Genomic DNA, 288,358 nt, shown 5'->3' on the forward strand with positions numbered 1-288,358 from the left:
TTCTTATTTCTACCCAAACTGATTCTATGCCTTGATCTCCAGTGGCTATATCATTTCTCACTACAGCACTGATCTCTTCCTTCACTAACAAAGCTACACCACCTCCTTTTCCTTCCTGTCTATCCTTCCGAAATACTGAGTACCTTTGGATATTCAATTCCCAAACCTGGTTTCTCTGCTACCACGTCTCAGTAATCGTCACTAAATCATACCCATTCGTCTCTATTTGCAATGTTAACTCATTAATTTTATTCCAAATGCTTCGTGCATTCAAATACAAAGCCTTTAAGTTTGTTCTATTATTAAATTTCCCTACTGTTGTACGATTCCTTGGTGCAATATGATGTTCACATGTTCTGTCCCTTCCTTTTATTTTCTGGTAACAATCAGCCTCACCACTAACCTGCACTCCTACCTTCTCCTTTAACTTCCTATTTTTTCCATTTTTCATTTTAAAGCCCTATCTACAGCCCTACTTATGTGATTCACCAGGACTCTGGTCCCAGCATGATTCAGGTGGAGCCCGTCCCATTGGAACAGCTCCCTCCTTCCCCAGTACTGGTGCCAATGTCCCACGAATTCGAACCCATTTCTCCCACATCAATCTTTGAACCACATATTTACCTCTTTAATCTTATTGACCCTTTGCCAATTTGCTCGTGGCTCAGGTAGTAATCTGGAGATTATTACCTTTTTGGTTCTGCTTTCTAATTTAGCCCCTAGCTGCTCATATTCCCTCAGCAGAACCTCTAACCTCGTTGTACCTATATCACTGGTACCTACGTGGACCACGACAACTGGATCTTTCCCCTCCCACTCCAAGTTCCTCTGCAGCCCAGATGAGATATCCTGAACCCTGGCACCTGGTAGGCAACACAGCCTTAGGGACTCTCGATCCTGGCCACAGAGAACAGTGTCTATGCCCCTAACTATACTATCTCCGATTATGACTACATTTCTCTTTTCTCCCCCCACTTGAATGGCTCCCTGTACCACGGTGCTGTGGTCAGTTTGCTCATCCTCCCTACAGTCCCTGCTCTCGTCCACACAGGGAGCAAGAATCTCGAACCTGTTGGACAAGGACAATGGCTGAGGCTAGAGTACTGTGTACAGTATTGGTCTCCTTATTTAAGGAAGGATGTAAATGCATTGGAAGCAGTTCAGAGAAGGTTTACTCGACTAATACCTGGAATGGGCGGGTTGTCTTATAAGGAAAGGTTGGACAGGCTAGGCTTGTATCTGCTGGAGTTTAGAAGAGTAAGAGGCGACTAGATTGAAACATAGAAGATTCTGAGGGGTCTTGACAGGGTGGATGTGGAAAGGATGTTTCCCCTTGTGGGAGAATCTAGAACTAGGGGTCACTGTTTAAAAATAAGGGGTCATCCATTTAAGACAGAGATGAAGAGAATCTTTTCCCTCAGATAGTCATGAGTCGTTGGAACTCTCTTCCTCAAAAGGTGGTTGACGCAGAGTCTTTGAATATTTTAAGACAGAGGTACGTGCATTCTTGATAAGCAAGGGGGTGGAAGGTTATTGGGGGTAGGCGGGAATGTGGAGTTGAGGTTACAATCAGATCAGCCATGATCTTGTTGGATGGCGGAGCAGGCTTGAGGAGCCGAGTGGCCTACTCCTGCTTCTAATTCGTATGCCCGTACGTTCATATTGGTCTGTGGAATTCATATCTGCTTTTAAAGTTCATGGTGTTAACTGATGTCATAACACACCTAGAAGAACAAGGACAGCAGGTACATGGGAACACCACCACCTGCAAGTTCCCCTCCAAGTCACTCACCATCCTGACTTTGAATTATATTTCTGTACCTTCATTGTCACAGGGTTAACATCCTGGAACTTCCTCCCTAACTGTACCGTGAGACTGTTGTGGTTCAAGAAAGTGCCTCACCACCACCTTCTCAATGGCATTTATGGATGGACAATAAATGCTGGCCTTATCAGAGAATACAGCAAAATATAGATAGATTGGAGAGTTGGGCAGAGAAATGGCAGATGGAGTTCAATCCGGGCAAATGCGAGGTGATGCATTTTGGAAGATCCAATTCAAGAGTGAACTATACAATAAATGGAAAAGCCCTGGGGAAAATTGATGTACAGAGTGATTAGGGTGTTCAGGTCCATTGTTCCCTGAAGGTGGCAACGCAGGTCAATAGAGTGGTCAAGAAGGCATACGGCATGCTTTTCTTCATCGGACGGGGTATTGAGTACAAGAGTTGGCAGGTCATGTTACAGTTGTATAAGACTTTGGTTCGGCCACATTTGGAATACTGCGTGCAGTTCTGGTCGCCACATTACCAAAAGGATGTAGATGCTTTGGAAAGGGTGCAGAGGAGGTTCACCAGGATGTTGCCTGGTATGGAGGGCGCTAGCTGTGAAGAGAGGTTGAGTAGATTAGGATTATTTTCATTAGAAAGACGGAGGTTGAGGGGGGACCTGATTGAGGTGTACAAAATCATGAGAGGTATAGACAGGGTGGATAGCAAGAAGCTTTTTCCCAGAGTGGGGGATTCAATTACTAGGGGTCACGAGTTCAAAGTGAGAGGGGAAAAGTTTAGGGGGGATATGCGTGGAAAGTTCTTTATGCAGAGGGTGGTGGGTGCCTGGAACGCGTTGCCAGCGGAGGTGGTAGACGCGGGCATGATAGCGTCTTTTAAGATGTATCTAGATAGATACATGAATGGGCAGGAAGCAAAGAGATACAGACCCTTAGAAAATAGGCGACAGGTTTAGATAGAGGATCTGGATCGGCGCAGGCTTGGAGGGCCGAAGGGCCTGTTCCTGTGCTGTAATTTTCTTTGTTCTTTGTTCTTTTCTTTCAATGCCCACATCCCATGAATGAATAAAAAGATATATAAGTTACTCCACTGCCCCCTTGATCTCTGAACAGCTGATCAATGGAGTTGATGACTGGGCTTCGAAGCTGCAGAAGACAATGGCTTCAGTCTTCCCGATATTTCATTGGAATGCATTTCCGTCCATCAAATACTGGATGCCGGACAAGTAGCGTGACAAATCAGAGGCAGGCCAAGACAGGTGGTGGTGAGGTATATCTGAGTGTCATCAGCAAATATGCAGAATGTCACATTGTGTTTTCAGATGATGTCACCGAGGGGCAGCATGTAGATGAAAAATAGGAGGAGGCCAAGAATAGATCCAGAGGTAACCTGCTCCTCTGCTCCCTCTATTCCTGAGTATCTGATCAGAGTACAGTCTAACTTGTTCCTCTACTCCCTGTATCCCTGAACAGCTAATTATTGTGTGTTGTAACCTGCTTCTCCTATCCCTGGAAAACTGACCAAGTCGGCACATCATGCCTTATGCTGGCTCTCTGAAAGAGCTATCCACTTAGTTTTAGTCCCCTGCCCTTTACCCTTCAGCCTTTAAATTCATCTTTTTCAAATATTTATCCATCTAGCAGTATTGGGAATATTGTGCTATCATAATACAGTCCTGAACAGTTTGAGCTTAATCCTAATTTTAAGCCCCATTAGAAAGAGCTGTTTTGTGCTGTTGAGTTGGTAACAGGCTGGAATGGTTTACAGTGTATATGATCGTATGCTTAAAATTTCTAACATCTGGTTGTTGAAAGTTAGTACTTTTTCCCTTGAGTGTTGCAACTTTTCAGCATTATTTAAAGATGACCTGCTAAATATTCTGATGATATCATTGTGTCCCACCCAATCCCTTAAACATTATTAGACTCAGTCTTGGCAGCTCTCAGGAGTGAATCAGGACTTTTTGTTGTAGGTTTTGTTCAACTTGACTGGACCCGTTCCAAATCTCACAACCACAACCCATGGCACTTATTAATAATCTATTAGACCTGTCTTATTCTCAAACGTTTGCTGTGTTTTTATTTCTACCATCTGACTGTTAAGGTATGGGTAGATACATTCATTCAAAACAGACGGAAAAAGAAGCCCAATTTCATAGAACCATGGAATCTTGCAGCAAAGAAGGACCTGGGGTGTACATACACAAAGCTATGAAGGTGACAGGACAAGTTGATAACGCTGTTTAAAAAGCAGACGGGACCCTGGGATTTATAAGCCGAGGCAGAGAGTACAAAAGCAATGAAGCTATGCTAAACTTAAGAATGTAAGAACATAAGCAGTAGGAGCAGGAGTAGATCATAGGGCCCCTGGAGCCTGCTCTGCCATTCAATATGATCATGGCCGAACTTCTGCCTCAGGCACAGTGGCGCAGTGGTTAGCACCGCAGCCTCACAGCTCCAGGGACCCGGGTTCGATTCTGGGTACTGTCTGTGCGGAGTTTGCAAGTTCTCCCTGTGTCTGCGTGGGTTTCCTCCGGGTGATCCGGTTTCCTCCCACATGCCAAAGACTTGCAGGTTGATAGGTTAATTGGCCATTATAAATTGCCCCTAGTATAGGTAGGTGGTAGGGAAATATATAGGGACAGGTGGGGATGTGATAGGAATATGGGATTAGTGTAGGATTAGTATAAATGGGTGGTTGATGGTCGGCACAGACTCGGTGGGCCGAAGGGCCTGTTTCAGTGCTGTATCTCTAAACTAAACTAAACTCCACTTTCCCGCTCGCCATATCCCTTTCTTCCCTGAGAGTCCAAAACTCTACCTCAGCCATAAATATATTCAACGATGGAGCATCCACAGCCCTCTGGTGTAGAAAATTCCAAAGATGCACAACCCTGTGAGTGAAGAAATTTCTCCTCATCTCAGTCCTAAATGATGGGCACCTTATCCTGAGACTCTGCCCCCATGTTCTAAGATTCCCCATCCAGCGGAAATAGTGTCTCGACACTATCCAGCCCCTTCAGAATCTTGTATGTTTCAATGAGATCACCTCTCATTCTTCTGAACTCCAGAGAATATAGGTGAAATTTACTCAGCCTCTCATCCTAGGAACCAATCTAGTGAGCCTTTGCTGTATTGCCTGCAATGCAAGTATATCCTTTCTTAGATAGGAGATCAAAACTGTGCACAGTACGCCAAGGGCTGCATTTTATAGCCCCCCCCCGGGGCGCGGTCGGAGGCAGGGGGGGCCCATAGAATCACGATGGGTGGTGGGGGCAGAGCGCCCGTCGCCACCCCATAGCCAAGCGAATCTTGCTGGGGTCGGATAGGCCGATGATGGCTTTCCCATCCAGAGGCCAACAGAGGTTCTTAACTGGCCAACAAACAGCCACTTAAGGGCCTCTTCCCACCACCGCTAGGGTCTAACAGTGGCGGGAGGTGCGTCCGCCACACGCTGAGGACGCCTTGTAAAACAAGGTGCCCTCCCTGTGGGCTTGGGTGCGGGGGTGTCAGTCCTCTTTGGTCAATCTGTAGCCCATGGAGGGCCCTGGCCAGGAAACAATGCACCTCTCAGGATCCCCCTCTCCCTGGGCTTTACGACCACCCCTACCCCCCAACCCCCCTCACCGGGGCCTTCAGGACAGGCCCTGGCGACCCCACCTCACTTACCTGAGGTGCGGGGTTCCAATGCTGGGCCTGGGTCCAAGGCCTCTGCAATACCAGCAGTGGCCACCCTCCTGGTGGTGCTGCCAATACTGCTGAGTTACTGCCCTGTCATTGGCCGGCAGCTCTTGGAGGTGGGATCCATGTCTTTTTTTTAATTTCCAAAATATACTTTATTCATAAAAATCTGCAAAAATTACATTGCCAAACAGTTTCAAACAGCACCAAAAAATACAAACATTGCAAGGGAGATCAGTTTCCTTCTATACTATCATGAGTTTCTTCACAAACCTTCCATTTCACTATTGTCCTGCCAATTACAGTTTCACATTTACAGCAAAAGAAAATATCAACGATACAGTTTGAGGGGTTTCCCATGGATCCAGCCCCTCAGTTCAGCTTGGTGGGGGGAACCTTACACTGTGGTCTTTCCCCATTGAGCCTCCATGTCTTTTTTTTTTATTTCCAAAATATACTTTATTCATAAAAATCTGTAAAAATTACATTGCCAAACAGTTTCCAAACAGCACGAAAAAATACAAACATTGCAAAAGAGATCAGTTTCTTTCAATAATGTCATGAGTTTCTTCCCAACCCTTCCGTTTCACAATTGTCATGTCAATTACAGTTTTACATTTACAGCAATTGAGAATATTAACGATACAGTTCGAGGGGCTTCCCATGGTTCCAGCCCCTCAGTCCAGCTTGGTGGGGGAACCTTACACTGTGGTCTTTCCCCATTGAGCCTTTGCTGCGGCTGCCCCAAGCTTTAGTGCGTCCCTCAGCACGTAGTCCTGGACCTTGGAATGTGCCAGTCTGCAACATTCGGTGGTGGACAACTCTTTGCGCTGGAAGACCAGCAAGTTTCGGGCAGACCAAAATGTCTCTAAAGGGTCAGGGATCCCGGTGTAGGACACATAACCTTCAAAACACTGGAAGATGGCTCCGGGGGGTGGGGGCAGGGGCACATTAAAGTCAAGGCGGGGTTCCCCCTGCTGTTTTGGCCTGGTGCTGGGAACCCCGCCTCCTCCACAAAATCCAGCCCCAAGTGTGGTCTCACCAAAGCACTACACACTTGTAGCTAGATATCCTTATTCTTATACTCCTGTTCCCTTTCAATAAAGGCCAATATGCTATTTGCCTTCCTAATTGCTTGCTACACCTGCATGCTAACTTTATGTTCCTTGTACGAGTACACTCAAGTCTGTCTGAATATCAACACTTACAAGTTTCACACCTTCTATTCTTCCTACCAAAGTGAATAACTTCACACTTCTCCACATCATACTCCAACTGCCACCTTGTTGGCTAATCACTTGACATGTCAATATCTCTTTTTTTTTATTTCCAAAATATACTTTATTCATAAACATCTGTAAAAATTACATTGCCAGACAGTTTCCAAACAGCACCAAAAAATACAAACATTGCAAGGGAGATCAGTTTCCTTCAATACTGTCATGAGTTCCTTCCCAACCCTTCCTTTTCACAATTGTCATGTCAATTACAGTTTTACATTTACAGCAATTGAGAATATTAACGATACAGTTCGAGGGGTTTCCCATGGATCCAGCCCCTCAGTCCAGCTTGGTGGGGGAACCTTACACTGTGGTCTTTCCCCATTGAGCCTTTGCTGCGGCTGCCCCAAGCTTGAGTGCGTCCCTCAACACGTAGTCCTGGACCTTGGAATGTGCCAGTCTGCAACATTCGGTGGTGGACAACTCTTTGCGCTGGAAGACCAGCAAGTTTCGGGCAGACCAAAGGGCGTCTTTCACCGAATTGATAGTCCTCCAGCAGCAGTTGATGTTTGTCTCGGTGTGCGTCCCTGGGAACAGCCCGCAGAGCACAGACTCCTGTGTTACAGAGCTGCTTGGGATGAACCTCGACAAAAACCACTGCATCTCTTTCCACACCTGCTTTGCAAAGGCACATTCCAGGAGGAGGTGGGCGACCGTCTCTTCCCCACCACAGCCAACGCGGGGGCACTGTGCGGAGGGGGCGAGACTTCGGGTGTGCATGAAGGATCTGACGGGGAGGGCCCTTCTCACCACCAGCCAAGCTACGTCTTGGTGCTTGTTTGAAAGTTCTGGTGATGAGGCATTCCGCCAAATGACTTTGACGGTCTGCTCGGGGAACCATCCGACAGGATCCACCGTCAATATCTTTTCACAACCTCTGTGCCCTCCTCATAACTTATATTGCCACCTAGCTTTGTATTGTCAGCAAACTTGGATACATACTCTCGGTCTCTGTCTAAGTCAGGGTGGGCAACTTTTTTACCTGGAGAGCCTTTTTAAAGGAATTTGCTGCAAATGAAAACAATGGGAGCCGCAAAGATAACGTTTCAGCATTTCTAAACCAAATATTTGGCAAATTACCAAGTGCCTCTGGTCGAATGCATAATTTGCATATGTAATAAATAAAATACTTGCATTGAATTTATGGATCAATAGAAAAATTGAAATTAAAATAGCCCTAAATCTGAATTCTCATGTTTTTGGGCTTTTTTTAACTATAATTTTGTCAGTAAAGTCATCGTTAAACCAAACTATAACTCAAGATGCGTAGAATTAATACAATTTTTTTGGTTGTTGATTCATGACAAAAAAAGCTTCTAACGGCACAGTCAGAATAATTTATCATCTCAGCTAAATTAGAAGCAACAATGGTCACAACCATTGAGGCTGTTCCTCAAACCAAAGGGAACCATATCATGCAGCATAATGATTAGCTTTTTATCACTACAATAAAACATGGCTCTTACTTTTCTTAATTTGTTTAGGCTTTTTTCACGTTAATGCGATCCAACTGGAAAAGATTGGGAGAAGCAAATGAGATGTTAAAGAGCCTCAAGTTGCAGACTCCTGGTCAAAGGCATTAATATCAATTGTAAATAGTTGAGGACCTAGCGTTGATCCTTGCAGCACTGCACCAGTCACAGCCTTCCCACTTGAAACCTTTAGAAAACACCGGCCTCAGGCAGAGTATGTGTTCAATTTTGAGCACCGCATTTTGGGAAGAATGCCAAGACCTTAGATAGGGTGCGGAGGGGATTCACTCGGGATGAGGGACTTCAGTTATGTGGAGAGACTAGAGAATCTGGGCTTGTTCTCCCAAGGACAGAGAAAATTGAGGGAAGATTTGATAGAGGTGGTCAAAATCAACAACAGTTTTAATAGTTCCAGTGGCAGAAGGGTCAGTAACCAGAAGACACAAATTTAAGATGGTTGACAAAAGAACCAGAGGTGGGTTGAGGAGAATTTTTTTTAAAAGGCGGCACTGGGGCGGTACGGTGGCGCAGTGGTTAGCACCGCAGCCTCACAGCTCCAGCGACCCGGGTTCAAATCTGGGTACTGCCTGTGTGGAGTTTGCAAGTTCTCCCTGTGTCTGCGTGGGTTTCCTCCGGGTGCTCCGGTTTCCTCCCACATGCCAAAGACTTGCAGGTTGATAGGTAAATTGGCCATTAGCAATTGCCCCTAGTATAGGTAGGTGGTAGGGAAATATAGGGACAGGTGGGGATGTGGTAGGAATATGGAATTAGTGTAGGATTAGTATAAATGGGTGGTTGATGGTCGGCACAGACTCGGTGGGCCGAAGGGCCTGTTTCAGTGCTGTATCTCTAAAAAAAAAAGTTGTTATGATCTGGAATGTGCTGCCTAAAAGAGTGGTGAGAGCAGATTCTATAGTAACTTTCAAAGGGAATTGGATATATAGTTGAAGGGGAAATATTTGTATGGCAATGGTGGGGGGTGGGGGGTGGGGGGAAGAGCAAGGGAGGGGCACTAACTGGATAACTCTTTCAAAGGGTTGGCACTGGCACAATGGGCCAAATGGCCTCCTTTCGTGCCACATCATTCTATGATAAGAAGGAGGCCATTTGGCTCATTGTGCCTGTGCTAACTCTTTGAAAGAGCTACCAATTATTCACACTCCCCTTCTCTCTACCCAGAGCCCTGCAAGTATTTCATTTCAAATATATATCCAATTTTGAAAGTACTAAAGAATCTGCTTCCACCACCCTTTCAAGCAGTGCATTCCAGATCATAATAACTCACTGTGTAAAACAAGTTCTCATCGTCCTCTGATTCTTTTACCAAATATTTTATATCTGTTCCTTCCTACTAATGGAAATAGTTTCTCCCTATCTACTCTATCAAAGCCCCTCATAATTATGAACACCTCTATTAAATTGCCCTTTGAACACTCTCCATTGCAAGGAGAATGATCACACCTTCCCTCGTCTCCCCGTATAACTTAAATCCCTCATCCCTGGTACCATCGTGGTTTTCGCCATATATCGTTCAAATTGGGCTCAGTAAATGTTTCCCCTGTAATACAATGGCCTGGCCTGAAGTGCATTAAATCTATCTGAAACCCTGTCTGGATTATAGAGAATTGGGGTCAGATGCGTGCAACCCTGGATTACCACGGTGGAGTAACCAATATGCCTCTAGAGGAGACCGTTCTAGGCAGGAATGCAGCACCTTTAACAGCCATGTTCATTAAAGATTATATATGCACATGTACAAATGTACACCAGTGTGCACCAAGGCCCATTCACCCATCACCCCTGTGCTCGCTGGCCTGCATTGGCTCCCAGTTAAGCAAGGCCTCAAGTTTAAAATCCTCACACTTGTGTTCAAATCCCTTCATGGTCTCTCTGTAACCTCCTCCAGTCCCCCACTTTTGGTCTCTTGTGCATCCCCAATTTCCTTTGCTCCACCATTGGCAGACATGCCTTCAGCTATCTAGGCCCTAACCTTGGGAATTCCCTCCCTAACCCTCTCCGTCTCTCCAACTCTCTATTCTCCTATAAGACGCTCCTTAAAACCTACCACTTCATAATCCAGGCTGACACTCGAATGCAGTACTGAGGGAGGGGTGCACTGTCGGGGGTGCTGTCTTTTTGATGAAATATTAAACCTAGTTACCGTCTGCCCTTTTAGGTGGGTGTAAAAGATCCCATAGCACTATTTCAGAAAAAAGCAGGGGAGTTCTCCCTGGTCAGTGTCACATTTCCATTGGTTTGTGGAATCTTGCTACGCACAAATTGGCTTCCTACATTACAATAATGGCTACACTTCCAAAGGAAAGCATTTTGGGATATCCTGGTGTCATGAAAGGTACTATATCTATACAAGTTTTTCTTCCTTTAGAAAAAATATTCCCAAGTTACACCAAAGCAAGTCAGAAGCACCCAGTCATCAGTCATGTGTAAAAAAAAAACAGATGCATAGACCATGTGTGCATGTAGCCCATAGGCCTTATCTATAAGTGCACGCACTCAGCATGGCTGTCTGGCCACCTTCCAAAATGGCTGAGGGAGCAGAAACAACTGATGGGAAGCCAAACAAAACTTGCTTCCATGACACTGGGGTCAAGCTCCCAATTGAAGAGATATGAAAGAATGAGGAAAGAAAATACACAAAATGCAAGTCATTTTAAAATAGTCTGTCACCCCAACTGTGAAGGAAAATGGCCTGGGAAGAAACTGCAGATTAAATCAAACCAATCAGAAAATACCAACCTGAGTCAAAAGGTCATTCAAGGGGGTCGAGCGTAGGCTAGTCAAGAGAGGGGCAGCTGGGCTTTATAGTTTATGGAAGGCCACTGGGAAATGGGCTTTAGACAGAGGACAGGCCAATCCTCAAAGAACAATGGACCCCCCCTATGTGAATCGTTTCTGAAAGATACAGATGGTTATTATACATGTTTGATTCTTTCTTTGCTTGAGAGGGCAAAGAGAGGAAGAGTTTGTTTTGCAACTGTGCGATCTCAGCCCAGATTCCCAGCTGCCAAAAGGCGCCTGTGGAGAATTCCCAGGAATGAACTGGGAAAATTAGTCTTACCGGAAGGGTACAGATTGAAACAACCAGCACAGAGGTGGGCAATAAAATCCTGAGATGATTGAAAGAAAATTTCAATCAGGTTGTTGTTTATTTAATGTATGTCATGATTAAAAATGAAAAATAATGACTTGCATTTACATAGCGCCTTTCATGACTTCAAGATGTCTAAAGCGTTTTACAGTTAATTAACTATTATTTTAATGTAGGAAACGTGGCAGCCAACATTGGACTTAGGAGCAGGAGTAGGCCATTTGGCCCTTTGAGCCTGGTCCACCATTCGATAAGATCATGACTTATCTGACTGTGGTCTCAACTCCACTTTCATGTCAGCCCCCCATAAACTTTGACTCTCTTGTCTATCAAAAATCTGTCCAACTCAACCTTGAATAAATTCAATGAGCCAGCCTTCATTGCTTTCTGGGGAAGAGAATTCCACAGACTAATGACTCTTGGAGAAAAAGAAATCTCCTCATTTCCGTCTTAAAAGGAAGATCTTTTATTCTTAAACTGTGTCTCCTAGTTCTAGTCTCTCCCACAAGGGGAAACATCCTCTTAACATCCACCCTGTCATGTCCCCCCAGGATCTTATATGTTTCAGTAAGATCACCTCTCATTCTTCTAAACTCCAGTAAATATAGGCCCAACCTGGTCAACCTTTCTTCATAAGATAAGACCTTCATCCCAGGAATTAGTCGAGTGATCCTTCTCTGAACTGCTTCTAATGCAATATATCCTTTTTCAAATACGGAAACCAAAACTGTACACAGTACTCAAGATGTGTTCTCACCAAGGTTCTGTACAGCTACAGTAAAAATTCCCTACTTTAATACTTGATTCCCCTTGCAATAAACAACAACATTCCATTTGAATTCCTAATCACTTGCTGTACCTGCGTACTAATCTTTTGTGATTCATGTACCAGGAAACCCAGATCCCTCTGTACCACTGAGTTCTGCAAACTCTCTCTATTTAAATAGTATACCACTTTTCTATTCTTTCTGCCAAAGATGCCAAAACAGACAAGTTCATATTTTCACACATTATACTCAATCTGTCAAATTTTTGCCCACTCACTTCATCTATCTATATCCTTTTGTAGACTCTTTACCTCCTCTTGACAACTTACTTTCCTTCCTATTTTTGTGTCATCAGCAAATTTAGCTACTATACATTTGGTCCCTTCATCCAAGTCATTGATATAAATGGTAAATAGTTGAGGCCCCAGCTGTGATCCCTGTGGCACACCACTAATTACAGCTTGTCAACCTGAAAAAGAGCCATTTATCTCTACTCTCTGCTTCCTGTTAGTGAACCAGTCCTTTATCCATGCTAATATGTTACCCTCTACACCATGTGCTCTTATCTTGTGTAGTAACTTTTGATGTGGTACCTTATCAAATGCCTTTTGGAAATTTAAGTACACCACATCTATGGGTTACCTTTTATCCATCTTGCTTGTTACTTCCTCGAAGAACTCTAATAAATTAGTTAAACACGATTTCTCTTTCACAAAACCATGTTGACTCTGTCTGATCCCGTTATAATTTTCTAAGTATCCTGCTATAACCTCCTTAATAATGGATTCTAGCATTTTTCCCTATGACAGATGTTAGGCAAACTGGCCTATAGTTTCCTGCTTTCTGTCACCCTCCTTTCTTGAATAAAGGTGTTACATTTGCTATTTTCCAAACTGCTGGGGTCCTTCCAGAATCTAAGGAATTTTGGAAGATTATAACCAAAGCCTCTACTATCTCTGCAGCCACTTCTTTTAAGACCCTAGGATGCAGGCCATCTGGTCCTGGGGACTTGTCAGCTTTTAGGTCTAATAGTTCTCCCAGTGCCTTTTCCCTGGTGATGGTGATTATTTTAAGTTCCTCCCTCCCTTTCACCTCTTGATTTTCTAGGTCTTCTACAGTGAAAACAGACACAAAATTCCTGTTCAACACATCCGCCATTTCATTGTTTTCCATTATCAATTCCCCAGACTCACTCTCTAGAGGACCAATTGTAGCTTTACTTACTTTTTTCCTATTTAAATGGGTTACTACACAAGATAAGAGCACATGGTGTAGGGGGATAGCATATTAGTATGGATAAAGGACTGGTTAGCTAACAGGAAGCAGAAAGTGGGGATAAATAGCTCTTTTTTTGGGTTGGCAAGCTATAACTAGTGGAGTGCCACAAGGATCAGCGGTGGGGCCTCAACTATTTATTGTAGAAACTCTTATTATCTGTTTTTGTATTACTAACCAGTTTTCTCACATACTCTACTTTCTCCCTCTTTATTTTTTCTTCGTCATTCTTCGCTGGTTCTTAAAATCTGTCAAATCTTCTGACCTACCACTGAATCTTTGCAGATTTGTACAGTGTTTCTTTTAATTTGATACTATCCTTAACTTCTTTATTTAGTCACGGATGATGCACCTTCCCAACGAATCTTTCTCACTGGAATAAATCTTTGCTGAGAGTTATTAAATATCTCCTTAAAAGTCTGCCACTGCATCTCTACTGTCCTACCTTTTAACCTAGCTTCCCAGTTCACTTTATCTAGCTCTGCCTTCATGCCCTTGTAATTACTTTATTTAAGTTTAACACACTAGACTTAGACCCACACTTCTCCCTTTCAAACTGAACGTGAAATTCTTTCATGTTAGCACAGCAAGGTCCCACAAGTAGGCCTTGCTAATGACCAGATAATTTGTTTTTTTTTACTTATGGTAACTGAGGGATAAACTTTGGCAAGGATACTGGGGAGAACTCCCCTGCTCTTTTTCGAATAGTGCCAGGAGATCTTTTACATCCACCTGAGAGGGCAGACAGGACCTCAGCTTAACATCTCATCTGGAAGATAGTGCAGCACTCCCTCAGTAATGGAGTGTCAGTCTGGACTATTTGCTCCCACAATATTCTGACTCAGGGGCAAGAGTGCTACCATTGTGCCACAGCTGACAAAATTACATGAGCAAATTAACAATTTGAGCCAAATGAATATTCCATGTAAGACAACTTGCTTTTGTTTGTCAGCTTCCTCCTTGAAGATGCTAGACACTTGCTGAGCAACCAGTGCATGGGTGTCAGCTACTCTCCACTATCTTGCCTGAGTGATGGATGAAAGGTTTTAGTGCCAGCTCACAAGTGACTGGATACAGGGTCACCTTAGGATTTAAACTCATAATGTCTAGGAAACCAGACCACTGCTTTAACCACTCACCTGCACTGTGCCAGTGGCTCCAATCAGACAGGCTTCACGTACCCAACAGCAATCCCAATGTAACCTTGCCAGATTCACCAAAGTCTATTGGAGTTACCATCAAGTGCTCTAAACCCATATGGAGGAATCAACAAACACACGCACTCCTTGAAGACCATTTCTAAAGCAGCCACCTCCTCCACTACTCTACCTAGAAGCCCACATATCGATCACTCTTTGTGAAGGAGAGTTTCCAAACATCGAGCACAAACGTGTTCTTCACTATTTTGAACTTGTGCCCTGCTTTTGAATAGGACAATACTGCAACCGAAAGGTTATAACTATTAGGAAAAACTGCACAGGCTGGGGCTCTTCCCTCTTGAAAAGAGAAGGCTAAAGGGTGACCTGATAGAGGTCTTTAAAATTATAAAAGGGTTTGATAGAGTGGAGGTAAGAAAATGTTTCCACTTGTGGAGGAGCCATAAATATGAGATAGTCACTAATAATTCCAATAGGGAATTCCGGGGTAACTTCTTTACCCAGAGAGTGGGGAGAATGTGGAACTCGGTATTACATGGAGTAATCGAGGCAATTAGCACAAATGGGTTTAAAGGAAAGATAGGTAAGGACATGAGGGAGAAATGAGTAGAAGAATAGACTGATGGGGTTAGATGAAGTAGAATGGGAGGAGGCTCGTGTGGAACGTAAATAGTGGCATAGAACTGTTGGGCCAAATGGCTTGTTTCTATGCTGTACATTCTACGTAATTCTATGAATCTGGGTTTTGCCTAACTTCAAGGCAGTGAATCTAAAACACTGCAAGGAAACCAAACTGGAGCAAGACAGTAGAGCAGAAGGGCTATGAATTTTCTATATTTATTTGCACACTGTGTACATGAAGGTTAGGTCTAGTATAGCAGTGAGATCGGCCTAACATCTCCATAGGCGAGCTTGATCAGAGCAATGAAATTTGACTTCGGTGGGGATGGGTCCATTATAAATAACTTGAGCACATGTTTGTTTTCAGCAAGTTGGACATTACTGTGGGATACCCCACGCACATCTTGACAAGATAAGATATCACTACATAGCACCGAGGGGACAGAGGTTTTCTTCAAAGCTTTGAGTCAAGCCTTGACGCTGTATCCCTTGTTTATTCTTCATGTAACTTTTGTCTAACTTAATTTCACCCTAATTGGATTTTCATGAACAGCTTCACATTTTGAGTTCAAATGTGAGCCAGTTCGAAGGATATTGCTCATGGCTTCCTTCCAGTATTCCACCCCTGTGTCTTGTCCTTTGTTCTACGCATTCTACCAGTTTAGTTTAAAGGGGTGAGATTAAAAACTGCCACAATTAATCTGTTAACTAGCCCAGTGATATCCTTTTATCTAAGATCTGTAAAGGTAATATGACCTAGTATGGATTAATAGCTACAAAGAAATAGCTGAACGTTTTTCCCAATGAGATTGGCTGTGAGTTGCTTTTTGTTTTCTCAGTCCAATCTATCTATGTTAGGAATACATTGAGGATGGATATAATCAGAGGAAATATCCTCCAGCCTAATCCCTTTCAGATGCTGTGCTCCCGATATCACATTTCAGGCCTCACACTCCCAATATTGTGCCCCACATTCCCAATATCAAACATTGTGAGGTGGATACAAAAGGCTTGAAAGTCGGGGTGCTGCTGACCTGTATTTCCAACCTCCTGCCTGAAGCTTGCTAATGTCGTTCCAACTTTCAGAGTTTCCTGAACAAACAGCCGTTACAGTCTAAATAAACTGATCGTCTGTTTATGTAACTGCAATTAGACTTTGTGGCCTGGTGAATTTCATGTTAGAACAGCATCTTTGGCTGCACCTTCCAAACCCGAGACATGCACTAACTAGAAGGACAGCAAGTGCATGGGAACACCATCACCTCTTAAGTTCGCACCAAGTCTCCGCACCATCCTTACTTGTATATATACATCACCGCTCCTTCATCATCACGGGGTCAAAATCATGGACCTCCCTACCTAACAGCATGGTGGGAGTACCTTTACCACATAGACCACAACAATTCACAAAGAAGGCCCACCACTACCTTCTCAAGGGAAACTACCGATTGGCAATAAATGCCAGCTTTGCCAGTGCACCTGTATCCTGAGAATGAACTTTTTAAAAAAGCATCACTGTACTTATATAAAGCAGGGCATCCTACTTCGAGTCAGCAAACCCACAGGGATCCATTATTTTTTGTTACGTCTTGCATCAAACACAATTTCAGCACACTACAGGTATCATATCGCAGAAAATCACACTGCACACTCCAGATATCCCACTCTATGTATCTCACAGATATAAAACAATACTCAGGCAAATTAGAAAGATAACCAGGTACCTTACAAGAACAGAGTGTACTCTGGGTGAGAACTTCAATGTCCATCACCAAGAGTGGCTCGGGAGCACCACTACTGACCAAGCTGGCTGAGTCCTAAAGGACATAGCTGCCAGACCGGGCCCGTGACAAGTAGCGAGGGAACCAACAAGAGGGAAAAACCTAATAAACCTTGTTCACACCAATCTACCTGTTGAAGATGCTTCTGTCCATGACAGAATGGCAGGGTGACCACTGCACAATCCTTCACACTGAGGATACCCTCCATTGTGTCGTGTGACACTGCCACTGTGCGAAATGGGATAGATTCAGAACAGATCTGGCAGCTCAAAACTGGGCATCCATGAGGTGCTGTGGGCCATCAGCAGCAGCAGAATTGTATTCAACCGCAATCTATAACCTCATGGCCCAGCATATCCCCCACTCTACCATTACCATCAAGCCGGGGATCAACCCTGGTTCAATGAAGCGTGCAGGAGGGCATGCCAGGAGCAGCATCAGGCATACCTCAAAATGAGGTGTCAACCTGGTGAAGCGACAACACAAGATTAAGTGCATAACAAACTGTGACAGCAGCATACAATAGACAGAGCTAAGCAACACTACAACCAACGGATCAGACCAAAGCTCTGCAGTCCTGCCACATTCAGTCAGGAATGGTGGTGGACAATTAAACAATTAACTGGAGGAGGTGGCTCCACAAATATCCCCATCCTCAATGATGAGGAAGCCCAACACATCAGTGCAAAAGAAAAGGCTGAAGCATTCGCAACCATTTTCAGCCAGAAGAGTGGATGATCCAACTTGGCCTCCTCCTGAGGTCCCCAGCATCACAGAGGCCAGTCTTCATCCAATTCGATTCATGCCACATGATATCAAGAAACGACTGAAGGCACTGGATACTGCAAAGGCTATGGGCCCTGACAACATTCCAGCAATAGTAACCACGTCCCTATCCAAGCTATTCTAGTACAGCTACAATACTGGCATATATCTGACAATGTGGAAAATTGCCAGGGTATGTCCTATACACAAAAAGCAGGACAAATCTCATCCAGTCAATTACCGCCATATCAAACTACTTCCGATCATCAGCAAAGTGATAAAAGGTATTGTTGGCAGTGCTATCACGCGGCACTTACTCAGCAATAACCTGTTCGGTGACACTCAGTTTGGGTTCCACCTGGGCCACTCAGCTCCTGACCTCATACAGACTTGGAGCAAACATGAACAAAAGAGATGAACTCAAGAGGTGAGGTGAAAGTGACTGCCCTTGACATCAAGGCAGCATTTGACCGAGTGTGGAATCAATTCTGGGTACTGCCTGTGTGGAGTTTGCAAGTTCTCCCTGTGTCTGCGTGGGTTTTCGCCGGGTACTCCGGTTTCCTCCCACATGCCAAAGACTTGCAGGTTGATAGGTTAATTGGCCATTATAAATTGCCCCTAGTATAGGTAGGTGGTAGGGAAATATAGGGACAGGTGGGGATGTGGTAGGAATATGGAATTAGTGTAGGATTAGTATAAATGGGTGGTTGATGGTCAGCACAGACTCGGTGGGCCGAAGGGCCTGTTTCAGTGCTGTATCGCTAAACTAAACTAAACTAAACAAAACTAGAGTCAATGGAAATCAGGAGGAAAACTCTCCGCTGGTTGGAGTCATACCCAGCACAAAGAAGATGGTTGTGGTTGTTGGTGGTCAATTATCTCAGTCCCAGGACATCACTACAGGAGTTCCTCGGGATAATGTCCTAGCTCCAACCATCTTCAGCTGCTTCATCAATAACCTTCCTTCCATCACAAGGTCAGGATGTTCGCTGATGTTTGTACAATGTTCAGCACCATTCGTGACTCCTCAGATACTGAAGCAGCTCATGTCCAGATGCAGCAAGACCTGGACAACAAGGCAAATAAGTGGCAATTTACATTTGTGCCACAAAGATGCCAGGCAATGACCATCTCCAACAAGAGAGAATCTAACCATCTCCCCTTGACATTCAAAGGCATTACGATTGCTGAATCCGCACTGTCAACATCCTGGGGGTTACCATTGACCAGAAATTGCACTGGGGTAGCCATATAAATACCATGGCTACAAGCAGATCAGAGGTTGGGAATTCTATGGTGAGTAACTCACCTCCTGACTCCCCAAAGCCTGTCCACCATCTACAAGGCACAAGTCAGGAGTGTGATGGAATACTCTCCACTTGCCTGGATGGGTGCAGCTCCAACAACACTCAAGAATCTCAACACCATCCAGGACAAAGCAGCTCACTTGATTGGCACCCCATCCACCACCTTCAACATTCACTCACTTCACCACCAACGCACAGTAGCAGCAGTGTGTACCATCTATAAGATGCACTGCAGCAACGCACCAAGCTTCCTTCAACAGCACCTTCCAAACCTCAAAACCCCATGATCTCTTCCACCTAGAAGGACAAGGGCGGCAGGCGCATGGGAGCACCACCACCTGCAACTTCCCCTCCATGCCACACACCATCCTGACTTGGAACAATATAGCTGTTCCTTCACTGTCGCTGGGTCAAAATCCTGGAACTCCCTTCCTAACAGCACTGTTGCCTGGATTTTAAGAGCCTGCCACCGATATCAGCAGCAAGCTAAACAATTGGCGGCCTGCCCATGTGGGCCACATGCCAATGAGCCGCTGCAATCTCAAGCGAGGCGTTTCATTTAAATAGTCGAGGTGGCCTGCCACTTCCCCCCGCCAATCTCGTGGAGGAGGCAGGCTTCCATCCCCGGCAATGGATCAGCTGCTTGTGCTTTAAAGGGCAGCCAGCCCTGCGACCCAATTTAAATTGTTAAAGTCCTACCTCCCAAAATTAAATAAATAAATAAATTTGTTATGCCTCTTTCCCAACCCCCCAATAACATTTACAGTAACTATTTGCCCCGCCTCCCCCAAAACACTTACCTTTTAAGTCTGACCTTCCCCCCCACAAACTGCACAAAGTTTAAAGGTCAACCCTTCCCACCATCCCCTACACCCATTACGTATATTTGACCCCATTCCCCCACCCCCACACTGACAAACTTACCTCCTTCCCCCCTCCCCTACAGTGTGGCGCCGTGTTTCCCCGGAAGGGGGATCTGATGGCACATGATTTGCCAGCCGCTGCACCGAAGATTGCGGCGAGCCCTCAAGATTGCAGGGAATTCTATTTAAATGTAATAATTTTATTTATTTGAATATTTAAATTGTGGTCCTGTCGCCCAGTGGCGGTGGGGCCGCCACGGAGCCTCACCTTCGCCGGGAGGATCGGGCCAGGCCCTCACGGTATCGAAGTCCATGGTGAGCCTCATCTGGAGACATCTTCAGACCCCTTCCCAATCCCCGCCAAGGAACCCAACCCTGGGGGAGAACAAAATCCAGGCCTGTGGGTGCAGCCAGTTCAAGAAGGCAGCTCACCACCACCACCTTCTCAAGGGCAATTAGTGATCGGCAACAAATGCTAGCCTTGCCAGTGATGTCCACATCCCACGACAGAATTTTAAAAAAACATTCCTGACCTCTAATTCAGCTCAGGAGGGTAAAATGAACTGCAATTACCTGAATTCTCATACAGATTACTTAAGAAGCAACCTTAAAGGAACAGGCCTAGTTAGCAACTAAACATCACTTCATGTACTCTGGACACCAGTTTACCTTTGACTGATGCCACTGGGAGATCCATGAATTGTCCAAAAAGGTCTAAGGGCTGAATTTTCACCGCAGAGGTAAGAAACAGGAGCTGGGTCTGCTTTTTGGCTCAGAAACCCAATGGGAAACTCATTAAAGTTCAGATTTTCACAGATGTGAGTCCTTAATTGATATGTCCACTTATTGCCAGTGGAGGCTGGAATAAAGGCGGGTCAAAAGAAGTGTGGGACTCATTTAGACACCCCACAATAGCTATCACTGAGGCTGCTGGCTCTCCTGAGGGACAGATTTGCGGTTTGTGCCAAAGACTTCCACTTCAACAGAGGGAAGCAAGATGTCAGAGGGGAGGTGGAGGCCTGGCACCCGGGGCAAGGCAGACCCTCGTTTCATCAATGCCGACCTGGATCTAATGCTGGAGGCCATGAGGGAGAAAAGGGAGACTCTCTTCCCGGAGGGTGGGAGGAGGAGTAGTGAAGCGGTTCAAGGCCACAGTGATTTTGATGGCCACTGGCAGGTCATCGCAACCAGAGCTGTGAGGTGGTGAGGTCTTTGGCAATGCGGGCACAGGTATCTGTGACCATCTGCCTGGAGAGTCACAGTCTCCTGCAGCACTTGGCCTCGGTCATCTCCAAATAGCTCCGTATTTGGCAGTAGATCCTGTGTTGAGGGTTTGGCCTCCATTGCCTACCTGTCCTTCTTTCCTCTTCTGTGCCCTCCTGATACCTGAGGTTCTGCCCTTCCTACGGAGGGCATTGCCCCTCATCGCCACTGGGGCCAATATCTGACAGTCGTGCTCCCATTGACAGCTGGAGACTTCCTTCTGGGCAGGTGCCCACCCAATTGTCCTTGGCAGCTTTGGCCCCCTGCTCTTCTCCCTCCAGGATGCCAGGGGGGTGCCAACCCAGTCCAAAGCCCGGGTGCTGTGCCCACTCTCCTTGCCACTTGTGCAGTGCCGAGGGTACCCCTTATCAAGTGCCCAGTCCCCCTTTGTCTCACTGACCCTCTTATGGGGCTGAGGTGATGCCCTGGAGCAGCCATGATTCCCGACTCTTTACTCGTCTGCCTTCAGTTGGTCAGTTTCTGAAGGTGCGGGTGACCAGTCCACCCCTTTGAAAATGTGAAGGTTACCCCCCAACAAGCTGTTAACAAGCTTTTTAACTGATTTGTTTGGCCTTATTTGGGTGGGCCGACCCCTTGCCCGCCCACTCCCACCATTGCCCTGGTGATTATTGCCGGTGATGGGATTGGCACCTTGAAATTGACATGCCGCCCAGCGCCGGTATTTTCGAGGACCCCGTGCTGACATTCCTGCCTTTGGGGGACCTCGAAAATTCAGCGCAAGTCTCTTTAAATGTTTGAAGGTGCTGCCAGGTGTAGCATCAGGTCATAAACACTAGAAGCTCACAGGTTTGATTCCCGAGTTCAAGAAAGACCTGCATTTATGTAGCACCTTTCACAACCTCAGGATGTCCCAGAGACTTTTACAGTCAATCGAATACAGAAAATGCTGGAAAAGCTCAGCACAGCTGGCAGCATGTGTGGAGACGGAAGCAGAGTTAACGTTTCAGGTCAGTGACTTTTCATCAGAACTGGCAAAGGATAGAAATGTAATAGGTTTTGAGCAAGTGAAAGGGGGAGGAGGATGAAGAAGAAAATGGAAGGTCTGTGATAGATCAGAAGGAGGAGAGATTAAATGACAAATATGTCATGGAACAAAAGGCAAAGGGAGTATTAATAGCTGTTGTTAACGGCAGAATAATGAACAGCTCTGTTCAAAGGCAAAAACATGTAAAACAAGTATAAGACCGGCACATTGTTAAAAAACACAAGCAAAATGTGGGTCATGGTCTGAAATTATTGAACTCAATGTTGAGTCCAGAAGGCTGTAAAGTGCCCAATCGGAAGATGAGGTGCTGTTCCTCGAGCTTGCCCTCACTGGAACACTGCAGCAGGCCGAGGACAGAAATGTGGGCGTGGGAGCAGGGTGGTGAATTAAAATGGCAAGCAAACGGAAGCTCGGGGTCATGCCTCTAGACTGAGTAGAGGTGTTCTGCAAAGTGGTCACCCAATCTACATTTGGTCTCACCAATGTAGAGGAGACCGTATCGTGAGCAGCGAATACAGTATACTAAATTGAAAGAAGTACAAGTTATTCGCTGCTTCACCTGGAGGGAGTGTTTGGGGCCTTGTATGTTGAGCAGAGAGGAGGTAAAACAGCAGGTGCTCCACCTCTTGCAATTGTGTGGGTCTTTCTGAAGTTTAGTAACTGTTATAATATAGAGAAACAGGGCAGCCAAATTGGACACAGCATTATAACGTTAAATATAATAGGAAAAATAGCTGAACAATCTGTATTCATATTTTTATATCAGGAAAACATATTCTGTGCGAGATTACTACATGGCTTAGATTAGTTTGTTAGGATTCCATGAGCAATATTAAGTAAGCAGGTTGGTGCAGTTTAAGAAGCATGAAATGTTTGCGCAAGAATTGCACCCAGTTTGGAGCCAAAATGCCTAATCTCAGCTATAATTTTGCATAAAGTGATATTTATAACTGTGAAAAATTGCCATTAACTGCATAAATGGTGCCAAAATTCCAGTGAATGGGATGTGTGTGGTGTGACATCGCCATCTACTGGTGCAATGACACCTAAAGATCACATGACAATCATCTCAGACTTGATTGGTTTAGAACAAGGCATCTGACATTGTCCATGGAGGCGTATAAATGGGGCCACTTTCAGTAATTTAGCCATCGCCTGGATTATAATTCGGGTTAAAGTCAGATCTAAGAGGAATATAACTTGCTCATACTTTCTGTCTTAATAAAACCAACAAGTTGATTTATCACTGGTGTCCAAACCTACATAATTTGGATTAATCTACTCAGTTGAATAAACACAAGATCCCACAAACAGCAATGTGAGAAATAAGCAGATATAATTTTAAATTGACATTGGTTGACATATTGGCTAGGTAACTGGGGAGAATGCCCCTGCTGTTCCCCAGAATAGCTCTGTGTGATCTTTTGCATCCACCTGAGAAGGCAGACCAGTCCTCAGTTTAACATCTCATCTGAAAGACGGCACCTCCAATAGTGCAGCATCCCCTCAATACTGCACTGGGAATGTCAGCCTAGATTATATATTTTTTTATTTCCAAAATATACTTTATTCATAAAAATCTGTAAAAAAAAATGCATTACCAAACAGTTTCAAACAGCACCAAGTCAAAATATACAAACAGTGCAAAGGTGATCGATTTCCTTCAATACAATCATGAGTTGCCTCACAACCCTTCCATTTCATTTGTCATGACAGATGCATTTTTACATTTTACAGCACACAAAACTTTCCCGGTACAGTTGAGGGGTTTCCCAAGGATCCAGCCCCTCAGTTCAGCTTGGTGGGGGGACCTTACACAGTGGTCTTTCCCCATTGAGCCTTTGCTGCGGCTGCCCCAAGCTTTAGTGCGTTCCTCAGCGCGTAGTCCTGGACCTTGGAATGTGCCAGTCTGCAACACTCGGTCGTGGACAACTATTTACGCTGGAAGACCAGCAAGTTTCGGGCAGACCAAAGGGCGTCTTTCACTGAATTGATAGTCCTCCAGCAGCAGTTGATGTTTGTCTCGGTGTGCGTCCCTGGGAACAGCCCATAGAGCACAGACTCCTGTGTTACCGAGCTGCTTGGGATGAATTATATGCTCAGGTCTCTAGAGTGGGGCTTAAACCCTGAACCTTCTATCTCAGAGGCGAGAGGGCTACCAGTGAGCTAAGGCTGACACCTTAAGTTGATTGTTGCCGTGGCAGCAGTTGGTTTGCTACAAATGGCCTCAGTTTTCTTGAGCTAGTCAGCGCTTAGGTTAACCAGGGTTCCCATTCCTGATCACTCCCTAGTGAACCTTGCTGAAAATGTGCACATATAGAGGATGGAATCAGTTGCAGCTGTGATGCCTTCCTGTTCGAATAACACATTATTGATGCAGAGTATTAGCATTTCTACAGGGCCTGCAGGGCTGTACCCCAGTGCACTCCAGAGAATTGCAGCTGGCTCCATTGATAGTACACTTTCAGTCAGAAGGTCATGAGTCCCACGCCAGAGACTTGGACGTATAACCTAGGCTGGCATTACCCAAGGGAGTGCTGCACAGTCGGAGGTGCTGTCTTTTAAATTGGACCCTGCTCAGGTGGGTGTAAAAGATTCTCACGACAGCGAGTTGTACCGGTCACCTGACCAACATCCATCCCTCAGCCAAACCCACCATTAACGTTCATCCTATTTGTTGGTTATGTGCAGATTGGCTGCTGCTTTCACCCTTATAACAGCAGTAACTTGCACTTCAAAAGTAATTCGCTATATGTGAAACACTTTGGCTCTCCTGGAGGCTTAGATGAGGTGCTGTATACATGCAAAGGCCTTAGAAATTCGGAAGGACCTTAAGAAGTGGGGGAGGGTTGCAAAGGTCAGTGAGGCTGGACTTGCTCACATCATGTAGGCCTCATCATAGGGCTGCCCACTCCCCAGGACTGTTCTGGAGACATCATGCAGGAATTAAAGATTAATCGCTTGGGAACCAGTGCAAACAATACGGGCCCGAATCATAGATATGGTGAAGGAACCAAGTGTTTTTCATTTCATTTTCTTTGAACGTTTTAGCTAATTAGTTATAAAATTATTGAAGGTGGTTACAAAAGCTGTTTGGCTGGGCAAGGTGGATAGAGTCAGCAGGTCATCTGATGAAACCTCCATGGAACTTCAGGAGAGAAAAGGCACGCAAACAACTTGCATTTATATAGCACCTTTAACATTGTAAAATGCCCCAAGTTGAGAGTTATCAGAGAAAAATTGACACCGAACCACATAAGGAGATATTAGGGCAGGTGGCCAAATGTTCGGTCAAAGAGGTAGATTTTAGGGAGCAACTTAAAGGAGGAAAGGGAGGATGAGTGGCAAAGAGGTTTAGGGAGGGAATTGAAAGTTTGTGGCCTAGGCAGCTGATGGCACAGCCACCAATGAGGGAGCGATAGAAATCGGGGATGCACAAAATACCAGAGCTTAAGGGAATGCAGCTATTTCAGAGAGTTGTAGGTCCAAGACAAGATTACAGAGATAGGGAGGGGCAAAGCCATGGAGTGCTTTGAACACGGGGATAAAAATTTCAAAATGAAGGCATTGGTAGAACAGGAGGCAATGTAGGTCAGTAAGCATAGGTGTGATGGGTGAATAAGACTTGAATGCAGCAGACGGAATTGCAATGGAATCCACAGAATCCCTCCAAAAAGCCTTTGGAACGTAAGCAGGACACAAGCCGAAGGTGGGCCCACCCCAAAGCTGGAATTTATAGGATAGAAATGGCAGGAATGGTAACCCAGTGGACCCAAGTTCCGGGTCAAATTCCAACCTCTGCTTCTCTGCACCACAATCACATTTAAATTCTGCTCTCCAGGGAGCCAGTGTTTCTAGGTTGGGTTCTTTCTAACTGTGAACTGTTCAATCAGAGAAAGAAAGATTTGCATTTATAAAGCACCTTTCACAACCTCAGGGCATCCCAAAGTGCCTTACAGCCAATTAAATACTTTCTGAAGTGTAGTCACTGCTGTCATGTAGGAAACACAGCAGCCAATTTGTGCACAGCAAGCTCTCACAAACAGCAATGTGACAATGACCAGATAAATCTATTTGAGATGTTGGCTGAGGGATTAATAATGGCCAGGACACCGGGCAGAACTAACTGTTCTTCAAAATAGTGCCGTGAATTCTGTTACATTCAACTAAGAGGGTAGACAGGACTTCAGCTTAACATCTCATTTGAAAGACAGCACCTCCAACAGTATAGCACTCCCTCAGTACTGGAATGAGACTTAAACTCACCACCTTCTGACTTAGAGGTAAGATTTCTATCTTCTGAGCCACAGCTGACAGTATGATTATATTATTCCAATCCCACAAACTGACAAATAAAGGCAGATACAGTGTACAGAAAAATCGTGCGGACCTGCGTTCACAGCAGATAGAGCTCTGCACCTGCCGTTGGTGTTGCCAACCCTGCTTGGATGTATTCCTGGAGGTTTCATTACATGACCTCCTGTCTCAAACTGACCCGCCCCTAGACTCCTGAAATAAGTCATTCAATACATCCGTCCTTGCTTTGCCCTGCCTTCCCAGGTCTTTCGGAAGCCAAAATAGCCTCTTCATTCCCCAGTTGGATGATTCTTGACTGTCAGTCAAAGTGCCCTTTGCTCCCACCTCTAACATTAAGTATTCAAAGAAAATTTAAAAAACACAATTTATTTTTAATGGCCCAATGATCATTCTCCCGGATTTTTACTCGCAGCCGTGTCCTGGAGGTTGACCTTCAATTTCTGGAGACTCTGGGACATTCCTCGCAGATGGAGGTCTGTGCCGGAAGCGAACATTTGGAAAACCGACCCAAGTGCGTTACAACTGGTTTGCTCCAGCAGCCCTACAGATGGTTTATCTTAAATCTAAGCAAGGGTCCTTGAACAGGCTGCTTCCACATCACAAAGATCCCATGTGGTATTTTCCTTTTCCAAAGCAAGCTCTTTGTTGTGGAGCAATTTGCTGAAATAAACCAGCCGACATAGAATGATCCAGCACAGAATGGGGCCAGTCGGCCCATCCTGCCAGTGCTGTCTCTTTGAAAGACTTATCCAATTAGTCCCGCTCCCCCTGTTCTTTCCCCATAGCTTTGAACATTTCTCTTTTTTAAGTATATATGCAAATCCCTTTTGAAAGTTATTACTGAATATGCTTCCACCACCCTTTCAGGCAATACATTCCACATCATAACAAACTTGTTGAATAAAAAAATTGTTCCTCATCTCTCCCCAGGCTTTTTGTGACCATTAGTTTAAATCTGTGGTTACCAACATCTTAAGATCTTTTCAATGCATGGAGGAAGAGTCACATTTGTTTCATGGAAAACTACGCGCTGTAATTTTATTAAAAAAACAACCTCATACAGAGGTGCCTCCTTACTTGTGCCTTGCAACACTGATCCCTGGGATGTGAGAGACACATTTGTAAGTGATTTAAGGTCTGTTCTTGTGTGTTAAAGGGCTGTGGGAGATCCCAGCTGTGAGTGCGTGGTGCAGGAGAGGCTCTGTTTCATGTCACCTACCTCTAGCACTGCAGTGTTTTTCTAGCCTCTAGGCTAATAGGGAAGGTGGCAAGACCTGTGTGAGGTAACTGCATTAGACAATTTATCAAAAGCCTTCAGAGGGGGTGGTGGTAAGGGAAACTTGAAGGGCAGCTTTTTTTGTTTCCGATCTGTTTAACACTGTTTCTCTTCAGTGAGAGATAGGCACTTCATCAACCTCGAAACATGATTACTCATGAAGCATACTTTTAGTTGTCATTCATTCAGAAAGGGTTAGGACCTATCTTTCCCCTCCTGCCCTCACCCCTTCCATTTCTCCCACTCCTGACTCCTGCTGGGCTACAGTTACTTGAGCTCCAGCTCCCTCCAGATACTTCATCCAAGTTCTTGTTCCTATGTGAGCGCAGACAATTGTGGCTCAACAGGCCATTCAACCAGGGAGGGCATCACAGCACAAAGCCCATGCCCCACATCCACCCTGCACCCACCCTCACCCAATGCCCGCTTGTGTACACTTTGCAGCAAAGATCACTGAAGAGTGATCAGGAAAGAGAGCCCTGACTGACTTGTTTTCCTCTTCCCTAGCTCAATGGTGCAGAGGTCAATTGTAGCATCCCAACAGTGGCTACACTTCACCAAGTACTTCATTAGCTGTAAATCACTTTGAGACATCCTGAGGTTGTGAAATGGTGGGGTCATTAGCAAAAGTCCGGGGCATTTACACCAAGGTTTGTCGCACTGTGAATTTTCAGTTTAGAAGGAAGAACTTTTTAAAAATTCATTTATGGGATGTGGGTGTCGCTGGCTAGGCCAGAATTTATTGCCAATTCCTAATTGCCCTTGAGAAGGTGGTGCCTTCTTGAACCGCTGCAGTCTTTGGGGTGTAAGTACAACCACAGTACTGTTAGGAAGGGAGTTCCAGGATCTTGACCCAGTGACAATGAATGAACGGTGATATATTCCCAAGTCAGGATGGTGTGTGACTTGGAGGGGAACTTTCAGGTGGTGGTGTTCCCATGCATCTGCTGCCCTTGTCCTTCTAGGTGGGAGAGGTCGCGGTTTTGGAAGGTGCTGTTGAAGGAGCCTTGGTGAGTTGCTGCACTGCATCTTGTAGATCGTACACACTGCTGCCACTGTGCATCGGTGGTGGAAGGAGTGAATGTTGAAGGTGATGGATGGGGTGCCAGTCAAGCAGGCTGCTTTGTCCGGGATGGTGTCGAGCTTCTTGAGTGTTGTTGGAGCTGCACCCATCCAGGCAAGTGGAGAGTATTCCATCACACTCCTGACTTGTGCCTTGTAGGCTTTGGGGAGTCAGGAGGTGAGTTACTTACTACAGAATTCCTAGCCTCTGACTTGCTCTTGTAGCCACGGTATTCATGTGGCTGGTCCTGTTCAGTTTCTGTTCAATGGTAAGCCCCAGGATGTTGACAGTGGGGGATTTAGCAATGGTAATGCCATTGAACAACAAGCGGGAATGGTTAGATTCTTTCTTGTTGGAGATGGTCATTACCTGGCAGTTGTGTGGTGTGAATGTTACTTGCTACTTATCAGCCCAAGCCTGGGTGTTGTCCAGGTCTTGCTGCATATGGACACAGATTGCTTCAGTATCTAAGGAGTTGCAAATGGTGCTGAACATTGTGCAATCATCAGCGAACATCCCCACTTCTGACCTTATGATAGAGGGCAGGTCATTGATGAAGAAACTGAAGATGTTTGGGCCTAGGACACTACCCTGAGGAATTCCTGCAGGGATATTCTGGGACTGAGATGATTGACCTCCAACAACCACAACCATCTTCCTTTGTGCTAGGTATGACTCCAACCAGCGGAGAGTTTTCCCCCCGATTCCCAATGACTCCAGTTTTGCTATAGATGCCATACTCAGACAAATGCTGCCTTAATGTCAAGGGCAGTCACTCTCACCTCACCTCTTGAGTTCAACTCTTTTGCCCATTTATATCACAGCTATCAAGGCCTCGGGTCATCCCAAACCGTTTTATAGCTAATTAAATTCTTTTAAAGTGTAGTCACCGTGGTAAGGTAGAAAACACTGCAGACAATTTGTATGCAGCAAGCTCCCACAAACAGCAATGCAATAATGAACAGATGATCTGTTTTTAGTGATATTGGTTGAGAGATAAAGATTGGCCAGGACACCTAGGAGAACTCCAGAGTTCTAGTATGTTAACCTGATTGGGTAGGTGGAAACTCGGTTTACCTTCTCATCCAAAAGACTGCCCCTCTGACAGTGCAGCACTCCCTCAGTACTGCACTGGAATGTCAGCCTGGATGTCTGCTCAGAACTCTGAAGCAGAATTGAACCCACAATCTCCTAATTCAGAGACAGAAGCTTACACTGTATTATTTCATAAATTTATCATTTAAGAATCTGAACTGTGCAAACGTTGTGGCCACTTAATAATGGCTTCAGGGATCAAAGCATGTTGGGGACAATGCTTTGCTGGTTTACTTCTCTAGCTTGGAGAGAATCCACATCACTGACTGGAATGCAAACTGCCACTTCAAAGAGATGATGAGTCAACTCTGTCTAGGTGAACAACTTAGTGAATATCAGATGCAAAGATTGTTAGAAATAGCTAAGATGGATCAAAGGGTCTCTTATCTTCCCACTTCTGCAGTCTATTTCATGCACTATTATTCCAATCTTTCGAGAGCCCACTCACGGTAACAACAGTCTAGAGGGCGGGGGTTGGGTTATCAGATGCACATATCTGCTTTGCCCTGGAAGTGACTGAAAAGCTGGACGCAGACTTCAAAGGACGCCTATCTTAAATTTACATCTCAGCAGTCAGAGATGCCTGAATTGATGATAGGAACATAGGAACAAGAGGAAGCCAGTCATCCCTCCAGCCATTCAACTGGATCATAGCTGATATGTATCTCATCTCCATCGACCTGCCTTGGTTCCATAACCTTTAATACCATTGTCTAACAAAAATCTATTCATCCCAGTCTTGAAATTTTCATTTTCAGATTTCCACTATCCTTTGTGTGAAGAAATGCTTCCTAACATCACCCTTGAATTGCTCTACTTTTAAGGTTATGTCCCATTGTTCTGGACTCCTCCAAGGGAAGAAATAGTTTCTCTCTATCTACCTCATCAAATCTTTTCATCATCTTAAATACCTTAATTAGTTCACCCCTCAACAAGGATACTTCCAGTTTTACAAGTTATCTTTTACTCTCTGCTCAAGCTAAAGCAAATGGAGGTCTTTGTGAGAGTTTATCTTTTACACACAAAAAAGAATTTTATGAACAATGCTAATTGTTTGAAGTACAGTGGAGAACTGCATGCTTGACGTTAGGCATTTTGAAAGAGACACAGGGAGATCAGTTCAACAACAACTTGCATTTACATAGCACCTTTAATGTAGTAAAACTTCCCAAGGTGCTTCAAGGGTGTTATAAGACAAAATCCGACACTGAGCCATATGAAGAGACATTAGGGCAGGTGATCAAAAGCTTTGGTCAAATAGGTAGGTTTTAAGAAGTGTCCTGAAGCAGGAGGGAGAGGCGGAGAGGTTTAGGGAGGGAATTCCAAAGTTTGTCATCGTCATCAGTCCCTCGAAACGGGGATGACGTCTGCCGGGGTTCATGATTTGTGTGTCCTCAGGTGACTCAGCAGGTCAATCCTGGAATCACAGGTCTTTACACAGAGAGGACGTGTTGCCCTGAGGGAGGGGGGGTTCTTGCGCCAGGGTCCTGCTCTCTCTCCTTCTGCTTTCGATGCTTCTCCAAAGCAGAGTTTATGCGGTCAGTTTCTGACTGTGTTGTGGCTTGTTGGATGAGGTGTTGCCACCTGGCACGGTTAGCGGCAAGTTCCTCCCAAGCACCGATGAAAATTTTCCCCCTTTTCAAAGAAGCCTTCGGCGTCCATAAAATGTTTTCTCTGTCCTCCTTGAAGTCGGGTGCCATCCTTAAGTTATGAAAAGAGGATCTGCTTCAGAAGCCAATTATTTGACCTGTGGATGCAATATCCAGACCAGCGGAGCTGATTTCACATATTCATGGTTGTGATGCTGGAGGAATTGGGTTCAGTGAGCATTCTGGAGTTTGTTAGCTTGTCTTCGAGGAGCTGATGTTTAGGGCCTAGGTAGCTCAAGGCATGGCCATCAATGGTGAGGCGATTAAAATTGAGGATGCACAAGAGGCCAGAATTGGGGGAAATCAAGGTTCTTGTAGGGCTCCAGGGCAGGTAGAGGTTACAGAGATAGTGAGGGGAGAGGCCATGAGGGATGTGAACAGAAAGATCAGAATTTCAAGTTTGAGGCACTGCATTGAATTCAGGTATTATAATTTATTGAAATCCACCACATCGACAAGTTGGTGGAATGGGCAGACAGATGGCAGATGAAGTTCAATGCAGAGAAATGTGAAGTGATTCATTTTGGTAGGAAGAATATGGAGAGACAATGTAGTATAAAAGGTACAAATCTAAAGGGGGGTACAGGAGCAGAGGGACCTGGGTGTATATATGCAATAGTCATTGAAGGTGGCAGGACAGGTTGAGAGAGTGGTTAATAAAGCATACGGTATCCTGGGCTTAATTAATAGGGGCATAGAGTACAAGAGAAAGGAAGTGATGTTAAACTTGTATAAGACTCAGCTGGAGTATTGTGTCCAATTCTGGACGCTGCACGTGAGAAAAGAGGTGAGGACATTGAACAGAGTACAGAAAAGATTCACAAGAATGGCTCCAGGGATGAGGAATTTCAGTTATGAAGATAGATTGGAGAAGTTAGGACAATTTTCCTTGGAGAAGAGAAGGCTGAGAGGTGATTTGATAGAGGCATTCAAAATCATGAGGGGTCTGGACGAGTAAATAGAGAGAAACTGTTCCCACTCATGAAAGGATCGAGAACGAGAGGGCACAGATTTACAGTATTTGGTAAGAGAAGCAAAAGTGACATGAGGAAAAACGTTTTCATGCAGCAAGTGGAATGCGCTGCCTGAGAATGTGCTGGAGGCAGGTTCAATTGAAACATTCAAAAGGGAATTAGACAGTTATATGAAAAGGAAGAATGTGCAGGGTTACGGGGAGAAGGCAGGGGAATGGAACTGACGGAGTTTCTCTTGCAGAGAGCCGGTGCAGACATGATGGGCCGAATGGCCTCCTTCTGTGCTGTAATGATTCTGTGATCTACTTTTAAATAGATTTAATTTTGCTTCTTAATAAACCTTGTTCATAACATGTAGCCAAAGGCACTGTCAGAGTATTATTTGTCCATCAGTCAAAGGTCATGCCGAGTTAAAGCTTCCATTAAATCTTAGGGGGAGCTCCCTCCCTAGGTAATTCAGCCAGTTGTCTCCAAGGAACTGTAGCCTTGCCTGTGGAAGTGGTCCTTGTGCTCAGCACAAGAAAGACTTTCTGGAGGGCACCTCAATTGTAATGGCATTTCTATTCAATGTGAGCATCTAAGGAGGGGGCAGCAGCTGATGGGCAAACACCATCCTATATGTGACGTTACGACCGGGTGAGGAAGGGGTCTTCGGCTCCCCTCCTGTCCCTTTCCTGGTTTGGCCGTAACAGGTTTTAACTTTTAAAACAGCGTTTTTCGCTTCACTTCAGTGAGTCCTTTCTCATTGCTCTCTAATCGTAATTGTAAATGAACCAACCAGGCAAGTTTTCTTAGGTTTAAACAAGAAATATGTAAGTTTATTAGCCTTAACACTCTAACTCAGTTAAAATTACTAAAATTATGCGACACAACCATGCAACCATGTATACAAGATAAACACACACACAAATAGATACAGAGGGGAAGAAAGAATAAAGGGCGGGATGGGGTTTGGAGTAGTAAATCAAATTCAGTTACTGTCTTTAGCTTGGATGTAAAATCCTTGATTGGAGTTAAGTCTTGCAGTTCTCGCTGGGGTCCAGTGCACACTTTCAAACTTGTTTCTCTGGTACCAGAAGGCTGAAGAGGTCCTCTGTCTTGAGGATTAAGTTGCTTCCTTGGGTGCCTGGGACTTTGCTTGAGAGAGAGAGACAGAGACAGGGAGATAGCTTCCTTCTCTTTTGTCTTCAAATTGCAGTCTGCCCTTTCTGTGTGGCACAATTCAAAAAGTCCCCAGGTTGGCCAGCAGGTTAGTCATGTGACCAGCTCTTTGTTTGAAACAGCATCGTCTACGAAGATTGCTGATTTCAAAAGTTCTCCAGTCACACTCAGTGGGAGGGTGGAAGTTTGTCTCCTACAAAGTCAGTGGCTCTCAATGTCTTTTGATCACCACTATTGACAAAACCCATCTCGCTAATAGAATCAGTGAGCACTCCCATTGTCTCTATATTCAACTGTCTCTCAGAATGCAAATATGCAGCCATGTTTTAGTTGTTCAGCTCTGAGGTCCTTTTTAAACAAGTTATGTTCAATGCCCAATAGAAGTTCAAATAGTATTCCATATGGCAAAATTAATATGTTTCCATTTGGCTGGTGTGGTTTCCATCACAATGAGGTTAACAAACCTCCTATTGCTTCCTCAGGTCAGCCTTTAGCAAGTATCATATGATATCCATTAAGAGATCAGCTTGCAACTAGAGCTGGTGCTTTCAGCAACCACAACAAGTTGCATTTATATGGCACCTTTAAGATAGTTAATAAAAAATTCCAAGGCATTTCAAAGGAGAATCATCAGGTAAAGTTTCTCACCAAGCTATATAAAAAGTTTTAGGACAGGTAACCAAAAGCTTGGTCAAAGAAGTAGGTTTTAAAGAGTATCTTAAAGAAGAAGGGAGAGGTGGAGAAGTTTAAGGAGGAAATCCCAGAGTTTACAGCCTGCACAGCTAAGGCATGACCAGCAATGGTGGAGGAATGAAAATCAAGGATGCTGAAGAGGCCAGAATTAGATGAGCATAGATATCTTGGAGGGTGATGGGGCTACAGGAGATTACAGAGATAGGGAGGGACAAGGCCATGGAGGGATTTGAAAACAAGGATGAGAATTTTAAAACTCAGGAGTTGTTGGCATGGGACCCAATGTCGATCAGTGGGCACAGGGGTTATGGGTAAACGGGATTAGTGCAAAGTAGGAGATGGGCAGTTTTGGATGAACTCTAATTTACACAGGGTGGAAGATGGGAGGCTGATTTCTGTGGTTTTCGAATCAAAGAGGGAATTGGAGTTGGCCTGTGCTGACCATTCTTTTATGGTTTTGCACTGAGCAGCACATTGAAATATAGAGGTTAATTGATCCAATAGATTTGGTAGAATTGGATGGGGAACCATCTGCTCCAAGGACTTCTTTTGTAGAACGCATCTATTGGTTTTCTGAAGCACTTCAAGTTTGGCTTTCAGCGAAGATGCCAAGTTAATTAGGCACTCTTGATAAACAAATATTGGACGATTAACAGGGAACTATCCTCCCCTTCCTGAATGATTGCTTTAATTGACTGGGCTTAGAAAGAAAGACTTGCATTGTACAGCACCTTTCATGACTTCAGGACTTCTCAAAGCGCTTTACAACTTTACAGTGGTCACCACTGTAATATAACAAATATGGCAGCCAATTTGTGCACAGCAAGTTCCCACAAACAGCAATGGGATAATGATCAGATAATCTGTTTTAGAGATGTCGATTGAGGAATAAATATTGGCTAGGGCACCGGGGAGAACTCCCCTGCTCTTCTTCGAAACAGCACCGTGGAATCCTTTGCATTCACCTGGCAGGGCGGATGGGGCCTGTGTTTAAAGTCTCACCGAAAAGACAGCATGTGTGACAGAGCAGCACTCCCTCAGTTCCGCACTGAAGTGTCAGCCTTGATATTGTGCTCAGGTTTCTCGAGTGGGACTTGAAGCCACAATGAAATGAAACCACTTTGATCACACACATCTTGAACAAATGGTCCACCAACACTCTGCTGCACTCATATTGCCTGCAGTCTTCTAATATACACAGACTGAAATTAAAGATCATCTCAAATGATTCCACGTGTTGTTTAAAGGAAACTTACCTTTGATGAAAAGAACTGACCTGCCACAACTGACAGGGCTCTACTTGAGCTCACTGCAGCCACACATCCACTCCAACGTAAACATTGTGAGATCAAAGGCAATGTGGCCTTTTCCAACTTCCATTAGCTGTCCGCTTCGCAGAGACAAAGGGGCTTTAATATTCCAGGAAAGCAGCTGACTGCAAAGGCACGGCTCTCGCAGGTTGGCCAAACCGTGCAGCATAACCGTGCAGTTGAACGCACCGAGGGCATGATTATTGCTCTGCTGTCAGATTAAGGGAGGCAGTTTCAGCGAAGTAAATGAGGTGGCTTGGTCCCCACAAAGGTAGAAATATTTGCATTTATATAGCACCTTTCATGACCCCAGGACATTCCAAAGTGCTGCACTGGCAATGAAGTACATTTGAAGTGTAGCCACTGTTGTAATGTAGGAAACACAAACAGCAATAACCACCAGATATTCCATTTTTTTCAGAACACCACGGAAAACTCACCTGTCCTTCTTTGAAAGAGTACTGTGGAATCTTCTATGTCCACCCGAGAGGGCAGACGGGGCCTCAGTTTAACATCTTATCTGAAAGACAGCATCTCCAACTGCGCAGTACTGCGCTGGGGAGTGTCAGCCTTGATTTTGTGCACAACTTTCTGGAATGGGACCTGCAACCCACAACGTTCTGACTCAAAGGCAAGATTGCTATCACTAAATCATGGTTGATAACATGGCTGACAAATACACTCTGTTAAGGTAATCCAGTTTCCACATGACAGAGAAGAGCTCCAAGTGACCGGCATCTATCTGAAAAATAAAAGGGGAAGGGGGCAGATGTCCATCTGTCTCTTGGCAGGAACAATTGGGAAATTGGCAATTTAAAAAGCACCTCAAAAGATGATAGGCTCACTACCAGGATCTGACTCCGAAGAATAAGCAACAACAACTTGCAGTTATATAGTGTCTTTAACATAGTAAAACATCCCAAGGTACTTCACAGGAGCGTAACCAAACAAAGTTTGATTCCAAGCCACATTAAAGTGTTATTAGGGCAGATGGTCAAAGAGGTAGGTTTTAGGCAGGGTCATAGAGGAGAGAGAGGGAGAGAAGTGGCAAGGTTTAGGGAGAGCTTAGGGGCTAAAGAGATGAAGGCACAACCAAAGACACAAATGTAATCAAGCCTTTAACATTTTAGGATACCTTTCCATTTTTATAATCTCTCTGTTCCTCCAGCCCACTCCCTCAATTTCTATGTCCCAAAGGCAAATAAACAAGGATTTATTTTGAATAGGTTTATTGTTTATTATACATCTTTATAATGTTTATTTGCCCCTGACTATATCGTCACTGTGGCCTCTGGCAAGGATTTTAAAACAAACTTGCAGTGAAGCCTGTCCCTTTGTACATTTATTAACCAGCATATGTTACTCTGAACGGTATATATCTGGAAGGGAAAGGTGGTTTTGGTGCTGGTGAGTTAGATTGTGTTCAGACTTTTAAAAAAATACAGACTTAAAAAAAAATCCAAGTTTGATCTCATTCTCGGTAATTCTGTGGTTGGTTCAAGCTGCACACTGACACTTTCCAGCCACAGTGGTGTCGTGTTGCAATTTCCCATTCCCCACCACCCCCCCTCCCCACCGCCCCCTGCCCACCTACCCCCTCCCCCTTCCCACCGCCAGCCGATGAGTCAAAAGGGAAGACTAACTTTTCACAGCAGGGGCTAAAAACAGCTGGAACATTCCGACCAAAACACTGAGGCTCATGTGATTCATTCACACAGTAACAGCCCACAGCAGCCTGTCCGACCCTTGCTACACACACTGACGTATGGAAATGGGATTAAACATTGCATGTGAGGACAGCAAAATGGCAGTAACACTGCTTGTGAGGGCAGCAAAGGCGTTAACCAACTTGCAGAGAGGCCAAAGTCTAAGGCCCTCCCGCCATAGTATATTCCCATGTAACACCCCTCGGGCTTTAAGAACTAGAGAACGTTTGACATGAAATGTAAATGTACATTGTAAATATAACCTGTAATGGTAAGTGTGGTGAGGCACCACATGTACGGTATTGAAAGAAACTGATCTGTGTTACACTTTAGGTAATGTCAAATTTGAACTGTTATGTAATGTATTCTTACAAATTTAATGACTAAAGTATAGTTTTGAAAAAATCCAATGAGGAATTCAATAGAAACTTCCTTACCCAGAGAGTGGTGAGAATGTAGAGTCCCACCCCTCCTTCTCGATCCCCGTAGTCCTGCAAGTTCATTGCCTTCAAGTACCCATCCAATTTCCTTTTGAAATCGTTGATTGTCTCTGCTTCCACCATCCTCATGGATAGTGAGTTCCAGGTCATTACCACTCACTGTGTAAAAAGGTTCTTCTTCACATTTCTCTGTGTGTCTTGCCCAAAACCTTCAATTTGTGTCCCCTAGTCTTTGTACCATCAGTGAATGGGAACAGTTTTTCCTTGTCTAACTTATCTAAGCCTGTCATAATCTTGTACACCTCTATCAAATCTCCCCTCAATCTCTTTTGTTCCAGGGAGAACAAACCCAGCTTTTCCAACCTGACCTTGTAACTAAAATCTCCCATCCCTGGAAATGTCTGGTAAGTCTCCTCCTGCACCCTCTCAAGGACCCTCACATCCTTCCTAATGTATGGTGATCAGAACTGGATGCAATACTCCTGTTGGGGCCTAACCAGAGCTCTGTAACGGTTCAGCATAACTTCCCTGCTTTTGTACTCATTACCTCTATTTTTTTTTAGAGATACAGCACTGAAACAGGCCCTTCTGCCCACCGAGTCTGTGCCGACCATCAACCACCCATTTATACTAATCCCACACTAATTCCATATTCCGACCACATCCCCACCTGTCCCTATATTTCCCTACCACCTACCTATACTAGGGGCAATTTATAATGGCCAATTAACCTATCAACCTGCAAGTCTTTGGCATGTGGGAGGAAACCGGAGCACCCGGAGGAAACCCACACAGACACAGGGAGAACTTGCAAACTCCACACAGGCAGTACCCAGAATTGAACCCAGGTCGCTGGAGCTGTGAGGCTGCGGTGCTAACCACTGCGCCACTGTGCCGCCCACACAGCCCAAGATCCCACATGCTTTACTAATCACTCTCTCAATATGTCCTGCCACCTTCAAAGATCAATGCAAATGCACCCTCAGGTCCCTCTGTTCCTGCACACTCTTTAGAAGTGTACTATTCGGTCTCTATTGCCTCTCCCTATTCCTTCTGCCAAGATGCATCAGCTCACACCTGTCAGTATTAAATTCCATCTGCCACCTCTCTGCCCATAGCTTATCTATGTCCTTTTGCAGGCGGTTGGTATCATTTTGCCATGTTTGCCATGCCTCCAAGTTTGGTATTATTAGTAAATTTTGAAATTCTACTCTATGTTCCATGGTCCAAGCCATTTATATATATCAAAAAAATCAGTGGTCCTCATACTCTTCCCTCCTTTTTAGGCAGCCTCTCAGGAACAAGGATGACTTTTTTCCACTAAAGGGTTATGGGTCCTTAGGTGACTGAATAGTCCAATCCTGATATTCCAGGTCCCGAAGTTCATCTTGAGGGGGTGGAAGATGCCTGTGCGTGGGTTCTTTTAACATGGGGTGGCCGTTGCACACCGACTACTACATGGTCTGAGCGAAGCAAGGTCTTTGTCCAATGGCAGGGATGGCCAAGACGATTGGAAACCAGGCTTCCGCTACACGAATGGGGACTAATACACACACATGGCCAGCATGTCCAGCTGGCGAGCCCGGATGCAGGCCACGTGGATCTGCACCAGGGTGTTCTTGAAGGGGTAGCTGAAGGCCTGATCCAAGTCTCCTGTGACAAGGGCTCCCTGGGACCCCTCATGCAGCTGACCCTTGGGGAACACCATTGTCTACCATCCTTCAGTGTGAAAAACAAGTATTTACCACAACTCGCTGTTTTCTGCCCTTACGCCAATTTTTTTTTTATCCAATTGGACCCTGACCCTCCGATTCCGGCATGGATTCGATGGGCCGAATCGCCTCCTTCTGTGCCGTAAATAAATAAATGACTATTCCATGAGCCTCAATTTTATTAACCAGCCTTTTATGTGGTACCTTATCAAATGCTTTCTTAAAATTTATGAAGACAGCGTCCATTCATCAACCTTCTCTGTTACTGTAACAAAAAAATTCAATTAGATTAGTCAAGCATGATCTGCCTTTTACAAATCCGTGCTACTATCCTTAGTTGACTCAAACCTCTCCAAGTGCCTTTTGATTTTTTTCCCCCCGATTATTGTTTCCAAAACCTTACCCACCACTGATGTTAAACTAACTGGCATGTGAGCCCTCTCAGAAAATGGCTCGGGTGGGTTAAAACCATATCAGATCTTGTACTTTATAATGAGTGGCTGGGCAATAATTTGACACTCCTTGCTAAATAATTTTAAAATTGATGTCGAGAGAATGGGTGAGCTTCTGGTAAAGATGCACATATACAAATCAGATCGATAGCAAGTGATACTTTTTTATTTCTTTTTTTTTTATTTCCAAAATATACTTTATTCATAAAAATCTGTAAAAAAATACATTGCCAAACAGTTTCAAACAGCACCAAAAAATACAAACATTGCAAGGGAGATCAGTTTCCTTCATTACAATCATGAGTTGCTTCCCAACCCTTCCATTTCACATTTGTCATGCCATATACATTTTTACATTTACAGCAAATGAAAATTTTCCCGATACAGGTCGAGGGGTTTCCCATGGATCCAGCCCCTCAGTTCAGCTTGGTGGGGGGGACCTTACACTGTGGTCTTTCCCCATTGAGCCTTTGCTGCGGCTGTCCCAAGCTTTAGTGCGTCCCTCAGCACGTAGTCCTGGACCTTGGAATGTGCCAGTCTGCAAGATTCGGTGGTGGACAACTCTTTGCGCTGGAAGACCAGCAAGTTTCGGGCAGACCAAAGGGTGCCTTTCACTGAATTGATAGTCCTCCAGCAGCAGTTGATGTTTGTCTCGGTGTGCGTCCCTGGGAACAGCCCGTAGAGCACAGACTCCTGTGTTACAGAGCTGCTTGGGATGAACCTCGACAAAAACCACTGCATCTCTTTCCACATCTGCTTTGCAAAGACACATTCCAGGAGGAGGTGGGCAACCGTCTCTTCCCCACCACAGCCAACCCGGGGGCATTGCGCGGAGGGGGCGAGACTTCGGGTGTGCAGGAAGGATTTGAAGGGGAGGGCCCTTCTCACCACCAGCCAAGCTACATCTTGGTGCTTGCTTGAAAGTTCTGGTGATGAGGTATTCCGCCAAATGACTTTGGTGGTCTGCTCGGGGAACCATCCGACAGGATCCCCTGTCTCCTTTTCCCGTAGGGCCTTGAGGACATTCCGTGCAGACCACCGCCTGATGGATCGGTGGTCAAAGGTGTTTTCCCGCAGAAACTGCTCCACGAAGGATAGGTGGTACGGCACGGTCCAACAGCATGGAGCGTTCCGCGGCAATGTGACCAGGCCCATCCTTCGCAACACCAGGGACAGATAGAACCTCAGCACATAGTGACACTTGGCGTTTTCGTACTGGAGGTCTACACACAGCTTGATGCAGCCGCACACGAAGGTGGTCATCAGGATGAGGGCCACGTTGGGTACATTTTTCCCGCCCTTATCCAGAGATTTGAACATCGTGTCCCTCCGGACCCGGTCTATTTTAGATCCCCAGATGAAGTGGAAAATGGCTTGGGTGACCGCCACGGCGCAGGAGTGGGGTGTGCGCCAGACCTGCGCCACGTAGAGCAACAACGTGAGCGCCTCGCGCCTGATGACCAGCTTCTTACCCACAATGGAGAGAGATCGCTGCCCCCACATGCTCAACTTTTGTTGTACCTTGGCTACTCGCTCCTCCCAGGTTTTGGTGCATGCCCCGGCCCTTCCGAACCATATCCCCAGCACCTTCAGGTAGTCTGACCTGACGGTGAAGGGGACAAAGGATCGGTCAGCCCAGTTCCCAAAGAACATGGCCTCGCTCTTGCCGTGGTTAACTTTGGCTCCTGAGGCCAGTTCGAACTGGTCGCAGATGTTCATCAGTCTGCGCACGGACAGCGAATCTGAGCAGAAGACGGCAACGTCATTCATGTACAGGGATGTTTTCACCTGAGTGCCCCCGCTGCCTGGGATTGTCACCCCTCTTATGCTCGCATCCTTCCTAATAGACTCAGCAAAGGGTTCAATACAGCAAACAAACAAGACCGGGGACAGAGGACAGCCCTGTCTGACTCCAGATTGGATCGGGAAGCTTTCAGATTCCCACCCATTGACTGAGACTGCGCTACTGATGTTTGTGTAGAGCAGTTTGATCCAATTGCAGATTCCCTCCCCAAACCCCATTTTGGAAAGCACGTCCATCATGTAGGTGTGCGATATCCTGTCAAAAGCCTTCTCCTGGTCCAGGCTGATGAGGCAGGTGTCCGCCCTCCTGTCCCGCACATAGGCAATTGTATCCCTGAGTAGCGCGAGGCTATCAGCGATCTTCCTGCCGGGTACAGTACAGGTCTGATCAGGGTGGATCACCAACTCCAGAGCAGACTTGACTCGACTGGCTATGACTTTGGATACTTTTTTATTTCGTACTTCGAGCGGGTTAAAGTCGGGACTGGCGCATTTCTGACAGGGCAGCACTCCTTGGTTACATGGGTCTTTCCAAGCAGCCTTTTGGGAGAGTATTCCCTTGCAGGAACTACGCACCACACTTTTGCAATGTTGTCCTCGGATTAACCGATAAACAAGCGGCGTCTCCTCTCTTATCAGGAGCACTGGCAGCACATACTGGAGCGCTGACGTTAGGCTTATAAACACAAATCACAGACTCCAAGCTCTCTCGCAACCGAAACAAGCAAGGCATTTGGCTTGAAATTAAAGTGCAAACCCTCAATTTTACTCTAAGACGTCGCTTGCTCATTGCAATGATGATTTAAAAAACGCAACAGGCCACATTACACTTTGAGAGGTGTTTATATATGTTGTTTCTTTGAATAAAAAATGGTAATTCCTTCCTTTAGCAGCTCTTTATGTCTTAATATTCCTTTGCTCCGGGACCCGCGGAGGAATTACATTGTATTTAACCCTGACTCTGTGACATTATCTCAATTCCTTTCCCACTGAAAACCATATGGAATTGCAACAATGAACGGTCCTAAATCCTACTTTTAAAAAGTGCAAGTATTCGGAGAATAAGTTCAATGATTCGGTGTCTGGCTCACACTTCCTAACAGTGAGCGGCGAAAAAGTTGTTGTTGGTTCAGTATTGAATACCTAGTCTGTCTCGGTTCATGTCTGTAACCCCCTCCCCCACCTTCCTTTGTCTGCAGTCCACCCCCACCCACTTTCAAAAGGCAAGTTTATCTGGAGTCTCACGAAAGGACTTTATCAGCTTTGGACAAATATGTACTTTATATTGTGAAAAATGAACGCAGATCTGATGAAGGCTTTTTTGGGAGACTTTAGAGCTGCTGTAAAACTAAATCAAACATATTTTTCCAGTTGTTGATGTATCCCGCCTCTTTCATCCATTGAGATTCAAACGCACACGCGGCTCAGAACTGCTCTCTAGCTTGTAAAAGGCGCGCTATTTAGGCGTACCATTGAAAAAAAACACTTCCCAGTACTGTTCAATAAAGTCAGCCACAAGTAAACAGCTGGCAAGAAGCTGAGAGTTAAATTAAACCTTGTTTAATAACATATATAATACTTTGGCATTAATCTCAAATCTTTGTAGACGAGCAGTGATTCATTTTGTACAATGACTGACTGTTTAGAGCTGGTCCTTGTGTTCAGGAGGCTGTCTAAAGGATGCAGTGTCTCTTTAAGAGAGACGCCTTGTGTCTGATGGGTCTGAACAGCTTTTTTTTCTCAAAAGTTCTAATAGTTCCTCCAGTGATGTCAGAGGCAGACTTGTAAATATTATTGATGTGGCCCAAGTGAAGACCCCTCCCTTCCCCCCACCCCCCGAGGTTCCACCCATCCTCCCCAGGGTGGAGAATGTTATAAAAGGGGCTGGAGAGACAACCACTCGTTCACTCACTGGCCAAAGGCATAGTGAGAGGTGGTTGGGATTCGTTGATGTGCCAGCACCCCCCCCCCCCCCTCTCTCTCTGTCCCTCTTTCTCTGCCCTTGTGTAGCAACCCCTGTGCCAAGTGCCCGCTGTTTCGCCGCTCCTTTAAATAAAGGGGGACTGCTCCGGCTTGTGGGTGTCTTGAGTGAGCTTGTGAAGTGGGCCGGGTGCTTGGAAGATGCGCCACTCCACGCTCGGGGGTTTCCTACTGGCCGTGTGCCTGAGCGCAGCCAGCGGCCAGAGAACCAAGGAGAAGAGGCAAAGCCAGACCCGGTACGATGACAACATCCACAATCAAAGTAAGTATTCCGAAAGAAGCAAATGGTTTTTAAAACTTTTATTATAACACCCCTGGAAGTTTTTTAAAAAAATTGTGTCACAAGCCCCCTGAAACTTTTTAAAAAAGAAATATTAAACCCAATGAAACTTTTCTTAAAAACTGGTATAGTAAATTCCCTGAAACATTTTCTAAGCATGTATCCCGTTAGCTTTAGTTCTGCTGCACAGTTTGAGAAGACCGCAGTTTTATTAAACGAATCTTACAAATGGCTATATGATATTGAGATGCATCTGGGGGTCAATTTGGAGAGGATCGCATTTGCTGTTGCAGAAAATACCATTTCTTATGTCCTTATGAATCATTTGGCTGAGTATATTGTTTAAAAAAAAGCTTTCAAAGAGGCGGAACAAGGACGAGGGGCCGAATGGCCGCCTCCTGTGCTGTATGATTATCGGATTAATTCAGCACTGCACAAGGAGTTAATGCAATATACATGAAATGCATTGCGTTGTCTATCAGCCTGTTTGTTTCGTTTAGAATTGGGAGAGCTTATCTCTGCTACAGCCAGTTAAAGATTACCTTTTCGATCCCCTCTAGAGCTTTTCAACCATCTCTTAAGTTTCCACTGCGGATTTTAAGGGCAATCTTGACAAAGGACCATCGGCCGACCTTTTCCACTCTCTCCACAGATGTTTCCTGACCTGCTGAAAGTTTCCAACATATTCTGTGTTTATTTCAAATCTCTAGCATCTGAGATAATTTGCATTTTCTGGTACATCTTTCCGTTATTCGGGGTGGGCGGTGTTATTGTAATCCTTACCCCCCCCCCCCCCCCCCCACCCCCCGCTTCAAAATGGGTAAGATATGGGAGTCTATTTGCTGCCTCGTCCAAGCAGTCATTCATTCCTCACTTGTAAGCGTTGACCTTGAAAATGGGCCGGCTATTCGGCAACGGAAGCCAGCACGTCCGAGTGCTGTCCCATTGCATCCACCAGGTAGCCGGAGTGATTGTCGAGCTCCTTGCTAGCCCGGTTGCTACTCGATTCAGGTCAGTCCGGGGATCGAACCCTTCATCCGCCCCCTGAGTTGCTTCTGCATCGGGAGTTTGGCGTGCGGGTGCCGTGTGCAAGCGGGGAGCAAAGCCCGGAGTCAATCTGGCGGATCCACTCAGACCGGCGGCCAGTCTTGGGCTTATCTCTGGGGTTGCGATGGGCAAGAGCTGCATCTCGGCTCACTCCAAAACACAACATAAGAACAACTTACGATTTGGTTACTCACTGAGATATTGGGTGGGCGCGGGGAAGCCCATTCACTTTGGCAAGCCTCTCCTTTTAGAAATGTCTGTTGTCTCTGCAAGTGAGCTGGGAGTTGTGTGGGCAGGACAAGGAATTGTCTTGAGCTATTCTGAAGGAATTACTCAAGTTAGATAATGCTGAAATAGGAGCAAACGAATATTGTACTGTGAAAGCTGAAAATCTGAAAGGGAAAGAGAACGTTCTGGAAACACTCAGCAGGTCAGTCAGTATCTGTGAGGAGAAATAATATAATTTAATTTAATGAGTTTTCTTTTGTTGGGTGGATTTTATGATTAAGTTCCTTTAATAGTTGTCCCTCTTTTTTAAAAAAAAAAGGTGGGGTGTGGGGTGGCGGTGTAAGTTGGGTTTCGGTTTAATGGTATCGGGCAGGACAGTGTAATCCTTAAAAGATCTGTTGGGAGAAAACAGATGAGTTAATTCAAAAGCAAAATACTGTGGATGCTGGAAATCTGAAATAAAAATGGAAAATGCTGGAAATACTCAGCGGGGCCTGGCAGCATCTGTGGAGAGAGAAACAGAGTTGATGGGCTGTTTTAAGTCCTTTTAGGTCTAACGTTCCCAGCCCCCTCCTCCCCCACCCACATCCAGGGGGCTGGGAACTTTGGAGTAAAAACCCGTTGGACGTCTCCCCAATGTGTTCCCGCTTCCTCGCGCGATTTATCTGGAGGCAGCTTCAGGGTGATGACAGCTAGCAGTGGCGGGGGAGCCAGTGAAGGCGATAATTGAGCAAATTAGCAGCCGATTTTAGAAGGGATTTGAATTTTACTCAGGGCGCACAGGACACCCGCTTTGTTTGCAGCTCGCCAACACACTGGAGTTGAGAGCACAGCGGGAGGTCGGAGCGCCATGCGATGCATATGCAGTGTTCACTTTGAAGGACCAAATGGACAAGCCTCAGGCCATCCGCCTGCAAAGACTTGCAAATCTGTGTGTTTCACCTGCAGGCGGATCCAGCAGATAGTGCTGGGCATGAGCGATTGGCTGCCAGTCCCCTCACCAGGATCGTGCCTCCAACTTGTGCTGCCCTCTCCTGCTCCAGGCAGCTCACTGCTTGTCAGCCGCCCTTCACTTTGATTGACCTTCCCACATACCTGGAAATGTCCACCTCCTGAATATTTTCAAAGTTGGGAAAATTCAGCTCAACATTTCATCGGAACTGGAAAAAGGACCTGAAACATTAACTCTGTTTCTCCCTATCCACAGCTGAGTTCATGTTTCAGGTGTGGCACCTTCGCGAACTGAGAGTTCATATCTGAAATGTAATATCGCATGTTGTCTCTACAGACACTGACCAACCTGCTGAATGCAGTGTTTTCATCCTTGCGATACGTTTGGTCTTTTGGGGAACGTCTGATTTGATGTGTTTGTCTGTGTGTTTTCTCTTTCCCCGTTCAGATTCTTGTTTTGACAATGGGAAGGTTTACCAGGTCAACCAGCAATGGGAACGTACTTACCTGGGCCGGGTGATGATCTGTACCTGTTACGGGGGAGGTCGAGGCTGGAATTGTGAATCAAAACCTGATGGTAAGTAAGCAGTTAAGGAGCTGGTGTCACTGAGTTCCTAATAATGTATCTTGGCATCTAACACTACCTCTAACTGTGCAAAGTCCCAACAGACGGAAAAGTAAATGCTTCCTGCCATTTTTACAGCTCGCCTTAAGCACTGTGTTGCAGTACCAGTGTACATTTCCCCTGTTTTACAGTACCAGTGTAGCTTGATGACTAACGTGTGGTTCAGAACAGCATAAATAGTGCAAGTTCAATCCCCATTCTGGCCATTCTTCCCTAGTCATGTTCATCTCTCCTGTATGGAGAAAAAGAGCAGAGAACCTGCTCTTGGGCAGAACACTGCCACAGCACTAGTGTATGCTCCCATGTGTTACAGTACTAGGTGTGTTATTATAGTGCGAGTGTATGCTCCCAGTGTGTTACAGTATTAGGTGTGTTATTACAGTGCCAGTCTATGCTCCCAGTGTGTTACAGTACTAGGTGTGTTATTACAGTGCCAGTCTATGCTCCCAGTGTGTTACAGTACTAGGTGTGTTATTACAGTGCCAGTATATGCTCACAGTGTATTACATTAGCAGTGTACAGTACCATGTGTCATCGTCCAGTTTCGCTGTATGCTTGCAGTAACAGTGTATGATCCCAGTGTGATGCAGTACAAGCAAATGGTCCCAGTATCGGTTTGCAGTGTTTTACTGTAAGTTTCTGCATTTTGAAGCAAAGTTTTGCCGATATCATGGATGGAATAAATAGAATATGGTTGTTGGGGGCGTCTTTTAAATATACCTGCCACTTTGCAGAAGGTTGCGGGTACAAGTTCCATTCCAGAGATTACACAGAATCTGACACTCTAGTGCAGTACTAAGGGAGTGCTGCACGGTCAGAGGTGCCATCTTTCAGATGAGACATTAAACCAAGGTCCCATCTGCCCTGTATGGTAGATGTAAGATATCTCATGGCTGGCTTGAAGAAGAGCAGGGGAGTTCTCCCCAGTGTCCTGGCCAATATTTATCCATCGACCAACATGATTAAAGCATTGATGTTTGTGAGAGCAAATTGGCTGCTGAATTTCCTACACAGTGACAACACTTCAAAATGTACTTCATTAGATGTAAAGCATTTCGGAATGTCCTGAGATTGTGATAGGTGCTATATAAATGCGAGTAGTTTCATTTTGATTTCCCCGTTAATTTTTATGTGTCCTTTGACTACAAAATAAACCAGCTGTTGTCACAACTCCTCCAGTGGCAAAGTGAAGCATTAAGCCTCACAAACTATAAAGTTGCAGGCTTGACTCCAGACTGTCGGCTGGGGCAACAATACACCTGACCATCTAGATATCAAAGTGTGGGCCAAACAGGGCTCTGTAGTTGGCACTCGTAGGCCATGCTCACCCATTGAGACTGGTTCAGGGTACCAGAGGACTGCTAGTGCCCTGGTTTCATACCCCTCAGGAGAGGAGAGTGTCAGGGGATGGGGCAGAGACGGTCACTTCTAGATTGGGAGGACCTCTGAGGATAGGTTTAATCAGCTGACCTAGACTGTGTTTTGATTTTTGCAGTTGAAGAGATGTGCTACGACAAGTACACTGGGAGCAGGCAACGTGCTGGTGACACCTGGGAACGTCCCAAGGATGGCATGATTTGGGACTGTACCTGCATCGGAGGTGGCAGAGGAAGGATCAGCTGTACCATTGCAAGTAAGGAAAATGAGTGCGGAGCATCGATGGGGATTGGAGGTGGGGGTGGAACAGGACTAGTATTATAAAAATGTACCTTTTCTGAGAATGTCTAATGGATTTTTCTCTTCACATTTTCGGCTGTCATCTCCAAGTTGAGGGTATCTGTTTTGGAAAGGTTGGTGGGGGGGGTGGGCGGGGGATAGGGGGGGAAGAATCACCCTCATTTTGTGCTCTCAAGTTCAGGATAGGTGCAACACATTTTCGATTATTTTAAGAAGGAAATTGCACCAAGTCATGCCAGTTAAAGGAAGTTTTCATGTGAGGTTTTGATAACAATGAACCCCATTCCTCTTCCTCCTGTCATAAACCCCAACCCTCTCCTACTATAAAGGCATATCTTTCTTCTATCATAAATGCTAACCCTCTCTCTCCTATTATAAACCCCATCCCTCTTCAGGAATAATCCCCACTTCCCCCTGGGGCTCCTCCACTCCCCCTGCCCCCCCCCCCCCCCAACCACCAACAGGGCACCTCCTCCGCTCCCCCCACCCCCCCTCAGGCTCCTCCTCCATTCCCCGCCCCCGGGCACCTCCTCCACTCGCACCCCGGGCTCCTCCTCCACTCCTTCATTGGGCGTACTGGGTCTTCCTCTAGTTAAATCCAGCTGCCTTAACTCTCTTTTTCCTCCTTCTCTTTCTGGAAAGTTCTCTCTTTTTCCCTTTCTTCCCTTTTTTTCCCCTTTTCTTGGCAATCTCTCTGCTCTTTTTCTGTCTGGAATTCTAACTCGAGTCTCCTCTGTTCTAATTGTATTTTTGCTAACATTACCCTGTCTGTTTCTGACTCTGACCATGTCTCTGAATCTTCAGGGTCAAGTGAAAAATGGTTGGCCACAAATCTTAGGATTTTGGATTTTGAATGGAAAGTAATCCCTAATTACCCAGCTACATTCCTCAACTCTTCAATAGATAGGGCCTTTAACCGGTCCCATTACTTCAGCCTGGCTTAGGAAGTTACTGGCCTCGAATGTGGACGTGTTAATATTCTCGCAGTGAAAACCACAAGAAAACCTGTATTGAAGTTTTTTTTTTACTAGGAATCAATTTGTTTTCCCTCTTCCAGGTTCACAGGGCTCCCCTCTTGTTCTTCCTCTTATTTGACTCCAACAGGGTTTATTCTTTTTCAAACAATGGTTGTGCTTACCACCTCAGGGAGTGCTTTTACCTTTTACCTTTTCATGTGATTGTGAAAGAACCAATCGGACAGGTTTTCTTGAGTTTAAACAAGAAAGAGGTATATTATACTCAACAATCTCAATCCGATTTAAACCTAATAAAAAATATATTCTACACATTTAGACACATTTACACAAGAATCACCCACACAACAAATAGATTATAAAGTGGAAAGTAGATTTTGTGGTTGGATTACAACCCAGAATAATACACAGTCTGAGGTTGGATGATTCGGTGGTCTTCCGCCTGGACTTGTATTCTTGAAGTCTTTGCCTGGTTAAAGTGCACTTTGTGGCTGGCCCGCTTGGCTCGGGGCTTTCTGGGAGGCAGTATTGTAGGTGGCTCTCTTCCCCTGGTCTCTGTCACAGTCTGTAGGCTTGGAGGGTCCACAGTCGCAGACAGTTTAAAAAGTTAATGTTTTCTGGAGACAGAAAGGGAGGCACACAGACTTCTCTGCTGCTGCACACTCAGTTACTGCTTGTCTCTTTTATGTGTAACAAAACTCCCAGTTTTTCACAGCCTAGGGTGACGGTCACATGGTTCTCTCAACCCCCTTTGTTTTTAATGAGGTCCAAAATCTAAAACCCAAAACCTATTTCAGGTGGTATTGTCAGTGTCTCCTCCTGGAGGAACATCTCCATTCATGAATGCCTCGAGATGGCTTTGAATGTCCTGCTAATGAGGGTGATCTGGATAATCTACTCAGTTAGCTAATGCATTGTTCTGGCTTGGGCTTCTTGGTGGACCTTTGTCTCCAATTCGATCGCCTGGTATTTCAGATACAAATTGCGTTGGTCACCTTGGTTGTCAGTTTTTTAAAAAATTAACTGCAGGATTTTTTTCCATTAAAAATTTAATGCAAGTTTCCAACTGATGAATTAAGATTTCTCATTTGGCATATAGTGTTATCTTTGATAACAGTTTAAAACAATCACCACTTGTTGTCCTCTTTTGTCTCACAGATCGCTGCCATGAAGGTGGTCAATCCTATAAAATTGGCGATACCTGGCGAAGGCCCCATGAGACAGGTGGCCATATGTTGGAGTGTGTTTGCCTTGGAAATGGGAAAGGAGAATGGACCTGCAAACCAATAGGTAGATCGTTTGGAATGAGAATTCGACTTTCATAGCACAATGCTTTTAGGCCTTCAGTCCAAAACTTTAGATTGTGCTAAGTCATTAAAAGAGATCCTTCAAATTATTTGTGTCTCATCACAAGATTGCTGTCAGCACTGAGGTCAGATTAGATTTGGATTTTTTTCCCCCCTGCCTTTTCAAAGACTGGGGCCAGGTTGGAATAGGCTGGTGCATTCAAACATAGGAAGAGAAAACCTTCAGAGGAAAAGCAGGCCTGACTATGTGATGGAATGCACTGCCCACTGGAGGCCAGATGAACGTATGAGGGTCAACACTGCCCAGCGCAGACCTAATAACCATATAGGCCACAGTGGAGCACAGATGGACATATAACTGTCTACACTGTCATTGGAGGCCAGGTGGCTATGTGAGGGTCAACACTGCTCGGTTGAGGTCACTTGACCACATGATGGTCAACACTGTCCAGTGGAGGCCACTTCACCATGTGAGGGTCAGCACTGTCCAGTGGAGGCCAGGTGGCCATGTGAGGATCAATACTGTCCAGTGGTGGCTATGTGAGGGTCAACACTGCCCGGTTGAGGTCACTTGACCACATGATGGTCAACACTGTCCAGTGGAGGTCACTTCACCACGTGAGGGTAAACACTGTCCAGTGGAGGCCAGGTGGCCATGTGAGGATCAATACTGTCCAGCGGTGGCTATGTGAGGGTCAACACTGTCCAGTGGAGGGGAGCTCAAGCTCACTGAATGAACCTGCCCTTCCCAGTACTATGCATTTGGGTATTAGTTCTTGTCCCAATGTATTTCTATTATTTATGTTAGTTAGTGAAGGTCTGTTTTGTCCTGCTGGCTTAACCATAGTGTCAGCTGTGATTCAGTGGTGGCACTGGAGCCCTACTCCAGAGACTTGAATACATAATCCAGGATGACACTCCATTGTAGTACTGAAGGAGTGCTGCACTGTCAGCTGAGATGTTAAACTGAGGCCCCGTCTATCCTCTCGGGTGGACGTTAAAGGATCCCCGGCACTATTTCAACGAAGAAGAGGTCGTTCACCCTGGTGACTTGGCCAATATTTATCCCTCAACCAACATTACTGAAGCAGATTATCTGATTATCATTATTGCTGATTTTGGGATCTTGCTGTGCACAAATTGGCTGCTGTGCTTTCTAAGTCACAGCAGTGGTTACACTTCAAAAAGTTCCTCATTGGTTGTACACACTTTGGGATGTTCTGAGGTTGTTCTGAGGAAAGGTGCTATATAAATGCAGGTCTTTCTTCCGTTTGCAAAAAAACAAGATTGAAAGTTTCCTTCCGCAAAGAGAATATAGTTTGATAGCAAAAGGGGCTAAAATGCAATAGCTCTGTTAGGCAACGCATAGATTGAGCCTTATGAACCAAGGAAGGGCCTGTGCTCGCTGCTGATTTTCATCCAGGTGATGGGAGGCTCGATAAAGCTAGCCTCAGTCCCTGGGAAAGGGCAACTGTTAGCATATCTGATCACTGGAAAGTGCAAGTGTGTGGCCATTGGGTGAGGACAGGACTGGGATGGCTGATGCCACCACCCCCTCTCCATGGTGGAGTAGCCTGTTGGCATTCAGTTCTCAGAGTCAGGCACATAGATAGGCACTGCCTTAGAAGGAACAGGGAGAGAAAGACAGAAAATAGAAAACCTTAACTTGCCTCGGAACCTAATTTTGCATCTTGTGTTTGCACAGCGGAACGATGCTACGACAATGTGGCAGGGACCACTCATGTTGTTGGAGAGACCTGGGAAAGGCCATACCAAGGTTGGATGATGATTGAGTGCACCTGTCTAGGAGAAGGCAGCGGACGCATCACATGCAGTTCGCGGAGTAGGTTCAGCTTTTGTCTTTGCCACAACCTTATCACTCTTTGATTTTAACCTTTTATGAAATGACTGAGCACTGAACTGGTTGTTTATGCAATCCAATCTGCCTAATTGAGGCATTTAAGATGATTAGAGGAGTTGATAGGATAGATAACGAGGAACTATTTCCTCTGGTGGGGGAGTCCAGAATAACATAGCCTTCAAATTAAAGCTAAGCCTCTCAGGGCAATGTCAGGAAGCACTTCTTTACACAAAAGGCTGTGGAAATCTAGAACTCTCCCCGAAATAGCTGCTGAAACTGAGTTTCGATTAAAAATGTCAAAACTGAGATTGATAGATTTTGCTAAGGTATGTAAAATAAGGGATATGGAGCAAACGCAAGTCGATGGAGTTAAGAAACATATCAGCTATAACATAAATGAGCTGATACAGGGATGCAGTTGGGTGATTTTACAGAGGTGGATATTAACAGTCTTAGTGATAGCGCAGATAAATGGTTGGAAACACATCCCGGAGTCAAGTATGACACCAAGGTTGTGAACAGCCTGGCTCAGCCTCTGATAATTGCCAGAGAGAGGGATGGAGTCTGTAGCCTAGATAACAGAGGCTTTGGCAGGGACTGAAGACAATAGCTTCAGTCTTCCCACTACTTAATTGGAAGAAATTTCTGCTGATCCAGCACTGGATGTCATATAAGCAGTCTGCAATTTAGAGGCAATGGAGGGGTTGAGAGATGTGGCTGTGAGGTAGAGCTGAGTGTCGTCAGTGTACATGTGGAAAGTGACATTGTGTTTTCGGATGATTTGCCAAGGGGCAGCATGTAAATGAGAAATAGGAGGGAACCAAGCATAGATTCTTGGGGGACACCAGTGGTGACGGTGCAGGAGCAGGCGGCAAAGCCGTTGCAGGCGATTCTTTGGCTATGATTGGATAGATAATAATGGAACCACGCAGTTGGATGACAGTGGAGAGACTTTGGAGGAGGATGTTGTGGTCAGTTGTGTCAAAGGCTGCAGACAGGTCAAAAATGATGAAGAGGGAAAGTTTCCCTTTGTCACATAGGATGTTATTTGCGACTTTAAGAGCCGTATACGGCAGGGATGAAAATCTGATTGGAGAGATTCAAACATGGAGTCCCGGGAAAGATGGGCATGGATTTGGGAGGCGACAACACGTTCAAAGATTTCGGAGGTGAAAGGGAGGTTCAGCTTTTGGTCACCTGTCCTACTGTCTCCTTAAGTGGCTCAATGTCAAATTTTATCTGTGAAGTACTTTGAGTTTACTACATTAAAGGGGCCATATAGATGCAAGTTATTGTTGTTTACCAACTGAGATGTTGATGTGTTTATTTTGGTTACAATGTTGCTCCTTTCCCTCCCTGTTACAGACTGGTGCAATGACCAGGATACCCGGATGTCTTATAGAATTGGAGACACCTGGACAAAAAAAGACAGCCGGGGAAACCTACTTCACTGTTTTTGTCACGGCAATGGGCGTGGAGAGTGGGAATGTGAACGCCGTACGGCTTTGGTATCGGGTGTTGGTAAGTGTGGGGTGCGGTAGGGGACTGGCCCTCGTTGTAAAGTATAGTGGTTTGAAATCCCTTCTAAGTACACTTATTCACCTGGTGTTAACTGATGCTAATTGTAACTAAAGGGCTGGACAGCAATGTTAAACCTAATCAATTATAATTAAAAGAGATGGACAGCTATCGGCCCAGCAATTTGAGCGGGCCAAAAAACAGACTCGCAAGAAAACAGTCTGTCTGAATGTGTAGGCCTGCTGCCCACCTCATATTGATCCTCCTGTTTCCTGTTTCCCACCTCCATAACATCGCACAACTTCGCCTCTGTCTCAGCTCGCCTGCTGCTGAAACCCTCATTCATGCCTTCGTTACCTCTCGACTCGACTATTCCACGCATTCCTGGCTGGTCTCCCACATTCTACCCTCCGTAAACTTGAGGTCATTCCAAAACTCTGCCCGTGTCTTAACTCGCACCAAGTCCTGTTCCCCTATTATCCTTGTGCTCGCGGACTGACATTGGCTCCCGGTCAAGCTTCATCTTGATTTTTAGAATTCGCATCCTTGTTTCAAATCCCTCCATAGCCTTGCCCCTCCCTATCTCTGTAATCTCCTCCATCCCCACAACCCTCCAAAGTATCTGCATTCCTCTAATTCTGGCCTATTTGAGCATCGCCAATTTTTATTGTTCCACCATTGGTGGCCGTGCCCTTGCTTAGGCCCTAAGCTCTGGATTACCCTCCCTATAGCTCTCCGCCTCTCTACCTCACTTTCCTCCTTTAAGACACTGCTTAAAACCTACCTCTTTGGCCAAGCTTTTGGTCATCTGATCTAATATCTCCTTAAGTGTCTAGGTATCATATGTTTTATAATGCGCCTGTGATGTGCCTTGGGACATTTTATTACATTAAAGACGCTATATAAATTCAAGTTGTTGTTGTTAGGCCCCTCATTTGCACTTGCAAATGGTCTATCACTGTTACAAGCCCTGGATACCTATATTTTTGCCTACGCCAATATAGCAGGTGGCACGCTTCCAGTCTGTAAAGAGTGTGCTCTTCCTGACCATATTGGAGGTTTAGGTGCCCATTTAGTGCCCGAAAAATGGGCATTGTATGGTCGAATTTCCGACAATCATAAGCTCTTAAAAGAGAACATTAAGGGTGCTGTTTTCCTGATCAATAATATTCAGTTAACAATAGTAAGTGGACATGAATAAATAGATGCACAACATTGGTGGAAGGTAATGATCTGTGAAAATGAAAAACCCATTCTGTTTTTTTTTAGCCTTGTTTTGAAAACTATCTTTCAGGAACATCAGTTAAAAAGCGGGAATGGGGAGAAGAATTACTTATAGCTTGTAAATGGTTTGTTAAAAGGCAACTGCTGTAGAATCGCACTGGGATGTGGGAATGACCATGCAAAGTGGGTTCTGAAGGTCAGACCCATAATAAAGGACCTGCAAGGAAAAACTGTTGCGTTCAGACAGAGCAGGGAAGTGGGCCTAATTGGATGACTCTTTTAAGAGCTGGCACAGGAACATAGGGCTGAATGACCTTCTTGTGTACCGTAAGATGCTTTACTTCTAAGTGAGTGGGAGCATACAGGATCTTGGGTAAAATTAGGCTTTCAAACATACCTAGCAGCCATTTTGAAAAGCTTTAGATGCTTGACAACCAGCTTCGTAAATCTTTCATCTTTTCACTCTGATTATTTTTTTTATTCTTTCATGAGATGTGGGCATTACTGTCAAGGCCAGCATTTTTTTCCCATCCCTAATTGCCCTTGAACTGAATGGCTTGCTAGGTCATTTCAGAGGGCAGTTAAGAGTCAACCACATTGCTGTGGGTCTGGAGTCACATGTAGGCCAGACTGGGTAAGGATGGCAGATTCCTTTCCGTAAAGAACATTAGTGAACTAGATGGGTTTTTATGACAATCGATAATAGTTTCATGACACCATTGCTTGAGAGTAGCTTTCAATTCCAGATTTGTATTAATTAATTAATTGAATTTAAATTCCGCCAGCTGCCATGGTGGGATTTAAACCCATGTCCCGAGGGTTAGCCTAGGTCTCTGGATTACTAGTTCACCGACAAGAAGGATTGTTCTTATTTCCTATTTTTCTCACTAACTGAAAAATATTACATAAAAATTACACCATATTCTTAGAATTACATAGTATTGTCAACACAAAAACAGGCCATTTGGGCCAACTGGTCTATCCTGGTATTTATGTTCCACATGAGTCTCCTCTGCACCCAATCTAACCCTTTCAGAATATCCTGCTACTCCTTTCTCCCACAAGTACCTATCTAGCTTCCCCTTAAATGTATCTATGCCATTCATCTCAACTACCCAATGTGGTAGCGAGTTCCACGTTCACGTCACTCTCTGGGTGAAGAGGTTTCTTATCCTTGGATTGATTTGTATCTATCTTAGTCATAGAGTTCTAGAGTCATTATAGTAAAGAAGGAGGCCGTTTGGCCCATGGAGTCAGCTTTCTGGAGAGCAATCCTGTCAGTTCCACTGCCCCACTCTATCCCCAAAGCCCTGTAAGTTTATTTCCCTCAATTTCCTTTTGAAATTATTGATTATCTCTGCTTCCACCACCTTCGTAGGCAGCAAGTTCCAGCTCATTACTGCATAGAAAATTTCTTTTTCATATCCCCCCTGTATCTCTTGGCCAAAACCTTCAATCTGTGTCCCCTAGTCCTTGTACCATCAGTTAATGGGAACAGGTTTTCTTTGTCTACTTTATCAAACCTGTCATAATCTTGGACACCTTCATCAAATCTCCCTCAATCTCCTTTGCTCCAAGGAGAAAACCCCAGTTTTTTCCAACCTAACCTTATAACTAAATTTCCCCCATTCCTGGAAAGATTCTTGTAAATCTCCTTTGCATCCTCTCGAGGACCCTCACATCCTTCCTAAAGTGTGGTGACCAGAACTGGGTGCAATAGTGTAGTGTCTTATATTTATGGCCCGACGTTTTAGCTTCCCACACCAGTGGAAACATTGACAAAGTGACTCCTTTTACATTAAAAAACTGCACCCCTGTCATATTGGCTGGAGGGCACAGTGGTACCTTTATTAACCTCATTCTCTGAACCAAGGAGAAGAAAATCCCCCTGTGAGCATCACGGGCCAGAATATGGCACCCACCGGGTTTTTCTGCCCCATTAAGTCAAATGGATGGAGAAACCGGCAGGCTTCATAAAGGGCACCTTGTTTTCCTTGCCCAAACTCCCAGCATGCAATGCCCTGCTAAAGGATCTGACATCCATCGCAAAGAAGCACTTAGTGGGGATGTAAACTAGTGATCTCATGACAGAAAATGGGTACTGCAGTGTTCCAGTTGATACCATGGCTTTGTTTTGTCACTCCGTTTGCTGCTCAGATCTGGAGCATTTTCTGTTAATTTTTTTAAAACAGGAAAATATTTATTATCTATTTTTAAAAAACTCATTCCTCTGTTCTAGGTGTTGGCTCTCATGTACAGCGTAAAATCCAGCCTGCAATTTACCAACCGCAGTGTGTCAGTGATGGTGGTATTTTGTACAGTGATGGAATGCAATGGTTCAAGATGCAAGGTGGCACACGAATGTTGTGCACCTGTTTGGGTAATGGTGTGAGCTGCCGCGATTTCCGTAAGTATTAGCGGCTTCGTCATCACTCACCATTAGCATCCTAAGTGACTTGTGTGAATACTTCATGTATGTTCTTAAGTTTTACATTGCTTAAAGAAATTCACCCTTTAGAGGTTGTTGCTCATTACAAATACCTGCTATGCTAACAATTACAGATAGCTACACTGAGGGTCTGTTGGCCTCTTCATTGGCATGTTGGCAAGATTAGGGCCTGCAAGGGTTGTGGGGGTGCTCATTGGGTGTGTTGCCCACTTTAAGGATCCAGCATATCTGGTGGGCAGTTGTCTTGGGCTCCCTATTGCCTAGGAGAGTTGGGGAGGGACTACATGGGTAGGAAGTTGCTGGGAATTGAGGGGGGTACATCCCCACCCCAACACACACCGCGCCCCCCCCCCCCCCCCCGTCGCACCTGCCCCCCGCCCCCCCATCCCCCCATTCCAACCCCCTCCCGTCGCAAACCCACTCCCATCACACTGCATAGGGCAAATAAGATCAGAGGAATTAATGTGTGGCTCAAAGACCGATCTGGTAGAAGTGGGTTCTGGTTCGTGGGGCACTGGCACCAGTACTGGGGAAAGTGGCATCTGTACCGTTGGAACCGTCTATACCTGAACCGTGTTGGGCAAGGTGTTCTGGCGAGCCACATAACTAGGAAAGTAGAGAGGGTTTTAAATTGAATAGGAGGGGCAAGTGATCAAATTTGGGAAGATATAGTAAATCAAGGAGTAGAGACAAGGCAAGAAAGGTATGATTATGAGAAATGATAAACAGACTGACAGGAAGGGACAGAGCATACAAATCTAAGAGTAAATCAACAGAGAAGGCTAGATGTTACAAAAATAATAAAAGGACAAAACTAAAGGCTCTGTATCTGATTGTACGTAGCATTCGAAACACAACAGATGAACTGAGAGCACAAATAGAAATAAATAAGTACAATCTGATAGCCATTACAGAGACATGGCTGCAGGATGACATAGATTGGGACCTGAATATTGAAGGGTACATGGCATTTAGGAAAGACAGGAAGCTAGGAAAAGCTGGAAGGATAGCTCTGTTAATTAATGGTATTAGCGTAATGGAGAGGGATGACCTAAGTTCAGGAAACCATGATGTAGAAGTAGTTTGGGTAGAGATGAGAAATCATAAAGGCAAGAAGTCACTTGTGGGAATGGTGTACAGGTCACGTAACATTAACTACACTGTAGGATGGGGTATAAAGGAAGAAATAATGGCAGCTTGACAGAAAGGTACAGTGATAATTATGGGGGATTTTAACCTACATATAGACTAGAAAAATCAGATGGGCAAAGGTAGCCTAGATGAGGAGTACATAGAATGTTTTCGGGATAATTTCTTGGAACAGTACATTTTGGCGCCAACCAGAGAACAGGCTATACCAGACCTGGTATTGCACAACGAGATAAGATTAATTAATGACTTCATAGTTAAGGCATCTCTAGGTAGCAGCGATCAATTTTACATTCAGTTTGAGGGAGAGAAGAGTGGGTCCAAGACTAGTATTGTAAACTTGAGTAGGGGTAATTATGAGGGCCCAAAAGCAGAGCTAGCTAAAGTGAACTGGCAAATTAGTTTAAGAGATAGGTCAATAGGGATGCAGTGGTAGACATTTAAGGGCATATTTCAGAATACACAGAATAGACACATTTCAATGAGAAAGAAATATTCCAAGGTGGGACCCACCATCTGTGGTTAACTAAAACAGTTAAAGATAGTATCAAACTTAAAGAAAAAGCATACAATTGTGCAAAGATGGGAAGCAGGTCAGAAGATTGGACAGAATATAAAGAACAGCAAAGAATGACTAAAAGGTTAATAAGGAAGGAAGTACAAGAGGCAGCTAGCGAGAAATATAAAAACAGATAGTAAGAATATTTTAAAAAGAAGAGTTAACAAAGTGAACGTTGGTCCGATAAAAAGTGAATCTGGGGAATTAATAATGGATAATGAGGAGATGGCAGATGAATTGAACAGGTATTTTGCATCAGTCTTCACTATAGAGGATACAAATAACATCGCAGTATTAGCTATAAGTCAGGAAATGGAAGGGAGGGAGGAACTCAAGAAAATTACAATCACCAGGGAAGTGGTACTGAACAAATTGTTGGAGCTACGGGCTAAAAAGTCCCCGGATCCTGATGGACTTCATCCTAGGGTGTTAAAATAAGTAGCTAGTGAGATAGCTGATGTGTTAGTTTTAATTTTCCAAAATTCCCTAGAATCAGGAAAGGTTCCGTTAGATTGGAAAATAGCGAATGTAACTCCTTTATTCAAAAAGGGAGGGAGACAGAAAGCAGGAAACTACAGGCCAGTTAGCTTAACATCTGCCTTAGGGAAAATGTTAGAAGCTCTTATTAAAGATGTTATAGCAGGGCATTTAGAAAAATTCAAGGTAATCAGGCGGAGTCAACATGGTTTTGTGAAAGGGAAATCATGTTCAACCAATTTATTGGAGTTCTTTGAGGGAGTTACATGTACTGTGAATAAAGAGGAACCAGTGGATATATTGTACTTAGATTTCCAGAAGGCATTTGATAAGGTGCCACATCAATGGTTATTGCAGAAAATAAAAGCTCATGGTGTAGGGGGTAACATAATGGCATGGATAGAAGATTGGTTAGCTAACAGGAAACAGTAGGCATAAGTGGGTCATTTTCTGGTTGGCAAGATGTAACGAGTGGTGTGCCACAGGGATCAGTGCTGGGGCCTCAACTTTTTCCAATTTATATAAATGACTTGGATGAAGGGACTGAAGGTATGGTTGCTAAATTTGCTGATGACACAAAGATAGGTAAGAAAGTAACTTGTGAAGAGGACATAAGGAGGCTACAAAGGGATGTAGATAGGTTAAGTGAGTGGGCAAAGACCTGGCAAATGGAATATAATGTGGGAAAGAGTGAAATTGTCCACTTTAACAGGAAGAATAAAAAACAAGCATATTATCTAAATGGTGAGAGATTGCAGAGCTCTGAGATGCAGAGGGATCTGGGTGTCCTAGTGCATGAATTGCAAAAGGTTAGTATGCAGGTACAGCACATAATTAGGAAAGCTAATAGAATGTTATTGTTTATCGTGAGGGGAATTGAATACAAAAGTAGGGAGGATATGCTTTAGCTATACAGGGCATTGGTGAGACCACATCTGGAGTACTATGTACAGTACTGGTCTCATTATTTAAGGAAGGATGTAAATGTGTTGGAGGCAGTACAGAGAAGGTTTACTAGACTAATACCTTGAATGGGCGGGCTGGCTTAGGGGGAAAGATTGGACAGGCTAGGCTTGTATCCACTGAAATTTAGAAGAGTAAGAGGCAACTTGATTGAAACATATAAGATCCTGAGGGGTCATGTCAGGGTGGATGTGGAAAGGATGTTTCACCTTGTGGGAGAATCTAGAACTAGGGGTCACAGTTTAAAAATAAGGGGTCGCCCATTTAAGACAGATGAGGAGAAATTTTGTTGTCTGAGGGTTGTGGATCGGGGGTAGGTGGAAATGTAGAGTAATGCAGTTCAGCCATGAACTGTTGAATGGCAGAGCAGGCTCGAGGGGCCGAGTGGCCTATTCCTGCTCCTAATTCGTATGTTCGTATGTACCCCTGGTGAATGTTTATCTCTCAGTCGACATGACTGCACTTCAAAATATACCTTGTAAATTGCTTTGGGATGTCCTCTGGTTATTAAAAGTGCTGTAGGAATGTAAGTTTATTGTTTTGTGTTAATCAGCATCACAGGCCTACGGGGGGAATTCCAAAGGACAGCCATGTGTGTTTCCATTCACATTCATGGGCAAGACTTACCAATCCTGCACCAGCGAAGGACGAAACGACGCCAAACTTTGGTGCAGCACCACCACCAACTTTGACGAGGATCGCTCTTATTCCTTCTGCAACCAGCATGCTTGTAAGTTAAGGCGCCTTTCCCTGAAGCTATCTTGTGAATCTGCCTGTTTCAATGTGAAGTTCAGTCTCAAACTGCAAAGTGGGTGTTTTCCACCCACCACACCCACACCCCAGGTTGGGAGCCACACAGACCTGCAGGTACCCATGGCCCCTTCCCTCACTCTGCCCCCAATAACCGTTCCTTGCTGGGGTTTGCTGATCCAGTCAGGGTGGCAGATGGGGGCCTGCTGTCTGGTGCCCCAGAGCCTTGCCCTGGAAACATCAGGAGATTGATACCTAGTAACCCACTGTTGGAAAAGCTATGTCTGTGGGGTGAAGGAGATGGGGGAAGCAGTTTGGGCATAACCCCCACCTTCCGCTGGTTGCCCACTGTCTTGCGTGGGTCTAATGGGCTGAGATCCAGGGCAGCCATCAGTGATGCTAAGAGGTGTATTCCAGCAGGGGTTTTTGGAGAGAAGGGTGAGGGAACATAACGGAAAGACATAATCAGTACTTTTATGGGATAAATTTTCTGAAAGTGTTCTCATAACACAGGAACAGCAGACACACGGTTCCCAACACACCCCTTTTGGTAGCCATGGGTCTGGGCCCAACGCCTGTTTTTGTTAAATTTACCCTCAAACCCTTTTTACAGAGCAGGCCGCAATCAGTTAATAACACCCTATTTGTACAAGTGTCCCATCAGCTAATAACGACTTTTAATCAGCAACATGAAGCAGATTTGCAATAATGACTCTTAAAGCCACTTTCATGGGACTCCAGATTAGTACAGTAGCAGATGTTACTGGCACGCTGGCTTGTTACACTTTCTTTGATAAGAGGCTAAGAGATGGGTCGGGGTGGAGGTGGAAAGGGAGAAGATGAGAGCGTGTTCAATGTCTTTGAATTTGTCCCTAGTAGATGTGTGCTGTAAACAACTGACTTTTGGCTTCTCTTTTTTTGTTTGCCTTTCACTCCGAGTAGCCACTTCTATCCAAAGCCGGGGAGGGAACTCCAATGGTGCGTTGTGTCACTTGCCTTACCTGTACAACATGCGAAACTATACTGAGTGCACATCCGATGGAAGAAAGGATAACATGAAGTGGTGTGGGACAACTGCTAACTATGATGCCGATGGGAAATTTGGCTTTTGTCCAATGGCAGGTATGGCTCAGACCTCCTACTTGCCAACTCTTTCCCCTCCAAGTCTCCGACATCATCTAACCGATCAAATCATAAACCATGCTAAACACCTCAATCCGATTATCCATTAATTTTCTATACTCCAGGAAATATGATAAAGGAATATTGCATACAAAAAAAAATCTTTTCAAATTTTCTATTGAGCTCAAATACTCTGACCTGGTTTTAATGTTATTTGAGGTCCATTGTTTAGGAGAAATACTGTAATGCTTTAAACCGTATCCGTACACTTCTCAAACAGGTGTAAACAACAACGTGAATGGATGCGGGTTTAACTGTCTTGAATCTTTACGCTTGATTATCTTTCGACTTAGCGTGGTACTCACTTTGCCACTTTTTCCTGACACCTATTCCTAGAACACGAAGAGATTTGCACCAACTCGGAAGGGTCTATGTATCACGTTGGAGACCAGTGGGACAAGCGTCATGAACTAGGTCACATGATGAGATGCACCTGTAACGGGAATGGCCGTGGTGAATGGACCTGCATTGCACACACTCAGCTTCGAGGTGGGTCCACTTGGTTTGAATGGCAGGCACTCTTGCCCATGTTCGGTTTGTTGTCTATGGACTATAGCAATCAATAATACAGTTTGATGACTTGTCATATTAGGCGCTTGTGTGTCTGTCTGTGCATTTGCACACACGTATCTGTCCACAGTCTCTCTCTCTCTCTCTCGATCTCTCTCTCTCGATCTCTCTCTCTCGATCTCGATCTCTCGATCTCTCGATCTCTCTCGATCTCTCGATCTCTCGATCTCTCGATCTCTCGATCTCTCGATCTCGATCTCTCTCTCCTCTCCCTGTCACTCGCTGCTGACTTGGGGCTGGAATGATGCTTTGATGGGCCCAACCAGCAAGGGCTTTTCCGAAGTCAGAGATCTGTTTGTCAAAGAAATTGTGGAACTGCAGCCAAAGAGGAGAGGAAGAAATTAATTATATATATGTTTAAAAATAATATACCTTATTTCAGAGATACTCCTGAATGCAGTAAAACCAATGTGCCAGTGCACAGAGAAGTAGATAATACAGATTATTGAGCCATACTGCAGCAAGCACTATTTTATTTCTGGAAGGATTATGTTATAGACCCTGAGTTCAAACGCATCAACATAAGATATGTAATGCCGATACAGACCATGTGGGAGGTACAGTTAATACTGAGGAAAACTGCGGCAATATAAGAAGGCAATAATAAAGTTGCAGAATGGGCATATAATTGCCAAATGAAATTCAATATGGCTAAGTATGAGGTGATACCTTCTGACCTAATAAAGGTCAGATAGGGGAGCAATGGGCTCTAAGGATACAGATCCACAAATCACTAAAAGTAGCTACGCCAGTTAATAAGATTAGATTAGATTAGATTAGAGATACAGCACTGAAACAGGCCCTTCGGCCCACCGAGTCTGTGCCGAACATCAACCACCCATTTATACTAATCCTACACTAATCCCATATTCCTACCAAACATCCCCACCTGTCCCTATATTTCCCTACCACCTACCTATACTGGTGACAATTTATAATGGCCAATTTACCTACCAACCTGCAAGTCTTTGGCATGTGGGAGGAAACCGGAGCACCCGGAGAAAACCCACGCAGATACAGGGAGAACTTGCAAACTCCACACAGGCAGTACCCGGAATCGAACCCGGGTCCCTGGAGCTGTGAGGCTGCGGTGCTAACCACTGCGCCGCCCTAGGCTTGTATCCGCTGGAGTTTAGAAGGCCATTAACAAAGCAAACCAAGCACTGGGGTTCCTTTCTAGAGCAACAGAACTGAAAAGCGGAGAAGTTATGGTCAACTTGTATAGAAATTATGTTAAACTTGTATCGAAACCTGGTTAGATCAGAGTTCTATGAACCAGGGCCTGAGAGGTTGTTACTATCGGGAAAAGTTGAATAGGCTCGAGCTATCTTTCTTTAACAAAGAGAAGCCCTGAAGGGTGACATGATTTGATGACATTAAGTTTATGAAAGGGTTTGATAGGGTAGATGTAGAGAAGATGTTCTCATTTGTGACAAAGTCCAAAACTAGGGAACATAAATAAAAGACAGTCACTAATAAATCTAACAGACAGTTCAGGGGAAACATTTTTACCCAAAGAGAATGTGTCAGTGAGTGGTTAGAATGTGGACCTGGCTCCCACATGGAGTGGTTGAGGTAAATAGCCTGGATGCTGTTAAGAGGAAGCTAGATAAATACATGAGGGAGAAAGGAATAGAAGGTGATGCTGATAGTGAGATGACGCAGGGTGGGAGGAGGCTTGTGTGGAGCATAAACACCGGCCTAGTCCAGTTGGGCCGAGTGGCCTGTTCTTAGTGTTGTAGACTTGATGTGACACCCCAGGAAACAGTCTGTCACCTTTTGCCCACAGATCAGTGCGTGGTGGACGGAATAACATACGACGTGACGCAAACTTTCTACAAAAAGCATGCCGAGGGTCACCAGATGAACTGCACCTGCTTTGGGCAAGGCCGAGGTCGATGGAAGTGTGATGCCATTGGTACGTTTACACGCTTAAAGAATGTTTGGGTTTTTTTTGTTAAAGAGAGTGTTTGAGCAGTGACACTGGCTGATCTATGGCTGGGGTTCGACTCTGGTCTTCCACCTCTGGAACTTGATTTTAAATCCAGCCTGGAGGGTTGGTCAATATAGGATCAGTTTGGCCGGCTATGGGGCAACATATAGGTGGAACGTGACATTGCGTTTTGGGTTGCCGTTACTGAGGGGCAGCATGTAATTGTGAAATAGAAGAGGACTAAGGGCTTCAGAGGTAACGAAGCAGAAAGAGAAGCCATTGCAGGTGATTCTCTGGCTACGGGTGGATAGATAAGAATGGAACCAGGTAAGTGCAGTCCACCCAACTGGTTGAGAGTGGTGGGTGTTAAAGGTGTGATCAACTGTGTCCAAAGCTGCAGACAGGACGAAGAGAACGAGGAGAGATAGTTTACCTTGGTGACAGTAATGTCATTTGTGACTATGGTAAGAGCCATTTTGGTACTTTGACAGGGCAGAAACTTGATTGGAGGGAATGACGGGCACGGATTTGAGTAGCGACAGCACGTTCGAGGACTTTGGAGAGGAAAGGGAGGTTGGAGATGGGGCGGTGAGAGTCTGAAAGGGCAGAAATGATGGCAGATTGAAAGGGGAGAGGAAGAGTACCCCACGAGACAGAACCAGCAACAATATCGACGAACAGGGGAGCCAGGAGGGGAAGTTGGGTGGGCAGCAGTTTAGTGGGAATAGGATCGAGGGAACGGGAGGTGGGTTTCATGGACAAGATGAGCTCAGAGAGGGCATGAGGGGAGATAGGAGAGAAACCAGAGAAAGATGAGTTCAAGGCTAGGGCACCATTCTTTCAGACTGCATTCCAGATGATAAAAACGGCTGTGTAAAAACACTTCTCCTCATCACCCCGCCTGCTCTCTTGCCAATTACCATAAATCTCTGTCCTCTGGTTACTGACCCTGTGACCCTTATAAAAGCTTGACACCTCAGCAGCTGCCTGGAAGGGTTAACTAACCCCTTCCCCCCGGCTCATCAATCAAGTCCCCATTCCAAAGAGAATGAATGCCAAGTCAGTGGTAGACTACTCAAGTCCTTTTGAAGTTTTATTCCTGCTCTGAATCCCCTTTACACTTCCTCACCTGCAGCAAGTGTCTGGTATTCCAGCCAGCTGGTAAATCTTTTAACGGACATGATTCCCCACTTCTTTTTTTTACATTAAAACAAGCTGAAAAATAAAATTTGCAGCATTGCAATTTTCCTGAAAGCAAAATCCTGGGGCTGTCCCTTTCCTCCCAATTCCAGTCCCTCACTCACCAGCCCTTGTGTGCCTCTTTAGACATGGCATCATAAAAGGGGCAGCTTGTAGACAGCATTACACTTAACATGGCTGCGAGTTAAAGCGCAGGCCCACTCCCTAGTGTGCCATACAACAGGATATTAAATGCAATCAGTGCTTTACAACATGGGGAAACATGTGTGCATGATTTCAGCATAATCCCAGCCAAAAGTGCAACTCGGCAAGTTTTTTTTTTCTCGTGATTTCCCTTCTCTGCGGTGAGACAGCTCGGGTCGAGTCTCGATCTTTTTTTTTGGCACGCACTTACCTGTCAGTAAATGGTGCAGGGGTAGGCCGAATGCTCCAGCAGTTTCAATGTAGGTTCGTATCTGGGACAAAGTGGCGCATCTTGTAAAATTTTTGGAACCAGCACTGAACAAAGAAGGTGCAAAAGAGGCTCAGATACCAGAACTCGGAGTTTCCAACTATCAGGAAAGACTGAAAAGGGAAGGCTGAGGGGCGACCTAATCTTTCAGATTATGATGGGGTTTGATAGGCCAGATGTATCAAAGTTGTTTACATTTCTGGGGAAGACCAAAACTCTCAGCCATCAATATAGGGTAGTCAATAATGAATCCAATAGGGAATTCAGAAGAAACCTCTTTACCCAGTAAGTGGTTAGGATGGGGAACTCGCCACCACATGGAATAGTTGTTGCCTTAAGGGGAAGCTCGATACGTATGTGAAGGAGAAACTTATAGAGGGATTTGGGAATAGGGGTGAGATGAAGTAGGGTGGGAGGAGACTAGCTGTGCCAAGCAGCCTGGTTCTCTGCTTGTTGTATGTAATTCCATGTAACACTGTTTCATCCTGTCTCTCTCTCTCTCTCTCTCTCTCTTTAGATCAGTGCCAGGACACTGAGACGAAGCAATTTTACCAAATTGGCGAATCGTTTCATAAGTATTTCAACGGGATCCCGTTCCTGTGTCACTGTTATGGCCGGGGAATTGGGGAATTGACGTGTCAGCCCCAGAAAGCTTTGCCAGGTAGGATTCCAGCTCTGTTGAACACCCAATCAAATGCCTTTTCAAATGTCCGAAGTGGCTCAGTGGGTAGCCTCTAAGTCAGAAGGTTGTGGAGTCAAGCCCCCGCTCCAGAGAGGTGAGCACAAAGTTTAGGCTGACACTCCCAGTGGAGTACTGAGGGAGTGCTGCCCTAGCAGAACTGCCATCTTTTGGATGAGACACTAAACTGGAGTCCTGTCTGCTCTCTCAGGATGCCCCATGGCACTCCTTGAAGAGCAGAGGAGTTTGCCCCAGTGTCCTGGTCAATATCCCTAAACCAGCAGCATTGTAAGCTGATTATCTGGTCATTATCTCATTATTGTTTGTGGGATCCTCCTGTGCACCAACTGGTTAAGATTTGTGCTCAAGTCTCTGGAGTGGGACTGCTAAAAACTGATCCACAGCTAACGCTTTCAGGCAAAACCTGAGCAAGAATGTGCACCTGCGATTTGCAGACGGCCAGTTGCATTGATCGTTTTTTGCCATTGGCCGATGTGATCCTTTCCGCTGCTCCACACTGCCCATCCCCCACCCCCGAGTGCCTACTAGGTGACGTGGACAGCAATGGCAACTGATTCAGTTGATGGAAAACTGGTGCTGCTGTGGCAGGCGAGTGCTGCCTTTTTGGACAAGCTGTCTTCATTCAGGATGCCATCCCCCTCATCATAATACAGATGTGGTCTGCGGGGGGTGTGGGCACGGTGGGGCGGGTGTGGCAGGACTGCTCAAAGTACCATTAAGCCACTAGGCCAGAGGCTTTTCAGTGAAGCACAGCAACAATAGTAGGCGGCCGTATTGATTTGTCTGAACTGCTAGGTGCAGTGCTCTTTTATCAATGTGTTCAGGCTTTCACCGCGCTGGCCCAAGATTTCCAGCCAAATTTCGGCTGCTGAAGCCCTAAGCTGTGTTTAAAATGATTGAGCGATTCAATAGGGTAGATAAAGAGAGACTATTTCCTCTGGTGGGGAGTCCAGAGCAAGGGGGCAAGAGGGGGTAACCTTAAAATTGGAGTTGGGCTGTTCATGGAAGTCAGGAAGCACTTCTTCACACAAAGGGTGGTGGAAATCTGGAATCCCCTCCCCCAAGAGGCTGGAGGGGTAAATTGAAAATTTCAAGACTGAGGTCAATTGTTTTTTTTTGTTGGGTAAGGGCATCGAGGGGTATGGAACCAGGGCAGGTAAATGGAGTTAAGATACCGATCAGCCATGATCCAATTGAATGGCCCAGCAGGCTCGAGGGGCTGAATGGCCTCCCCCCCGGTTCCTAAATTAATGAATCCAGCGACATTAGGTATTGGGGTGGGGTGGTGTTGGGGGAAGGTGAAACTCTCAAGAGCTTTCCACCACAGAAGGAGGCCTCTCGGCCCATCGTGCCTGTGTTAGCTCTTTCAAAGTGTCACCCAATCAGTCCCTCTCCCTTCTCTTTCCCCATAGCCCTGCACATTTTTCCTCGATGATGCTTGTATGGGCCTATTATCCAATGCCAGCAAGGAAGTAAGGCAGTTTGTGATTTGTGCTGATTAGCGTGACTGGCTACACTGCCTAGAGGGAGTAACTTTTAATCATTATGAGGTAATTATCCTTCATAAACTAGCTGATTTATACAATCTGGCAGAACAGAGCAGTCTTTTTTTTTTCCTCCCCTTTCTCATGGGTCTTTAGCTGAGTGAACTTTTTACCTTGCAGTGGAAAGGGTGCTGAGCAGCCACTCTGAGCCCTGCCAGCGTGCGCACGTGCTAATCCGAATTGAAGCCGCTTTCGTCTCATTGGCAATGTCACATAACCAGGACGTGGCAAGATCGTAACCCCAGGACCTGGTGGCGCCGCGACCCCAGGACCGATGTCACTGCGCCCGCTTCGCAGTGAGGTGCGTGCGCCAGCCAGAAGATCGCTGCCAGATTATCCGAAGGCAGCACAGCGAGTGCCCCGCTCCACCCTCCCCTTGCGGTGGTATCAGGGAATGGCAGAGATATCATAAATCAAATGCTCCCAAGTGTTTCCCGAGATCCTTATTGTGGTACAAAGCATTGATTAAATTGGTGTGGGGAGACACTTTGTCTGCCTCTGCTATAAATTGGAGGGACAGGTAACTCTGCCCTCAACTTCATTTCTGGCATGCCTGTTCGACCAGAAATCTCTGAGGTATCAAGAGTCCCGGCTGTGACTTTAAACCGAAGAATGCTCCCAGACCTGTGCTAATTAAATAGTCGAGCTTAGCCTCCCTTTTGGTCGGTCAAAGCCCTCGTGGTTATGTCTGACAGGTAAATTGCCCTAACGTCTGAGTGCTTTCTAAATACTAATGGAGAACCCAAAGCATTTTGAATCAGTGATGCTGGACAGGCTGTCGTCTTTCAGGTTGGACTTTTTTGGATCTGCTCTGTGCTCCCTCCCCTGGGCCTCATTTCACTCTGGTTTCTGTTACACATGATTTACGAGCTATCAGTACTGCGCAATCCTCTGACCTCACCGGACAGTGAGTGCTGCAACACAGGCTTTGTGAGGCATATTTTCTTCCCACTTACACCGAGATTAATACTGCTTCCCGCCAAGTTCATTGAGAGTATGCTGAATTAGATTGCCAAATGTGTAAACAAGCCTGGCATTCTCCATGTATTGTCAACAGGCCAAGTGCTAACTCTATGGAGATTATAAAATGCAAGGGCTTGCATGTAATGAGACTTTCAATGTATTATCAACAGGTTAGTAACTAGGTGTGAGAGTAACAGTTTCTAATGTAACCAGATTAGTAAAAAGACAAGCTTAGTAATGATTTCATTATATAATCACCAGGTTAGTAACTAGGTGTGACTAATAACTTCTAATGTCCAGTAGCTAGGTGATTTAGTAACGAGGCAAGTAATGGTTTCAAATGTAACCCAGTTAGTAATTAGACGAGACGAGTAATCTTGCTCTGTAGTCAACCAGGTTAATAACTAGGCACCACTTTAGAGTCAGAGTTTTACAGCACAGAAACAGGCCCTTCGGCCCAACGCGCCTGTGCCGACCATCAAGCACCTGTACAATCGAGTCCCATTTTCCTGCACTTGGCCCGTAGCCTTGTATGCTATGGCATTTCAAGTGCTCATCTAAATACTTCTGAAATGTTGAGGGTTCCTGCCTCTACCACCCCCACCCCCTCAGGTAGTGTGTTCCAGATTCCAACCACCCTCTAGGTGAAAAAATATTTCCTCAACTCCCCTCTAAACCTCCTGCCCCTTTGCCCCTCATAATTTTGTATACCTCAATCAGGTCCCCCCTTAGCCTTCTCCGCTCCAATGAAAACAACCCTATCCTATCCAGTCTCTCTCTTCATAACTGAAATGCTCCAGCCCAGGCAACATCCTGGTGAATCTCCTCTGCACCCTCTCCAGTGCAATCACATCCTTCCTATAGTGTGGCGCCCACAACTGTACACAGTACTCCAGCTGTGGCCTAACTAGCATTTTATACAACTCCATCATAACCTCCCTGCTCTTGTATTGTATGCCTTGGCTAATAAAGGCAATTATCCCAAATGCCTTCTTAACCACCTTTATCTACCTGTGCTGCTGCTTTCAGTGATCTATGGACAAGCACTCCAAGGTCCCTCTGACCCTCTGTACTTCCTAGGGTCTTACCATCCATTGTATATTCCCTTGCCTTGTTAGTCCTCCCAAAGTGCATCATCTCATACTTTTCAGGATTAAACTCTTATCTGCTACTGCTCTGCCCATCTTACCAGCCCATCTATATCATCCTGTTATCTCAGGCTTTCCTCTTCACTATTTATGACACCACTAATTTTCCTGTCACCTATGAACTTACTGATCATACTTCCTATATTTCACGTCTAAATCATTAATGTACACTACAAACAATAAGGGTCCCAGCACCGATCCCTGCAGTACCCCACTGGTCACAGGCCTCCATTCACAAAAACAGCCTCTACCATCACCCTCTGCCTCCTTCCACTAAGCCAATTTTGGATCCGATTTGCCAAATTACCCTGAATCCCATGGGCTCTTACCTTCTTAACCAATCTCCCATGTGGGACCTTATCAAAAGCCTCAGTGAAGTCCATCTCGACTACATCAACTGCTTTACCCTCATCTACACATCTAGTCACCGCCTCGAAAAATTCAATCAAATTAGTTAGACATGCTCTCCCCCTGACAAAGCCAGGCTGACTATCCCTGATTAATCCCTGCCTCTCCAAGTGGAGATTAATCCTGTCTCTCAGAATGTTTTCCAATAATTTTCCTACCGCTGACGTTAGACTCACCAGCCTGTAATTACCTGGTTTATCCCTGCTACTCTTCTTGAATAATGGTGCCACATTCGCTGTCCCCCAATCCTCTGGTACCTCTCCAGTGGCCAGAGAGGATTTTAAAATTTGTGTCAGAGCCCCTGCAAACTCCTCCCTTGCCCAACATAACAGTCTGGGATACATCTCATCTGGGCCTGGGGATATATCCACCTTTTAAGCCCCCTAATACAGCAAATACTTCCTCCTTTTCAATGCTAATTTGATCAAGTATATCACAGTCCCCCTCCCTGATCTCTACACCTACATCGTCCCTCTCCATAGTGAACACAGATGAAAAGTAATTATTCAAAACCTCACCTATGTCCTCCGGCTCCACACGCACATTGCCTCTTTGATCCCTAATGGCCCCTACTCTTTCCTTGGTTATCTTCTTGCCCTTAACATACTTAAAAAACGCCTTGGGATTTTCCTTTATCTTGTCTGCCAGTGATTTTTCATGCCCCCTCTTCACTCTCCTAATTACTTTTTTAAGTATTCCCCTACACTTTCTATACTCCTCTTGGGCCTCCGCTGTTTTCAGCGCTCTGAATCTGCCATAAGCCTCCTTTTTTTTCCTTATCCAATCCTCTATATCCCTTGACATCTAGGATTCCCTGGACTTGTTGGTCCTACCCTTCACCTTAACGGGAACATGTTGGCCCTGAACCCTCACTATTTCCTTTTTGAATGATTCCCACTGGTCTGATGTAGACTTTCCTATAAGAAGCTGCTCCCAGTCCACTTTGGCCAGATCCTGTTTTATCATATTGAAATCTGCCTTCCCCCAATTCAGTACCTTTATTTCTGGTCCCTCTATGTCCTTTTCCATAACTACCTTTAAATCTTGCAGAGTTATGGTCTCTATCCCCGAAATGCTCACCACTGCCACTTCTACCACTTGTCCGGCTTCATTCCCTAGGATTAAGTCCAATTCCGCTCCTCCTCTTATCGGACTCTCTACCTGCTGGCTCAAAAAATTCTCCTGAATGTACTTGAAGAATTCCGCCCCCTTTAAGCTTTTTGCACTAATACTATCCTCTCTAATATTGGGGAAGTTGAAATCCCCTACTATTATTACCCTATTATTTTTATATCTCTGTGAGATTTGCCTACATATCTGCCCCTCTATCTCTCCCTGACTGTTTGGAGGCCTGTAGTACACTCCCAGCCAAGTGATTTCCCCCTTTTTGTTTTTAAGTTCTACTCATATGGCCTCATTTGAGGAACCTCCTAAGATATCATCCCTTCTTACTACAGTAATTGACTCCTTGATTAACAGTGCAATGCCACCTCCTCTTATACCCCCTCCCCTGTCACGTCTGAAGATTCTATACCCTGGGATATTAGGCTGCCAGTCCTGCCCTTCTCGCAACCACGTCTCAGTGATAACAATAATATCATATTCCCATGTGTTAATCAATGCCCTCAATTCATCTGCCTTACTAGTAAGACCCCTTGCATTAAAATAGATGCAATCCAGCCTTGCATTATTTTCTTGAGCCTTAACAGGTCTACATTTACTCTGCCCTCCAGACCGACTCAGCTTCTCTTCTATATTTGATTGTACATCAACCCCTACTGTGCTTCCACTCTGTATCCCATCCCCCTGCCAAATTAGTTTAAACCCCCCACCCCAACAGCACTAGCAAACCACCCAGCAAGGATGTTGGTCCCGTTCCGGTTCAGGTGCAACCCGTCCAACTTGTACAGGTCCCACCTTCACCAGAAACAGACCCAGTGATCCAGGAAACGAAAGCCCTCCCTCCTGCACCATCTCTTCAACCACGCACCTTACTTAACTGTCAGATGAATTAATGGTTGAGATTAGCAATGATTGATAATGTCATCAGGTTAGTAACTGGCAGGATTAGTAAAGACTTCATTATATAAACAGCAAATTAGGAACTAAGTAAAATTGGTGAGTCCTAATATGCTGTAACTAGGTGATTTCATAATTTAACCCATGGTTAATAGCTAGCAGAATACGGACCAGGCATTGAATTGTGTCTACGCAAGGTCGTGCCTGAGCGTGACCTCGCTCACTGCCAGTGGGTAGAGGTACATACAGTAGAAAAGCAGAGAAGTTATGTTAAATTTGTTTAGAGTCTTGGTAAGACCACACTGTGCGAAGGATATAGAGGCACTGGAGAAGGTGCAGAAAAGATTTACAAGGATGATACCAGAGCAGAGAGGTTATTGGGAAAGATTGCATAGGCTGGGGCCCATTTTCTCCAGAAAAGAGAAGGCTGAGGGGTGGCCTGATAGAATATCTTTAAGATTATGAAAGGGTTTTCTAGGGTAGAAGTAGAGAAGATGTTTCCACTCGTGTGAGAGTCAAAAGCTAGGGGTTATAAATATGAGATATTCACTAATATTCCCAGTAGGGATTTCAGGAGAAATTTCTTTATCGAGAGAGTGGTGAGAATGTGGAACTCGCTACCACATGGAGCTGTTGAGGTGAATAGTATAGCTGCATTTGGGGGAAGCTGGATAAGCACAGAGGGAGAAAGGAATAGAAGGGTCTGCTGATGGGGTGAGATGAAATGGGCTGGGAGGAGGCTGGTGTGGAGGATTATATGGAATAGTTCAGATGAGCTGATTAGCCTGTTCCTGTGATGTAACCTCTACGCAATTCTGTGTAAACATCTATATGTAAATTCAGTCTATGTACAGGTTCTTTGGGCCATTGCACTGTCTGACCAAGAATAAATTGTCTTATACAGGATCTGGACCTGTGCAAGTGCTAATCACAGAGACAGGGAACCTGACGGACTCCCATCCCATTCAGTGGAACACACCAGAATCCTCTCACATCAAAGAGTACATTTTGAAATGGAGGCCTGTAAGTAAATGAGCCAACCAATTGGCAAATGATTAACTGTGCTCAGGGACCCACAATACCCAATTTTCCTTGTGCCAAGTGAGTTGAAAGAGAAAGGGATTTTCTGGGGAAGGAGTGGGGAGAGAGTCACTCACATTAGCGATAGTGTAAGCCCAGCTGAGTACTGGGTCTTGAAATTCTACCAAAGGCCCATCCTAAAACCAGGGGGAGACTGCTTAAGGGCTAGAGGTCCAGCTCCCTCCTGATGACACCCTCTGTGTTCCTCTGAAGCTGACCTGGGCTTGACCTCCCCCACCACAAATCCTCCTTCTTTTCTACATCTGTCGGTTCAAAGCCAGGAGATTGCGAGCCTCGGCTCTGCTCTGCTGCCACCATAAACCGGATACTCTGACCTCTTTATTCCCTTTCTGAACCTTTTCAACTGGGGTGAGAAAATGGCCCAGTCCACTTGCATCAGGCTGCTCGCTGGTGGCATTGGGTGGGCAATGTAAGGGAAGATATGAACCAATACCACCATTTAATGCCATTCTAACGCACAGTTGACTTATTGGGATGCTAAGTGGCATATATTTATTACCTGTGTCTGACCTGGTAGCAATCTTGCCTCTTGAGTCAGAAGATCATGGGTTCAAGCCCTACTCCAGAGACTTCCTGCCCCCGAAGCAAAAATTCAGCCCATAATCTCAGCTGATACTCCCAGTGCTGAGGGAGTGCTGCACTGTCAGATGTGCCGTCTTTCAGATGGCACGTTAAACCGAGGCCTCATCTCTCTCAGGTGAGCATAAGAGAAGAGCAGAGGAAGCTCTTGTTCATCAGCTCTTGCAGTCATTTTTTCCCATGCCAGCCCAGAAATTGCCTGATATGTTGAATTGTAGCATGATGGGATTAGAACTAACAAACCTTTTGGGCACCCAGTACATATCACAACCAGCAGCCTATCGGAGTTAGTACTCAAAATGCACTCTGAGCCAGTTAATGGTTGCGTTAAACCGGTGTGTGCTACCAGAGGAAAAGAAAGCTCTTGTTTGTCCGTCTGACGCACTATTACACAATGTACAGTAGCAGACCGGACCTTGGCAGGGTGTATCCAAACTCCGAGACATTTCTAAACTCACCATCCTATTTTACAGACAGGAAACTTAGCCCTTGTAGCATTCTGTTTACCTAGTTCTGCTCTTGTCCAACCAAAAAAAAAAAGGTTTTGCACATAGGCCAGCTTGTAGCCTGCCTGCCCTTTGACCTCTGCTGTTGCCATGTAAACAGCCTTTTGCCAGGCCTTGCGAAAGCAGAATTGAGTTCAGGACCATGTTCCATTGCTCAAGCAATACTCGGTAAAGTACATGTCATTTCCAGCTTGCTCTTGGCATTCCAACATGAGCACAGAAGGCGGCCAAGTGAGTCTTATTTTAATGTCAACAAATTGCAGTGTTGACATATCCCGTTTACATTGGGGAACAAGGCCTGAGACAAGCCTGTGGCAAATGGCCAAAACATTTTAACTCCACAAAGTGTTTCTTTTTTGCCCATGATGCACGCATTACATTGAAAAACGAGTCAGTTCCTCCCAGCCATCCATCGCCCCAGCCCCCAACCCCTGACCACCTCAAGATGGCTGATAGCTTGGCTGAAATTTCCTTGATCAGTTCTCTCGATCACCTGCTGTTGATTTCACATCATTTGAGCCAGGCTTGGCATGGACAATTTCTCACCTCCACTCACTCTGGGAATGACAGATTCCCCAAACCTGGGTTTGAGTCCCGGTCTCTGCTGAGTCAGCCTGTCTTGAGGGCAGTGCTGCATTTGGGATCTCGAGAGAATTGGGGCATGGGGAGTGTGGGAAGAGCATCAGCCTGGCTTCCTGTTCCGCTATGATATCCACTAACTCCTGCAAGGGAGTGCTCGGAGCTTGGTGAATGACGAGCTGCCCTGTGATACCCTCACAGTCAAATAGCCTGTGGAGGCCCACATGTGGCAACTTTGGCAAGGTACCAAAGGGGCCTGAGGAGAGGAGGAGGAGAGAAACGATGGGTTTAAAAAATATATCTGCAGAACCCAGAGGTGCATTATATTTAAAGAAAGACTGGAAAAAAGCATCCATTTAATGTAAAAAATATGTAGGTAATTGCACCTTCATTGCGTGCTTCCTTCTGGTACTTTATAACTGTTTTAAAAAGCCCCTCAGCAGCAGTAGTATAGTTCATTAGACTCAAAACTGTATGTGATTTGGCATTTAACCAACTGTTAATCAAAACTGGGGTTTGAGGAAAGCTTATGAACCACTTTAAAAACTGAGGGGACTGAGAACCTTCCCTGACACGGCCATCCTTGCACTTGAGAGCCTAGGCTGAGTGTCGGCAGACTGGGGGGAGATGGGGTCAGGGGTGGAAGGGCAAGAGCAGTCCATGCCAATTGCGGTCTGTGACTGTGTCTGTGTGAGACTGTGACTGTGTGTGTGTGTGAGGGGTATCACATTCACCCAGGTGGACCCACACACACCCACAAAGACAAACGTTCCACAAACATGACTTCAAACTTGCCTGTCGGGCTGTCACGCTGGGTTTTCAGTTAACTTGGCTTGTGCTTGTGTGCGCTTTATGCAGAAAAACTCGAGGATCCGATGGAGTGTGGCGACTATTCCAGGCAGCATGCATTCCTACACCATTAGCGGCCTGAAACCAGGCCTCACCTACGAAGGCCAGCTTGTCAGCATCCTGCACTATGGCCAGAGAGACACCACCCAGTTTGAATTCACAACCTCTTACGTGACTTGTAAGTAATGCCCCTCCATGGGTCCGCGTTCTCCTCCCCCAATCCTCCCACTTTGGAAAACATTAGCAGTCGTGACTAATGAAAGGCAGGATGGACATCCAACGAAATGGGCCCAGAAGTGCTTGTAAACCTTGGACTGTGATGAAATGATGGCTAACATGCAAAGAGATTTTCCTTTTCCTCTGTCTTCCACAGCCCCCCCCCCTCCACCCCCCCCCCCCACCACCTCGCACCCAAACACCATTTTGTCTCCTGTGTGGGAACCCCCCCCAGCTCCTTCCAAGGGTAGTGTTCTGCAGATACCCCTCCTCTTGCCCTCGTGACCTCTGCCTTATTCACACGGTGAGCCTCAACAATCAGCATCGCTGGGCTGTTGAGGTAGGAGAGGTGTGGCAATCCCGCCCTCCTGCGTGCCCACTTGGCAGCACTGTGATGGGGGGGTGGTGACAGCCACAGATGACGTTGTGGGAGCTGAGACCAATTGTGACTGCAGCCTGAGCCCCAAGGCCTTATCATTCTTAGCTATGCATTGGATAAACCTGTCAAAGCCTTTAGTGGGGTGGTGCCTTCCATTGGAAGAGGAGGAGGCCATTCAGCCCCTCGAGCCTGTTCTGTCATTCAGTTAGATCTTGGCTGATCTGTATCTTGACTCCATTTATCTGCCTTGGTTTCCTATCCCATAATTCCCATACCTAACAGAAATCTTATCAATCTCAGTTTTGAAATTTTCAATTGACCCCGATTCTTCACAGCTTCTTGGGTGGGAGAGTCCCAGATTTCCACTCCACTTTGTGTGAGGAACTGCTTCCTGACATCACCCCTGAATGGCCTGGCTCTAACTTTAAGGTTATGCCCCCTTGTTCTGGACTGCCCCCACCAGAGGAAACAGTTTCGCTGTATCTACCCTGTCAAGTCCTTGAATGGTATTAAACAAACCTCAATTAGATCACTCCTTGAGCTTCTGTACTGTTGGGAATACAAGCTAATTCCATGCGACCTGACCTCATAATTTAACCCTTTTCGCCCCGTTATCATTCTGAGGAATCTGCACTGCACTTCGGGGTGAATTCTTAATTCTGTAATACAGCCGTCATGTGACTATGTGCTTCACTCTCTCTTCTGCATCATGACAGTGTCCCCGTATGAGGGCGAGACTGTACCGATTAGCGAACATGACATAATTACTGAGTCCTCGACGACCGAATCAATCACGGAGGTCACCTCCAGCAGCTTCGTGGTGTCCTGGGTGTCCGCCTCTGATACAGTGTCCGGATTCAGAATCAAATACGAGCTTAGTGAAGATGATGCCCAGCCTCAGTATCTCGGTAAGACTTCCTCCCTTCAGCAGCTGTATCCCCTTTAGTTCGAACCGTGCGGCTTGGAACCAAGAGAAGGCCGTAACTGTATCACCTCAGACACTTTTCTCCATCCCATTGAGGGCAAGGAGCTGGAATTTACTCAGTATGTTCACGGGTCATTTCCCAATGTTCCAGGAGCCTTTTTCAGCCCATCCCTCCCTTTGCCAGTCGCCCTGGAAGGAGTTATTTCTCCATGCCCTTGGGGACTGTGGGATGCTAGGATTTTAAGTTGGAGGGATCGATGATGATAAAGTGGCCAAAGGACACCAGATGGGTAAATGCAATTAGGACTGTTTGCTCCAGTCCAGGGGAAACACTTGGTCCCAGTGGCTGGTTTCCGTGCTCTGTCTTCTCCATCATTCTCTTGCTTCCTGATGAGAATGAAAGGAAACATCATTCAGTGGTTGGACAGTCTCACCATAAATCGCTCAGGGCAGAGGGGTCACTGAGTCAGGCAGGGGTGGATCTTTCTGAAGCAGAAATGTTACATTTCAGCTGATGCTGGCTGATGTTGGATATGTCGCAGACCTCTGGGAAACCACTACCCAGTGCAGAGCAAGAGGCCAAGGGGATTCCAGGTCTGGTTCCTTTGAGATCGGAATTTGGACAAAACGTCTCGCCGCTGGGACCCTTAGAAAAACAAGAAAGACTTGCCTTTCTGTAGCTCATTTCACAGCCTCAGAACATCCATTGAAGTACTTTTGTAGTGTAGGCACTGTTGTAATATAGGAAACGCAGCAGCCAACTTGCGCACAGCAAGCTGCTACAAACTGGGGTCATTAATGCCCTGCCTGTGAGTGTGCTGGTGGCAGAGTTGATCAGGCCTTTCAAAAAGGAATTGGTTAATTGGGTAATGGGGAAAGGGCAGGTGAGTGGGACATGGTGGGCAAAGGACAGAAGGAGGCCATTCAGCCCACCATGTCCCTGCCAGCTCTCTACAAGAGCAGCTCAGATAGTCCCACTCACCTGCCCTTCTGCCTACATTACAAAAGTACTTCATTGAATGTTCTGAGGTTGTGAAAGGGGCTATAGATTCTAGAAACGGCAATGTGATAATGACCAGATAGTCCGTCTTAGTGATATTGGTAGAGTGATAAATAGTGGCCGAGTGATAAATATTGGCCAGGCCACTGGGAGAACAATTCTGCCCTTCTTTGAAATGGTGCCATGGGATCTTTTACATTCACCTGAGAGAACAGACAGTTTGCCATCTTATCCGAAAGACAGCACCTCAGAAGGTGCAGCTCTCCCTCAGTATTGCCCCAGGAGTCTGAGCCTAGGATTTGTGATCAAGTCTTTGGAGTGGGACTTGAACCCAAAACCTTCCTGACTCGGAGGCAAAAGTGTCACCCGCTGAGGCACAACTGAAAATCAGGAGAAACCCATTCGCCAGCAGCGACTAGGCCTGTTCTGTTGGTGACTGGTACTCAACAGGTGAGAAAGGAATTCTCTTGGCCTCCTGGTCTTGCTGCTCGTGAAGGCCCAGCTATCAATGGTGGAACAGAGATAGGGAGGGGCGAGGCTATGGAGGGATTTGAAAACAAGGAAGAGAACTTTAAAAGGGTCTTGCTAAAATGAGAGCCAATGTAGGTGATAGAGCACAGCGGTGATGGGTAAAGGGGACTTGGCGCGAATTAGCTTAACAACCAAAGAGGTGATACTTTGTGTGTGAAGTGACTGGAGATGTATCTGGGAGGCCATGTTAAGACAGGTCTTTTAAGTCGTCTTTGTTTCCTTTTTACTTCCAGATGTTCCAAACACAGCTACATCTGTTTCCATTCCCAACCTGCTGCCTGGTCGCAAATACATTGTGAATGTTTTTGAACTTTCAGAAGGAGGAGAGAAGCTGATTCTAACAAGGACGCCCACAACAGGTCGGTCACCAAGGAGACATTTCATCGGTGCTTTTGTTTTTGGTGATCAGGATCACTCATTGTTTCCTTCGATAATCTTCTGCCTTTCCTCACAGCGCCTGATAGTCCCACCGAATACACTGTAGACCATGTCGATGAGACCTCCATCGTCATTGAGTGGTCCAGGCCTCTAGCCCCTATTACAGGTATGCCAACTCTTGTGTTATGGTTGATACTCCAGAGTGGGCCTCTCCAGAGACAGGATCAGCTGCTCTTAAAGGCAGTGTTTAAAGGATAGGTGTTTGTTTTAACTCTTAGTGTAATCATAGGTAAGATCAACCAAGAGTTAAAACTTTTACAAAATAATTTTTTTTTTATTAAATTTCGGCAAGTTTTAGAGATAGTCGTATAACATTAATTAGAAGAGCAACTCAGAACTCAGAATGGTCAAATTATCTGCTTCTGGAGACTGAGGTGTTCATCTGGTCTCTTTCTGGATTCTAGACTCTAGACCAGGGTTGTCCCAACATACAGCCCGTGGGCCAGGATGCAGCCCGCCAAACGTTTCCATCCGGCCCGCAGGTGTAAACGGTTCCCGGGGCCGCTCCTCATCCTCTCCGTGACTGGAAATTTCCCATTGTCTTCATTTTACAGAGCGGCCTTTTTAAAAACATCATGCTATCAGTTTCACATCGGGAACAGCTGTTTCCCAACAGACTCGGGGTTTTCCGGCAGATTCTGACTTTTTTTTTAAAAAGCCCGCCGGAGAACCCCTAGTCTGTTGAGAAACAGCTGTTCCTGATGTGAAACAGACAGAACGAGTTTTTTAAAAAGGCCGCTCTATAATAAGAAAACGAAGGGAAATTTCCAGTCACGGTGGTGAGAGAGAGTGAGAGAGAGCAAAAGGGGAAGGAATAGAGAGAGCAGGGAACACTGAGTGGGGAGCGGGTAAAACTGGAGACACGGGGGTGGGGGAGGAGATACAGAGAGAGGTGGGTGGAGAGGGGGAAGGAGACAGAGAAATGGGGGAGAAGGAGACAAAGGGACTGACAGACAGAGAGGGCGAGAGTGACGGGGGTGGGGGGTGCGGGCGGACAGAGAGTCAAGGAGTCATTTACTTACGGCACAGAAGGAGGCCATCGAGTCTCTACAGAGCTATGCTGTCAGTCCCACATCCTGGTGTGATCCACGTTGCCCTGCAAGTCTGTTTCTCTCAGGTGGCCTTCCAACGTCCTTTTGAAGTCATTGATCGTCACCGCTTCCACAACCCTTGTGGGCAGCAAGTTCCAGGTCATTACCACCCACTGTGTAAAAATGTGCTTCCTCATATTCCCCCTGCATCTTTTGCACAAAACTTTCAATCTGTGTCCCCTAGGCCTAGAGGGGAGGGGGTGAGGGGGGAAGAGGGAATGAGACACGTGCACAGTGTGGATCAAGGTCTCTCCTGAAAGATGGACATCTATCCAGAATACTCTGCATTGCTACATCAAGTGTGAGGACAGATAGAGGAGAGGGGGTAATGAGAAAGTAAGTCAATAAATTCGTCTTCTCATTTAAAGCTTCTTCACAAAAATGCACATTTGTTGTTTTTATGAGTAAAATAAATTTTTCATGCCTTTATCTTGCGAAATTTGTTCACTGGCCCCCTGGGCCAAGCAAAAATCATAATGCAGCCCTCTGCCCGAAAAGGTTGGACAACCCTGCTCTAAACTGTTCCCAGATGTTCTCTGGTTAGTCACTGGAAGAACTCTGATTTGTTCCTACAGGGTTTCTGAATGGTCTTTGTCTTCAGGAGGGGGCCAGGGTTACTATTCCTAGAAATTCAATGCTGACGCATCTCTGGACAGAATTGGAGTAGGCAGCGATGCCCACCATGGTCGAACAGCCAGCCCTAAATACGCTGACATGATGCAATGGGCATTTGAGCCCACTACCGGCAGGTGGCCAGTGCCTGAGAAATTTAATTGAATTGAAGCCCTGTCGCCATTGCCCATCACAAGGAGATAAGGAAGGAGTTGATAAACTGAGGGGACAAGGGGTGGGTCTGGGAGAAATGAGGTTGTAATGACCATGGAAAGTTTTGAAGAATTTCTTTTAATGGCTCTTCACAAAATGAGAGGTAGCATCGGTGTCGCTGGTCATGGCTAACATTTTAACTGTGCTTGGATCTAAAGGTTACCGTGTGGTGTACATGTCCTCTGTGGAAGGGGCCAGCACCGAGATCATTCTCCCCAGTACCACAACCAACCTGACCCTCACTGACCTTTACCCCGGCGTCCAGTACAACATCAGCATCTACGCCGTGGAGGAGAGCCAGGAGAGCATCCCGCTGGTCATCCAACAGACTACGGACGGCGTCCCACGTCCAGGTACAATGCAACAGTCTGGCAACTCGCCTCCTGACTGAGTGGGGGGTGTGAATGTTCAGCGTCTGAGGGCTTTGCAAGGAGATGAGAAGGTTGCGGGCGGGTGGAGGTGAAGAACCAAGGAAATGGTTGAAGTGGTTGGTTTTGTTCAGAGTCATCTTGAAGAAAGAGAGAGTGGTTTGGAGGGAGTGCTCCACAGGGTCAGCTTAGGATGCTGGAGATGGGGTGAAAGGTCATGGCTGGAGGGATGGTGGGAAGGGTTTGACTTGCCCAGGTGGAGGTGATGCATGGTGGTACTGCTCTGAACACCTAATAGCTGGTGAGAAGAATTTCCCAATAGTGGACCAAAATGATTTGATGCTTTTCACTTAAAAGCCTTCTGGATGGAAGTTTGGCTCCATTCTCAGGGAGCTAGCTGTGGCTCAGCGAGTAACACTTGCCTCTGAGTCAGAAGGCTGTGTGTTCAAACCCTGCTACAAAGACTTGGGCACAAAATCTCAGCTGACACTTCCAGTGTAGCACTGAGGGAGTGCTGCAGTGGGAGAGATGCTGTCTTTCAGATGAGATGTTAAATTGAGGCCCTCTGCGGTAAACATGAAAGATCCCATGATGCTATTTTGAAGAAGAGCAGCAGAGTTCTCCCTGGCGTCCTGACCAATATTTATCCCTCAACTGACATCACTGAAAATAGATTATTTGGTCATTATCACAGTGCTGTTTGTGGGATCTTGCTGTGTACAAATTGGTAGTCATGTTTCCTACATCGCAACAGTGACTACACTTCAAAAGTACTTTGGCTGTGAAGTGCTTTGGGACATGAAAGGTGCTATATGAATGCAAGCTAATTCCTTCTAAATGAAAATTGGCATGGCAGCACATCTTGGTGCTTTGGATTTTCACCAATGACCCTGCCAGAGGTCATGAGGTCGGGAGTGGGCTTGTGATTTAAATGCCTTCAGCGGGTTAGACCAAAGAGGCTAGCGGAGCTGGGTGGCTGCACAGAGGGGTTTGGTTTTCCCTGCAGAAGAAACCTGTAAGAAAGAACTTGCACTTATATAGCACTTCCCACAACCGCACGATGTTCAAACGCTTTCCAGCCTGTGAATTCCCTTTAGCTGTGGCACGTCCACCTCTGGGTGGCAGGGAAAGGAATCAAAGGTGAAGGATATGCTGATGAAGAGGGGTGGGGGGAGGCTCGTCTGGAGCATAAACATCGGCAGGTGGGCCGAATGGCCTGTTTCTGTGCTGTTAATTCGAGATAAAAGTATTGCGTGGATCATTTACTGAGTTATCCTTTTGACAGTCAAAAGATGACTGGGAACATTTCCCTGGGAAGAGGAAGACTTGTTGAACTTTTGGTCTGAAACCTGTTTTTTCTTTTCTCTCTCTCTCTTCAATTTCGAAAATCGAGGAACCACGTGGACAGAAAACAGCCTGGTGCCACTAGGGACAGCTGGGGGGGTCAGGGGTCAGTGAGCGCCGTTCCAAAGACTATTGGGGCTCATTGCCCAGATTGAATCCTAACAGGCTGTGGGCCCTTTCTCCATAATGTAATCGAGATCACCCTGAAGTATCTGCTTACGTCTCCTTGGGAATAGTCGGGTGGCGAGACCTGGAGAACAGAGGGAGGGAGGAATGCACAGAAAATTCCGGGTTTTTGTTCTGCCTCAGCCTGGCCTGTTGCAAGCCTCCATGACCATATAGGGGAAAACCATTCTGCCAGCAATTTCCCTTGTCTGACGAAGCCTAATGATACCAAGATTGTGCTGTCTGACAAATGATTACTCCATGCAGCAATCTGTCTGTGGCCAAGATTCCACAGGGAAGCATTTTTTTTTTAATTTGCCTGACGATAAAATCTGCCTTGTTCTGAAGATGAGGCGCAATGTTGTTTGCCTTGGGAGGACTGACGGACGAGCCGCAGGGACTGGGTACAAATTTTCCTGCTGTTGAAGACCCTTTTCTGCTTTTTGTTCAGGCCCCTCTCCTTTCACAGCCTCAGGCAATCCCAATGCACATTTGAAGTGTAGTCCCTGTTGCAGTGCGGGGCAACCCTGCAGTAAATTTATGCACAGCAAGCTCCCACAAACTGCAATGAGGTAAGCCGAGGTGTTAGAGTGACGTGGGGAGAATGCCAAACTGTATCGTGGGATCTTCTATATCCACTCAAACAGGTAGGCAGTTTGACATCTCGTTCAGCGTTCCCTTAGTATTGCACTGCACTGTCAGCTCAGATTTTGTGCTGAGGTCTCTGGAGTGGGGTTTAAACCCACAACTATCTGATTCAGTGGACAAGAGTGTTACCATTGAGCTATAGACAACTAGCTTCTATTTTACCAAATTTGAAATGTATCAATATTATAATTACGGGGCCACACTGCTTTGAGGTAGGTGCCGCTCGCTCGCTCAGTCTAAACTGGGCAAATGGTTTAGAAACCTAAACCAGAGAAGTTGGGCCAAAACTGCAGTGCAAGGGGAAATACACCCGAGAAAGTTCTCCCTAAGCTGCATTAAAGTAAGGAGCATTTCTTAACCTCATTTATGAATCCTGTTGCTATCTGTAGCACCAGAGATAGTGGAAAGCCTTCTCAAAAGGGAAAGAGGTGGGAAGGAGGAGGTGAAGGAGGGAGGGAGTAGGGGGGGAAAGGGAGGAGGAGGAGGGGGGAAAGGAGAAGGGAGGAGGAGGGAGAAAATATGGAGGAGAAAAATGGGGAAAGGGAGTAGGGGATGAAGGGAAGGGAAAGGTGAAGGAAGGGAGAAAATACGGAGGAAGGGGAAAAGGAGAGGTGGAGCAGGAAGGGAATATGCAGGAGGAGGAGAGGTGGAGATAATGGGGTAAAATTGCTGCTTTTCTGCCTTCCTCACTGTGTGTCTTTCTTCCAGTTGTGGTGGAGCCACCCACAGGTCTGCAGTTCATCGATGTCTCTGAGTCCAAGATTACCATCATGTGGAATGCGCCTCGTACCGAGATCACCAGCTATCGCGTCACCTTCCTCCCACTCGATAGGCCTCGCCAGGCTCCCACTGAGCTGCCCAGGTCCAGGAATAGCTTTGTCGAGATCACTGGGCTGAGGCCCGGGACCACCTACCGCTTCTACGTGTACGCTCTGAACCGTGAAGCCGAGAGCACCCCTCTGACTGGGCAGCAAACCACCAGTAAGTATTGAGTTATACTGAGGCTGGCCCAAGCTGCGAGTACAGTCGGTCTCAACACATTCTTTGGGAGGGTGTGGGGGAGGAGGTTGTGGAATATCATCTAAGGGGCAGTGGGGAGGCCTTGCCTCTGTTTGCGAATTGGGGGCCCTCCCCTGCTGTCACGTGATGACAGGATTGGGCTCGATGTGATGCCCCCCCCCCCCCCATGATTGAATGGCGCCTCGTCGTTCAGTTGATCTGTTTCTCTCAATGGGCATCCGGGCAAAGAACAGCAAGAGCTGCCCGTGCCATGGAACTGCATGCTAATGAGAGGGAAGGAGGGAGGAATGGAAAAATTAGAATCACCTTTTGATTACTGTGTAAAATGTCGCAGCGCAGAAGGAGGTCATTCGGCCCATTGCACCTGTGCCAGCTCTTTGAAAGAGCGAGCCTATTTGTCCCACACCCCTGCTCGTTGCCCATAGCCCAGTAAATTTTTCTTTTCCATGTATTTATCCAATTTGGTCAGATGACTAAAGGCTTGGTCAAATAGCTAGGTTATAAGCAGCCTCTTAAAGGAGGAAAGTGAGGTGCAGGGAGGGAATCCCGGAGCTTAGGTCCAAGACAGCTGAAGGCACGGCCACAAACGGTGGAGCGATAAAGGTCAGGGACGCTCAAGAGGCCGGAGTTAGAGGAGCACAGGTATCTCAGAGGGTTGTAGGACTGGAGGAGATTACAGAGATGGGGAGAAGCAAGGCCACGGAGGGAGTTGAAAACAAGGATGAGAATTTTAAAAACTAGTGTGGTGGGATCGTTTACATCCACCTGAGAGGGTAGACGGGGCCTTGGTTTAATGTCTCATCTGAAAGACAGTGCAGTGTCCGTCCGTCCTTCCTTCCTTCCAGACTTAGGCTCCTTGTTTAGAGTTGGGAATTTGATCTCATACCTGTAATAATCCATTCAGGTTGTTTGCTCCCATTCCAGGTGTTGCGCTGTTTTTTGTGAAGTAAATCCTGATCTGTTGTGTATTTTTCAATCAGAGCTCGATGCTCCGACCAACCTCAAGTTCAGAAACATTACAGAGACCTCGGCACTGGTGAGCTGGACACCGCCTCGAGCCAGGATTACTGGCTACCTCCTGACTTGGGGCCTGACGACTGAGGGGCAACCCACAACCGTCAACCTCAGGCCAAGTGCTACCCACTATCGTCTGTACAGGCTGCTGCCCGGGACTGAGTATGTTGTTGCTCTCACTGCAAAGCAAGACGACCTGTCCAGCCAGAAAGTCCACGATGTTTTAACAACTCGTAAGTTTTCCGCTCTCTGTCTGTTCTCACCTCCCTCCATCTTCACTTTTGACCTTTCTCTCCTTTTGCCATTGTTACACCATGATCCTTCCCTTAACACCCCCGCCGCCCCCCCCTCCACCCCCACCACCCCACCCGACTCTTCACCTGCTCTGACCCTTGGATTCTTACTGGGGCTAACCAACAACATCTAGTATCTCACTCAACAAACCATTCCACCAAGTGTGGAGCTTCAGCGTCAGTGTCAGGCTGCAGATTAACAGTAACAACTTGCATTGATATGGCGCCTTCAACTATGGAGAGGGTTGCCTTGCCCCACCCTCTGCGCCTAACTTCCTGCTGGCCAGTAAAGTTAGCAGGAACTTGTTCCAGTAAGCTGCATTGGGACGTGTGTTTGGCATCTGTGGCTCGATGCAAACTAGGCCGGGACCTCAAAATGGTGAACCTCCTGCTTCACACGGGCGACCGTACAATGTGCTGCCATCCCAAAGTCAATGTCGACCCCAGCGTGTGGTTGTGTGTCAGCCCACTGGTGGAGTGGTGAAGATTTGTGCAGACTGACCTCTTTCCCCCAACCTTTCTCAGGTCTGTGAGTGGAGCGGGTGCTGAGGGCAGGGGGAGAGGCAGGAGCCTGAGTAACCTCCTCCTCATCAATTACTGTCTTCAATCAGCTGATCCTTGTCCAAATGCTCAGAGGGCTGAATTTTATTCGCCCCTGGGTCGGGGGAACTGAACCAGGGGCCTAGTGAAATGACAGGCAGCAGAGTCAGGACGGCTCCCCGTCGCTGGCCAGCTGCCGGGGACGTTTCCCAGCAGCGGGCATGAGGCGGGCTGCGAGGTGGATCGGCTGCCTTCTCCACGGAGATGGGCAGCCAATTTGCATAATTAAAGGCCCTATTAATAGCCATTTTATGGGACCACTGGCATTTTGCCCACAGCTGAGCGAACTCTACCACATGGGGAAATCCACCAGTTTCAAGCAGGCAGCCTCGCTGCAGCAGCCCGGGGTCATGGCCAAAAGAGGGGGGTCACGGGCAGTCAAGGCAGCCCCCGTGCCACAATGATTCCCCCCCCAGAAGGGTTTGCTCTGCGATCGGCGGGGCCTATCAGTCTCAGCCACCCTGAATTTTAAGTTTTGCTTTCCCGTTTGAGGGTGTCTCCATTGTTGAGGGGCCCTCACGTTCTCCGACCTGCCTCAGCAGCACCCACCTCTCCCAGCGGCACTGCCGAGGCTTCAGTGCTGCCAGTCCTCTGGGCCTGCAGCATCAGGAGTCCGTCTACCATCCTTGGGCGACGAGCCTGTGGTAAAATGGCCGAGCCGGTCCCACTGCCAGCAAGTGCGAGCTCGGAACTGCTCTTCTCCCCACGCTGGGTTCCCAAAGGTAAAATTCAGCCCTCTGTGTCCCTGATGATGGACTCCACTTACTTAGCCACAGCTGCTTTTTGTGGTATAAACGATTTGGATGTAAATGTAGGGGGCATGATCGAGAAATTTGCAGACGACAAGAAGATTGGCCGTGTAGTAGATAGCGAGGAGGACAGCTGTAGGCTGCAGGAAGATATTGATGGTCTGGTCAGATGAGCAAAAAAGTGTCAAATGGAATTCAACACGGAGAAGTGTGAGGTGATGCATTTGGGGAGGTCAAACAAGGCGAAGGAATACACAATGGGAAAATACTGAGAAGTGGAGAGGAAGTGAGGGACCTTGCAGTTAACATCTACGGATCCCGAAGGTAGCAGGACAGGTCGATAAGATGGTTGAGAAGGCATATGGAATCCTTTCCTTTATTAGCTGAGGTATAAAATATAAGAGCAGAGAGGTTATGCTGGAACTGTATAAATCATTGGTTAGGCCACAACTTGAATACTGTTTGCAGTACTGGTCACCTCATTACAGAAAGGATGTAACTGCACTAGAGGGTACAGGGGAGATTTACAAGGATGTTGCCAGGACTGGAAAAATGTAACTATGAGGAAAGATTGGATAGGCCAGTGTTGTTCTCCTTGGAACAGAGAAGGCTGAAGGGAGATTTGATTGAAATGTACAAAGTTTTGAGGGGCCTGAATAGAGTGGAGCTGAAGGGTCTGTTCATCTTAGCAGAAAGGTCAGTGACGAGGGAGCATAGATTTAAAGTGATTGGTAGAAAAATTAGAGGGGACCTGGAACTCACTGCCTGAAAGGGAAGTTGAGGCAGAAACCATCAACTCATTCAAATGGAGTCTGGACATGCACCTCAAGTGCCTAATCTGCAGGGCTACGGACCAAATGCAGGATGGTGGGATTAGAATAGGTGGATTGTTTTTCGGCTGGCACAGATACGATGGGCCAAGTGGCCTCTTTCTGTGCCTTAAACTTTCTGATACTAACTGGTGTCAAACTGATAGGTGTGCAACAACATTTACAATTTTATAGTTTTGCAAAGGTACAATTCCTGAATCTAGAGAGCTTTGGAATATTATAACTACTGCACCAGCAATTTCCTCACTTGTTGCTTGTAATTCTCTGAGGTGGAAATCATAGAGGGTTGTCTATCTTAAGTCCCATTATTTTCTCCATTACCATTTTAAAAAACTTATTTCTAAATCCACTATATTCCTCTTCTTGCCTTATTTTTAGTTTTCCTTGTACGGCTGGTATGTTGCTGTTTATTGTCCATTACATGAGTAAATTATTGGCAGCCAATTTAAAAACTGGCCAAGCCAGAATGATGGGGGAGGGGAGGGTTCATGACTCCTCCCTCCCACTCCAATTCAGCCAGTGCTTGTTGTTTAACACAAGGTCACAAAGAGATGTTGTGGTTGGCAATGCATTGCAAGCACTGGTCCCTTTCTATCTTATTGGGCTTTGTTTAGGCTGCACCAGCTAATAAGTTTGGCCAATGAGCCAGTGAATAAATCTGGTTTCTTCCACAGTCCAAACTTCCTAAGTGTGTGCCAAGGTCCAGTTTTCCAGGCTTGGAAATGGAGCTCGCGACCTGGGAGATTTATCAACCCATCGCCTGCACACCAACGCACCCCCTGCCCCCCAACACAAAAAGAAACTAACTAAAGCCCATTAAATCTGAATTATTTTGCTCTATTTGTGTATTGCAGTGGAGGCTATGGGTCCAGGACCTAACTTTAACACGAAGGTGACCGATACAGCTATCATAATCACCTGGACACCCATACCCAGGATATCGTTCAAGGTAAGGGCGTCAAGGGTTTATTCATTTTGGAATGTATGTTCAATACGAAGAACTTGAAAGGATGGTACCGGGTAGATAGAAGCAGACTGTTTCCAGTAGTTGCTGGGTTAAGACTGAGGGGACACAGGTACAAGATTAGTTAGAAAAGATTTAGAACAGAGGGTAGGAGAACTTCTTTGGTCAAAAATGTGGCTCACTTGTTCGCATTCTGATCTTTGAGTCAGAAGGTTCAAGTCGGACTGCAGAGACTTCAATGTGTAATCTGGGCAGTTGGAAGTGCAGTCTTTATGGATGATACATTAAACCAAGGGCCTGTCATCCCTCTCAAGGGGATGTAGAAAATCTCAGGGCTCTGTTTGAAGAAGAGCAGGGGACTTTCTCCTGATGTCCTGTCCAATACTTACCCCTCAGCCAACATCACTAAAACAGATTACCTGGTCGTTATCACCTTGTTTATGGGGCAAATATGTACAAATGTTTCTCACATGACCACTACAATTCAAAATTACTTAATTGGCCGTAAAGTGCTTTGGGTCCTCCTGAGGTCAGGAAAGGCGCTATATAAATGCAAGTCTATTTTTTAAAACTCAACGTAAATACCCAGGAAATGCTAATTGTTGGATGTGTTGTGAATTGTGCAATTGTTATATTTGGGTGGGGGTGAAATTGGACCTTGTTGTTTTGATGAAGGGTTTGAAAGAATAAATAGGAGGGAACTGTTTCCATTGGCTGGAGGGTGGGTGACTGAAGGACACAGATTTAAGATAATTAGCAAAAGAGTCAGAGGGGGAGCTGCGTTTTTTGTATTCGGTGAGTTGTTGTGATTTGGAATGCACTGCCTGAAAGGGTAGTGGAAGCAGGGCGATGGGGAAAGACAGGGGAGTGGGATTAATTGGAGAATTCTTTCAAAGAGCCAGCACAGCTACAATGGGCCAAGTGGTCTCCGCCTGTGTTGTGTGACTCTGATTGTCTTTCGCCATCCCATTTTATTCTCATTAGGTCGGAGTGCGGCCCTCCCAAGGCGGAGAAACCCCTCGAGAAGTGACCAGTGACTCCGGGAGCATTATCATCTCCAGCCTCATCCCTGGCACAGAGTACACCATTTCCATTACAGTGCTGGCGAATGACGAGGAACGGGACAGTCCCATCACCAAGAAAGTGACCACTGGTGAGTCTGTCACTGACCGCAGTCTCTCCAAAAAGGGAGTTTTCAACTTTTCACCCACTGAGTAATGTGCATACAGCAATTCGAAGCTGATGGCCTCATTCCTCCCTATCCCTGTAACCTCCTCAGGATCTCTGTGCTCCTCCAGTTCTGGTCTCCTGCACATTTCTGATTTCCTGTTGCTCCAACATTGGAAGCTGTGCCTTAAGTTCTCTAGGCCTAAGCTCTGGAATTTCCTCCATTATACGTTTCTGCCTCTACCTCTCGCCCCTCCTTTTAAGATGCTCCTTGAAGCTTACCTCTTTGGCGAAGTTTTTGGTCCCTGTCCTAATATCTCCTTATATATTTCAGTGTCACATTTCGCCTGATGACTCTCCTGAGAAGCGCCTTGGGCTGTTTACTATATGTACCCTATATAAATGCAAGTTATTATCATGTTCCCAGGCCCAAGTCAAATGCACTGATCTTACTGTGAACAAAAACTCTTGACAACACTACCAATATCAGTCTAGTGGTGGCAATGGCACAAGCACATAGAATCATAGAATGATATAACACAGGAGGCCGCTCAGCCCATCGTGCATGTGCCAGCTCTTGTGTTGCCTTGTTTAATACTAGTCTGCTGTTGTTCTTGCCCAGCCCCTCCTCGCAGCCCCAAGCCTTTCTACCCTCCCTGTCAATTGCCAGACTCTGATCACACCCCACCCCCCTCCTCCCCCCACCAAACACCGATACTTCCCTACTACTGGGAATACCTCCTTACTTGGCTTGGTGTCCAGTTTTGTCTGATGATGCTCCTGTGAAGCATCTGGAGATGTTTCTACTATGTTAAAGATGCTATGTTAATGCCAGTTGTTATTGGTGTAGTTGCCAACTGTGTGACCTCTCTCTCCTTTGTGTGTCTATGTAGAACTCTCCCCACCTACCGACTTACAAGTCCATTCCAATCCCAATACTGGTGAACTGACGGTGTCTTGGCAAGAGGGACCATCACCAGGTACAGGCCGACAAAGAGTTGGGTTCTCTTATTGTTTTCGATAGGGTTGGGGGAGGGGGACGTTTTCACGTGGGAGCCTACAGGAATAATAGTTGTCCGACGTACATCTGTGTATCACCTTTATCACTGGAGCCAGAACAGCCACTGCAGCTTCTTAAATGTCCTCCCCAGCTTAAAAAAAAAAGTCAGGGTTCGTGTCTCCAGTCAGAACCATACCTGGCTCAAGTGCTCCTCTCAAGAATGCGCAGTTACAGTTTGGCTCCTTAAAGGGTCACCCACCTTCCCTTTAACAGCGGAATAATACTCGGGTGCCATGTTCCTGCCATTTTCCTACAGACTGAGCGTCGTGCTCATTGTTTTACCAGTACACATCGCCCATTCTTCTAGATGAAGGCCATTTTGTACCATTTTCTGTCACATCTGGGTATTGGGTTTAAGCTGATGAGGTTTGAATATTCTATGATAAAAACAAGAAATGCTGGAACCACTCAGCAGGTCTGGCAGCATCTGTGGAAAGAGAAGCAGAGTTAACGTTTCGGGTCAGTGACCCTTCATCGGAATATTCTATATATTTTTCTGCTGTTTTCCATCCTCCCAGCTTCAAATTTTAATATCCCAGCATGTCGGGATGAAGAGGATGGTGTAATGCCATACAATGCCACTTTCCTCACAGGGCTTCCTCCCGGCATAATCACTGGCTATTATCCATACCAGCCTGCGGCCCTGGCCAGATATTTTCTCCGCCTACTCTGCCCAACCCAACCTTCCCACCCACTACTTGCCATTAGCTGTCCTGTGCCAGAAAATGGCAGCTTTTCACCCTCAGGGGCCGTCTTCCCCACCGTGCCACCTCACGGCTACCGTTGCGTTCTCGCAAGAGGGTGTTCCTAGATGAATATTCCAGACAGCGTAACTTCAAACCCCACCAGGGTAGTTTGAAAATTTGAATTCGGGTTGGAAAAAAAAAAACCTGGACCACGAAAAGTGAGCATGAAGCTATCAGATTATGACCAAAGCTCATAGGCCCACATTTCTCCTGCTTCTGAATTATTTTAAATACTCCCGAGTAGATTGTGCTTCTATTTTGACAGCAATGTTCTTGTGCTTGTGTGTCTGTCTGTGTATTTGTGTGTGTACACTGTAGATATCACTGGCTACCGGGTGACCTGTGCTCCAAGACAAGGCCAACAGGGCAACCTGCTGGAGGAATTTGTTGCAGCCGGACAATCTTCCTGGACTCTGGAGAACCTGAGTCCTGGCATTGAATACAACGTCAGCGTTTACACCCTCAAGAACGGCATGGAAAGCCTTCCGGTATCCACGGTGATAACGCAAGGTAATTGAGAGCAGCCATGATGGTTTGGCAGCCATGACGGTTGTTGTGTTTTTTTTTAAATGTAGGTGTAAGGACTGAGACTGGGACATACCACGAACCTGCACAGGAAGCCCTTACCTTAGCTTCTGAACCTTCATGCTTGCTTTCTCTCGACGCCACATTTGAAGCACTTTATTTTCATGCTTATATTGCAGATGCCAACATCACAAAATGGCTTCCATTGAGAGCTGCATTTCTTTTATTTGCTTCAGTTTAAAAAAAAATCCATTGCAGTGTGCTCCACCTTTCACTAACTTTGATCATTCAGTAATTGAAAGCTTTCCATTACTGGTTGTAAAGGTGATATGAAAAAGCTTCTAACTTTATAGTGGTATTTCAAACGGGAAGAGCAAACGGAGGATATATGCTTAGGGGCCATCAGGAGCTCAGATAGAAAAGGCAAGCGTGATGAGTTAACAGGCTGGAAAAGGTCCCGGGCTCAATGTCGGGGCCTGTGCTGGACCAGGTGACCTCAGCTGTTGGGAGCAGTTTCGTAAACGCCAGCGACTCGAGGCAAAATGGACGGGTTTCCCTGCTCCTCGGCAGCTGTCTTCTGCTGGAAAATGCAGGTCTGTGTGGCTTGAGGCAGGGGCTGGGTGGGTGAGAGGGGCAGGGACTGAATGGGAGGAACAAAATGGCCTCCTGGCACCCAGTGTGGACAAGAACGGCCATGTTGGGCAAGGCAACCAGCACTGGCTGGAGCCACACCTCACGATAAGGCCTTCAGGCGAAGAGGGAAGGAAAGAAATTTATTTACACAAAAATTAGTATTTCTAGGAAATAATACAAAAACCTCACACTGTTAGAGAACGTGCATAGTACTGAGGGCTTGTATTCCACCTGCATTAAAATTAAGGGGGGGGGAATCCCATTGCATATCACCTTTTGAATGCTTGTAACTTTTGCAGTTAAATCATCTTTTTAGAACAAAATCATGCTGTTCCATTTTTGGTTTTCCTTTTTTTTTGCACCTTTAATGCTTCATTGTTGCCCTTTAACTAACCAGAAATCCCCCAACTCACTGACCTCACCTTCGTTGATGTAAGCGACACAACCATCGGCCTGAAATGGAGCCCGCTTAACTATTCGGCCATTACTGGCTACCGCATCACTGTCATAGCGTCGGGAGAGTCCGTTCCCATTTTTGAAGACTTTGTGAGCTCGTCGACGGGATACTATACTGTGCAAGGCCTGGAGCCCGGGATAGATTACGACATCAGTGTTATCACCCTGATAGAGGGTGGTGAGAGTATCGCGACCACTCGAAAACAGCAAACCGGTGAATTTTCTTTCAGCTCATTTTTTAAAAAATCTCCTCTGTTGTTTTCCTCTCCCAGTGCTACACGCTTTCCCGGAGGTTGGTAGCCTATCTCCCCTCGGTGAGCTCTTGCCATCTTACTGCCAACTGAATGTGTGTAGCGCTGGGCAACTTTCTCTCTCTCTCTCTTTTTCCACCCATTCCCCGGACCCCGCCCCCGCCTCCACCACCGACCCCAGGTGTGCATGAGATCAGTTTGAACCTGCGATTGATGTCAACGGGTAATGCATGCTGGGAGTGGTGGCCATGATGGTGATCCAGAACAAGAGAGCATAAACTTCAAACCAGAGCTAGGGGACCATGGGAGGAAGCAGTTCTTCACACAAAGGGTAGTGGAAATCTGGAACTCTCCGCAAACCCCCACCCCCCTTTAAAAAAAAGAGCTGTTGAAGCTCGGGATCAATTGAAAATTTCAAAATGAGATTGATAGATTTTTGTTAGGAGTGGGTATTCATGGATGCGGAACCAAGGTGGGTAAATGGAGTTAAGAAATAGAGCACCTAAGATCTGACTGAATAGGGAAGCAAGGCTGAATGGCCTCCTGTGCTCCCTTTTTATTCGAAAGCAGTTTAAAAAATGTAATTTGGGGATCTATTGAAACAAGAGTTTTATGGTCCTCTCCCCCTTCCTAGGTGTCTCCCTAGGTGCCAGCTCTGCCTTGGTAGCACTCTTGCATCTCAGTCACAAGGCTGTGGACTCAAGTCCCCACTCCAGAGACTTGAGCACAAAATCGAGTGCTACACTGTCCGAGGTGTCACCTTTCGGATGAGACTTTAAGCCGAGACCCTCTCGGGTGGAAATAAAAATAAAATGCCATGGTGCTATTTCAAACCAGTGCAGTGTAGTTCTCCCCAGTGTCTTAGACAATATGTATCCCTCAACCAACATCGCTAAAACAAAATAGGTTGGTCATTGTGGCTTGTGGGATCTTGCTGTACCTGAATTGGCTGCTGTGTTTCCTAAGTTACAATGGTTACTACACTTCAAAATATTACCTAATTGGCTGTAAAGCACTTTCGGATATCCCGAGGTGGTGAACTGTGCTATATAAATGCAAGTTCTTTCCCCATTTTAATACGCCGACGTAGATTGGAGTGAGTTTGACTGCTTACAAGTGGAGACATCTGAAGTGGGAGAGATTGGATTCTTCCTACGGAACACCCTGTGCTAAATCTTGTCTTTGCTGTTTATTCAGCAAACCTAGACCTGGTTGGTGGGGGGTGGAGGAGGAGAGGGCCCACTTAATGGAGCAAGGAAATGGGTGGGGGGATGTAAACTCTCAAATGCACAGTGGCCAAGAGACTGGGTATAATTTCCAGGTCTTTTCTCTGAAAATGTGGCCCCATAGGGAATATTTGGCAATGGAACTACCCTGCCCTGACCCTGAGACCTGACATCCCAACCTGAGGTACAAGAGAGGCGAATGCGCCCAGTGTTTGGAAGCGTGTGTATGTGCGTGTGTGTGCATGCAAACCCAACGGTCCTACCTCAAATGCATGGGGCACATGTCTGTGCAGCTCCACCATTCGGCTCATACCAAGAGCTGCCAGTGACGTGGCACACCTTTCCATTTTCTCCCTAGCGGTTCCGCCTCCCACCAACCTACGCTTCACCAATGTGGGACCAGACACCATGAGGGTCAGCTGGTCCGCACCTGCCTCCATCGACCTCACCAATTTCCTCGTGCGCTACAGCCCAGTGGGAGACCAGGAGGAGGGGACCACAGACCTCACCATCACACCTTCCAACAGCATGGTCATACTGACAGGTAAGGGGCAGAGAGTGATGCGCAGGCTCTGGAAACGACATGTGCATGTGTCAGTGTGTGCACGGATGTGTCTGCGTGTGTGTGTGTTATAATCCCGTGCAGACCAGCAGCAAAACACAAGATTTGAATCTGACTAATCCCAATTTAGGAAACAAAACCCAAACGGATAAGATTTCACTTTTATAAATTTTACTTTAACACTCAAACCAAAACCAACATAAATGTAACATGAGCTATCAGTGAAATTATGGTTAATATATATCTTAAAGGTTATACACGTTAACTATCAGATGCAACAAGGATGCATCTCAAAGCCGAACCATCACAATGTCCTTCAGATCTTTGAACTTTTCAAGTCGGTCTCCAGATCCTGTCTCCCAAGTTGCAAACGCCGATTTCCACTCGATGGCAGTTCCTCTGCAATCTGAACCCCACCAATTCCGTCTGCACTAAAACTGTGCACCCTCCTGGAACTTCTGCAGTTTTGCTCACAACAGTCCTGGTGATATAGCTTCACTGATCACGCTTTACGTAACTCTGTAAGGCACCAATATCAACAATAGCAACTTGTATTTTCCAAGGGTCAGCTCCCAGAAAACTGGATCCAATTCAAAGATCTTGTTTGTCTTTTTAAACAACAACTCCCAGCTTTGCAACTGGTTTTACCGCACCACACCCCCCTGCCCCCACCACCCCCACAGAGCCTTCTTGTAAAACTGAAACCTAAACTCCAATCACATGTCGCTCTGGTTAAAAAGTATTTTGTTGGCCTGGTTCTGACCTCCCAGAAGGCTGAGGCTTCTAATTTCTTTTTCAAATCCGTGTCTGTCTCAAAAAAAGATGCTTTAAATCCAAAGTCACAGTGCCCAACAGATCAGCTGCACAGAACGCAGTCTGCACATGAGGACTCCATCACAGTGTGTATGTGTACTTGCATGGATGCATAGATGTCAATGTGTGTGTTTGTGCATGTGGTTGAGTTTAGACCTTTGGTAAATGTTGTTCTCAGTGGACTATGAGGCAATGCTTTGCAATGCGGCATGGGCCCATTTGTCATATCTTTTGCGCTAGGTCTCACCTTGCAACGTGACAATGATCCCGCCTCCTGACAAATAGCACGTGATGCCGATATTAATGTCCCATATGACCCGGCCCCCCGGGATCTTCAAAGCTTTCCAGTCGTTTCCATGGGAATGCGACCAAATGAGAAAAGGTCACTCAGCCCATCGATCTCTCTGCAGCAGAGGCCTTATCATGGACATGACCCAATCCCTGAATCTCCTGAAGGAAACTCTCCATCCCGAGATCTCCGTATTCAACCCAGGTCTGCAGCCGGACACCGACATCACAGGCCTGCCCCTCCAGCATGCGTAGTGGTACTGGAGCCCACTGTGTCCACTGGACCAGTGCATCATCTAGGTCCATCCCTTTAACTTCCCATCCCAGTAGCCTGATCAAGCAGTTCATTAGCATTGGCATCAGCTCCCTTTGCTGGGAGCCTATTCCAAGTGTGCCCCCGCTACTCCTGCAGGTGCCTCTGGGAGAGGAGAAGGCTGGATCTCACTCGGTCAGCCTTTCCACTCTCCCCCGGGTCACCCTGAGTGCTGGTATCTGATTATGTAGAATAGAACTATTTGGTCTTTTATTTTGTTTGCTTTGGTGGGGCCTACATTTTGATCTAATCTGAAGCCATTGACTGTTCCTCAGGGCTCCAGCCTGGTACTGAATACCTGGTGAAGGTCTACTGTGTGATTGATCAGAGGGAGAGCATTCCGCTGACTGGAACTCAGCGAACAGGTAACTATCAGCATGCGGCCTTAGCAGAGGCAGGGCATGCTATTCTCAGTGTGTAACTGAGTTATGTGGGAAATGGAGGCCGCGCTTCTTTGTCACCTCACCTCCACATTTACAGCTCGACTAATTTGTCCGGGAGGGGGAATTGGGCGATTTTTTTTTTATTTTTTAACTCTACCCATCCCATCCTCACAGTTAAAAAGTGAGCAGGATGCTCCCCCAGCCAGGGGGCACAACTGGCATTTCAGTCTGATATTTAATATTGAGATGCAAAAGGTAGGACTCCACACTCACCAACCTGCACAGCCAGACACGCGCCGCAGGGGCAGATGGAGAACCTGCCACAAGTCGGGCAAGGGCCGAACCCTCCACGGGCAAATAGACTTTTCCTTGCCCACTACCCACTAAAGGAGTGACTCCTGCTAGGCCCAAATGCAACACATCCCACCAAGTGTACAGCCTCACTCCATCAGGCAACATATATAAAAGATACCGCACCTGAGGAAGGATGTACTAGCCTTGGAGAGGGTGCAGCACATAGTCACCAGAATGATAAAAGGATTAAGGGTTGATCTAATTGAGGTGTATAAGAGATTAAAGGAGTTGATAGGGTAGATAGAGAGAAACTATTCCCTCTGGTGAGGAAGTCCAGAACAAGGAGGTATAACCTTAAAATTAAAACTAGGCCATTCAAGGGTGATATCAGAAAGCACTCCTTCACACAAAGCGTAGTGGAAATCTAGAACTCTCTTCTTTCTCCCCCCGCCCCCCCCCCCCCCCCCACAAAAATGCTGGGGGTCAATTGAAAATTTCAAAAGTGAGAATGGTAGATTTTTTTGTTGGGTCAGGGTATTAGGGGATTTGGAACGAAAAGAAGTAAATGGAGTTAAGATACAGATGAACCGTGATCTAATTGAATGACGGAACAGGCTTGAGGGGCTGAATGGCCTCCTTCTGTGCCTCTGTAAAAGGTTCAAGGGGCTGAATGGCCTCATTCTGTTCCTATATAATAAGCTTGAGGGGATGAATCCCAGCCTTTAGTTCCGATAATAACAGGCTCGAGGGGCTGAATGGCCTTCCCCTGCTCCTATATAACAGCCTCGTGAGATTGAGGTGCTTACTCCAGTTCTATGAGGCTCCAGGGGCTGAATGGTCTCCTCCTGGTCCTCTGTTCCTTTCTCTTCTCTACTTGCAAGTCTTATGGGATCAGGTCAAACGTGAGCAAGGAAACCTCCTGCTGATTACCCCCTACTGCACCCCCTTCGGCTGATGAATCAGTGCTTCTCCATGTTGAACACCAATTGGAAGAAGCACTTAGGGCAGCAAGGGCACAAAGTACTCTGGGTGGGGAACTTCAATGTCCATCACTAAGAGTGGCTCAGTAGCAGCACTACTGACCGAGCTGGCTGAGTCCTAAGGGACATAGCTGCCAGACTGGGTCTGCGGCAGAGGGTGAGGGAAAAACTTACTTGACCTCGTTCTCGCCAATCTACCTGTCGCAGATGCATCTGTCCATGACAGTATTGGTAGGAGTGACCACCGCACAGTCCTTGTTGAGATGAAATCCCATCCTCACACTGAGGATACACTCCATCGTGTTGTGTGGCACTACCACCTTGCGAAATGGAATAGATTTTGAACAGATTTAGCAACTCAAAACCGGGCATCCATGAGGTGCTTTGGACCATCAGCAGCAGCAGAATTGTATTCAACCACAATCTGTAACCTCATAGCCCGGCATATCCCCCACTCTACCATTACCATCAAGCTAGGGGATCAACCCTGGTTCAATGAAGAGTGCAGGACTTGGAATTATATCGCTGTTCCTTCACTGTCGCCGGGTCAAAATCCTGGAACTCCCTCCCTAACAGCACTGTGGGTGTACCTACCCCACATGGACTGCAGCGGTTCAAGAAGGCAGCTCACCACCACCTTCTCAAGGGCAATTGGGGATGGGCAATAAATGCTGGTCTAGCCCGCGACGCCCACATCCCCCAAACGAATAAAAAAATACTTGCAAACATGTCTCCACCTTCTGCTCTATGTTGACTTCGCAGTTGAATGACAGTATGGAACAATAGGCCTGTGGCAGTCACCTAAGGCACGAGAGGCTGAATAGCTCCTAGTTCACATGTATATATACCTCTTCCTAGTGTGTGCTCCATCAGCTATATGTACCTTGTGACAGAATTGCACAGTGATCGATATATATATATATATATATATATATATAACGGGCTCCCTTTTCAAAAGCAAATAATCAAAATGTATTCTATCGAATTTAGAGCACAGAAACGGGTAATTCGGCCCAGCTGGTCTACGCCGCTGTTTATGCTCCACACGAGCCTCCTCCCACCCATCTTCATCTAAACCTATCAACATAACCTTCTATTCCTTTCTTCCTCATGTTTATCCAGCTTCCTCTTAAGTGCATCAATGCTATTCGCCTCAACTACTCCATGTGGTAGCAAGTACAACATTCTCACCACTCACTGAGTAAAGAAGATTGTCCTGAATGGCCTATTGAATTTATTAGTGGCGATCTTGTATTTATGGTCCCTAGTTTTGGACTCCCCACAAGTGGAAAAATCTTCTCTCTATCTACTATATCAAACCCCCTTCGTAATCTTAAAGACTGCTCTGGGGTCACCTGTCAGGCTTCTTTTCAAAACTGTTTAGTCTTTCCTGACAGTTATAACCTCTCAGTTCTGGTACCGTCCTTGCAAATCTTTATTGCACCCTCTTCCAGTGCCACTATATCCTTTTTATAGACGAAGACTAGAACAAGCGCACTTATTCACAGTTGAATCATCAGCTACATTCCCAGGGTCAATAAGACTTTTCTGTCTGCTTCACCCACCCACTCAGACCACTTAATTCCCCTCGAGCGAGGATGCTGAGAGTCACGAGCATTTAATCCAGCGTGTCTCTTTGCCAAGGAGCAAGTTGACAATTCGAGATGGAGCCATTCCAGACGCTGAGCTGGAGAGGGAGCAGCTGCCGATTTTTGCCTGTAGTTTGCTCCAAGTGAGTCCTTAGCACCCCCTACTGAGCTCAGCTTAAACAGCGCCCGCAGGGTTTTGTCTTTGAGCAGTCGAAGAGGGGCCCATACCTTGTCACGGCTTTCAGCAAATAGTCCACTCAATCACTGCACACATGGGTGTGGCACCAGTGTGACAATTGGGTCAATTATTTTGTAACTACTCTAAGGGAATGTTAACGATATTCATGCAGAATATTCCTTCAACTAGTACCATATAGTACAGCACTGCAACAGGTCATTCAGCTCAGGTGGTCAATGCCAGTGTCCATGCTCCTCACGAGCCTCCTCACGCCCCTCCCCACTCATCTCACCCTATCAGCATGTCCTTCTTTTCCTTTGTCCTTCATCTGTTTACCTAGCTTCCCCTTAGAGGCATCTATGATAAACACCTCAACAACTCATGTGATAGTGAGTTCCACATTCTAACCACTCTCTGGGTAAAGACGTTTTCTCCTGAATTCCTTATTGGATTTATTCATGACTATTTTTAATATTTATGGCTTCTAGTTTTGGTCCCCCCTGAGAAGTGGCAACATCCTCTCTACAACGACCTTATCAATCCCTTTCATAATTTTAAAGACATCGATCAGGTCACCCATCAGCCTTCTCCTTTCTAGAGAAAACAGCCTCAGCTGGTTTAATCTTTCCGTTAGTTATAACCATTCTGATAAAATCCTTTTTGCACCTTCTCCAGTGCCTCTATATCCTTTTTACAATCGAGACCAGAACTGTGCACAATACTCTCAAGTGTGATTTAACTAAGGTTCTGTCCAAGTTTATCATAACTTCACCACTTTTCAATTCTGCCCCTCAAGGAATGAACCCCAGTGCTTCCTTTACTTTTGTAATCTCCAGTTTAACCTGTGTTGCCACTTTTTAGTGATTTGTGTAACTGTGCCCTCAAGTCTTTCTGCTGCTCTAGCCTATTTAGACCCTGATTTTCCAAGGAGTATGTGGCCTTGTTATTCTTCCTCCCAAAATGTAATACCTCACACTTATCTATATTGAAGTTCATTTGCCAGTTACACGCCCATTGTGTAAGTTTATTAATGTCTTCTGTGTTTTGTCACATTCCTCCTCTATGTTAACTACACCACCCAGTTTGGTGGTGTCCTCAAATTTTGAAATTGTGCTTCAGATTCACGATTTCAAATTGTTGGTGTAAATGGTGAACAGCATTGGTTCCAGCACACCACTTCCCATCTTCCGCCAGGCTGAGTAACTACCTTTAACCTCGAATCTTTGTGACCAACTATTGTGTGTTACATAGAATTACATAGAATTTACAGCACAGGAATAGGCCATTCAGCCCCACAGGTCTATGCCATGTCTTTATGCTTGACATGAGCCATTTATGCTCTGGATAAGCCTTTTAATGTATGGTTAACCAGACACTAGTACAAAGATTGCGCTGAGCCCAGTGTGACTAATGTTGTATCATAAGCTTCTTGTGTGATGCTCTGTGGTGCATCAGCAAATGAAAGACACAAACCCACCAGTACTATACAGCTTAAACCTCTCTCCATGTACCCACTCCAATTTCTGATGGGCTGTAAGGAATGCTGCCATAGGGTTGGATGCAAGTTGGATTCAGTTGGATCGTAGCTGATCTGTAACTTAACTCGATCCAACTGTAATATCCTTGACTAGCAAAGGTCATTTTCAGTTCAATTGGACACAAGGGCGGCACAGTGGTTAGCACCGCAGCCTCACAGCTCCAGCGACCCAGGTTCAGTTCTGGGTACTGCCTGTGCGGAGTTTGCAAGTTCTCCCTGTGACTGTGTGGGTTTTCGCCGGGTGCTCCGGTTTCCTCCCACAGCCAAAGACTTGCAGGTTGATAGGTAAATTGGCCATTATAAATTGCTCCTAGTGTAGGTGGGTGGTAGGAGAATTGAGGGCAGGTGGGGATGTGGTAGGGAATATGGGATTAATGTAGGATTAGTATAAGTGGGTGGTTGTTGGTCAGCACCGACTCGGTGGGCCGAAGGGCCTGATTCAGTGCTGTATCTCTCTATGACTCTGACAGGGTGACACCTCCCTGAAATCCTATTCTATTGTTCCATAAGTTGTGTGCAGCGTTATATACCAATCAGTGCCAACAGTGGCAAAGGGGTACCATTGCCCTCAAGCCATGCAAATTAGGAAGACGCAGAGAGTGTTGCCCACATTTTGTTAAATCATGTGTGGTGCGCCTGAGATCTCCTGATATAGCTGATGCAGGGGAGGGTCCTTGCTGAGATCTCTACCTGGCTTTCCTGTCTGCTCTACTCATCCACTGAGAACTCCCAACAATTGTTTTCACTCGCTGACAGAGGAGGAGACGTTTCTTTTTAACTGGCTCAGTGGGCAGCACTCAGAAGGTTGTGGGCTCAAGTCCCACTCCAGAGGCTTCATCAGAAAATCTAGGCTGATGCTCCCAGTGCAGCACTGAGGGAATGCAGCACTATCAGAGGTGCTGTCTTTCGGATGAAACACTAAACCGAGGCCCCATCGGCCCTCTCGAGGGATCTCATGGCATTATTTCAAAGAAGAGCAGGGGAGTTCTCCCCGGTGTCCTGGCCAATATTTATCCCACAACCAACATCACTGAAAAACAGAATCTCTGGTCATTATCACATTACACAAATTGGCTGCTGTGTTTCCTACATTACAACACTTCAAAAAGTACTTCATTGACTGTAAAGAGCTTTGGATGTCTTGAGGTCACGAAAGGTGGCTATAGAGATGTTTAAAATCTTTCTTTGACTGTCGCATGCCCTTTGTTTGTTTGTACCCAGGCATTGACTCACCGACTGGTATCAACTTCTCCGATATAACCACCACTTCTTTCATCGTGCATTGGAACTCCCCCCAAGCCCCAGTCACTGGATTCAGGGTGCGCTACCACCTCGAGAGTGGGGCCAGGCCAAAAGAAGAGCAGGTACCGGCCTCACGCACCTCTCTCCTGCTGACCAACCTGGCCGCCGGTTCAGAGTACGTCATCAGCATCTATGCATTCAACGGCCGGCGGCAAAGCCTGCCCCTGGTCGGGCAGCAGTCCACAAGTAAGTAAGTGCTGGAACTGGCCCCAACTTAAAAAGAAGACAAAAGCCAGTAAACTAAACCAATCTTCCGCTGGAAAGTGCTGGGTGAAGGCCGATTTTTATTTTTTGCAAAGAGCAGTGGGATGCCTCCTGCGGCCGGATAGCTGGTCGGCTCCTGCGCACGGGGCGCTGGCCATGGCTGGGTCAGGGGTTGGACAGGGCTGTGCGAGGCCTCCTGTGGTCGAATAGCCTGCCCAAAGTAAACTTGGGCACGGAGCTGGACCATGCCTGAGCTGTTAGCCATCGCTGGCTCTAACAAAATGGTAAAGGCAGGAACTAGCACAGAGAAAAGCAAACTTCACCGGAATTGTAACCGTCTTGTCTTATCAGATATTCAAATCTTGTGCGCAGCATGCATTTCTGTAAGGGTCATCCTTACTTCCTGTCACACTTGACAGTGATGCTGCACAATGCTGCAGGAGATTGGCTAATTTTACGTATTTTAAAAGATTCAGTCATCCTCTGTGTTGGAAAAAATCTCTTTACAGATAACACTTGATCCAAGTGATGTCCTGGACTAGTTTTCAATTACCATGGGGCTTTATTTTTTTCCCCTGCTTTTTTTCCCCCTCTTCGAGGTTAAAGGGGGAGGGTGGGTGGAATGGAGTGGGGGTAGGAAGTGTTCAGTGGTGATGCTTCAGCAATTATGGTTTGGGACAGCTGGTCTTTCTCTGTCCGTTACATTCGTATGTTGGAAAATGCCTCTCGGTTTCAGCTGTGCCGTTAACTCCACTGAATTGTTTACGCTCTGTTAACCCCCACCCCTCCACCTCCAGTCTCCGATTCCCCAACTGATCTGGAATTCACCCAGTCCACTCCCAAGAGCCTGACCATCAGCTGGAAGCCGCCGCCTGTGACTGTTAGATATTACCGCATCGCATACGGAGAGTCAGGTAAGTCCTGGCCTACTCCCTCTGTATAGTCACGATGTGAAGGGCAACACCTTCCGCGAGCTCTCAACATGAAACCTAATTGTTACTGTGGGATCAGACTTGATATTGAGTCGGGTGCCTTCCTTGTTCCAGCAGTGTAAAGCTCCAGTGAGACCCTCATTCGGAGTATTGTGTTCAGTTCCAGCCACCACACCGTGGGCAGGATATATTGACCTTGGAGGGAGTGCAGTGTACGTTAACCAGAATGATACCTGGACTCCAAGGGTTAAATTATGAGGAGACGTTACACAAACTAGGGCTGTATTCTGGGAATTTACAAAGTGAAGGGCTGATATTTATTAAAGTTTTCAAGCTATTAATGGGAGCTGATAGGGTAGATGGAGAGAAACTATTTCTACTGGTTGGGGAGTCTAGGACTAGAGGGCATAGTCTAAAAATTACAGCCAGGCCTTTCAGGAGTGAAATTAAGGTGCAGCGCACCAGGATGATACCAAGGCTAAAATTATGGCAGCACTTGGTGGAAAAAGGAGGATCAAAATTCGGAGCTTGTACGCTGTAGAGGCCCAGGAGCAACCTGGGCCTGGATATTGAGACGCAATCCCAGTGCAGTGTATGTACCCCATGAGGTCTGTGGCAGGGCCAAGGCAGATTGCTTCCCCACCCTCTGTTGGAGGTTGCAGCAACATCAGCCAACCAAGGAGCTTGAGAATCTGCAGGAGTGGGTAGTGAGGAGGTAACTGAGAGGTGGTAGCAAGCGGTGGCTGGCAGAGGCCTTCAATTTTAACATGGAGCCCAGAGGAGCGTGTAATAAACTTTCAACATAATCTTCTGGGCAGGGGTGGTCCCTTTATGACTCCTGGACGGCTGAAGAAACGGACCCCATGCGTGCACGTTGTATGCTGTGTTCACGCACAGATCAATCTGGCTTAAGCAGGCCCGAAACAGGCCTTAGGCCCCTCATGCACAGTGAGCCTGACACCAGCTTCAGGCATGTGCCCTGGACGCCTACTGAGCAGCGCGAATCAAAATGGAAGGCCACATGTCAGAAGTGGGCCATTGGCTGTCCATTTGATGCCTGTGAAACGGGCATGGCACTATCAGGTTTTTAGGCCCTTGTGTTTACTTCCGGCAAACACTTATGAAATGAGTAAATATACAATGTTTTGTATTAGGCCCCTCATGCACAGTGAGCCTGACACCATATTCAGGCACGTGCAATGTTTTGTACTACAACATATCCTACGAAGCCTTTCCACGCACAATGCGATTTAAATAACTTTGCCCACCATAGTGACCGCTGATCCTTTTCCTTTTATTCCCCCATTTTCTCACAGGAAGCCGCAGCCCACCGAAGGTGATGACTGTGCCAGGGTCAGAGTCAGCTGCCATCATACCCAACCTGCGCCCTGGCACCAAATACACCGTAACCGTGTACGCCGTCACTGGCCGGGGTGACAGCCCGGCAACCAGCAAGCCTGTTATGGGTTCTGAGAGGACAGGTAAGCTGTGGGGGGGTGGGTGGGAGGGCAGGGATGCATGGTGAGGAGTGTGAGCTGGTGGTGGGTTGCTCAATGTGTTGGATTGCGTTCAAAGTGTTGAGTTCTGTCGTAGAATCATAGAATGCTACAACACAGAGGGAAGCCTCTCAGCCTGTGTCGCCTCTTTGAAAGCACTATCCAATTAGTCCCACTCCCCGCTCTTGCCCCGTAGTCCTAAAATGTTTCCCTTCAAGTTTCCCTCCAAGTCCCTTTTGAAAAGTACCATTGAATTTGCTTCCACCACCATGTCAGACAGCACATTCCAGATCATAACTCGCTGTATAAATAATTCTCATCTCTCCCCTAGTTCTTTTCCCAATTGTCTTAATCCTGTGTCCCCTGGTTACGGAGTTGTCATTCCAGGTAGTGAATTGGAAGGACAGTGGTACCCCATTGGGAAGTGAACCTGGATAATATTAACAAGCTGGCACTGCTTTGGCCCGATCTGATGTTACATGCAGTGATACCACACTGTGCCCTGGGACCTGATGACACCTGGGTCTAACTGGCTTGCTTTTTGCCTCCGTGACCCAGGTTTGGGTCTGGGCCAAACTAATGTGGATGCTGGCTGAGAGGTTCCTGCGGTCAGATGAAATTGGAGAGTCCAAATCCCAGCTGGTAGAAATTGTGGGCCTCCAGTAAAAAGAAAAAAGACTGGCATTCCTGCTCTTAAATAGAGCCGCCAGGTCTCACTGCGGAGGTGATGGGGAGCCTCACTACTGGAGGGCCTCACTGTGGAGGTCAGGGAGCGCCTCACTGTGGAGCTTCACCAGAATGATACCCAGGCTGAAAGAGTTAAATGATGAGGACAGGTTGCACAGAATAGGCTTGTATTCCCTCGAATATTGAAGATTAGAGGGTGAACTGATTGATTTGTTCAAAGGATTTGATAGGGTAGATGGAGAGAAACTAGTTCCTGTGATGGGGGATTTCAGAACAAGGGGGCATAACCTTAAAATTAGAGCTAGGCCATTCGGGAAGCACTTCTTCACCCAAAAGCTATAGGGAATCTGGAACTCTCCTCTAATAAAGTGTGCTGATGCTGGACATCAGTCAAAGGTCTCAAAACTGAGATTGACAGCCTGTTGTTAGGTTATGGTTTCGAGGGTTATGGAACCAATGGAGTTAAGAAACAGATCCAAATAAATGGTGGAACAAGTTTGAGGGGCTGAATGGCCTCCTCCTGCTCCGATGATCGTCAATGTAGCTGCTTGTCTATAACTTCCATTTACTTACTTTGTGCCCGACTTGGGGAACGGAAACTTCCATTTCCCACGCACCACTGATGGGTACATCTGCTGCAGAGTGAAGCTGCTGCTGCTTAGCCAGGCCTCAGGCCTACAGGGCTGCAGTCGTACTTCCATCAGAAGCCTGCTGGGACTGTAGTCAGCCACGCCCATTCGTTGCCCGAAATGGAAGTTGGGCCTCTGCTGTCAATCAGTGCGTCACTGCCCACCCGCCCATAGATCAAACTGCTGGATGCCCTAACTGGGGTTCAACTGGCAAATCACGGTGGCGTGTAGGGCCCATGTCCATGCTTGCCATCTGTCTGCTGTGCCACACTCGCGACGGAGCCGTTTCCAAAGGCCAGGGAGGGAAAACGCAAATCACTATGGACTACCTGAGTTGTTGTTGCAGAGAGCTGGCACAAACAAGATGGACTGAATGGCCTCCTTCTGTCCTGTAACTGTTCTGATTCTAGGGTCGGAGCCCTGCCTTTTTCACCAGGGCCCATTTCCCCTTTCTTTTTCCAGAGATTGACATGCCAACGGCGCTGGAAGTGAAAGAAGTGCATGACAACAGCCTGACCATCAGCTGGAGTCCTCCCACCGCCCCGGTAACCGGCTACAAGGTCACCAGTACCCCGAAGACCGGCCAAGGCCCAGTTATAACTCACACCGTCCCATCAGGTCAGTCACCAGAGATACGCTCAATGGTGGGCCTTCAGCTAATGGGACAGGGGCTTCAGTTGGTCATCAGTAATATTGTAATGCTGCTCTGGACTTCTGAACTACATCGAAAGGTTTATTTAAAAGGTAGCTATTGGTTACTAGTATTCTCCATTGCACGCCAGTGAGAGTAATCTCTTCTGAAGAGGAGGCCACACAGTTGGGATGGGAGGGTGAGGGTGTGCTTTTTTTGCCACTGTGAATACAACGTAATCTGTGGCAGGAGGTGGGGAGCTATCGAGTAATGCCGCCACCTTGGGGGAGCTTGCAGACTGTAGTTACAGAAATACTGGAGGATGAGCTGATCCTACAGTTTTATTTTTTATTTTATTTAGAGATACAGCACTGAAACAGGCCCTTCGGCCCACCGAGTCTGTGCCGACCAACAACCACCCATCTATACTAACCCCACAGTAATCCCATATGCCCTACCATCTACCTCCACTCGGGGCAATTTATGACAGCCAATTTACCTATCACCTGCAAGTCTTTGGCTTGTGGGAGGAAACCGGAGCACCCAGAGGAAACCCACGCAGACACAGGGAGAACTTGCAAACTCCACACAGGCAGTACCCAGAATTGAACCCGGGTCCCTGGAGCTGTGAGGCTGCGGTGCTAACCACTGCGCCACTGTGCAGTCGGGGTACTTGCTGTCACTGGGGTGTTGGGAATGGTATCTGCTTAGCTGGTGCATTGTTCAGCTGGCACTGCCAGACTGACTTGGCAGAGGGCATGCCAGACAGGGGAGAGGAAGCCCAGCCCAGTTTTATAGGTTTCCCATAGGCAGCTGGGGGAGGGGTTAGTGCACCTGTTTCAATGCCTTGGGGTCTGGTGTGATCAGCCTCTGTTGATGGATTCTGGCCATTCATAAATTAGGTGCCTGTTGATTTCTCCATAATTTCATCCATTTAACTGGAGCTATAGGCCTGTCCGGGATTGGCCTGGTGCCCCCAGGAATTAAAGATTCATCTCTCGGACACTGCTGCGAGCAAAAACCTGGAAGAAAAAAAATCAAACTGTTTTCTTTAAATTTTCTTTCATCACTTAGTTATTGGTTATAAAAATATTAAAGCTGTTTGACCGGCTGGGGTGTTTGGGTTGGAGATGGGAGGTCACGTGAATATGTCCAACCAGACTTGGCAACTCTCAATATGGCAGTTCTTCGCTGAAGAGGATTAATGTGGGAACCTTTTGAAATGGGAAGATGATGGTTGGATGGGCTCTGAAGCTGCAAATCTGGCTGAAAACCCAATGCCTTCAACAAGTTGGGACCGCACAAGCTCCGGTCTGCAGAATACATGGAACGGGCACCGCAGCAAGGTATTGGAATGTGGCAGCAGCAGAAGGATGGGAATATCAACTTGTCTGTCGTTTCTATATTTTTAGGTCAAACTCAGCTGACTATCGAGGGCCTGCTGCCAACAGTCGAGTACATGGTCAGCGTGTACGCCCAGGGAGAGCATGGAGAAAGTGCGCCTCTCACCGAAACAGCAGCCACCAGTATGTATTTTATAATCTGTGTGCAGGGGCAGCTCTGCACTGTGACAAAACTCCCTTTCCATCACCCAGGACACTCTCCAGCCAGTCAGTCCTCAAGTTTGAAAAGAATGTGGGTTGTGGTAGTGGATTTAAAGCCACCGGCAGGCTTAAGGCCTATGCAGCCTTTGGCGAAGCATCTTGGCAGGCTTGCGTTTTCTTTGGCCTCTTGCACCACCCCGCTCCCCCCCCCCCCCCTCCCCATTGCCTTTCATATAATTTGAACAGCAATAATGGATTGGTGTGGAAGGGTTAACATATGGACGCCCGGCAAGGAGCCACATCCAGAGGGAACATGGGCAGGATAACTAGGCCTGCAGTGTTGAAGCCCTGGTCTTCGCTACATGCATCCTTTGGGTGCGGCCTCCTCACTGGAAATCTGAAGTTAGCCCTACTGTGTCTCCCGAAACCGGACATTGACTTACAGTTGTAAGAGCCTGTCCCTCAGTTGTTCAGACCCTTATATTTGGGGAGGAGGCCCAGTACTTATCCACCCGTCCATTGATTCGAAGTTCAAATGAAGTGCTGCGTCACAAGCTGTTTCGTAATCTTAACAGATTAATTTTCTTTGCTGTTTGCTTCATTTAGATGGTGCCTTCTCCCTCGCACCCCTATCCTCACCCTACTCTGTCAAGTCCTTTCATCTGCTTTCTGAATGGAGTGGAAAAGTGATGCCCTCATTTTCCATTCATCAGCTGCCCTAAATAATGCATGGCGAGCCATAAATAGCATCACTATATCGGATAGCCGCTCTTGCTGACCCTTCAAAACTGTTGGATGAATAAAGGCTGTGTGCCGTAGTGAGCTTGTATATACTGAAGTAAAACGCTTATGCTTTGCAAAGGGAAAAAAAAGTGTGGGAACGGTTTGCATGCGGTCCCTATCTATTGGGTGCTGAAAAGGATCGAGAAGACATGACTCAAACCCACACCTGTGAGTGACTTCTCGTTGAGTTTCCTGTGGCCCTCTTCCTTGCCCGATGATTCAGTGCCGTGTCAAACCGTTCCCAAGCGCCCTGAGACTGGAGGCACCCGGTCAGGAGGAGACGCTTAACCTTTTTTTTTCTGTGTTGCTTCCCTTTTATTTTTCGCCTGCCAGCCATCGACCGTCCAAAAGGACTGACGTTCACGGACGTCGAGGTGGATTCCATCCGGCTGGCGTGGGAGAGCCCCGAAGGTCAGGTCACTGCGTACAGAGTGATTTACTCCAGCCCCGAGGATGGGATCCGCCAGCTCGTGCCCACCCCACACTCTGAGGATGATTCCGCTGAGCTGATCGGCTTGCGGCCGGGCACGGAGTACACAGTGCGAGTGTACGCCCTTTATGATGACCAGGAGAGTCCCCCTCTGATAGGCACACAGAGTACAGGTAAGTGGCTCCAGCTGACTTTCCGTAAATACGAAAAGGCCACATCTAACGACACCACCAAGTCCCGGCCTGAATGGAGGTGATTGCGAATTTCCCTTCAATCATTACTGGAGACTGCACTGCTGTGATTGATTTTACGCAATAATTATTTAATGAAACTATCTTCCACTCACTGCCTTTTTCTGGAGAAATAATCCTGCCATTATCAGGAGACTTTGCTGCAGTTTTGGTCATGACCCCTGTTGGCTGTTAGTCATGCCTCCAACCCATTGGTGTCGGTACTCACTTGCTTTCCGTGTGGGTTTGCAGTGTTTTTGCTTGCACGTTTGTTGGAAAGTGGCAGTCTAACTTAAGGAGCTTGACTTCCGAGCACACAAAGCGGTTTGATGCAACTGAGTGGCTCGATAGACTGCTTTGAAGGTCAGTTAAATGTCAACCATGTTGGCTTGGGACTGTAGTCCATATAGGCCTGGACTGGGTAATGGTAGATTTCCTTCCCTGGACGGAGATTAGAGAACCAGTTGGGTTTTTATGACAAATCAACAGTTTTTGCTGATACCAGCTTTCTCTTTGCGGATTTTAAAATTAAGTCCAAATTCTCAAACTTCCAAGGTGAGATTTGAACTTGCAAACTCTGGATTATTAGCCTAGTCTGAAGTCAATGCAAAAGAATATCAGGTGCGGTGTAATGCGAGTTAAAGCCTGGCTACCCGACCTGAACCCGACTACTTGTGTTGGGTTCGGGTCAGGTCAAAACTCCGAGTCCCAGCATTCGGGCTTGGTTTGGGTCGGACTGGAAGTCCGGGAAGTCACTGGATCGGGCTTACCCATGATTCCCCACAACTCCAGCTGCAGGAATAGCCTGTTGCCGGAACAGACGAAGGAGATTCACGTCGGGTCGGGTGCGAAAACAAATTAAAGGGCTCGGGTCGGGTTTAGGTTGGCAGTGGTCGAGTTGGGCCCGGGTTGCGTTTTAATCTTATACCCGAGCCAGGCTTTAATGCAGGTGGACAGTATTGGTTCATTTCTTGTCATTTCACCTCCTTCATGCCAGCCTCTCTCTGAATGAGGCCAGGGGGCCTAACTCCTATTGCTCAATCACAGGTCATTTAGCCACTCACTGAGAAGCAGGCCAAGGACTGGCTCAATGTCCAGTCTCAAAGGACCATTGCAGACTTCTCAAAGCAATTTGGGCTGGATTCAGGCATAGTCCTGTCATAAGCAAGACTCACTTGACAGCAATCTTGCCTTTAAGTCAGGAGGTCATGGGTTCAAGCACCCACTGCAGAACATAAAATTTAGGATGACTGATTGTTATGCACAATTCACACAGACACAATCAGTGAATCTATAAGGTAGGCTCTTTTATTGAAGATACAAATATCTACAGCAATACTGGGAAGTTTCCAGCTTAGTGGTTACATTGCAGACTGCTTGCAGTGACTGACTGCCAGCCACGTGGGTCCGCACATCATATCCTATCCTGGGTGCTGGACAGCCGTTTAGGATACACCTCTTAAAGCAACACTGTAGCATTTAAAGCAATAACACAACAGAGGGAATGCTGCATTGCCAGAGGTGCCGTCTTTCAGATGAGACTGTAAACCAAGATGCTGTCTGCCGTCTCAGGCAGACATAAAAGATCCCATTGGTACTATTTCAAAGAGCGGAGAGTTCTTCCCAGTGTCCAGGCTGTTATTTACCCCAAACCAACATCACTAAATCAGATTATCTGGTAATTATCTCAGATTGCTGTTTGTGGGAGCTTGCTGTGTGGAAATTGGCTGTAACAGCAATGGCCACACTTCAGAAGTGCTTCATTGGCTGTAAGACGCTTTGGGACATTCTGGGTTCATGGAAGGTACTCTATAAATGCAAGTCTTTTCATTCTGCCAATTCCGTTACCTTGCAGCCATTCCACCTCCAAGTGACCTAGAGTTTGTGCAAGTGACTCCGACGAGCATGACCATTAGCTGGCATGCACCTGATGCCCAGCTGACTGGTTACCGCGTGGTGGTGAAACCGAGAGAGAAAGCAGGCCCAAGCAAGGAGCTGACTCTTGGCCCAGATAACACCAGCGCCACAGTCTCTGGTCTCATGGTGAGTCTTTCTCCTCCAACACTAAGACCTTTGCAGTTTGCTGCAGCCAAGCAAAGTTCCTTAAAATCAGAGCTAGGTCATTCAGGAGTGATAGCAGGAAGCACCTTGTCATAAGAGAACATAAGAAATAAGAGCTGGTGTATGTTGTTTCCCCCCCGCCCCCCCACCCCCTCAAACCTGCTTCACCCTTAAGTAAGATCGTGGTTGATCTTCTACCTCAGCTGCATCTTCCCGCATATCCCTCAATATATATCAATCGTTCAAATATACTCAATGACTGAGCATCCACAGTTCCATGGAGTAGAGAATTCCAAACGTTCAGAACCCTTTCAGTCAAGAAATTTCTCCTCATCTCCGTCCTTATTGGCTGCCCTATTATTCTGAGACTGCTGCCTGTGTTCGAAATTCCCCAACCAAGGGGATTTTTTTCAGCATTACCCTGTCAAGCCTCTTAAGAATTTTATATGTTTCAATATGTCTCAGTCTTCTGAACTCCAGGGAATATAGGCCTAATTTACTCAATCTCTCCTCATTGGACAATCCCCTCATCCCAGGAACCAGTCTAGTAAACCTTTGTTGCACTCCCTCTAGGGCAAGAATATTTTTCCTTATCTAAGGAGACCAATACTGCACACAATACTCCAGGTGTGGTCTCACCAATACCCTATATAATTGTAGTAAATCTTCCTTACTCTTATACTCCAATCCCTTTGTAACAAAAGCTAACGTACCATTCGCCTTCCTCATTGCTTGCTGAACCTTTTTTTTTATTCGTTCATGGGATGTGGGTGTCGCTGGCTAGGCCAGCATTTATTGTCCATCTCTAATTGCCCTTGAGAAGATGGTGGTGAGCTGCCTGCTTGAACCGTTGCAGTCCTTGGGGTGTAGGTACACCAACAGTACTTTTAGGAAAGGAGTTCCAGGATTTGACCCAGCGACAGTGAAGGAACAGCGATATAGTTCCAAGTCAGGATGGTGTGTGGCTTGGAGGGGAACTTGCAGGTGGTGGTGTTACCATGCATATGCTGCCCTTGTCCTTCTAGGTGATAGAGGTCACGGGTTTGGAACGTGCTGTTGAAGGAGCCTTGGTGAGTTGCTGCAGTGCATCTTGTAGATGGTACACACTGCTGCCACTGTGCGTCTGTGGTGAAAGGAGTGAATGTCGAAGGTGGTGGATGGGGTGCCAGTCAAGCAGGCTGCTTTATCCTGGATGGTGTTGAGCTTCTTGAGTGCACCCATCCAGGCAAGTGGAGAGTATTCCATCACACTCCTGACTTATGTCTTGTAGATGGTGGACAGGTTTTGGGGAGACAAGAGGTGAGTTACTCATTGCAGAATTTTTGGTTCATGGTGACCCCCAGGATGTTGATAGTGGGGAATTCGTGATGGTAATGCCGTTGAACATCAAGGCAAGATGGTTAGATTCTCTCTTGTTTGAGATGATCATTGCCTGGCTTTCTGTGATTCATGTACAAGGTCACCCAGATCCCTCTGAATGCAAACATCTCTCACCGTTCAAATAATATTCTGCTTATTTATTTTCCCTACCTAAGTGGATAAATTCACACATCACCACATTGTATTCCATATGCCATGTTCTTGCCCACTCACCCAACCTGTCTATATCCCTCTGCAGCCTCTTTGCATCCTCCTCACTGCCCACTTTCCCACCTAACTTTGTATTGTCAGCAAACTTGGATATGTTACATTCAGTCCCCTCAACTAAGTCATCAATATAGATTGTAAAGAGATGAGGCCTAAATACTGAACCTTGTGGTAGTCCACTAGTTACAGCCTACCAGCCTGAAAATGTCCTGTCTAGTCCTACTCTGTTTTCTGTCCACTGACCAATCCTCAAACTATGCTAATGTATTACCCCCAATCCCATAAGTCCTAATTTTGTGTAACAACATCTGGCACCTTTATCAAATGCCTTTTGAAAATACACATAGCCTACTTCTACTGGTTGCCCCTTATCCATACTACTACTTACAGAAGGTTAACCTGTAGTGTCATAAGCCCAACCATCTTCAGCTGCTTCATCAATGACCTTCCCTCCATCATAAGGTCAGAAGTGGGGATGTTCGCTGATGTTTGCACAATGTTCAGCACCATTCGCAACTCCTCAGATACTGATGCAGCAAGACCTGGACAACATCCAGGCTTGGGCTGATAAATGGCAAGTAACATTCGTGCCACACAAGTGCCAAGCAATGACCATCTCAAACAAGAGAGAATCTAACCATCTTGCCTTGACATTCAATGGCATTAGCATCGCTGAATGCCCCACTATAACGTCCTGGGGGTCACAATTGACCAAAAACTGAACTGGACCAAATACATAAATACTGTGGCTACAAGAGCAGGTCAGAGGCTGGGAATTCGTGGCGAGTAACAAACCACCTGACTCCCCAGTGCCTGTCCACCACCATCTACAAGGCACAAGTCAGGAGTGTGATGGAATACTCTCCACTTGTCTGGATGGGTGCAGTTCCAACAACACTCAAGAAGCTCGACACCATCCAGGACAAAGCAGCCCGCTTGATTGGCACCCCATCCACCACCTTCAACATTCAATCCCTCCCCCACTGACGCACAGTGGCAGCAGTGTGTACCAGCTACAAGATGCACTGCAGAAACTCACCAAGGCTCCTTCGACAGCTCCTTCCAAACCCATGACCTCTATCATCTAGAAGGACAAGGGCAGCAGATGCATGGGAACACCACCACATGCAAGTTCCCCTCCAAGTCACACACCACCCTGACTTGGAACTGTATTACTGTTCCTTCGCGGTTGCTGGGTCAAAATCCTGGAACTCCTTTCCTAACAGCGCTGTTGGTGTACCTACACCCCAAGGACTGCAGTGGTTCAAGAAGGCAGCTCACCACAACCTTCTCAAGGGCAATTAGGAATGGGCAATAAATGCTGGCATAGCCAGCGATGCCCACATCCCATGAACAAATTTTTTTCAAATCCTCAAAAAACCCTAACAGATTTGTCAAACACATCCTTTTCATAAATCCATGTTGACTCTGCCTAATCATATTAAAATTTTCTAAGTGCCCTGTTTCCACATCTCTAATTTAACATTTTTCCTATCCTGATATCAGGCTAACTTGTTTATATCCTGCCATTTTTTCTCTTCCTCTTTTCTTGAATAGTTGAGTTGCCTTGCTACCTAAGTTATTCTGAAAGATCAAAACCAATGCATCCACTATCTCTGTAGCCACCTCTTTTAAAACTCTAGGATATAGGCCATCAGATCCAGGGGATTTGTTGGCTTTTAGTCCCATTGATTTCTTCAGCACTTTCTTAACTTGTATTTAATTTCTTCAAGTTCCCCATTCTCACCAGACCCTTGGTTGCCCACTATTTCCAGAATGTTTTAACATGTCTGCCATGCAGACAGATACAGGTATTTGTTTAGTGTGTCTCATTTCCCTATCCCCCATTATAGTTTCTTCTGTCTCTGCCTCCAAGTTGACTTTTACTAATCACATTCTTCTTCCATACCTATAGAAGCTTTTACAGTCAGTTTTTGTGTCTCTTGCAGGTTAACTCTCATTCTATTTTCCCTTTCATTATCAACTTCTTGGTCCTCCTTTGCCAAATTCTAAATTCTTCCCAATGCTCAGGCTTAATCGTCTTATTGGGATCCCATTGTAAGCCTGTTCCTTTTAGCTAATGCGAACACTGTTGGACCACTTTTCCCATGAGATTTTATCCCTTAAGGGAATATATAATCATTATAAGTTATGAATTAATTCTTTAACTATTTGTCACACGGGTAAATGAATCTGGAACTCTCTCTTCAAAAAGCTGCTCAGGCTGAGGGTCTATAGCAAGTTTCAAACCAGAGATTGATGGATTTTTATCTGCCTCGCTACCTCTCTGTCTTCCTTTAGGATGCTCCTTTGATCACAATTTTGATCACCTGTCCTGATATCTCCTTTTGTGTCTCAGTACGAAATTCCTCTGAAGCGCCTTAGGACATTTTACGATGTTGAAGGTGCTATATAAATGCAAGCTGTTTCTTGTTTTATTAAGGACTATGGAACCACAGGGATTCAACCAAAGCTTGAGTTAAAGTACAGATCAGTCATTACATAGTTATTGGAATAGGCTTGAGGGGCTGAATGGCCTGCTCCTGTTCCTGTGCTCCAAAAGCTTTTAAATATAAAAACTTCTTGACCAGTTTTCTCCAGAAAAGAAAAGGCTGAGGGGTGACCTCCATGAGGTCTTTAAAATTATGAAGCAGTTTGATCGGGTTGACGTAAAGAAGATGGTTTTACTTGCGGGGGACTCAAAAACTAGGAGACATAAATGTAAGACAGTCACTAATGAATCCAGTTACAAACTCAGGAGAAACTTCTTTACCCGGACTCTGGTGAGAATGTGAGTGCTTGAGGTGAACAGTGTAGATGCATTTAAGGGGAAGCTATAGTTAAATACTTGATGGAGAAAGGAATAGAAGGATATGTTGATGGGGTGAGATGAAAAGGGGTGGGAAGAGGCTCATGTGGAGGATAATCATTGGCATAGACCAGTTGGGCTGAGTGGCCTGTGTCTGTGCTGCAAATTCTATGTAATTTCTTTGTAATTCTTCCTTAAATCAGGTCGCGACTAAATACAACATCTTTGTGTACGCCATCAAGAACACCTTGACCAGTAGGCCCCTGCAAGGAATTAAAGCGACACTGGACAGTGAGTATCTTGTTTGCCTCCCCCCCAACCCCTACCCGCATATCCATACCATTTGGAGAGTCGTGACACAAGACTCCCTATTTCCACCTCTATAACATCGACTGTCTCTGCGCCTCCCTCAGCTCATCTGCTACTGAAACCCTCATCCAAGCCTTTGTTACCTCTAGACTCAACTATTCCAATGCACTCCTGGCCAGTCTCCCACCTTGCACCCTCCATAAACTTGAGCTCAAACAAAACTCTGCTCCCCAAATCCGAACTCACACCAAGCCCCGTTCACCAGTCAACCCTGTACTCACTGGCCTGCATTGGCTCCTGGTCTGGCAACAGCTTGATTTTAAAACTTTCATCCCTGGTTTCAAATCCCTCCCTAACTCTGCAACCTCCTCCAGCCCAACAAACCTCCAAGATCTCTGCAATGCAAAAAGTTGCCCTCTTGAGCATCCCCCATTTCCTTCAATCCACGATTGGTGGCCGTGCCTTCAGCAGCCTAGGCCCTAAGATCTGGAATTCCCTCCCTAAACCTCTCTACCTCACTCTCCTTGTTTAAGTCACTCTTTAAAACCTACCTTGACCCAGTCACCTGTCCTTATGTGGCGCGGTGTCAATTTTTGTTTGGTACATTTTCTAGTGAAGCGCCTTGGAGGGATTTACTATGTTAAAGCTTCGATATCAGTGCGGGTTGTTGTTGTAACCTTGCTGCTCTATGCTAGATGTCAACTCGCCTCGCAGATTCCGCATCAGTGGGGTGACAGAGACGAGCATCACGCTGCAGTGGCGCTCCAAGGCCGATACCATCACGGGCTTCCAGATTGATGCCGTTCCCTCCGGCAGCAGGGGTACAGTCCAGAGGACGGTGGGGCCCGATCAGCGGATGTTCACCATCACAGGTAAAGTCAGGAGAATCCACAGATGCCTTTAGATTAAATACCTCCAGCACTTTTATTTTCCCTCCAATTCTTCGCACTTGCTTTGCAGCCATGTTGCCGTGTCTCAAATCATAGAATGATACAGCACAAAAAGAGGCCATTCGGCCCATCATGCCTGTGCTGTCTCTTTGAAAGAGTTCTCCTATTAGTCACAAACCCCTGCTCTTTCCCCACAGCTTTGCAAAAGTTTCCTTTTCAAGTATTTATCCGAGTTCTTGAATCTGCTTCCTCCATTCTTTCGGGCAGGGCGTTCCAGATTACAATTACTCACTGCGTTAAAAGATATCTGCTCGCCTGTCCGGTGCTTTTTTTTTTTAGCCAATTCTCTTAAATCTGTGTCCTCTGATTATCAACCCTTTTCCCAGTGGAAACAGTTTCCCTTACTTTCTTGATCAAAACCCTTGGTAATTTTGAACACCTCAATTGAATCTCCCCTTAACCTTCTGTGCTCCAAAGAAAATCCAAATCTCCATATAACTGACGTCCCTAGTACCATTCTGGTAAATCTCTGCCCACTCTCTAAGGCCTTGACATCCTTCCTGAAATGTGGTGCCCAAAACTGGCCACAATACTCCAGCTGATCAGTAGCTTACAAAGTTTAGCATGACCTCCCTGCTTCATAATCAGTCCTAATTCACGTGCTGCTGATCTTGCTTGGAACATCAGAACATATGAATTAGGAGCAGGAGTTGGCCATTCGGCCCCTCGAGCCTGCTCTGCCATTCAATAACATCATGGTTGATCTGATTGTGGCTTTAACTCTACTTTCCTGCCTGCCGCTCCCCTTGACCCCCTAGTCGATCAGAGATTTGTCTAACTCAGCCTTGAATATATTCAATGACCCAGCCTTCTCTGCTAACCAGGGAAGAGAATTCCAAAGATTAACCAGCCTCTGAGAGAAGAAATTCCTCTTCACCTCCGTCTTAAAAGGGAGACCGCTTACTTTGAAATGGTGTCCCCTAGTTCTAGATTCTCCCACAAGGGGAAACATCCTCTCAGCATCCACCCTGTCAAACCCCTTCAGAATATTATATGTTTCAATAAGATCACCTCTCATTCGTCTAAACTCCAATGAGTATAGGCCTCACCTGCTCAATCTTCCCTCATAAGACAACCTCTTCATCCCAAGAATCAACCTAGTAAACCTTCTCTGAACTGCTTCCCATGCAAGTATATCCCTCCTTTAAATAAGGTGACCAAAACTGTACTCAGTACTCTAGTTGTGGCCTCACCAAGGTCAGGTACAGATGTAGCAGGACTTCCCTACTTTTATGCTCCATCCCTCTTGTAATAAAGACCACCATTCCATTTGCCTTCCTAATTACTTGCTGTGCCTGCATGCTAGCTTTTTGTGATCCATGTACAAGGACACCCGGATCCCTCTGTACCACAACATTCTGAAATCTCTCTCCATGTAAATAATATTCTGCTTTTCTATCTTCCCGCCAAAGTGGACAACCTCACATTTTCCCACATTATACTCCATCTGCCAAATTTTTGCCCACTCACTTAACCTATCTATATCTCTTTGTAGACACCATGTGTCTAGCTTTCCTACGTACCTTTGTATTGTCAGCAAACTTGGCTACAATACCCTTGGTCCCTTCATCCAAGTCATTAATATAGATTGTGAGCATGCCTGTTGTTGGCCACACTTGGAGGATGTATTGATTTGTTCCTTTGATGTTGGTTGCACGTTTTTCCTTCAATTTGATGCTGATATTTTTCTTCCCCTCTCCTTTCACAGGCCTTCTGCCAGGCACTGAGTACAATATCCACATTTATACCCTGAGTGGTGATTCTCGCAGCCCGCCCTCCACAGTCACTGCTCGAACTGGTGAGGAACCATTCTGAGTGAGGGGACGAGCCTCGTTGTGTTGTTTTTGTCACTGAGTGTTACCATTTTAATTTTTAATTGTTTTTGTTTCGCTCATTTACAATCTGCATCCAATTGGGATGAAACACCACTTCCGTAGAGCTTTCACTCAGTATAATCCGCACCCTGTCGACTGGCCTTGTGTTGCTTTAAGGTCTTAGTATTCCTGGCTTCTCATTACTGTCTCGGAAGAAATCTTTGGTGTACTTCACTCAGTCCTCCTTTGTCAAATTCCATACTTGTTGAACCCCAACCCCCATCGGGTGTTCTTCAGCTGCACCCCTGCCCATGATGCTTCCCTGCCACCTCACAATCCCCTACGTTACTATTTATAGGCTGGTTTTCTCAGTTTCAAAGTCTGTTCTCACACTGGGCTCTTGGACAGCAGACTGTACAAGCCAGGTTGTACACTGCCTCCACCAACGAAGTCATTGAGGCGAGGGAGAGGAGCGGATTGGCCGCAAAACCCCATCCGGGGCTGGGAACGGGGTTGCTTTTTACTCGCCACCCCTGGCATTGCTCTCCTAGTCAGTGCATCAGTGATGCCTCGGGTGTGGCATGGGGGTCGGTGGCCTCTGTAGCTCCACCTAGTTGGCGTAGGGCCGTCTGCAGGCGTAACTGCGTGTCTGGCAGCTTCATAATGGGGAAAATCCCACCAAGGAGGCATTGAGGTGCATAGTAGACCCGTGATGCCCAAATAAGGAGTGCCTGGGGTATGGGCTAAATTTAATGTATTACAGATTAATTGCTTACTCACATCACTGACAGAGCTTTGTGTTAGTGATCCTCACAGACAAATGGTATAAGAATATTTTATCAATTCTCTTCAGAGTGGTTTGATGCTTAAAAAGCCCTGTAAGTTTTGGAATGGTGCCCACATCTCTTCCCCGGCCACCAGTTTGATTTCAGACTCCTCCTTGTTAGGGTATTAAATAAATGCAGCGCCAAATCAATCTCGGGGTTTTCTCTGTCTTGTGCACATCCAGATATATGAAGGTTAACATCCCCAAGTGCTTCTATTGCAGAACTAGGATGATGGTACGCATCAGCAGCATGAGAGAGACCTTGGCTGGTTGCCTCACACTGCCTGGTGGGAACACTGAAGGCAGCAGCCATTTTAAAATGAAGTCTTTGAATGACTGTCAGCAGCATGATAGGTGTTTAATTCTTCTCAGAATATGTCTTTATTTTTTTTTACGTCCTATGTTCCCAACACCCACTATGGATGTCTGGGAGTAGTGGGGGTGGGGGGGGGGGGGGGGGGGTGGAGGGGAGAAGAGGAGGATAAATGTCTCGTCCCCTTCTTGCGGCCAAGAGCAATGTGGCTTGTCTGTTTCTGGAAACCGGGACCCCGGGAGGGATTGAATGCTCTCTTGGAGGCCCCGGAGAGAAACAGCCCTGCCAGCTGCATTCGGGAGCAGGCAGCTGGCGCGTGCGGGGCTTGCAGACACGGAAGTGGCATGGCTGTTGATTTTTTCTGGTGAAGCGGGTGAAATAACTCTCCTCTCCTGTTTCCACATCCCCACCTCAGCCATCGATTCTCCGTCAAATCTCCGATTCATCTCCACGACCACCGACACCATCATGTTCACGTGGCAACGGCCACGCTCCCGGATCACCGGCTACATCATCACCTACCACGCCAAGGGGCAGCAACCCCCGGTGGAGCTGTACCCACGGCCGCCAGCCAATGCCCAAGAAGCAATGGTCACAGGTAATCTCCCACTGCCCTCACCTACCTTCGTCACAAACGTGCAGCAGCCGGTCTCAGCGGCTTCTAGGTGGAGTTGCTCACCCGCTAGGCTGCATCGGTCGCAATCTGTAGGAGGCAAAATTCTTTTAGGCATTTTCCTGAAACACTGAGCCCCAATTGGGATTGACTGGAGGACCAAGGTCTGCCATAATGAGTAAGCCCGATCCTAAATGCACCAGGGAAGCTCCGAGTCATTGCGTTGACGGGATCCTTGGTCACTTTATTTGGGTCACACATTAAATAATACAGTGGCATCTCCCTGCTTTCCTACATTAGGGATGAGGCACTTCAATTATGTGGAGAGACTACAGAAGCTGGGATTGCTCTCCTTCGAGGGAGAAGGTTAAGGAAAGAATTAATAGAGCTGTTCAAAATTACAAGGATTTCAGTAGAGCAGAGATGAGGAGAAATTTATTTTTACCTAGCAAGATGTTACAATCTGGAATGCACTGTTGCGGAAGCAGATTCAATAGTAACTTTCAAAAGGGAATTGGATAAGTAATTCAAATATAAAAACTTGAAGTTCCAAAACAAAAAGAAAGACTTGCATTTCTATAGTGCCTTTCACAACCTCCGGACATCCCAAACCATTTCATAGTCAATGAAGTACTTTTGAAGTGTAGTCATTGTTGTAATGTAGGAGACACAGCAGCCAAGTTGCGCACAGCAAGCTCCCACAAACAGCAGTCTGATAATGACCAGATAATCTGTTTTAGTGATGTTGATTGAGGGATATATATTGACCAGGACACCGGGGAGAACTCCCCTGCTCCTCTTCAAAATAGTGCCATGGGGCCTTTTACATCCACCCGAGCAGGCAGATGGGGCCTCAGTTTAACGTCTCATGTGAGAGACAGCATCCGCAACAGTGCAGCTCTCCCTCAGTACTACACTGAAGTATCAGCCTTGATTTTTGTATTCAAGTCCTGGAGTTAGAGGCAAGAGTGCTACCACTGAGCCACAGCTCACACATGTCTTTCTGTGGGGTAAAAGGGAGGGAGTGGGACTAATAGAATAGTGCTTTTAAAGAGCCAGCATGGGCTCGATGGGCCAAACAGCCGCCTTCTGGGCTGTACAATCCTATGGGTTTCACAGCGAGAAACTGAGCAGGACTCTTATTCAAATAGTGTTTAATATGGGTTAGCCTTATCACCCAAATTAAAGGGAAATTCCACAACAGATGGAAATACCTGGGCAGTGCGTGTCCAGGTTTCTGATGTCTGGCTGGCAAGGCTCAGACACTGGGAATATTATCCCCAAAATGTAAAGTCATTACTTTCATGACACGAGGTTTTACTTTTAACTGTGCCCGACCTTCTCCCATCAGCAACAGCTTTTGGCACCAGCGCACTCAGCCCCTTTAAGAGACGGGCAGGTGCTGTAATAGAAAGAGGTTAAGGTTTGGTACTACTGGAGAATGGGATCAAATCGGCCACTCAGCTCTCTTCATCCTGAACTAAGGATTACAGAAGCCGGGCGTGTTAGCAATAGAGAGCAGGAAGATGCCAGCTGTGCCTCAGTTAGTAGTAGAAGGTTATGGGTTCAAATCCCACTCCAGGATCTTGAGCATACACTCAAGGCAAATACTCCCAAATACTCTGCTGGAGATGCTGTCCTTTGGATGAAATGTTGAGCTGAAGTCCTGTCTGCCCTCTCAGGTATACATGAAAAATCCTATTGCACACTTACAAAGAGAAGGGGAGCTCACCCTGGTGTCCTAACTATCTGAAGCAACATTAATCATCATCTCCAGGAAGTATCTAGAATAATAATCCTGCAAACATTCTCAACTCCAAAAAAAACTTAAACTATTGGCTGTTCTCCCTCCCAACAGGGCTACAGCCTGGAACTGAGTACACCATCTACATTAAAGCTGTTCAGAACTCTCTACAGAGTGAGCCACTGAGTGGGAAGAAAACCACAGGTAAGGGATCTCGTGCAACAAGTAAGAGGAAGGTCGGAGAGATCCGAGCGTCACTTTGTCATAAGGATTGGGTTTGTATAAGGCCTTCAACACACTTGAACTGTAACCTGAGATTCTCTTGCAACCCATCTTCAACTGAGGTCCCATTGTTTCGATATTTGGTTTCCCTTGAGGACAGGTCATGAACTGAGAGTAATTGTTTACAAGGGAAGATTGGAATCAGAGCAAAAGCCAGATGTTTGTATTTCAGAAAGTGCTGGGTTTTATCAGCAAGATTGTTTTGGCAGCAACCAGGAGGGCCCTATTAAAACGTGCTGTTTCCAGTTTAAGGCAGATTATGGAATTCAGCTGACATATAATCATAAAAGGAGGAAGATGAGGAAATTGCCCCATCACTCTATTGGACGAGGCCTGTTACGGCCTGCTCCCCCTCCTATTTCTAAGGCATCTGACCAGTAGTACTAACTTGTGCAGTAGTTGGCAGATTTAAGCTTAAGATGAGAAAAGGTTTATTTAGAGTGGCTTTGAATGCTGCACTAATTTTGAATTTCAAACTGTGTAAGAATAAATGGTGAATTCTGACAGGAAGGGTGTATGACGGATTCAGAGTTTCAGCTGCAGATACAGTTACCATGAAAGTACCAGCTCACTTCAATGTTGTCTGCTTTGGGCTAACATACAATATGCAGTTATCATCCTATTACTGGAGTCCAGGGATATGGGGATAGGGTGGGAGAGTGGAGTTGATGTAGATCAGCTATAATCATATTGAATGGTGGAGGAGGTTCCAGGGTCCACATGGCCTATTACTGCTCCTATTTCTTATGTCCTTCTCTGTTGAAGGCACCAGGTCTTCCTGTGGTGCAATTCTGCCCCCTTGACATTATGCCAACCTTCAAGTACCAACCCAGGCATAGTGCCAGTTAGTAGATGGTATGACCATGGGGACAGGGGGCAGAATCGATCACACCTCAAGCATTCACTCCCTCCACCACTGGTGCACAGTGGCAGCAGTGTGTACCATCTACATGATGCACTGCAGCTACTCACCAAGGCTTCTGCGACAGCGCCTTCCAAACCCGCGACCTCTGCCACTTAGAAGAACAAAAGGCAGCAGAAACATGGGAACACCACCGCCTGAAAGTTCCCCTCCCAAGTCAGACATCATCCCCACTCGTGTATATATATTGCTGTTGTTGGATTAAAATCCTGGAACTCTTAACTAAGTCCTATAGCCTGGTTCAACTGTGGGCCCAGTGCTCTGCCTGTAGCACCATCCTGACAACCCAAACAGGCCTGAGGATCCACCTGCACATGATACAGTGGCCTAACTGCCCCAAAGACCTACAGGTGAGCTGAGGAGAGGGTTTATTTTTTTAACTCAGCCAGTTGTTATAGAACATAGAACATACAGCACAGAACAGGCCCTTCGGCCCACAATGTTGTGCCGATCCTTTGTCCTCTGTCAAGGACAATTTAATCTATACCCCATCATTCTCCTTTATCCATATACCTATCCAAAAGCCTTTTGAAAGTCCCTAAAGTTTCTGACTCAACAACTTCCCCGGGCAAGGCATTCCATGCCTCGACCACTCTCTGGGTAAAGAACCTTCCCCTGACATCCCCCTTATATCTCCCACCCTTCACCTTAAATTTATGACCCCTTGTAACGCTTTGCTCCACCCGGGGAAAAAGTTTCTGACTGTCTACCCTATCTATTCCCCTGATCATCTTATAAACCTCTATCATGTCACCCCTCATCCTTCTCCTTTCTAATGAGAAGAGGCCTAGAATGTTCAGCCTTTCCTCGTAAGACTTATTCTCCATTCCAGGCAACATCCTGGTAAATCTCCTCTGCACCCTCTCCAAGGCTTCCACATCCTTCCTAAAATGAGGCGACCAGAACTGCACACAGTACTCCAAATGAGGCCTTACCAAGGTCCTGTACAGCTGCATCATCACCTCACGGCTCTTAAATTCAATCCCTCTGCTAATGAACGCTAACACCCCATATGCCTTCTTCACAGCCCTATCCACTTGAGTTGCAACTTTCAATGATCTATGCACATAGACCCCAAGGTCTCTCTGCTCCTCCACATGCCCAAGAACCCTACCGTTAACCCAGTATTTTGCATTCATGTTTGTCCTTCCAAAATGGACGACCTCACACTTTTCAGGGTTAAACTCCATCTGCCACTTTTCAGCCCAGCACTGCAACCTATCCAAGTCCCTTTGCAGACGACAATAGCCCTCCTCGGTATCCACAACTCCACCAACCTTTGTATCATCTGCAAATTTACTGACCCACCCTTCGACTTCCTCATCCAAGTCGTTAATAAAAATCACAAACAGGAGAGGACCCAGAACTGATCCCTGCGGCACGCCACTGGTAACTGGGCTCCAGGCTGAGTATTTACCATCTAAGACCACTCTCTGCCTTCTATCAGTTAGCCAATTCTTAATCCAACTGGCCACATTCCCCACTATCCCATGCCTCCTGACTTTCTCCATAAGTCTACCATGGGGGACCTTATCAAATGCCTTACTAAAATCCATGTACACCACATCCACTGGTTTACCCTCATCCACTTGCTTGGTCACCTGCTCAAAGAATTCAATCAGGCTTGTGAGGCAAGACCTACCCCTCACAAAACCGTGCTGACTGTCCCGAATCAAGCAGTGTCTTTCCAGATGCTCAGAAATCCTATCCCTCAGCACCTTTTCCATCAACTTGCCTACCACCGAAGTAAGACTAACTGGCCTGTAATTCCCAGGGTTGTTCCTATTCCCTTTCTTGAACAGGGGCACAACATTTGCCACCCTCCAATCACCTGGTACCACCCCCGTCAGCAGAGAAGATGAAAAGATCATTGCCAGCGGCTCTGCAATTTCATCCCTTGCTTCCCATAACATCCTTGGATATACCCCGTCAGGCCCGGGAGACTTGTCTATCTTCAAGTTATTCAAAAACCCCAACACATCTTCCCTCCTAACGAGCACTTCCTCGAGCTTACCAATCTGTTTCACATCGTCCTCTTCAGTAATACACCCCTTCTCATTCGTAAATACCGAAGAGAAGTACTCATTCAAAACCTCACTTATCTCTTCCGGCTCAACACACAGTCTCCCGCTATTGTCCTTGACCGGACCTATGGTCCCCCTGGTCATCCTCATATTTCTGACATACGCGTAAAAGGCCTTGGGGTTTTCTTTTATCCTACCCGCCAAGCATTTTTCATGCCCTCTCTTAGCTCTCCTAATCCCTTTCTTCAGATCCTTCCTGGCCATCTTGTATCCCTCCAGAGCTATGCCTGTGCCCTTTTTCCTCAACTTTATATACGCATCCTTCTTCTTCCTAACAAGACTCTCAACCTCTCTTGTCAACCACGGTTCCCTCACATGACCATCCCTTCCCTGTCTGACAGGGACATGCTTATCAATGGCCCCTACTATCTGCTCCTTGAAAAAGTTCCACATTTCGACCGTGCCCTTCCCTGCCAGCATATGCTCCCAACTTATGCTCCTCAGTTCCTGCCTGACAGCATCATATCTACCCTTCCCCCAATTGTAAACCTTGCCCTGTTGCACATACCTATCCCTCTCCATTACCACAGTGAATGCTACAGATGATCTGGAATGCGCTGCCTGAAAGGGTGGAAGAAGCAGATTCAATAGTAACTTTCAAAAAGGAATTTGGTAAATACTTGGAACAGAAAATATTTGTGGGGAAATGAGGAAAGAGCAGGGGAGTATGCCAGGATAGCTCTTCCAAAGAGGCAACACATGCACAATGGGCCGAATGGCCACCTTCTGTGCTGTGGGGTTCTATAATTCAAATGCGTAGAAAGATGCATTCAAATAACGTTTCTTTGTGACACGTGTATTAAATGTGGCCAGGAACACAGCTTGTTTATTAAGATGTAGTCAGGCCATTCAGGTTTATAGTGTACTTTTGAGTGTTAAGTGCCAGTTTTAAGCTGTAACAGTTCTCGCGTATTCTCATTTAAAACATGTCTTGGTAAAATGTTGAGTGTCTCTTGTGTGACATAACACAGAAATGTTCAAGTCTTTGTGGATTTTGTTTCCCCATAAGGGTCTGCAGTTCTTCGTACACTGAGTCCTGGTTTGTCACTGAATTGCTAATGGCCAGAAACCTCTTGCCTCTGTAAAAGCCGAAGTAATGTTGGACAGTTCACTACGGCTCGCTCGAGATCGCTGGCTGATGTCGGTTGAGCTCTCCTGCTGAGCACGTGCTTCAACCAGCATCAGCTCTCATTAAATGCTTCTGCCTGCATCCTCTTACTGCAGATGCTTCTGCACAGCTAGTGTTGGCCAGTGTACATGCTGTGTGTTCAAAGGGTGCACAACACACAAACTGGTAACTGGAGCAAGTTATCGACTGATTCTTAGCTTACTTTAACCCTGCTGTGCACAGCAACTAAAAAAAGCTTCAACTTTGCTTATTAACACTGCCAATAGTTCTTTAACCTACCGTTGGTCTTCTGCTTTTTAAGCCCTCTTTCCACAGCTTGCCACTCTTTCCCCGTTTGTAAGCCATCGGCAGCCCGAGTACCTGGATGTCCCCTCGTTCTTTGACCAGTCAGAATTGTCCTCAGAGACTAGGTATGACCAGGGGAATGGTGTGCCGATTACAGGGTTGGCAGAAGGCCAGAGGCTGCCGATCGACCGTGACGCGGGAGAGAACGACGGGCAGAACCAGCGGCGACCCTCTGTGACCCCGCTGAGGCCAGAAGATGGCGAGCAGAAACCGATTGATGCACACGACGACGATGACACAGCAGGACCCCACAAGCAGAGCCCATCCTCTACTTCCCACTCGCAAGGAGTGGAAGTGATAGAACAAAGTCTTCCCAATGGGCACAGAAACCAACCACGGCAACCTGGTACCCTCCCATCTCCCGAAGAGGCACGGCAGCCCAAGACCATCGTCAGCTGGACGCCAACCACCGTCGCCTTGGAGTACCTGGTCACATGTTATCCAGTAGGCCAGGAGGACAAAGCCTTCCAGGTAAATTGGTCATTCCCTAATAGCGCCAATCAATAATTGCTTTCCAGGGAAGGGTTGTCAACTCTCTAGGATTGTCCTGGAGTCTCCAGGAATTAAAGATTAACTAACTGCTGTGAGAAACATTTTCATTTATTAATTATCATAATATTGGCAATGGCGGGGGAAGAAAAAGGTTATTTGACTGTCATTTAGAAGTAAGGAAGACTCCAGGAATCATTTCAACCAGAGTTGGCAAGCCAAATTGCAGATGTTAAAAAAGCTAACTAGTTGCTCGCTGACCTCTGTACAGCCATTGTTCCTCCAACATGTAGAATTCCAGACAAATCAGTCTGTAATGACTCACTGTTTGGCTGTTGATCAAGCGCCAAGTTGGCACTCACACTCAGAGAGGTTATGAGTGTCAAATGTGGGAAACAGAGTGACCACTGGCTCAGTGCTAGTATTCCTGCCTCTGCGTCAGACGGGTGGGGTTCAAGGTCCACTCCAGACCGACCCCGGCTGGCAGAGAGTGGGCATCCAGCGTAGGTACTTGTGTCCGATGGGCGTGGGTGCCGACTCCTCTATTGTGAGGGTAGGTTCGACTCTCACCCCGGTTGCGGTCCACTAAGGAGAAAGTACTCTGAAGATAAAAACCAGAATGAAGGCAAAAGGAAACTACCTCACTTACTGTTTCCCCAAGAATCTCTAGGCCTGACCGACCATTTTTGTTGAACGGGCTGGAGCGGTTTTCAACTGTCTTCTGGGGATCGCATTCCGTGGTCCCGCCCAATTTTATGACAAAATGCACAATTTGTTGGCCTTGGTGTAAATAGATGTCATGGGCTTGTCACTGAGCAGTCCCTAGAGGAAAAGGGATTCAGCCCTGGCTGGAACTGAATGGCACTGAGCTCCCAAAGTAGGTGATCAGGGTGTGAAACTCTGAATTAATGAAGCATCTCGGCTCGGGCTGGTGTAAAGTTAATGGTGGGACGGCAGTGGGGGAGGATCAATGGGGATAGTGGAAACGTGTGAATTCCACTTTCTTGTCCCAACTACTCCAGTGTTCCTACTGAGATCAACAAACTCCAGGCAGACAAAGTCAAAGCAGGGATCCTGGCTGTGGTCTAGCTGCTGGCCAAGCTCATTGAGCAATCAGAAGGAGGCCCCTCCCTTCTTCTTTTCAAGGTTTAATCCCATGATGTTTATAGTATTTTGAAGTGTGTTTAGTGAGGCCCCTCATTGTGGTGTCAGAATTATCCACCTCCCCCCACACTCCCCACCCCACCTCCCCAAAAAAGGGTTGCTGTTCTCGAGAATGAAATGGGGATCAAGCGAACAGTTCAAACTTATCTCATTTAATCTCACTTCCAGCTCCGGGTACCAGGAACCTCAACGTACGCCGTGTTGCCTGGCCTTGCATTAGGGGCACAGTACAACATTATAGTCGAAGCTCTGGACAGTGAAGGGAAACACAAAATTCTGCAGGATATCATCACTGTCGGAGATTCTTGTAAGTTGCTTTTTTTTTGTTGCAAACCCAACCAAATTTTCAAGTGTTACTGTGACATGGCAACCGTGATTGAGATGGGAAGACCCTTCTGCAGTTCAGTGATATTAATTATAACACCTCTCCACAAGCCCCACCTCACTGTAACCATCTCCCCTCCCCCACAACCAACCTTCCCCTCGACAGGGTCACCTCCCCTTCCCAAATCAACAGCTGCACACCCCCCCCCCCCCTCCCCCATTACCCTGACTGCTTCACCTCCCCCAAGAATTCTCATTCACCCCTTTATACAGGGCCTCTTCACCTCCTCCAACCATTGCCCGTGCCACCCCTGCTGGCATTTTTCACGCAGCACGGTTTGGCCCAAAAACAAACTGCATTAAAGAGGCATGGGACTCTGGTGCTGTCTACACAAGGCCGAGCGTGCATTTGCTGTCGCATTTCTTTGCCAGCCGAGGCCTGCCCGGTGAGCACGGCTGTCCAATAGTTGTGGTTTTCATGGGGAAAAAATGGGCGGAGGAAATATCTGGAAGCTCTGTCACGAAAAGGGCATTTGACACTGCACCAACCAGTACCTCAGTCTGTAATCCAGGAGCGAGGCCCTGCAGCTTGGAGTGGGCCTACTGGATTCACTACAACACCAACTTGCATTTATATAGCGCCTTTAATGCACTAAAAAGTACCAGAGTGCTAACAAACAAAAATTGACCGAGCCACATAAGGAGATATAAGACAGGTGACCAAAAGCTTGGTCAAAGGGGCAGGTTTTGGGGCACGTCTCAAAGGAGGAGAGGTGTAGAAAGGCAGAGAGGTTTAGGGAGAGATTTCCAGAGCTTAACGTCCAGATGGCTGAAGGCACGACCAACAATGTGGAACAGTTAAAATAGGGCATGCCTGCGAGGCCAGAATTGGCAAAGTGCAGTATTCTCAGCGGGTTGTGGGGCTGGAGGAAGTAGCAGAGATATGGAGGGCGAGGCCATGAGGGATCTGAACATAATGATTTTAAATTTGAGGCCAACAGGAAAAAGAGAGTTGGGATAAATGGGGTATTTTCAGGTTGGCAAACTGTAACTAGTGGAATGCCACAGGGATCAGTGCTGGGGCCTCAACTATTTACAATCTATATTAATGACTTGGATGAAGGGACCGAAAGTATTGTTGCAAAATTTGCAGATGACAGAAAGGTAGATGGGAAAGAAAGCAAGTTGTGAGGAGGATACAAAGTGTCTGCAAAGGGATTATAGATAGGTTAGGTGAGTGGGCAAAAATTTGCCAGATGGAGTACAATGTGGGATAATGTGAGGTTGTCCACTTTGGCAGGTAGAATAGAAAAGCAGAATATTATTTAAATAGAGGCAGACTGCAGAATGCTGTGGTACAGAGGGGTCCGGGTGTCCTTGTACAGGAATCACAAAAAGTTAGCATGCAGGTACAGCAAGTAATTAGGAAGGCAAATGGAATGTTGGCCTTTATTACAAGGGGGGATGGAGCATAAAAGTAGTGAAGTCTTACTACAACTGTACAGGACAACTAGAGTACTGTGTACAGTTTTGGTCACCTTATTTAAGGAGGGATATTGTTGCATTGGAAGCAGTTCAGAGAAGGTTCACTAGGCTGATTCCTGGGTTGAAGGTATTGTCTTATGAGGAAAGGTTGATCAGGTTGGGCCGATACTCATTGGAGTTTAGAAAATTGAGAGGTGATCTTATTGAAACATGTAAGATTCTGAGGGGGCTTGACAGGGGTAGATGCTGAAGGGATGTTTCCCCTCGTGGGGGAATCTAGAACTAGGGGTCACAGTTTCAAATTAATGGGTCTCCCTTTTAAGACAGAGTTAAAGAGGAATTTCTTTGAGGGTCACTAATCTTTGGAATTCTCTTCCCCAGAGAGCAGTGGTGGCTGGGTCATTGAATATATTCAAGGTTGAATTAGGCAGATTTTTGATCTACAAGGGAGTGAAGGATTAGGGATGTGGGGGGGGGGGGGGTGGGGTGGGCAGCAGGAAAGTGGAGTAAATGCTAGAATCGGATCAGCCATGATCCTATTGAATGGTGGAGCAGGTATGAGGGGCTGAATGGCCTACTCCTGCTTCCACTTCTTATGTTTTTATGAGTGACTTCCAACTGAGACCTTGGCCACCAATTCCAGGTGAATCTGGCTGTACTCTGCACATTGGGAACCAATGGCAGGAGCATGGCATTTAACCCAATATAATGCAGCATCGGATCCCTTATGGAAACTGGGGAGGGGAGAGAGGGACAGGGTCACGTCACACCTTTCAATCAGTCCTCTTTCAATGACTGTGGAGTTGGCCATTCACATGTATTGTTTGCAAGTGTGTGGAGGGAGCTTTTAAATTCTGCCTGGTCATCCTCTTCCCTCCTAACCCTTGAATTTACCTCAGTTATAAGTGCAGACAGACCAGGGTTTTTTTTTTCCCCACCCTCACCAGCTGGATGGACATGCTTGCGGAGCAGATGGCAGTGGAACCTGCCAGCAGCTCTGGGTGAGGGTGAAAATGAGCATCCTGTCCTCGCCAACACGTGCTGCCCCGCTCTGCATTTGTGGGCTAGGATTATTTTCATTAGAAAGACGGAGGTTGAGGGGGGACCTGATTGAGGTGTACAAAATCATGAGAGGTATAGACAGGGTGGATAGCAAGAAGTTTTTTCCCAGAGTGGGGGATTCACTTACAAGGGGACACGAGTTCAAAGTGAGAGGGGAAAAGTTTAGGGGGGATATGCGTGGAAAGTTCTTTACGCAGAGGGTGGTGGGTGCATGGAACGCATTGCCAGTGGAGGTGGTCGACGCGGGCACGATAGCGTCTTTTAAGATGTATCTAGACAGATACATGAATGGGCAGGAAGTAAAGAGATACAGACCCTTAGAAAATAGGCGACAGGTTTAGAGGGAGGATTTGGAGCGGCGCAGGCTTGGAGGGCCGAAGGGCCTGTTCCTGTGCTGTAATTTTCTTTGTTCTTTGTTCATAAATTGATGCCAGTATGTGTTTGGCAGCTCAGAATTGATTCCGATTTAGGGCTAGGTGGTGAGGGAAGAGAAGGGCAGAGTTATGCACTAGTTGTAGTGCCCGCGACCAGTGGGCCAGCGTTCTTTCACTCGTCGGCTGTGGGTTTCCTTGCATACTGATGGGAACTCAATACACATCAGATAAGACAGCTGTTGCAGCCAGTCCATGCGAACTAGGCATACTTAAGCAAGTTTAGCTGAGGTCAGGCACCTATCAGTACTCTAGTGCATGGGGCCTGCGGTCGAGACCACCTGACATGAGGCGTTTGTGGTCAAAGGTCACAGCTGGTTCTGCTCTGCCACGACCTACCCTCACCTTGGTGTCTCTAAATACTAGTCCAGTTTCTAAAATTGTAAGTGGAAAGCATGTTCAAGAGGAGAGAGACAGCTGAGTGGCGGGAGCACTCTTTCACACAAAGGGCAGTGGAAATGGGAGCTTTCAAGACTGAGATCGATAGTTGTTTTTCTTAAGTACAGGTATCAAGGGATATGGAGGAAAGGCAGGAAAATATAGGGGAGGTGCAGATCAGCCATGATCTAACTGAATAGCAGAGCAGCACTGAGGGGCTGAATGGCCTACTCCTGTTCTTATTCTGCTCCTACATAACTGGCCTCAGCTTTAAGTGACCACTGAACAACTGGGGCCTACATTTACCCATCTCTTGCCACACACTTGCCAATGGTGCAGATTGAACAGCGACCCTGGCAGTGGTGTCACCTCAGAAGGACCCTGAGGTGCCTCTCCGCGTGGCAGGGCAAGAGCAGTCAGGCCATTTGTTTTGGCAACCGAACGCAGCCGGCGAGGCTATTTTTAATAATTGGCTGCAGTCTGCGTGCCTCGAGAGTTGGAGCAGGTCTCGGGCCAGGGGCTGCGGCGAGGTCAGGCAGCATCGGGAGTCAGTGTTGTCTCCTTTCAGATGAATCAGTGCTAAGAGTGCGGGCCTGCGTGTGCTGTTAGTCAGCCTGCCTCTGCTCAATGAAGCTGACTGAAGTGCATACTCAGCGCAAGTCTGTATCCTTGAAAAGCAAATATTTACAAGTAGGCTGTCTTGTTTACAGTGCTGCAGTCAGGCAGCAGACAGTAGCAGCCTTTAATTCTTCAGTCAATATGGATTAGCCTGGGGCAGTTGGAATAACTAACCACACTGGTGAGTTGAGTAACCAATGGTGAGAGATGGAGATGGGAGGGAGCACAAGATGTGAAAGGTTGCCCTTGTGATTCAGAGTACTGTATATGCTCATGTATCAGGTGATCTGCATACAAGTCAGCCCCTCCCTCGCCTCCAGAGAATTCATCACTTATCTGGTAAAGCTTCTGTTCACTAAAATTCCTCGCCTGCATGTCAAGTCGACAACCACATGTACGTCGTTTCGCTGTGACTCAGTGGGTAGTATTATCCCCTCTGAGTCAGAAGGTCAGGGAGTCAAATCCCACTCCTCGGTTGCCACTTCCAGTCCAGTACTGAGGGAGTGCTGCGCTGTCAGACATGCTGTCTTTTGGAGGAGGCCCGCTCAAGTGGACCTTAAAAGATCCCATGGCACTACTTCAAAGAAGAGTTCTCCCCAGTGTCCAGGCCAATATTTATTGCTCAACCAGCATCATTAAATCAAATTGTCTGCTCATTATCTCAATGTTCGCCGGACATTGCTGCGTGCAAATTGGCTGCTGCATTTGCCTGTGAAAAAGCATTTGAAAAAGTACATCATTGGCTGTAATACGCTGTGGGATGTCCTGAAGACATGAAATGATGCTGTATAAACACAAGCTCACTTGTTGGCTTGTTTTTATGTTCCCACCAGTGCATTCCTATCCACCTCTTTGGCACTGTGATTTAGTTTAAACAGCAGTGTGCGGGGGTGGGGTGGGGGGCATACAATCAGGTCTGTTTAGACAACTGGCATTTAAACAGCACACGTTTTACAACCTCAGGACATCCCGGAAGAGTTTTACTGCCAATGAAGTATGTCTTGAATTGCAGTCAGTGTTGTAATGTGGGAAATGCGACAGTATGTGCACGGCAAGCTCCCACAAACAGTATTGCGACGGTGACCAGATAACCTGTTTTTAGGCTTTTGGGATAAATGTTGAACAGGGCACCAGGGAGAACTTGCCTGCTTTTCTTCACAGTAGTGTCATGGGAGCTTATACATCCACCCAAGAGGGCAGACAGGGCCTCAGTTTAGCATCTTATCCAAAGGACAGCATCTTCGACAATGCTGCACTCCCTCACTCACTGGGAGCGTCAGCTAGAATTTGTGCTCGTATCTCCGAGTGTGACTTGAACCTACGATTGTCTGACTCGAGAGGTGTGAGTCCTGCTAACTGAGTCACAGCTGAGAGGGTAGGGCTTTGGATTGTAATTCAAGGGTTTAATCAAGGCCCAAACATTTGGATCTTTCCAGCTTATTGACCCTGTTCTTTGTATCTATGTTACAGCTCCCGATGAAACTGCACGCCTCATCTCTGAGTCCTGCTACGATACCGCCACAAATTCCCACTACGCCATCGGCCAGGAGTGGGAACGAATATCTGAGACCGGCTTCAAACTGTGGTGTAAATGCTTAGGCTATGGAAGTGGTCATTTCAGGTGTGACTCAACTAGTGAGTAGTTTGCTGCACATTATCCAAACCCCTCTCCCCACTATCTCACTCCCATTTCTTTCCACCAGTGTCCCTCGGCATGTTTGAGACAAAATATTTCTTTAGAAAGCGCTGAAATGAACAAACATGGACAGGGTGCATCAGCCTGACTCCTACCTCCCCCACCCCCCCTTTCCTCCTCCCCACCATGGCCAATGCTAGCTTTCAGACCCTGTGGGGGTCACATGACTGGAGATGACCACTTGACATGCGACCACAATGGTCACATGGGGAACTGCCTTGCTTCTGCAGCTCAACCAGACTGGGAAGTCAGAAGGTTGGCCGAAAGCCAAAGGTCACGTAAGGTTGGAGTGACTTTCAAAGGCACTTAGGGTGCAAATGTGTTGGGACTGTCTTCCTATGGCTCTGGGTGTGTTGAAAACCATGTTAAAACATAATGTTGCCTGATATAGTGATTGACAATTGTTACGTTAATAGAAGAGTGAGATTTCATTGAGGTTTACAGTTCACGTCAACAATGGTTATTATGAAATCCACCATGGCTTTGTAAATGGAAGCATGGAGTACAAGCGTGAGGAAGATGACACTAATCCTCCATAAATCACTGGTTAGGCCCCAACTGGAATACTGTGTTCACTTCTGGGCACCACACTTTCAGATGTCACGGCCTTGGAGACACTGCAGAGGAGATTTACTAGAATGATATCAGGGAGGTGGGTTATATGGAGAGACTGGAGAAGCTCGGATCGTTCTCCTTAGAGCAGAGAAGGTTAAGGGAAGATTTAAAAGAGGTGCTCAAAATGATGAGGGGTTTCGCTAGAGTAAATAGGGAGAAACTGTTTCCACTGGCAGGAGAGTCAAGTAACCAGAGGAAGCAGATTTAAGGTAACTGACAGATGAGCCAAGAGCGAGATGAGGAAGATTTTTTTTTTTTTACATGGTGAGTTGTTGTTATCTGGAATGTGCTGCCTGAAAGGGTGGTGGGAACAAATTCAATAGTAACTTTCAGAACAAAATTAGATAAATGCATGAGGGGGCGTAGAACTAATTGGATAGCTCTTTCAAAGAGCCACCATAAACAGGACAGACTGAATGGCCTCTATCTGTGGTCATATAGGCTGTGTAGAAGAGAGCACAGGCTGAAAAATTAAACTACGTGCTGCACGCCTGGAATTCACCAGGGCACAATCCCAGTGGTTACGCTGAGGGTCAGCCCAATGGTGCCCTCCAGACCAGAGATGGCACAGTCTGTTGGAGGGCACCCCATTGGACAGAGCAGGTGAGGCCCAAGTGCCACTACAGGACCGTCTCTTGGTACTCGCCTGCCTCACGCCTATTCTAAGCAGTTTGGTGAAGACCATGACCCCCATCCAGCCCAGGCCAACATTCTCCTGATCAAAAGGAACAAAATTTAAACCTTTCAGGGGCCTGGGCCACTGACCTGGCCTGAACCCTCACTGGTGGGGCCCACATAAACCCTTGTGGAAGCTCATGCATCTGTACTCACTCACTCGGCAGAGTGTCCTTGACTTACTGCAAGTCTTTTGTCAGCAAAACAGTGGTTAAGATTCCTCACATGGACTTAACACATATGGGCACAAGTGCTAGGCTATTGTATAAGGTGCCTGCTCAACATACTACAAACCCAAGTCAGTCTAGGAACAATGTGCTTCTATTTTAAAAACACCCACGTGTGTTAGTTTTTTGTGTGTTTCAGCCACACTTCCCCTCCATGTTTCGGGAGGTTTTTTTCGAGAAGGAAGTGGGGTTCGATTGATGAGGAGGCACATCTCTTTATTGGCTGTTCAGCCACTGATCTGGCAGTTGGCTTTTAGTGAATAATCAAGTGTTTTTAGTTATATTTAATACTCATGAAACCAGGTGAGTTGGACCAAAATCAGTCAGAATATGAATGCCAAAGGTGGGTAACGTATAAATTCAGGGTAAAAACAATTGTACTAAAAATGTCTGCTTGTGTTAAGTTTGATTCAACGCTTAGAGCAGCATCAGTGACCATTGCTTTCACTACCTCCTTCCTGTCCAGAATGGTGCCACGATAATGGCATGAACTACAGAGTTGGCGAGAAATGGAACCGTCGCAGTGAAAACGGCCAAATGATTAGCTGTACTTGTCTGGGCAACGGAAAGGGAGAATATACATGTGAACCGCGTAAGTGGGACATCTTAAAAAACCAACAGATTGTCACTTCCAAAAAGCCAGCAAAATGCTGACATTGTTCCACCTCCTTTTATCTTTCCCCACTCTCCTCATCCTTCCTAGGCAGCCATTCAGCTCCTCATCGATTGGAAGGGACCCATTCATTACACATGGACCTTGATGGGCAGATAGAAGCCTAGACGATCTCGTAGGGAGCCATTTGTCTTGTAGGACGCCATGGTCACATGCGGGCCTAGATAGCCAAGCTCAGCTGGATGTTCTGCCTTTGAGCCCATCTGAGGACTGAGTCCAATTCAGTCTTCGCTGTGATGGGGGAAACTCTATGCAATGTCCACTTAGGCTCAAGGAGCTTCCTCCTGGTCCAATCAGCCATTCAAGTTGATCATGGCCAATCTGTGTCTTAACTGCATTTACCCACCTTGGTTCCCCTGATAACTTTTGATTCCCTTGTCCAACAAGAATCTATCTACCCCCACCTTAAAGATATTCCATGACCCGCCTCCCTTACCTCTAGAATTGACTCTTCGAATGCATTCCTGGCTGGCCTCCCACATTCTACCCTCCATAAACTTGACATCATCCAAAACCCTGCTGCCTGTGTCCTGCCAAATCCTGCTCACCCATCAGTCCTGAGCTCGGTGACCTCCACTGGCTCCCAATCAAGCAATGCCGCGATTTTAAAAATGTATTCCTTGTTTTCAAGTCCCTCCATGACCTTGTCCTTCTGTTATCTCTGTAATCGCCTTCAACCCCACAAGTCTCCCAGATATCTAACTCATCGAATTCTGGTCTCTTGTGCGTCCCTGATTTTCATCACTCCACCATTGGTGGCTATGCCTTTAGCTGTCTAGGCCCAAAGCTCTGGAATTCTGTCCCTAAACATCTCTGCCTCTCTTTACTCCTTTAAGATGCTTCTTAAAACTGATCTCTTTGACCAAGCCTTTAGCTATCTGCCTTAATATCATTTTATTTGGCTCGGTGTCAAATTTTGCTTTATAATGCACCTGTGAAGTGCCTTGCAATGTTTTATTACAGTAAAGGGGTTATATAAATACAAGTTGTTCAGCGATTGGATAAGCAGACAAACATTATTAACACTTTGTGAAGTATCGGTCATAGACCGTACTAACAGATTGTCCGTTTTATGTGCAGATGAAGCCCCTTGCTACGACGAGGGGAACATGTACAACGTAGGGGAACAGTGGCAGAAGGAGTATTTTGGTGACATCTGTACATGCTCTTGCTTGGGAGGACAACAGGTACATTGACAGGACTTTTATTTCATGTCTAACCCTCGAGATTACCATTAAGAGCATCCAGAATACACTTAGCCAAACACCAGAAGTCCTCTCCCCAGTAACCGAAAGGGTGTGTGTTGAAATGCTTTTGAGCCAACCCAACCTAGCCTCTGGCACATAATAATGAGTTTCTCATTACAACTAGAAAGAACAGCAGAGAGTGGAGATTGTGGCAGAGTAGGTGGGAAATGTTGAAGTGTGCTGGGAGTTATACTCTTGCACCCTACTCGCCAGCTGTGGCTTCATGGGTAGCACTCTTACCTCTGAGTTAAAAGGTTGTGGGTTTGAGTCCCACTCCAGAGACTTGAGTGTAACATTTGGGCTGTCACTCCCAGTGCAGTACTGAGAGGTGCTGTCCTTTGCATGAGACGCTAAAGGGAGGCCTTCTTTGCTTTCTCAGATGGCAGTAAAAGATCTGATAACACTAAGGAGAGTTGGAGCGTTCCCCCTGGTGTCCTGGCTAACACTTCTTAAAACAAAATCATTTGGGTCATTGCTGAGTACAAATTGGCTGGCACGTTTCCAAAGTAACAGTGACCACACTTCAACAGTACTTTTGATTGGCTATAAAGTGCTTTGGGATGTCCTGTGATTGGAAAAGGAGGGCCACAGCCGAAGACCATTAATGTCCCCCCCACGAATCATTGCTGGGTACAAAGTTTCAGAGGGCTACACTGCACCTCACTGGTGGTGCTCGACACTTAGAACAAGTGCTGAAAGGTGAACAATTCCCCCACCCTTGTCTGTGCTGCACCTCTCAGCCTGTCTCCCTACTCCAGCCACCATTTGCCGCGCCTGTAGCCCGCTGCCACAGGCCAGCACACAGCAGCAGGGACACTTACACTCATAGGGAAAGCTTTCAAAAAGACTGGCCTTGACACTGAAGGGTACATGATTCCACAACGCCCCTCACAGCTCATTCAGCCCTCAAATCACGATTCTTTTTTTAGTAAACTGGTAACCCATAACATCCTGAATTGTTTCTAAATCTGAACTTCCGTCCATTGCAGTCATATTTTTGAATGCACTTTGCCATCTGACACTGTTGGTGATGGCACATACTGTGGGTGGTGGAGGGAGGACTGGCATGCACGGGCAGGCTGCAGTTTTCTGTAGCGAATTGAAGGGATTGGCTACTGTCAACAGCCAAGGACTCCTCACCGGTGGCACATGGCATGGGGAAAAATGACCCTTTGTATTCCTGGGATTGTCTTAATTCCCACCATTAGAAGGGCTGCTGCAGGAAATGAAGAATCCCTCTTCCTGGCAGTCCCACGGGTGTGATACAGCCCCCACTATGTCCTGAAAGATTGCAACTGTTCACCCATCACTGACCGACATAGACTCCCACTCCCAGCAACATTTCAATTTTAAAATCCTCATCTTCATATTCAAATCCATCCATGGCCCAGTCCCTCCCTATCTCTGTAGCCTCCTCTAGCCCTCAACCCTCCCATTTCTGCTTTATCCAATTCTGACCACTTACATATGCCTTAGTTCCATTGCCTTCAGTTGCCTAGTCCTTCAGTTCTGGAATTTCCCCCTCTCTTTGAGCAAGCTTTTTAGTCACCTGTCCCAATATCCCTTTGTGGCTCGGTGTCAAATTAGTGTCTGATAATGCACCTGTGAAACAGCCTAGAACATTTTTCAATGTTAAAGGTACTGTATAAACGCGAGTTGTTCCAAGAACCGGTTGATTCTTTGTGTTATAGGGTTGGCGCTGTGAGAACTGCCGCAGGCCCGGGCTTGACCCCGTACTAGACGGAACCAGTTCCCGCTCATCTGAGTCTTCCAGTCACACATCCCAATACACGTTGACCAGATACGGAACAAGAGTGAGTACAAATCCAGTAATTAAGCATGTTAATCTCAACAGTCAACATCTCTAGGCAGTACATGGACAATGTGTTGGTATTTGTTTAATGTTCAGAGTATGGTGTAGTGATCCAGAGGCCTGGACTACTAATTCAGACAGCACAAGTTTAAATCCTAACACGGCAGGGGAAAAAAAAATATCTGGAAATAAAAAAAGCTGGTTTCAGAAAAAGTGATATAAAAGCTGTGGGCGATTTGTCTTTTAATACCCAACTGGCTTACCAAAGTCCTTCTCGGGAAGGAAACGTGCCGTCCTTGCTTCACAATCTGGCCCATATGTGACTCCAGTTCCGTCATCAACATGGTTGCTTCTTCGCCTGTTAGAGGGCAAGTATCAGGCACTGCCAGCAGTTCAAGATGGCAACCTCCTGCCACCTTTGCCTGTAACTAGAAACAGGCCAGAAATGCCAGAAACAACTGCATCTCGAGAATGATTGTGTTTGTAAATGTCGAGACAGAGGGGAATCTTAGCTTCTAGATCCATCAGCAATAACTTGGGAGATCAAATCCCAGAGCTTGGAAATAGTGGGGTTACAGTGGAGATGTGGCAGGAGAATTTAACGCTGCACAACAGCAGCATTTTATTGTGAACCAGTGGGGAGAAAAGCAAGGTCATGGTCTAAAACTTCCTCCCCACCCACCCCCATAGTCAGCTTAGCCAATAGTAAAAGGCTGCGTTTGCTGACAATACTACCACTAGGTGGCGCTGCAGTGGCACATGTGCCACTAAAACGTCACAGTCTGCGACTTCAGGCAGCTGCCAGGACTAAAGATGGCGCTGCTCAAATAATCACACGAAGGCAACCTAACCTAAACTCATGGCAGCACACAATGGCAGGGGGAGGTTGGGGGGGGGGGGGGGAGAAAGAGCAGAGCTTGACACATGGGTGAATACCTGTTGGTGTTGCATTGCTGTACGCATAAAGCGAATGCGCAGAGGCCGACCAGGCGCGTTGCCCGAAGATGCACACGTCACGTGATGACGTCATCGGCGCACGCGCTAACCAGTCCTGGCAAGTTCTGGAACACAGTGTACGCGCAGAGAGCAGGAACACAGTGTACGCGCAGAGAGCAGGAGCCCGTCTGCGCATGTGCGCACCTTGGCGCAGCCTGATAACGTCAGTGCCAGCTGCGTTGTCAGGCATCACTTTGATAGTAAAAACAACCCACATTCCAAAGCAGCTGCACATTAGTCAAATTTCAGTCCACAGTATGTTGGAGCTGCTTACTCCAATCACATTTCCATCTCATTCCTTGCAGCCATGGACTTTTCCGTTTGAAATGCCTTTTCTTGTGGTAAATGTAATCCACCCTCTTCAATAATTGCATGTGCACAAGTGGTAATGCCTTCCTGCACTTTCCCTTTATGCTTCCAGCATTACAGAGTGCTCAGTGGGTAGCATTCTCATGTCAAGTTGGAAGGTCGAGGGTTCAAATACCACCCACGAACCATGAGCATAATAGTCTAGGTTGGCATGGGAGTGCTCCACTGTCAGATCCACTGATGGGATGTTAAGCTCTGTCTACCCTGTCAGGCAGTTCAAAGAACAAGAGCATTCTGGTGTCTTGGTTCTCACCTAGCCCTCAAACAAATCTTTCCTGAGCGGGACTTGCTCTATTACCCAAGCTCTGGGCCACTCTGATTCCCGGCTCTGTGCAGAGGCCACTTTCCCGGAGGAAACTAAGCTTAAATGCGCGGATTGCTGCTGCAGTGTTTCTAATGATGTGCGTTCCCTCCCCCTCCCCTCCAGTACGTACACTGCCCGGTGGAATGTGGGGGCCCAAGGGATGTGCTGGCCGACTCGCAGCAGCTGGAGTAAGAAGGTGGGCGGTGAGAGCAAAGCTACAACGATGCCTGGAAAAGCGACGGGAGCTCCTGGGATTGTGTGTGTTTAGCACGCCTGACTACATTCTTCCAGCTTCAGCACCACTCACAGCCTCTCTGCTTCCTCCACCCTCCCCAACACAACCTCACCCATGCAGTCAGTGAGCGTCTGCCACGGAAAGCCAATGGCAACCAAAGACATTTTTATTGAAAAAAATCCTTGGTTTTGAACCCCAATACCAGATGCAGTACGGCAAATTGGAAACTCCCTACCCATCCATCAGACCAAGCCTTTCCCCACCCCTCCTTTTATAACCTACACAAAGGGTGAAATGAACAGCACTGCTACTTAATTAATAAGCACATCTACTCCTCTACAAATGCTGCAGGACCCTCCCTGAGTGTCTCGTGATCAATGTTATAATTGTGAAACTGTACAAGCTGTTATTTATCAAAACCTTCTCCCCAACCCCATGCAGTGTTATTCTATCTTAAACTTTTTATACTGTTAACATAAACGAGGATTGGCGCCACAAAACGTTTTTGTTTGTTGGTGTATTTTCTGCAATCGGTGACTGTTTATGCTTTTCTAACCATGGACAATCCTCGTTTTAATAAAACTGTTAAATAAAAAAAAACGCGGCGTGTGGTTTTTCTCCCCTCTTCCAGTACTTTACCCAAAGGCCCTCTCAAACATGGCTCAGGGTCTGAATTTAATCAGAGGTTACAGCACAGAAGGAAGCCATTTGGCCCATTGTCTGTGCCAGCTCTCCAACAGCAACTTAGTCCCACTCATCCTTTTCACCATAGCCACCTTCGCTTCAGATAATTATCCAATTCTCTTTTGAAGGTCTCGACTGAATCTATCTCCACTACAATCTCACAGTACATTCCAGATCCTAACTCCAAGCTGCGGAAAGTTTTTCACGTCGCTAGTGCTTTTTCTCCTCCCCCGCACCCCCCCCCCCCCCCCCCGAAATCACCTCTGCTTCTCGATCCTTCTGCCAATGGGAACTGTTTCTCTCTTATCTGTTCTCTCCAGACTCCCCATGATTTTAAACACCTATCAAACCTCCTCAATCTTTTCTCTAAGCAGAACATAATCTACCCTCCTAACAGGCGTTCCTCATCCCTGGAACCATTCTTGTCAATCTTTTCTGCGCCCTCTCCAATTACTTCACGTTCTTCCGAAACATGGTGCTCAGAATTGGACACTATAGTTGAGGCTGAACCAGTGTTTTATACAGGTTTATCTTAACTTCCTTGCTTTTGTACTCTATGCCTCTATTTATAAAGCCCAGGATCCTTGATGCCTTTTTAGCTACTTTCTCAACCTGCCCTGCCACCTTCAATGATTTGTGCACATATACCCCAGGTCCCTCTACTCCTGCACCCCCTTTAGAATTGTATCCTTTAATTTATATTGTCTCTCCTCGTTCTTCCTCCCAAAATGTATCTCTTCACACTTCTCTGTATTAAATTTCATCTGCCACAAGTCAGCCCATTCCACTAGTCTGTCTGTCCTCTTGAAGTTTATCACTATCCTCCTCACAGTTCACAATACTTCCCAGTTGCATCATATGTGAAGTTTGAAATTGTACCCGGCCCACCTAGGTCGAGATCATTAACAAAGAAAAGCAGTGGCCGTGTTTGAACCCAGTGTGATATTGAATATGCTGTGTGATAGGGAGCAGATTCACAGTAACTTTCAGAGGGAATTTTGCAGCACAGAAACAGATCATTTGGACAGCAGGTCCATGTTGGCGTTATACTCCACATATGCCTCCTCCCACCCCACTTTAACCCTAACTAATCTAAGTTGCACATTTATTTCTTACTCCCTCCTGTGATTATCTAGCCAGTCGCAATAATTACTCCTTATGGTAGAAGGTTTCCCATTCTCGCCACTCTGGATAAAGAAGTTTCTTCGAAATTTCCGATCGGATTTATTAGTTATAGTTATGGCCCCTAGTTTTGACTATGGGGAAGAACAGGGACGTGGGACTATTTGGATAGCTCTTCTAAAAGCCAGCACAGACATGATGGGCTGAATGGCCTTCTGCACTGCAGGATTCTGCCCGATTCTGACTTACCCACTCAGTGGGGCACAGAAAAACAACAAGAGACACACAGCAGCTTACAGAGCAGGCCTGTGATGATCCGACTCTTCCAAAGGGGAGCATCAGGGGCCCTCTCCCTCCCTCCCTCCCCACACACCAGTTCACCTCCACACCAACCAGACAGCAGTTAACTCACCAGCTGCTGGAACTTTCCCCTCACGCGGCTCCCAGTTTCCATAGGAACCCATGACTCATTTTTGGCCTGTACGGATTTATTTAGAAAACCAACCCGAGAAATATCACTGCAACGAACAGATGAGTCACCTCGCTCGGAACAGTTTTAAATTACAAGAAAACATTGTTGCTACATTGCAACCATTTGCCGTCCCAAGTCTATCTCGGCCCCAGTACAACGCCGGCCGCAGTTTTTCTTTACTTTAAATTTGAACGGCTGATTACTGTCACGCTGGGGGCAGCTCGCCCTGGGACCAGGCAGCTAACAGCGGGTGAGCCCCTAATGGTGGAAGAGTCGCAGGTTGGTGTGGAACAGAGTTATACCCAGCTGCTCACATGCATCGATCACCACTTGGTCAGCTGCTGATCCAGATGGGGCAACAATGAAATCGACTCCGCTCTGGAGAAAGAGAGAGAGAAAGGCTGGAATTTAAGATGCACTACAGTTCATAGTTTACAGCTACATAAAGCTCAGGTGAGACCCCATTTAGAGTTCTGTGTACTGTTCCAAGCACCGCACCTCAGGAAAGGTATACTGGCCTTGGAGGGAGTGCAATGCACATTCACCAGAATAATGCTGGAGCTAAAATGTGGTCAGCTTGAGTATGGATGATTAAGAGGTTTGTAATTGAGGCAATTAAAGATTGTTGGAGAGTTTGATAGAGAGAAATTTGAAATCTGGAACTGTCTACCCCCATCAAAAAAAATGTTGAGGCTGGAGGTCAACTGAAAATTTCAAAACTGAGATTGATAGGTTTGTATTAGGTAAAGCTATTACTAAAGGATATGGAAACAAAGCAGGTAAATGGAGTTAAAAGGTACACATCAGCTGTGATCTAACTGAATAGTGGAAGAGGTGCAAAGGGCTGAATGGCCTACTCCTGTTCCTATTTAATCATTTAACCACTCCTCATGCCAGATGTCCCATATACCTAGTGAGGTCATGGCCAGACGGTGCACAAAATAGTCACTTTTTGGGAATCTTGGGGCACACAACATGGCTGCTTTGTTTACCTCAAAAGCAGTCACTTTAATTCAAAGCAACTAATTGTACATAAAGCACATCATTCTGTTCTCGAAAAGGTAAACTTGCATTTTCAGACAAATTTGGCTGTGTGTTTTTTTTTTATTGGGCCCCTTTGGTATTTTTTTTTATTTAGAGATACAGCACTGAAACAGGCCCTTCGGCCCACCGAGTCTGTGCCAACCATCAACCACCCATTTATACTAATCCTACACTAATTCCATATTCCTACCACATCCCCCACCTGTCCCTATATTTCCCTACCACCTACCTATACTAGGGGCAATTTATAATGGCCAATTTACCTATCAACTTGCAAGAAATTGGTAGGAAATTGTCACAGGCATATTCAGTTACAGAAACTTCAAAGGGCAAAGTAAAAAAAAAAATCCAAAAGTCTTCCAAAAGCACATAAATAATAAAATGGTAGTAAAAGGAGGGCTGGGGCTGAATAGGGACCAAAAAGGGGATCTACACATGGAAGCAGAGGGCATGGCTGAAAATCGGTCTTTACGAGGGTCAGAAGTGGGGATGTTCGCTGATGATTGCACAATGTTCAGCACCATTCGTAACTCTTCAGATACTGAAGCAGTCCATGTAGAAATGCAGCAAGACCTGGACAATATCCAGGCTTGAGCTGACAAGTGCCAGGCAATGACCATCTCCAACAAGAGAGAATCTAACCATCTCCCTTGACTTTCAATGGCATTGCCATCGCTGAATCCCCCACTATCAACATCCTAGGGGCTACCATTGACCAGAAACTGAACTGGAGTAACCATATAATTACCGTGGCTACAAGAGCAGGTCAGAGGCTAGGAGTCCTGCAGCGACTAACTCCAAATCCTGACTTCCCAAAGCCTGTCCATCTACAAGGTACAAGTCAGGAGTGTGATGGAATACTCTCCACTTGCTTGGATGGGTGCAGCTCCAACAACACTCAAGAAGCTCGACACCATCTAGGACAAAGCAGCCCGCTTGATTGGCACCCCATCTACAAACATTCACTCCCTCCACCACCAACGCACAGTGGCAGCAGTGTGTACCATCTACAAGATGCACTGCAGCAACGCACCAAGGCTCCTTAGACAGCACCTTCTAAACCCGTGACCTCTACCAACTAGAAGGACAAAGGCAGCAGATACATGGGAATATCACCACCTGCAATTTCCCCAAGTCACACACCATCCTGATTTGGAACTATATCGCCATTCCTTCACTGTCGCTGGGTCGAAATCCTGGAACTCCCTTCCTAACAGCACTGTGGGTGTACCTATCCCACATGGACTGCAGCGGTTCAAGAAGGCAGCTCACCACCACCTTCTCAAGGGCAATTAGGGATGGGCAATAAATGCTGGCCTGGCCAGCGACGCCCACATCCCATGAACGAATAAAAAAAAAAGAGACTGCCAAAGTCATAACGAAAGAGGAGGTAGCTGAGACACTGGATGGGCTGAAAATTGATAAAGATGAGGTATTAGAAAGGCTGGCTGTACTTAAAGCTGATAAGTCACCGAACCTGATAGAATGCATTCGAGGATGCTGAGAGAAATAAGGGTGGAAGTTGTGCAGGCACTGGCCATAAACTTCCAGTCCTCCTTAGATACAGGCGTGGTGCCAGAGAACTTGAGAATTGCAAGTATTACACCCTTGTTCAAAAAAGGGTGCAAGGATAAACCCAGCAACTACAGGCCAGTCAGTTCAACCTTGGTGGTGAGAAAGCTTTTAGAAAATTATAATTCTGGACAAAATTAACAGTCACTTCGACAAATGTGGATTAATTAAGGAAAGCCAGCACAGATTTGTTAAAGGTAAATCATGTTTAACTAATCTGATTAAGTTTTCCGACGAAGTAATAGAGGGTTGATGAGGATAACGCGGTTGATGTGGTGTACATGGACTTCCAAAAGGCATTTGATAAAGTGTCACATAACGAGCTTGTCAGCAAAATTCAAGCCCATGGAATAAAAGGGACAGTGGCAGCATGGATACGAAGATGGCTGAGTGACAGGCAACGATGGTGAAGGGTTGTTTTTGGGACTGGAGGAAGGTATAGTGAGGTTCCCTAGGGGTCAGTACTAGGACCACTGTTTTCTTGACATACATATTAATGACTTAGACATGGGTGTACAGGGCACAATTTTAAAATTTACAGATGACACAAAACTTGGAAGTATTGTGTACAGTGAGGAGGATAGTGATTATAGACGTCAAGAGGACATAGACAGGCTGGTGGAATGGGCAGACACGTGGCAGATGAAATTTAACACAAAGAAGTGAGAGATTTTGGTAGGAAGAATGAGTAATACAAAATAAAGGATACAATTCTAAAGGGGTGCAGCAGCAGAGACCTGGGAGTATATATGCACAAATCATTGAAGAAGGCAGGGCAGGTTCAGGAAGTGGTTAATAAGGCATAAGGGATCCTTAGCTTTAAAATAGGCATAGAGTACAAAAGCAACAAAGTGATGGTGAACCTTTATAAAATACTGGCTGGGCTTCAAATGCAGCAGTGTGTCCAACTCTGGGCACCGCACTTTAGGAAGGAGGTGAAGGCATCAGAGAGGGTGCAGAAAGGATTTCATTGCAGCAGCTTATTCGGGAGCAGAGAGTGCGGGCGAGTGAGCAGCTGGGAAGGTCAGTTTCAGCTTGGCGGACCAAGGGGCTGCTGGGTAAAACCCTATATATTTGGGCCGTTTAAAATAACTTACCTTTCATTGCAGCAGCTTATTCGGGAGCAGAGAGTGCGAGCGAGTGAGCAGCTGGGAAGGTCAGTTTCAGCTTAAACTTAATTCCCTTTTGTTTTCGGCGGACCAAGGGGCTGCTGGGTAAGTAAAACCCTATATATTTGGGCCTTTTCTGAACCCGAGAAACTACACGGGTAGTGTCTCCCACCCGCCCTCCTCCTCGAACCAAAAAAAAAAGGACTCGGTGGTGTGTAGATAAGGTAAGGCTTTTTCTACTTTTTTTTTTATCGTGTGATTAGTAAAAACTTTTCGTTCCTTTTTCATTTTTTCTAAGTTTCAGACTAAGTTAAGCTTAAGATTAAAAATGGCAGGAGATCTCAGATCCGTGTTATGCTCCTCTTGATGAATGTGGGAGCTCAGGGACACGGCTGATATCCCTGACTCCTTCACGTGCAGGAAGTGTGTCCAGCTGCAGCTCTTGTTAGACCGCATGACGGCTCTGGAGCTGCGGATGGACTCACTTTGGAGCATCCGCGATGCTGAGGAGGTCGTGGATAGCACGTTTAGCGAATTGGTCACACCGCAGATTAGGATTGCTGAGGGAGAAAGGGAATGGGTGACCAAAAGGCAGAGAAAGAGCAGGAAGGCAGCGCAGGTGTCCCCCCCGCGGTCATCTCCCTCCACAACAGGTATACCATTTTGGATACTGTTGAGGGAGATGGCTCACCAGGGGAAGGCAGCAGTAGCCAGGTTCATGGCACCGTGGCTGGCTCTGCTGTTCAGAAGGGTGGCAAAAAGAGTGGAAGGGCTATAGTCATAGGGGATTCGATTGTAAGGGGAGTAGATAGGCGGTTCTGTGGTCGAAAACGAGACTCCCGAATGGTATGTTGCCTCCCAGGTGCACGGGTCAGGGATGTCTCAGATCGGCTGCAGAACATTCTGAAGGGGGAGGGTGAACAGCCAGTTGTTGTTGTGCACATAGGCACCAATGATATAGGTAAAAAACGGGATGAGGTCCTACAAGCAGAATTTAGGGAGTTAGGAGCCAAGTTAAAAAGTAGGACCTCAGAGGTAGTAATCTCAGGATTGCTACCAGTGCCACGTGATAGTCAGAGTAGAAATGAAAGAATAGTCAGAATGAATGCGTGGCTTGAGAGATGGTGCAGGAGGGAGGGGTTCAGATTTTTGGGACATTGGGACCGGTTCTGGGGGAGGTGGGACTATTACAAATTGGACGGTCTACACCTGGGCCAGACTGGAACCAATGTCCTTGGGGGTGCTTTTGCTAACGCTGTTGGGGAGGGTTTAAAATAATGTGGCAGGGGGTTGGGAACCAAATGAGGAGGTCAGTGGACAGTAAGGAGGTAGTAACTAAAGCCTGTAAGGAACTAGATAATGAAGTCAGCGTGACTAAGGGAAAGAGTAGGCAGGGAGCTGATGATGAAAGCAAAGGGACTGGTGGTCTGAGGTGCATTTGTTTTAATGCAAGAAGTGTAGTAGGTAAGGCAGATGAACCTAGGGCTTGGATTAGTACCTGGGAGTATTATGTTATTGCTATTACTGAGACTTGGTTAAGGCTTGGTTAAGGGAAGGGCATGATTGGCAACTAAATATCCCAGGATATCGATGCTTCCGGCGGGATAGAGAGGGAGGTAAAAGGGGTGGAGGAGTTGCATTACTGGTCAAAGAGGATATCACAGCTGTGCTGAAGGAAGGCACTATGGAGGACTCGAGCTGTGAGGCAATATGGGCAGAACTCAGAAATAGGAAGGGTGCGGTAACAATGTTGGGGCTGTACTACAGGCCTCCCAACAGCGAGCGTGAGATAGAGGTACAAATATGTAAACAGATTATGGAAAGATGTAGGAGCAACAGGGTGGTGGTGATAGGAGATTTTAATTTTCCCAACATTGACTGTGATTCACTTAGTGTTAGAGGTCTAGATGGAGCAGAATTTGTAAGGAGCATCCAGGAGGGTTTTCTAGAGCAGTATGTAAATAGTCCAACTCGGGAAGGGGCCATACTGGACCTGGTGTTGGGGAATGAGCCCGGCCAGGTGGTTGAAGTTTCAGTAGGGGACTACTTTGGGAATAGTGATCACAATTCCGTAAGTTTTAGAATACTCATGGACAAAGACGAGAGCGGTCCTAAAGGAAGAGTGCTAAATTGGGAGAAGGCCAACTATACCAAAATTCAGCAGGAGCTGGGGAATGTAGATTGGGAGCAGCTGTTTGAAGGTAAATCCACATTTGATATGTGGGAGGCTTTAAAAGAGAGGTTGATTAGAGTGCAGGAGAGACATGTTCCTGTGAAAATGAGGGATAGAAATGGCAAGATTAGGGAACCATGAATGACAGGTGAAATTGTGAGACTAGCTAAGAGGAAAAAGGAAGCATACATAAGGTCTAGGAGGCTGAAGAAAGACAAAGCTTTGAAAGAATATCGGGAATGTAGGACCAATCTGAAACGCGGAATTAAGAGGGCTAAAAGGGGTCATGAAATATCTTTAGCAAACAGGGTTAAGGAAAATCCCAAAGCCTTTTATTCATACATAAGGAGCAAGACGGTAACTAGAGAAAGGATTGGTCCACTCAAGGACAAAGGAGGAAAGTTATGCGTGGAGTCAGAGAAAATGGGTGAGAGTCTAAACGAGTACTTTGCATCGGTATTCACCGAGGAGAGGGACATGACGGATGTTCAGGTTAGGGACAGATGTTTGATTACTCTAGGTCAAGTCGGCATAAGGAGGGAGGAAGTGTTGGGTATTCTAAAAGGCATTAAGGTGGACATGTCCCCAGGTCCGGATGGGATCTATCCCAGGTTACTGAGGGAAGCGAGAGAGGAAATAGCTGGGGCCTTAACAGATATCTTTGCAGCATCCTTAAACATGGGTGAGGTCCCGGAGGACTGGAGAATTGCTAATGTTGTCCCCTTGTTTAAGAAGGGTAGCAGGGATAATCCAGGTAATTATAGACCGGTGAGCCTGACGTCAGTGGTAGGGAAGCTGCTGGAGAAGATACTGAGGGATAGGATCTATTCCCATTTGGAAGAAAATGGGCTTATCAGTGATAGGCAACATGGTTTTGTGCAGGGAAGGTCATGTCTTACCAACTTAATAGAATTCTTTGAGGAAGTGACAAAGTTGATTGATGAGGGAAGGGCTGTAGATGTCATATACATGGACTTCAGTAAGGCGTTTGATAAGGTTCCCCATGGTAGGCTGATGGAGAAAGTGAAGGCGCATGGGATCCAGGGTGTACTAGCTAGATGGATAAAGAACTGGCTGGGCAACAGGAGACAGAGAAGAGCAGTGGAAGGGAGTTTCTCAAAATGGAGACGTGTGACCAGTGGTGTTCCACAGAGATCTGTGCTGGGACCACTGTTGTTTGTGATATACATAAATGATTTGGAGGAAAGTATAGGTGGTCTGATTAGCAAGTTTGCAGACGACACTAAGATTGGTGGAGTAGCAGATAGTGAAGGGGACTGTCAGAGAATACAGCAGAATATAGATAGATTGGAGAGTTGGGCAGAGAAATGGCAGATGGAGTTCAATCAGGGTAAATGCGAGGTGATGCATTTTGGAAGATCCAATTCAAGAGTGAACTATACAGTAAATGGAAAAGTCCTGGGGAAAATTGATGTCCAGAGAGATTTGGGTGTTCAGGTCCACTGTTCCCTGAAGGTGGCAACGCAGGTAAATAGAGTGGTCAAGAAGGCATACGGCATGCTTTCCTTCATCGGACGGGGTATTGAGTACAAGAGTTGGCAGGTCATGTTACAGTTGTATAGGACTTTGGTTCGGCCACATTTGGAATACTGCGTGCAGTTCTGGTCGCCACATTATCAAAAGGATGTGGATGCTTTGGAGAGGGTGCAGAGGAGGTTCACCAGGATGTTGCCTGGTATGGAGGGCGCGAGCTATGAAGAGAGGTTGAGTAGATTAGGATTATTTTCATTAGAAAGACGGAGGTTGAGGGGGTACCTGATTGAGGTGTACAAAATCATGAGAGGTATAGACAGGATGGATAGCAAGAAGCTTTTTCCCAGAGTGGGGGATTCAATTACTAGGGGTCACGAGTTCAAAGTGAAAGGGGAAAAGTTTAGGGGGGATATGCGTGGAAAGTTCTTTATGCAGAGGGTGGTGGGTGCCTGGAACGCGTTGCCAGCGGAGGTGGTAGATGCGAACACGATAGTGTCTTTTAAGATGTATCTAGACAGATACATGAATGGGCAGGAAGCAAAGAGATACAGACCCTTAGAAAATAGGCGACATGTTTAGGTAGAGGATCTGGATCGGCGCAGGCTTGGAGGGCCGAAGGGCCTGTTCCTGTGCTGTAATTTTCTTTGTTCTTTGAGAATGGTGCCAAGGATGAGAGACTTCAGTTACAAGAATAGACTGGTGAAGCTGAGTCTGTTCTCTTTATAGAGGTTGAGGGGAGATTTGATAGAGGCGTTCAAAATCACAAGGTGTCTAGACAGAATAGATCGGGAGAAACTATCGCCAGTGGTGGAAGTCGGCTCACCCATCATCTTCTCAAGTGCAATTAGGGATGGGCAACAAATGCTGGTCTTGCCAACGACGTCCACATCCCCTGAAGGAATGTTTTTTAAAAAGGGTTTAGGAACCAGAGGACACCGATTTAAGGTGAATGGCTAAAGAAGCAACAGCAACACGAGGAAAAACTTTTTTTGTGCAACCGAGTGCTTAGAATCTGGAACGCACTGCCTGACAGCGTGACGGAGGCAGATTCAATTGTGGCTTTCAAAAGGGAATTGGGTAATTATCTGAAGAGAAAAAATTTGTAGGGCTACAGAGAAAAGGTGGAGTGGGACTAGCCGAGTAGCTCTTACAGAGAGCTGCCATGAACACGATGGGCCAAATGGCCTCTTTCTGTGCTGCAACCATCCAAGATTCTAGTTTTTAAGCCCCATCATTGGTGACAGAATTTAAAGGCCCTTTTTGGACATTTTAGGCCGAGGTCTGATCAGACAGCTCCCAGCATTCCTAGTTAACATGAAGCCACATGAAAAAAAATCTTTTTGCTGGACTTAATTAAATCCAACCAGGCCTTTGATACTAAGACGGAGAACAACTATCATTAAATCGTCCGGAATGATGAAAGGCTAAAAGGAAACAATAAATAAGCTTGCCGCAGGCCACAATGTAGAGATTCCAGCGCAGACGGCCAGCCAGTGCATTGTGTCTGCTCTCCATTAATGCTGCCTGCTCTCATGCGACTCTTGTGCTCCTTCCCACTGTAAACATGCTACTTGCCTCAGCTTTAGCAGCCACTTATGATAAATCGACTCCCAATTGCTGCTTGTCCAACATCTTGTGCCAATTTATGACATCCTCTCATTGCCCTGAGCCCATGCATTCAAGGCCCTTGGTCAAGGGACTGGAGTTTCAATAGGGTCAACGGGGCTGCACCTCAGGGTGGGCGATGGGAGACAAGGTGAGAAAAACTGGCGGTGTTCTTTAACAAGTATTGATCTCAATAACCAGATGCACGTTAGTATTCTATAGATTACCTCATCGCCTTCCCCCAAAAGGTTAGTTCTCAAAACAAGGCATAAAACTAGCTGTGTTTCAGATTAACAGTCCAGATATTAGGAAATCTCAGCCAACAAGTGCTGTCCGGTAGCTACTGCATGGCTGTTTCGAGCACAATGTTACTATAGTTTGTCCCCATTCCTCACCTGCTTCCCCCACAGGTGATGAGGTGCAGCTCTCTGGGTGCTGGTCACCCTTCAGCCCTCTGACCCGGGACATTTGTCAAGTATGGGTCTGGACAATGAACACAGGCAGAACATGAGCTGGGCCCAATCCTGGCGCACTGGGATCCACAGACAGAATTCACATGCAATTCATTTGTGCTTTCACTCCACTTTATCCCCTCCGACTCCCCCAAACGCCTCAATATGGTTCAATTCCAGGCCCCCAATAGCGTTCCCATGGAGACCCAAGTGTGCTCAAAGCTCCTCACGTGCCAGCGAGGCCATCCCAATATAATCAGTAGAGTCTGCTCAAGATGGTCGAGGCCACCCACTTCAGCACATGTCCTTGCAGGGTCCACACATCATGCCCCACCGACCTGCTTGACCTCACGAGCGCACCTGCAATCCATTTCTAAGCCACAGCGCAGTGCCCGGGGAGGGTTTTCCTATGTTTGAGCAACAGCACGAGAACACGAGTTGTTGACGATGGCACCCGGAGCCAACACTGACCTTCTTGGCTCGCTCGACGTTGTCACGGAATGGGAAGAAAGCGTCGGAGCTCAGAGCAACGGCGCTCAACCGGGAGATCCAGTTTCTGCGCTCAGTGTCCGACAACAGCTCCGGGACCTCCTCGAACATCTCCCGCCACTTGGGCAGATCCTCCGCCTAACAGGTCGGCAAGAAAATACCAAAAAAGAAAAACACCAAATCAATCCCTGGGTACCCAGCAGCAGAGAGGTCCTCAAACAAACAGGCACGCAGCCAACAGCCCCCCGGATGCAGACGTGGCTCAGTTGGTAACACTCTTGCCTCAGAGTGATAGGTTTATGTATTCGAGCCCCACTCCAGGGTCTTGAGCACCAAACCTAGGCTGACACTCCAGGGCAATACTGAGGGAGTGCTGCACTGGCGGAGGTGCTGTCTCATGTGGATGTGAAAGAACCCACAACACTATTTCAAGGAACAGAGGAGTTATCCCCAGTGTCCTGGCCAATTTTTATCCCTCAACCAATATCACTCGAACGGATTATCTGGCCATTATCACACTGCTATTTGTGGGAGCTTGCCATGTGCAAATTGGTTGTCGCACTTCCTATATTTCAACAGTGACTACACTTAAGAAGTACTTCATTGGCTGTAAAGCACTTTGGGTTGTCCCAAGGTCGTAAAAGGCACTATAGAAACGTAGGTAATGTCTTTCTTGGAGGATACAAAAGCTCAACACTGATACCCGATTCACACATCATTTTCTTAACAGTAAATGCAGTAGGGAACAGGCAATATTGAAAAAAGCTGCACTTTTATACAGGGCAATCAGCTCTTGCGGTGGAAGTTTGCTTCCAGGCGCTGAGGACAAACAGGCAGCGGTTGCCCTTTGTCCTCTTAATCAGGCCAAGGTACGAGACCCTCCAAGGCCTTCCAGCAGGTCCTGGCTGATGCAGACAGGCTTCCCGTCGATGCAGCAGTGCGATTCATACACTCCCACCCCACAGCGCTCCTCCCAGGTAACACTGGGACCTCGCAAGAGCTTTGGCTGCGCATTTACCTCCATCGTCCCACCGACGTACTGATCAATGGCATTGGCAATCTCTGCCCGCTTGGTGCCCGCTTTAAACTTCATGGCTAGCACCTTAGGGTGGTGACGGAGCCACCAGTGATCGGTCTTGTCACCGGCCAGTCTGGTGCAGTGAATGCGGGACTGCTGGCCCGCGCCGATGCCAACCACCTGGGGAAAGGAGCCAAGAGACCAACTATGAGAACCCGGTGCCCACAACACAAACCAGCTCCAGACTGTAGGCAGATATTACTCCTCGCCGTTAAGCCCGCGCGCCCTGCTCCCCACCCACCCACCCCCTGAACCACACCCTCTGTCCCAAAGCTGTTGACTTATGCTCCATGGGCAGTCAGAGCCCTCAGATACAGCTCCCCAAGGGGCCATTCTTCACATACAGGAGTGTCAGCTATTGGGCAATGGGGGGGGGGGGCGGGGAGCGGCATCAAGCCACCCCACTGAGCTGCAGCGGACAGCAATCAAAATCAGGATGAGGATTACATAAAGGAAACTCGCTCCCTCTCTCCCATTCTTCTGCAAGTATTACCTGTCCCTCCTGGTAATGTAGTACCAGCAGGGTGTAGCAGGTCAACCAGGCCCCAGCAGCCTGGCCTGGTTGCGGTTGGTTTGGAAATACGGATGTTGAACTGAACTCAGGATTTCAATGTAGGAGATGAGAGATCAAGGCCCAGAGATGATGTCCTGCTGTGATGTGTTCTGACTAGAGACAGAGGGCTTGATTTTAAATGGGGATGGGGGGGGGAGGGGCGGTGCTGTTCAGACCAGACAGGCTGGGGGTTGGTGGGTGGGGAACCCCAAAGGGATCTCAGCCTGAAGCCCCTACTGGCCACTTTACCATTTGTGCTTCATTGAAGTGGCAGCCTTAGCTCCATTGGTTGCATTTTCCCCTCAGAGGTCCTGGATTCAAGTACTGAGGTCCAGGATGTATCTGGCCTTCACTTTCCCACGTCCCCACCCACCCCACCCCCACGGTCCATTCTGCCTCCACCCTGCCCCTCCCCAACAGGAAGCTGGAGATGTGTAGAGCAGCAACCATGGATCAGTGTTCTGCTCCTCTGGTCACCCGTGACCCTGAATAGGTTAACAGCAGCAGCAATAACCGGGATTTCCACAGCCAGCTCCCCCACGCGGTACAGGACGTCACATCACACTTTACAACAAGGAAAAGGGAATTGGGAATGGAGTCGCTGGGCAAGGGAAGCAGCGGAGGTGGTTTTGGAAAGCAGGAAGGAGATGGGTAGGTGCAAGGGACAGAGCAGGGGGCTGAGTGACTGCAGAGGGTACAAGGGATGAGGACAGGCCCAGCGTTGGAGGAACGCAGGGACGTAAGGAAAGAAGGAAAGTCACAGAGGGAGCAGAAAACAAGCACATGAATTAAGAACTTGGCATACCGGGGAGAAGAGCTGGAGACGGCATGAAGCAGATAGGGTTATTGGGGGTGATGGAGTCAGTGAGGGGGTTAGGATGGTAGGGTTATTAGGGGCCTGGGACACGCAGAGGGCATTAGGAGGGTAGGGTTATTGGGGGTCTGGGACTCCCATCCTCACACCGACTATGGCAGTGTCGTTTTGGGTGCGTGAAGCTCTTAAGAGGTTTAAGGCCAGGCAGCAGGACACTGAAGCAGGGAAGACTGGAGGTGACAACTAGGGCCTTTGCAGCAGGAAGGGAAGTAGGCTTCATGTCTGATGTCACAGAGGAGGTGAAACCAGCTTGGTGGCACAATTCCGTTCAGTAGCTGCCCCCCTCACAGCCTGCACTCACCTGGCCATCCTTTGCGTAGCATACAGAGTTGGACTGCGTGTACTTCACTGCGATGCTGGCTACAATCAGGTCACGAATGGCAGACTCCGGCAGCTGGAGAGAGACAAGAGAGAAGGCGCAGTCACTGAACTAGCCCAAGAACAGCCTTTGAAAGACCCTCCTTGAAACTTAGTGCCGGCTGGGCGCGACAGGGACAACCAGGCTCCAGAAACCCAGCCAGGCTGTGGCTGGTTTGGGAAGGCCAATTTAGAACTGAGCTGTGGAGGTCGTTGTAGATGAGAAATCAAGGCAAAGGTGCTGCCACAGATTCAGGTATGGACTGGTTTGACGCTTTCTGGCTAATGACAGAAGCCTTGATTTTAACTAGCTCAGCATAGGGGCCCCGACCCCTCCAGCCATTTTAACCGCCAGCTCTTATTTAAATCTTCGAGAACAGTCCCTCCCTCCCAGAACCAGCAGCACCGATGCCAGGGCTGGTGGTTGTGTGCAGGAAATCTAGGTGGGAGCCTTGGAAACGACCCTCAGTGTAATGTCATGAGCTTAGGCAGCCGGTGCCAGTGCTGACAGAGGGGACAGGAGATGAGGGGAGACCCACAGACTCGCAGTGGGAGGGAGAACATGCCTACTCATAGCCAGTTTTAGCTCTTTATACTCTCAAGACATGCTTGGACAGCCCCACCATAGAGGGCAGCCTTCAGAGACTAGAGCACAAAATTTAGGCCGACACTCCAGTGCAGTACTGAGGGAGTGCTGCACTGTCAGAGCTGCTGTCTTTCAGAGGAAGCATTAAACTGAAGCCCCATCTGCTCTCTCAGGTGGGCATAAAAGATCCCACATTCGATAATCAGAGGGTACCCACTCTAATCACTTACATCCTTGGACAATGTGACCTGTTTTTCGAACAGTGACCGATTGACAAGCGCACTGTTCCTCCTCTGGGCCAGATGCAATCCGAAAATGGTCCGCGTTTCGAGCTCGTCTGGTTCGTACTCCGGGTCCATCTGCAGGAAAAGAGTCAATTTTAAAATCCGGAGACAAAGGCTCCCGAGTCTGATTACCGCTCGTAAACATGGTGATGATCCCTGTGTTCAAGTCAGCGTGTGCCTCATCTACAGCTCGGTGTGTGAATACACAGGCCAAGTGAAACGGAGCATTTAGGCCCGAGGCCTGATCCTTGGGCTGTACAGAGTTTGCCAGTGACAGACAGGTCACAATTTGCCCCTGGGGTTTAAGGGTTATGGAAGGCAATGGAGGGGAAAAGAGAGGTAGTCAGGATCGATTCCTCCCCCACATCCCGCCCCACTCGGATCAGTCTCCAGTGATCCCTAATGTCCTTGACAATATCCACCTCTCAAATAACATCACAAACCAAAGTGGTCACCACATTGCTGGCAGCAGAACCTTGCTAAGCACAACTGTACATCACTGGCTGTAACCCATTTTGGGGAGTTTGGAGTTCACGAAAGGCGTCAACAGAAATCCAAGTTTATTCTTTCAGGTACCTTTGCTGGGAAGTACCCAATCTCAGAGGCTAGGGTGAGGGGCAGGGAGCTGTTCTCACTTAATGGCACCTCTGCGCCAGTCAGTAACTTGTGCAGAAAAATCAGGCTAAATAAATAACTTTGCTGGCAATCAGAATTGTAAGCAAGTCTTTGCTTATCTCTGAAAGGTTTTGTATCGCATCATGAGGGTTAGTAACGCGGAGGTGTAGCCTGGTAGAACATGGGGGGAGAGGGGAGATTAGCCCACTTACCCGAAGGATGCAATACTTTCCACTTTTCTTTTTGGACAGGATTGCCAAAGCCTCTTGTTCGTAACCTGGAGCGATGATTCCATCCGACACCTGTAATTCAAGCAGCTTCAGTTTAGTAGCAGCAGGCCCACGCATCAGGGCCTACACACTTAGGCTTCACTGAAATTAGGTTCTGCAGTTCCAATGATTTTTACCAGAGAATTCTCCCCCACTCCCAATTTTCTCTCACCTTCCCCAATATCCCACTTCTCTCCAATTATAAAACTCTCTCATCTTCCATTTATCAGAACTCAGTTTGAAATGTGAATACAGCTTCCCAAGAAAGGCTCTTTCTGGTCTTGACTTGCATTCTATCCAATTAAGGATTCCTAATGTGGTCAGCCGTGGCTCAGCGGGTGACACATTCATCTCTGAGTCATAAAGTCCTGGTTTCAAGACCTACTCTGGAGACTTGAGCCTGAAATCTAGTAATGACATAGCAGTGCCAGTACTGAGGGAGTGCTGCACTGTTGGAGGTGCTGTCTTTCGGATCAGATGTTAAACCAAGGCCCCCGTCTCAGGTGGGTGTAAAAGATACCTTCGCAATATTTTTAAGAGGAGCAGGGGAGCTCTCCCCAGTGCCCTGGTCAATATTTCTCTCTCAACCAACATAATTTAAAACAAATTGTCTGGTTGTTATTTCATTGCTGTTTGTGGGAGGTCGTGTGTGTAAAGTGGCTGCTGTGTTCCCTATATTACAACAGTGACTACACAACAAAAGTACTGTACTGTAAAGTGCTTTGGGTCATCCTGAGATTCTAAAAGGCGCTATATAAATACCGGTCTTTCTTTCCAATAAATATGGATAGCACACGGTCGGCAACCTTTAAGATAATATCGTTTTGCTCAACTTGTACCAAGCTAATGCAGCCCATTGGATTTTCTAAGGTCCAAAATAACTCCTGGAGTATTTGTTACTGCAAACACACAGTTGCATTCAATCGCCTTCCTTCTTGAACTTGCCTCTCTGGAGATAATCTGGGCAGTTGGAATGTCGCAAACATCGGACAGGGCGATGAAGTCGCCAAAGGAGGACATCCTGTCGGCACCTGCGAAGTAAATGGCACAGTTTGGGTAGGTTTCCACGGCAACCCGGTTCAAGCCGCAACGCGCCTGCCTGCTGAGAGCTAGGGCGGGCGGAGACTCACGACTGTCAGTCAAATTACAAGGCGCCCAAACCAACGCGGCTCAGCGGAAACAGTGCAACATTCTAGATCCTGGAAGAGAAACGAAACAAAACTAAATACATGCATTGGCGATAGACCAACTGACCACTCCTCTCAATGCAAATTATTTACTACTTGAATTTTTTGGAGCAGAAACCACTATTGTGCTGGGCCTAGTGAGCAGCTATAAAAAAATAATTTAAAAGGTCGATGGAATGTTGGCCTTTATCTCAAGGAGGCTAGAATACAAAGGGGAAGTTATATTGCAGTTACATAAAAGTCTTTTCCGACCCCATTTCAGTTTTCATTCACTGGAATGATACCAGGGCTCAAAGGATTTCGTACATTCCCTTGAATATAAAAGTTTAACGAGTGAGCTAATCGAGGTGCTTAAAATGATTAAAGCATTTGACCGGGTAGGGAGAGAGAAGCTCTCCCCTCTGGTGGGGGAGTCCCGAGAAAAGGAACACCACCTTAAAATTAGAGCTAGGCCATTCAGGGATGATGCCAGGAAGCATCCCTTCACACAAAGGGTAGCGGAAATCAGGAACGCTCTCTTCCAAAAAAGCTGTGGTGGCTGGGGCTCAATTAAAAATTTCAAGACGGTGATCGATAGATTTTTGTTAGGTAAGGGTATTAAGGGATATGGAATCAAGATGGAGCTCGGGTACCGATCAGCCATGATCTATTTGAATGGTGGGCAGAACAGGCTCAAAGGGCTGAATGGCCTCCTCCTCTTCCTATGTTCTTTGCTGTATTATACAGATGCTTTGTACTTCCAGCACTTTTGGCCTTTAGTCCGAGTTTCCAGATTCCCGATTTCTTTTCAACCCGCAGGAATAGAGTGCTGATACTAACCCCTCGCTCTGGAATATGCTGCAGCCAGTGGAGTGAGATCACTGTACTTGTCATGCACCATACAGACCCTGGCTTCTTCCTCAGTCAGTGGCACGCCAACAGCAGCACCTAGCAACGAAACATCGACACTACAACATCAAAGAGCACAGCCCTTGGAGACAATTCATTCACTCCCTTTGCAATTCTCAAAGTTTCAATACTTGTAAATTTGCAATAAAAGCAAAGGCACGTCACTTAAAAACATTTGAACCTGGCTCTCTGTCCTCCAAAACGTCTAGAGAAAACTTGCTTTTTCTAAAAAACAAAGATCAAGTTTAACCAAAAAAAAAACTTGCTCATTAGCCATCTTTCCTCCCCCATCCCAGTTTTCATATGACCATGCTTAAAGGGAATGGTTTTCTTTCAAAACGCTTTCCCATTCTTCACTGTAAATATGCATGCACAGCACCAAATAACTGCAGTCAGTCTTTCCAATTAAATTTTATTGGCGCAGCGGGTTATCCAGGTTTGGGAGGAAAAGAGGACCGTCACATCGGAACAACTGCAACCAAGTGAGATAGAGTGTAACAGAACGCACTACAACAAAAATTCTTGGCCCAGATCTTGTTGGATCATGGCATTTTGCGGCACGCATAATAGTCACACCTTCTCCCTCACCCTCAAACTCACAACATTGTGCACTGTAACTTGCGGAAGTGCGAGGTGTTAACGGCGTGGCGAGGGCAAGGGGGCACCTGGGAGCTTAGTGGCCGACGGGACCAACAGTCTACCTCCTTAGCCAATGGGGTTTAAGGACTGAGAAAGAAACAAAGGAATGAATTGAGTGTCAAAACTGGCACAGAAAGAGAAATAAAGAGAGGGAAAGAATGATTAGATTAAGAGAGCACAAAAGACACAGGAAGGAAAAGCAACAAAAAAACTAAGATTTGAAATGTTTAAAATCTCAAAATTTACTACATGTAGGAATGAGATTGAAGAGTTTCAACTGTTCCCTTTCTGGGCTAGAGAGGTTGACTGGCATTGAATTAACAATTGTCATGGTGTTTAAAGGGTAATGACCCTGCTAGTTATAAGTCTTAACTTGCCACAGTTACTTTAATGGATAATGAATATGCAAATCCAACAAGTTTGAAAATTAACGGGGATATTAGGGGCGGGATGGTGTACATGCAAAACAAACAGTGACGCAGTGTAAATTGACCAGCGAAAAGTTCTGGAGATTTGCAAGTCAGGCCGTATCGCTTTGTGCCCTGAACACACTGGTCAATTTGCACGTTAACAGCACTGGACGTCGTGAAGACACTTTCCCAGCAAGATTGGGCCCTTTTACATTGAGTGCATTACAAAGTCAATGATGCAGTGAAGACTGGTCTCAACTGCCCGAGCTGGTCCAGTTAGATTTCACTAGTATGAGCAGTGCCATGTCACAGTGGGCACTGCCATTTACAGTCCTTACCTGCGGGACTAACGTGCTTGAAGGAGGTGGCAGCAGGAAGGCACAACGCCTGCTTCAGTTCTCTCACCAGTTGCCAGGCATTGAAAGCATCACAAAGATTGATGAAGCCGGGCGATCCATTCAGGACTATTAGGCAAGAGAGAGAGAGAGAGAGAGGGAGAGGGTTAAGGGCAAGCAATAAATAATCTCGCCTGACAGCTTAAAATGTAGTTGAATTGTGCCAGCTGTGGTTCAGTTGGTATCAGACGGTTGTGGGTTCAAGTCCCATTCCAGAGACTTGAGCACATAATCAAGGCTCCAGTACAGTACTGATGGAATGCTGCACTGTTGGAGGTGTTGCCTTTCGGACAGGATGCAAAATCAAGGACCCATCTGCCTGTCTCATGGACGTAAAAGATCCCAGGGTACTATTCTGAAGAGGAGCAGGGGAGATTTCCCTGGTGTCCTGGCTAATATTTATCCCTCAACCAAAATCAGATTACTTGATAATTAGCACATTGCTGTTTTGGGATCTTGCTGTGCGCAAATAGGCTGCCATGTATCCTATGTATGAGTAGACTAGTAATCCAGAGGTCCGGACTAATGCTCTGGAGGCATGTGTTCAAATCCCACCACGGCAGCTGGGGGAATTTAAATTCAATTAATAAATCTGGAATAAAAATCGAGTCTCAATAATGATCATGAAACGACTGGATTGTCGTAAAAATCCATCTAGTTCACTAACGCCCTTTAGGAAAGGAAATCTGCCATCCTTACCCTGTCTGGCCTACATGTGACTCTTAACCGCCCTCTGAAAGCCATTCAGCTGCATCAAAAACCACTACAGTAAAGCCAAAATTAACAGCACTGTGGGTGTACATACACTACATGGACTTCAGTGGTTCAAGAAGGCAGCTCACCACCACCTTCTCAAGGGCAATTAGGGATGCCTTGCCAACAATGACCACATCCCTTGAACGAATAATTTAAAAAAATTACACAACAGTGACTACATTTCATTAAGTGCTTCAATGGCTGTAAAGCCAAGACCATAAAAGGTGCAATAAAAATGCAAGCCTTTCTTCCTTAAAGTAACCACGCACTAACATTCATCTGGCTCTCCACCTCTGTTGAGCTTCTTTCGAATACCCGAGCGCCTGAAGCTGCTCGCCTACCTTTGAACGGGAGTTTAGGCTGCATTGTGTAGATCTGGGCAGGAGTCTGGTGAGGATTCATCCCATATCTCAGGGAAAGCTGTGACTCTCCCTGGCCACATTCCTTCCGGAAGTAATCGGAAATTGCCTCATCATACCGAGCTGTGTGAGTGAAGGCCTCAGGAAGGTGGGAAATAAAAGAAACCGATCATTTCACTGAACTGGTGTAATCTGGACAGAACGCACACCGCCGAATGGCAGTATTAACCAAAATGTGTGATCGCAGTAGTTTTTTGTTCTTAAACTTAAGAGATCGAAGTAAAGAGCAAATGACAGAGCAGGATCGCACCGGCACAAAAACACAAGAGGTGAGGTAAACACAATGTTATTAGGTGGCAGCAAGTTTGGATTTTAATGGACTGCCAAGGTAAAGGGAGGAGTGAGGCAGCCTCCCCGGTACAGGTTGTGAGAGAGCCAACATTAGCCTTAGTCTGAGCTCCATCAAGAATGTCTATGGGTTTTATTTATCAGTTCAAGGCAGCTTTTATCAAGTTCCTCATAATAGACTGTTAGCTAAAGTTGAAGCTCAAGGAATTGAGGGCCAATTATTGACCTGGTTTGGAAATTGGCTGAGCAGCAGGAGAGAGAGAGTTGGGATAATGGACAGGTATTCTAACTGGCAGGATGTGACCAGTGGTGTCCCACAGGAACCTATTATTAACCACTTATTAGATGGGATAGACAGCCATATATCCAAACTTGCTGATGACACAAAGATAGGCGGCATTGTAATCAGTGTAGATGGAAGCATAAAATTACAAAGAGATAGCGGTAGATGAAGTGAGTGGGCAAAGCTGTGGCAAACGGAATTTAATGTAGGCAAATGTGAGGTCATCCACTTTGGACCGAAAAAGGCACAGGATACTTTCCAAATGGTGAAAAGCTAGAAACAGTGGAGGTTCAGAGAGTCTTGGGGGTCCAGGTACATAGATGATTAAAATGTCAGTCTCTTACTGCACAGAAGTAGGCCATTTGGCCCAACAACACAATGCCAGCTCTCTGTAGAGCAATCCAGTCAGTCCCACACTCTATTCTGTAGCCCTGCAAGTTTATTTCCCTCCAGTGCCCATCCAATTTCCTTTTGAAATCATTGTCTCCGCTTCCACCACCCTCGTAGGCAGCGAGTTCTAGGTCATTACCACTCACTGCATAAAAAATTATTTTCTCACATCCCCTCAGCTTCTCTTGGCCAAAACCTTAGATCTGTGTCCCCTAGTCCTCGTACCATTAGTTAATGGGAACAGCTTTTCTTTGTCTACCTTATCCAATCGTGTCATAATCTTGTACACCTCTGTTAAATCACCCCTCAATCTCCTTTGCTTCAGAAAGAATAACCCCAGCTTCCCCAACCTAACCTTGTAACTAAATTCCCTCATCCCTGGAACCATTCTGATAAATCTCCTTTGCACCCTCTCTTTGGACCCTCACATCCTTCCTGAAGTGTGATGACCAGAACTGGATGCAATACTCCAGTTGGGCCTAACCAGAGCTTTATAAAGGTTCACCATAACTTCCCTGCTTTTGTACTCAATGCCTCTATTTATGAAGCCCAAGATCCCACCTGCTTTGCTAATTATGCTCTCAATATATCCTGCTATATTCAAAGATCAATGCACATGAACCCACCCCCATGTCCCTGTTACTGCACACACTTTACTACTGTGCCATTAAGTCTATATTGCCTCTCCTTATCCCTTCAGCCAAAATGCATCACCTCACACTTGTCTGTATTAAATTCCATCTGCCACCTCTCTGCCCATTCTGCTACCCTATGTCCTGTTGCAGGCAGTTCATATCATCCTCACTGCTTGCCACTTCTCCAAGTTGGATATCATGGGCAAATTTTGAAATTTTACTCTGTATTCCAATATCCAAGTCATTTATATATATATATATATAAAAAAGCAGTGGTCCTGTTGTGAGCAGGTACAGAAAATAATCCAAAAGGCCAGAGGACTAAAATACAAGGGGGGGGTAGAAGTCATGCTGCAGCTGTACATAGCCCTGGTTAGACCATGCCTGAAGTACTGAGAGCACCACACCACAGGGAGAATATATTGGCCTTGGCGGGAGTACAGCGCAGATTTAGCGGAATGATATCGTATTTCCTGGAATTTAGGAAGTTAAGGGTTGGGAACAGATAGGGTAGATCGAGCAAAACTATTGCCGCTGACTGGGGGTCAGAGCCTGTAAATTAGAGCCAGACCTTCCAGGAATGAAGTTAGGAAACACTTCTACACACAAAGGGTGGTAGAAGTTTGGAATTCTCCTCTGAAAGCAGCAACTGACGCTACATCAATTATTAATTTTAAATCTGAAATTGGTAAATTTTTGTATTCGACATAGGCAGGAAGAGTGACGAGGTCCTGCAGGCGGAGTTCAGGGAGTTAGGTAGTAATTTTAAAAGACAGGACCTCTAGGGCTGTAATCTCGGGATTACTCCCTGTGCCATGTGCCAATAAGGCTAGAAATAGGAAGACAGCAGCTAAACACGTGGCTAAACAGCTGGTGTAGGAGGGAGGGTTTCAGATATCTGGATCATTGGGATCTCTTCCGGGACAGGTGGGACCTGTACAAGAAGGACGGGTTGCGTCTAAACTGAAGGGGCACAAATATCCTGGCTGCGAGGTTTGCTATCGCCACTCGGGAGGGTTTAAACTAGTGTGGCAGGGGGTGGGAAACAGAGCAGGTCAGCAGGTGAAATAACTGAGGGGGAACTAGTGAATAAGGCCAGTAAGACTAAGAGGAAGAGCAGGCAGGGAGATGTTGCTGAGCACAGCGAGACTGGTCGTCTGAAATGCATTTGTTTCAATGCGAGAAGTATAACAGGTAAGGCAGATGGAACTTAAGAGCTTGGATTAGTACATGGAACTATGATGTTGTTGCTATTACAGAGACTTGGTTGAGGGAAGTACAGCATTGGCAGCTAAACGTTCCGGGATTTAGATGCTTCAGGCGGGATAGAGGGGGATGTAAAAGGGGTGGGGGAGTTGCATTACTGGTTAAGGAGAACATCACAGCTGTACTGCAGGAGGACACCTGGAGGCATCGTAGCGAGTCAATATGGATAGAGCTCAGGAATAGGAAGGGTGCAGTCACAATGTTGGGGGTTTACTGCAGGCCTCCCAACAGCCAGCAGGAGTTAGAGGAGCAGATGTGTAGACAGATTTTGGAAAGATGTAAAAGCAACAGGGTTGTCGTGGTGGGTGATTTTAACTTCCCCTATATTGACTGGGACTCACTTAGTGCTAGGGGTTTGGATGGGGCAGAATTTGTAAGGAGCATCCAGGAGGGCTTCTTGAAACAATATGTAGATAGTCCAACTAGGGATGGGGCCGTACTGGACCTGGTATTGGGGAATGAGCCCGGCCAGGTGGTCGAAGTTTCAGTAGGGGAGCATTTCGGGAAAAGTGACCATAATTCCGTTAAGGATAAGAGTAGTCCTCGGGTGAAGGTGCTAAATTGGGGGAAGGCTAATTATAACAATATTAGGCAGGAACTGAAGAACTAAGATTGGGGGCGGCTGTTTGAGGGTAAATCAACATCTGACATGTGGGAGTCTTTCAAATGTCAGTTGATTATAATCCAGGACCAGCATGATCCTGTGAGGATGAAGGATAAGTTTGGCAAGTTTCGGGAACCTTGGATAACGCGGGATATTGTGAGCCAAGTCAAAAAGAAAAAGGAAGCATTCGTAAGGGCTATAAGACTGGGAACAGACAAAGCCCTTGAGGAATATAAAGAACGTAGGAAGGAACTTAAGCAAGGAGTCAGGAGGGCTAAAAGGGGTCATGAAAAGTCATTGGCAAACAAGATTAAGGAGAATCCCAAGGCTTTTTATACGTTTATAAAGAGCAAGAGGGTAGCCAGGGAAAGGGTTGGCCCACTCAAGGACAGAGAAGGGAATCTATGCGTGGAACCAGAAGAAATGGGCGAAGTACTAAATGAGTACTTTGCATCAGTATCCACCAAGGAGAAGGATTTGGTGGATGATGAGCCTAGGGAAGGGAGGGTAGATAGTCTGGGTCATGTCGATATCAAAAAGGCGGTGGTGTTGGGCGTCTTGAAAAACATTAAGGTAGATAAGTCCCCAGGGCCTGATGGGATCTACCCTAGAATACTGAGGGAGGCAAGGGAGGAAATTGCTGGGGTTTTGACAGAAATCTTTGTATCCTCATTGGCTACAGGTGAGGTCCCAGAGGACTGGAAAATAGCCAATGTTGTTCCTTTGTTTAAGAAGGGTAGCAAGGATAATCCAGGAAATTACAGGCCGGTGAGCCTTACGTCAGTGGTAGGGAAATTATTAGAGAGGATTCTTCGGGACAGGATTTACTCCCATTTGGAAACAAATGAACTTATTAGCGAGAGGCAGCATGGTTTTGTGAAGAGGAGGTCGTGTCTCACTAACTTGATCGAGTTTTTTGAGGAAGTGATGAAGATGATTGATGAAGGAAGGGCAATGGATATTATCTATATGGACTTCAGTAAAGCCTTTGACAAGGTCCCTCATGGCAGACTGGTACAAAAGGTGAAGTCACACAGGATCAGAGGTGAACTGACAAGATGGCTCGGTCATAGAAGACAGAGGGTAGCAGTGGAAGGGTGCTTTTCTGAATGGAGGGCTGTGACTAGTGGTGTTCCGCAGGGATCAGTGCTGGGACCTTTGCTGTTTGTAGTATACATAAAAGATTTGGAGGAAAGCATAGCTGGTCTGATTAGAAAGTTTGCGGATAACATAAAGGTTAGCGGAGATGCGGATAGCGATGAGGATTGTCAGAAGATACAGCAGAATGAAGGTTGGTTGGAGACTTGGGCGAAGAAATGGCAGATGGAGTTATCTGTGAGGTAATGCATTTTGGAAGGTCTAATACAGGTGTGAAGTGTACAGTAAATGGCAGAACCCTCAGGAGTATTGACAGGCAGAGAGATCTGGGCATACAGGTCCACAGATCACTGAAAGTGGCAACGCAGGTGGATAAGGTAGTCAAGAAGGCATACGGCATGCTTGCCTTCATCGGTTGGGGCAAAGAGTATAAAAATTGACAAATCATGCTGCAGCTGTACAGAACCTTAGTTAGGCCACACTTGGAATATTGCGTACAATTCTGGTCGCCACATTACCAGAAGGATGTAGAGGCTTTGGAGAGGGTACAGAGGAGGTTTACCAGGATGTTGCCTGGTCTGGAGGGTATTAGCTACGAGGAGAGATTGGAAAAGCTCGGATTGCTTTCACTGGAACAATGGAGGTGGAGGGGCGACCTGATAGAGGTTTACAAAGTTATGAGTGGAATGGACAGAGTGGATAGTCAGAAGCTTTTTCCCAGGGTGGAAGAGTCAGTTACCCGGGGACATCGGTTTAAGGTGTGAGGGGCAAAGTTTAGAGGGGATGTACGAGTTAAGTCTTTTTACAGAGAGGGTGGCGAGTGCCTGGAACTTGCTGCCGGGGGAGGTGGTGGAAGCAGGTACGATAGTGACGTTTAAGAGGCATCTTGACAAATACATGAATAGGGTGGGAATAGAGGGATACGGTCCCCGGAAGTGCAGAAAGTTTTAGTTTAGACAGGCATCAAGGCCGAATGGCCTCTTCCTGTGCTGTACTGTTCTTTAATACAGGGAAAAGGCTGGTACATGGAGTTGGGTTGCAAATCAGCCATGACCTCACTCAACAGCAGAACAGGTTCCAAGGGTTATATGGCCACTCCTGTTTCTATGACCTGGATGGTAAAACCAATAGGTAACCGGGATGTGCCGACTTAATCACGGACACACCCCCCATTCCAGTCGTTGAGTGAACAGATCCCTGCCCAGGGGTGGGCCGCAACGGTCAGATGGAACTCCCACACCCACCCAATGACTGGACAATGCGGGGGGGGAGGGTGGTGGGGTGCATGCCAAGCAAAGACAGGGTGGGCCCAGGTATGAACGACAAACCCAACCCCACAGCTGGCCACTGGGGCTCACACACAAAGAATCTGGGAATGAGACACCAGAAGGGTAGAAAAAAACCGCAGAAAAAGGCGATGCCTTCAGAAGGGTGGTGGGGGTCGAAGGTCGGCAATTGTTTGCAATGAGATGGATCAAGACTACCTTCAATGCCAGGGCTCTCCTCATCTCCGCGGAAGTGTCCTTCTGCTCGGACGTCTCCATTTCCTGGATGACAGACAGGTAGTCAGCAGGATCACACACCACGGTCACGCGGGCCTGATTCTTTGCCGCCGCTCGGAGCAGCGTCACGCCACCTTCGGGACACACAATCAACACAATGAATGTGGGGTCAATGAACTGAGCCCCGATAAAGGGGGGCTGCACACCAAGATAGTCTGGTTATGCAAGCTAATGCGGGAGGGATATTACCCATCTACAGCGAGCCTAGACTGAGGCGCTCAGTGCAGCACCAAAGGCATCCTGCGCTGTCGGAGACGTTGGGGGCAATTTTAGACCCCACAAACAGGTTTGTTTCGTTAGGCAGGAGGTGGAAAAATTCTCAAACCCGTACCCATCCCGCCTACTTCCCATATGTTAAAAGAGGCAGTGGGGGGAGGGGGGAAAACCAAACAGCTCCCAGGAGGCAGACTGCTCATTTAAATATTTTAGTGAGGTTCTGTGCCTCACATATTTTTCCTCTGTTCCAGTTTTAACACTGGCCGGTCAGGTTTCCCAAGCCTTGGGAAAGCTAGCAACTGAAGAGAGGCGAGGGTTGCTGCATGGAATAAGGAGGTGCTTTCCCAGCACTGCTTTTGGACTAGGAGGAGCAGGAGTGTTTATCCAGCCCCAGGATAATCACCCAGCGATCAGACAGCACCCCGACAATCTCCGTCCTGTCATCTTTCAGACGAGACATTAAACTGAGACCCCAACTGTCCTCTCAGGTGGGAGCAGAACATCCCATGGCCCTAATCAAATGAGAGCAAGGGAGTTCACCCCAGTGCCCCCAACCAACATCACTAAAACGGACAATCCGGTCATTCAGCAGTTGGTGGGATCCTGCTCTACCCAAATTGGCTGTCGCCTTTAATACATTTCAACAGATCACTTCAAAAGGTACTTCGCCAGCTGCAAAGCGTTTTGGCCGTCCCGAGGTAGGGAAAGATGCTATATAAATGCAGATCTTTCCTTAAGGAGAGGAGGGGAGATAATTAACAATTAAAACAACTTTAGGAACAGTTCAAACCCGACTGTGAGAGTGCATTAAAACTCAAACTAAAACCTACCAATATCGATCTGCTCCACGGCCTCTGCAAGGGTCACATTTGGAGCTGAAACGGTTTTCACAAATGGGTACAGGTTACAAGCCACCACCCTGAGGGAGGGAAACAAAACGATAAATGTGACATTGGATGGGCCTTCCGGCAAACAAACGGCCAATACGAGATGCCTGTCAGCAGGCGCTGACTGGCTCAGCTTCAACTGGCACCATTAAGGTTTAATGCAAGGATGACGAGGAGAAGAGGCTGGCACTGTGGGTTCAGTGCACTGCATGCCCAGTTTGCTGATCTCAGTCCGGGGGCACTAGTCAAGGTTCGTCGGGATGCTGTGCAAGAGGAGGGGGAAGGTCGTTGGTCTGCGTGCCCGCTGGTTCCTCCTGCAAGAAATACCCTTTTGGGGATCAAGCTCAGTTGTTATACCATCTGTTCCCTAACTCGCCGATGCACACTATCTTGGACCCACCCAAATTATCTGGCGCCACCCTGGATAGGACCCTCACCTAAAGGTCTCATTCCATCAACATCGACCAATAAAAACCAGTATGAGCCTGGTTCGGAAACTTGCTGGAATGTACAGCCTGAACATTTTGCATTGCAAAAGTGGACCTCATTTACTGCAGATTCCTGCTCTGCCTCATGGCCCTGCAGCCGCCATACAAAGATTGTGAACGTTTGGCTAAACACCGCCACGAGGACAGTGTCAGGGACACTTAAGTCCGCTCCAGCTGAATGGCTCCCGGTGCTGTCCCACACTGCCATTTGTCGTGATACCACCTTGCTCTATGAAACGGAAAAAGTCCTCAGCAACACCAGCCTTCCCATTCACGAAGACTTGAAAAGCCTACCAAGAAACGGCTTAAAATTACACTGGTGGTGGGGGGGGGGGGGGGGGGGGGGGAAGGGGCAACAGCGAGAAAATGGAAGGGGAAGGGAAGCATTTACCATGCTAGCACCGCTTAAAAACAAATACTGGCTGCAGTGCAGATTTTCAAGGGGGATGTAGAGGGATTCCACATTCTGTACCAAGGAGACATAAATGCAAAGAGGCAGAGACTTGTGAAATCATCTGAATCTTGACACTTCATGTGATTTATGAATACACTGAGACACTGAACCCAGAATAGGATGTATTTATTAAACAGGGCAGAGACGCTCGCAGAGTGCCCCCGTGACAATTCTGATTCACTGACTGCTCACCCTGAGTTACTCAAAGTCAGAAGGTTGCATGTTCAAGTCCTACTCCAGAGACTTGAGCACAGAATCCAGGCTGACACTCCAGTGCAGTACTGAGGGAGTGCTGCACTGTCAGAGGTTCCAGACCAAGGCTCCTCTCAGGAGGGCATAAAATCCCATGGCATATTTTGAAGCGGAATTCTCCAGAGTGTCCTGGCCAATATTTACCCCTCCACCAACACCTAAAACAGATGATCTGATCATTATCGCATTGCTGCGTGTGGAAGGTTCCTGTTTGTGGGAGCTTGCTATGAGCAAATTGGCTGCCATTTTTCCAACATTACAACAGTGACTACACTCCACTCACTGGTTAGGAAACAGGCTGAGTGGTGGAAGACAGAGAGTAGGGATAATTGGCAGGTACTCTAATTGGCAGGATACATCCAGTGATGTCCAGCGAGAATCAGTGTTGTGGGTTCAGCTATTCACTGTATTTATTAGGATAGAAAGTCAAGTATCCAAAATTGCTGATAACACAAAGTTAGGCAGCATTATAAGCAGTGTAGATGGAAAAATAAAATTACAAAGAGTTATTGAAAAAGTAAATCAAGCAAAACTGTGACAAATGGATTTCAATGCAGGCAAATGTGGTATCAGCCGCTTTGGACCTATAAAACGATAGAACAGGGTACTTTCCAAATGGTAAAAGGCTAGAAATAGTGCAGGTAAAAGACATTTGAAGGGGGGTGGGGGGGGTGGGGGGAGGTGGTCTAGGTACATAAACATTAAAATATCATAAACAGGTGCAGAAAATAATCAAAATGGCTAATGGAATTCTGGCCTTTATATCTGAAGGAATAGAACAGAAGTCATTCTTCACAGGTTAGATAGAGCATGCCTAGAGTGCCGGGAGCAGTCTGGGCACCACACTTTAGGAAGGATATACTGGTATTGGAGGGAGTGCAGCATAGGTTTACCAGAACGATACCTGGACTATAAGGGTTAAGATACAAGGAGATTAAATAAAAGAGGGATGTAATCCCTGGTGGTTAAGGGGTGTTTGGAATGAAGTTTTCATGATATTAAAGGGAACAGATAGGGTAGACAGACAGAAACAGTTTTTGCTAACTGGGGAGTCTAAGGCTAGGGGGGCATAATCAAAAATTAGCACCAGACCTTTCAGGAGTTAAATTAGGAAACATTTCTTCATGCAAGTTTGGAACTCTCTTCCACATACAGCAATTGATGCTAGATCAATTGTTAATTTTAAATCTGAGATTGATAGCTTTCTGATAGCCAAAGGTATGAAGGGATACCGGGCAAAGGCAGGCCCCCACCTGCCGAGAATGAGGCATATTAATTTTGCCATATGAACATTGATTTTAATCTTGCTGGGAAGACAAGAAGGCCTGTTACAATAATAAAAGCAAAATACTGCGGATGCTGGAAATCTGAAACAAAAACAAGAAATGCTGGATTCACTCAGCAGGTCTGGCAGCATCTGTGGAAAGAGAAGCAGAGTTAACGTTTCGGGTCAGTGACCCTTCTTCGGAACTGACAAATATTAGAAAAGTCACAGATTATAAACAAGTGAGGTGGGGGTTGGGCAAGAGATAACAAAGGAGAAGGTGCAGATTGGACCAGGCCACATAGCTGACCAAAAGGTCATGGAGCAAAGGCAAACAATATGTTAATGGTGTGTTGAAAGACAAAGCATTAGTACATATTAGGTGTGGCCTGTTACAAGGGCTGCCAGACACTTAGCTGAAAAACATTTACATACTAACAGACAGTGCTTGTGGAGACAAAAAGGACTATTCCCTGACACATTCAACCCACAATGGATTTTGATCACCAGACATTGAAGGTGTAATGAAGAGTATTCCAGAGACTGCTAAGGTGATACAATCTACAAAAGCCAGGACTGGTTAAATCAGCTGGTCACATGACTAACTGGCTGATCCAGGGTTTTTTGAACTGACCACAGAGTTTTTGAACTCAGGAAAGATTGTTTGCCCCTGGAGTAAGCCGACCTCTCCTGTCTGCTCCCATCTCTTTCTCACAAGCCTCTGGATCCACTGAGGACACATGAACTTCAAGAGAAAAGTCTCCTACTTCGAACAAGGTTTAAGAAGAATACTGGGCCCCAATGAAAAGCAAGACCTACTTACAATCAAGGACTTTACAGCAACCAAAGCCATCTTCAGATATTGCCTCAAACTTTTCCACTTTATTTCTTCTGCTCTTTTCTTCCTCTATCTGCATGTGTGTATCGCGTATGCATGCGAGCGTGGGCGTGTCGCGTAACCGTAGGCATTAACAAAATTAGAGTTTAAGTTTAATAAAGTTCAACCTTTTTTCTTTAAACCTAAGAAAACCTGCTTGGCTAGTTTGTTTGCAAATTAGTTTGCAACTAATTGTAAGTGAGTGAACAAGGATTCACTAAGGGGGAGCTTAAAAAAAAGTGTGTTTATAAACAAAACCCTGTTACACTAAGACCAGGTGAAGGCTGAGAGGGAACCCTAGACCCCTTTCTCACCCGGTCGTAACAGCGGGTATATGGAGATAGGTCACAGATCTGCCATGATCTCCTTGAATGACAGAACAGGCTCAATGGACTAAATGGCCTCCTCCTGTCCCAATGGCTGTAAAGTGCTTTGGGACATCCTGAGATTGTGAAAGGTGCTACAGAAATGCTAACCTTTCCTTTCTTTCAGCCTAAAATTCCACACATACTATATCTACTAAATTTCATTTATCTGTCCAGTCACCTCTTCAAAAAAAAAAATTAGCTATCACATTCTTGCTGGTATCAAATCAATGTCATCTCTCCTTGATGAACTAAAATCTCACTAATTTTATCTCAGTGTGCTCACAGGCTAAACTACAGCGGGTCAATGGCCCTTGCTTATCTTGGAAGCTGCTTAGCTTCAGGGACTGTGCTCCGCTGGTGTATCTAATCTAACATTTGCTCACTGCCCCCAGATTTCAAGGATTATGATGTCAGGGACATGGGACAAAGGGTAGCTGGAACAGTCCTGCTCCAGTGCAACATCATCGGAAAGAATGGGGCAGAGAGGGAAACCCGCATAAGCACCATCTCTGGCTGCTACAGTCCACTTGCAGAAAGCTGTTCTTCAGTGTTTTGAAGACCACGCAATTCCCTTCCAGAGAACTTCATGTAAAAACACTGCGCAATTCATTTGATGTGGTTCAGTGGGTAGCACTCTTGCCTCGGGGGTCAGAGGTCATGGGTTCAAGCTCCACTCCAGACACCCGAGCTCAAAATGTCATCTAACACTCCCGGCGCCAGTACTGAGGGACTGCTGCACTGTCTGAGGTGCTGTCTTTTGGACGAGACGTTAAACAACAGCTGGACAGTCAGCCTGACTTTTGTGTCCCAGTCCCTGGGACCTGAGCCCACGGCCTTTTGACTGTGTTGCCCACTGAGGCGAGACCGCAGTTGCTCCTGGTTACCATGCCCCAAACAGTCCACTAGCAAGCCAACACCCTCAAGTGAAGCACAGCAAGGTACAGCAGGACTGTCAGCAATATGGACCAGCGCCTCTACGTGGGTCAAAGTCTTGAGGGAGAAGTGGGAGTTGAGCAAGGACAACTCCCCTCCAACTCCTAACAGCAAGGCTATGGTGGGTTCCGTGGCAGCTGGGGGTGACCAGGTGTAACTTCAACATGTCACAGCCATGTCACCTTCATCATCAGGGACTCATACCTCATGGAAAGCAAAGAGCGCTCAATCACATGCCTGTCTTACCTTATCAAGCTAAAGCCAAGTTTTTCAATGTCAGACTTGTCTTCGGGAATATTCCGTGCCAAAATACCTAAATACGGAAACAAGGGGGAAGAAAGGAAAAACAACTTTTGAAGCATCTCCCTTTGGTAAGACATTCGTTTACTTGGGTTAACACTAGATCTTGCAGCACTTATCAAAAGACAGGAGAGGAATTTCATATCAGGGTCTGACTGACCAACACTCCAAAGGGTGGCAGCCAGAAATGCAACTTTGGAGCTCTGACATGATAAAATGGCAGTGAAATCTCACATCCTGTTCCTTGCCCTGACCACTGGGCTGGGGGTCCATCCCCGACAGGAACCCGACCTCCCATTTCAGAAGTTCAGCAGCTCCATATTCACCACTCAACCAGATTCTGTCTGCAATAAACATCAGCTCCATCGACGGGCCCAAGTTGTTCACGATCACTTCATTAAGGCACAGCAATGCTCAAGGCCTCAATACCCCAGGACAAACTCTACTGGACCAATGCACTTCCTGGGAGTTCCACGAGGCATACAATTGCCAACAGTGCCCAGCTATCTTATCTCTACCACTGCAATGATGGGGGTCACAATGGACATCAGTGTGGTCCCGGGCTCAGTGCAAGGGTCAGGGGTAGAAGATTAGTCGTTGATCCGGTTCCTACTTACTGTCCAGCAACTGCTGCTGGGGAGTGCATGCACATGGACGGCAGATAATGACAGGATCGGTTTTGCTGCAATGCCCCTCATGGTCAGTCAGCTCAGCTAAATTCCATGCAATAAGGAGCTCAATTTATGCTGCAGCTGAAATCTAGGTCCAACAATTTTATGAAGTGTGTTGGGCCACACCACCAAGCTTTACAGAGCTTCGAGGACTCGGCAAAGAACTACACGGTGTAAGCATGCAGCCCTATTCTATTTGATAATCACCAGCATCACAAACAGCAGCAGGCATTTCCCTCTCCTTTCCAACCCCAGTAAAATCTCTCACCTCCATGAACAGCGGGATGTAGTGTCTTCACTCGCCCGCCTAACATTTCAGGAAACCCGGTAATCTCAGACACATCCCTGGGCAGGAGAAAGAAACGGCACAATTAATTACATGGCACATATAGAATGGCTGTGTGTCAAAGGAGCTGCCGTACACGTCCAGCTCAAGTACTAACACAGACCATGCAAGTGTACAGCAGACAACATAACCAACAAAACTACACGCTAGCACACTATACAACATGCCCAGATCATGTTGAGACCTTAATTTTGCCAGTATGAAATATGGAGGACCCAGCAATGCCTCTGGACATCAACACAGAGGACAGAATGATCCCAAATGAGGCTGGCAGTCAGGAGATCTCCCTCAGTTTTCTTTCTGGGGGGAATTCAGCCCTGGCCTGGTCTTTGGCCATCGCTGCTTGCCCAGAACATATCTAGCTCTGGCTGGTGCCCGATTCATGGGGGAAATGATACAAGTCCTGGGTGCTGGCTGGAAGTGAAGGAATTTACTTGCGAAGGGGGAAATACTGCTAATGGGAGCATTATCATGCTCTTTTGCCAACAAGTTATGGTGAACATGGAAGGCTGGTCAACTCAGTAATTTCCAACACTGGTCACTGTGAAGTGGATTTAATTCTAGCAGGACAGTTCTATTAGCCAACAGCAAGAACACAACTAACTTGCAGCAGTAGAGTGAGAGTGCAGGTGCAGTCATGGGTCCTCATGGCCCTTTCCATAGTAAACACAGCAGCCAATTTTTTTTTTATTCTTTCATGGGATATGAGCATCGCTGGCAAGGCTAGCTAATGTTACCCATCCCTAATTGCCCTTGAGAAGCTGGTGGTGAGCCGCCTTCTTGGACCACTGCAGTCTATCTGCTGTGGATCTACACCAACTCTTAGGAAGGGAGTTCCAGGTTTTTGACCGAGTGACAGTAAAGCAACAGCAATACAGACCCAAGTCAGGATGATGTGTGACTTGGAGGGGAACTTGCATATGGTAGTTTTCCCATGCCTCTGCTGCCCTTGTTTTCTAGTCAGTAGAGGTCACAGGTTTGGAAGGTGCTGTTGAAGGAGGCTTGGCGAGTTGCTGCAGTGCATCTTGCACGTGGTACACACTACGGCCACTGTGCATCGGTAGTGGACCGAGGGAATGTTCAAGGTGCTGGACAGGATGCTAATCAAGCGGACTGCTTTGTCCTGGATGATGTTGAGCTTCTCGAGTGTTGTGGGAGCTGCACCCGTCCAGGCAAGTGGAGAGTATTCCATCACACTCCTGACTTGTGCCTTGTAAATGGTGGACAGGCTTTGGGGAATCAGGAAGAGAGTGTCTCACAGCAGAATTCCCAGCCTCTGACCTGCTCTTGTAGCCACAGTATTTATATGGCTGGTACGGTTATGTTTCTGGTCAATGGTGAGCCCCAGGATGTTGATGATGGGGCATTCAACAACGCGAATGCAGTTGAATGTCATGGTGAAATGGTTAGATTCTCTCTTTTGGAGATGGTCATTGATTGGCACTTGTGAGTACAAATGTTACTTGCCACTTATCAGCCCGAGCCTGAATGTTGTCCAGGTCTTGATGTATGTGGACACAGACTGCTTCAATATCTGAGGAGTTGCGAATGGTGAACATTGTGCAATCATCAGCGAATATTCCCACTTCTGACCTGATGATGGAGGGAAGGTCACTGATGAAGCAGCTGAAGATGGTTGGGCCTAGGACACTAGGGTAATGATGTCCCGGGACTGAGATGATTGACCTCCAACAATCACAACCATCCTTCTTTGTGCTAGGTATGACTCCAACCAGTGAAAAGTTTTCCTCCTGATTCCCATTGACTGCAGTTTTGCTAGGGCTGCTTGATGCCATATTCGGTCAAATGCTGCCTTGATGTCAAGGGCAGTCACTGTCACCTCACCTCTTGAGTTCTGCTCTTTTGTCCATGTTTGAACCAAGGCTGTAATGAGGTCAGGAGCTGAATGGCCCTGGCGGAACCCAAACTGAGCAGCGGTGAGCAGGTTATTGCTGAGCAAGTGCCGCTTGACAGCACAGTCAATGACACCTTCCATCACTTTACTGATGATTGAGAGTAGACTGGTGGGGCAGTAATTGGCCGGGTTGGATTTGTCCTGTTTTTTGTGTACAGGACATACCTGGGCAATTTCCCAGTGTCCAGTAGATGCCAATGATGTAGCTGTACTGGAACAGCTTGGCTAGGGGCACAGCTAGTTCTGGAGCACAAGTCTTCAGACTTGCGCTTGGGACTTCAGGAGGGGCGAGAGATGGATCATCCACTCAGTACTTCTTGCTGAAAATGGCTGCAAATGCTTCAGCCTTGTCTTTTGCACTGATGTGGTCGGCTCCCCCATTGTTGAGGATGGGGATATTTGTGGAGACCCCTCCTCCGATTAATTGTCCACCAGCATTCACGACTGGGTGTGGCAGGACTGCAGAGCTTTGATCTGATTCGTTGGTTGTGGGATCACTCAGCTCTATCACATGCAAGTAGTCCTGTGTTTAACTTCACCAGGTCAACACCTCATTTTTATATATGCTTGGTGCTGCTCCTGGCATGTTCTCCTGCACTCCTCATTCAACCAGATTTGTTCCCCTAGCTTGATGGTAATGGTAGAGTGAGTGACATGCCAGGCCATGAGGTTCCAGATTGTGATAGAATACAATTCTGCTACTGCTGATGGCCCACAGTGCCTCATGGATACCCAGTTTTGAGTGGCTAAATCTGTTCGAAATCTCTCCCATTTAGCAAGGTGGTAGTGCCACACAACATGACGGAGGGTATCCTCAGTGTGAAGACAATACTTCGTCCCACAAGGACTGTATGGTGGTCACTCCTACCAATACTGTCATGGACAGATGCATCTGCAACAAGTAGATTGGTGAGGACAAGGTCAAGTAAGTTTTATCCTCGTTGGTTCCCTCACCACTTGCCGCAGACCCAATCTAGCAGCTATGTCCTTCAGGACTCGCCCAGCTCAGTCAGTAGTGGTGCTACCGAGCTGCTCTTGGTGATGAACATTGAAGTCCCCACCCACAGTACATTCTGTGCTCGTTCTACCCTCAGTGCTTCTTCCAGCTAATGTTCAACATGGAGCAGTACTGATTCCTGAAGGGTGGGTGATAGGTGGTGATCAGCAGGAATTTTCCTTGTCCATGTTTGACCTGATGCCATGAGACTTCATGGGGTCCGAAGTCAATGTTGAGGACTCCCAGGGCCGCTCCCTCTCAACTGCATCCCATGTACCGCCACCTCTGGTGGGTCTGTCCTGCTGGTGGAACAGGACATACCCAGGGATGGTGATGGCAGTGTCTGGGACATTGTCTGTAAGGTATGATTCCGTGAGTATGACTATGTCAGGCTGTTGCTTGGCTAGTCTGTGGGACAGCTCTCCCAAATGTTAGTAAGGACTTTGCAGGGTCGACTGGGCAGGATTTGCCGTTGTTGTTTCCAGTGCCTAGGTTGATACTGAGTGGTCCGTCCGGTTTTATTTTTATTCAACCTTTCTGCAGCGGTTGGTACAACTAAGTGGCTTGCTTGGCCATTTCAGAGGGCAGGTAAGAGGCAACCACAGTGCTGTGGGTCTGGAGTCACATGCAGGCCAGACCAGGAGAGAATGGCAGATTTCCTTCCCTCAAGGACATTAGTGAACCAAATGGGTTTTTATGACAATCTGGTAGTATTATGGTCACCATTACCGAGACGAGCTTTTAATTCCAGTTTTATCAATTAATTGAATTTAAATTCCACCAGCTGGCGCAGTAGTATTTGAATTCACGTCTCTGAAGGATGAATCTGGGCCTCTGGATTACTGGTCCCGTAACATTACCACTACACATCCACCCCCTCCCACAGTGAAGTGCCACAAAAGGCAATGCGACAAGTGACCAGTTATGAGTGAATCTGTTTCCGATATTAGTTGAGGGATAAATATGGACCAGGACACTGGGGAGAGCTTCCCTGCTCTTCTTTGGAATAGTGCCGTCGGATCTTCTGCATCCACCGGAGAGCTGGCAAGGCCTCAGTTTAGCATCTCACATCAAAGTCAGCACCTCCCACAGTGCAGGTAAGCTCACTCTCTGACAAAACATAGCCGTGCCCCAGATATTACCCAATTTACACGTAATCTGCAGAACAGGCAAGCACAATGAATGCTTCCTTTCACATCAGGATCGCCTGTATACATACTGCCGTGTACTGTTTGCAAGGATCGACCATTCCATCCTCATCTCCTGGAACAGGGGTGCATCATTAGTGCAGGTGATTTGTTGTGGGGTAGTATGGCAGATCCCACCAATATTTTCACTTTGTGCGATGCAGCATACGAAGTGGCTATTCGGCCCATCGTGCCTGTGCCGGCTCTTTTGAAAGACCTATCCAACTGGTCTCACTGCCCTGCTCTTTCCCCATCACGCTGAAAAGTTTTTTCCCATCAAGTATTTATCCAATTCCCTTTTGAGTTACTACTGAACTTACTTGAGACTAATGCTCATCATTTAATATCCACGTATTGCACATTTTCTCAGTAATACATTAACTGAAGCACTTCAGCACAGAGCAGATACTTTATTAGCCGATTATCAAAGCCTGTTATAGAGGGCTGAGAGAAAAATAAGGTGAACTGCTGCAGGACTGGCAAAATTATTTACTTTTTCCAGTTCAAAATAACCATAATTGTCACTGACAGTGACTACACTTTAAAAGTACTTCATTCACTGTAAAGCAAGTGCTTTGTTTAAAAATGTCTAGTCTTATTTGGGATAATTTGAATCTCTCTGCTTTGATTTAAAGCAACCAAAGTTAATCCAATGGTTTCTCTCAACTCCTCTATTAAATCTCCCCTTAACTTTCCTGGTTTTAAGTAATTATCATGTTTAGCGTGACATGCTGCCTGAGCAACGTGGCATAAAAAGGTTTAGACGCCAGTCTCCACGCAGAGCCAGGCGTTAATAGAATGTTTAGTTTAGTTTAGAGATACAGCACTGAAACAGGCCCTTCGGCCCACCAAGTCTGTGCCGACCATCAACCACCCATTTATACTAATCCTACACTAATTCCATATTCCTATCACATCCCCACCTGTCCCTATATATTTCCCTACCACCTACCTATACTAGGGGCAATTTATAATGGCCAATTAACCTATCAACCTGCAAGTCTTTGGCATGTGGGAGGAAACCGGAGCACCCGGAGGAAACCCACGCAGACACAGGGAGAACTTGCAAACTTCGCACAGGCAGTACCCAGAATCGAACCCGGGTCCCTGAAGCTGTGAGGCTGCGGTGCTAACCACTGCGCCGCCCCTGAATGCTCACCTGACAACGAGACCAGCGTCCCGCAGAGCCTTCGCTGTCCCACCAGAAGCCACAAGAGAGAGGCCGACGGAAGCAAGGCGCCTGGCAAAGTCCACCAAACCAGTCTTATCTGAGACACTCAGCAAGGCTGCAAGAGAAAATTGGTGCCAATGTCATAAACAGGTGATGAGAGCCAAGATTATACAGTAGAGATATGGGGGAAGAGGGGGGGTAAATACCTTGGTTCCCATATCTTTGACATTTTTAATTGACCCCCCCCCCACCCCAAGAGCCATTTGGAGGAAGAATGTTTCACATTTCCACTACCTTTGTGTGAAATGCTTCCTGACATCATCTCTGGATGGCCTAGCTCTAATTTTAAGGTTATGACCCCTTGTTCTGGACTCCCCCCATTCAGAGCAAACAGTTTCTCCCCATCTACCCTATTGAATACAAAATTGGCTGAGTTACAGGAGGCGTTGCTGGTGGTGGATGGATGTTTTTCAAACTGGGATGTTGTTTGCTTCCCCAAGGGTGAGATTTGGATCTTTTTCTTACTGCAATTTTTATCAACAATCTACACAGATGATTTGCAGATGATACAAAACTTGGCAAAGCAGTAGATCATGAATAAGATAGTCATAGACTTCAGGACGACAGAGACAGGATGGTGGAATGGAGAGAAACATGGAGTTTAATGTGGAGAGATGTGAAGTGATGCACTTTGGGAGGACTAATATGGAAAGACTGTATACTATAAAAGGCAACATTTTGAACTGTAGATGAGCAGAGACCTTGGTGCTCATGTACACAAATCTTTAAAGGTAGCAGGGCAAGTTGATAAGGTGGTTAAAAAGCATATGGGCGACTTGATTTGTAAATAAATAGAATATAAAAGCAAAGAGATCACGCTAGAACTTTATAAATCTACTGGAGTATTGTGAACAATTCTGGGCACCACAGTACAGGAAAGATGGAAAGGCATTAGAAAGGGGGCAGAGGATGTTTACTAGGATGTTATCAGGGATAAGGGACTTCACATAGGAGGAGACGGTGGAAAAGTTAGGGCTGTTCTCGTTGCAACTCTCATCTCCCCCCCCCCCCCCCCCCCCACACAGGACCCGTACAAACTCCCCCTACCCAAAAATTGTACAAACATCCCTTTCCCCTCCTCTCCCCCAGCCCCCCACCGCGAACCATTCAAATTCCCCCCCCCCCCCCCCCACCTGTGAACTGTGCAAACTACACCCCCCCCCACTCCAGGAAATGTGCAACTCTCCCCCTCCCCCCCAGGGAACTGTGCAAACTCCCCCCTCCTCCCCCGGGAACCGTGCAAACTCCCCCCTCACACCCCCGGGAACCGTGCATACTCCTTCCCTCCCCCCCAGGAACCGTGCAAACTCCTTCCCTCCCCCCCGGGAACCGTGCAAACTCCTTCCCTCCCCCCCGGGAACCGTGCAAACTCCTTCCCTTGCCCACCCGGGGAACAGTACAAACTCCTTCCAACCCCCTGGGAACAGTGCAAATTCCTTCCCTCCCCCTCCCCCAGGGAACAGTGCAAACTCCTTCCCTCTCCCCCCGCCCCGGAACAGTGCAAACTCCTTCCCTCTCCCCCCGCCCCGGAACAGTGCAAACTCCTTCCCTCTCCTCCCCCACCCCGGTACAGTGCAAACCCCTTCCCTCTCCTCACCCCCCCCCCCCCCCCGGAAACAGTGCAAACTCCTTCCCTCTCTCCCCCGCCCCGGAACAGTGCAAACTCCTTCCCTCTCCTCCGCCGCCCCCCCACACCCCGGTACAGTGCAAACTCCTTCCCTCTCCTCCCCCCCCCCGGTACAGTGCAAACTCCTTCCCTCTCCTCCCCCCCCCCCGGTACAGTGCAAACTCCTTCCCTCTCCTCCCCCCCCCAGTACAGTGCAAACTCCTTCCCTCTCCCCCACCCCCCAGTACAGTGCAAACTCCTTCCCTCTCCCCCCACCCCCCCCAGTACAGTGCAAACTCCTTCCCTCTCCCCCCACCCCCCCCCAGTACAGTGCAAACTCCTTCCCTCTCCCCCCACCCCCCCCCAGTACAGTGCAAACTCCTTCCCTCTCCCCCCACCCCCCCCCAGTACAGTGCAAACTCCTTCCCTCTCCCCCCACCCCCCCCAGTACAGTGCAAACTCCTTCCCTCTCCCCCCACCCCCCCCCAGTACAGTGCAAACTCCTTCCCTCTCCCCCCACCCCCCAGTACAGTGCAAACTCCTTCCCTCTCCCCAGTACAGTGCAAACTCCTTCCCTTCCCCCACCCCCGGAACAGTACAAACTCCTTCCTTTCCTCCCGCCCCCCACGTGAACCGTGCAAACTCTCCTCCCCTCCCCCGCGCCCCCGTAAGAACCACGTGCAAACTCCCCCGATCCGGGAACCGTGTAATCTCCCCCGATCCGGGAACCGTGTAATCTCCCCCTCCCCCTCCCCCTCCCCCTCCCACTCCCAGTGAAATCTCCTATTCTCTGCATTTCTGGATGCGATCTTCCCCGGGAGCTGCTCCAGGTCCCGGTTACTCATTCCGTACCCAGTTCCTTGGGCGCCGCCATCCTGATCGGAGCTCCGCTCGGCCGCGCACTCCTGGGCGGATCCGGGCTCCATTACATTCCTTTCTGATTGGTGGAGGCGGAGTCAGAGGCCCCACGGCTGGCAGTGAGGGTGCAAGCAGAGTGAATGCAGCATTGAGACGTAGTCTGTATCCAAAGCAGGCTTACACTCCATACTAACACCCCCAAAGTTTCACTGTAAATGATTCCCTGGTGATAAAGTTTGCATAATATTATAAACTTAAACTTGCATTTCTGTAGCGCCTTTCACAACCCCAGGATGTCCCAATGCCTTTACAGCCAATGATGTACTTTTTGAAGTGTCGCTACTGCTGCAATGTACAGAATGCAACAAACAATTTGTGCACAGCAAGCTCCCACAAACAGCAAATGTTATAACGACCGGATGGGGAGGTGGTGGCATAATGGTAATGTCACTAGACTAGTAATCCAGAGCCCAGACCAATGCTCTGGGGCCATGCCCATCATGGCAGATGGTGAAATTTGATTTCAATGAATAAATCTGGAATTAAAAAGCTAGTCAAATGATGACCATGAAACCATTGTTGATTGTTGTAAAAACCCATCTGGTTCACTAATGTGCTTGATCTTTCACATTCAGTGAGGGGCCAGATTTTCAAAACCCTTTGAGTGCAGGAATGGAGGCAACTGTGATCTGAAGATCACATCCATGGAGATCTGGGACTGCCACCTCTGGAATGCGACGCCATTTTTAAAGGGACAATGGCAGCGCAAGCCTCCAATTAAGTGCCGTTTGAGCTCATTGAAGAGTTCTTTAACAGGTTTGTTACTATCAGTGAGCAACGTTGGGAACAGGTAAGATGCCGGGGGGAATACGACAGGGTTGTGAAGAGATGAACAGCGTGGTGGTCCATGAGGGCTATGGCAAGGGCTGATTAAATTAAAGCAGAGGTGGCAAATAAATCTCAGCTGCTTCCGCTGTGCCTCAATGTAGCTATTGCTGCAGCTGGAAGAGTTGAATTTCTCATTAGTAAGTGGCAGGAAGCCAGAGAGGGGCATCTCGCAGTCAGCAACTCATCACGACATCAGGCAGGTCACAGATGCAATTTTCAGGAGATCAGGGGCTGCACAGGCAGAGAGAGCATTGGGTTCAGCCTCCATTGCTGGATTCCCCCAGGGGCAAGGCATCATCGAATGCCCCCAGGTGGCCATCAAGGCACCCAGCGACCACCCAATCAGATTCATCAACAAGAAGGGCTTTCACTCCCTCAAATGTTTGCAACCACAGCAAGTGCTTCCTCCATATGTATACTCATTTTCCTGGCAGCTCCCATGACTCCTTCATCCTCTGCCAGTCCAGGCTGCCTTGGTCCTTCACTCCATTCCCCAAAGTGCATGGCTGGCTCCAAGGGTACAAGGGAAATCCCCTGATGTGATGGCTACTCACTCCTCTACAGGAGCCCCACACAGAGGCAATACAGCCACTGCCACCTGCTCAGCAGGCCAACCATTCAGCAGGCAGCCCAGTTTCTGAAAATGCAATTCCAGTGCCTGGACCAGTCGGGTGGTGCCCTCCAATGCCCTCCTGCAAGAGTCTCGGTCATTGTGGTGGTCTGCTGCGCTCTCCATAACATGTCCCTCCATAGATGTGTGGACCTTGATGTGTGGACAGTGACGCCCTGGAAGGAGACAGCTCATTGGGGGAGGAGCAGGAGGCGAGAGAGGAGGAGGACTAGGGAGTGGAGGGAGATAACACTGAACAGAGTGAGCCCCTCCTGCATGACGGGGTGACCTCCTCCTGCCACCCTCTGGGAAGAGGACCTCCCTCCTATTCCTCACGGCCTTCAGCATTAGATCCAGGTGGGCCTCAATGAAGCAAGGGTCGGTCCTGCCCCTAGTGCCAGGCCACCAGCTCTGCTGTGACATCTCGCTTCCCTCCGGGTGCAGTAGAAGGCAGATCTCTTCTGCAGGATAACAAGCAGCCTCAGAGGTGACTGCTGTGCAAGTCTACATGGGCCCCTCCCTTGATCTGACCCACTGCCATTTTCAATCCCACGGGCTTGAAGAGGACAGGAAACCCATCTCCATACCAATTAAGGGCTTTCCCATGAGTAAATTATAATCTGAATCAGCTTCCCACTGGAGGCAAGTTTCTGACCCAGACCATACTCGGTTCCTATTTGCCACCTCCATGATGAAAATCCACCCTACACCTCCATCAGCCCTGCACTCAAGTGCCAGCCAAGATTTTTTCCTTGAAGGTCTGGAGTGAAACTTGTATCACAAACTTTCTGTCCTAGTGCTACCCTCTGAACTGACGTCTTTGAACAAGCTTTTGGCTACCTGTCCTAATATCTACTTACATGGATCAAATTCTGTCTGATTACACTGCTGTGAAGTGCCTTGGGAATTTTTAAAGGCGATATATAAATGGGTCAACCCCAATGCACCTATCCATACTGCTCTCTCCACCCTTACTCCAAGTTTTAACTCCAGTGAGATAATCCAAACAATAGCGCAAGAGGTTAACTGCAGCGTTTGTGTGTTAGGGCTCAGAGTCTGCCTTGTTCCTGTATCATCCCACTCCTGACCATGAATGGCAATAATTTGTTTCCATGAAGCGAGGACCATAATCTAATTGCTTGTGGATGGTCCTGTTTCTATCAATATCAAATGGGATTCACACGACTGTGGCCCATAACAAAGGCGTTACAGTTCCTTGCACTGAGTATGAATCATGTCATTCATCTTCTCTGGATGTCAGTAGTAGGCCAGGTCACATGCTCCAACTTGCTTCAATTTAGCTCCATGCTCCTGATCTTCAGACTCCCGGTGGAGGGAGGGGCAGGGACGGATATGTCATAGAGTCATTTAGGCATAGAAGGAGGTCATTCGGCCCATCGGATCCATACCGGCTCTCCATGGAGCAATCTAGTCAGTCCCACTCACTCACTCGATTCCTGTAGCCCATCCATTTCCTTTGAAATCATTGACTGTCTCCACTTCCACCACTCTCCTGGGCAGAGTTCCAGGTCATTACCACTCGCTGCATAAAAAAGTTCTTCCTCACATTCTCCCCTGTATCTCTTGCCCAAAACCTTCAATCCGTATCCCCTAGTCCTTGTACTATCAGTTAATTTTTTTTTATTCGTTCATAGGATGTAGGTGTCGCTGGCTAAGCCAGCATTTATTGCCCATCCCTAATTGCTCTTGAGAAGGTGGTGGTGTGCTGCCTTCTTGAACCGTTGCAATTCATGTGGGGTAGGCACATCCACAGTGCTGCTAGGAAGGGAACAGTTTTTCCTTGTCTCACTTATCTAAGCCTGTCATAATCTTGTACACTTCTATCAAATCACCCCTCAATCTCCTTTGCTCCGGGGACAACACCCCCAGCTTTTCCAACCTAACCTTGTAACTAAAATTCTCCACCCCTGGAATCATTCTGGTAAATCTCCTCTGCACCCTCTCAGGGACCCTCACAACCTTACTGAAGTGTGGTGACCAGAACTGGATGAATATCCTAGTTGGGCCTAACCAGAGATTTATAAAGATTCAGCATTTCTTCCCTGTTTTTATGCTCAGTGCCTCTATTTATGAAGCCCAAGATCCCATATGCTTTGCTAACCACTCTCTCAATATGTCCCTCAAAGATCAATGCACATGCACCCCCAAGTCCCTCTGTTCCTGCACACTCTTTAGAACTGTGCCACTAAGTCTATATCGCCTCACTACATTCCTTCTGCATCACCTCACACTTGTCAGTATTAAATTCCATCTGCCACTTGTCTGCCCATTCTGCCAACCTATCTATGCCCTGTTGCAATTGATTGGTATCATCAACACCATTTATCATTCCTCCAAGTTTGGTATCATTGGCAAAATTTGAAATTCTATTCTGTATACCAAGATCCAAGTCATTTATAAAAAGTAAAAAAAGTCTTTATCCCAACACTGACCAGACAGTTTCATTCCCTGATGTTACAGCCAGGTGGTGAGGGGTATAGCTGGTTGCCACAGTTCAGCTCCCAGCTGAATGCAGCAAGTGTTTTTGTTATTAGGGTTTTAACCCCTTTTGTTTTATTTGCCAAATAAACAGACAGCGACAGGTTTTCTTGTAGGTTTAAAATGGAAGATTAGCTATATATTCAGCAATATTCATTCCCGAAATGATCGCAACCGCACCCACACACACATTCACTCTCCCCCACCCCCATCCCCACACACACACACACACACACTCACATAAAGAGATAGAGAGGAAAACGGGAAAGTGATTTGAAGTAAGGTAGGTTTTCAGGGTTCATGGTAACCCTGTTGAATCTTCTTGAAGGTCAATTTCTCTTTTAAAGTTTCAGGCCTGGTTTTGTAGCTTTCTCTGGTCGTCAAGACTTCAATCTAGAGATGGTAGATCACTTTCAATTCTCTGCAGCACAAGCTGCAATGTAGAATTCACAACAGGGCACCTTCTTTGGCTTTTGCAAGTTGTAACATTGCCACTACTGCCCACCTTTCTCTTGATCAGTTCTCTTCTGTAGTTATGTTTGAAGGTTGCTTTGATGCCTTGGGTCAAAGGGTTGAATTTTGACGTGTTTTCCAGTAGATAAACCCATTTGATGTTCTCATCTCATGTTACAGTTTCTCTGAGGGTGGGTGTGCAGGACAGTTGTCAAGCAGCCAGATGGTTTTCTTCGGTAGTTTGTTCGGTCTGAGATGTTTTCTGATGTTTGGTATGAATTCATGTGGAACCAGTCTTCTAAAATTGTTGAAAGCTTTGGTGCTGCTTGAGCATTGGCTTGGTAGTGATTTTAGGTTTAGATGATGGAAGCAGCGTGGTGTTGGGAATTTTCCGATGACAAACGGAGGCAGCTTTTGCCGACCGGTTTTGGTGCAGCAAAGAAGGACTGTCACCCTTGTCTTTCTCTGTTTAAACCTGGATGTTTTGTTGGTATTGTTTCTTGTCGCTAGTGTCTTCTCTTGTAACATTTTGTCGTACAGGGCTGTCTTGCTGCAGTTGTAGACTGTTCTTCAGTGTATTCTCCTTCGTGTAAGATCTTCTTTATTTCAGTATGAAATGATGTTGTGGCTGGGTTGTCCGCAGTCCTTTGTTCCCCTCTTATAATAACTTGTGAAATGCTGTGCCGGTTCTTAAATCTTGCTAGCCATCCTTTGCTGGCTGTAAACTCTACTGGGACGCTGGTATTTCTATTCATTTGATGGCAAAACTTTTTAGCCTGAGCTTGAATAACAGGACCGGATGAATCACGCCTTATCAAGAGGTGTGTTGTCGGCATTTCGGGATTTCCTTCTTGCGTGGCCACCTTCATCCATCTCCATCGACACCCTTCTCAACTTCTCTTCATCTTTAAACCACCCACAAAGCGTTGATTCAGCGATCCCCTTTCTTTGGGCAAACAGACGAGCACCTTCCTTGATCTGCAAGAAGATTTTCAGCTTTGCGCCGAAGGTGTAAGGCTTTCTCTCTCGTGATTAAGTACACAAGATTTTGCATTGATTGTTGTTCGGGTATCAGTGCAAGTTTGACCAGTATTTATGCAAAGAAAAATGGCGCTTTAATCAGTCACGAGGCTGCCAACTCATTGGTTGGTTCTAAATCATTTGTGGAGTTTTAATACTTCAACAATATTCTGAAATACATTCTGAAATGATAAATGTACATAAAAATTTGGGGGTCCATGACAGACCTGCATTATACCGAGGTCTGTGTTATCATGGGCTCCTAGTGTATCAGGTCCCAGACGTACACTGCATTGCATTAAAAACAGAAGATGCTGGCATGTACAGTAGGTCCATCAGCAGGAGTAAAGCATTCTGACCAAGGATCTCTACCAAAATATGAACCTGCCAGATGTGATGTGTTTCCACCATTTTCAGTTTATAATATTATAGTATCCTGTGGGAAAGGTAAGTTGAAATTTCAGGTAGAGACCCTTTATCAGAACTCTGTTCACACATTCATTTTCTGTCTTTATATGTAGAGTTACAGAGAATTTACAGCACAGGCACAGGCCATTTGGCCCAACAGGTCTGTGCTGGTGTTTATTCTCCACACAAGCCTCCTCCCACCCTACTTCGTCTCACCCAATCAGCAGTTCCTTCCACAAAAGCAAAATCCTGCAAAAGATGGAAATCTAGAATAAAAACCAAGAATGCTGTAAATAGTCAGCTGGTCAGGCAGCACCTGTGTGAAGAGATAGAGTTAATGTTTCAGGTCGATGGCCTGTCGTCAGAATTGGAAAAAGTTACAGATATAACAGATTTAAAGCAAGTAAAGAGGCAGAGAAATGAGGAGGGGAGGAAAGAACAAGAGAGGAGGTCTGTGATAGGGTGGAAAGCAGGAGAGATTAAATGACAAAAGGGATGATGGTGCAAGACAAAAGGAGATGGTAAAGGGACAAGTAAAGAAACAAAAGATGGGTCGGGAGGAGGTGTAAATAGCACTACTATCATTAGCAACAGCTGCAGTCTGAAAAAATGGGAGAAGTGGTTATAATCTGAAATTGTCAGAATCAATATCAAGTCTGGAAGCTGTACAGTGCCTAATTGAAAGATTAGGTGCTGTTCCTTGAGCTTCTGTTGAGCTTCATTAGAATAGTGTAGGAGACCGAGGACAGAGAGGTTCGAGTGGGGGCGGGGTGAGATAGAGAATTAAAATGACAGGTGACTGGAGGCTCAGGATCATGCTTGCGGACTCCGCAAAGGGATCACCCAATCTGTGTTGGCTCTCCCCAGTGTAGAGTAGACTGCATCGTGAGCAGCGAGTACAGAATCGCTGTTTCACCTGGAAGTAATATAAGGCTGCCTCCTTGCTCACCATCCTATTAAGGACAGCGGGCAGGCTCTCAGTGCTGCTGACCCAATCAGCGGGCCGGCAGCTCTGGAGCCTCAGCAGTCCCACCAGGTGAGGTGCGAGCTGCTGAGGCAGGTCAGGGACCACGAGGCTGCCTCAACGTGCAGGCACCCTCGGAAGACTGCATTTAAAGTTAAAACTTTTATGGCAAACCTGTTAGGCTTGTGTTGATGTCCAAAGGGACCTGGGTGTCCTTGTTCATGAGTCACTAAAAACTAGTATGCAGGTGCAGCAAGCAATTAGGAAGGCAAGTGGTATGTTGGCCTTCATTGCAATGGGATTTGAGTACAGGAGTAAGGATGTATTGCTTCAATTGTATAAAGCCTTGGTGAGACCGCACCTGGAGTATTGTGTACAGTTTTGGTCTCCTTATATAAGGCAGGATATACTTGCCATAGAGGGGGTGCAACGGAGGTTCACCAGACTAATCCCTGGGATGACGGGATTGTTTTATGAGGAGGGATTGCAGAAACTGGGCCTGTAATCTCTAGAGTTTCGAAGAATGAGAGGTGATCTCATTGAAATCTACAAAATTCTTACAGGGCGTGACAGGGTGGATGTGGATAGGATGTTTCCTCTGGCTGGTGAGTCTCGAATAAAGGGACAAAGTCTCAGAATAAGGGGCAGGCCATTTAAGACTGAGATGAGGAGGAATTTCTTCACTCAGAGGCTGGTGAATCTGTGGAATTCTTTACCCCAGAGGGCAGTAGAATCTCAATCATTGAGTATGTTCAAGGCTGAAATCGATATATTTCTGGATATCAATGACATCAAGGGATAATGGGATAGTGGGGGAAAATGGTGTCGAGGTAGATGATCAGCCATGATCTGTTGGAATGGTGGAGCAGGCTCCTAGTTCCTATGATCCTATGATCCTAGGCCCCTCGAGGTAGAGGGGAAACCCCATCCAGGTGCATCGTTTGGGATGTGGGTGCTGCCTTTCCTGGCTGTGGCTTCCTCTTTGGGACATGGAGTCTCTGGCTCCAATAGCCCTCCGGCCTGCCACAGAGAGGCCACCAACATGGAGTTGGCGGCCTCCGCATGCAGCAGGGGGCCACCCGTGGGAGACTTCCCCATTCCCCAACGGCGGGAATGCATCAGGGAGCCACTCTGATGTGGCTGCCAGCTATTTTTCACCACCCCCACCCCGCCTCCGAGCCCACCATCACCGTGCCGCGAAATTTCAGCCCTATGTTTCTGATACTTTCATTGCAAGTGTTCTCAAGCTGCACCCCGCTTCCATTCCCTTCCCTTTAACACTTTGAATGATGCACTGCTGAGATAGCTTAATTAAACAGATTCAACAAGCTAGTATAACATTCAGGAGTTTTCATTTGCCAAAAGAAGTATTACAATTCAAGCTCAGCAATACAAATCTGTCAAATGTCTGAACATTGTTGACTTACAATGTGTACCGTACTCACCACCATGACTTCATTGTAAAATCTTTCTGTTTGATCTCTCCCAAGACCACAAACCAATGTTTGCTGTGTTCCAGACTCGGCTGCCACAATATAATGATTAAGGAATAAAAGCAAAATACTGCGGATGCTGGAAATCTGAAATAAAAACAAGAAATGCTGGAACCACTCAGCAGGTCTGGCAGCATCTGTGAAAAGAGAAGCAGAGTTAACGTTTCGGGTCAGTGACCCTTCTTCAGAAGGGTTCCGGTTCCGAAGAAGGGTCACTGACCCGAAACGTTAACTCTGCTTCTCTTTTCACAGATGCTGCCAGACCTGCTGAGTGGTCCCAGCATTTCTTGTTTATAATGATTAAGGACCTTTGTGTGTGCAGTTTCACAACTTCTTACATGAAACCTGAAAGTAGAGGCTCTTTTATAAAGACTTTGCTCACAACAACAACTTGCATTTATACCGCAACTTGAACGTAGTAAAAGGTCTGAAGAACTTTCACTGGAATGTCATCAAACAAAGGCAACGGGGGAAACATTTTATTTTGCACAGCGAGTTATTATGATCTGGAATGCAATACCTGCAAGGGCAGTGGAAGCAGATTCAATAGTAACATTCAAAAGAGAAATGGGTAAATACATGTCAGGAAAAGGGATGTGGGGAAGGAATAGGGGAGTAAAATTAATTAAATAGCTCTCCGAAAGAGCCAGCAAAGGTATGATGGGCCGAATGGCCCTCTTCTGTCCAGTATCATTCTATGATTTTATGAAAATTTGACACCAAGGGCTGAACTTAACTGCAGGCTTCGGGACCCTGACATCGGGGTGAAAAGCAGGCCCCAAGCCCACGTTTGCCGGCAGCAGGATCGGCTCGGTACTTTTACCACAGGCGGCCTCCTAAACCTCCACCTTTGGGCTTACTGTCCAATTAATGATGGCGGGCAGGCTCCTGATGATGCCAACCCTATTAGAGGGTTGGCAGTTCTGAAGCCTCAGCAGCGCCACCGGATGATATGGGTGCTGCTGAGGGAGGTTTGAGATCTCAGAGCACGTCCAGGTAAGTAAATTGAAAATAAAAAATTCAGGGGGCTGAGGGTCAAAGGGGAAACACCTCCAGGGGTCATTGAGGTCATGGATGTTCCTTCTCTGCCCGCGGCCCCCTCTTTGGGCCAATGGATTCCCGGCTCTGATGGCAACCCCCCCACCCCCCGGGCTGCTCCAGAGAGGCTGCCTCCATGAAACTGGTGGCCACCCCCTGATGGCGGCAAAGTGCCTGTGGCACTGCTTAATGGCCTCGAACAGGGCCCTTAATTATGCAAATCGATGGCCCGCTTCTGTGGAGCAGGCAGCCAATCCACACTCTGGCCCATCTCCTGCCTCCCGCTGGGGAACCTGCTCGGTGGCGGGACAGTGTCAGGGCCCAACTGAGTGTTCCAACTCAGCCAGTAAAACTCAGCCCCAAGTCACACAAGGAGATATTAGGCCCAAAGGCTTGGTCTGTGAAATATATTTTAAGGAACACCTTAAAGGGAGGAAGAAGAGTTTTATATTTGTCCATGGGATATGAGTGTTGATGGCCAGGCCAGAATTTATTGCCCATCCCTAATTGCCCTTGAGAAGGCGATGGTGAGCTGCCTTCTTGAACCGCTGCAGTCCATGTGAGGTAGGTACAGCCACAGTGCTGTAAGGAAGTGAGTTCCAGGATTTTGATCCAGCGACAGTGAAGGAACGGCGATATAGTTCCAAGTCAGGATGGTGTGTGGCTTGGAGGGGAACTTGCAGGTGGTGGTGTTCCCATGCATTTGCTGCCCTTGTCCCTCTAGGCGGTAGAGGTCATGGGTTTGGAAGGTGCTGTCGAAGGAGCCTTGGTGCGTTGCTGCAGTGCAGCTTGTAGATGTGTCAATGGTGGAGGGAGTAAATGTTGAAGGTGGTGGATGGGGTGCCAATCAAGTGGGCTGCTTTGTCCTGGATGGTGTTGAGCCTCTTGAGTGTTGTTGGAGCTGCACCCATCCAGGCATGTGGAGAGTGTTTCATCACACTCCTGACTTGTGCCTTGTAGATGGTGGACAGGCTTTGGGGAGACAGGAGGCGAGTTACTCATTTCAGAATTCCCAGCCTCTAACTTGTTCTTGTAGCCACAGCATTTATGTGGCTGGTCCAGTTCAGTTTCTGGTCAATGGCAACCCCCAGGATGTTGATGGTGGCAGATTCAGCAATGGTAATGCCATTGAACTCTTGTTGGAGATAGTCATTACCTAGCACATGTGTAGCACAGATGTTAATTGCCACTTATCAGCCCAAGCTTAAATATTGTCCAGGTCTTGCTGCCTGCACAGACTGTTTCAGTATCTGAGGAGTCTCGAATGGTGCTGAACATTGTGCAATCATCAGTGAACATCCCCACTTCTGATCTTATGATGGAGGGAAGGTCATTGATGAAGCAGCTGAAGAAGGTTGGGCCTAGGACACTACTCTGAGGAACTACTGTAGTGATGTCCTGGGACTGAGATGATTCTACCTGTGGAGAGTTTTCCCCCTGATTCCCATAGACTTAAATTTTGCTAGGGTTCCTTAATGCCACACTCAGTCAACTGCTGCCTTGATGTCCAGGGCAAGCACTCTCACCTCACCTCTGGAACTCAGTTCTTTAGTCCATTTTTGGACCAAGGCTGTAGTGAGATCTGAAGCTAAGTGGTCCTGGCAGAAACAAAACTGAACATCAGTGAGCAGGTCGGGTGTCAGGAAGGTTTAGGGAGTGAATTCGTGAGGTTAGGGCCTAGGTGGCTGAAGGCACAGCTGCCAATGGTGTAGTGACTAAAATCAGGGATGCGCAAGAGGCCAGATTTAGGGGAGTGCAGAGATCTGGGAGAGCTGTAGGGCTGGAGGTGGGCACAGAGATAGGGAGGGGTGAAGCCATGGAGGGATTTGATAACACAGATAAGGATTTTAAAATTGAGGCTCTGCTGGATCAGGAGCCACTGCAGGTCAGTGAGCACAGAGGCAATGGGTTAAGATGCGGGCAGCAGAGTTTTGGATGAGCTTAAGTTACAGAGGGTGCAAGGCAGAAGGCCTGTCATGGAGGCATTGGAACGGATGAGTCTAAAGGTAAGAGAGGCATGGAGGAGGGTTTCAGCAGCAGATGAGCTGAGGCAGAGGTGGAGACAGGTGGTGTTACAGAGATAGATGTAGGCAGTCTTGGTGATGGAGCGGATCGGTATTAAAAGGCCATTTCGGGGAGAAGGAGAAAGCCAAGACTCTAGTCAAATTCGGCCTCAAACAGTGTTAACAGGCTCGAGCTGCTTTCTCAAAAAAGAAAGGCTGAGGCGTGGCCTGATAGAGGTCTTTAAGATTATGAAGGGGTTCAGTAAGGTAAACAAAGAGGTGTTTCCAAATGTGGGGAGACACTAGGAAATCCAATAGGGAATTCAAGAGAAACTTCCTTACTCAGCAGTGAGAATATGGAACATAGTGTAGCTGAGGCAAATAGTATAGATGCATTTCAGGCACAGCTGGATAAACATGAACAAGAAAGGAATAGAGTGATACGCTGATAAGGTGAGATGAAGTAGGGTGGGAGGAGGCTCATGTGGAGGATAAACTGTGGCATGCATCATTTGAGCTGAATGGTCAGTTTCTGTGTTCTACATTCTATGTACAAAGAATTGACTGCTGTAAATGCTCAAGAAAATAGGTAATGATGTGCTCATCAGCTTGAGATGCCCAGACTATCCACCTAAAGGAAGAGTGAAAAAGACTCGCATTTCTAACTTGCCTTGTGTGATGTCCCAAAGTGCTGCACCACCAGTGAAATGCTTTTGAAGTGCTATCACTGTTGTAATGTATTTCTTTATCTGGATGTTGCAATGTGAATTTGTCCCCCTTTCTGCCCTCCATGCATTCTATACTCCCATCATTCCACCATTGGTGGCTGTGCCTTCAGCCATCTAGGCCCAAACTCTTGAAGCCCCTCACTAAACCTTTCCATCTCCCTCTCCTCCTTTAACACATTGTTATGAACAGATGGGAAATGATAGAGATGGTTTCCCCTTTTCACCTCTCAGCTGACCAAAGACAGCATTTTTATTAGAAATATGTTTTATTCCTTCAGCATTTTAATGGTCAATGAACAGACAAATGTCAGGTTTTCTCATAGGTTTAAAGAAAGATAAATGTTTATTAAACAATACTAGAAAGTATCTGCAACTTCACCCACTCACACACACGCACACACATGCACACACACAAGAAAAGGTCGAGATTAAAAAGTAGCATGCGTTCAGGTCTCGTGATTTTTTTAAAACAGAGTTCATTGTGAAACCTTGTTTGCTTCCCCAGGAGAAAGATTTACAAACAGTGCAGGCATGTTTTTCCTTTTTCCTGGTTCACTGACATCAGATTTTGGAAAGTTTCAGGTGGAAGGATGCTTTGTTGCAGACTTCTTTGGTTAGATCTCAGTCACAGTTCAGTGTCAAAAATCCTGTTACAATTTCTCAGGTAGAGAATTTCAAGGTCACCTTTTGTCTCTAGGTACTTTAAAGATGGTATTCTGGCAGGGTCCATCTTCTTTCTGGGATGGGTCTCTCCTCCTTCTGCCTTCTGGTTTTCCTGCACAGAAAATGTCTCTTATTAAAAACTCCTTATCACAGACTTGGGGCTGGATTCTATAGAGGCCTTGACGTCGGGATCCATGGCAGGGGCATGAAAATGGCCCCGGATGAGGCCCACCATGGACCTCGAGGCTGGCAGGGCTCGGCCCGATATTGCCAGTGGTGGCAAGGCCTCATGGCGGCCCCACTGCCGTTTGGCGACAGGACTGGAATTTAAATATTTAAATAAATTACAATAACTAAATTAATTACTATCCCGTCGATTCCTAATGTCCCGCTGTGATCTTCAGCTTGGCGGCCTGCACTGCCTCACCTTTGGATCCCCGCCAGGGGAAACGAGGCACAACACTGGTGGGGAGGGGGGAGGAGGTAAGTTTCTCAGTATGGAAACGGGAGTCAAATTAGCGTCATGGGTGTGGGGGATGGTGGGAAGGGTTGTGGTTTAAAGTTTGTGCAGTTGGGTGGGGGGAAGGTCAGATGGTAAAGGTGTTTTGGGGGAGAAAGGGCAAATAATTAATTTAGTTGTTATTGGGTGGGGGGGGGGAGAGGGGCAAAAGAGATGTATTTATTTAATTTCAATTTCTTTAAATATTTACATTTACCGGTAGGGCTGACAGCCTTTAAAAATGGCATCAGCGCCTGCGCACACGATCGGGGGAGGAGGGGGGGTGGTGGGCGGCCCGCCCTGGCTATTTAAATGAGCTGTCGTGTTTGGAAGCGTGGCAGCTCTTTGGCGTGTGGCATGCACAGGCGGGCCACCATTTTTTACTCCCGCCACCAATTTTGGTGGCAGGCTTATATAATTCAGCCCTTGGTTTCTGTCAGGTGACTAAAGTTTCTCCCATTTTTTCCCCATTGTGCTTTCATAAATGGTGTTTGATGGTGTGGCCATGGTTAGACAATGCGTTTGGATGTTGCTCATCTCTATGCCATCTTGATAAAGTGGTGTTTTTCACACCCTTTATCCTGAGTTTGAGTCTGGAGTTTCCATGTCTGCCAATGTCTGGTGCGAAGGTCATGCCTTTACCCAGCATTAATGATTGGGTGCCCTCTGTATCCCTGAGCAGGACAATTGTCTTGCTCGCCTCATTAGGAGTATGGGGACACCATTTCCTTGAAGACAAAATTCTGGTAACCCTCGGGATTTTGTCTGTTTCTACCGCATCCATGGTGATATAGTGGGATCTCTCACTGTGGTTAGCACCATGGTCTGGCCTATCTTGACACCTGTTAGAGCACCCTTTCCTGGACTGGCCTTGTGAACCCCAACAAAACCCACTGGCTTCCCTTTTAATTTCCAACAGTTGGCTTTCATGTGCCCTGCTTTGCTATAGTGGGAACACACGGGTCTTTTACCCTGTACACCTTCTTTCCTGACTTGTGGAGGGCCCTTGCATTCTCACTCATATTCTCCCTTTCACTATGCCATGCCAACATGCTTTGTTGAATGATAATTTTCTTTAATCCACTGGCTGGAGACCTGAGTTTATATTCTTTAAAGAAAATTTAAAAGGAACAGATAAAAGGTGACTTTGCTGGCAGCTTAAGATGGCCACCTAATTTTCAACACTGTATCCTACATTGCAAGGCCTGTGAGGTGGAGACAAAATGTCTGCTCACCCCGGCAAGAATCAAGACCCAGGAAGTTTAAGGGAACTGTCTGTTCTCTTTAACAAGAAGAAATACAGTTAACTACCATGCTTGACTCACTGGGTGGCAGTCATGTGACATGCCCCCCCCCCCCACCCCGCCCACAACATCTGTGGTTTTAAAGCTGGTGTTTCTCTGCAGCAGGTTGAGAAGCATTTGGACTGTGACATGTGTAGACCCAAGTGGGGGTTCCTCTCTCTCTCTCTTTCTATTCCAGTTCATAAGCTTCAAACTCTGCCTGCTGACTGACCACCTCTGCACACTCTGGCTACAATCAGAAACCCCTTTGGAGGAAATCATTCGCATCGCTGTCTCCAAGAGACTCACCGATTCAGTCATCCATCTCTTCCAACTAAAAGCCTCAGGACCACCAAATTCAGCTAGGAGCCAGTCAAATCACCAAACTCCACAGACTGTGTACCCTTTTTTTCTATGGCCTCTAATTCAACCAATCTACCCTTCCCCACTCTGTAACCTATTTGAGTGTGTGTGTGAATCTCTAGTATGTGTGTGTGTGTGTGTGTGTGTGTGTGTGTGAAAGTTGGAGCATAGTTTATGATTTTACTTTGTTCAGTTTAAGTACAAATAATGTTAACCACTTTCTTTGTTGAGCTCAAGAAAATCTGTTTGATTGGTCCTGTTTTAATCATAGCAAGTAAGTAATCAAACACCTACTGAATTAGCTAGTACATGCACTTTAAAAAAGAATTAAACCTGTTGTGGTCAAACAAGAATAGGGAAAATAGGGAAGCCCTTCAACAACTTCTGCACATGACTGTAACAATTACTACCCCATCTCCTGTCACTATCCCACATTCTGTCCTTCCCAGGTCTCTGGGGATTATTAGGGAAGGGTTTTCCTTGAATGAAGAGTTTATGTATGTGTTCATAATCGCCTGCCATTACAGCAGCTTCCCTCACTCTTGTGACCCTTTGTTCCTCAATATGGGTCTTTATATTAATTGGAATGCTATTTTTAAATTCCATAATTCCATAATTCTCTCGTTGGTTCTTATACGAGGGATTTCACTTCAGAGTTCTCATCCAGTAATCAAAAGCCATGTGTTTAACATGCTCAAATTCAATAAAGATTTGAGCAGATCTTTTTCTGGTATTTCTAAATTTTTGCCGGTATGCCACAGGGACTAACTTGCAGATGTTTAAAATGGCAATTTTGGTTTGCTCCTGATCTGAAGAGCTGTCCTCTGACAACATTAAGTAAGCTTCACTGGCTCTTCCCTTTAATTCACCTTATGAAAGGAGTGTCCAAGACTCATCTAGCCACTTTAACATGTGGGCAATTTTCTCAAAAAAGATAAAATACAATTTGACTTCATCCTCAATAAATTGTGGCAATAATCACGAGTGTCTCACAATAGCAAAGCTTTGCTCCAAATTGGGATCCGTGTTTGAATTGATAGTGGCATCCCCAACTTGCACTTCCAGCCTTTCCTTAGCTAGTTCAAACTCTCTTGCCCCTCTCTCCCTTTGCAGTTCTCTTTTCGCTGCCTCTTTTTCCTTTTGAAACTCCAATTATATTTTCTGCATTTCCAATTGAATTCTAGCTGGGACTACTTTGTCAGACCTGGGTTCCATGCCTGTTTCTTGTGGCTCTAGGAAAATTTTAAAATGACTAGATAGATTTTTAAGGATTTCGAGCCTTAAAGTTTTTGCCTTAAAGTTACTCCCACCTGGGTAGCTACAGCTTTTAAGTCTTCAGTATTTAATAGATTTAATGGACTCCATGATAGCCCTTCCTGTTTTACAAAAGCTTTGGCATTAAGTGTGGCCATGTGTTAAGTGTTTTAGCACTGTAGAGAAAAAAAAGAATACAAGAAAACCTGCTTTTTTTTTACAAATTTAGGAATCAATTTCCCTCCCATTTCCAAATCACTCAGTTCATCTAACATTCCAGATCCCAGCTCACGAGCCCCCCCAATCTGATATGGACAGATGGGAAATGATAGGGATGGTTTCCCTTTTTCACTTCTCAACTGACCGAAGACAAGCGTTTTTATTAGAAATGTGTTTTATCCCCCCAGTGTTTCAATGGTCAATGAACAGACAAATGACAGGTTTTCTCGTAAGTTTAAAGAAAGACAAATGCTTATTAAACAATATCCAAAAATATTCTTCACTCACTCACATACACACATGCACACACATAAGACAAGACAGAGATTAAAAGATAGCATGCATTTAGGTCTGCTGGTTTTTGAAAAATAGAGTTCGTTGTGACACTTTCTTTGTTTCCCTGGGAGGAAGATTTGAAAACAGTGCAGGCCTGTTTCTCCTTTTATCCTGGTTCACTGACGTTAAACTTTGGGAAGTTTCAGGTGGAAGGATGCTTTGTTGCAAACTCCTTTGGTTAAATCGCAATCACAGTTCAATGGCAAACATCTTGTTACAATTTCTCAGGTAGGGAGTTTCAAGGTCACCTTTGGTCTCTGCCTCTAGGCAGTTTAAAGATGGTATTCTGGCAGGGTCCTTCTTCTTGCTGGGAACGATCTCTCTTCCTTCTGGCTTCTGACTTTCTGGCTTTCTACACAGAAATGTCTCTTATTAAAACTCCTTATCAGAGACTTGGGGCTGGATTTTAAAATGCCCTTGATGTCGAGATCCGTGGCGGGGGTGGGGGGGGGGCGCCTGAAGATGGCTCTGGATGAGGCCCGCCACAGACCTCAATGCCGGCAGGGCCCAGCCCGAAACTCCCGGCAGTGGCGAGGCACAATGGCAGCACCCCCCCCCGGCCACTTGCCGATGGGACTTCTTTTGGGCCTCCTTATCTCGAGAGACAATGGATACGCGCCTGGAGGTGGTCAGTGGTTTGTGGGACTGCAATCACCATATTCAAATTAATAAAATTAATGTATTTACATATGCTTACCTCAGATCTTGAGGGCCCGCCGCGATCTTTGGGGAAACAAGGCAAAACGGAGTAAAATAAATGTCATGGGTTTAGGGGATGGTGGGAAGGTTTGTACTTTAAACTTTTTGCAGTTTGGGAAGGCAGGTCAGATATTAAAGGTAAGTGTTTTGGAGGGAAGGGCAAATAGTTAATGTAATTGTTACAGGGTGCGGGGGGAGGTAGAAAAGGGGTATTGGAACTTAATTTATGTAATTCTGGGGGGATATCTCTTTAAAAATGTAAGTATCCCAGCAGGGCTGGCTTCCCTTTAAAAATGGTGTCAGCACCTGCGCACAGGCAGCTGACACCATTGCCAGGGACGAACAGCCCGCGCCCCTCCACATGATTGGGCGGGGGGGGGGGGGGCGGTGGTGGGTGGGAATGAGCTGCCCAGCTATTTAAATGAGCCACTACACTTACAAACGCGGCTCATGGAATCCAGCCCTTGGTTTCTGTCAGGTGACCAAATTAATCCCCCCAGTGTGTTTTCATAAATGGTGTTTGATGGTGTGGCCATGGTTAGACAATGGGTTTGCACATTGTTCATCTCTATGCCATCTTCATAAAGTGGTGGTTTTCACACCCTTTATCCTGAGTGTGAGTCTGGAGTCTCCATATCTGCAAAGTCATTGTCAGCCCAACTTGTTGAAGAGAGATAGCCATTAACATTGAATGGGTCATTTACATTTCTAATGCTTTCTTCAACACTTGACCACAAATGATGATTAGTTCAGGGTTCCAGCAGTTAGCATGTGTATTCACAGTACAGGAGAGGTTAGCTGACCTCTTACTCCATCTTGTTTTGCAGCAAAAGGTGTCTGTTTCGAGTTCAATCTATCGGTTCATTTTATAGTTCATAATTTCTCCTTGCGCGAGAATGACAACGCTCCCTTAACTGTCATCTCTTTGACCAAAGTTTTACCCATCACTCCCCTCCCTCCATCTCGCCCTGCATCAAACCCCAAACTGCGTCCCCGGCTGTACCATATATCCTCCTTTGGCTCGGGATCCATTGCTTTTGGTTCCCACTACAAATTCCATTCTATAGCTACCAATTCAATCTCTCTCCCTGGTCTGAGGCTGAAGCAGGCCGTTCTCAACTTTGATATTATATCTGATCCCAAGGTGAATTTCCGACCATATATCCACACCAACACTAAGACTGCTGATTCCACCTCCGTGACATCTCCCAACTTCATCCTGTCTCAGTTCATCTTCTGCTGACCCCTCCCCCATGCCTTTGTTTCCTCTAGACTCAACTATTCCAATGCACTCCTGGCTGGTCTCCCACATTCTACCCTCTTGAAAGTCATCCAAACTTGAAGTCATCCAAAAACCATGCTGCCCGTGTCTTAACTCACACCATGTCCTGTTCTCCCATCACCCCTGTGCTCACTGACCTACACTGACTCCCAGTTACTAAGTGCCTTTAAAATTCTCATCCTTGTTTTCAAATCCCTCCATGGCCTCGCCCCTTCCTGTCTCTGTAATCTCCTCCAGCCCCACCACCTCCTAATATATCGACGCTCCTCTAATTCTGGCCTTTGGAGCATCCCTTGTTTTAATCGCTCCACCATTTGGTGATCGGGCCTTCAGCTACCTATGCCTGAAGCTCTGGAATTCCCTCCCTAAATCTCTCCAGCTCTCTATCTCGCTTTCTTCCTTAAAACCTACCTTTTTGACCAAGCTTTTGGCTGTTTGCCCTAATATTGCCTTATGTGGCTTAGTGTCCAATTTTGCCTTATTTACGTTCCTGTGAAGTGCCTTGGGATGTCTTATCATGTTAAAGGTGCTATATATAAACAAGTTGTTGTTGTTGATTCATTCCTGTCTGAAAGGGCTTCTGTGAAGTGCATTTTTCAACATTAAAAGCATGATATAAAAGCAAGTTGTTAGCTTGTTATGCATTGGTAGCCCATCCACTTTGAGGAACCAAGATGCATGACTGTTACAAATCCATACTGCTCCAGACTGGAGATGCGAGAAAAGATTTTGATGGCTGGCTTCTGGGAATCAATTGTTCAATTAAGCATTTCATTTTGTCAATTAAAAGTTAATTGCACTTCCGTTACAAACATAGGTAATTTTTATCCTCCAATTCCCATCAGGCCTGGTTCTCCAATGCATCAGCAATTGCTTAATAATAGGATACGTTTTAATTAAACCGATCAACATTCTTTGTTCTTCTCTTGGTGTTGCCCTACTACAGTTTAATTGAAGCAAATTAGTATCTGCCTTGTCACCACTATAGCCAGGAGCCATCAGGTAATGTGGGAACAGCAATTTGATGGTAATAACTGAAAATGATGGTGTATAAGCATAAATGACAAGGAAGGTGTAATTTGACTGCCCTCAGAAAATATCAGAGGCTTTGCTGAATGTTAATTTGTTTCAAAAATAATTCTTCTTATTCAATAGGTGGCTTTTAATAAGCTTTCTGCCAATATGATCTGTAAAAACAGGCTACACATAAAACACTTGACACAAGATGTGGTAGAAATTGGTGTGCATTGAGCTCATTTTCTTTTCAGCTGTTAAACAGACACAAAGATTTAGCAATGGGATGGTCTGTGCCCAATCTCTACAGGTGTTGGTTCCACTGATAAATTCGTGTGGTCCCATTTTTTTTCAGGCGAGAAAATGCATTAGACCTCTTAAATATGTAAATTAGGGCCTAACCTCAGTTGAAGGATGCCATTGAGGAATTAGTTGACATCAGGCCTGCTCGGCTCAGCATTGAAACCTCCTGCGGAGTCAGGAGAAGAGAAAGGCTCCACCAACTCCATAGCAGTCGCAATAGTCCGCCACTGTAGTTCGCTCCAGTCCCCCCACTCCCAGGACTTATGTGAGGGCCACAGCCAGCGAGACAGCTGACCCAACATCGAAAGCTTGTCTTGGGGAAGCTACCCTGTAGAGATGTGACCAGAGCTGGAAGGTCGTGCCAAGAATGGCACTGAGGCCTGAGGACTGAGATCCATCAATCCTTGGGTCTCTTGTTTCGGGCGCTCGTTAGCCCAACATATTAATTGAGGCACTTGCAATTGGTATTGGGGTTTAGAAATATATAAATTAAATTGAGCTAGAACTTCAGGTCACTTTTTTCTGCCATATTATTGATTTCATAGTGACAAAAAGAGGTTTTGGATGCACATTGACAGAATGACTCAGGATTGATACTTGAGCGCACTGAAGCCAAGTGGTCTAAAGCCACCTCCGAGAAGTAGTTTCTAGCCACTATGACAGTGCAGTTACATTTTTTAAAAAGTTACATGTGGGCAATTGAACAGTGTGGAAACTGGAACTTTAATTTTTAAAAATTCTGAATGTTTGAGAGAAAGATACACTCCCCATTACTTTCATAATGGTGATAGGCTAGGAGCTATGGAGTGGTAAAAGATGTCCGTGCACATAGATCACTAAAAGCTAGTGCACAGGTACAAAGAGCAATCCAGAAGGCGACTTGAATGTTGACCTTTATCTCAAGGGAGACGGATTACAAGGATTGGAAGTCATGCTTCAATTGAACAGCGATATGATCAGGTCACACCTGGAGTACTGTGTACTGGAGTACTGCACCTCAGGAAGAATATATTGGCCTTGGAGGGAGTGCAACACTGATTCACCAGAATTTTCTCAAGGTTTAATGGGTCAAATTATGACAACTGGTTGCATAAGCTAGGCCTTGAGTTTTGAAGGCTGAGGAGCAATCTAATGCTAAATAAGCTGTAATTTGACTGTTCTTCAGACATCAGAGGCTTTGCTGAATATTAATTGATTTCCAAACTGGTTCTTCTTATCCATCTTCTTAGATGCCTGAGAAAAAGAACCCTATGAGTTTATCAGAGGGGCCGATGCCTGCACAGATTGGACACGACAGTCCTATTGCTAAATTGGTGCATTTTGCACCCATTTAACACCAGAAAAAGGGCGCAATGCAGACGAATTTCCACCTCAATTTATGTAAAGGATTTAGGGTTCAGCCTGTTTTCACAGAGCATGTTGGCAGAAGGTTTATATTATTTATGTTTCTTTAGTTTTGGACTCCCCAACAAGTGGAAAAATAATGACACGGCTTTTCCTGACTCTTTCAAGTGAGTTTTTTTTTGGATCAATTTAACATGGTTACTTCACAGAGGCAGATAAATGGAGAACTAAATATCCCTAGTGCTGCTACCCAGATATGCTCGTCACTTTCCCTGAGGTGGAGCCTGATATCTGTGAAGTGCCCCTCAGGGCCTCACAAAGAAAGCATCAACCCTGTCATGGACTTCCATCCTCCCGTTCCTTGAATGCAGGACTTTTGGAAGAAGGCCCCCCCCTCCCACCCCCGCCACCTCCTCTCCCACCTCCAGCCCATCCCGTCGCCTATGTGGGATGGGTCAGTGGCCTCCAGGACAAGTGTTTTTCTGTCCCTTCCTACTGATTCCCTGCTCAGAACAGGGAGTCAAGTGGAGGGCAGGTGTCAGACATCAGGATTTGGATGAGGCCCAAAGGTTTGAATTGCACTGAAACAGTAGGTTAGTCCTCACTACCCACCAGTCGAAAACCTGGCCGGAGTTCAAATTAGGGGGAGTGTGTTGGAAAGGGGCTCTAAGGCTGGTGGAGGTGGTGTGGAACAAGGCCATAGAGGGATTCATAGACCAGGACAGGGGTTTTAAATGTTACGCACTAAGGAGGCTGTAGCCAGTGTGGGTCAGAGTTTTTGAGTTGATAGGTGAGTAGCATTTAGTGCGGGACAGGAACAGTTTTGGACAAGATGGGGCTTATGGTGCAAGAAGCACAGCAAACAGTGCAGTGGAGTAGTTGAAGCTGGAGGTGTCAAAGGCATGGATGAAGGTCTCAGCGGTAGAGGATCCCCAGTGCGTCACATTCAAAATCCTCGTCTGAGTCTATCAATCTGTTTATGACCTTATGCCATGCTGTCTGCGCGATCTCCTCCACTGGTACAGGATCTGATGTAAAGGCAGAAGCAGGCAAAGCAGTGCAAGTGGAAGTAAGCAGTCTTGGGGATGGACAGGATATGGATTTTAAAGGTGAGCTCAGGCTTGAGCAGGGCACCAAGATAATGGACAGTGTGGTTCAGCCAAACTGTGGCTGGGGAGGACATATAATCCATGCCGAGAGAGTAAAATTGGTGGCAGTGGCTGAAGACAGTGGCTTCGGTCTTCCAGCTGTTTCGTTGTGAGTCATCCAAAATTTGGCGTTGGACCAGCAATCTGACAGCACGGAGGCAAGGGAGGGTGAAGCGACGAAGGGATGGAGCTGGTCGTTATTGGTAGACATGTGAAGTAGAAGCTAGACTCCAAGGATTGAAAGAAAGAACTTCAGGAGAGATGGGCACAGAGCTAAGAGGCAATAACACCTTCAATAACCTTAGAGGGTGGATGGGCCTTACTTGATTAACTTAAGTTGGATGTACAAATCCAAGTAAATGTTGTTCATTTTTCACACAAGTGCTGAGGCCTGGTTATAGTTGTTGATTTTAGTAAGTTTGAACAAATTCCTTAGTCATTTTTTTTTCAAGACCTCTTTAAAGACATGCTCAACTTTATGAGTTGAGAGGATTTTGCAGAGCTGTTACTGGATAGTTATACATCATATCTTAGATTGTCTGCATTGATTTATACTGTAAAAGTAACTTTGCTAAAATCAACTCCATTCACACATTTTACTGTTGAATTTTCTCTTGGCGAATTTTTATTTTAATAGTTCTAAATTCTTCAGAAGTATTATTCTAATGAGAGTTCTGCTCGCCTGTTCTAATATTAAAAAGAAAGAAACTCAGGACTTTCCAAAGCTCTTGACAGCCAATGAAGTACTTTTTGAAGTGTAGTCACTGTTGTAACATAGCAGGTGATTTATGCACAGCAAGCTCCCAATAACAGCAATGAGATAATGACCAGATAATCTATTTTTGGTGATGTTTTTGAGTAAGAAAATTGACCAAAACATTGGGGACAACTCTCCTGCTCTTCTTTGAAATAGAGCCATGGAATCTTTCACACCCACCTGAGAGGGCAGACAGGGCCTTTGTTTAGCATTTCATCCGAAAGGCGGCGCCTCCAACACTGCAGCACTCTCCCATTATTGCATTGGATTGTCAGCCTGGATTATGAGATCAATCTCTGGATTATGACTTGAAGCCATGATGTTGTGATTTAGAGGCGAGAATGCTACCCACTGAGCCACAACTGGCGCCTCAGAACCTTTAACCTCTAACCTCTAACCTTAAACCAGTTGAACGGTCCCAGCCAAGTTCTCTTTTCAGCTTCCGTCCATTATACTTCTTATTTCCACTGTTTGATTTTTTAAAATCTCATTTTCAGCACTCTTTTCATTTCTATCATAGCTGATCTACCAGAGAAGCCTAAAGGGCTTTAAATATGCAACATGTGTCTTCCAGTTTCTTGGGAAATAATTCCACCTCAGATTTTAAGTCTGACTCATATATTTCTCCCCATAGCCCAACAGGGACTGATGACAGGACAAGTTATTAGCTGTGACGGCCTTGTCAGAGAATGGAGCCTAGCAATTAATCAGCTGACATCTAGGCAGGAAGACTGATCCATTTGACTGCAATCAGAGTATTGTAAGTCTTCCAGACATGTTGAAGTACTTCACAAATGCTCCACAGCTGCTTTCTAGTGAAGTAAATCAACAACCTTTAAATTACTTCAAAAGAAAAATCATTACATGCATTTCACTCATCAGCCTCCAGGTTTGTCACAGGTTTAATTTGGCAAAAATTTAGTCGTTAGATGTGGATGTGAAGATTGGAAGTTTGACATCGATTTATCATGAATTTATCCATTCCTCACTATGTTCACTGCAGCGTATTCTAAATGGCCCAGATTATCCTGCCAAAATAACGGTGAGTTTAAGGGCACTTGCTATTATTAACGTGTAAATCATCTAGCAACTTGTGATGAGGAAGAGAGGTCCCTTGAGTTAAAAATCACCAGAGGTTGCTGGACAATTTGTGCTGCACCACTATTGACCTTGTGTGAGAGTAACTCACTCCCAACCTTCCTGCGAGTTTCAAGAATTTTTTTATTCATTCATGGGATGTGGGCGTTGCTGGCAAGGCCAGTATTTCTTGCCCATCCTGAATCGGCCTTGAGAAGGTTCTGGTGAGCCACCTTCTTGAAATATTGCAGTCCATGTGGTGAAGGTGATTCCACTGTGCTGTTAAAGTAGGGAGTTCCAGGATTTTGACCCAGTGACGATGAAGGAACAGCATACATATGCCCGTTTAATTTTGTCAGCAATGTTTTTATTTGAGTGTAAGGCTGGAATTTTACGCCTCCCCACCCCAGGGGTGGGCTGGGAGGCAGTGGGGTGGGGGAGGCGTACAATCAGGTGGGATAGTGGGGGGTGCCCGTCGCCTACCCGCCTCTGCTGTGGGGGAGGTGGTATGTGGCCCACCCACCCTTGGGTCAATTGAGGCCCTTAAGTGGCTAATTAATGGCTACTTAAGGGTCTCTTCCTGCTGCTGTGGATGTTTTACCAGTGGTGGATGGGCACTGCGCCACCTGGGGAGGACAGCTAGTAAAACCTGGCGGCCTCCCTGTGACCTTGTTGGAAGGGGCCCTCCTGATTGGGCACCCTGTGCCCCATGGAGGGTCCCCCAGCGACAATTCTCACCACCCCCCTCCCTCTGCTGGAAGACACCCTCTTGCCCTCGTAATCAACACCTGCCACGCCCCCCCCCCCCCACCGTCTTGCCAGGGCCAGTCCCTGACCTCACTTACCTGCACTTTGGGCCGCCTCGATGCCTGCCGTTCTGGGAGCTGCTGCAGTTCCAGCAGTGGCCATCACTCCAGGTGGCGCTGTTGGGACTGACGTTCTCTTGGAGGCAGGACATCCTGCCTTAGGATTGCAGAAGCTGTGACTGCAAGCAGTTAATTGCCTGAGGAGCGTAAAATATGGTCATGGTTTCCACCGTCTCCATGTTAAATCCCAGCCTAATAATCTAGATGCTTTTCTTCATCAGGGTGAACCCTTTCCCATCCCACTGGCCTGACAATAATTCAATGCCTTGGGATCTTTTACATCCACTTGACAGGGTAGATGGGGCCTTGGTTCAACATCTCATCCAGATGGCATCACTGACAGTGTAGCACTCCCTCAGTACTGGATTTTGAGTTCAAATCCCTGGAGTGGGTCTTGAACCCACAACCCACAACTCAGAATATCAGAGTGTTACCACTGATACCCCAGAGGTAGCAGCCACGGCTGGAGATCCTTTTGTATCTACAATGCTTTCATTCCGTGGAGTAGATATTGCCTGCATAAAACAGCAGCGTACAAGTGGTTTTCCGCTGACTATATAATTTGCCCAGCTGCTGTATGACACATGGACAACTGCGTATGGGCCACCACCATGTGACAACTTTGAGCAATTACAGATTGATGTGAAGACAATGGAAAACAGGATATAAAAGAGGTAATTGTTAAATGCTTCAACACTGCAACCTAACTAAAGTGCAGCATGATTACCTAAGGGTACAGTTATACTGCACTTACTGGTCTGTGATCCAATTTATACTGGCTGTAACTTGAAGTCTGTCTGTCAGGGAACTGGCCTAGTTTTAGTGTTGCTGCAACTTGTATTTATATAGCACCATTAATGGAGTAAAATGGCCCAAGGCACTCACAGAAATAGTATCAAACAAAATTTGACACCAAGCTACGTAAGGATATATTAGGACAGGCGACCTAAAGCTTGGTTAAAGTGGTAGGTTTTAAGGAGCATCTCATAGGAAGAAAGAGAGGTAGCGATGTTTAGGGAGGAAATTATACAGCTTAAGGCCTAGATGGCTGAAGGCTTGGCCACCAATGGTGGGGTGAAGGAATGGGTTGCATATGAGGCCAGATTTAGAGGAGTGCAGATATGTTGGAAGGTGGTGGGGAGAGATAGAGAGGTGTGAGGCCATGGATGGATTTAAACACAACCAGAAGAATTTTTAAATTGCAGCTGTGCAAATAGTTACCTGGGCCCTAAGCTCTGGCCTCCTCCCTAAACCTCTCTACTTCTCTTTCCTCCTTTAAGCCAAGGTAGGTCAGCAGAATGAAAGCCTTATGACCAGCGATTTTAGACAGGAGTCAGACAGCCTCTCAGGCTCCTGTTTCTGGGCAAAAGGCCCTTCCTAGGAGTCTGACAGGTCTGGGACAGAGATCCACTGGGCCAAGGCTAATGACCCGAAACCACAAATACTGGCCTGCTCAGGTGAGGCAGGACCACTTTGTGTGATCAGGTGATCTGTGTCAGGGGAGGGAGAGAGTGGTTATAGAGGAAAGAAAATCACAGTCAACCCCTTTCTGCTAAAATTTTATTTTTACGCTGCTGTTAGTTGCAATTTGTCCATTTTCTTCAATAGCTCTTTTCCCTTTCTTAGTTTATTTTTCTGAACCCATGTTTGTTATTACAACTTGTTGGTGAGACATCTTATGTCTGTGATCGGACCCTAATTTGTACTTTCTTTCCATCTATGTCACCTTCAGAAAGTGTCTGTCTTTGTTCTGTTGATTTATCTATACTGTATCTGCCTGCTTTCCATGTAATGATTGCCTCCTGCCTCTCTTGTATCTCAGCCCACTCCTGATATTGTGACGTGCCAAGTCAAGCACGATTGAACGAAAAGGGTTCCACTGGGATTGAGTACCTGCACTGTGTTAGTGCACTGTCCTTTCAATTCTGGGACTTAGACTCTGATTCTAGCCCAGACTAATCTGGGTTGCCAACCCCTCCAGAATTTTCCTGGATTCTCCAGGAATTAATCAATCTCCAGGACATTGCTGCAAGCAACCCAGGAGAAAGATCAGGGTGGACATTAAAGAAAAAGACCTCCTGCCTATCACACAAATGAGTAATGTGATATATGAATTTCAATACCAGTGTGATGCTAAGTATATAGGCCATATGTCCCAAAGACAGGTGGATCGTATCAAACAACATGTCCCTTCCACTGTTTGTAACGGCAAGGTGTAGACCGTACACAAACAGCCCGTGCTTGCAAAACTCAAAACAGTGTCCAATATTAGATGTGATTCTGTGATTAGACACATTTGCTAAATAATCCTCAGTGTGCTAAGAATTATGCTGACAACCAATTTAAGATTGTCAGTAGGGCTCGCAGTGTGATGCATCTGCGCGTACTGGAAGCTGCATATATTAATACACAGGCCCCTGTTCTTTGCAGACAGAAAGAACATGTACACACATTGTGCCTGTTTCAGCTGTGCAAAATAAGTGACAGCCATTCGCTGGTTCATTCCTCAGGACAATGCTATGACCAATCAGAGTCAAGCTGTTTGTTTTAAATTTCAAACAAAGCTTGGCAGTTAACAGTCAGTCACCATAAACTGGTGCATTCTCCATGGCAACACCTCTACCAATCAGAGTCCACTTGCCAACCGATCAGCACTCTCTTCTAACATAGTATAAATTTGTTGCTTCCCTTACATTGGTATTCTTGCCAATTGTCCTGATGAGTGCAAGATGAAAAGCTTCAACAAAATGTTTCTGTTTTCAGCAATACATTGAACAATATTCTGTTTTCTTTTCGTTTTCTTTGAACACTTTTGCTTCTTAGTCATACCAGAAAAAAATGGTTGATGGATTGACGGTCAAGAATCATCTAATTAGGTAACAAAAAGCCCATTCACTTTCCAAATGGCGCAGTGAGCAGGGTCATGTTAGGTAACCAAAGGCGAGAGTGTGGGGGTGGGGGCGGTAGGAAGCAGGAGGTCATGTGATGATACCTCCAGGAATATGCCCACCCTGAGTTGGTGACCCAAGTCTCTTTTCTATAATGGCTATAAAGGTATTAAATGAAATGAGTTGGGGTGTCCCATCCCAGTTCCTGTTGGGCACCAGGGCCCAACGCAAATCTAACAATAGTCCAGCACTAAATTAGGAATCTCACTCAGAAAGTCCCTGAGTGCAGGCGATGGAAAATGTGACTCAGTGAGAGGTCGTGTCCGGAGGTTTGAGGAGGTTGTCTTGGGGTGGCTGAGGTCATGGAGGCCAGTAGAGGGAGCTTTACTCTGCGTCTAAACCCTTTTCTGGTGTTTACGCTGAGTACAGCAAATGCCGGGGTCTGAAGAAATATTTAGTACTCTAACACTTCCATTACAATGAAAGTGTTCCACTACACAAAGGTTAGAAAGCAAGATGTAGCTGAAAAATGTGCACTATAAAAGAATTCGACCAGTTTGTTGTGAAAAATCAGCCATCTGCTCACCTAAGACTATATAAAACATTGTGTGTTTTCAATCATTGTGCTTTTAAACTCATAGAGCTTGTTTTATTACCAACAGGTCTGTGAGTGCTATGGCAAAATAAATGGCGGAGCTAAAAGTCGTATTAACGCAAAAGATTTTTTTGTTCTTTCTACTGTTCCTCTGACCTCAGTTTCCTTTATCTATTTGTGATAAGAGTGCAGTCCCTGCACTCCCAGCTCTGTGTACTCTTCCAGGGTGCTCCATCATGACTTCCAGCTTCATGATTTATATACTGCAGACTGGATCTAAACGATTTCAGCGTTTTTCAGGAATTGGAGCAACACTCTACAGGCCAACTAACTCTACGACATGGTAAATGACCTGTTCTTACTCAACACAGTGACAGAAATCTACAGAGACAAATCACCATCAGTAACAGCATTCTACTCTGGTACCATTTATCCATCAATAGGTTCAATGGAGCTCTGTGACTGAATCATCTTTAAGTGCTCAATTAAAGAAAGAAAGACTTAAATTTATATCGCATCTTTCGCAACCTCAGGACTTCCCAAAGTGTATCACAGCCAATAAAGCACTTTTGCAGTGTAGTCACTGTTGTAATGTAGGAAACTCAGCAGTCATCTTGTGCACAGCAAGATCCCACAAACAGCAACATGCTCACGACCAGATAATCTGTTTTAGGGATGTTGGTTGAGGTTTGAGGTCATTGGCCCGGACACTGGGGAGAATTTCCCTGCTCTACTTCAAAATAGTGCTGTGGGATATTTTATGTCCACCTGAGAGGGCAGGCGGGACTTCGGCTTAACGTCTCATCCTCCTGCATCAGGGCCTGTTAGACCAGGTGACCGGTGGTTGGCAAAGTCACCACTGCTTTTAGCCTTTTCACCTTGTAGGCCGCTCCAGGATACCTCTCCAAGTCTGCAGTACACAGCTGGATCAAGCAGGTCACCAGTGCCCTCTATACGAGGGCCAATCAATATCATCATCTTTCTCATGCACGCCAGCAGTCAGAATGAGAGAGCTCTGAGTTTAAAGCAGTAGATGGCTTCTCTTGTGTCCAGGGTATAGCACACTGCACTCCTGTAGCCATCAAGGCACCAGAAGACCAGCTTTTGCCAACAGGAAGGGCTTTTACTCTGTCAGTATCCAACCAGCGTTCAGTCACTGCATCACGCCTGTCTCTGCCAGTTTCGTGGGCAGTTGCCACAATGATTTCATCCTGCAACTCATATCCATTCCCCTACTTTTCCACCCTTCCAGAAATCTCAGGAAATAGCTGCTTAGGGACAAGGGCTACCCCCTGCACCTATGGCTGATGACACCCAACTTTGGTTGCCGTAAGAAAAGTAGCAGCTCAGAACAAATGGACATAGGAACAGCAGCAGGCTATTCAGCTCCTCGTGCCTGTTCCACCATTCAGTTAGATCATTAGATCATTACATGATGAGAACTTTCTTGATCAGTGTGTTTCCAGCCTAACAAGGAAGGAAACAGTGCTGGATCTAGTTCTGGGAAATGAAGTGGGGCAAGTGGAGTGTGTTTGAGTCGGGGAGAATTTGGGGTACAATGATCGTAATATCATCAGGTTTAGAATAGTTATGAGAAAGGATAAAGAACAATAAAGCGTAAACATATTTAATTGGATCAGGGCGATTTTCAGTGAATTAAAAATGGATCTGGTCCAGGTGGATTAGAATAAAATGTTGATCGACAAAAAAGTAATTAACAATGGAAGACCTTCAAAGAGGAGAAGGTTCAGGAACGGAGTAGAGACATTCCCACAAGGGGGAATGGAAGGATATCCAAAGCTAGAGCTTCCTAGGTAACTAAAGAAACAGAGATTAAAATGAAACAGAAAAAGGAGGCTTATGACAAATGCAAGGTTGGTGATACAGTATTAATAATTAAAACAAAATGATTACAGAAACTACAGAGGAGATCTAAAAAAGGGAATAATAGGGGCAAAGTGAGACTATTAAAATACATTAGTGGCGAATGTATAAATGAACCCAAAAGTATTTTATAAACATATAAATAGTATAAGGTTAATGGAAGGAAGGGTGGGGCCAATGAGGGATCAAAATTGATGTATCCTTGTGGAGGCTGAGGTATTCAATGAGTACTTTGCCTTACTAAAGAAGAGAATGCAGTCAATGTAGCAGTAAAGGAGGAGGAAGTAGTGATTTTGGACAGGATCAAAAGGATAAAGAGGATGTTCTTAAAAGGCTGGCAATACTAAAAGCAGAAACGTCACTTTATGGGATCCTCAGTTACTGAGAGAAGTAAGGGTGGAAATTGTAAAGTCTCTGGCCACAATCTTTCAATTCTCCTTAGATATGGGAGTGGTGCCAGAGGACTGGAGGATTGTAAATGTCACATCTCTGTTCAATAAAAGAGGAACGGGATAAACCTAACAATGTCAGGGCAGTCAGCCAAACGGTGATGGTGGGGAAACGTTTAGAGACAATAATCTGGAAAAAATTAATTGGCGTTTGGAAAAGTATGGGCTCACAAATGAAATTCACATGGATTTGTTAAAGGCAAATCATGTTTGACTAACTTGATTGAGTTCTTTGATGCAGTAACAGAGAGGGTTGCTGAGTATTGTAAAGCTGATATATACATAAATGGACTTTCAAAAGGCATTTGACAAACTGCTTGTCACCAAAATTAAAGCCATGGGATTAAAGGGAGAGTGGAAGCATGAACATGAAATTAGCTAAGGGTCAGAGAGCAGAGAATAGTTGTGAGTGGTTGCTTTTCAGACTGAAGTGAAGTATACAATGATGGTCTCCTGGGGTTGGCATTAGGGCCACTACTCTTTCTGATAGAGATTAATGACATGACTTGGGTATACAGGGCATAATTCCAAAATTTGTAGATGACATGAAACTCAGAAAGGTAGTAAATAATGAGGACGATAGTAACAGATTTCAAGAGGACCTGGACATAACCAGTTCAACTGACCAATCAAGCTTTTCAATTGCTCTCATTAACATGCATCGTGAAGATGCCTGAAAATTTTTCTTTATGAAACCAGTAAAGCATTGCAGGGACTGCCTTTAGTTGAACACAATTGATTTTCAACAAAACAGATCGCACCGAAAAATACCAAAACCTGGCAGCATCATTCAGGCCATAAACACATTTGTTTAATTTCCATGGTTTTCTTTCTGCATCTGTTGCTTCTTTAGGTGGTTTCAGAAATACTTCTCTCTGAAAAGTATCACTCGACAGAAATGCGGCTTTTACGTCGATTGATCTATATTCTGATAAATATGTGGCCAAAAAAACCAAAAAGATTTTTGATATTACTTTTGGAAGAATCCACTCTAACAGCTGTGTGATTCGATCACCCTTCAAAACCCATAGCAACTAGCCTCGCTTTAGCTTTTAAACTCCATCTGCAAGGACCTTTGAAGTACAAATCCATCTATGTGACAAAGCTAGTTGCTCCTTTATTTAATACCTCAGAATAAACTCCAAACTCTATCCAACTATCTAACTTCCTTTGTTTTGCTGCTCTTATTCATTTATCCTCAAGTTTATTAGCAGCCACCAAAACTTCAGTCATGAAGACTTCTGCTTTTAGTTCTGTTCAGAGGCTGTCGTGTGGCCTTTAATTCACTGTCTAATCTATTCAAGCTCCAGCCTTTACTTCCACTTTTCTGTCTGCTGGGATTACTACTGTGAAATCTGCTTCTTGAACTATAAAAGGCTTTTTCTCCAGTGCGTGATCATTTTCTAACACAGGAGTCACTTTCGGACCCACTATCTGTACTTCCACTGCGTTTTTTCACTCGACACTCTTTTACCTCATTTTGCCAGTCCATGGACCTCACTTCTTGACCATCACCCCGAACAATCAACCAATATTTAAACTTGCCAGTCGCTTTTCCTGCACGTTCCACAATTGTCACGTCCCTCCATTCATTAGACCCCTCTGGAATGTATGTCCCCTGAGTACCCACTCTGGGCAATTGGCCTTTAAATATAAAAGCTCTGTCATTTGTGTCGTGATCGCTCACATTACCACTATTCACTCCTGATCTACTGCATTCTGTTCCTCAGGACCTTGGGCGGCACAGTGGCGCAGTGGTTAGCACCGCAGCCTCACAGCTCCAGTGACCCGGGTTCTATTCTGGGTACTGCCTGTGTGGAGTTTGCAAGTTCTCCCTGTGTCTGCGTGGGTTTCCTCCGGGTGCCCCGGTTTCCTCCCACATGCCAAAGACTTGCTGGTTGATAGGTTAATTGGCCATTATAAATTGCCCCTAGTATAGTTAGGTGGTAGGGAAATATAGGGACAGGTGGGGATGTGGTAGGAATATGGGTTTAATGTCGGATTAGTATAAATGGGTGGTTGATGGTCGGCACAGACTCGGTGGGCCGAAGGGCCTGTTTCAGTGCTGTATCTCTAAACTAAACTAAACTTAATCACAAAGCATATCAGCTCTTGAGATACAAGGTGCCTCGCTTACTTCTATCAGCTGCTCAGAGGCTGAGATTTTGTAATTATTTCCGACTAATTGTGAGGAATAAACTCAACAGTTTGATTGCCATGTACGGTCTTACCATCACAACCTACGACCTTGCCAGTTCTGATGAAGGGTCACTGACCTGAAACGTTAACTCTGCTTCTCTCTCCACAGATGCTGCCAGACCTGCTGAGTATTTCCAGCATTTCTTGTTTTTATTTCAGATTTCCAGCATCTGCAGTATTTTGCTTCTATTACCTTGCCACAGGTCCTTTCCATTGCATATGACCTCTTTTATAGTATACTAAATCTCCTGAATTGAAGTCAGTTTCAGATGGTCTTATACGATGCCTCAGTGCTCTCTGAATTTTCTCCGAGACCTCAGCCTTGATGAAAGCCCATCTCCCTGCATGTAAAGCATTCAAATGTGCAGAAAAAAACCTTCTAGCGCAGAAGGGCTATCATACAGAACAGAAGGCAATTTGGGATTGCGCTCATAGATTAATTGACAAGGACTATATCCTACAACCATCGAGAGTGAATTCTTTGCATGAACTGCCCACAACAGGGGTAGTTGTCAATTTGCAGACTAATTGATCAGCTAAAATATTATGCAGTGTTTCATCGATCACCACATGATTTCACAGGGTCCATTGCTGAAAGGACTTTAAGCTGCAGTTTTCATAACCATGATGTTCATGTTTTCACACATCTCTGAATTTGCCATTGGTAAATTTCCCAACATTATCAGTCAGAAACTTCACTGGTTCCCCAAGTTTGGTCCCTAATACACTTCATGATTTTGTCTAATTTGGCAGGGGGATGGGATACAGAGTGGAGTTACAGAAGGGGGTGATGCACAGCCAAATATAGAAGAGAAACTAGATCAGTCTGGAAGGCAGAGCAAATATAGACCTGTTAAGGCAAATTGAAAACTGCAAGGCTGGATTGCATCTATTTTAATGCAAGGAGTCTTACTAGTAAGGCAGATGAATTGAGGGCATTGATTAACACATGGGAATATGATATTATTGCTATCACAGAGACATGGTTGAGGGAGGGGCAGGACTGGCAGCTTAATATTCCAGGGTATAGAATCTTCAGGCATAACAGGGGAGGGGGTAAAAGAGGAGGTGGCATTGCACTGTTGATCAAGGAGTCAATTACTGTAGTAAGAAGGGATGATATCTCAGAAGGTTCTTCAAATGAGGCCATATGGGTAAAACCTAAAAACAAAAAGGAGGCAATCACTTGGCTGGGAGTGTACTACAGGCCTCCAAACAGTCAGGGAGAGATAGAGGAGCAGATATGTAGGCAATTCTCAGAGAGGTGTAAAAATAATAGGGTAATAATAGTAGGGGATTTCAACTTCCCCAATATCAACTGGGATAGCCTTAGTGCAAAAGGTTTAAAGGGGGCGGAATTCTTAAAATGCATACAGGAGAGCTTTTTGAGCCAGTACGTAGATAGTCCTACAAGAGAAGGGGCAGTACTGGACCTAATCCTAGGGAATGAAGCCGGACAAGTGGTAGAAGTGTCAGTGGGGGAACATTTCAGGGATAGTGACCATAACTCTGCAAGATTTAAGGTAGTTATGGAAAAGGACAAAGATGGACCGGAAATAAAGGTACTGAATTGGGGGAAGGCCGATCTTAAGATGATAAAACAGGATCTGGCCAAAGTGGATTGGGAGCAGTTACTTGTAGGCAAGTCGACATCAGATCAATGGGAGTCATTCAAAGAGGAAATAGTGAGAGTTCAGAGCCAACATGTACCCATTAAGGTGAAGGGTAGGATCAACAAGTCCAGGGAACCCTGGATGTCAAGGGATATAGAGGATTGGATCAGGAATCAAAAGGAGGCTTATGGCAGATTCAGAGCACTGAAAACAATGGAGGCCCTAGAGGAGTATAGAAAGTGTAGGGGGGTACTTAAAAAAAGTAATTCGGAGAGCGAAGAGGGGACATGAAAAAACACTGGTGCGCACGATAAAGGAAAATCCCAAGGCGTTTTATAAGTATTTTAAGGGCAAGACGATAACCAGGGAAAGAGTAGGGCCCATTAGGGACCAAAGTGGCAATCTGTGTATGGAGCTGGAGGACATAGGTGAGGTTTTAAATGATCACTTTTCATCATTGTTCACTATGGAGAAGGACGATGTAGGTGTAGAGATCAGGGAAGGGGATTGTGATATACTTGAACATATTAGTATTGAAAGGGAGGAAGTATTAGCTGTTTTAACGGGCTTTAAAGCAGATAAATCCCCAGGCCCAGATGAGATGTATCCCAGGCTTTCATGTGAGGCAAGGGAAGAGATTGCAGGGGCTCTGACACAAATTTTCAAATCCTCTCCGGTCACAGGAGAGGTGCCAGAGGATTGGAGGACAGCGAATGTGATACCATTATTCAAGAAGAGTAGCAGGAATAAACCAGGTAATTACAGGCCAGTGAGTCTAACATCAGTGGTTGGGAAACTATTGGAAAAAATTCTGAGGGACAGGATTAATCTCCACTTGGAGAGGCAGGGATTAATCAGGGATAGTCAGCATCACTTTGTCAGGGGGAGATCATATCTAACTAACTTGATTGAATTTTTCGAGGCGGTGACTAAATGTGTCGATGAGGGTAAAGCAGTTGATGTAGTCTACATGGACGTCAGTAAGGCTTTTGATAAGCTTTTGATCTCCCGTATGGGAGATTGGTTAAGAACTAAGAGCCCATGGGAACCAGGACAATTTGGCAAATTGGATCAAAAATTGGCTTAGTGGCAGGAGGCAGAGGGTAATGATCGAGGGTTGTTTTTGCGAGTGGAAGCCTGTGACCAGTGGTGTACCACAGGGATCGGTGCTGGAACCCTTGCTGTTTGTAGTGGACATTAATGATTTAGACCTGAATATAGGAGATATGATCAGCAAGTTTGCAGATGACACGAAAATTGGTGGTGTTGTAAATAGTGAGGAGGAAAACCTTAGATTACAGGACGATATAGATGGGCTGGTAAGATGGGCAGAGCAGTGGCAAATGGAATTTAATCCTGAGAAGAGTGAGGTGTTGCATTTTGGGAGGACTAACAAGGCAAGGGAATATACAATGGATGGTACGATCCTAGGAAGTACAGAGGGTCAGAGGGACCTTGGTGTACTTGTCCATAGATTACTGAAGGCAGCAGCACAGGTAGATAAGGTGGTTAGGAAAGCATATGGGATACTTGCCTTTATTAGCCGAGGCATAGAATATAACAGCAGGGAGGTTATGATGGAGCTGTATAACATGCTAGTTAGGCCTGGAGTACTGTGTACAGTTCTGGGCACCAACTATAGGAGGGATGTGATTGCACTGGAGAGAGTTCAGAGGAGATTCACCAGGATGTTGCCTGGGCTGGAGCATTTCAGCTATGAAGAGAGACTGAAAAGGCTAGGGTTGTTTTCCTTTGAGCAGAGAAGGCTGAGGGGAGGTATGATTGAGGTATACAAAATTATGAGGGGGATAGATAGGAAGAAACTTTTTCCCTTAGCGGAGGGGTCAATAACCGGGGGCATAGATTTAAGGTAAGGTGCAGGAGGTTTAGAGGGAATTTGAGGAAAGTTTTTTTCATCCAGAGGGTGGTTGGAATCTGGAACACACTGCCTGAAGAGGTGGTAGAGGCAGGAACCCTCACAACATTTAGATGAGCCCTTGAAATGCCAAAGCATACAAGGCTACGGGCCAAGTGCTGGAAAATGGGATTAGAATAGTTAGATGCTTGATGGCCAGCACAGACATGATGGGCTGAAGGGCCTGTTTCTGTGCTGTATAAATCTATGACTCTAAGATGTCTCCTGTCTGCTCCCATCTCTTTCTCACAGCCTCTGAATCCACTGAAGACACATGAACCCCAAGAGAGAAAAGTCTCCTCCAGCGAACAAGGTTTAAGAAGAATGCTGCGCCCCAACGAAAAGCAAGATCTACCTACAATCAAGGACTTGAAGAACCATAACAGTAGTTCTTCAGATATTGCCTCAAACGTTTCCACTTTATTTTTCTTCTGCTCTTTTCTGTCTCTATTTGCATGTATGTGTTGCGTATGCATGCTGGCGTGCACGTGTCGTGTACCTGTAGGCATCAACCGAATTAGTATTTAATTTAAATTTAATAAATTTCAATTTTTCTCTTTTAAACCTAAGAAAGCCTGTTTGTGCTGGTTTCTTTGCCTTAAAATTAGAAAGCGGTGAACAAGGATTCACCAAGGAGGAGCTGAAACATTACGATAAGACCAGGTGAAGGCTGAAAGGGAACCCTAGACCTCTTTCTTACCTGGTTGTAACAATATCTAAGGAAGGATATACTTACCTTGGAGGTGGTATAGTGAAGGTTCACTGGATTGATCCCTGGGATGAGAAGGTTGTCCTATGATGAGAGGCTGAGCAATTGGGTTTATATTCTCTGGAGTTTAGAAGAATGAAAGGTGATCTTACTTAAACATACTAGATTCCGAAAGGGCCTGACAGGGTAGACACTGAGAGGTTGATTCCCCTAGCTGGGGAATCTAGAACACGGAGCACAGTCTCAGGATAAGAGGACGATCATTTAGGACTGAGATGAGGAGAAATTTCTTCACTGAAAAGATTGTGAAACTTTGGAATTGAGAGTTGTAGATGCTCCGTTGTTGAATATATTTAAGGCTGAGATAGACAGATTTTTGGTCTCTCAGGAATCAAGGGATATGGGGAGTGGGCAGGAAAGTGGAATTGAAGCCAAAGATCAGCCATGATTGTATTGAATGGTGGAGCAGGCTCAAGGAGTTGTATGGTCTACTCCTGCTCCTATTTCTTATGTTCTTACATTTTTATGATTACTGGAAACGTCACTAATTAACTTGGGGTTACTTCACCCACTGCCAGAGGTGGTGGCAAGCATATATTATTATTTGTTAAAGTATATAGGGAAAAGCTGTTTCCACTGGCAGGAGGGTCAGTAAGCAGAGGACACAGATTTAAGGTGATTGGCAAAATAAGTACAGGCGATGTGAGGATTTTGTTACACTACAAGTTGTCATGATCTGGAATGCACTGCCTGAAAGGGAAGTGGAAGCAGATTCAATAATAACTTTCAAATAGAATTGGATATATACCTGAAAAGGAAAAAATTGGCAGGGCTATGGGGAAAGAGGATTGGGACTAAATGAATAGCTCTTTCAAAGAGCTGGCACAGGCCTGATGGACCGAATGGCCTCCTTATGTGCTGTATTAGTTTATGATTCTATGACTGATCTGTATCTCTGACTCCATTTACCTGACTCCAATTGCTGAAAGCAAGACTATTGTAGGAGTTGGAAATAAAAGTTTTGCAATGCATGAAGCCTGCCTAAATGGCAACAAGGATTAATCCACCAGTGTCAATGGAAATAAAGATAGGCAAAAAACATTCAAAAAACAGTTAAACAAATGATATTCACCTGTAACAAGAAAGCCAGGTGTTCCATACACAGGGGAACGCATACCATACAAGATAAGCAGTATCACTGAATGCAGCAGAGGACAAATTTAGATCAAATTTGCAGGAATGGTAAAGCTTCTACTGGTGATTAACACGACCTCTAAAAAGCAAACATGTTTCTTCAATGGGCAATACTTTGTACTGTGAATTGGTCTCTCGAAAAAGAAAAGCTTGCATTTAGTTATGGACAGGTGGAAGATGATAGGGAGGATTTCTAGTTACTAGTTTCTAATCAGTGAAGACAGTGGGTTGGATTTTACCAGCCCCCCAATGTCGGGGGTCGTGGCCGGCGGGGAGGGGGCGGGGGGTGCCACAAAGTACCTCCGGGAGAGGCCCGCTACGGGCCTCGATGCCAGGGAGGGGGAAAGTTCAGGATCGGAAAATGAGTTTTTTGGAGGGGGAGAGAGCAATCAATAAAGTCTTCATTCATTGGGGGGATGGGAGAGGGGCTTGAATAATTCATTAAATTTTGCATATTACATTTTTATTGCCTGTTTCCTTAAAAATGTAAATATCATGTAAGGAATTGAAGCCCTTTAAAAGTGGCACTGGTGCCTGTGCAGTGGCGCCAGCCGCCATTGCTGGGGACGGAGCGCCCGCCCCCTTTACATCATCGGGCATGGGCGGTCTGCCCTGGACATGTAAATGAACCACCGGGCAAAAAATAGCAGCTGCTCTGCGAGGCAAATCCCGTGTGTGTGCCCCGCCACTTTTGAAGCGATTGGCGGAGAGCTGTAGACATTCCCGCCAGTGTGTTTTTATTAGAATTGTGTTTTAACCCTGGAGCTTTCTCATGATCAATAAACAGACAAATGACAGATTTTCCTGCAGGTTTAAAGAAAGATAAATGTTTATTAAAGAAAACCTGAAAATATTCGCAATTTCACCCACTCGTATACACACACACACACACACGCAGATACATATGAAGAAACAGTGATTAAAAGATAGCGTGCATTTAAGTCTAATGGTTTTAAAAAGATTTTGTTGTGAAACATTGGGCTGGATTTTTTAGTCCCGCTGCTGGGAGCAGTGGTGGGAGCGGAACATGGCAGCCGTCCCACACGTGACCCACGTGGCCGCGCCGCCGTGATTATGTGGCGAGTGGCCACTTATCATAACTGACGGCAGCTGCCCCCTCCAATCACGTGGCAGGGGAGGTATTGGCAAAGCCATGAATGGTCTCGACTGATGCAGGAGCAGGTTCTGTCGCCATCTTTAAAAGGCTGCCAGCCCTGCAAACAGTGGGCTGAATTTTACAGCCGCCCGGATGTCAGGGGTCGTGGCAGGAGGGAGGCCAGAAAATACCTCTGGTAGAGGCCCACCACGGGCCTTGATGCTGGGAAGGCCCAGCCTGATATTGCCGATGGTGAGGCCTCGTGGCAGCCCCCCCACCACTTGGCGACAAGAGCCCCATTTAAATATTTAAATTTATTTAAATAAACAAATTGATTACTTACCTGCTCCCGCCATCTGTCCCGGACCGATATTGGTGCTGGTGGCTGGCACTCCCACGCCTTTGGGTCCCCATCTGGGTATCTGAGGTGGAACACTGGTGGGGAGGGGGGAGCAGGTACGTCTTTCAGTGCGGGGAGGGGGAGCTGGCTCAGATTAATTTCATTGGTCTAATCGGTGGTGGGAAAGGGTGAAGTTTAAAGTTAATGAACTTTTGGGGGGGAAGGTTGGGAGCACAAGATGAATGTTTTTGGAGGTGGGGAGAGGGCAGGTAATTAATTCTATGCTTATTGGGGGGGTGGGAGGGGGTCAGGATCACTTTATTTAATTTTTAAAAATCTGTATTCTTTTAAATATTTAAATTGCAATGTAGGGCTCGAAGCCCTTTAAAAATGGCGTCAGCGCCTGTGCAAAGGCGGCTGATACCATTGCTGGGGACGGACCGCCTGCTCCCCCCATGTCATCGATTGAGGGGCCGCCATGGAGTTGCACCACCCTGGGGAAGGTTGGAACCGGCAAACCCAACGTCAGGTTCTGTGCTGCTACCGCTCCGAATCCCGGGTGCCCCCGCTACAAAACTCGATGTCAGGAGGAGAACAAAATCCAGCCCCTTCTTTGTTTCCCCAGGAGGAAAATTAAAAAACAGTGCAGGCCTGTTTTTCCTTTTATCCTGGTTCACTGACATTGAACTTTGAAATGTTTCAGGTGGATGGATTCTTTGCTTTAGACTTCTTTGGTTAAATCTCAAACACAGTTCAATGGCAAAAAAATGCGCTTACAATTTCTCAGGTAGGGAGTTTCAAGGCCTTCTTCTGTCTCTGCCTCTAGGTAGTTTAAAGATGGTATTCTGGCAGGGTCCTTCTTCTTGCTGGGATGCATCTATCTTCCTTCTGGCTTCTGGCTTTTTGGCTTTCTGCACAGAAAATGTCTCTTATTAAAACTCCTTATCAGAGGCTTGTTTTCTGTCAGGTGACCCACATTTCTCTCCCATTATGTTTTCATAAATGGTGTCTGATGGTGTGGCCATTGTTTGGATGTTGTTCATCTCAATGCCATCTTGATAAAGTGGTGTTTTTTCACACCCTTTATCCTGAGTTTGAATCTGGAGTCTCCATGTCTGCAAAGTCATTGTTAGCTCAACTTGTTGAAGAGGGGCAGCCATTAACATTGAATGGGTCATTTACATTTCTAATGCTTTCTTGATCACACATGATGATTGGTTCAGGGTTCCAGTAGTGACCAGGTGTATTCACAGTGCGGGAGAGGTCACCTGACCTCTTACTCCATCTTGTTTTGCAGCAAAAAGTGTCTGTGTTGAGTTCAATTCATCAGTTCATTTTGTAGTTCATAATTTCTCCTTGCGTGAGCATGACAATTTATATAGCACTTTTCATAACCTCAAAGCATTTTATCACCAATGATGTACATTTGAAGTGTTGTCACTGTTGGAATGTAGGAAAAGCAGCTGCAAATCTTTGCACAGCAAGATCCCACAAATATATGACGTTGGCTGAGGTATAATATTGTCCAGGCTGCCAGGCAAACTCCCCTGTTCCTCTTTGAAATAGTGCCGTGGGGTCTTTAACATCTACTTGACACGGCAAAAGGGCTTTGGGTTAACATCTCATCCCAAAGTCAATACTTCAGCATTTCCTCAGTACTGCACTGGAGTGTCAGCTTGGATTATGTTTTTAAATCTCTAAAGCAGGGCTTGTATCCATAACCGTCTGAGTCAGAGGTACAAATGCTACCACTGAGCTACTAACACCCGCTAACAAGTCTCATATCTTGTTATTGAATTCATTTGGTTATATAAGAACCGTTTCATTAGACACACCTACATTATCATAGCACAACTGCTATTACTGAACACTAAGCCATTTGAATTCATTTCAAACAATAAGTATCACCCGTTCTGACATTTCAAAATCCTCCCTATCTTTTCTGTAACCAGTTCTAAATGTGAGTTCAGGACTCTTCATTTATATTCTCCCTGTGCAACACCAGATTGGCCTTTAACAAGGTTTTATTAATCCTTAACAAGCAGATTTCTTCCTCTGCCTGGTCCTCCAACCCCTCCAATTTTCATTAACACCTTTTAGCACTGGAGCAGGTCTCTGAGCTGTCAGAATGGCAGAATACTTCATTCTTTCTTCCTGCTGGTTTTGATCCCCTGCAGACTTTCTCCTACTTTTCATTACAATTAATACACAAAGGAAGATATAGGACGGGATTTTTTAACAACCCCCATTGTGAAGAAGATCAAGATGCAGTGATTCAGCCATTGCAATGTGTAGGGAGCGGAGATTACATGCAGTAGGGGGGTTACAATCGGAAGGAGGTTGATTAACTTGGAGTGGAATCATTGGCTAAAGCCTAGACCAGGTTGAATGATGAGCGGACAAGGTCATTGATCTGAAGCAGGCACTGAGCAGAAGCGAGGACATGTCGGTTCAGATATTTTTGAGTAATATGAATCGCTGTTTGTTGGTGATAATGGGGTTCTTTATTTGGATACACTGTGTCCCAAGATTGTGAGGTGATGAAAGTTGCATTACTGTCTGCTCAGTATCCGAAGAACTTCATTTTCTGTACATCAGAGTGGGTTGAGTTAACTGTCAGTCTGTTTCCTGAATGCTTACATTAAATCAATGACTAGTAATAAAGGAACAATTACATTAGGTTTCAACATTATTCTGAGTGCCTGAACATATTGTGCACCCTCCTGCCACTTCCCACACCAATTTTTTGTCATTTTATCAGATAATCCAGAATCGTTAGAATTACCCTAAATGCCCCTGATTTAAACACAATGCTACAATTGTCCTTCCACAGTGGAGAGTGGGGGTGGATGGGTGCAATGGCTCCCTTTCCTCTCAGATACCAGGAATCATCATTTCAGGAGTAAAGTTAATGGAATTTTGCAAGCTGTGTACAAGATATTAGAGTTGTGGGCGTGCACACACATGCGCATACGCACACGCACACGCACACGCACACGCACACGCACACATGTACACGCGTGCATACACATGCTTAAAAACAAACACAAACACACGCAAACACATATGCACACACACACACGTACACATAAACACAAATACACACTTGCAGATAGTAAGAGTTTCTACAGATATTTTAAAAAGAAAAGAGTTGACAAAGTGAGGGTTGGTCTTATATAAACTGAGTCTGGGAAAATTAGTAGATGGCCAATGAATTGAACAGGTATTTTGCATCGGTCTTCACTATAAAGGATATAAGTAACATCCCAGAAATAGCTGTAACTCAGGAAATGGAAGAGAGGGAGGAACTCAAGAAAATTACAATCACCAGGGAAGTGGTGCGAAGCAAATTGTTGGAGCTGGGGCTGACAAGTCTCTGGGTCCTGATGGACTTCATCCTAGGGTCTTAAAAGAAGTGGCTAGTGAGATAGTTGATGTGTTGGTTTTAATTTTCCAAAATTCCCTAGATTCGGAGAAATAGCAAATGTAACTCCTTTATTCAAAAAGGGAGGGAGACAGAATGTGGGAAACTACAGGCCAGTTAGCTTAACATCTGTCATAGGGAAAATGTTAGAAGCTATTATTAAAAATGTAATAGCAGGGCACTTAGAAAGATTCAAGGTAATCAGGCAGAGTCAACATGGTTTTGTGAAAAGGAATTCATGTTTAACCAATTTATTGGAGTTCTTTGAAGAAGTAACGTGCTGTGGATAAAGGGGAACCGGTGAATGTACTGTACTTAGCTTTCCAGAAGTTATTTGCTACGGTGTCACATCAAAAGGTTATTACGGAAAATAAAAGCTCATGGTTTAGGGGGCATGGATAGAAGATTAGCTAACTATCATAAAAACAAACAGTAGGCATAAATGGGTCATTTTCTTGTTGGCAAGATGTAACGAGTAGTGTGCCGCAGGGATCAGTGCTGGGGTCTCAACTTTTTACAATGTATATAAATGACTTGGATGAAGGGATTGAAGGTATGGTTACTAAATTTGCTGATGACACAAAGATGGGTAGGAAAGTAACTTGTGAAGAGGACATAGTAGGCTACAAAGTGATGCAGATAGGTTAAGTGAGTAGGCAAAGATCTGGCAAATGGAGTATAATGTGGGAAAGTGGGAAATTGTCCATTTTGGCAGGAAGAATAAAAACGAAGCATATTATCTAAATGATGAGAGATTGCAGAGCTCTGAGATGCAGAAAGATCTGGGTGTCCTAGTGTATGAATCGAAAAAGGTTACAGGTACAGCACGTAATTAGGAAAGCTAATAGAGTGTCATCGTTTATTGCAAGGGGAATTGAATACAAAAGTAGGGAGATTCTGCTTCAGTTATACAGGGCATTGGTGAGACCACATCTGGAGTACTGTGTACAGTACTGGTCTCCTTATTTAAGGAAGGATGTAAATGCGTTCGAAGCAGTTCAGAGAAGGCTTACTAGACTAATACCTGGGATGGGGAGTTGTCTTATGAGGAAAGGTTGGACAGGCTAGGCTTGTATTCACTGGAGTTTAGCCGAGTAAGAGGCGACTTGATTAAAACTCATAAGATCCTGAGGGGTCTTGACAGGGTGGATGTGGAAAGGACATTTCCCCTTGTGGGACAATCTAGAACTAGGGGTCACTATTTTAAAATAAGGGATTGCCCATTTAAGACAGAGATGAAGAGGATTTTTTTCTCTGAGGGGGTCGTGAGTCTTTGGAACTCTCTTCCTCAAATGGCAGTGGAAGCAGAGTCCTTAAATATTTTTAAGGCAGAGTTAGATAAATTTTTGATAAGCAAGGGTGAAAGGTTATCGGTTGTAGGTGGGGATGTGGAGTCGAGCTGACAATCAGATCAACCATGATCTTATTGAATGGTGGAGCAGGCTCGAAGGGCCAAGTGGCCTACTCCTGGTCCTAATTCATATGTTTGTATGCACATACGCACACATGCATAAACACACAATTTGCTGTGTGCAACAAAGTAAATGCATGGTATATGCTATCAAATGGCAAACAGTCAATGTGGTGATAAGGCCCTTGTAAAATCTTTACACACTGGAGCACAAACAGACCAGAGAATCCAATAAACTAAAGTAACTCTACGAGATTTTTTATCTTGTGTCCATGTAATGGACTTAAGTGGCAACACGCCAGTTGCAAACTAATCCGTGTAAGCAATACTATTGGTTATGTGGATGGTACAGTGCTGCCCCTGGGCTTGGTTGGCAGTAGTCTCACATCCATGTTAGTTTTTTGTGCGTTTGGCCCCACCCCAGGGATTCAGTTGAGACTCCTGTGCAGGACTGAGAAAGTTCTGCGTTGTTAGAATGCCATGCTTCCCAACAACTGTTAAATCAAGGGCCTACTTGTTGGCTCCAAAGGTTGTTAATTCATAAATCATTGAATGATACAGCATACAATGAAGTATGTAGAATATACAGTATGGAAACAGGCCTTTCGGTCCAACCAATCCATGCCGGCATTTAAACTCCACTCAACCCTTCTCCCAGTCTTCCTCATCTAACTCAATTAGCATAACCCTTTATTCCCTTCTCCCTCATATGCTTATCGAGCTTCCTCTTAAACGCATCTATGCTATTTGCCACAGCTACTCTCTGTGTTAGTGAGTGCCATGTTCTAACTTAAATAAAAGCAAAATACTGCGGATGCTGGAAATCTGAAACAAAAACAAGAAATGCTGGATTCACTCAGCAGGTCTGGCAGCATCTGTGGAAAGAGAAGCAGAGTTAACGTTTCGGGTCAGTGACCCTTCTTCGGAACTGACAAATATTAGAAAAGTCACAGATTATAAACAAGTGAGGTGGGGGTTGGGCAAGAGATAACAAAGGAGAAGGTGCAGATTGGACCAGGCCACATAGCTGACCAAAAGGTCACGGAGCAAAGGCAAACAATATGTTAATGGTGTGTTGAAAGACAAAGCATTAGTACAGATTAGGTGTGAATATACTGAATATTGAACAGCAGCAAGTGCAAACTTGAAGAAAAACAACCTGAAAAAAAACAGTGGGTAAGCAAACTGAACAAACTAAGATGAAATGAAATAAATGCAAAAAAAGATTGTAAAAAATGTAAAAAGGAATGTAAAAAAAAAGGAAGAAAAAATAACTAAAAATGACTAAAAATGAAAGTAAAGTGGAGGGCTGTCATGATCTGAAATTATTGAATTCAATGTTCAGTCCGGCAGGCTGTAGTGTGCCTAATCGGTAGATGAGATGCTGTTCCTCGAGCTTGCGTTGATGTTCACTGGAACACTGCAGCAATCCCAGGACAGAGATGTGAGCATGAGAGCAGGGGGGAGTGTTGAAATGGCAAGCAACCGGAAGCTCAGGGTCCTGCTTGCGGACTGAGCGGAGATGTTCCGCAAAGCGGTCACCCAGTCTGCGCTTGGTCTCCCCAATATAGAGGAGACCACACTGTGAGCAGCGAATACAGTATACTACATTGAAAGAAGTACAAGTAAATCGCTGCTTCACCTGAAAGGAGTGTTTGGGGCTTGGGATAGTGAGGAGAGAGGAGGTAAATGGGCAGGTATTACACCTCCTGCGATTGCAAGGGAAGGTGCCCTGGGACGGGGACGAGGTGGTGGGGGTAATGGAGGAGTGGACCAGGGTGTCGCGGAGGGAACGATCCCTTCGGAATGCTGACAGGGGAAGGGAGGGGAAGATGCGACTGGTAGTGGCATCACGCTGGAGGTGGCGGAAATGGCGGAGGATGATCCATGTTCTAACTGCTCACTGGGTAAAGCAGTTTCCCCTGAATTCCTAATTTGATTTCTTGGTTACCATCTTATACTGACTGGCTGTTTGAAAGGGCTGTTCAATTAGTCCCACCGCTCTGTAATTCTTTCCTTTTCAAATATTTATTCAATTCCATTTTGAAGTTTACTACCGAATCTGCTTCCACCACCCTTTCAGGCAGTGCATTCCAGATTGCAACGACTATCAAAAAATATCAAGGGATATGGGGGAGAAAGCGGGAACAGGGTACTGAATTAGGCGATCAGCCATGATCTTTTTTGAATGGCGAAGTAGGCCTGAAGGGCCGAATGGCCTACTCCTGCTCCTATTCTCTGTTTCTATGTAACTCATTGTGTAAAGAAGATTCTCCTCATCTCGTCTCTCGTTCTTTTACCAATTACCTTAAATCTGTGTTCTCTGGTTGATGACCCTCCTGCTAGTGGAAATTATCTATCCTTAATTACTTTATCGAAGTCCCTCATAATCCTGAATATTTTAAAAGCCTGTGTAATTGACGACTGCTCTGGGATTTGAGCACATAATCCAGCACTTTAGAGGCAAAGACCCATGAAGGTGCCCATCTGCCTGCTCTCATGTCTTAGGCAAGCATGAAAGATCCCATGGCACTAAAATCTTTGTGGTTTCCTGAGGAACATACCTTCCTCCACCAACAGCATCAAAGGCAGACTAAATGTTTTTGGGGTCTTGCTGTGCATAAATAGGCCATTACATTTTCGTATGCAAAGACTGCAATGCCACATCAAGAGTAATTCATTGAAAGTGAAAAAAAAACAAAAAGAGAAGGCCTTGCATTTATAAAGCGTCTTTCACAATGTCAGAATGTCCAAAAACGATTCACAGTCAAAAAAGGAAATGTAGTTACTGCTGTAAAATAGGAAAAAATGGCCACCAATTTTCACACAGCAAGCTCCAACAAACAGCATTGTGATAACAATCAGTTCATCTGTTTTAGTGCTGTTGAGTGACATTAGCCAGGACACAGTGGAGGACCCCCCTGTTCTTCTTCGAAAGAGTGTATCCAACTGGACCATGCTAGCATTTCTGTTCCGCATGAGCCTTCTCTCACCCCACTTTATTTCACCCTATCAACATAACCTTCTATTCCTTTCTCCTTCATGTGTTTATCCAACTTCCCCTATCCAATTCATTTCAACTACTCCATATGGTAGTGACATCCACATTCTAATCACTCTCTGGGTAAAGAAGCTTCTCCTGAATTCCTTTTTTAATCTATTAGTGACTATCTTATATTTATGACTGGTAGTTTTGGACTCCCCCACAAGTGGAAACATCTCATCTACATCTACCCTCTCAAATCCCTTCTTTATTTTTAAAGACCTCCATTAAGCGCCTTTAATTATAGTTATGAAAGTGCTTTTTTTATATTTTTCTTGAGGACTCATATTTTAGAATTATGGACATTGGTTCATTTGGGAAAACTGATAAGATTCTATGGATGTGTTTTTGTTTACGAGGGTCACATGAGAGGTCTTGTTTGAAAACAAACCTTTACTGGATGTCACATGCCTTACGCTCAATAAACAAACAGAAACCTTAGTGACTTAGGGGAGATGTTTACAGAGAAGTGACATGTCAAGATTTATGGTGGTCAGGAGGTTTCACTTCTGGAATATTGTTTCGGTTCAGTTGGGGTGTGGACTGTTTTGAAGGCAGTTGAGTTTGTAGCTTGCTGAAAAAACCCACAGCTCCTCTTTCTCTACCTCTTTGAAAAAACCCTGCAAATTCAGTGTGTGACGCGAAAACCCCTGATGCCGCATTTCTCCTGAGAAGCACCTGGAAAGCCTGCCTGATTACTTTTTGACACTGCCTGAACTGCTCCAGAAAAGATCCCAGTGACCCGTCTACCTGTATTCGGACACCAAACTGTATGCCATTTTCGGGGCACATCCTTTTTCTTCAAAAATTAGCAACATTTGGCCAAAATATTCTTTTTTGTCTTTTTTTGTAAAAGACCTCTGCAGAGAGAGAATTTCTTTATAATTTTTTTACCAGTGTGAATGTGTGTGTGTTGGGTATTTAAAAAAGGAACTTTCATATTTCAACTGTGTGTTAATGCTTTGCTTTGTTACTTGTTAAGTCTTGTTTTATAATAAACTGATAATTTTGTTGTTTATTAAAGAAACCTGGTCGGTGTATTTTATTCTGGGGTAAAGAGTAGAATATACGATTGACCATATCGGTAACTGGGTAAACATTCAAATATATGTTGTGACCTGTGGATAAGTGGAACTAGAAAGGACGATGCACTCCTCCTGCCCTGGTCGTAACATCCTCTCTTTTCTGGAGAAAAGAGTCCCAGCCTGTTCCGTCTTTCCTGACAGTTACAACCTCTCAGTTCTGGTATCATACTTGTAAATCCTTGTCTGCACTTTCTCCAGTGCCTCTACATACTTTTTGTAATATGGAGACCATATGCAGTCTAAAAAATTGATTGGGGTAACAAATAGAATGGGTGCAGTGATAAGAAGCCCTTAGGGAGTGAATTTAAAAGATATACTTAGAATTGAACCTGCACTGGCCGTGGTGCTGTTAATCTCAAGAGATTCTCATGAGCAGAGCAGCTTCAATACCTTGAATTTAAAACCCTAATTTACTGAAAATTGCAGCCATTTGTTATTATCCTGCAACACAAGGAAGCTTGCAACCTGGCGTATGCATTGAAAAATGAGTCTCATTCAGTTGGAACATTTTAATTGCTTTTTAAGAGTCTTTTGCTTAGCACTGCCATTTCATTCCAAAGGCTTTCTGCCATATGGCCTGCTGTCAAACCATATGTTCCCAACAGAATCCCTTTGCTGTAATCTGCATCAAACCTGAATTTATTACACAAAAATATTGATTTTTTAATATTTAATGGTTTTAATTAGGAAGAGCAAGCAAACAGACGGAATGGAATTAATATAATTATTGCATATGCATGGTGCTACATATAGAGCAGCTCCCCAGCCCGTTGAAAACAATGTGTCAAGTGGGGTCGTCATGTATTCTGGCTTCAGGTTTGAAGGTTTTAAGCTGCTTCAAATCACTTTTGGGACTTGGAGACTTGAGACGGTTAGCAGAAGCAAGCTGGGGTATACAAATAGCCTTGGCCAATTTGCCCTCAACGGGCGACTTCAGAGGAGAGTGGGAGCAAGTCCCCCTCAGGAGACCCTTCGATGTCACTGCTGGCCAAGATATTAATTTTTATGTATTTCAGTTTATTTTAGATTGTTTATGCACTTGCTGATAGGGTTCAAGTAAATCGTGCAAAAAAAGTGTCCTGCACATCACACAACACAAAAATTTATTGTGACTAATTAGAGATGTATTCCTTGGTGTCAGCCGTGGCTCAGTGGGCAGCACTCTCACCTGAATCAGACAGATGTGGGTCCAAGTCCTGCTCCAGAAACCTGAGCACATAATCTAGGCTAATATTCCCAATGCAATGCTGAGGTGTCAGCTTTCAGACAAGACATTAAACTGAGGCCATGTCTGTCCTCTCAGGTGGTTGTAAAAGATCCAATAGCACTGTTGTGAAGAAGAGTAGGGGAGATCCCCCCAGTGTCCTGGCTAATATCTATTCTTCAACTAGTGTCTGAAACAAATGATCTGGTCATTGTGTCATGTTGCTGTTTGCGGGACCTTGCTTTGTGTTGCCACATTTCCTATATTATAACAGCAATACCATTTCAAAAAGTACTTCATTGGCTGTAAACTGTTTTGGGATATCCTGAGGTCATAAAAAGTGTGATATAAGTGCAAGTTCTTTCTTTTCTTCCTTGTTTTGGTGTGTGTTATTGTTGACCTTGTTCCTAATTAGACTGGGCACTTTCTCCCTTATCTGCAAATGTTTACCATGTTCTCAGATTAGCACTTGCAACCAGAAAAATTGGAGTTCAAGAGAAGGAGGTACTGATACTCCGGGGGTATAGCAGCCTCCCTTTTGATTACAACCTATCAAACAATTATTTAGAGTCATAATTGTACGCGCATAGATACCAGAGTAGTTAATTGCTTTGGTGAAACAGCTGCTATTTTTTGTCCCGCCTTTGCCATGGCTCATGGTTGCTGTCGGGGCACTTAGTTCCACATAGGTTTGATTGTGGAGCACTCCCATCTACACCACGGAGCATCGCGCTATGCTCGAACCAAAACCAACACCCCTCATCCTTCTCAGAGAGTAGTGCCTTAGGTCAAGGAAAATGGAGGAGAAACAGAGAAAGATGAAAGAAAATCAGCCCAATGGTCAAAGATTAGATGACCCTTTTAAAGAGGCACAATGTTCTCCCTCTGTGTTATATGAATTTCTGACTCCATGATAAGGTGGGTTGTAGGAATGAAAGGAAAGATAAATCAATATGAGATCGGCATAATAGTTGGAATCAAATAATGGAAAGAACAGTCAGATATAAGGGCTGAGCCAACGAGCATTTAAATGGCAGAGCTTTATATACAAACCATACAAGAGATCCTCAGGTCAAAATGGCTTTGATCTTGACTCATAATGTGAGGAGAGAGGTGGACCAGAACTGCTGAGGTCACAAAAGGAAAGCATTGATTGCAACTCAGACCCTGCTTCATGAAAATTTATTTCTGACTACCTGCTCTTGCCCTTCTTTCCAATGGCCCCTTATGTCTTGGGGCTAGACCTTCCTGTGTCGCTCACCCCTTTTTATAGGCAGATCAAGGCGAAGGGTGTCAGACAGGGGGCTCAATACCAGGTCGCTGCGACAAACTCTTATGGGATGCAGTTATATCTCGAGCCCTGTAAAATGGATGCCTAAGTATCCAACATGGCGTGTGGGCTGTGGGCCCTGGAGGCCTATACTTCAACCTTTGCCAATATGGCGTGCGGCACACTTACAGCATGGAATGTGCGCCCACATCCTGCACACCATGATGGATGTGTTGTCCTATTGTTTAAGGCTGCTATGTCGTCCCATGGAACTTATTCTCGTGTACCCTTTCAGTCATTAGCCTCCATGCACTCCCCTGGTGGCAGGAGATTCCAAGGTGGCTGACTGATGATTTTCAGCAGCAGGTGCCTTGGGGAATTGAAGTGATGTTTCCTTGCTTTTGGTTTCCCCATCAAAAAGATAGTAGAGAGTGTTAAGATAGTCCACACAATGCCATGTGGAATACAACCCAAGTTTAAAAGACAACAGCAACAGCAACAAGTTGCATTTATATAGCACATTTAATGTAGTAAAATGTTCCAAGGCATTATCAGTCAAAAATTGACATTGAGCCAAAGGACAGGTGACTAAATGCTTGGTCAAAGAGGTGGGTTTTAAGTAGCATTCTCAACTCTGAGTTAAAAGATGGTGGGTTCAACTCCCACTCCAGAACTTGAGCACAAAAATCAAGACTAATAATCCAGTACAGTACTGAGAGAGTGCTGCACTGTTGGAGGTGCTCTGTTTCAGATGAGATGAAATCAAGGCCCTGTCCACACTCTCAGCTGGATGTACAAGGCCCCATCACACTATTTCAAAGAAGAGCAGGGGAGTTATCTCCAGTGTCCTGGCCAATATTTATTTCTCAATCAACATCACAAAAAAATGATTATCTGGTCATTATCAGATATCTGTTTGTGGGGACTTTTGCGCAAATTGCCACCGTGTCTCCAACATTACAACAGTGACTACATTTCGAAAAGTGCTTTATTGGCTATAAAGTGTTTTGGGATATCCTGTGGTTGTGAAAGGCGCTATATAAATGCAAGTAATTTTTTTTTTCCTTTCAAAGGAGCAGAAAGAGGCAGACAGAGAGATTTAGGGAGGGAATTCCAGAGCTTAAGGCCTAGGCAGCTGAAGGCATGGCCGTCAATGATGGAGCGAACGAAGTTGGGGATGTGCAAGAGGCCAGAATTGAAAGAATGCAGAGTTCACAGACGGTTGTAGGGCTGGATAAAGTTACAGAGATATGGAGGGGTGAAACTAGGGAGGAATTTGAACATTAGGATAAGCATTTTATAATTCAGAGGCTGGTGGACCAGGAGCTAACCTAAGCACCAACCTAAGGTACTGCACTGGGGAACATTGTTACAGACACAGAATGGCCATCTTGACCCATTCTGCTGCAATCCGGAACATGGCTCCATCTCAGAAATTGGCTGCTTATAGAGGGTGTCATGAGTGGAAGCTTGCTAAGGAGAATTGAGCTAGTTCTTGGTAGTTTGACATCAGGAGATCAGGTGTCATTCTGGCCATGAATAGCATCCAGTCCTAGATGTTTACTGTTCCGCCATCAAATTGTGTTGAACTAGCAAATCCAAAGCTTGCACAAAACATCTAATGCCAGAGACAAAGAGTGTAGAAGAGTCTAATCGCAGTTTGACGAATAGGGCTATAAGTCAGTCACGAAACATGGCAGAGTTGAGGGAGTAATTAAAGCGGGATAGCACAGGAACAATCGGTTGGCACTCATTGTAGTGCCATCTGGTCACTGTAGACACTGCCTCGGAGAACAATGAGCTCACAGTAACTATAGCACAGATGGAATAGTCCATGAGTGATTTCACCAGACTTTGCATTACTCTTTTTACTCCTGTCTACATATCTTTTACTAAAATGAATACCTGTAGGAATGTCAGACGCAATGCTTTCCAAAGCATCAGTGCACAGACATAGAATAGAAGCATAGAAACATACAACACATTAGGAGACCATTCTGCCCATTGTGCCTGTGCTGGCTCTTTGAAAGAGCTATCCAGTTAATCCCACGCCCCAGTTCTTTGCCCATAGCCTTGCAAATTTCTCCTTTTCAGGTATTTACTCAATTCCCTTTTGAAAGTTATATTGAATCTGCTTCCACCAGCCTTTCAGGCATTGAATTCCAGATCACAACAACTCACTGTGTAAAAAAATTCTGCTCATCTCTCCTCTGGTTCTTGTACCAATTACCTTAAAACTGTGTGCTCTGGTTACTGACCTTCCTATCACTGAAAACTGTTTCTCCTTATTTGATCTATCAAAAACCTTTAAGATTTTGATCACCTTTATCAAATCTCCCATTAACCTTCTCTGCTGTAAGGAGAACAAACCCTGTTTGGAAGCAATTTCTCTCTATTTATTTTTTTAAATTATAATGTGACTTTCCCCCCATCTCTGGCTGTAGTAACGTAATCCCCAGTTGAATCGTGACATTTCCAGCAATCATTCATCACATTACACGGTAAACAATATCACCCCGATTCTCAATTTAAAATAAATAGAACCATAGTTTTTATTTGAACTCTTCCTTGATCAACATACAGAGAATTTTATCAGGAAAACAGTGTTGAAGTAGAAGATCAGCCAGGATTTCGTTGAATGGTGGAGTGGGCTCGAAGGGCTGAATGGCCTACTCCTGCTCCTGTTTCTTATGTTCTTATGTTATGTTCTATAACCTTATTTAATGCCCTCTGGACATCCACATAGACAACACTGAGAGAGATGGAGAGTGATAGCAGGAGTGGTAGCACAGTGGCTATGTTACTGGACTAGTAATCCAAAGGCCTAATGATCCAGAGATATGACTTCAAATCTCCACCATGACACCTGAGAATTTAAATTTGGTTACTGAAATAAATCTGGAATAAAAAGCTAATATCAGTAATGGTGACCATTAAATTACTGCATTGTTATAAAAACCCCATCCGCTTCGCTAACGTTCTTTAGAGAAGGAAATCTACCATCGCTACCTGGTCTGGCCTATATGTGACTCCAGACGAACAACAACCTCAACTGCCCTCTGAAATAGCCTAGAAAGACACACAGTTGTCAAGAAGACGGTTCACCTTCTCAAGGGCAATTGGGGATGGGTAATAAATGCTGGCTTTGCCAATGATGCCCACATCTGTGAATGAATGAATATCCATTGACCACCTTGTTCGTCACTGCCTTAAAAAATTTCAATTAGATCAGTCAGATATGGTGAATGGGCATCTGTATATCAAGGTATATGGGGTTTGTCCACCACACTGAACATGCCCAACTCATTTCACATAACACCCTTACAAGTGGAGCCTTTAGCTCAAGGAGGGTTGAAATAGAAAAGGGAGGAAATGATGTTTTAGTTGTACAGAACCTTGGTCAGACTTTGTCTGGAGTACTGAGTTCAGCTCTGGGGTACTGGACCTCGGGAAGGATTTATTGGCTTTGAAAGGGCTGCAGTGCAGATTTAACAAAATGATACTGGGGCTTAAAGGGTTAAATTATGAGGCCAGATTTCATAACCTTTGAGTTTAAAAGGTTGACAAATGGTCGAATTTTTTTTTTAAATGAAAGAAGAATTAGATACAGAGAAACTATTTCCTCTGGTGGGGGAATCGTGAACAAGGAGGCACAGTCTTTAAAGTTGACCTAGGCCATTCAGGAGTGAAATCAGGAAGCACTTTTTCATGACAAAGGCTGGTAGAAATCTGGAACTCACTCCCTTCAAGAAGCTCTGGAGGCTGGGCCAATTGAAATTTTCAATACAGACATTGACAGATTTTTGGTAGGTAAGTGGTTAGGGATGTGGAACCAAGGTCGAGAAAGTAGCTAAAAGGGCAAATGGATACTGGGCTTCATAAATAGCGGCATAGAGTACAAAAGCAAGGATGTTATGGTGAACCTTTATAAAATACTGATTTGGCCTCAACTGGAGTATTGCGTCCAATTCTGGACATCACATTTTAGGAAGGATGTGAAGGGATCAGAGAAGGTGCAGAAAATATTTAGGATAATGGCTCCAGGGATGAAGGACTTCAGTTACCAGGATAGATTGGAGAAGCTGGGGTTGTTCTCCTCAGAGAAGGGAAGGTTGAGAGGAGATTTAAAAAGGTGCTTAAAATCATGAGGGGTCTGCACAGGGTAGATAGGGAGAAAATGTTCCTATTGGCAGAAGGGTCAAGAACGAGAGAATACGGATTTAATGTGAATGGCAAATAAACCAAAGGCGACATGAGGAAAAACCTTTTTTACGCAGCGAGTGGTTAGGATCTGGAATGCACTGCCTGAGAGTGCGGTGGAGGCAGGTTCAATCATGGCTCTCCAAAGGGTATTGGATAATTATCTGAAGAGAAAAATATTTGCAGGGCTACAGAGAAAAGGCAGGGAGTGGGACTAGGTGATTTGCTCTTGCAGAGAGCAGGCACAGAGACGACAGGTGGAATGTCCTCCTTCCGTCCTGTAACCATTCTATGACTCTATGGTTAGGCGGGTGAATGGAGTTGAAATACATATCAGCATGATCTCATTGAATGGCGAAGCAATCTGAGAGGCTAAGTGGTCTTTTCCTGTTCCAATAAAAAGGCAGAAGCATGTTTCATATGGGAATTGAAATAAAATCGCACCAGTGCAGCAGGGGGTGCTATTGATTGCTGAAAAGTGGAAGATGTTCTTTAACCAATACTGACATTACTTATCTGGACAACTAAAAAAACATGTATCAGTTAAAAATTTAGCGGAGCAGTAGCTTTAACCATAGTTGATATTTCTGAACTTGTCACGATTTGTCATTTGTTGGATCAGAATATAAAAGTTACCTGTTGTAATTGTACTCATTGAAATGAGATGCAGAGTCAGTCAGCGTGAAGCCAATTTCCTTTTCAGAAAGTATGAGTTCCATATTATTCAACTGCCATGTATTTAAAAATTATAGTGCAGGGACACCTCAGTGCCCCGAAATCATGCTTTCAAATTGCCAGTGACGTTTCAGCCTCCACTGGAAGTGTCGATTTACATTCGTTTACAGGTGGGTGCAGCAGACCCGGGAATTTACAAGCTCAGCTGTAATGGTTGAGGTTTTCAAACCTGATTTTCTCCAATTCCCTTCTGGCCCTCCCTCTCTCACTCTCTTTTTCCTCCTCTTTCTCTGACTGTCTGTCTCTCTTCCCCTTCCCCACTGCACTCTTTCGGTTTATCCTGTGGTCCTTTTAGGAAGAGGACGAGGCCATTCAGCCCCTTGAGACTGTTCTTCCATTCAATTAGATTGTGGTTGATCTGTATCTTACCTCCATTTGCCCACTTTCGTTCCTCATCCCTTTATACCCTTACCTAATAAAAACCTACCATTCTCCGTTTTGAAATTTTTAATTGACCAGCTTTTTGAGGGAGATAGTTCCAGATTTCCACTTCCCTTTGTGTGAAGAAGTGCTTCCTCACATCACTCCTGAAAGGCCTAGCTCTAATTTTATGTTATGCCCCTTTGATCTGGACAGCCCCACCAGAGGAAATAGTTTATCTTTATCTACCCTATTAAATCCTTAAATCACCTTAAGCACCTCAATTAGCTTACCCCTCAATCTGCTATACTCAAAGGAATGCAAGCCCAGTCTATGCAACCTGTTCCTGTAATTTAACTCTTTTAGCCCAGGTATCATTTTGGGGAATCTCTGCTGCAGTTATATGGCTACCGATGTTAAAACATTGTTGGTTTCTTCTTTGTTCTTCTTCTTCTTCTTTGGCCTCCTTGTCTCGAGAGACAATGGGTAAGCGCTTAGAGGTGGTCAGTGGTTTGTGAAGCAGCGCTTGGAGTGGCTATAAAGGCCAATTCTAGAGTGACAGACTCTTCCACAGGCGCTGCAGATAAAATTGGTTGTCGGGGCTGTTACACAGTTGGCTCTCTCCTTGTGCTTCTGATTTTTTCCTGCCAACAGCTAAGTCTCTTCGACTCGCCACACTTTAGCCCCGCCTTTATGGCTGTCTGCCAGCTCTGGTGATCACTGGCAACTGACTCCCACGACTTGTGGTCAATGTCACAGGACTGCATGTCGCGTTTGCAGACATCTTTAAAGCGGAGACATGGACGGCCGGTGGGTCTGATACCAGTGACGAGCTCGCTGTACATTGTGTCCTTGGGGATCCTGCCATCTTCCATGCGGCTCACATGGCCAAGCCATCTCAAGCGCCGCTGGCTCAGTAGGGTGTATATGCTGGGGATGTTGGCTGCCTCGAGGACTTCTGTGTTGGAGATACGGTCCTGCTACCTGATGCCAAGAATTCTCCGGAGGCAGCGAAGATGGAATGAATTGAGACGTCGCTCTTGGCTGACATACGTTGTCCAGGCCTCACTGCCGTAGAGCAAGGTACTGAGGACCCAGACTTGATACACTTGGACTTTTGTGTTCCGTGTCAGCGCACCATTTTCCCCACATCCTCTTGGCCAGTCTGGACATAGCAGCGGATGCCTTTCCCATGCGCTTGTTGATTTCTGCATCGAGAGACAGATTACTGGTGATAGTTGAGCCAAGGTAGATGAACTATTGAACCACTTCCAGAGCGTGGTTGCCGATATTCTAATGTCTATATTTCCCACAGACCTTAGAAAATGTTTATAATGTACTGGCACTGGCTTCAACACTTTCCCAAGGCCTCTGCAACTGCAACATGAAATGCTAGAGGTTGAATACCTGAATGCTCCTGGAGTGAACATGTTCAAAAACCCATTCCAAATGGACACGATAGGTCAAGTCTTTGTAGCTCTGGCTATTGGAGGGTCTCCTTTCTTTCGGTGGTGACTGCTTGTCACTAATTGGATCACCAGAGAAATCAGACAACTGCTGTCATCGTGACTGACAAGAAGAAAAAGTAGCATTGCAAGTGGTGAATGAGAGACTATCAGACATTCTATCCAAAACACTAAAATAGACATGTTCATTAAAATACTTCATTTTCTAATGGCACACAACAGGAGGCAAGTTATAAATAAAAACAAGAAATGCTGGAACCACTCAGCAGGTCTGGCAGCATCTGTGGAAAGAGAAGCAGAGTTAAAGGTTCGGGTCAGTGACCCTTCTTCGGATTTAGCAAGTTATAATTGATTGGTGGGTTAATTCCACAATGAGTTCTGGCAATGGCCTATTTTCTAGTTTTTTTTCCATGTTGAGTTGATTTGATCGGAGACCGAATGAGAATCTTATTCACTTGGTTTTTTTGTAGCACCCTTTAAGATGAGGAATGTCAGCATTGCAGAAAAATAAACGCTTTTTATGTACAATGTGTCCAGTTGGTTAAGGGTCAAGGACCCTACTGTGTTTTAACAGCTCATGTACAGTAGGTCATGGGTTTTTGCTTGATACATTAATGTATCTCTTCTCTCCAAAATGCTGCAGATTTCCAGCACCTGCAGTACTTTTTTGCTTTCTGTCAGGTGCAGTCGTGCCCAGCTAAGCTAAAGTACAGTCCTTAAACTTCAAACAAGTTTAAAACTGGACAGAACAAAATCACAGTTTAAATTCTGATAATAAAAGCAAAATACTGTGGATGCTGGAAATCTGAAATAAAAACAGAAAGTGTTGGAAATACTCAGCAGGCCTGGCAGCATCTGTGGAGAGAGAAACAGAGTTGACATTTCAAGTTGGATATGACTTCTTCAGTTCTGACTCAAAACGTTAGCTCTCTTCTCTCTCCACAGACGCTGCTAGATCTGCTGAGTATTTGCAGCACTTGCTGTTTTTGTTTGAATTCTGATGTTTGCCTTGTTAATGATAGTAATTCATTAAAACTCGGAATAATTAGAAATTCCATATCTTGTGCAATGGAACAAAATGTTTTTCAGTGTCCGGATTGCATTTGGGAGCCATGTACATAGTATCTGTAGAATTATATGGACGAAATCTGTGATGTTATGCTCCTAGCAGAGATCCCTGCTCCCAGTACCACAGGCTGGAGAATCAAGACTATAGCATTGTAATTGTATGTCTGAGCTATGGTCCCTTCAAGTGGGGATGCATGTTGGAGTGCAGAATCATTGCTGTGGTCTAAATACACCTTAAATCCAGAGTCAAGCCCAACCTGGCATCAAAGTGAATCAAAATTACCTCCCAAGACTACAAAAGTTTAACATTGGTATGAAGAAGTTTTTGCTTCATGTTGTTGGACAGGCCCCTGGAAAACAGTGTAGTCCAGCGTAGAGTTCCCTGTATTCTTCCGCAACAGTGCATCTTCATCACATCCGCATAATAAACACCCTCTCTGACACCAGCTAGCCACTTTCCTTTTCCCATATCACTCATCCTCCATTCCCTTCCTCCCCCTTCTGCTATCCCCTCTCCAACCCCTCTCCCTCTACCCTAACCCTCTCCAGCATCCTCTCCCCTTCACTCCCTCCTCTCCAAACTCTCTTCCTCCCTCATCCCCTCTCCCTGATGCTTCCTTTCTCTTCCCCGTTCTGTGCTTTGGTCTAGTTAAGGATCAGCTCACCCTCAAACCCTGCTTGAATCAACACTGCACTTGCACTCACTTCCCCATGCACACTGCCACAGGAGCTCAACTAGTCAAAGTAAATGTTATGGATCGGAGCCCCTGGTATGGAGTCTCTGCCCTATTTCATGGGCACACCCCACCATTTTCCATCCACCAAGGTTAATGGACAGAAAACTGTAGGGGACTTGCCCATGTGCTTGGTGTCCTTCCATCTAAGAAAGATAATGGGCACGCAGCAAACAATCCATTCAGGTGGGCTGTCTTCTCTTGGTGCACCTTTGTTGATGGCTCTGAAGGCCAATCCTTGAGAGGCAGGTTCTGGCACAGGTACTGCAAGTGTAGCTGCCAAATGACACCGTGAGTTGTTGTTTTTGACGTTGGGGCCTGTAACAACTGGTCATCATGGTAGTGCATACCAGTCCACAAGAGGTGTTGCCATTTCCCTCTTTCACCAGCTAGTGACTTCCAGGTACGATATTTGACATTTAGGACCATCATGTCACGCTTGTAAGCATCCTTGAAGTGGAGCTTTGGGCGTCCCACTGGTTGCCTGAGCCCGGCTACCTCACCATATGGAAGGTCCTTGGATATGCGACCGTCTTCCATCTTGCGGATGTGTCCGATCCACCGAAGCCGCCTCTGTTTGATTAGTGCCAACACACTTGGGAACTCTGCCTTTGAGAGGACTGTCGCATTTGTGATTTTGTCCTGCCAGGATACACCCATAATGCGCCGCAGACAATGAAGATGGAAATTATTGAGTTTCTTTTCCTGGTAGCAGTAAGTCACCCATGTTTACACAAGAACATAAGAAGTAGGAGCAGGAGTAGGCCATTCAGCCCCTCGAGCCTGCTCCGCCATTCAATAAGATCATCGCTGATTTGCCCCAGACCTCAACTCCTCCTTCAGGCCTGCGCCGCATAACCCTCAACTCCCCGAGATTTCAAAAATCTATCTACCTCCTCCTTAAATACAATTAGTGACCTGGCCTCTACAACTCTCTGAGGTAGAGAATTCCAGAGGTTCACCACCCTCTCAGAGAAGAAAATCCTTCGCATCTCAGTTTTTAATGTGACCCCCCCCTTATTCTGTAACTATGTCCCCTAGTTCGAGATTCCCCCACCAGTGGAAACATATTCTCAACATCTACCCAGTCAAGCCCCCTTAGAATTTTACATGTTTCAATAAGATCACCTCTCATTCTTCTAAACTCCAATGAATAAAGGTCTAACCTGTTTAGTCTTTCTTGATAAGACAACCCCTTCATCCCAGGAATCAGCCTAGTGAACTTTTTCTGAACTGCTTCCAATGCCAGTATATCCTTCCTTAAATACGGAGACCAAAACTGTACACAGTACTCCAGGTATGGCCTCACCAACACCCTGTACATTTGTAATAAGACTTCCCTATTGTTAAACTCTAATTCCCTAGCAATAAAGGCCAAAATTCCATTTGCCTTCCTAATTACTTGCTGCACCTGCAGGCTAACTATTTCCTGCACAAGAGCATCCAGATCCCTCTGTACTGCAGTATTTTGTAGACTTTCTCCATCTAAATAATAATCTGCCTTTTTATTCTTCCTACCAAAGTGGATGACCTCACACTTTCCCACATTGAACACCATCTGCCAAGTTCTTGCCCTCTCACTTAACCTATCTATATCCCTTTGCAGATTCTTTGTGTCCTCATCACAACATGCCTTCCCACCTATTTTTGTATCATCAGCAAATTTGGATACTCTACACTCTGTCCCTTCCTCCAAATTGTTGAGGTCCTAGGATCGATCCTCGTGGCACCCCACTAGTTACGGCCTTCCAACCAGAAAAAGACCCATTGATCCCAGCTCTCTGCCTTCTGTGTGTTAGCCAATCCTCAATCCATGCCAACACATTAACTCCAATACTTGAGCTCCTATTTTGTGTAATAACCTTTTATGTGGCACCTCATCAAACGCCTTCTGAAAATTCAAATACACTACCAGTTCCCCTTTATCCAATCTGTTTGTTATATCCTCAAAGAACTCTAACAAATTTGTCAGACACGATTTCCCTTTCATAAAACCACGTTGACTCTATTTGATTACATTATGTTTTTCTAAATGCCCAGCTATTTCTTGCTTAATAATGGACTCTAGCATTTTCCCAATGACAGATGTTAAGCTAACTGGTCTATAGTTTTCTGCTTTCTGTCTCCCTCCTGTCTTGAATAGGGGTGTCACATTAGCGGTTTTCCAATCCACTGGCACCATACCAGAATCCAGTGAGTTTTGGTATATTATGACCAATGCCTCTGCTATCTCTGTAGCCACTTCTTTTAAAACCCCTGGATGCAGGCCATCAGGTCCTGGAGACTTGTCTGTCTTTAGTCCCATCAGTTTGCCCAGCACCTTTTCCCTTGTGATAGAGATTGTTACAAGTTCCTCCCGACCGCCCCCCCCCACCCCCCCCCCCCCACCCCATTTACACCTTGCTTAACTATTATTGTTGGGATGTTTGTAGTGTCCTCCACTGTGAAGACCAATGCAAAATATTGGTTTAAATTATCTGCCATTTCCCTGTTCCCTGTTATTAATTCCCCAGTCTCATCCTCTAAGGGTTACTTTAGCTACTCACTTCCTTTTTAAATACCCATAGAAGCCACAAATAAAGTTTGTTTTTATCTTTCTTGCCAATTTACTCTCATAATCAATTTTCTCTCTCTTTATTAGTTTTTTAGTCATCAGCTGCTGGTTTATAAAAAATTCCGAATCCTCTGGCCTACCACTAGCTTTCACCACTTTGTACACCTTTGTTTTTGATTTGATACTCTCCTTAACTTCCTTTGTTATCACTTCTGACTGGAATAAATGTTTGCTGAGTGTTATGAAATATCTGCTTAAAAGTCTGCCACTGCTCATCTACTGACTTTCCCTGTGGTCTATTTTCCCAGCCCGCTTTAGACAACTCTTTCTTCATACCTCTGTAATTGCCCTTGTTTAAGTTGAAGAGTCCGAGTGTATCAGGCCTGTGTCCTCAGTAACTTGCTCTATGGCAGCGAGGCCTGGACAACGTATGCCAGCCAAGAGCGACGTCTCAATTCATTCCATCTTCGCTGCCTCCGGAGAATACTTGGCATCAGGTGGCAGGACCGTATCTCCAACACAGAAGTCCTCGAAGCGGCCAACATCCCCAGCTTGTACACACTACTGAGTCAGCGGCGCTTGAGATGGCTTGGCCATGTGAGCCGCATGGAAGATGGCAGGATCCCCAAGGACACATTGTACAGTGAGCTCGCCACTGGTATCAGACCCACCGGCCGTCCATGTCTCCGCTTTAAAGAAGTCTGCAAACGCGACATGAAATCCTGTGACATTGATCACAAGTCGTGGGAGTCAGTTGCCAGCGTTCGCCAGAGCTGGCGGGCAGCCATAAAGACGGGGCTAAAATGTGGCGAGTCGAAGAGACTTAGTAGTTGGCAGGAAAACAGACAGAGGCGCAAGGGGAGAGCCAACTGTGCAACAGCCCCGACAAACAAATTTCTCTGCAGCACCTGTGGAAGAGCCTGTCACTCTAGAATTGGCCTTTATAGCCACTCCAGGCGCTGCTTCGCAAACCACTGACCACCTCCAGGTGCGTATCCATTGTCTCTCGAGATAAGGAGGCCCAAAAGAAAAGAAAGAAAGTTGAAGACACTGGTTTGAAACCCGAGTTGCTCACCCTCAAACTGAATTTGAAATTCTACCATGTAATGATCGCTTCCCCTTAGAGGATCCTTAACTACGAGATCTCTTATTAATCCTACCGCATTACACATTACCAAATCTAAAATAGCCTGTTCTGGGCTAGGTTCTGCAATGTATTGCTCTAAGAAACAATCCCTGATTCACTCTACAAATTCGTCTTCCATGTTACCCTTGCCAATTTGATTTGTCCAATCTAAATGCAGATTAAAATCTCCCATGATAATTGCAGTGCCCTTCTTACACGCCTCAATTATTTCCTGATTAATATCTTGTCTGACAGAGAGGCAACTCCTCGGGGGCCTTTGCTATTCCTTATTTCCACCCAAACTGATTCTACATCAGGATCTATTACACCTATATCATTACTCACAACTGCACTGATCCCTTCCTTTAATAACAAAGCTACCCCACCTCCTTTTCCTTTCTGCCTATTCTTCCAGAACGTCGAATATCCTTGAACATTGAGATTCCAGTCCTGGTCATCCTGCAATCACGTCTCTGTGATAGCTATCAAATCATATTCATTTATTTCTATCTGTGCCGTTACCTCATCTATCTTGTTACAAATGCTACGTGCATTCAGATAAAGAGCCTTAAGCTTTGACTTTTTTACCATTTTTACCTACTCTGGTTCTAATTTCTGCTGTACTCTTATGCTTGTATTCTCTGTCCTTTCCTGTCACACTCTGATTGATGTATGCCCCTTCACTACCCTGCACCTCTGCTCTCTCGTTACTTTTCGACTTTTTAAACTTCCCTTCAATTGAACCCCTCCCCCCACTATTTCGTTTAAAACCTTATCTACAACCCTAGTTATACGATTCGCCAGGACACTGGTCCCAGCATGGTTCAAGTGCAGCCCATCCCAATGGAACAGCTCTCTCTTTCTCCAGTCCTGGCGCCAGTGTCCCATGAATTGGAACCCATTTCTCCCACACCAATTTTGAGCCACGCATTTACCTCTCTAATCTTATTTACCCTATGCTAATTTGCACGTGGCTCAGGTAGTAATCCAGAGATTACTACCTTTGTGGTTCTGCTTTTTAATTTGGCCCCGAGCTGCTCATAGTCCCTCAGCAGAACCTCTTTCCTCGTCCTACTTATGTCGTTGGTACCGACATGGACCACGACAACTGGATCCTTTCCCTCCCGCTCCAAGTTCCTCTCTAGCCCAGAACAGATGTCCTTAACCTTGGCACCAGGTAGGCAACACAGCCTTTGGGACTCTCTATCCCTACTGCAAAGAGCAGTATCTATTCCCCTAACTATACTATCCCCTATTACTACAACATTTCTCTTTTCTCCCCCCACTTGAATGGCCCTCTGAACCACGGTGCTGTGGTCAGTTTGCTCATCCTCCCTGCAGTTTGTGCCCTCGTCTACATCGGGAGCAAGAACCTCTTACCTATTGGATAAGGGCACTGGCTGAGGCTCCTGAATTCTGGATCCCCATACCTGCCTCACTCGCAGTCACACCCTCCTGTCCCTGACCACGGTCCAAATTGGATGTAATTAATCTAAGGGGTGTGACTGTCTCCTGAAACACAGTGTCTGGGTAACTCTCCCCCTCCCTGATATGTCGCACTGTCCGTAGCTCGGAGTCCAGCTCATCAACTCTGAGCCGAAGTTCCTCGAGCAGCCAACACTTGCTGCCGATGTGGCCACCGTGGATCGCACCGGCGTCCACCAGTTCCCACATACTACAGCTACAATACATCGCCTACCCAGCCATCTCTATTCTATTTAATTAATTAATTTGGATCTCAGTATTAAAAACATTTTAGTTAAGTGTACTCTTAACCTGTAATGATGTCTCATGATCAAAACAAAAACAAAAAAAGCCAAAAAAAGAGACACGCAAGCAATACCCATCAGTCACTTACCAGCTCTCCTGTGTTTAGAGAAACAGCACTAAAACAGGCCCTTCGGCCCACCGAGTCTGTGCCGACCATCAACCACCCATTTATACTAATCCTACACTAATTCCATATTCCTACCACATCCCCACCTGTCCCTATATTTCCCTACCACCTACCTATACTAGGAGCAATTTATAATGGCCAATTAACCTATCAACCTGCAAGTCTTTGGCATGTGGGAGGAAACCGGAGCACCCGGAGAAAACCCACGCAGACACAGGGAGAACTTGCAAACTCCACACAGGCAGTACCCAGAATTGAACCCGGGTCGCTGGAGCTGTGAGGCTGCGGTGCTAACCACTGCGCCACTGTGCCGCCAGTGTGATGTCACACTTTGATTTTTGCTGGTCAAGCCAGTCCACAGAACTGAACAGAGCGTCTCACCACCACCACCGCCGCCACTTCTGGTCTCAGGCCTTGCTCTCCGTTCCTTTTATACCCCGGCTCCTCTCACCACCACCACTTCTGGTCTCGGGCCTCGCTCTCCGCTCCTTTTATACCCGGCTCCTCTCACCACCGCTGCTGCTTCTGGTCTGGAGCCTCGCTCTCTGTTCCTTTTATACCCCGGCTCCTCTCACCACCACCACCGCTACTTCTGGTCTGAAGCCTGGCTCTCCGCTCCTTTTATACCCCGGCTCCTCTCACCACCGCCACCACTGCTTCTGGTCTCAGGCCTTGCTCTCCGTTCCTTTTATACCCCGGCTCCTCTCACCACCACCACTTCTGGTCTGGAGCCTCGCTCTCCGCTCCTTTTATACCCGGCTCCTCTCACCACCGCCGCTGCTTCTGGTCTGGAGCCTCGCTCTCCGCTCCTTTTATACCCCGGCTCCTCTCACCACCGCCACCACTGCTTCTGGTCTCGGGCCTCGCTCTCTGCTTCTTTTACACCCCGGCTCCTCTCACCACCGCCGCCGCTGCCGTTTAACAGCCATTCAGCTGAGAACACAGGCCTTAAAAACCATCAACTTGGTCCCAAGGGCCAGCTTGGTGTTATCCCATGTGCGTTTCAGAAGTCGGCCAAAGGTGGCAGCTGCTTTCCCTATGCGTGTATCGAGCTCTGCATCAAGGGACAGATTGTCTGTCACCACGGACCCAAGGTAGCAGACTTTGCTAATCACTTTCAGTGGGGAGTTATTTATTGTGAACAGCAGTAGAGATGCAACACTTTTTCACATGACCATGGTTTTCTTGATGCTTATAGTCAAGGAGAATAAGTTGCAGGCATGGGAGAGACAGTCCATGAGTTTTTGTAGCTGAGTTTCTGTGTCAGTGACTAGTACAGCAGCATCAGTGTAGAGGAGTTCTCAGATCAGGATGTGATGTGTTTTTGTCTTCGCTTTCAGCCTTGATAGATTGTAGAACCAGCCGTCTGACCTGGTGTGCAAGTTGATTCCTTCCATATCTGCAGGGAAGGCGAAGGTCAGGAGCATGGAGGAGAAGATGCCAAACAGAGTGGGGGCTAGGACACAGCCCTGTTTCACTCCATTCTTCACTCTGAAACTGTAAGAAGAAGAGCCATCAAACTGTACTGAGGAGCTTCGGTGGACAGCCAATTTTTCCCAAAATCTTGGAGAGCCCTGCTCTGCTGATGGTGTCAAATGCCTTAGTGAGAAAAGTAAGGTAAAGGGGTATATACTCTGTTCCCTACACTTCTCTGGTAGCTGGCATATGGAGAAGATCATATCCACTGTAGATCTGCCGGCACGGAAACCCCAATGTGCTTCTGGGTATACTCGGTCTGCAAGTAAATTAAGCCTTTTAATTGTGACCCTAGCAAAGGCCTTCCCCATGATGCTCAGGAGTGAGATGCCCCCGTAGTTGTTCCTTTGTCACCTTTGTTTTTGTATAGTGTGATGATTTTAGTCTCATGCATCTCCTGTGGAACAGAGCCTACTTTCCAGCAGAGAAGGAGAAGGTCATAAAGCTGGGGCAATCGATGGGACTTTCCGTGCTTGAGCAGTTCAGCTGGCATTCCGTCCTTGCCTGGTGTCCTTCTGTTCTAGGCAGTCTATGGCCTTCTCGAGCTCCAGTGATGAGGGTTCTTCATCGAACTCAGCCGTGACAGGAAGTTGCAGGAGAGCATCGAGTGCAGACTGGGAGATGTCCGACTCACAGGAGTGCAGCTCACAGTCGTGTTCTGCCCATGTGGGACATCTGTTTATTTCTGTCGGTGACTAATTCACCATCTGCCAACTTCAGGTAATGGCAGGGCCAAGCGCCCTCTTGTTGCGTTCATACACAGCTTGTCGATTTCCTTTGTCACATGCAGTTTGGATTTCTTGACATAAGCTGATCCACTGTTTGCGCAGTATCTCCCTCTCATTTGCAAGGCTGTCTTGGCTACTTTCAAGTCATGTAGTATCTCAGCTGTTGAGTGTATGTTGTGCATCATGTAGGCCATGAATAGAACATATACAAGTAAACCGTTGTGTAGATATATTTCTACACAAATATAGGTCAATGTTGATTGAAATGGAGTAAATCCATCAATCCCGAATTCCTTTTGAATGTGCTCCCTGCTAAAAGCATGGGATCGATGATTCTACTCTGACTGGCATTCGTCCATTGGTACGCGCGTTGTTCTATTTAATGCTGCTTCACTTATTCACATGTTAACCCAAAGTCAACTTAATACAGCTTACAGCTTTTTAATACTTCCCTGACTTTCTGATTATCCATTATTAAGGGAAAAGAAAGACTTGCATTTATATAGCACCTTTCATGACCTGAGGATGTCCCAAAGTGCTTTACAACCAATGAAGTACTTTTCAAGTGCCGTTACTTTGTATTGTAGGAAACGCAGAAGCCAATTTGCAGACAGCGAGCTCCCACAAACAGCTATGTGATAATGACCAAATAATCTATTCTTAATGAGGGTGGTAGAGGGATAAAGATGGGCAAGAAAACCAGGGGAGAACTCTCCAGCTCTTCTTCAAATAGGATCTTTTATGTCCACCTGTGAGGGCAGACAGGGCCTCAGTTTAAAGTCTCATCTTTCCTGAGAGCGCTACCAATTGAGCCACAGCTGACAGCATTCCCACCACATGCAGGGGTAAAATCATAGCGTGAGGTCCTGGAGTCTGCGGTCCATTGTTGGAATAAATCTGTGTTGGACCGAGTTGAACATTCCAATGATGGATATGAGAGCTCCGAGGATAATAATGAAAGGGGAAACAGTCATTGAAGTTGCTAGGATCTTTGAGAGGGATACTGTTGAATTGGAAGTACAATATTGTATATAATATAATTCTGTGTCTACTGTGTGTAGCTCACACTCTAGACATCACACTTCATGATGTCAAGAGTAGAAAACAAAAGAAAAAGGAAGGCATCCATTTTATGATGGTTTCTACTGACCAGGAGCCCAAAATTTACAAATGCCTGGCAATCTGAAGACCTCCCTCACCAACAGGCTAATAGACTGGAATTGATGCCTGCAGTACTTTGTGACCTTAAAAGGAGAGACGATTGTAAATGCAGCCTGACCTCTGCAGCAGAATAGTCCATTTTGCATTATACAGTCCTCAAGAAAACAAGGCATCATGTGACTTACCATGACATGTGTCACAGGAGATCCACAAATTTATTTACATAATGATGGATCGCTGGAATTGTGTGAGAATGTCAGTTTTGACAGGTTGGTTTTGAATTTGTGCCAGAAGCATATTAACCAAGCGTCTTTGTGTAAATGTTTAACTGTTAAATCAACATGCAGGAGCTGAAACCATGCTGTGCTAACAAAGGCATTCATTCCAAATAGTGCACAGAGCAATTCTAATCACAAGTTTAGTACATTTCTCTCTGATGTATCTGATGAGGGTTATATTTCTGTGATGTGCAGATTTTTTTGTCTATCTCAAGCACAACAATTTGTTATACAGCATGTTTAACATATTAAAATATTGCAATGTGCTTCACAGGAGCATTATCAGACAAGCCACGTAGGAGGTGACCAAAATCTTAGTAAAAGAGGTAGGTTTCAAGAAGCGACATAAAGGAGGGGAAAGAGGCGCAGAGAGGCAGAGGTTTAGGGAGGGAATTCCAGAGTTTAGGACTGAGAGAACGGCCACCAATGGTGGAGTTAAAGAAATCGTGGATGCACAAGAGGCCAGAATAGAAAGAGTGCAGACACCTCAGAGGGTTGTAGGGTCAGAGGAGATAACAGAGGAGGGAGGGGTGAGGCTACGAAGGGATTTGAACACAGGGATGAGAACATTAAAATGGAGGCGTTGCTTGATCAGCGAGCACATTGTACCAATCCATGAACATTGCCACTGGTATTGTGCGTTGCCTCAAATTCTGTCAACACTGTTAATGTTAAATTTGTACGTGTATAGATTAGCGTTTGGCTGATTTAACTGCTATACTCTTTCAAACAGTCATACAGTTTATGCAGTGCTGTGAAAGGATTCGGCAGTTCCTTGGGTAGCAAAATATATTGTACAAAAAGTGGCCAACCTGTCACTCCAGAGGATGCAGCGCCGCATAGGATGTTAATGGTAGGTTAATTATGTTGTTAAAGATACACAGGTGAAGGGCATTGTTTAATTAAGGACTTAGGCAGCGGTCAGGGGGCAGAGGGCAAGGGTCGGGGCAGAGGGCAAGGGTGGGGGCAGAGGGCAGGGAGCAGGAGGCATTCTGTGAATAACTGACTATCAAGATAAGGATCTGTGTCTCGCTTCATTCTTCACCATTTGGCTTGGATTTGTTTAACATAGGACAGGAGCTATCTATTTATATATTGTTAGACTATCTGTAAAGTGCTAGGAACTAATTAGCTAGGAACTAATTGTTATGTGTAAGTGTTCCGGGGGCCACATTCATGGCTGTATGAGAGAGTCATGTGACATGTAACAGAACACTGGCCGAAGGCAGTCCTACACCAGACAGCATGGAAGCTGAACAAATAAACAAAGAACTCCAGCCTTTTTAAATCTAAAATGTGATTATCTTTAATATATGGAAACCAAAAGACGATCAGGAGACATAATATGGTGGCAGTGAGAGTCTGTGTGTAACCATAAAATATTTTAAACAAATTTAATGTTGAATTAGATTGGGAAAAATTGACCCAAATCAGTGCCAGACAGAAAGAAAGAAAAACTGAGTGCATTGTGCGAAAATGAAAAACAAAATGTCAGCTGGCACAGCAATGAATGCAAAGCTACAGCCTATAATGAATTGGAAAGCTGATGATATCATAGAGGCATGTGAGAAGTTTAAATAAAAGTGCAATCGGTAGTTTCCTAAAAGACACTAGTGAAGATGAAAGGGTGAGTTATATCCTTCTGAGGACAGGAGATAAATGATTAAATTTGTTTAATAGCTGGGAGCTGAATGAAGAGACCCAGAAACCCAGACACAATTTTTGAAAGATTCAGCACCCATATCCAGCCAAAATCAAATCATCAGATATACCGATATTAATTTCAAGGCCTCAAACAGGAACTAGGTGAGCCCATTGACAATTCCGTAACAAGATTGAAAAATGAAGCCAGTAGATGTAAATTGATCAGCTAATTTGGGGTTCTGCACATCCTGAAGTATAGAAAGTGCTATTTGGAGAGGAAAAGCTCACAATATCGCAGGCTGTAGACACGGAGCATATGTAGTCACGAGCAGACAGATGAAAACACTGTCTACTCAAACAGCTAGCCTTCAGTTAAGCCAAAAGAAAGGCAGCAGGGTCGATGCAGTGAAACAACAACTAAAGAATGTACACTAAACAGAGAGAAAGACGTGCAGGAGCTGTGGATGACCACATGAATTCACAGATAGAAGGAAATGTCCCGCATATGGATCAATCTGCAGAGCTTGCAGAAAGACCAATCACTGGGAAAAGATGTGCAGACCAAGGGAAGAAGGTGGTAGATGAGTCACCAGAAACAGAACAACAAGGAAAATGAGGAGGAAAAGAAACCAAAACATCCATACCCTGGAAGATGATGATGGGATTGAGAACATGATAGACATAGGAACCATAGAATTGCACGAAATGTCTGGATGCGACAGTTCCCAGAGAAAAGAAATCCACACAATCATTCAGATCAGGAAGAGGCTGAGAAATAAGCCCAAAACGATAAATCTGAAGGTGAGGCTTGATATTGGAGCACAGAGTAACATAATCTTGCTCACACTATATCAGAAGATTTTTCCTGAAAATTTGGAAGAAAATGCTTATCCAAGGAAAGGTGCTCTGAAACTGAACAATGTCATGTTAACGGCATACGGGGGAACTGAGATTCAACAGCTAGGAACAACCCAAATCAGAGGGGTGGGCAAAGGAAAGATGTTAACTGTATGTTGTATATCACTGAAACAGACAGTCCTGCTATCCTGGGGTTGAGTAGTTGTGAAGAGCTGCAGATTATCTCAGTAAACCACGAGGTGAAGCAGGCAACACTGAGGGTTGAAGATAGTCCACCCGTTGAAAAGCGGCCTTCGATCAGAAGCAAAGAAGATCTGGTACAAATGTACCCAGAGTGTTTTGATGAGACAGTTGGATGCGTTGAAGATTTTGAGTATCACGTCACTATTGACCCAGCGATGAAACCAGTGATTCATCCCCCATGTAAAGTACCAGTAGAACTGAAAGGAAGGCTTGAAAGAGAGCTCCAAGAATTGGAGGAAAAGAAGGTGATCGCCAGAGTCACAGAGCCTACAGATTGGGTAAATTCCATCGTGGTGAGAGAGAAGGCAACTGAACGGCTAAGAATTTGCCTAGATCCCAAAGATCTTAATCAAGCAATAAAGAGGGATCACTACCCTATTCCAACATTGGAAGAGATAACACCAGCACTGGGAGGGGCAAAAGTGAGCCAGGATGTGTTCCAACAGAAAATAGGAGAGACATACAGGAGATGCAAAGGAGCAGTTGGCATAGCAAATGATATCCAGATATATGGTGTAGATGGAAAAGACTGTGACTACCATCTGCATGAAGTCATGGAGAGAACCAGGAAAGCTGGGATCAAGCTAAATGCAGACAAATGCATTGTGAAGACAACAGAATGCCAGTTCATCAGAATGGTCAACACACCCGACAGAATCAAGCTGAGTCCTGACAGAATCACAGCTATCTCTGGGATGGAAGCCCCAAGAGATAAGAAAGAGTTGAGAAGTTTCCTTGGCTTGATCCAATACACGAACTTCTTCATACTGCACATGTTGGAACACACAGCAAACCTGCAGGAGCTGATGAAAGAAGACGTAGAGTACCATTGGTCAGAGTCACATGACAGGAGTTTCAACAAACTCACATAAAGGTAGTTGGCAAGGAGACAAGTCTGTCATACTACGACAGAAAGAAATCTGTCACTCTGCAAGTAGATGCTTTCACAAAAGGACTGGGAGCAGCCCTGGTACAAGAAGGAAAGCCAATAGCATTTGCTTCCAAAGCTCTAACCTCAGCTGAGACAAGATATGCGAACATAGGAAGAAAGCTTTTGGCAGTCGTGTATGGATGTGAGAAGTTCCACACATATCTCTATGGGAGAAAGTTCACAGTGGAGAGTGATCATTGTGCACTGGAGCAGATCTACAAGAAAAATCTATGTAAAGCACCAGCAAGACTGAAGAGGTTACTCTTGAGGCTTCAGTGTTCCAATTTCACTCTGAAATACAAGCCAGGAAGAGAAATGGTGCTGGCAAATATCCTACCTCGGCTGTTGCCACAGGAGAAACACGAGTTGGAAGATCTAGGTATAAAGAGTCATCTACTAGTGAATGTAACACAACCAAATCTGAATCAAATTAGAAATGAGACCAGCAAAGTTAAGGAGTTACAGATGCACTCTCAGCAAGTGCTCCAGGGATTGGCCTGATAAGATACAGCAAACACAGCTAGCGATACAGAAGTATTAAAATAAAAGCAAAATACTGCAGATGCTGGAAATCTGAAATAAAAACAAGAAATGCTGGAAATACTCAGCAGGTCTGGCAGCATCTGCGGAGAGAGAAGCAGAGTTAACGTTTGAGGTCAGTGACCCTTCTTTCTCCACAGATGCTGCCAGACCTGCTGAGTATTTCCAGCATTTCTTGTTTTTAATGCAGAAGTACTGGTCTATCAGAGATGACATCTCACTAGAAGATGGTGTTCTGCTAGCTGGATCCAGAATAATCATAACCAAAACAATGCAGAAGGAACTTCTCCAAAAGATACATGAAGGCCACATGGGAATGGAGAAGTGTAAGCTCAGAGCCAGATCAGCTGTGTACTGGATAAGCATGTACAAAGACATCGAAAACAGGGGCTGAATGTTATAGGGGCCTTGACGTCTTGATCTGTGGTGGGGGGGAGGGGGGGGGCATGAAGATTGCCCTGGATGAGGCCTGTCCCGATCTTGACAGCGGAGCCAAGAACTCGTGGCGGCCCCCCACTGCTCAGCAACAGGACTGCCATTTTAATATTCAAATTAATTTGCTTACCTGCATTAATGACTTTCTCGTCACCTCCTGAATTGCTGCCGTGATCTTCATCATGACGGCCAGCACTGCCCTGCCTTTGAATCCCTGTCCGGGGAAACGATGCGCACCACCTATGGGGAGGGGGGAGAAAGTACGTTTCTGAGTGCTGGGTGGGTGGGGGGGGAGCGGCAAAAACAAACGAGATTGGTTGAGGAGATGGTGGGAAAGGGTTTGAGGGTATGGAAATAAAGGAAAGGAAGAAAATTAGACTGGCAAAGAGAGAATATGAGAATAGAATGGCAGTTAACAAAAGGGAACCCAAAAATCTTCGACTGGCGTGTAAATAGTAAGTAGGTAGTACAAGGTGGGGTGGGGCCTATTAGGGACAAAGAGGGTGGTATATACTTAGAGGTGCAGGGCAAGCCTAAATACTTAAGCTGCACTTTGTATTGGTGTTTACTAAGGGAGACGATACTACAAAATATCAATAGAAGCGGAAATGCTAGAGTTAATGGATGCGGTGAAAATTGATAGGCAGGATGTACTGGAAAGGCTGACTATGCTTAGAGTGGATAGATTGCCTGGTCCGGATGGCTTGCATCCCAGATTGCTAAGGGAAGTCGGGGTGACGATAGCAGAAGGGCTTCCAATGTTCCCTAGGTATAGGCGGGGTGCCAGAGGATTAGAGAGTGGCAAATGTGGCAACCTTAGTCAAGAAAGGGTGTAAGGACATTCCTAGTAACTGCAGGCCAGTCAGTTTAACATTGGTGGTGGGTAAGGTTTTAGAAACAATAATCAGGGGAAAAAAATCAACAGGCACTTGGAGAGGTTCGAGTTAATTAAGGAGAGCCAGCACGGATTTGTAAAAGGTTGATCATGCTTCACTAATCTAATTTGATGAATTAGCAGGGAAGATTGATGAGGGGAAGGGGATGGATGTTGTCTGTAAGGATTTTAAGAAAGCATTTGACAGATGCCCAGGCTAATGCCCTGGCGACACGGGTTCAAATCCCACCATGGCAGCTGATGGAATTTAAATTTAATTAATTAATATATTAAATTAATTAATAAAAAACTGGAAGTCAAAGCTAATCTCAGTGATGGTGCCATGAAACTATCATTGATTGTCGTAAAAACCCATCTGGTTCACTATTATCCTGTAGGGAAGGAAATCTGTCCTTACCTGGTCTGGCCTACATGTAACTCCAGACCCCAGAAATGTGATTAACTCTTAACTGCCCACTGAAATGGCGTAGCAGGCCATTTACCAGTGATGACCACATCCCATGAAAAGAATGAAAAAACAAAGTACCACATTAAAGGCTGGTTAACAAAATTGCAGCTCATGGATGAAAAATTGGCTTCAGGACAGAAAATGGTGTGTCATGGTAAATGGTTGTTTTTCAAGTTGGAGGATGGTACACAGTGATGTTTCCCAGGGGTCAGTGCTGGGACCACTGCTTTTTTGATGTATAAAGATGATTGGATATTGGAATACAGAGTAAAATTTCAACATTTGCTGAAGATACCAAACTTGGAGGTGTAGCAAACAGTGAGGATGATACAATCAACAGCAACAGGACATAGATAGGTGAGCAGAATGGGTAGACATGTGGCACATGGAATTTAATGCAGAGAGGTATGGCATTTTGGCGGAAGTGGATCGGGAAAGGCAATGTAGACTGAATAGCACAGTTTTCGAGAGTGTGCAGGGACAGAGGGACCTAGGGGTGCACGTGCATAGATCTTTGAAGGTGGCAAGACATATTGAGGAGGCAGTTAGCAAAGCATATCTTGGGCTCCATAGATAGAGGTATTTAGTACAAAAGCAGGGAAGTTATGCTAAATCTTTATAAAGCTCTGGTTAGGCCACAACTGAAGTATTGCATCCAGTTCTGGTCACTAGACTTTAAGGAAGGATGTGAGAGTCCTCAAGAGGGTGCAGAGGAGATTTGCAAGAATGGTTCCAGAGATTATGGATTTTAGTTACAGGGTTAGTTTGGAGAAGCTGGGGCTTGTTCTCCTTAGACCATAGAGAATTGCGGGGAGTTAATTAAAAGCAAAATACTGCAGATGCTGGTAATCAGAAATAAAAACAAAAAAATGCTGGAAATACTCAGCAGGTCCGACCGCATCTGTGGAGAGAGAAGCAGAGTTAACGTTTCTGGTCAGTGACCTTTCATCAGAAGATTGCGGGGAGGTTTGACTGGATTGCTCTACAGACAGCCAGCACAGACCTGATGGGCGGAATGGGCTCTTTCTGTGCTGTTAAGACTCTATGACTCTGTCTGTTCCGATGATGTAACCTTCTGTCTCAGTGCATCTGATATGTCTTCCTTGTTTAATGTATATAAATGATTGGATATTGGAATACAGAGTAAAATTTCAACATATGCTGATGATACCAAACAGCGAGGATGATGTTAATCGATTGCAGGTGGACATAGTGGCGCAGTGGTTAGCACTGCAGCCTCACAGCTCCAGTGACCCGGGTTCAATTCTGGGTACTGCCTGTGTGGAGTTTGCAAGTTCTTCCTGTGTCTGCGTGGGTTTTCTCCGGGTGCTCCGGTTTCCTCCCACAAGCCAAAAGACTTGCAGGTTGGTAGGTAATTTGGCCATTATAAATTGCCCCTAGTGTAGGTAGGTGGTAGGGAAATATAGGGACAGGTGGGGATGTGGTAGGAATATGGGATTAGTGTAGGATTAGTATAAAATGGGTGGTTGATGGTCGGCACAGACTTGGTGGGCCGAAGGGCCTGTTTCAGTGCTGTATCTCTAAACTAAATAAACAAGCAGAATGGGAAGATAAATGCCTGATGGAATTTTATAGAGAAGGGGGGAAGGTCATGATAGAAAATTTACTTTTTGGGGGGGACAGAGGACAAATAATAAACGGATTATTCATGGGCGGGTTGTGGGGCGGGTGGTGGTGGTGGTGGTTGGGGAGGGTGTGGTGGGAGAGAGAATTGGAAGTGTGAATTAACTTTATTTTAATTTATTGGAAATCCTGTCACTTTAAAACTTTAACTGTAACCGAAGGGCTGGAAGCCCTTTAAAAATGGCGCTGGCCCCTGCGCAGTGCTGTCGGACAACGTTGCCGGGCACGGCTTGCCCACCCCCTCCACGTCAATGAGGCGCTGCGTTTAAGATCACGGCAGATCCGCGGAGTGAAAGCCGTGCGTGTGGGCTGCCATCTTTTACAGCCGCCGACGTACTCGGAGGCGGCAACATAGAACCTGACCCGTTAATTCTACATGCAATGTATGCCAGAAGTACAGAAACACACAGCAGAAAGAGGAAGTGATAGCAACCAAAGTACCACCCAGACCATGGCATACTGTAGGAGCCAATTTATTCACACACAATCAAAAATGGTATCTTATAGTCGCATCCTACTACTCAAAGTTAATTTCCCTTTTATCCGGAAGGTGAAAGAATTGAGAGCCACAACCATCATCTCAGCAGTATAAGTTCTGTTTTCTGAGCAAAGGATTCCTGAAAGATTAATATGTGACAACGGCACCCAATTCACATCTAGATAATTTAAGGAATTCGCTGGCCAGTATGGGTTCAACACCATCACCTTATCACCACACTACCCATGGGGACACCGGTTTATAGAAAGACACACCCAGATGGTCAAAAAAACCTTTGAGAAATGCCGAGAGATGAAGGAAGACCCAAACCTGGCCTTATTATCACTCCAGTCCTCTCAAGGCTGACATGAAATCACCTGCAGAGCTGTTGAATGGAAGAAAATATAAGACAACTCTGCCAAACAAAATACATCCTTCAAGTGACCAGGAGGAAGTGAGACAACAACTTACTGAAGCACAGGTAAGAGGAGAGCAACACTTCAACAAATATGCTAAATCCCTACCCGAGCTGTTGAAAGGACAAACTGTACACATACAGGATCCAATCATGAAAACCTGGAGCCCAGCAAAAGTTGTTCGTGAAGCTGAGCCTCCAAGGTCATCGAGACCGAAACCGGTCACCAAATGAGAAGGAACAGAATCCATATTTGACCTACACCTGAGCTGGAACAACCGAAAAGACCAGTGACAACACTGGAATCATCACTACCCAGCGAGACAACATGAACAACGTCACCAGCAAGTGACACAACATTAGCAACAGCAAGCACAACTCCTACAACACCAGGAGTAACAGGCACAACATCGCCTGTGCAATGCGCCAACTCATCACTGAGGGCAATGAATGCCAGGACTACAAAATGGAGGCACAACATCTTTCCACCTAAGTGATACTGCAAATAATATTTTTAGAAAAGAATACACACTAGAAAAGGCTCTAAAAGGGGTTCAGAATATTTCCAAAAGTCAGTTGATAACCTTCTTTAGTTTAGAAAATGTTATTGGGTTGGTCTTTAAGAGCGGTGGCAAGCTCGTGCGGGCCGCATGCCTAACAGCCACCAGGATCACCCATGTGGCAGCTCATTTAACTAGCTGGGGCAGCCCATTCCCCCCCACCCCCAATCACTGCAATGGCGTCAGCTGCCTGTGCGCAGGGGCTGGCACCCCTTTTAAAGGGAAGCCAGCGCTGCCGGCAGATTTAAATTTTTAAAGCTACACCACCCGCAAAAGTTCTCAAATATCCCTTTCCCACCCTCCAATAACAATTACGTTTGTTACTTGCCCTTCCCCCCAAAATACTTACCTGTTAAATCTGACCTTCCCTCCCCCACAGACTGCAAACTTCAAAGTTTAAAGTTCACCCTTTCCCACCATCCCCTACACCCATTATGTTTATTTGACCTCGTTTCCCCCCCATACCCCCCCCACCGAGAATCTTACCTCCTTCTCCCACCTCACCAGTGTCACGTCGGCTTGCCCCAGTTGGGGAATTGAAGGTGCAGGAGTGACAGCTGCCACACTGAAGATTGCAACTGGCCTGGAAGATGGAAGGTAAGTTTATTTAAATGTATTCATTTTATTGATTTTAATATTGAAATTCAGGTCCCGTCATCCAGCGGCGGAGTGGGAGGGGTGTGGGGGGGACCTCCATGGAACCTCATCGCTGCCGGGAAGATCGGGCCAGGCCCTCCCGGCTTCGGCCTCCAAGGCGGGCCACCTGCCGGACCCATATTCTGTCTCCCACCCCCCCACCCACCACCACAGAGCCCAATGTTGTGGGCTTGGTAAAATCTAGCCCAATGACTGGGACAGTTATATTAATATAGGGGCATTATGTTTTAAAGAAAGAGGGATTTTATATATTGATATACCATCTGTAAAGTGCAAGGAACTATTTATTTCTTTATTTATTTTATTTCTATTTAGAGATACAGCACTGAAACAGGCTCTTCGGCCCACCGTCTGTGCCGACCATCAACCACCCATTTATACTAATCCTACATTAATCCCATTACTAATTGGCTAGGAACTGATTATTACGTGTAGGTGTTCCAGGGGGCCACATTCACTGCTGTACTAGAGAGTTATGTGACACGTAACAGGACAATGGCCTAAGGCAATCCTATACCAGGCAGCATGGAAGCTGAACGAATAAACAAAGAACTCCAGCCTTTCCAAATCTAAAGTGTGATTATTTCTAACATATGGGAACCAGGAGACATAATACCATCATTCAAATAAGGAACATAGAACATAGAACATAGAACAGTACAACACAGTACAGGCCCTTCGGCCCACAATGTTGTGCCAACCCTTTAACCTACTCTAAGATCAAAATGGAATGGATGAATAAGAAGGAAAATATGGACCTCTACTTCAATTATTTTCTCTGACTCCCTGAAAGGCCTTTTATAATTTCAACTTAATAGATTGAAGGTACAGTATTCAATGTATTTCAACACAGTAGTTTTCATGCTTCTCTTCTCTTACTGAAAGTCTCAATCTGCAAGCAGGACTATGGTTAACGTTGATCCAAGGAAATAGAGATGTATGAACTGGCTGCTATCCTCAGATTGATGCCTTGGATAAGAACATAAATTAGAGCAGGAGTAGGCTATACGGCCCCTCAATCCTGCTCTGCCATTCAATAAAATTATGGCTGATCTGATCTTGGCCGCAACTCCACTTTCCTGCTGGTTCCCCATAACCCTTGACTCTCCTATAGTTCAAGAATCTGTCTATCTCAGCCTTGAATATATTCAAAGGCCCAACCTCCACAGTTCTCTGGGGTAGAGAATTCCAAAGATTCACGACCCTCAGAGAAGAAATTTCTGTTCATCTCCATCATAAATGGGAGACCCCTTATTTTGAAACTTTGTCCCCAGTTCTAGATTCCCCCACGAGGGGAAACATCCTCTCAGCATCTACCCTGTCAACCCCCCTCAGAATCTTACATGTTTCAATAAGATCACCTCTCATTCTTCCAAACTCCAATGAGTATAGACCCAACCTGCTGAACCTTTCCTCATAAGACAATCCCTTCATCCGTGAAATCTAATTAGTGAGCCTTCTCTGAACTGCTTCCAATTCAAGTATACCCCTCCTTAAATAAGGAGACCAAAGCTGCACACAGTATTCTCGGTGTGGTCTCACCAATGCCCTGTACAATTGTAACAAGACCTGTTAAATCTAAGGGAACAATGACACAAGGATTCATGGGGTCTCTAAGAAATAGGTTAAGAAATTGAGACCCTACACAGTGGTGGGATCAACAGGTAGTCGAATAGCAGAGGACCAAGGGGAGGCCATTCAGCCCCTTGAGCCTGTTCCACCATTCAATTATCATGGATAATCTGTATCTTAATTCCATTTACCTTCTTTGGTTCCATATTCCTTAATACACTAACTTAAAGTCTATCAATCCCGGTTTTGAAATTTTCAATTGATCCCCAGATTCCACAACTTTTTGAGGGAGTGAGTTCTACATTTCCACTCCCCTTTGTGCGAAGAAGTGCTTCCTGACATCACCCCTGAACAGCCTAACTCTAATTTTAAGGTTATTCCACCTTGTTTTGAACTCCCCCACCAGAGAGAGCCCAATAGACAAGGTTTATATCAAGAAACAAAGAAAAAAGATCATCTCGACTCTGATTAAAAGAAACATTGAGATTGAAGAAAACTGATGGCATTTTATTCTTCTATTTCCATTGATGCAAGACATCACGGAAGAAAATATATTTATGCCAAGGTAAACAAGTTAGAAAGTGGAGGGATAATTAATAAAATAAGTACACTTAGGATAAAACCCCTGGTTTGGTTGGATTGTAACTGTGCATATTAAAGGAATGAAAGAAGAGATAGCAGAGACACTATTACATAAATACAACATTTCGAAGAAGTGGAAACAGTGCTAGAAGATTTGCGGACAGCTAATGTGATTCCTATATTTAAAAATGGAGGTAGAACAAATCAAGGGAACTATTGATCAATTAACTTAATGTTCGTGCTAGGAAAGATAATGCAATCCTTACTCAAAGATGCAATAGAAAGGATAGGTTATGCAGTCGTGCCAGGAGTGCATCTCCACCATGTTTCAGGATTTCGGCAGAGATTCTGTCTGCTCCAGAGGCCTTGTTGTTCTTCAGCTGTTGAATGGCTTTTTTGACTTCGCTCCAAACTGGGGGAGCACCGAGACTGAGCTAGATGGGATGTTGAGGGATGGAGTCTCTGATGAGAAGTTTTTTGAAGTGTTCCATCTAGCAAGTACTGACTGCCTTCCTGTCCTTGATTAATTCTTCTCCATGCTTGACTCTCAGCAGGGTGGGCCCTTGAGTGCTTAGGCCATAGTGCTATTGACAGCATTGAAGAAACCACATGTGTCGTTGGTGTCTGCAAGTTGCTGCATCTTTAACGCTCTTTATACCCACCATTTGTTTTTAATGTTCCAGCTTCTATTCTGCACAGCTGCCTTCAAGAGCCTGTAGGTAAAGCCTGACTACCCGACCCGAACCCAACCAAACCTGACGGTGTCAGGGTCGGGCTGGGTCTATATTCCGTGTCCAGCATTCGGGCTCGGGTCATTTCGGGTTCGGGTTGGTTGTGGTCGAGTTTTGTTTTGTATTGTTTTCTTTCTCATCTACATTTTGACGCAATTTTTTTTCTGTACTAATAACATGTTTGAGATTTTCGGGTCGGATATGAAGGAAAATTGAAGGACGCGGGCATGGGTCGGGTTCAGGTTGGCTGTGGTCGGGTCGGGCCTGGGTCGGGTTTTAATTTTATACCCGAGCAGGGCTTTACCTGTAGGATTGCTCCTTTACCTTGGAGGTGTGGTGACATTTCCAGTCTGTGAAGCCTTTGCTCTTACGCTCGATTGGGTCCTGTATTTCTTGGTTATTATCAAGCCAGTCACGATGTTTCCTGATGGAAAAGCCATGGACCTCTTTGCAGGCGTTTGTTATGGTAGCCTTTAGGGTTGATCAATTAAACAATTAACTGGAGAAGGAGGCTCCACAAACATCCTCATCCTCAATGATGGGGAGCCCAGTCAGAGTAAAAGACAAGGCTGAAGCATTTGTAACCATCTTCAGCCAAAAGTGCTAAGTAGATGATCCATCTCAACCTCCTCCTGAGATTCCCAACATCATAGATGCCGGTCTTCAGCCAACTCAATTCACTCCATGTGATATCAAGCAAAGGCTGAAGGCACTGGATACTGCCAAGGCTATGGACCCTGACAATATCCTGACTGTAGTACTGAAGACCTGTGTTCCAGAACTGGCTGTGTCCTTAACCAAGCTGTTCCAGTACAGCTACAACACTGGCAACTACCCAACATTGTGGAAAATTGCCCTGGTATGTCCTGTCCACAAAAAGCAGGGCAAATCCAACCCGGTCAATTACCACCCAATCAGTCTACTTTCAATCATCAGCAAAGTGATGGAAGGTGTCATTGACAGTGCTTTCAAGTGGCACTTATTCAGCAACTATCTGCTCTGCTCATCGGTGTTCAGTTTGGTTTCCATCAGGGCCACTCAGCTCCAGATCTCACTACAGCTTTGGTTCGAACATGGGCAAAACAGCTAAATTCCAGAGGTGAGGTGTGGGTGACTGCCTTTAGCATTAAGGCAGCATTTGATCAAATATGGCATCAAGGAGTCCTAATAGAATTGAAGTCAATGGGAATCAGGGGGAAAACTCTCTGCTGGTACCTAGCACAAAGGAAGATGGTTGTGGTTGTTGGAGGCCAATCATCTCAGTCCCAGGACATTACTGCAGGAGTTCCTCAGGGTAGTGTCCTAGGCCCAAACATCTTCAGCTGCTTCATCAATGACCTTCCCGCCATCATAAGTTCAGAAGTGGGGATGTTTGCTGATGATTACACAATGTTCAGCACCATTCGCAAGTCCTCAAATACTGATGCAGTCCATGCCCGCATGCAGCAAGACCTGGACAACATTCAGGTTAGGGCTGATAAGTGGCAAGTAACATTTGTGCCACAAGTGCCAGGCAATGACCATTTCCAAAAGAGAGAATCTAACCATCTCCTGTTGACATTCACTGGCATTACCATCGCTGAATCTGCCACCATTAACATCCTGGGCATTACCATTGACCAGAAACCTAACTGGACCAAGCATATAAATACCATGGCTAAAAGAGCAGGTCACAGGCTGGGAATTTTGTGACAAATAACTCACCTCCTAACTCCCCAAAGCCTGTCTACCATCTATAAGTCACAAGTTAGGAGTGTGATAGAATACTCTCCACTTGCCTGGATGATTGCAGCTCCAGCAACACTCAAGAAGCTCATTACCATTCAGGACAAAGCAGCCTGCTTGATCAGCACCCCACCCACCACCTTATGCAGGCACTCCATCCACCAACGCCACACAGTGGCAGCAGTGTGTACCATATACAGGATGCACTGCAGCAACTCTCCAAGCCTCCTTCAACAGCACCTTCTAAAGCTGCAGCTGTTATATATTGGGCAGCAGATACATGGGAACACCATTACCCACAAGTTCCCCTCCAAATCACACACATGACTTGGAACTATATTGCCGTTCCTTCACTGTCGCTGGGTTAAAATCCTGGAACTCTCTCCCTACAGCACTTCAGGTGTGCCTGCACCACATGGACTGCAGTGGTTCAAGAAAGCGACTCACAAGCACCTTCTCAAGGACAATTAGGAATGGGCAATAAATGCTGGTCTTGCCAGTGACGCTGACATCCCAAGAACAAACAATAAAAAGAAATTATTTTTATAATATGCCAATAAAACTGTATACAGGACTCCAAGTGTGGTTTAACCAAGATTGCATGCGGATTTCGCATAACGTCTCTAATTTGCAATTCTATCCCTCTAGAAATAAACCCTAGTTCTTGGATTGCTTTGTTTAATGGCCTTATTAACCTTTGCTTCTCTATCCCATTTTGATTCTTACTGTCAAAGCAACTATGTGACCTCCTTATTTTTCTTACCTCACACTTATCTATGTTGCTGATTATATGCCCATTCTGCAAGTTTATTGATGTCTTCTTGTAATTTGTTTATTGATGTCTTCTTGTGAGGACAAAAGAAATGAACATCCTCAGTGTTGACTATCCCACAAATTTGGTGCCATCTGCAAATTCAGAAATTTGTTTTTCATTACAAATTCTAAATTGTTGATATAAATTGCAAACAACAGTGTTCCCAGCACTGATCCTTGTGGGACCCACTTCCTACCTTCTCCCACTCTGAATAGCTACCCTATGCCTCTAAGCTCTGCTTTCTGTCTTGCAGCCAGCTAGCTATCCATTCTGGTACTCATTCCCTGTTTCTGCATTCTTTGACCTTATTCATTAGTTTATTACGTGGTACCTTACCAAAGGCCTTTTGAAAATCTGGATAAGCCACATTTACTACATTACCCTTTCCTACTCTATTGTTACCACTTCAAACAATTCAATGTGGTTGGTCAAGCAAGGCTTTTCCTTTTGAAATCCATGCTCACTATTCATTATTATCCATTTGGTTTCTAGATACTTTTCTATTTTCTTGTTTGATAGGGCTCCCATTATCTTTCCTCCCACTGATGTTAAGCTGACTGGTCTATAATTCCCTGGACATTTTCTACCTCCTTTCCTAAATATAGGTATAATGTTAGTTATCTGCCAGCCCTCTTTCTTTACACTATTTAAAGTATGTGTAATGATTCTGCTATCTCTTTCCAAGATTCTTTTAAAATGTATGAATGCAATCACCCAGGCCAGGGCTTTATCCTCTTTGAGTTTGATTAATTTACTTAATATTTTCTCCTCTTTTCATTTTCAACACAGTTATATTATTTCTAATCTCAAGAATTATAAAAAGGAAATAGAGGCACTGGAGAAGATGTGACAAAAATTTACTAAGATGCTAGCAGAACTGAGAAGTTATATGTATCAGAAAAGATTGAACAGGTTGGGATACTTTCTCGAGAAGAGAGAAGCCTGAGGGGTGCCCTGATAGAGGCCTTTAAGATTATGGAAGGGTTTGATAGGCTAGCCATGCAGAAGATATTTCCACTTGTGGGTGAGTCCAGAACAATGGGTCATGAATATATAGTCACTAATAATTCCAATAAGGAATTCAGGAGAAACTTTGTTATCTGGAGAGTGGTTAGAATGTGTAACCGCTTACAACATGGAGTAGTTGAGGTACATCAGGGACCCTGACACCTGGAATCCTCACATCTGGAATACTGCCACCTGGAACCCTAACATCTGAGACTCTAACATCTCGAATCGAGATATCCAGGCCCATAGCTTCTGGGATCCTGACATCTAAGTCCCTGACATCTGGGATCTGACATCTGGGACCCAAGGCTTCTCAGCCAAGCAGCTGAAGACTGCATTCCCACACACAGTGAAGGACAAAAGAAATGATGAGGCATTGGATGAAACTGTGCAAGACAGATTGTATATCCTCTGCTCTACTTCACATATTATTTTAATACAGAAAGATAAATGTAAGTTTTCAGAAAAAGAATTTGCATTTATATAGCGTGTTTAATAACCTCATGGTATCCTAAATCTCTTTACAGCCAATGAAGTACTTTGCGAGTGTAATGCACAAAATGCAGCAGTTAATTTTCACACAGCAAGGTCCCACATGCAGTGATGTGATAATGATCAGATAATCTGTTTTAGTGATGTTGGTTGAGGGATAAATATTGGCCAGGACACTGGGGATAACTCCTCTGCCCTTCTTTAAGTCGTGCCACGGGATCTTTTATTTCCATCTGACAGGGCAGATGGGACCTTGGATAATTGCGTCATCTGAAAGGCAGCACCTTCAACAGTACAGCATTCCCTGAGTACTGCAATGGAGTGTCAACCTAGATTTGGCACTTAAATGTCTACAGTGGGATTTGCACCCAAGACCTTATAACTCAAAGGCAAGAATGCTGCCCACTGTGCCAAGGCTGCCACCCATGATGCATGATGAACACGATGAACCCCAAAATGATGCGAATTATTGCATGTTTAGGCAATATGTGATGAAGTAGCAAACACGATGAAGCTTGCAAATCTGCGTATCAAACCTGGAGACAAAAATACATAAGGTTTTCGCAGTAACAGGTGCCTTAACAGAAGAGCCTCATGAAACACAATGAAGGCAGGCTTGCTTGACAGATATTTGTGCATCTGTTCGCAACACTCCATCAATCTTGATGCATGGTCTTTTCTGCTAATCACATCACATAAGCAGAAAGGCAGTGGAATCTGTTCTATTGCTTTTGTGCTGAGTGCTTGCAAATATAAGAGGAAAACTGCATCAAAGAAAACCCATTGCCCTGGAGAGAGTTCCTAATTAAGCTTAAATGAAATAAATCGATAAACCTTCATGTTGGAAGGCACACCTCTCCCCATTATAATGCTGGGAAGCACGAAGCCTCCTCCCATTTTATTTAGCTCACCACCTGATATCCTCAAACACACACACCCCTCAGAATAAAATTATAGCTTGCACTCCTCATGTAACAAAAAACATTTGGAGCATTTTACATGGGGCAGAGGTTGTCCCTGAGCAGAGATTAGAGAGTTTTGGGGGGAGCACAAAAGCAGAGGTGCAAAATTGAGGGCGCTTTGAAAGAGGTGGCAAGACAGGACAGTTTAGGAAGAGGGCCCAAAAGAACAAGTGCACAATGGATGAGGAAAAGGTGTATTGGATCAATTACCCTGACTTAAAGGCCCAATGGCTGAGATGTATGTCTGGACGAGAAGGTGCAAGTCGGGGAGAGATTTGATAATGATGATCTTAGCCCATTCACTGGGCACAATGAGCCAATGGAACTGGGTAACCATTAAAGTGATAGTGCTGTTGGACATTCATCCGGGAGAGGTCTCAGCTGTAAAGTTCTGGACCAGTTGAAGTTTCTGTTGGAGTGAAAGGGGGAGAGCCGCCAAATGGAAGCATTTGAGATATACCCCATCTGGATGATGAAGGCATGAATGTCAGTTTCAGCAGCCAAGGGGTGAGGCAGATGAGCAATGTTCTGGAGATGGAAGAAGGCGGCCTTGACAATGAATCTGGCCATAGAGGTCGCACACCACTAGGCTCAGCCCAATTGAGTAGCCAGGGCTATTGATGAAATCAGTGCCACCGGTACAAAGGTTCTGGTGAGAGCCATACAGGATGGCCTCAGTTTGGCCGATAGAGGTCGTATCCATTTATGTATTTCCTACTGTGATACCACCTCCATCAGTAGTGATTTATAGCCAGCCAATAGTGGCAATATTAGTGACAGAAATGGAAGGAAAAGTGTTCTCTCCCAGAGGCATAGCATCTAAATAGTGGATTAACAATGAGGAAAAATCCATTTGTGGTTTGTAATGTCCTCAGATCTCTTGGTTCCGTGTTTGGGTTGACTTATGTTTCCTTCCAGTGTTTTAAAAAGAAATTCTTGAGATATAGACATTGCTAGCAAGGCCAGCATTTATTGTCCATCCCTAATACCTTTAAGAAAGTGGTGGTGGACCTTCTTCTCAAACAACTGCATTGCATGTGTTCTCACAATGCCATTTGGTAGGGAGTTCCAGGATTTTGACCCAGCGACGATGAAGAAATGACAACATTTGTCCAAGTCAGGATAGTGTGTGAGCTGGAGGGGAATTTGGAGGTGCTACTTCAATGATTGGGCACCCATGTGCAGATTGTAACAATAAGCCTTGTACTAAAGTAACACTTTTCACTACATCCTAAAGCATTTTACAGCCAATGAAGTAGTTTTGAAGTATAGTTACTGTTGTAATGTAGGGAAATATGGCAACCAATTTGTGCACAGCAAGATCCCACAAACAGAATTGAAAGAAATGACTAATTATTTGTATTTTTGCAGATGTTGGCTGCGGGATAAATATCAGTTGGGACATCAGGGAGATCCCCCCTGATGTTTGTTGAAATAAAACCAGGGGATCTTTTATGTCCATCTGAGATGGCAAATATGGCCCTCAGTTTAGCGTCTAATCCAAAAGATAGCATCTTCAACAATATAGTAGCCCCTCAGCATGACCAGCCTCAATTATATGCTGAAGTGGCACTTGAACCCACCACCTCCCAACTCGGAACCAGGGGTACTATCATTCAGCCACAGCTGATATAATTATAGACATAAGTCTACATAACATGTATCACTCAAAGAACTAAATGAGTCAGTGCCTGGTTAAGAATAATGCACAGAGAAATCTAAGTTTTTGTATCTGATCTTTGATCAGAAAATATATTCCTTAGAGATGTTTAATACTTAGTTAACAGGAAGACTTGACTTAAAACAGGCAAACAGTCCAAAGTCTCTTCTAATTGAGCTGATCTCAGCCTAGTTACTAGTCTTCTCCTTCTTGGAGTTTCTTTGCGGACGAAGATTTTGGGAAGGTTGTAGTCATCGGTTGCAGGCCCGCTGGTGGCTAGTCAGGCCTATCCATGACCGGCAGATTCTCCCACAGCGGTTACAAGTGAAGGTGTAGTCGCTGCTGGGGGAAATTGGATCTATCCTTCACCTCCTTTTCTCTTTCATGCTTGTTCTTTGCTCAGTCTCAAAGGTGTCCGTAGACCTCCTGATGTAGCATCTCCAGGCAGCACAATCTATGGCCTGCGCTTCCCACTGACAATGGTCAATGTGGCACACAGAGCGGGACTTCTTCAGGGAGTAGGGATGCGACAGTTGGCCTGGTTGAGATGAAGAAATGAAGCTGGAGTTACCAGCACCCTACCAAAGTTGAATGGCCTGGCAAATCCCACTTCATAGGCTTACATTTATCATTTATGGTCTTTAGGAGAGGATCAGCATTACCTCTTCAAGGGTGAGCAGTGGCCCTTTAAGACCGATTGGCAGTGAATGACTTCACGTTAAAGGACACGGCCAATTCCCAAGGAGCAGCAAGGCCCAAGGAAGCATCCGTCCCCAGTGCCTCTGTACTGAAAGCTCATTAAAAGCTCCCACATGGATGCGGGATGAATGTAGCAACAATTCTGAGGATGTCCGTCTAGAGAATTCTGGCAATTAATTGAAGGCATTCGAAACAAACAAAATCCATATTAAACGACGTGACGTTGAAAAGCAGTGAGCAAATAGCAGAAGGAAAATAACATATTAATTACAGCTGGACCGTGGTTGTGGAATGAAATATATCCTGTGGGGTTGCCATGGGAACAATTGTGGAGTGGAATGCAGTTTATAGTCAGCCAGAGGTCCATTAAAAAGAAACTTTCTCATGTTTCCAATGTTACATTATTTATATTTCTATAAACTTGTCATGGTGAGCTGTAAATAATAAGACTATGCCCCTCATTTTCCATTGACATGCATAGGACCTAAAACCTGCACAGATACACCTGATGTGGAACAATCATACTTTATGTTTCATATTACAAATAATAGCGAGCAGTGGTAATTTGATTTTTGCTTGCACGACATTTGTGCATTTCACGCAGGTGATGGCATTTTGAAGGCAGTAATTGAAACCAGCCTTGGTTCAGGAGCAGCACTAAGATTCGGAACAGGTGAGGGGAGATTGGGGAATAGGATGCCAAAATTAACCAGGATGGGAGAGGGAAAGAGCGCCAGCATGAATTGGCAAGGGTAGGTTAGAAAGGTGCAAGTGTGTTACTGTTAAAACTGTGTATAAAAAAGAAAGACTTGCATTTATATTACATAAAAAATACTGCACAGAAACAGGCCATTGGTCTATGCTGGTGTTTATGCTCCACACAAGTCTTCTCCCAGTTCATCTATCTCATTTCAGCCTTTTAGCATCTCTTTCTATCCCCTTTTCTCTCATGTGCTCATCTAGCTTCCTTTTGAAAGCATCTAAGCAATATGCCTTAACCACGTCCTATGGTTATGTAGCGCCTTTCATGACCTCAGGATGTCCCAAAAGGCTTCACATCCAATGAAGTATTTTGCAGGCTAATCATTGTTGTAATGTCGAATATACGGTAGCCAATTTGCACACAGCAAACTCTCACAAATAGCAATTATCAAATAACCTTCACTGCAGTGTTAGCCTTGATTAACCACACTTGGAGCATTGTGAACAGTTCTGGTCTCCATATTTTAAAAAGGATATAAAGGCAATGGAGACAGTGCAATAAGATTTACCAGGATGATACCAGAATTGAGAGGTTATACTTATCAGGAAAGACAAAATAGACAGGGGCTCTTTTCTCTACTAAAGAGAAGGCTGAGGGGTGACCTCAAAGAGGAATTTAAAATTATGAAGGAGTTTTATAGGGCAGACTTAGAGAAGATGTTTCCACTTCTGGGGTTGTTCAAAACTAGAGATCATAAATATAAGGTAGGCATTCATAAATCCAATGAGGAATTCAACAGGAACTACTTTACCCAGATGATGGTTAGAATGTAGAACTCGCTATCACATGGAGTAGTTGAGGCAAATAGTCTAGATGCATTTAAGGTGAAGCTAGACATGAGGGAGAAAGGAATAGAAGGATATACTATTAGGGTTTGATCAAGTACGAAGGGAGGTGGTTCATGTGGAGCACAATGACTGGCACAGACCATTTGGGCCAAATAACCTGTTTCTGTGCTGTGATGTAATTTTATGTGCTGCATGCTCTGGAGTGGGGCTTGAACCTATGAGCTTCAAGACTCAAAGGCAGGAATGCTTCTCACTGAATCAAGGCATGCTAAAATAATTGAACAACCACAGTTGGTAACAGCTATGTCCATATTGGCCATCAATTCTGCCAGAAGAAATCCTCCAGAATGGTTGGCACATTCATCCTTTATCCAAATAGTAGCTGTTAATGGGCTTCTAGTACAAAGACACTACAACCAATGCTTCCCTGAGCCATCCTGCTCCTTGGAAGTTGACCTTGTACATTAATGTTAAATCAGCTGATATCACATTATCATAGTACTTCTGAGGCACAGCACCGGGAGCCAGCAAAGAATAATAGATACAGATTAGGTACCAGTGGCCCTTAAAGGGCTGCTGGTCATCCTTAAAGGGGCAATGCTATTCTTGGTAAAATAAAAAGGCTGCGGGAAGACACACTTTAATACTGGCAGAGTCCCATGTGACTCAGTGATTGTACTCTTGCTTCTCAGTCAGAAGGTTGTGGGCTCAAATCCCACCCCAGAGACTTGACTACAAAATCTGAGGGAGTATTGCACAGTTAGAAGTGCTATCTTTTAGATGATGCATTAAGCCCAGGCCCCATCTGCCATCTCAGGTGAATGCAAAAGACCCCAGACCACTTTTTCAAAGAAGATTTGCTTAGTTTTCCCTGGTGTGCTGGTCAATATATATCCTTCCACCAACATCACTAAAACAGATTATTTGGTCATTATCCCATTGTTGTTTGTCGGACCTTTTTGTTTGCAAATTGGTTGCCGCATTTCCTACATTACAACAGATTAGAATCATACTTTAAAATGTGCTTTGTTAGCTGTAAAATTGGGCATCCTGAGGTCATCAAAAACGCTATATAAATGCAAGTCTGTCTTTATTGTGATGTGTTTGCAATTTATGCATTTTATCTCAGAATGGAAGATTAATTTAATCCCTGTAGTTATTGTGATTTAATTTTCCATGTCTTTTATTGCTGGTATTCACTAATTTCGCCAAAGGGAAGATGAGCCATGAAAATTCTGCAGCAGTCGTGAATGAGCGGAGTCAGTGAATTACGAGCTTCTCTATTTACATAGTTGGAGCCATAAACACTGTGGAATTAGCACTTGATTTGCGTGACAGTGTACCAAGCTGCAATATGTCTATTTACTTGTTCATTTGTTTTTGTATCAATAATGTGATGCCAATTGACTTAGTTAATTTAAGACAGCACAGGACAATCACTTATTGCAAGGATTATGCCCAGTACAATCCTCACGCCAATCCAGCTCTGGAAATACAACCCAATTAGCAAGCAGATGTGATGCTTTGGCATAAATTGTGGGCTGACTTAGATGAAATGAACTACAAAACAATGAAAAAGCACAATTAAGACACAGCAATCCCATTTTTCTTCTTACTATTTCATTAGTCCTGTCCACAGATCTTTGCCGATAGAAATACATAGACATCTTTGGTCCAATTAATCACATTTACTCACCCTGTTCCCATTTCCCCTCAACCCCTTTCCCTCCATCCACATATCCAATCTTATCTTAAATATTGATGCAGTTTCTACCTCAATCACTAATTCTGGAAGTGAATTCCACATCCTCACAAGTCTCTATATAAGGAAATTTCCCCTGCCCTCTTTTCAAATCCCAAAAAGCTATTGAAGCTCAAGAGCAATTGGAAATGTCCAAACTGAAATTGATAGATTTTGGTTACATAAGCGTATTAAGGGATATGAAAGCAAGGCAAATAGATGGAGTTAAGATACAGATCAGTCATGATCTCATTGAATGGTGGAATAAGCCCAAGGGGTTGACTGGTCTGTCATGAGTTTCTTTGTGTTATGTTAAGCAACACAATGAGGTACATAGATTCCAGGTCCTTGAAGATATCTAGAAGGTTTATTAACAGCTAAACTAGTATATACAATACAGAGAAAACTATATACAGAACCTTTGTCCAGGGTGTTAAGTGCAGAATGACGATGGCTTCTAGTCACATGACTACATCCTGGTACTTAGCTCACTAACATACTGAGTTCTTAAAGGGATGTCACTCTTAAAGCAATCATACAACATCTCCTTTCTTTCCAAAGATAAGTCTCATACGCTACAGGTAAAAACACATAAAATTGGATAATATCAAAATTAGTTATACAGGGTGTCATGCTAGGCCCCACCTGTTCAGATTGAGGCACATTAATTTTGTCATGAACATTGATTTTAAACTGTTACTGGAGTGAAGAAAAGACTTGTTAAACAGATCAGCCGTGGCTGGAAAAGATATTTGCATATTACCAGATGGTGATTGGAAGGACAAAGGACCATTCCCTGACACATTGAACCCACAATGGACCTTGATCACCAGGTATTGTGTGTAAGGAGCATTCCAGAGACTGCTAAGGTGATACAATCCAAGACATAGTCACACCAGTTAGTTACATGACTAACCTGCTTAGCGCCCTGGGGTTTTCTGAATTGTACAAACGGTTTGAATTGAGAGTGTATGTTTGCTCCTGGACTGAGGGGATCTCTCCTGTCTGCTCCCATCTCTTTCTCACAAGCCTCTGAATCCACTGAAGACACATAAACCCCAAGAGAGAAAAGTCTCCTACAGAGAACAAGGTTTCAGAAGAATACTGGGCCCCAACAAAAAGCAAGATCTACCTACAGTCAAAGACTCTACAGCGAGCTTGAAGAACCATAACAAAAACTCTTCAGATACTGCCACAAACTTTTCCACTTTATTTTTCTTCTGCTCTTTTATTTGCATATGTGTATCACATCCGCATGCGAGAGTGGGCATGTCGTTTATCCGTAGGTGTCAACCAAATTAGGGTTTAAGTTCAAGTTTAATAAATTTCAACTTTTCTTCTTTAAACCTAAGAAAACCAGTTTGTGCTGGTTTCCTTGCCTTATAATTGGAAAGTAGTGAACAAGGATTCACCAAGGGTGGAGCTAAAAACAGTGTGCTTAAAAATTAACCATTGTTACAGAAAGACCAGGTGAAGGCTAAAAGGGAACCCCAGACCCCTTTCTCACCTGGTCCTAACAAGGGATAGAGATTATAAAATGTACAAGTATAAAGATAGCAATTGTGAAATTTACGAGTGCAGAAGCTTAAGAGTCTATATATCGTTTGGTGGTTTGACAAATCTTCCAGATCTTTTTACGGTATAACCTCTGGGGATATGGATTTCACCTTTGGCTGTTTTTGGTTGCAGACATGTTGTCAATGTGTTGGTTGTTGTCCTGTTGTTCCATCACTGCATGTCAGTCATGCACCATCTTCATTCCCCCTTGTTTTTCGAGCAGTGTCGCCTGCATCTTGGAGAATTTCCGTCTAAGCTGTTGCTGTTTTTTCTGAAATTTCTCCCTCTCTGCATTCAGTTTTTGTTGCTCTGCCTTCAGCCTGCTAACATACTCTGTTGCTTTTCTCAGGATGACCACTTCTGAGGCTTTGTCATTCTTGGAGAGTTCCGTTACCTCATCACAAAAAGCCAACAGACAAAGCTTCAACTCATTCCTCCTCTGCCTCTTCAGGACATTGCGTGTCCATCGCCTCTCCTCATCCTCTGCATCTGAAGGCCTGAGGCTCAAGGGCGAGGAATTGTTGGGGAAAGAGTACTTGGCCTCATGGAGGTATCTGACCTTTCTGGCTCGTTGTGGTGCTGGCGGTTCTCTAGAGAGCAGGAGTGAAGGCGCAGCATAGTTGTGCTGTTGCTGGATTGCCAGCCTGCTCTGTTTGATGCTGGCCAGAGTCTGCAAGTGGGTTCCAGTCCTTGGAGATTTCCCCACTGCCAACCTGTGCTTCTCAATGGTTATAACATCTTCTGAGTCACTGGAGCATGAAGAAGCACTGCCTGTTGACAAAGAACTTTTACCATCTGAATTTGGATCTTCATTCTCTTGGTGTGGCATCTCTGAGTAGGGGCTGGTACTCTCCAAACCAGAACCACTGAGATCCTGGAGGGACTGGGACTCAATCTCAGATATCAGGGGGCTGGACACAGGGAGTGCATCCTCTCTGAGATGCAGTACGGCATCGCCTTTAGAGTCTCACATGGTGTTGAACCAGTCCGGGTACATTTGTTGTGAGTCCTGGACTGAGCCAATGCAGGTACCCTTGGTCTCTTCTGCTTTAATGGGTACCTTGGTGGTCTCGTTGACAGTCACGATGTTGGGGTCCTTACAAGTTGGTAGTCCTGTCACTGATGGTGCGCTTGTGTCTAACAGGTAAAATATTTGTGGTTTCCATGCTGACTTACCATAGCTGCATTTCATTGCTAGTGTGCCACTGCAAGGGATGGGTGACCCATTGTACACAGTTAACTTTGCAGTTGTTGGTTGTATCTTTGGGCATTGCGTTTCGTTGGGCATATGCTATTAATAGTAGGAAAAGCTTCCAGTTGTTTGACTTCATCACCACAATGGGCTGAATTTTACAGCCCCCCAGCCCCCGCCTGACACCGGCCGTCGAGATGAGGGGGGTGGGGGGGGCTGGAAAATGCCTTCGGCAGAGGCCTGCCACAGGTCTCGACGCCGGGAAGGCCCAGTCCATTTTTGCCGGCAGCAGCGAGGCCTCGTGGCAGCCCCCCCGCTGCTCGGTGATAGGAGCAAAATTTGCATATGTTAATTGATTAAAATAAATGAATTGATTACTTACCCTGTCCCGCCGTTCCTTCCGGTGCAATATTGGTGCCCGTGGCCGGCACTCGCGCCATTGGATCCCCGTCCAAGGCGGAACACTGGTGGGGAAGGGGAAATAAGTAGATTTTCAGTGCAGAAGTGGGGACCGGGGGTGGGTGGTGGGTGGAGGGGTCACACTAATCTGATTGATGTAGCGAATGGTGAGAAGGGGTGAAGTTAAAAGTTTATGAACTTTGAGGGGGAGGGAAGGTCAGGTGGGCAGGGGAAGTGTTTTGGGGGAGAGGGCAAGTAATGCAGTGCATGGTTATTGGGGGCGTGGGAGAGGGGCTAATTAAATGTTTGTAAAATTTTTCCTCATCTTTCTTTAAATATTTAAATTAAATAGAAGGGCTCAAAGCCCTTTAAAAATGGCATCAGGGCCTGTGTAAAGGCTGCTGATCCCATTGCTGGGACGGACCATCCGTCCCCTCCATGTCATCGGGGAGGTGGTCCACTCCAACCATTGAAATGAGTCACTGCATTTAATATTCGGCAGCTTCGCGACATGTGGTCTGCACAGGCGGACCGCCATAGTTTATGTCCATCACCGATCTTGGCGGCAGATGTTAAAATGCAGCCCAATGTGTCAGGTTCACAATGTGAAATGCCTGCTCGTCTTTTGGCTGAGAATTGCTCCACCCTGAGTCTTGTCCCAGGTCGATTTCGCTGTATCAACTTGTGTTTACGCAAGTCTCTGGTTCTCTCCTTGCTGCTGTTCCCATCTTGCTGCACCTGTCTTCTGCTTGTTTGTGTCCTATTGTGACTTCCGGCTGCGTCTTTGGAGCCAGATTTCTTGCATAGCCGGGCCCAGTGTCTGCTTACACTGCACGCCTTGCACAGATCTTGAAATGTAGGACAACTTCGCGGTGAGTGGGACAAACCACACTTAACACACAGCTTGCTTTCTTTTTATGACCTAGTTACTGTGCCAGTACTGTTGGCTGCATCTAGTGCTTGCAGATGCTGTTGTTCAGCTACAATGGCTTTGTATTTCCTGCCATCTTCTAGTACAACATCAATGCTGTGACCTTTCATTTTCCCCAAGAGGTCTTCCCGGAACGTTTCAATAGGTGTTGAGACAATCAACATCTCCATTATTCGGTCTGACATCTCGGTTTCTAAGAAATTGCATCCGTTGCCCTTACTGTGGCATCTACTGACAAATTGAGCTATTGATTCCTGTGACTGTTGCCTGTAGGACATCAATTCCAGGTGATGAATTCTAAAATTCACTCTTCCATGAAGCTGATCTTCTAGCACTTTCCATATCTTTGAGGGATCTTTCTGGTCCTCTTCAGATAAGCCAGAGGTATTGATTCTGTGTAATCCCTCATTTCCAACTGCTATCAGTATTTTCCTAGCCTGCTTCTCCGGTTCTGCAACCGCTTTGTCTATGAAGCATAACTGCATTCTTTGTTTATAAAGTTTGAACTTGGATAGGATATCAATGGCCTTCCAGTTCATGCTGGGAAATTTGACATCCATCCTTCTGCTGTTCTTTTGCTTTCCGCTCTATAACTTTGTTCAGCTCTGTGTGTGCCTTCATCACGGTACTTATTATGACTTTTCTATTTGTGACTTAAAACTTGTTCTATTAACTCTACTATTCCCCCTCTAAGACATTTTTTAAGCTAGCTGCTTTGATGGACTGTAACAAGTGCTTGACAATGTTTTCTGTTTTTTCTCTTTCAGCCTTTGCTTGTATGTATATACAGCTGTTCGATAGGCAATTCAAGGGTTTTTCCCTTTGCCTATTTTATTTGCTAGAGTTTATTTATCTTCTTCATGCTTGACTGGTTTAATGATTTTTTTCCGCTTGACTGCTTTAATGAGAACAACAGTTAACAGTTCAGGTCTATGACCCTGTTCTGAAGCCCAGTTCTGAAGAAGGGTGATAGACCTGAAATGTTAACCTATTTTTTACTCCACAGATGCTGTCAGATCTGCTGAGCATTTTCTGTTTATATTTCAGAAACACTATCTACTGATGTGGTTTCCCATGCTTTTTTCAACTATTGGACTTTGTTTTTTTTCAGTTCGCGCTCTTTTCAGGGTTTCCCTTTTTTTTCTCACTCACACGGAGCCTTTAGAAAATGAACTTTTTAAAAACTCTTCAAAGGTTTTTTTTTAACCAGGATTGCTCGATCGTCGGCACAATGACTCACCAGATCGTTTGCTTTTCATCCATGCTTCTGTTCTATGGAGCTTTGCTCAGCCATCTAAGATATGTCATTTTCTTTCACTTGTTTCAGGAACTTGTTTTAAAATTTCTTCATTTATTACGTCAAATTTTCTCTTCTGTTTTCTGTATTACTTTTAAATTTTGTTTGCTGTTTTACCCGTGGTCTTCAAGCTTTTATCTTATCTTTTCACCACTGCTGCCACCATGTCATGAGTTTCTTTGTGTTATCTTGAGCAACACAATGAGGTATATGGATTCCAGTTCCTTGCAGATCTCTTTCTTTTGGGCCTCCTTATCTCGAGAGACAATGGATACGCGCCTGGAGGTGGTCAGTGGTTTGTGAAGCAGCGCCTGGAGTGGCTATAAAGGCCAATTCTGGAGTGACAGGCTCTTCCACAGGTGCTGCAGAGAAATTTGTTTGTTGGGGCTGTTGCACAGTTGGCTCTCCCCTTGCGCCTCTGTCTTTTTTCCTGCCAACTACTAAGTCTCTTCGACTCGCCACAATTTAGCCCTGTCTTTATGGCTGCCCGCCAGCTCTGGCGAATGCTGGCAACTGACTCCCACGACTTGTGATCAATGTCACACGATTTCATGTCGCGTTTGCAGACGTCTTTATAACGGAGACATGGACGGCCGGTGGGTCTGATACCAGTGGCGAGCTCGCTGTACAATGTGTCTTTGGGGATCCTGCCATCTTCCATGCGGCTCACATGGCCAAGCCATCTCAAGCGCCGCTGACTCAGTAGTGTGTATAAGCTGGGGATGTTGGCCGCTTCAAGGACTTCTGTGTTGGAGATATAGTCCTGCCACCTGATGCCAAGTATTCTCCGAAGGCAGCGAAGATGGAATGAATTGAGACGTCGCTCTTGGCTGGCATACGTTGTCCAGGCCTCGCTGCCGTAGAGCAAGGTACTGAGGACACAGGCCTAATACACTCGGACTTTTGTGTTCCGTGTCAGTGCGCCATTTTCCCACACTCTCTTGGCCAGTCTGAACATAGCAGTGGAAGCCTTACCCATGCGCTTGTTGATTTCTGCATCTAGAGACAGGTTACTGGTGATAGTTGAGCCTAGGTAGGTGAACTCTTGAACCACTTCCAGAGCGTGGTCGCCAATATTGATGGATGGAGCATTTCTGACATCCTGCCCCATGATGTTCGTTTTCTTGAGGCTGATGGTTAGGCCAAATTCATTGCAGGCAGACGCAAACCTGTCGATGAGACTCTGCAGGCATTCTTCAGTGTGAGATGTTAAAGCAGCATCGTCAGCAAAGAGGAGTTCTCTGATGAGGACTTTCCGTACTTTGGACTTCGCTCTTAGACGGGCAAGGTTGAACAACCTGCCCCCTGATCTTGTGTGGAGGAAAATTCCTTCTTCAGAGGATTTGAACGCATGTGAAAGCAGCAGGGAGAAGAAAATCCCAAAAAGTGTGGGTGCGAGAACACAGCCCTGTTTCACACCACTCAGGATAGGAAAGGGCTCTGATGAGGAGCCACCATGTTGAATTGTGCCTTTCATATTGTCATGGAATGAGGTGATGATACTTAGTAGCTTTGGTGGACATCCGATCTTTTCTAGTAGTCTGAAGAGACCACGTCTGCTGACGAGGTCAAAGGCTTTGGTGAGATCAATGAAAGCAATGTAGAGGGGCATCTGTTGTTCACGGCATTTCTCCTGTATCTGACGAAGGGAGAACAGCATGTCAATAGTCGATCTCTCTGCACGAAAGCCACACTGTGCCTCAGGGTAGACGCGCTCGGCCAGCTTCTGGAGCCTGTTCAGAGCGACTCGAGCAAAGACTTTCCCCACTATGCTGAACAGGGAGATTCCACGGTAGTTGTTGCAGTCACCGCGGTCACCTTTGTTTTTATAGAGGGTGATGATGTTGGCATCGCGCATGTCCTGGGGTACTGCTCCCTCGTCCCAGCACAGGCATAGCAGTTCATGTAGTGCTGAGAGTATAGCAGGCTTGGCACTCTTGATTATTTCAGGGGTAATGCTGTCCTTCCCAGGGGCTTTTCCGCTGGCTAGGGAATCAATGGCATCACTGAGTTCCGATTTGGTTGGCTGTATGTCCAGCTCATCCATGACTGGTAGAGGCTGGGCTGCATTGAGGGCAGTCTCAGTGACAGCATTCTCCCTGGAGTACAGTTCTAGGTAGTGCTCAACCCAGCGGTCCATCTGTTTGCGTTGGTCAGTGATTATGTCCCCCGACTTAGATTTGAGGGGGGTGATCTTCTTGATGGTTGGCCCAAGAGCTCTCTTCATGCCATCATACATTCCTCTGATGTTTCCGGTGTCTGAGGCCAGCTGAATATGACTGCATAGGTGTTGCCAGTAGTCGTTTGCGCAACGCCTAGCTGTTCTTTGTGCAGTACTTCTGGCTGCTTTAAGTGCTGCGGATGTTAAATCGCTGGGGGCTTTCTTGTAGTTCAAAAGTGCAATGCGCTTAGCGGCTATGACAGGTTCCAGCTCTTCATTATGAGATTGAAACCAGTCTGCATTTCTCTTCGCACTTTTGCCGTAG

At 45.8% G+C, this 288,358-nt stretch overlaps 3 protein-coding genes across 7 annotated transcripts; 1 reads left to right on the forward strand and 2 right to left on the reverse strand.

Annotated features, from left to right (window-relative positions):
• Positions 1-43,700: 43,700 nt before the first annotated feature.
• Positions 43,701-145,989, forward strand: LOC137372313 (fibronectin-like). 5 transcript variants are annotated; one of them, XM_068036129.1, is made up of 46 exons: positions 43,701-44,029; positions 46,722-46,850; positions 48,394-48,531; positions 50,708-50,839; positions 52,562-52,699; positions 54,083-54,238; positions 57,699-57,866; positions 61,610-61,786; positions 62,749-62,928; positions 63,325-63,477; positions 65,348-65,476; positions 67,660-67,803; positions 74,829-74,947; positions 77,548-77,716; positions 78,850-79,041; positions 80,823-80,948; positions 81,044-81,133; positions 83,102-83,296; positions 86,177-86,449; positions 87,469-87,735; positions 90,829-90,923; positions 91,923-92,091; positions 92,999-93,085; positions 94,230-94,421; positions 95,467-95,739; positions 97,361-97,546; positions 99,254-99,343; positions 105,161-105,427; positions 106,243-106,359; positions 107,694-107,858; positions 109,652-109,807; positions 111,233-111,346; positions 112,481-112,750; positions 114,663-114,850; positions 119,468-119,555; positions 120,269-120,445; positions 122,232-122,321; positions 123,892-124,074; positions 125,948-126,037; positions 130,552-131,066; positions 132,417-132,555; positions 138,017-138,181; positions 140,226-140,351; positions 141,513-141,619; positions 143,371-143,493; positions 145,285-145,989. In XM_068036129.1, exons 1-46 carry the CDS (start codon positions 43,909-43,911, stop codon positions 145,351-145,353), a joined length of 7,437 nt encoding a protein of 2,478 aa, XP_067892230.1. In that variant the 5' UTR covers positions 43,701-43,908; the 3' UTR covers positions 145,354-145,989. The 5 variants fall into 5 exon arrangements, with proteins under 5 accessions (XP_067892230.1, XP_067892231.1, XP_067892232.1 ...); XM_068036130.1 differs by having other exon boundaries at positions 130,693-131,066; XM_068036131.1 differs by lacking the exon at positions 112,481-112,750 and having other exon boundaries at positions 130,693-131,066.
• Positions 145,990-147,672: 1,683 nt separating this feature from the next.
• On the reverse strand, positions 147,673-188,001 carry atic (5-aminoimidazole-4-carboxamide ribonucleotide formyltransferase/IMP cyclohydrolase). The gene is made up of 16 exons (XM_068036135.1): positions 187,893-188,001; positions 185,363-185,489; positions 180,027-180,103; positions 179,034-179,100; positions 174,095-174,183; positions 172,971-173,122; positions 166,845-167,001; positions 165,691-165,816; positions 164,235-164,342; positions 163,174-163,259; positions 162,172-162,261; positions 161,291-161,419; positions 160,419-160,511; positions 158,631-158,810; positions 157,595-157,750; positions 147,673-148,052 (listed from the first exon to the last, which is right to left on the reverse strand). The coding sequence occupies exons 1-16, from the start codon at positions 187,912-187,914 to the stop codon at positions 147,933-147,935; spliced, it is 1,779 nt and encodes a 592-aa protein (XP_067892236.1). The 5' UTR covers positions 187,915-188,001; the 3' UTR covers positions 147,673-147,932.
• A 94,287-nt stretch (positions 188,002-282,288) lies between these two features.
• On the reverse strand, positions 282,289-283,685 carry LOC137372419 (N-myc proto-oncogene protein-like; the record flags this gene model as incomplete). Its single annotated transcript, XM_068036307.1, has 3 exons — positions 283,628-283,685; positions 283,086-283,190; positions 282,289-283,010 (listed from the first exon to the last, which is right to left on the reverse strand). Coding segments are annotated over exons 1-3 (885 nt in total), but the record flags the coding sequence as incomplete, so codon positions are not given.
• Between the last annotated feature and the right edge of the window lie 4,673 nt (positions 283,686-288,358).

The sequence above is a fragment of the Heterodontus francisci genome, chromosome 7, assembly GCF_036365525.1.
Source record: "Heterodontus francisci isolate sHetFra1 chromosome 7, sHetFra1.hap1, whole genome shotgun sequence".
NCBI classification, from domain to species: domain Eukaryota; kingdom Metazoa; phylum Chordata; class Chondrichthyes; order Heterodontiformes; family Heterodontidae; genus Heterodontus; species Heterodontus francisci.

Bases quoted from the DNA above. Each gene is read 5' to 3' on its own strand.
- atic (XM_068036135.1), bottom strand. From the start codon at position 187,914: ATGGCGGCGCCCAAGGAACTGG. The intron at 180,104-185,362 runs GTGAGCATTCAG...TCTCCTGCCCAG, and splicing joins GACGCTGGTCTCGTTGTCAG to GGATGTGTCTGAGATTACCG. The intron at 161,420-162,171 runs GTAAGTGGGCTA...CTTTTCCTGCAG, and splicing joins GAAAGTATTGCATCCTTCGG to ATGGACCCGGAGTACGAACC.
- LOC137372313 (XM_068036129.1), top strand. From the start codon at position 43,909: ATGCGCCACTCCACGCTCGGGGGTTTCCTACTGGCCGTGTGCCTGAGC. The intron at 46,851-48,393 runs GTAAGTAAGCAG...TGATTTTTGCAG, and splicing joins TTGTGAATCAAAACCTGATG to TTGAAGAGATGTGCTACGAC. The intron at 97,547-99,253 runs GTAAGGGGCAGA...ACTGTTCCTCAG, and splicing joins CAGCATGGTCATACTGACAG to GGCTCCAGCCTGGTACTGAA.